At 40.6% G+C, this 251,505-nt stretch overlaps 2 protein-coding genes, 1 long non-coding RNA gene and 5 pseudogenes across 15 annotated transcripts, besides 13 other annotated features; 2 read left to right on the top strand and 6 right to left on the bottom strand.

Moving 5' to 3' along the window:
• RAB28P5 (RAB28, member RAS oncogene family pseudogene 5) lies at positions 3,195–6,123 on the bottom strand (annotated as a pseudogene).
• Positions 18,108–18,609: an enhancer, noted in NCBI's record as "NANOG hESC enhancer chrX:135916870-135917371 (GRCh37/hg19 assembly coordinates)". NCBI's record gives its function as "activates a minimal SCP1, AML or CMV promoter by ChIP-STARR-seq in naive H9 embryonic stem cells {active_cell/tissue: H9 hESC(naive)}" and the evidence as "EXISTENCE:reporter gene assay evidence [ECO:0000049][PMID:30033119]".
• Positions 45,376–46,379, top strand: RANP4 (RAN pseudogene 4; annotated as a pseudogene).
• Positions 61,469–62,283, bottom strand: RPL7P56 (ribosomal protein L7 pseudogene 56; annotated as a pseudogene).
• On the bottom strand, positions 64,528–65,036 carry LOC100422685 (solute carrier family 25 member 6 pseudogene; annotated as a pseudogene).
• On the top strand, positions 72,388–187,770 carry ARHGEF6 (Rac/Cdc42 guanine nucleotide exchange factor 6). Of its 12 annotated transcripts, none has more exons than NM_001440994.1 (23): positions 72,388–72,602; positions 73,823–73,906; positions 105,728–105,812; positions 107,973–108,097; positions 109,534–109,735; positions 115,856–115,936; positions 121,148–121,218; positions 139,950–140,044; positions 144,550–144,645; positions 146,290–146,412; positions 162,572–162,710; positions 165,329–165,388; positions 167,497–167,643; positions 170,476–170,562; positions 171,352–171,430; positions 172,444–172,589; positions 173,660–173,785; positions 175,364–175,384; positions 176,603–176,696; positions 178,224–178,313; positions 181,201–181,300; positions 183,784–183,838; positions 185,151–187,770. In NM_001440994.1, exons 1-23 carry the CDS (start codon positions 72,438–72,440, stop codon positions 185,289–185,291), a joined length of 2,412 nt encoding a protein of 803 aa, NP_001427923.1. In that variant the 5' UTR covers positions 72,388–72,437; the 3' UTR covers positions 185,292–187,770. The 12 variants fall into 12 exon arrangements, with proteins under 12 accessions (NP_001427923.1, XP_016885464.1, NP_001427927.1 ...); XM_017029975.3 differs by having other exon boundaries at positions 173,648–173,785; NM_001440998.1 differs by lacking the exon at positions 115,856–115,936 and adding an exon at positions 93,698–94,080.
• Positions 73,733–73,952: an enhancer, noted in NCBI's record as "active region_29996". NCBI's record gives its function as "activates an Ori minimal core promoter by ATAC-STARR-seq in GM12878 lymphoblastoid cells {active_cell/tissue: GM12878}" and the evidence as "EXISTENCE:reporter gene assay evidence [ECO:0000049][PMID:35858748]".
• On the bottom strand, positions 79,220–79,321 carry RNU6-972P (RNA, U6 small nuclear 972, pseudogene; annotated as a pseudogene).
• Positions 84,784–84,893: an enhancer, noted in NCBI's record as "active region_29995". NCBI's record gives its function as "activates an Ori minimal core promoter by ATAC-STARR-seq in GM12878 lymphoblastoid cells {active_cell/tissue: GM12878}" and the evidence as "EXISTENCE:reporter gene assay evidence [ECO:0000049][PMID:35858748]".
• Positions 85,626–85,905: a silencer, noted in NCBI's record as "silent region_21032". NCBI's record gives its function as "represses an Ori minimal core promoter by ATAC-STARR-seq in GM12878 lymphoblastoid cells {active_cell/tissue: GM12878}" and the evidence as "EXISTENCE:reporter gene assay evidence [ECO:0000049][PMID:35858748]".
• Positions 85,626–85,991: a biological region, named in NCBI's record as "ReSE screen-validated silencer GRCh37_chrX:135849488-135849656".
• Positions 85,823–85,991: a silencer, noted in NCBI's record as "fragment chrX:135849488-135849656 (GRCh37/hg19 assembly coordinates)". NCBI's record gives its function as "represses an EF-1alpha promoter that drives an FKBP-Casp9 reporter gene in an ReSE screen in phorbol 12-myristate 13-acetate-treated (for megakaryocytic differentiation) K562 erythroleukemia cells {active_cell/tissue: K562(+PMA)}" and the evidence as "EXISTENCE:reporter gene assay evidence [ECO:0000049][PMID:32094911]".
• Positions 85,916–85,965: a silencer, noted in NCBI's record as "silent region_21031". NCBI's record gives its function as "represses an Ori minimal core promoter by ATAC-STARR-seq in GM12878 lymphoblastoid cells {active_cell/tissue: GM12878}" and the evidence as "EXISTENCE:reporter gene assay evidence [ECO:0000049][PMID:35858748]".
• Positions 85,996–86,045: a silencer, noted in NCBI's record as "silent region_21030". NCBI's record gives its function as "represses an Ori minimal core promoter by ATAC-STARR-seq in GM12878 lymphoblastoid cells {active_cell/tissue: GM12878}" and the evidence as "EXISTENCE:reporter gene assay evidence [ECO:0000049][PMID:35858748]".
• Positions 86,106–86,235: a silencer, noted in NCBI's record as "silent region_21029". NCBI's record gives its function as "represses an Ori minimal core promoter by ATAC-STARR-seq in GM12878 lymphoblastoid cells {active_cell/tissue: GM12878}" and the evidence as "EXISTENCE:reporter gene assay evidence [ECO:0000049][PMID:35858748]".
• Positions 158,440–158,539: an enhancer, noted in NCBI's record as "active region_29994". NCBI's record gives its function as "activates an Ori minimal core promoter by ATAC-STARR-seq in GM12878 lymphoblastoid cells {active_cell/tissue: GM12878}" and the evidence as "EXISTENCE:reporter gene assay evidence [ECO:0000049][PMID:35858748]".
• Positions 179,114–179,173: an enhancer, noted in NCBI's record as "active region_29993". NCBI's record gives its function as "activates an Ori minimal core promoter by ATAC-STARR-seq in GM12878 lymphoblastoid cells {active_cell/tissue: GM12878}" and the evidence as "EXISTENCE:reporter gene assay evidence [ECO:0000049][PMID:35858748]".
• Positions 186,946–187,035: an enhancer, noted in NCBI's record as "active region_29992". NCBI's record gives its function as "activates an Ori minimal core promoter by ATAC-STARR-seq in GM12878 lymphoblastoid cells {active_cell/tissue: GM12878}" and the evidence as "EXISTENCE:reporter gene assay evidence [ECO:0000049][PMID:35858748]".
• Positions 192,930–205,162, bottom strand: CD40LG (CD40 ligand). Its single transcript, NM_000074.3, has 5 exons — positions 204,916–205,162; positions 202,923–203,054; positions 198,890–198,947; positions 196,902–196,964; positions 192,930–194,281 (listed from the first exon to the last, which is right to left on the bottom strand). The coding sequence occupies exons 1-5, from the start codon at positions 205,069–205,071 to the stop codon at positions 193,905–193,907; spliced, it is 786 nt and encodes a 261-aa protein (NP_000065.1). The 5' UTR covers positions 205,072–205,162; the 3' UTR covers positions 192,930–193,904.
• Positions 194,964–195,013: a silencer, noted in NCBI's record as "silent region_21028". NCBI's record gives its function as "represses an Ori minimal core promoter by ATAC-STARR-seq in GM12878 lymphoblastoid cells {active_cell/tissue: GM12878}" and the evidence as "EXISTENCE:reporter gene assay evidence [ECO:0000049][PMID:35858748]".
• On the bottom strand, positions 210,891–213,777 carry LINC00892 (long intergenic non-protein coding RNA 892). 2 transcript variants are annotated; one of them, NR_038461.1, is made up of 3 exons: positions 213,516–213,777; positions 212,447–212,546; positions 210,891–211,217 (listed from the first exon to the last, which is right to left on the bottom strand). It is a non-coding gene; the product is annotated as a long intergenic non-protein coding RNA 892 (long non-coding RNA). The 2 variants fall into 2 exon arrangements; NR_038462.1 differs by having other exon boundaries at positions 212,480–212,546.
• Positions 213,778–251,505: the final 37,728 nt, after the last annotated feature.

Raw genomic sequence — 251,505 nt, 5'->3', positions numbered from 1 at the left:
GCTTAGCAAATTTTTGTATTTTTAGTAGAGACAGGGTTTCACCATGTTGGCCAGGCTGGTCTTGAACTCCTGACCTCGTGTGATCCGCCTGCCTTGGCCTCCCAAAGTGCTGAGATTACAGGCGTGAGCCACTGCACCCTGCCAGGAAACTTTTAATATTGTATCTTTTTTCTAGTTATTTAGAGGCAATGTTATCTGCTGAAAGTGAGGAGGAGTGAGAAGTGGAGGTTTGAGGAGAGATAATAAATGAGACAGTCATCTGAAAAGTTGGAAAGTGAACAAACTAGAGAAGTATTTGGTAGTTTTGAGTCCCATTTGAGATTTGTATCATGAATTTATAGAGAAACCAGTTAAGCATGCTTACATATTTTTCTCTAGCAACACTTACAGCTTGAGTGCAGGTCGTGGTCCCACAAAGCAAGTATACAATGAGGGAGAAGTAACTCCTGGAAGACAAGTTGATGTACCATGAGAAGGTAGAATGGATATGGGACAGTAAAATCAACAATAACTATGCACTACACTATGCTGTCCACATACTACCCCAGTTCCTTATTCTTTGTGGCCAAATGTCTTAAAAGAGTCACTTATGCCTGCTGTCTGCAATTCCTCCTCCCACATTCTGTTTAATTCATTTCAGTCAAGTTTTCACTCTCATCATTCCACCGAAACTGCTCTTGTCAAGGTCACCAGTCACCTGCGCATTGTTAGATTCAATCCAAATTTTCCTCTTCCATATTTGACTCCATTAGTCACTCCTTCCCTGATAGTATCCTAATTTTAGGATACTTCACTTTTTCTTTTACTCCATTGATCACTACTTCAGTCGTTTGCTGATCCTCTTCCCTAACCTTTTTTTTTTTTTTTTTTTTTGAGACGGAGTTTCGCTCTTATTGCCCAGGCTGGAGTGCAATGGCACGATCTCAGCTCACCACAACCTCCGCCTCCCGGGTTCAAGCAATGCTCCCACCTCAGCCTCCCAAGTAGCTGAGATTACAGGTGCACACCACCACGCCCAGCTAATTTTTGTATTTTTAGTAGAGACAGGGTTTCACCATGTTGGTCAGGCTAGTCTTGAACTCCTGATCTCGTGATCTGCCTGCCTTGGCCTCCCAAAGTGCTGGGATTACAGGCATGAGCTGCCATGCCCGGCCTTTTTTTTTTTTTTTGATACAGGGTCTCACTGTGTCACCCAGGCTGGAGTGCAGTGGTATGATCTCTGCTCACTGCAACCTCCGCCTCCTGGGCTTGAGGGATTCTCTTCCCTCAGCCTCCTGAGTAGCTGGGATTACAGGTGCCCACCACCATGGCTGGCCAATTTTTGTATTTTTAGTAGAGATGGGGTTTCATCATGTTGTCCAGGCTGGTTTCGAACTCCTGGCTTCAAATGATCTGCCCAACTCGGCCTCCCAAACTGTTGTGATTATGGGCGTGAGCCACTGTGCCGGGCTGACTTACCAATTTTTAAAAACCCATTCTTTTTGTCTTCTCTTGATAGAATTATAATCTCCATAAGATCAGGGATCTTTGCCTGTTTTGTTTATTCCTGTATCCCCAAAGCCTGAGATGATGCCTAGAACATAGTAGTAGTTCAGCAAGTATGTGTTAATTGAATGAATATGCTTCACTTCTCATTTGCTCTTCTAAAAATACCACTGTCTAACATACTTTAACTATTTGGCATACATCTTCAAGTGTACTGCTTTATGGCTACCCCAAAGAAAGACAACCTAAAGTTTTGTGAATAGTTTTATTCAACTCCAAGTGCAGAATGTCTGCAATCTTATTTTTCCAATACATAAACTGAAAATGTTAAAATGTATCCCTAAACATTCTATATAAAATATTGGGAGAAGAGAAAACAAGAGTATGATACAGTAAAAGGAGAAATTCAGGTAGAGACTATGACTCTTGCTTAGGTAACTGGTCACAAGGCAATAATTGGTAATCATAATATTCTTCCTAAAATATCCATTTTGTGTGTGTGTGTATATATATATATATATATATATATATATATATATATATATATTTTTTTTTACCTCAGTTAATGGTGGTATTTTACTTGGTTTACTAAACCTTCAATCCTGAGGGGTCTAAGCCTGTGTGATGTTGTAATAATCTTCCTTTAGCTTTTAAAAAACATTTTGGCTGGGTGTGATGGCTCACACCCATAATCTCAGCACTTTGGGAGGCCAGTCTCAGCACTTTGGGAGGATAGCTTGAGGCCTAGGCAACATAGTGAGACCCTGTTTCTATGAAAAATAAAATTAGCTGGTCGTGATGGCACTTGCCTATAGTCCTAGCTACTCAGGAGACTGAGGCCGGAGGATTGCTTGAGCCTATTAAGCCTGCAGTAAGCTGTGATCACACCACTGTACTCCAGCCTGGGTGACAGAGCGAGACCCTGTCTCATAAAACAAATAAATAAAACCATTTTTATTCCACCACAAAAATGAGCATGAAAAAGATTTTAAAAATTGAACTGTAACACACAGAAAAGTAAACAAAGCAACTTCCATTTCTGGAAATGATGGGATAATCGATACTGCACCTACTCTCTCCCCATAAACAACTGTAAAACTAACCAACATATAATGAGGCAACTATTTTGAGACATTGCACAATAAGTACTCTAGGAGAACAATCCTTGAGAAACGAAAGCCACACGAGGAGAGCCCCATGTTCACTCAGTTCTCTGACTAGGGGCAGTTTTCGGATTGTAGCACAGGAAGGTGAAGTTCAAACACGGCACATTGTTCTCACTGGACAAAGGAAGCAAAGATCACAGTTTGGGTTTTGAAGAGGAAGGACATAGACAGTGTCCCCCGGATGTTGGTGTGGGTGTTCCCTGTGGGTCTTTTTAAAAGTTTTTATTTTATTTTTGACATGGAGTCTCACTCTGTTGTCCAGGCTGGAGTGCAGTGTTGTGATCTCGGCTCATTGCAACCTCCGCCTCCCAGGTTCAAGTGATTCTCCTGCCTCAGCCTTTCAAGTAGCTGGGACTACAGGCGTCCGCCACCATGCCCAGCTAATTTTTGTATTTTTAGTAGAGATGGGGTTTTGCCATGTTGGCCAGGCTGGTCTTGAATTCCTGACCTCAGGTGATCCACCCACCTCGGCCTCCCAAAGTATCGAGATTACAGGCATGAGCCACCATGCCCGGCCCCTGTGGGTCTTTTCAGAAAATTTAAATTTGTGAGAGAAAAACATCTGAACATCAGGTACAGTCTGATCTACAAAGATTCAACAGTATGTCACTGCCCAGGTGTGGTAGCTCACATCTGTACTACCAGCACTTTGGGAGGCCAAGGCAGAAGGATCACTTGAGGCCAAGAGTTTGAGACCAGCCCTTGAAACATAGTGAGATCCCATCTCTACAAAAAATTTAAAAATTAGCTGGTGTGGAGGTACATGCCTGTAGTTCCAGCTACTTGGGAGGCTGAGGTGGGAGGATTGCCTGAGCCTGGGAGTTCGAGGCTGCAGTGAGTGTGGTTGTGGCTCTGCACTCCAGCCTGGGTGACAGAGGGAGACCCTGTCTCAAAAACAAAAAACCCGAAAAAATAAAAAAACAAAACCCACCACCACAACAGACAGACCCCCAAAACAAAAAAAACCTGTCATAACTCATTCCTGGACTACTCTTATGTAGTTTGCAGGAGAAATTCCAGGTGGAGCATCAGCTGAACATTTATCTAAATTCATAAAGTCATGTAAACTGAGTATTACACAATACATCATGACTACAAACTACAAAATAGGCAATTTAGGCCCCTTTTTATTTATTCATTTATTTATTTATTTTGAGACGGAATTTTGCTCTTGTCACCCAGACTAGAATGCAATGGCACAATCTCAGCTCACTGCAACCTCCACCTCCCGGGTTCAAGCCATTCTCCTGCCTCAGCCTCCTGAATAGCTGGGATTACGGGCGTCTGCCACCATGCCCGGCTAATTTTTTTGTATTTTTAGTAGAGACAGGGTTTCACCATGTTGGCCAGACTGGTCTCGAACTTCTGACCTCAGGTGATCCACCTGCCTCAGCCTCCCAATATGCTGAGATTACAGATGTGAGCCACTGTGCCCGGCCAGGCTCCTTTTTAAAAATGAAAAAAAATTTCTATTACAGGCTTATTTTGAGCATTTTCAGTTAGATGATAGCTTTATTTTTACTCGCAATTGATAGCAACAGAATACCTTCTCAAGTATCTATAGGCAAAATATGTTACTTGTGTGATGTTTGCATCCTGAAGTATACTTCGACATATGTGAGTTCACATGAGATAATGAAACCACTGTGACAAGATCCTGGCTGATGATCAAGACTTGGATACTTTTCATATTTAAAACATTTACAGTAGGGAGCCGGGCGTGGTGGCTCACGCCTGTAGTCCCAGCACTTTGGGAGGCCGAGGCGGGCGGATCACAAGGTCAGGAGATCAAGACCATCCTGGCTAATACGGTGAAACCCCGTCTCTACTAAAAATACAAAAATTAGCTGGGTGTGGTGGCGGGTTCCTGTAGCCCAGCTACTCGGGAGGCTGAGGCAGGAGAATGGCGTGAACCCAGGAGGCGGAGCTTGCAGTAAGCTGAGATTGCACCACTGCACTCCAGCCTGGGCGACAGAGCGAGACTCCGTCTCAAAAAAAAAAAAAAAAAAATTTACATCAGGGAAAAAAGCAAGAACATACAGAGAAGCAACACCATTTCTTTTCTTTCTTTTTTTTTTTTTTCCAGATGGAGTTTCACTCTTGTTGCCCAGGCTGGAGTGCAATGGCGTGACCTCGGCTGGCTGCAACCTTCACCTCCCGGGTTCAAGCGATTCTCCTGCCTCAGCCTCCCGAGTAGCTGGGATTACAGGTGTGCGCTACCGTGCCCGGCTAATTTTTTGTATTTTTAGTAGAGATGGGGTTTCACCATATTGGTCAGGCTGGTCTCAAACTCCTGACCTCAGGTTATCCACCCACCTCGGCCTCCCAAAGTGCTGGGATTACAGGCATGAGCCACCGCGCCCGGCCGGACACCATTCTTTTTCAATGAAACAGTCTAATTCCAGAGAATGAGACTTCCAGTTTGAATGCAAAGTGTGTGGTCCCAAAGTTGAATTCTTTTGAACCCAAGTACATGCCTGCGGTTGGGAGGAACACTTAAAGATGAAGCAAGTTCGGAGGAAAGTGTTAACTGAACTACAGAGATGGTCACTGATAAAACAAGTTCTTAGAAGTTCTCAGACACACCCAGAGGTGAAGGGCAGCCAAAACTATCAACACAATGGAAAAATGAGCTCACCCAACTGCACACACAGAGCTTCTAGAAGGGTTAACAGCTCTTGCCATAGGTTCCTGGTTGTAGTTTACAATATCTGCCTTTACCACCCTCTGTGACTGTTCTATTTCTGCTTTGTTTAATTTGATTCCAAGGATTTCAGCAACAACTTTTTGAAAACACAGGAAGACAGAGTCTCTTGCCTTGGCTGAAACAAAGTGGCTATTAAAACCATTTTCCTGGCAAAACCGTAAGTGTTTTTCAGGTTTTACTGTTTGATTATGCTCCAAATCAATTTTATTGCCCACTAAGGTAACCAGCGGCTGAGTTTCTGACTCTTCACTCACTTTCTTCACTAATCTTCTAAAAATTCTCAAAGCTTTGATAACTTGTAATACCATATACCAAGATGATTTCCTGTGCTCCATAGATGGATCTGTCCAACATTTTGCTTCTTATTGTCCGGCCTCCTGTATCCCAAACTAGAGAGTAACATTCAAGTTTCCTGGCAATGTTATCCTTCTCAAAAGAAATCCAGTCCTATAGTTTGTACTGGTTCCTGAAAGTTTTTTGAGCAAAATCTGTAGCTAAGGAGGTCTTCCGGGAGGTGCTGTTCCCTAGCACGATGATTTTCAGTGCTGGTCCTGGCTCTCTTCCTTAGAGTCCTACATGATGTCCCAGGAACCATGCCTGCCCCGCTCCCCCGGGTGGAGGGAGGAGGGGAAGGAGAAGGTCTCCAGGGGTGAGGGAGGAAGAAGGGAGGGTAGTGGGGACAGTACCTCACTTGTCTGCTCGATGTCAGCAGTGGCTGGAGAATCTCTCGCCAGGTGCCATCTTGCCAATCTCTTCTCCCTCTGCCCTCTGTGGGTCTTTTGTTGAGGGCTGGGCTGTACATGCATAGTATGAGATTCTGTGAGGCCTAGAAAAGAGCAGCTGCTATGGGGTTGAAAGAAGAATGGAGAAGGCCGGGTGCAGTGGCTCATGCCTGTAATCCCAGCATTTTGGGAGGCCGAGGTGGGTGGATCAGTTGAAGTCAGGAGTTTGAGACCAGCCTGGCCAACATGGTGAAACCCCATCTCTACTGAAAATACAGAAATTAGCTGGGTATGGTGGCACATGCCTGTAGTACAAGCTACTTGAGAGGCTGAGGCAGGAGAATGGTTTGAACCTGGGAGGTAGAGGTTGCAGTGAGCCAACATTGCGTTATTGCACTCCAGCCTGGGTGACAGAGCAAGACTCTGTCTCAAAAAAAAAAAAAAAAAAAAAAAAAGAATGGAGATACTAGAGGTTGCACAGTGCTGAGAAATATGAGGTTCTGACCTAGCCAGAGTGGAGAGAACTTTTTAACATCATAGGCATTCAATTGAAAAACCACACCTTAGGGGAAAGAACCACCTCCTAGAGTAAAGACTACTCTAGGCAGGGTGTGGTGGCTCACACCTGTAATCCCAGAACTTTGGGAGGCCAAGGTGGGCGAATCACGAGGTCAGGAGTTTGAGACTGGCCTGGCCAATATGGTGAAACCCCGTCTCTACCAAAAATATAAAAATTAGCTGGGTGTGGTGGCAGGTGCCTGTAGTCCCAGCTACTCAGGAGGCTGAGGTGGGAGAATGGCTTGAACCTGGGAGGCAGAGGTTGCAGTGAGCCGAGATCACGCCACTGCACTCCAGCCTGGGTGACAGAGTGAGACTCCATCTCAAGAAAAAAAAGAAAAAAAAGATGAGAAGAGAACAGATGGAAAATTAGAGAAGGGGAGGCCAATGAAAGGTAGAGAAAGGAAAGAAAGGGAAGAGGTGCACAGAAAAAAAAAGGTGGGGCTGGGCGTGGTGGCTCCCACCTGTAATCCCAGCACTTTGGGAGGCCGAGGTGGGCGGATCATGAGGTCAGGAGATCGAGACCATCCTGGCTAACATGGTGAAACCCCGTCTCTACGAAAAATACAAAAAAATTAGCCGGGTGTGGTGGTGGGCACCTGTAGTCCCAGCTACTAGGGAGGCTGAGGCAGGAGAATGGCGTGAACCTGGGAGGCAGAGCATGCAGTGAGCTGAGATCACGCCACTGAATAGAGCCCCAGAGACCTGTGGGACAATAACAAAAGAAGTAAATAACACATATCGCAAGAGTTACAGAATAAGAAGTGAGAGAAAATGTGGGGTTGAAAATATATTGGATGAAGTAAGGCTGAAATTTTCCTAAATTTTGTGAAAGGTATAAACTTACAGATTCAAGAAGTTGCGAATGAATGCCAAAGAGGATAAACTCAAAGAAATACATGCTAAGATACTTTTTTTTTCTTTTTTTTAGAGGAGTCTCACTCTGTCGCCCAGGCTGGAGTGCAGTGGCGTAATCTCGCCTCACTGCAACCTCCGCCTCCCGGTTTCAAGTGATTCTCCTGCCTCAGCCTCCCGAGTAGCTGGGATTACAGGCACCTACCATCACACCCAGCTAATTTTTGTATTTTTAGTAGAGATGGGGATTCACCGTGCTGGCCAGGCTGGTCTTGAACTCCTGACCTCAGGTAATCCCCCCGCCTCGGCCTCCCAAAGTGCTGGGATTACAGGCATGAGCCACCGTGCCTGACCTGCTAAGACACATCTTAATGAAACTTTTGAAAACTAAAAGGAAAAGTCTTGAAAGTGGCTACAGAGAAATGATGTGTTGTATATAGGGGAACACCAATTTGAATGGCAGCAAATTTTTCACCTGAAACAATGGAGGTCAGAAGGCAGTGGCACAATATTTTTCAAGTTATCTCAAGAAGATAACTATCAATTACAAATTCTATCTCTGGTGACGATATCCTTGAGGAATGAAGGAGAAATAAAGACATTTTTACACAAAGAAAACAGAGAATTTGATGCTAGCAGACCTACTCTCAAAGAATGGCTGATGGAAGTTCTCCAAACAAAGGAAATTATAACAGAAGACATGGAACTTCAAAAAGAAAAAAGAACAATGGAATAGGTAAAAGTAGGAATAAGAATAATAGACTATCTTCAACAGTTTTAGAAATATGTGGTGGTTGAACCAAAGTCTTATCATCTGATATGGTACTCAGTGTTTGTAGAGGAAATGTACATTGTCACTACATACACTTTGCATATAATTATATTTTTAAATAGATGTAATACATAAATATGTTTTAGGAGTGGGGAGGGTAAAGAGACCTAAATGGAAGCAAAGTTTCTGCACTTCATTCAAAATATAAATTGTATAAATTGTTGATATCACTAGACTGTGACTAGTTATATATTTATATTGTGATAGAGTGACCACTAAGCCTATACAAAGTGATATGTTCAAAAATACTATAGCTAATTCAAGATATAATTCTACAGAATGTTTAAGAAACTCACATGAGGCCGGGCGCGGTGGCTCACGCTTGTAATCCCAGCACTTTGGGAGGCTGAGGCGGGCGAATCACCGGAGGTCAGGAGTTCGAGACCAGCCTGGCCAGTATGGTGAAACCCCATCTGTACTAAAACTACAAAAATTAGCCGGGCATGGTAGCTCATGCCTGTAATCCCAGCTACTCGGGAGGCTGAGGCAGGAGATTCAGTTGAACCTGGGAGGTGGAGGTTGCAGTGAGCCGAGATGGCGCCATTGCACTCCAGTCTGGGCAACACAGCAAGACTCTGTCTCAAAAAAAAAAAAAAAAAAACATGAAAGAAAGTAAAGAAAAACAGGAATGAGAAACTGAGAAACAGAAGGGACAGAAAAAAAATAAATGGCAAACATAAGCCCTAACACATCAATAATTATTATGAATTTTAATGATCTGAATACACTAATTGTAATACAAATTGGAAGAGTAGATACAGAATGTAATCCAACTATGTGCTATGTACAGTAAGCTGACTTCAAAACATGGTTGACATAGGTAAGTTGAAAGTAAAAGGATAGAAAAAGATGTGTCATAGAAGTATTAATATACTAATGAAATAATCAGGAGTGTATTAATATCAGATGCAGTAGACTTCAAAGCAAAGAAAATTACTAGGGATAAAGAGGGGCATTATTTATTGATGAAAGGATCAATCTAAAGAAGACATAATGATCCTTACTTTTGTATGCACCAAACAACAAAGCTTAAGCTACATAAATAAAAACTGATAGAATTAAGAAGAAATTTAAAAATCCATAATTGTAGATGGGATTTCAGTATCCACACCCAGTATTGACAGACTACTGTAAATATAATCAGCAAAGATATAGAAGAACTGAAGAATGTCATCAACTAAGAGGATCCAATTGACATTTATAGAACACTTTACCCAACAACAGAATACACGTTACTTTCAAGTGTCCATAAACTATTCACCAAGATAGAACCATATCCTGGGTCATAAAACTCAATTAAAGAAAAATTCAACTCAGAGCATATTCATTTTCTGTTGCTGCTATAACAAATTACCACATATTTAGTGGTTTAGATAATTACAAATATCTTACATTTCTGTAAGTCAGGTGTCTGACATGGGTCTCAGGTTAAAATCAAGGCACCAGAAGAGCTGCATTCCTTTCTTTTTTTTTTTGAGATGGAGTTTTGCTCTTCTTGCCCAGACTGGACTGCAATGGTGCGATCTCGGCTCACCACAACCTCTGCCTCCCGGGTTCAAGCGATTCTCCTGCCTCAGCCTCCGGAGTAGCTGGGATTATGGGCATGCCCCACCATGCCCAGCTAATTTTGTATTTTTAGTAGAGATGGGGTTTCTCCATGTTGGTCAGGCTGGTCTCGAACTCCTAACCTCAGGTGATCCACCTGCCTCAGTCTCCAAAGTTCTGGGATTACAGGCATGAGCTACTGTGCCTGGCCGGCTGCATTCCTTTCTATAGGTTCTAAGGGAGAATCCATTTCCTTACTCAGTTGTTGACATACTTCAATTCCTTGTGGTTGTAGGAATGAAGTCCATATTTACTTGTAGACTATAAACTGAAGATGTTCCCAGCTTTTAGAGGCTAACAGATTCCTTGGCTTGTGTCTCGCTTCCTTCATCTTCAAAGTCAGCAATGGCAGATTAAATCCTTGTCATGCTGCAACTCTTTTTTTTGCTTCCCTCTTCCACTTTTTTTTTTTTTAGACCCAGTTTCGCTCCTGTTGCCCAGGCTGGGGTGCAGTGGCGTGATCTTGGCTCATTGCAACTTCCACCTCCCGGGTTCAAGCGATTCTCCTGTCTCAGCCTCCCAAGTAGCTCTGATTACAGGCATGCGCCACCACGCCCTGCTAATTTTGTATTTTTAGTAGAGATGGGGTTTCGCCATGTTGCTCAGGCTGGTCTCGAACTCCTGACCTCAGGTAATCCACCCACCTTGGCCTCCCAAAGTGCTGGGATTACAGGCGTGAGCCACCTTGCCTGGCACCTCTTCCACTTTTATGATTAGATTGGGCCCATGTGGATAAACCAGGGCAATCTCCTATTTTTAGTAAACTGATTAGCATCTTTAATTTCATCTGCAATCTTAATTCCTCTTTGCCATGTATCATAAGATATATACAGGTTCCAAAGATTAAGATGTAGACATCTTTGGGTGGCCATTATTCTGCCTACCACACACAATATGTCCTCTGACTGTAATGGAACCAAACTGGAAATCAGTAATAGAAATACATACCACCACGCCTGGCTAATTTTATTTTTGTAGAGATGGGGTCTCGCTGCTCAGGCCAGTCTGGAGCTCCTGGGCTTATGTGATCCTCTTGCCTTGGCATCCCAAAGTGGTGGGATTATAGGCATGAACCACTGCACCCGGCTTAATTTACGTTTTATAGTGTGCAATTCAATGTTTTGGGTTTTTTTTTCTTTTTAAAGCATATTTACAGAGTTGTGCAACCGTCACCACTATCTAACTTAAGAATATTTTAGCCAGGCATGGTAGGTAGCACGTGCCTGTAGTCCATGCTACTTGGGAGGCTGAGGCAAGAGGATTGCTCGAGCCCAGGAGGTTAAGGCTGCAGTGAGCTATGATCACACCCACTGTACGTCAGTCTGCTTGACAGAGTGAGACCTTGTTTCAAAAAAAAAAAATAAAATTTCTATCACCCTAAAAAGAAACCCCATACTTACTCTTAGTCACTTGCTATTCCTTTTTGTCCCTGGGCCCGGAAATAACTACGTTCTGTTTCTATGAATTTTCCTATTCTGTACTTGCATATAAATTGAATCATACAATATTTAGTCTTTCATGACTGGCTTCTTAGAATGTTTTTGAAGTTCATGCACATTGAGGTACACATCAGTACTTCATCTCTTGGTCAAATAATATTACATTGTATGAATGTATCACATTTGCTTTGTCCATTCATCAGTTGATAGATATTTGGGAGTTACACTTTTTGTCTATGATGAATAATGCTGCTGTGAACATTCCTGAGCAGGTTTTGGTAAGAACCCCTGTGTTTTCAGTTCTTCGGGGTATATACCTCAGAGTAGAATTGCTGGGTCCTAAGGTAACTAACTCATTGTTTACCATTTTGAGGAAATACAAAACTATTTTCCAAAGTGGCTATACCATTTTACAATTTCATGAAAGAGAAATTTATAATACTAAATGATGCTTATATTAGAAAAAAGGAAAGATCTCAAATTAATAATCTAAATTAATAATCTAAGTTCCTGATTCAAGCAACTAGAAAAAGAAAAGCAAATGAAACCAAAGGACTGGACGCAATGGCTTATGCCTGTAATCCCAGCACTTGGGGAGGCTGAGGCAGGAGGATTGCTTGATCCCAGGAGTTCAAGACCAGCCCAGACAACTAGTGGGACCCTATCTCTACTAAAAAAAAAGTTAAAAAATAAACCAAAGAAAGCAGAAGAAACAGTGCAAGAAGAGAAATCACTGAGGCCGAGCGTGGTGGCTCATGCCTGTAATCCCAGCACTTTGGGAGGCCGAGGTGGGAGGATCACTTGAGGTCGGGAGTTTGAGACTAGCCTGGCCTACATGGTGAAACACTGTCTCTACTAAAAATACAAAAATTAGCTGGGCGTGGTGGCACATGCCTGTAATCCCAGCTATTTGGGAGGCCGAGGCAGGAGAATAGCTCGAACCCGGGAGCCGGAGATTGCAGTGAGCCGAGATTGAGCCACTGCATTCCAGCCTGGGCCACAGAGTGAGACTCCATCTCAAAAAAAAAAAAAAAGATCACTTGAAAACAGGAAAACAATAGAGAAACCAATAAAACAAAAATTTGTTCTTCTAAAATGTGGTACATATACACAATGAAATTCATCCATAAATAAAGAAGAAAATCTTGTCATTTGTAACAGCATGGATGGAGCTGGAAGATATTATGTTAAGCAAGATAAGCCAGGTACAGAAAGACAAATATTGCATGTTATTACTCATATTTGAGAGCTAAAAAAAAAACATTGAACTCATGAAGATAGAGAGTAGAATGATGGTTACCAGAGGCTGGGAAGAGTAGTGGGAAGAGAGGATAAAAAGTGATGGTTAATGGTAGAAATACAGTTAGATACAAGGAATAAGATCTAATGTTCACTAGCATGATAGGGCAACTATAGTTATCTCTAATTTATTGTATATTTTGAAATAACTGAAAGAGTGGAATTTGGAATGTTCAAAGGCTTGAGCTGATGGATACCTCAATTACCCTGATATGATTATCATACATTGTACACATATCAAAATATCACATGTATCCAATAAATAAGTACAACTATTATGTATCAATAACAAAATTAAAAATGTTAAAATCTATGTTGCAAAAAACCTGGTTATTCTTTTTTTTTTTTTTTTTTTTTTTTTTTTTTTTGAGACAGAGTCTTGCTCTGTCATCAAGCTGGAGTGCAGTGGTGCGATCTCGGCTCACTACAACCTCTGCCTCCCTAAAACTAGTTATTCTTAAAAAATGAAAATAAAATTGATAAACCTGTAGCAAGACTGACAAAGATAAAAAGAGAGACAACGTAAGTACCACTATCAGGATTCAAACAGTGATATCACTACAGAGTCTATAGTTGTTAAAAAAATGAAAAAGAAAATATTAGGACCAACTTGACACTCATAAACTTGACAACTTAGAAGAAACTGGTCAGTTTTTCCAAAACCATGCAGATACCCAAACTAAATCAAGATAAAACAAATTGAGCCAGGCGCAGTGGCTCATGCCTGTAATTCCAACACTTTGGGAGGCTGAGGGGAGGTTCACTTGAGCACAGTAGTTTGAAAACAACAACGGCTGGGCGCGGTGGCTCGTGCCTGTAATCCCAGCACTTTGGAAGGCTGAGGCGGGCAGATCACCTGAGGTCGGGAGTTCGAGACCATCCATGACCAACATGGAGAAACCCCATCTCTACCTACCTAAAATACAAAATTAGCCGGGCGTGGTGGTGCATGCCTGTAATCCCAGCTACTCGGGAGGCTGAGGCAGGAGAATCGCTTGAACCCGGGAGGCAGAGGTTGCAGTGAGCCGAGATGGCGCCATTGCACTCCAGCCTGGGCAACAAGAGTGAAACTCCATCTCAAAAAAAAAGCAACAACAACAACAAAAAACCCCCAAATCATCAGAATAGTCCTTTAACCATTAAAGAAAATGAATTCATAACTAAAAGGCTTCTAAAAAAGAAATCTCCGTGCTTATATCACTTTGTTCACTGAAGAATCATCCCAAACATTTAAAGAATTAACATCAGTATTACACAATCTCCCCCCAGAAATAGAAGAGGATGGAACACTTCCTAGCTCATTTTATGAGGCCACTATTACTGTGATCCCAAAACTGAAGAGAGCACAAAAGCAAAAACTATAAACTAATGTCTCTCATAATAAATGTGGAAACAAAAATCCTTAATAAAATATTAGCAAATCAGGCTGGGCCCAGTGGCTCACACCTGTAACCCCAGCACTTTGGGAGGCCAAGGCAGCCAAATTGCTTGAGGCTGGGAGTTCGAGACCAGCCTGGCCAACATGGGGAAACTCTGTCTCTACTAAAAATACAAAAGTTAGCTGGGAGTGGTGGTGCACGCCTGTAATCCCAGCTACTTAGTAGGCTGAGGCAGGAGAATTCGCTTAAACCTGGGAGGTGGAGGTTACAGTGAGCCGTGATCATGCCACTGTACTCCAGCCTGGGTGACAAAGCCAGACTGTCTCAAATATATATATATGTGTTTGTGTGTGTGTGTGTGTGTATCTCAAATGCAGCAACACACAAATTATATACCACAACTGTGATGATTGATTTTGGGTGTCGACTGGTTAAGGAATTCTGGAAAACTGGTAAATAATTCATTATTCTTAATGTTTCATTAAGCACCGAGCCCATCCCTCTTCTGCTTAAAGGGAAACTCAGGTAGTTTGGCATTTGATTAGAATGATTTGGCTGCTCCAGGTGTGTCTGTGACGGTGTTTCCAGAGGAGATTGGCATTTGAGTTGGTGAACTGAATGGACAAGATTTGCCCTCATGTTGGTGAGCACCGTTCAATCAGCTGTGAGCCTGGGTGTAACACAAGGTTGGGGGAAGAAAAAAATTCTTGCTCTTTCTTCTGGAGCCAGGTCACCCTTCTTCTCCTGCCCTTAGATTTAAGAAATCCAGTTGTTTCTCTGGCCTTTGGGACTCACACCAGCAGCCACCTGGGCTCTGGGGCCTTGAGCCTCAGGCTGAGCATTACACCATCAGCTTCCCTGGGTTGGAGGTCTTTGAACTGGAACTGAGCCATGCCACTGGCTTTCCTGGTTCTCAGACTTACAGATGGCCTATTGTAGGACTTCTCAGCTTCCATAATTGAGTGAGCCAATTCCCCTAATAAATCCCTTCTCATATATCTCTTTCTATGTATATTCCATTGGTTCTTTCTGGGGAACCTTGACTAAAACAGGTTAAGAGATTTAAACCAGTAATGCAAGACTGGCTCAATATTCAAAGATCAATTAATGTAGTCCACCATATCAATAGACTAAGGAAGAAAATAGGCTGGATGCGATGGCTTACACCTGTAATCCCAGCACTTTGGGAGGCCGAGGTGGGCAGATCATTTGAGGTCAGGAGTTTGAGACCAGCCTGGCCAACATGGTGAAACCCTGTCTCTACCAAAAACACAAAAATTAGCCGGGCATGGTGGCACACACCTATAGTCCCAGCTACTTGGGAGGCTGACATGGGAGGATCGCTTGAGCCTAGGAGGCGGAGGTTGCAGTGAGCCAAGATTGCGCCACTGCACTCCAACCTGGGCGACAGTGAGACCCTGTTCCCCAAGCCCTCCCATCAGCCCCCCACCAAAAAGAAAATAATATTATATTGATTGATGCAGAAAGCATATACAAGATTATTCAAAATTTTTCATGAAAAGGAACAGTCTCTAAAATACTTAAAACAAACTTGAGAAAGAATAAAGTAGGAGAAATTACTCTACTTGATGTTAAAGGCTAATACATAAATCCTATAATCTGGACAATGTGGTATTGGTTGAGGGGTAGCCAGCCATAAAGATTAACAGGACAGAATAGACAACCCAGAAATAGACCCACACAAATATGCCTAAGACATTTGTTGTTTTTTGTTTTTGAGGCAGAGTTTCGCTCTTGTTGCCTAGGATGGAGCGCAATGGCATGATCTTGGCTCACTGCAACCTCCGCCTCCCGGGTTCAAGTGATTCTTCTGCCTCAGCCTCCCGAGTAGCTGGGACTACAGGCATGCACCACCACACCTGGCTTGTTTTTTAGTAGAGATGGGGTTTTGCCATGTGGGCCAGGCTGGTCTTGGACTCCTGACCTCAAGGGATCCGCCTGCCTCAGCCTCCCAAAGTGCTGGGATTACAGACATGAGCCACCACGCCTAGCTGCCTAAAAGATTTTTGACAATGGCATAAAAGTAACTCAAGGGAGGAAGAATAGCATTTTTAACAAACAGTGCTAGAACAATTGGACATCTAGGTTAAAAATAAAAAAAGCTAATCTTAACCTAAACCTCATGACTTATACAAAATTAATTCCAAATGGATCTCATATTTAAATATTAAGTGTAAAATTATAAAACTTTTGGGAAAAAAAGTATGACAAAATCTGTTGGACCTAAAGACAGGTGAAGAGTTTTTGGATTTGACACCAAAGTGCAATCCACAAAGGAAACAAAATGGATAAATTGAACTTCATCAAAATAAAAAAATTTTGATCTGCAAAAGACCTTGTTAAGAGAATAAAAAGACTAGGCCAAGACTGAGAAAATATTTGCAAACCACATATCTGACAAAAGCCCTGGATCTATAATATATAAAGAGCTCTCAAAATTCAACAGTTAAAAAAACAAGCATTTCAATTAGAAATTGAGCTAAAGAGGGCCGGGTGTGGTGGCTCACACCTGTAATCCCAGTACTTTGGGAGGCCGAGGTGGGTGAATCACCTGAGGTCAGGAGTTCGAGACCAGTCTGGCCAACATGGTGAAACCCTGTCTCTATTAAAAATACAAAAATCAGCCGGACGTGGTGGCAGGTACCCGTAATCTCAGCTACTCGGGAGGCTGAGGCAGGAGAATCGCTTGAACCTGGGAGGTGGAGGTTGCAGTGAGCCGAGATCTTGCCACTGCATTCCAGCCTGGGTGACAGAGCGAGACTTGGTCTCAAAAAAAAAAAAAAAAGAAAAGAAATTGAGCTAAAGATATGAACAGACATTCACTGAAAAGGACAACGGATGGTAAGTAAGCACATAATAAGATGGCCAACATCATTAGCCATTACAGAAATGAAAATTAAAACTGTAGTGAGATATCGCTATATAACTATCAGGTTGGCTAACATTAAAAAAAATAGTGACAACCTGTATTATTCCATTCTCACACTGCTATAAAGATACTGTCTGAGACTGGGTAATTTATAAAGGAAAGGGGTTTAGTTGACTCACAGTTCTGCATGGCTCCGGAGTCCGCAGGAAACTTACAATCATGGTGTAAGGGGAAGCAGGCACATTTTACGTGGTGGCAGGTGAGACAGTATGTGAGAAGGAACTGTCAAACACTTATAAAACCATCAGATCTCATGAGAACTCACTCACTATTGTGAGAACAGCATGGGGGAAATACCCCCATGATCCAATCACCTCCCACCAGGTCCCTCCCTCAACACGTGGGGATTATGTAGATTACAATTCGAGATGAGATTTGGGTGAGACACAGAGCCAAACCATATCAACACCATATGCTGGTAAGGACTTACCAAGCTGGATCACTCATACATTGCTGGTAACAATGTAAAAGTGGTATAGCCACTCTGGAGAATATTTTTGTAGTTTCTTAAAAAATTATACCTCACTTACTGTATGATACGGCAAGTGCACTCTTGGGCACTTATCCTAGAGAAATGAAAACTTAGGTTCATAAACCTGTATGTGAATGTTGAAAGCAGCTTCCTTCCTTCCTTCCTTCCTTCCTCCCTCCCTCCCTCAAGCAGCTTCCTTCCTTCCTTCCTTCCTTCCTTCCTTCCTTCCTTCCTTGTTTCCTTCCTTCCTCCTTCCCTCCCTCCCTCCCTCCCTTCCTTGACAGAGCGTAGCTCTGTCACCCAGGAGGCTGGAGTGCAGTGGCGTGATCTTGACTCACTGCAACCTCTGCTGCCACCACCCCTGGCTAATTTTTGTATTTTTTGTAGAGACAGGGTTTTGCCATATTGGCCAGGCTGGTCTCACTCCTGACCTCAAATCGATCTGCCCACCTTGGCTTTCAAAAGTGCTGGGAGTACAGGCATGAGCCTCTGTGTCTGGCTGAAAGCAGCTTTCTTTATACTAGCCCAAACTGCAAATAACCCCAACATACTTCAATGGGTGAATGGTTAAACAAAATGTGCTATATCCATATCATGAAATACTACACAGCAAAAAAGAATGTACTATCAATACATGCAAATACCTAGATAAATCTCCAGAGAATTATGCTGAGTGAAAAAGTCAACCTCAAAAGGTTGCATAATGTATGATTTCATTTAAATAACATTCTTAAAATAACAAGATTATAGAGATGGGGAACAGATCAATAGTTGCCAAGGAGTGGGGCATGGAGGGGCTGAATGTGGCTATAGAGACTGAATGAAGGAGCATTATCATGATGGAACAATTCTACATTTTGATTGTGGTGATGATTCCATGAATCTACACATGTAAGAAACATGTAGATTAACACCTGGCCTCTCATCAGAAACAATGGATGCCAGCAGGCAGTAAGATGATATATTCCAAGTGCTTAAAGAAAAATCTTTCAAGCAGGAATCTATATGCAGCAAAAGTATTCTTCAAAACTGAAGGCAAAATAAATTCCCAAACGAATGATAAAATATATTGCTAGCATAACTGCCTTACAAGAAATTAGAAGAATAAACCCAAAAGAAATGCCAAAAGAAGTTCTTTAGGGAGAAAATAATGAACACTAGAGATTAAATCTAATCCACAGAAACAAATGAAAAGCACAAGTAAAAGTAATTATGTAGGCAATTATAAACCGTGTAAGGTGTATGTATCTCCACACACACACACACACACGGAGTTTTCTAAAAGTTCATGGAATTGCAATATTATGAAAAAACTATACATGGATTCCAAAAATTTTAGCATCCAAATAAACTTGCACTAACTTGTTATAACATACCTTAACAACCTCTAGTTTGAGGTATGAAAAGGATAAGACATCAGTTTGGAAATAGCCTCTATCAGAGCAACATGACTTCTGCCAAATTTGAAGTTAGAACAAACATTATGGTGAAGCTTGGGTGGAAGAATGGTGAAATCATTGATGCATTATGAAAAGTTTGTGGGGACAAAGCTCCAAAGAAATCAGCAGTTTACAAATGGATAACTCATTTCCTTTTTATTTTTTGAGACAGGGTCTTGCTCTGTCACCTAGACTGGAGTACAGTGGCATGTTCATGGCTCACTGAAGCCTCAACCTCCCAGGCTCAAGTGATCCTCCTACCTCAGCCTCCCTATTAGCTGGGACTACAGGTGTGCACCACTATGCCCAGCTAATTTTTGTATTTTTTGTAGAGATAGAGTTTCACCATAATGCCCAGGCTGGTCTTGAACTTCTGCAAGTGATCTGCCCGCCTCGGCCTGCCAAAGTGTTGGGATTGCAGGCGTCAGCCACTGTGCCCAGCACGGATAACTCATTTTAAGAAGGGATGAGACAATGTTGAAGATGAAGCCCACAGTGGCAGACCATCCACATCAGTTTGTGAGGAGAAAAGTTGCTCCTTCAGTTGGTGCTCTTTCAATTAAGGCATGAGTTCATCTTGCTCATGCCCTAATTGAAGGAGTACCTAATAATCACCAATGATCAGCGACAGAACCAATAGCCAACATCATAGACCCTTCAGTTGGTTCCGCTCACCCAATTCTGACTGAAAAACTAAAGTTGAGCAAATTTTCTACTTGATGGGTGCCAATACCATTGTAGCCAGATCAGCTTCAGACAAGAACAGAGCTTTCAAAGGAAATCTTAAATAAGCGGGATCAAGATTTTGAAGCACTTCTTTGAAGACTTGTAACAGGATATGAAACGTTGCCTTACCAGTACAATCCTGAAGGCAAAGCACAAAGCAATGGCTACCAACAGTTGGAGTGGTTCAGTCAAAGCAAAAGCACAGTAGTCAAGAACAAAGGTCATGGCAACAGTGTTTACAGATGCTCAAGGCATTTTGCTTGTTGACTTTCTGGAAGGCCAAAGAACAATAAAATTTGCTTATTATGAGAATGTCTTGAGAATGTTAGCCGAAGTTTTAGCAGAAAAACACCTGGGAAAGCTTCACCAGAGAGTCCTTCTTTACAATAACAATGTTCCTGCTCATCATTGTCATCAAATAAGGGCAATTTCGTGAGAATTTTGACGAAAAATAATTAGGCATCTGCCTTATAGTCCTGATTTGGTTCCTTCTGACTTCTTTTTGTTTCCTAATCTTAAGAATCTGTAAAGGGCACCCATTTTTCTTCAGCTAGTAATATAAAAAAGACAACATAGACATGCTTAAATTCCCAGAACCCTCAGTTCTTTAGGGATGGACTAAATGACTGGTATCATCCCTTACCAAAGTGTCTTGAACTTGATGGAGCTTATGTTGAGAAATAAAGTTTATATTTACTTTTTTTTTTTTTTTTTGAGATGGAGTTTTGCTCTTACTGCCCAGGCTGGAGTGCAATGGCATGATCTCGGCTCACTGCAACCTCCGCCTCCCGGGTTCAAGCGATTCTCCTGCCTCAGCCTCCCAAGTAGCTGGGATTACAGGTACCCGCCACCACACCCAGCTAATTTTTACATTTTTAGTAGAGACGGAGTTTCACCATGTTGGCCAGGTTGGTTTCGAACTCCTGACCTCAGGTGATGCATCTGCCTCGGCCTCCCACACTGCTGGGATTACAGGCATGAGCCTCCATGCCTGACCTTACATTTTTGTTTTTAATTCCATTTTTCCCACAAACTTTTTGAAGTTCCTTATATGTGTATGTGTACAATTAATCTTTTCTTCTCTTAATATGTTTAAAATGATTCCATAAAACTGCAATTATAAAATCATATTCTTAGACTTTTAACATATAAAGATGTGATATATGCGATTTTTAAAATTTTTTAATTTTTTACTTTTTGAGACAGAGTCTCACTCTGTTGCCCAGGCTGGAGTGCAGTGGCACAATCTCAGCTGACTGCAACCTCTGCCTCCCGAGTTCAAGCAATCCTCCTGCCTCAGCCTCCTGAATAGCTGAGTAGCTGGGATTACAGGTGTGCACCATCACGCCCGGCTGATTTTTGTATTTTTAGTAGAGGTGGGTTTCATCATGTTAGTCAGGCTGGTCTCAAACTCCTGACCTCAAGTGATCCACCTGCCTCGGCTTCCCAAAATACTGGGATTACATGGGTGAGCCACCGCGCCCAGCCAAGATGTGATATATATGATGATAATAGCATAAAGAAGGAGATAGGGATGAAACTACATTACAGTAAGTAAATGACACCAAAAAGAATTTGAAACTACAGAAAAAATTGAAGAGTACCACAAATGGTAAATATGTACGTTAGTACAAAAGAATTGAGCAACCACTAAAAAAACAAACCCTCAAAATAGAGAAATCATTCAACAAAGGAATTAAAAAGGTACAGTAGAAAATATATGTTTAATACAAAAGAAGAAAGTAAAAGAGGAACAAATGAACATAAAAGATGAGACATATAGAAACAATTATCAAAATGGCCAACATAAATCCAATCATACCAATAATAAATGTGAATGGATTAAACAACTGAATCAAAGGAAGATATTGTCAGAGTGGGAAAAATATCCCAAGATCCAACTATATGCTGTCTACATGAGATGTACTTTAATTTCAAAGACACAAGTAGGTTGAAATTAAGAGGATGAAAAACGATGGCCGGGCATGTTGGCTCATACTTGTAATCCCAGCACTTTGGGAGGCTGAGGAAGGCAGATCACTTGAGGTCAGGAGTTCGAGCCTAGCCTGACCAGCATGGTGAAACCCTGTCTAAAAATACAAAAATTAGCCAGGTGTGGTGGCAGGTGCCTGTAATACCAGCTACTCAGGAGGCTGAGGCAGGAGAATCACTTGAACCCAGGAGGCAGAACTTGCAGTGAGCCAAGATCACGCTCTTGCACTCCAGCCTGGGCGACAGAGTGAGACTCTGTCTCAAAAAAACAAACAAACAACTAAAAACAAGAAAAAAGATGTACCATGCAAACAGTAAACATAAGACTACTGGTATGGTTATATTAATATCAGATAAAGTAGACTCTAATACACAAGGAAATGTAACTAGAGAGAAATTAAAACATTATATAATGACTAAAGGTCAATTCATTAGAGACATGAATTATAACGATAATTATAAACATGTACACATACTCACCACAGGGCCCCAAAATACAAGAAGAAAAATAGAATTGAAGACAGAAATGAAACAGTTCAAGACTTCATTATTGCTCTCAGTAATGGATAGAACAAACATTCTGAAGACTTGAGCAATGCTATAAACTGACATTTTGTTTTTGTTTTGTTTGTTTTTTTTTCAGAGTCTCACTTTGTCACCTAGGCTGGAGTGTAGTGGCACAATCTCAGCTCACTGCAACCTCCACTTCCCGAGCTCAAGCGATTCTCGTGTTTTAGCCACCCGAGTAGCTGAGACTACAGGTGTGCACCACCGTGCCTGGCTAATTTTTGTATTTTTAGTAGAGATGGGGTTTAACCATGTTGGCCAGGCTGGTCTTGAACTCCTGACTGCAAGTGATCCACCCTCCTCGGCCTCACAAAGTGCTGGGATTATAGACATGAGCCACCACGCCTGGCCAGTATTATATTAAATGTCCAGAACAGACAAATGTGTATAGATAGAAAATAGATTAGTTGTTCCTTAGGCTTAAGGGAGTGGAGATTAACTGCAAATGAACATTAGGGATCTCCTCTGGTTGATGGAAACTTTGTGGTAGATTGTGGTGATGGTTGTACATACAACCCTGGAAATTTACTAAAAATTGTTGATTTGAGCAATTACACCAGTGAATTTTAAGGTATGTAAATTATGCCTCAAGAAAGCTGTTTTTAAAACATTGAACATGAAAATATGATCAATATCATTAGTTATGGAAATGCAAATTAAAACTACAATGAGATATCATTGCATACCCACTAGAATTGCAGAAATAAAAAAGCACACAGTAAAGAATTGTTGACAAAGATACAGAGAAATGGTAATCCTCATAAATTCCTGATGGGCACGTACATGGTATACTCACTTTGGAAAACAGTTTGGCAATTTCTTAAAAAGTTAAATATAAATTTACCATATGACCCAGTAATTCCTCTTCAAGGTGTATACCCAAAGGGAATGAAAGCACTTGTACACACAAAGACTAGTGCAAGAATTTTCAGAGCAGAATTATTCATGATAGCCAAAAAGTGGAAACAACCCAAATGTCCGTCAACTAAGGGCTGGATAAACAAAATGTGGTATATTCAAACAATGAAATATTATTCAGCCATAACAAGCAAGGAAGTGCTGATACATGCTCCAACCTAGATGGACCTTGAAAACATTAAGTGAAAGAAGCCAGTCACAAAATTCTACAAATGGTATGATTCCATAGAGACAAGAAAGTAGTTGCTTGGTCCTCATGATGGAGAAAAGGAGTAACAATAAATGGGATCTTATTGGGGTTATAAAAATATTCTAAAGTGGATTTATGATGATAGTTACACAACCTGGTAAATTTACTAAAAATCAGTGAATTGTACACTTGAAATGGGTGCATTATATGATATGTAAAATATGTATAAAGACAGTTGAAAAGAAAAAAAAACTACTGTTAAATGTTAGGAGGTTGTACTGATTACTGTTGTTCTGCCCAGATCCTCTCAGATTCCTTTAACAATTTCTTGAACTCCTTCCCTGGCTTTTGTGTTTATTTACTTCCTTTTCTTTTTAGACAAAGTCTTGCTTTGTCACCCAGGCTGGAGTGCCGTGACACAATCTCGGCTCACTGCAACCTCTGCCTTCCGGATTTAAGTGATTCTCCTGCCTCAGCCTCTCAAGTAGCTGGGATTACAGGCACACGCCACCACGCCTGCCTAATTATTGTATTTTTAGTAGAGACAGGGTTTCACTCTGTGTTGGCCAGGCTGGTCTCAAACTCCTGACCTCAGGTGATCTGGCTGCCTCAGCCTCTCAAAGCACTGGGATTACAGGCATGAGCCCCCACGCCCGGCTGTGTATATTTACTTCTAAAGGCCTGTACCTTTGCCTCTCTGGCTCTCTTGGAAGCCTGTTTTAAGGAGCTGCTTTGCTTGTATGTGCAGAGAACTGACAATGCCTGAGAATTTACATTCATATTTTTGCAACCCCACCCCTTTCCACTTGCAAGTTCTGGATAGTCTTTACCAAATGAAGGTTATTGAGGGAAAGTATGAAAGTTTAATTCCTCTGTCTTGAGTAGGGACAAACCCTGTGACATAATTTACACTTGGCATTCTCCTGTGGGATCATGTGGAAGCAACCCTCCATAGGATGTTGCCTGAAATTACACATTTGCTTAGCTACTTCCGCTTTCCTGTCCTGCTTCCTCCATTTCCTTATTGAGGTCTCCTGGGAGCACTTCCTTAAATTAACTGCATGTACTTGAATCCTCATCTCAGAGCCTGCTTCTGGGGAGCCAACCCAAGACAAGGGGGATTACTTATTCCTAATTTACCCAGTTTTCAGGTGAAGGGACACATATTCAGGTAACACTCCAGGCTTTTCTATGCCCTTCGCTGCTCCTCATGGGAGGAGGAGTGACATGCTAAATTGTGATTTGGGACTAAGAATTTGGCATCTGTGACTTATCCCCTTTCTTTGGGGTATTCCTGCCTGCAGGGAGCATGTGCTATGGTCAGTAGGCTTAAGGAAAATGGCTCTGCCTTTGCATGAAAGGCCCAGAAGCAGAGCCTGAGGCAGGCATTTAGGTGTATGTGATTTATTGAGGGAGGGCTCTTTAGGAAAAACCTGTAAAAGAATGAGAGTAGGAAGATACAGGGGAGGAATGTGTGTGGTCATGGCCTGTAACATGTCAGGAGTTGTTTCATGCAGCAATGAGGAACTTGAGGAGTTTTTCCATTAGGAGGCAAGGGAGTTAGGCCTATCAGTCAGTCATTGGTCATTATTGGCGGTGGTGGTGAGGGGTGGGGGTGGGAGGTGTTTGGATTTCCCAGTTGTCTTCAGAAGAGGTGGCTCCCCTTAGCAAAGGGTAATTATTTGGACATGTTTAAAGGTGTAAACTGTTAGCCACAGCACTCAATGTAGCTGGGGGATGGATGCATCAGTTAATGAAGGTGATCAATGAAAGGCACCAACAGTGTCTACTATAGTTCATTCCTTGGACCAATCAGATCCACTTGCTACTTCCTATTAAATTCATTCTATTTGGGCATGGTTTTTCCAGGATTCTAGTTGGTGGGAATTCCTTTGGGAAACTTGCAAGAGGAGATTTAAACAAACCACAGCCTTGACTGCTCTGATTGGTCCTGAGACTTTAACTGATATTCTTTTTTCCTTCTTTCATCACCCATTCTAGATTTCCCTAACTTGTTTGGTTCTTCTGCTGGTTTAGGTGGCTTTCCTGATGGGGTGACCTATACCCTCATTGCCGTGGGTCTGAGCCCATTTTCATGCCCTTATCAAGTCTGTGGTTGCTTCACTTGCCCATTCATGGCTAAAACTGGGCATTACAGTAGCAAGAGATGCCCCAATTGGTCACATGAATGCCAAACATACTCTTCCCTGCTCATATTATATAGCAGCAACTTTACGTCCTCATGATAATCTAGGGCCAATTCCCACTGTCAGTATGGTAACTCTTTTTCATACCTGTTGATCTATTGGCAGAAGGAGCCCAAGTGACCAGCCAATACGTGTAGCTTTAGGTGTAGTTGGACTCTTGCTACGTCTCTTTGTGGAAGTGATCCCCATCTGGGAACTGGATCTTCTAGATGCATAGATCCTAAGGTTGTAGAGACAGGAAGCATAAATCCTCAAGTAGTTCATTAGGAGTGATGGTGAGAGGGTCACTCTTACTTCCATGTCTTGGTTCTTACACCCATGTATTTTTACCTGTTGGGGCCAGAGCACTATATAATGATCTCTGAGTTAGAGGTAGAGTCAGTGAGCTTTTTCTATAAAGGGCCAGACAGTAAATATTTTAGACTTTGCAGTCCATATGGTCTCTGTTGCTACTACTCAACTCTGATGTTATAACATGAAAGCAGCCAAAGACAGTATGTAAACAAATGAGCATGGCCATGTTCCAATAAAGTCATATTTATCAAAACAGGCAGTGGGCTGGATTTGGCACGTTGTCCATAATTTGCTGATCCCTGGTTTAGAGTACAGATGCTCCTCAACTTTGTTAGTCAAAAATGCATTAAATACACCTAGCCTAGTGAACATTATCGCTTAGCCTAGCCTATCTTAAACATGCTCAGAACACTTATATTAGCTTACAGTTGTGCAAACTCATCTGGCAACATTGTACACTGTAGAGGATTGGTTGTTTACCCTCGTGATTGCCTGGCTGAGTGGGAGCTGCAGCTTGCTGCCCCTGCCCAACATCACAAGAGAGTATCATATTACATATCACTTCCCCAGGAAAAGATCAAAATTTAATATTCAAAGTGTAGTTTCTACTGAATGTGTATCACTTTTGCACCATTATAAAGTCAAAAAATTCTAAGTGGAGCCATCATAAGTCAGGGACTGTCTGCATATACTGCATCTTGAAGGATAGTGCCCCATCCTCACGGGGATTGTTTCAAAGCTGGTGCTTCATCTGTGCCTTTAAAGTGCCTTTTTTTTTTTGAGACAGAGTTTTGCTCTTGTAGCCCAGGCTGGAGTTTAATGGCACAATCTTGGCTCACTGCAACCTCTGCCTCTCGGGTTCAAGAGATTCTCCTGCCTCAACTTCCTGAGTAGCTGGGATTACAGACGCCCGCCACCATGCCCGGCTAATTTTTATATTTTTAGTGGAGACAGGGTTTCACCATGTTGGCCAGGCTGGTCTCGAACTCCTGACCTCACGTGATCCGCCGGCCTCAGCCTCCCAAAGTGCTGGGATTGATTACAGGTGTGAGCCACTGCAACCAGCCCTAAAGTGCCCTTCTATCACTCTATTACACCAGCAGCCTCTGAATGGTGCACAATGTTGTAGGGCCAATGAATTTCATTGTTGTGTGTTCACTGCTGCATCACAGTTTTCATAAAGTGGATCTCTTGGTCTGAGGTGACATTAGGAGAGATCCTATGTTGGTAGATCAGATACATCATGATCTCAGGTAGTGGTGCTGACTGAGTCCTTGCAGGCAGTGAAGGCAAAATTTGTATGTAGCATATGTGTCAATCTCTGTCATAATGAACCACTGACCTTTTTAGAGGGAAGGGGTTGAATGTAATCATTTTGACCCCACATGACTGGTTGATATCCTCAAGGGATGGTGCCATATTGGGGACTTGGTGTGGTTTTTGTTGCTAGAAAATTAGACATTCAGCCACAGCCATCTCTACATTAGTCTTGGTGAGAGGAAGCCAATGTTGTTGGGCATGCATAACTTCCGTCTTTGCCACTGTGGCTACTCTATTGTGCAAGCACTGGGATGGCAGAGGACAGACTGGCTGACATCTACTGGCCAGATCATCCTGTCCTCTTGGTCATTTAGTGCTTCTTCTGCAGCAAATGCATTCTGATTAATGTTAAAATGAAGAGACAAAACCCTTCACACTTTGTACCCATTCCCATAGTTCCACCCATATGCGTTTTCCCCAGACCTCCTTGATCCCAATCTTTCCATCTTTCCCTTCCAATCCCCTGACCAACCAGCCAAGCCATTCACTGTTTCCCATGAATCAATATATATATATTATAAGTTTGGGCCACTTCTTCCACACAAAGTGGATGACCAAGTGTACCACCAAAAGCTCTGCTGACTGTCTTTCAGAGTCACCCTTGAGTGGGGTTGTAGGGCAGTAGCTACATATTTTCAGCTGGTACACAAATACTGAGCCGATCTATCAATGAGCTAAATTTGAGATTTTTCCTTCTATGCCAGCTGATCATAAGGAATACTTCCCCTTCCATGTGCCCATTGGTGTCAGTTAAGGAAGAAGCACCAGTGCATCAGTTGTGGATGACATAGGTGTCTGGACCACCTGTTTCTGTAGCTTACTTGGGTCTTTTGGCCTGCTAGCACCCAATCCTGCTGGATGTACCACTTTATCTTACAATAAATTGCTGCTGGGGCCTGCCCAACCTTATGATGGGGTGGGTCTGACAGACCCAAGCTCATGATAAGCAATACTGGGAACACGGTTACTTGATATCCAAAGGGCAAGTACTCAAAAAAAAAAAAAAAGAATCTGGGCCAGGTGCGGTGGCTCACGCCTGCAACCCCAGCACTTTGGGAGGCTGAGGTGGGTGTATCACCTGAGGTCAGGAGTTCGAGAACAGCCTGGCCAACATGGCAAAACCCCGTCTCTACTAAAAATACAAAAATTAGCTGGGTGTGGTGGCCCATGCCTGTAATCCCAGCTACTGGGGAGGCTGAAGCAGGAGAATCACTGGAACCCGGGAGGCGGAGGTTGCAGTGAGCTGAGATCGCACCATTGCACTTCAGCCTGGGTGACAGAGTGAGACTCAGGTTCAAAAAAAAAAAAAAGTCTGAAGAGCAAGTGCTCAATCTCTACCAGGGCCCAGGAGCATACCAGGAGCTCCTTTCAAATGGTATATAGCTTTCTGCTTCTAGATGGCATGGCCTTGCTCCAGAACCTTAAGGGTCTGCACCGCACGGTTCCTATTTGGGCTTCTTAGGGAGTCCACATTTTTCTTCTACCACAGATACGTCTCATATCAAGGAATCTTTTGGAGCGTATAACCCAAGTGGTGCGATTGCATTTACTGCAGCTTGGACTTGCTACAGAGGCCTTTCTTGTCCAGGGCTCCACTCACAACTAGTAGCCTTCTATGTCACTCAATAAATGGGTTATTACAGTACTTCTAAGTGTAGAACATATTGCTTCCCTACCCAGAGTCCCACCTTTGGACTCTTTCTTAAAGGTGGGAGGTTAAAGGTGCAATAATTTGTCCATCACTTTGGAGTGAATGTCCCAGCATTCCCTAGACCCTAGACCACTGGATCCCTAAAAACTTCACTCATGTAGCTCATCCCTGAATCTTTGCAGTGTTTATCTTTTACTTTCTAGAATGTACATCTTATTAGGACACCCAGGGTACTTCTGCTTCTTGCTCATCAGGTCCGGTTAACATGATACCATCAATAGAGTGGACTGATATGATGTTCTATAAAGTATTTAGTTGCTTCAGGTCCCGTTAAGTTATAAGAGAGAGCAGGAAAAATAACAGCCTTGGGGTAAGACTGGGAATATATACTTCTGTCTGTTCATGTGAATAGAACCAGTTTCTGATTTTCCTTCCTGACACGTATGAAAGAAATGTATTGGTCCAAATCAATAGCCATATACCATCTACCAGAGGTGTGTTAATTTGCTTTAGTTAAGATACTACATCAAGTTCAGTAGATACAATTGGGACTATTATGTTTACTGGGCAGGTGGCAGACTGATATATATATATATATATTTTTGAGACAGAGTCTTGCTCTGTTGCCCAGGCTGGAGTGCAGCGGTGTGATCTTGGCTCACTGCAACCTCCACCTCCCGAGTTCAAGTGATTCTCCTGCCTCAGCCTCCTGACTAGCTGGAACTACAGGCATGCACCACCATGCCTGGCTAATTTTTGTATTTTTAGTAGAGGCAGGATTTCATTATGTTGGCCAGACTGGTTTCAAACTCCTGGCCTCAAGTGATTGGCCCACCTTGGGCTCCCAAAATGCTGGGATTACAGGTGTGAGCCACCGTGCCCGGCCCCCAGACTGATTAATTAAAGAAAGATATGACGAGGACCATGCCTCCTGCATTATTTAATATTTTGAGGGTGACACTAATCTTTGCTATTTCTCCCTTCCCCCAGATGTAATATTGGTTTTTATTTACTGTTTTGGCCATTGAAAGGTTTTTCTTTGGGGGTGGTGGTGACTTTCAGGGGCTTTCATAGGCCTTTTCCTATTACAGTAGCTCTCACTCTATAGAGCAAAGAACTGAGGTAAGGATTCTGCTAACTGCTAATGTATTCATTCCGATGATTCATTTGGGAGTCATGGAGATGACTGTTGGACTCATTGTGAGACAAACCTGGGCCAATATCCCAATTATTTCCTGACCCCCATAAGCCTCTCCCTAACAAGTGGGCCACAGTAACACTTTGGCTCCTGGGTATCAGTGTCTATTTATTTCCTGGGTCCAGTAGACTTGAGAGAGTCTCTGTATTCCCCTTTCCCCAGCTATCTGAGTAAATGGTCATAGACACTTTTGGAGAAGGCCTGGAGAATGCTACTAAATATACTTACCATGTTGTTATAGGGCCCTTTCTCATGGGAACCTGACCTCTTTTTCATTTTATGGGCTTGGGGTCTGAGAACTAGCTTAGGTCTGGAAGTTAGAAAAGGAGCTGTGACTTTCCATTGGGGCAACTGACTTCAGACTTCTGCTTATCTATATATTTATATATAGTAATACCCTTGCTGGCTGTTTTTCTGAATTGCCCCTAGGAACACAATGTTCTATGGGCCATCTCATTAAATCCCTGTGAGTCAGGAGGCATCCCTTGGTGTCATTCCAACCTTGCTGCCTATACTTATAACCAATTCACTTTTGACGGTTAAGTGTTGTCACCTAGTTTCCCCTATTTCAGAATCCTATCACCTCTATTAGCACTAGGGAGCCCAGTTCTGTATGAGCATCTCCTATCATCAGCCCTGGTTTACAGAGGACAGCTACTACTATGGAGCTTTTCTTTTTTTTTTTCTTTTTTTCTTCTTTTTGTAGAGATGGGATCTCCCTATGTTTCCCAGGCTGGTCTTGAACTCCTGGGCTCAAAGGATCCACCCATCTTGGCCTCTCAAAATGCTGGGATTAAAGCATGAGTCACCATGCCCAGCTGACCATGAAGCTTTTATTTATTTATTTATTATTTATTTATTTATTTATGACGGCGTCTCACTGTTGGCCAGGCTGGAGTGCAGTGGTGCAATCTCAGCTCCCTGCAACCTCTGCCTCCCAGATTCAAGTGATTCTCGTGCCTCAGCCTCACAAGTAGCTGGGACTATAGGCATGTGCCACCATGCCCGGCTAATTTTTGTATTTGTTGTAGAGACAGGGTTTCACCATGTTGGCCAGGCTGGTCTCGAACTCCTGACTTCAAATAATCTGCCCTCCTTGGCCTTCCAAAGTGCTGGGATTACAGGCGTGAGCCACCACGCCCAGCTGAAGCTTTTCAATAATGCTGGTGTCCCTTCACTATCACATTCCTTATTGTTTTGGTAAGTGAACTATACTCTGGGCCCCTCCAATGAACATAGTCAACTGGTCGGTCTTCTTCTCTCATGTAATAAATCCATCCTAACATGTTCACTTCTCTAAGCTTTTTGATCTATTCCTCTATAGTCTACCACTAAGTTCTAGTATTGCTGCTTCATTTAGTGTGGACCACTGCTTTATTCTACCTTCCTAAAACCATTTCAAAACTGGCCTCTGGGGTACTTGCCAGTGTGCTGAATCCTGTGTCACAGGAGAGTACCTCCATATTAACACACTTTTCTCTATTCAGTTTTGTAATCTGTCCTGTAGATCCAGCATCCTCAGATATACTCTTCCAGTTTTTGCTGGTAAACGTAAGCCAAGTTCTGCAGCTCCTTTTGTGTATATAATGACTCTCTCTTTGTGTATAATTCCTCTCCTCCCTCAGCAGATCAAGCACTTCTCCCGTTATCCCATGTTGAAATTTGACCATAGTTATTGTTCTAATTGCTGGGAAGGGAGGGGGGCAGATCCTGAGATGGGTAGGCATTGTCCCAGACAATGCCTCATTTGAGTTCCTTTCATGATCTTCAATTGGGGCAGGGTGCGGTGGGGGACTGCTGTCCTCTAAAAGGAGGATTGCAGCACTTCTGCATGTCCAGAAGTTTCTGGAGGATCTTGGGGTTCAAGGTTCCCAAATGCATCTACTCAGTAATCTCTCTTCCAAGTCTTGGGGTCCCACTCTTTACTGGGACCCTGGTTTTGGTGTAGGAGACTCACTGGAACTGAGGAATTCAACCTTCTCTGAATTTTAGCTTCTCTTATGATTTGCTCCTGAGCCTGGTGATATGGTTTGTATTTGTGTCCCCAACCAAATCTCACATTCAATTGTTATCCCCAATGTTGGAGATGGGGCCCTGTGGCAGGGGACTAGATTATCGAGTTAAATTTCTCATGAATAGTTTAGTACCATCCCCTTGGTACTGTTCTCACAATAGCGAGTGAGTGCTCTCAAGATCTGGTCATTTAAAAGTGTGGCATCTCACATGTACACACAAACATATACCATATATAGCAACATTTGCAGTCCAAAAGAAATATAAAGAACAGTAGAGATGCAATGTTAAATCATAACTGCATAAAATTAACTGTAGTATATACTGTACTACTGTAACAATTTTGTAGCCACCTCCTGTTGCTATTGTTGTGAGCCCAGGTGTTGTGGGCATCTGCTTAGAACTGCATGGGACACTAATCATCTCTGCATGAGTAGTTTGTCTCTCCAGTAAATTGCATATCACAATAAAAAGTGATCTCTTGCAATTTTCATGTGTTTTTCATTGTGTTCAGTGCAATACCATCAACCTTGAATAACACCGTGGGACCTATGGTGGGACAAACCTTGAATAACGCCATGGGATGAAGTGCCACTAGTGATGCTGGAAGTGCTCCTAAGAAGCAGATAAAAATCATGACATTAGAAGAAAAAAGGTGAATTGCTTGATATGTACCATAGATCGAGATTTGCACCCGTGGTTGCCCACCATTTCTTTTTCTTTTTCTTTTTTGAGACAGAGACTCGCTCTGTCGCCCAGGCTGGAGTGCAGTGGCGCAATCTCGGCTCACTGAAAGCTCCGCCTCCCGGGTTCATGCCATTCTCCTGCTTCAGCCTCCCAAGTAGCTGGGACAACAGGTGCCCACCACCGCGCCTGGCTAATTTTTTGTGTTTTTAGTAGAGATGGTGTTTCACCGTGTTAGCCAGGATGGTCTCGATCTCCTGACCTCATGATCTGCCTGCCTTGGCCTCCCAAAGTGCTGGGATTACAGGTGTGAGCCACCACGCCCGACATTTGGTTGCCCACCATTTCAAGATAAATGAATCCAGTGTAAGGACTATTATGAAAAAGAAAAGGAAATTAAATTAATGAAGTTGTTGCTGCAGCTGTGCCAGTAGGTATGAAAACCTTGAACATTTTGCAAAATACCTTTTTATGTTGTATTGAAAATGCAGCTTTTGGCCAGGTGCAGTGGCTCACACCTATAATCCCAGCACTTTGGGAGGCTGAGGCGGGTGGATCACTTGAGGTCAGGAGTTTCAGACCAGCCTGGCCAACATGGCGAAACCCTGTCTTTACTAAAAATACAAAAATCAGCTACGCGTGATGGTGCATGCCTGTAATCCCAGTTAGTCAGGAGGCTGAAGTTGAACTTGGGAGGTGGAGGTTGCAGTGAGCCAAGATCTCGTCACTGCATTCCAGCCTGGGTGACAGAGCGAGACTCCGTCTCATAAAAAAAAAAAAAAAAAAATTGCCAAGATAGGCCAGGCACGGTGGCTCATGCCTGTAATCCCAGCATTTTGGGAGGCTGAGGCAGGCGGATCACTTGAGGCCAGGAGTTTGAGACCAGCCTGGCCAGCATGGTGAAACCCCATCTCTACTACAGATACAAAAATTAGCTGGGCCTGGTGGTGTATGCCTGTAATCCCAGCTACTCAGGAGGCTGAGACAGGAGAATTGCTTGAACCCGGGAGGTGGTTGCAGTGAGCTGACATCACGCCACTGCACTCCAGCTTGGGCGACAGAGCAAGACTGCATCTCAAAAAAAAAAAAAAAGTCAAGATAACAGGAGAAGCAGCTTCTGCTGATCAAGAGGCAGCAGACAAGTTTCTAGATGTCATTAAGACAATCATCGTGGAGAAAAGATATCTGCCTGAACAGGTTTTAATGCAGATTAAAGTGCCCTATTCTGGAAAAGAATGCCAGAAAGGACATTTGTTAGTAAGGAAGAGAAGCAAGCACCAAGATTTTTAGCAGGAAGGGACAGGCTAATTCTACTGTTTTGTGCAAATGCAGTTGGTTTTATGATAAGAACTACTCTTATCTATAAAACAGCTAACCCCTGAGCCTTGAAGAGAAAACATAAACACCAGCTGCCAGTCTTCCGGTTGTATAACTAGAAGGCTTGGACAACAAGAACCCTGATTCTGGATTGGTTCCATAGATGCTCTGTCCCTGAAGTCAGGAAGTACCTTGCCAGTAAGGGACTGCCTTTTATTGAATGATGCCCCTGGCCATCCAGATCCCTATGAGTTCAACACCAAAGGCTTTGAATTGGTCTCCTTGTTCTCAAACACAATGTCTCTAATCCAGCCTCTAGATCAGGTAGCCATAAGGACCTTTAAGGCTCATTACACATGGTACACTGTGGAAAAGATTGTCAGTGCTATGGAAGAGAACTCTGATAGACAGAACATCATGAAAGTCTGGAAGGATTACATCATTGAAGAAGCCATCGTTGTTATGGAAAAAGCCATGAAAACCATCAAGCCCAAAACAATAAATTCCTGCTGGAGAAAACTGTGTCCAGGTGTGTATGACTTCACAGGATTTACAACAGAGCCAATCAAGGAAATCATGAAAGAGATTGTGGAGGTGGAAAAAAAAGGTGGTGGTGGGTGGGGGGAAGGGTTTCAAGATATGGATCTTGGAGAAATTAAAGAGCTGATCAGCACCACACCAGAGGAATGAACAGAAGACAACCTGATAGAGATGAGCGTTTCTGAACCTGTGCCAGACAATGAAGAAGAAGATGTAGAAGAAGCGGTGCGAGAAAACACATTGACATTAGGCAATTTAGCAGAAGGGTTCTGATTATTCAAGATTGCTCTTGATTTCTTTTATGACATGTACCCTTCTACGATGCATGCACTGAAACTAAAGCAAACTGTGGAAGAATTGGTACTGTATAGGCACATTTTTAGAGAAATTAAATAGCAAAAAAGACAGAAATTACCACGTATTTAATCTCCATAAAGTTACACTAAGTGTGCCTGTGTCTCCTGACTACCCTTCCACCTCTTCCACCTCAGCCACCCCGAGACAGCAAGACCAACCTCTCCTCTTCAGCCTACTCAACCTGAAGACGAGGACAAAGACTTTTATTTTATTTCATTTATTTATTTATTTTTGAGATGGAGTCTCGATCCTGTTGCACAGGCTGGAGTGCAGAGGCACGATCTCGGCTTACTGTAACCTCCACCTCCTGGTTCAAGCGATTCTCTTTCCTCAGCCTCCCAAGTAGCTGGGATTACGGGCACGCTCCACTACGCCCAGCTAATTTTTGTATTTTTAGTAGAGACGGGTTTTCGCCATGTTGGCCAGGCTAGTTTTGAACTCCTGACCTCAGGTGATCCACCTGCCTCGGCCTCCCAAAGTGCTAGGATTACAGGCATGAGCCACCGTGCCTGGCCAAAGACTTTTATGATGATCCACTTAATCAATAGCAAATACATTTTTTATCATGATTTTCTTCATAACATTTTCTTTTCTCCAGCTTGCTTTGTTGTAAGAATATAGTATATAATACATTTAACATACAAAATATGTGTTAATCGACTGAGTTATCAGTAAGGCTTCTGGTCAACAGTAGGCTATTAGTGATTACGTTTTTGAAGAGTCAAAAGTTATATGCAGATTTTCAACTGCACAGGGAGCGCCTCTAGCCCCCACATTGTTCAAGGGTCAACTATATTTTCTTCATATATGTATATATATTTCATTGAAACTTCAATGAAGACTTTTGAAGACTACATAGACCTTTTATCAGCTTCATGACCCAGAAATGTCTTTCTCAAGGACCTGGGAGCCATTTTTTAAAAATGTAAACATCAAATGAGGTAGCACCCCATCTCCCAGTTTTTGTGGGAGTGTAGAAACCTAACTTTGGTGGGCACCTTGCTCCAAATTGCAAAACTATTTCCTGTTATAAAGATATGATAATTTTTTTCCTCTAGATAAAACCAATTAACTAGCACGGATGGTCACCTCAATTACTAGGTAAAGTTTGGGTGAAATATGTGTGACAAAATATGCTGCCAAGTCTTCTTACTTGAGGACTAGTCATTATTTATTTACTCGAAAACATGTAAATAATGGTATCTGCTTGGCTATATTAGGGGGTGAGATTCCTTTCTGTTTTTGCAATCTCTTAGTGAGTTACTTGGAATGTGCATCATGCTCTGATTTAATGCTGACTCAATAATAAAACGTTCTTTCTCTACTACCATTGTGGAGAGGAATTCTGGGTTAGGAGAAGATTTTGTTTTTAATTATATTTCCCCAACAATTTTGGTGATGAGAACATGGAAATATATGGTAGCTCCTGACATGAGCAGACAACTGACAGTCTGTAACCATAAAACAATCAGGTAGGAGACTCGGAATTATAAAAAGTCTTCCCTCTAGCGCTCTCTTTTTTGGGACTACTACCTAGAGAATCCAACCTGTCCAAATTCAATATGTTACTATTAAATAAACATGGGTAATGTAGACTCTAAAATTCAATCAGGGTCATCATATGGTTGGAAAATATGGGAAGACAGGAATGTTGCCTTCAAGTCTCTCTCTCAAATAGTTAATATCTCTCTGTCACATTTGTGATGGTTATGCACATGAGAATCCAGTTCTGTAGTGGTGGGAGGATGGGTCTTTTGATTTGGATAGATTAACACATCCTTGGAGGGGTTTCATCCTGAATGAATGAGTTCCTGGTATTATGGGATAAATATTGTTCTAAGAGGAGAGTTAAAAATGATTTAGGGCTGGTCAAAGTACGGTGGTGTTTACAACTAATTGATCACAACTGGTTATTTCTTTGTGTCTTCTCCACTCCCACTGTTTTACTTGAGTAGCTTAAAAGATTCAGATAGGCTGGACATGGTGGCTCACGCCTGTAATCCCAGCACTTTGTGAGGCCCAGGCAGGCAGTTCACCTGAGGGTGGGAGTTCGAGACCAGCCTGACCAACATGGAGAAACCCCATCTCTACTAAAAATACAAAATTAGCCAGGCGTGGTGGCGCAGGCCTGTAGCTCGTGGTGAGCTGAGATAGCGCCATTGCACTCCAGCCTGGGCAACAAGAGCGAAACTCCATCCAAAAAAAAAAAAAAAAGATTTGGATAGCCAGATGAAAAGAAAAAAGAGGGGAAATGCAAAAATTAAAGGCACTTTCTCTTTCATGGAAACCTTCTCCTCCTTTCTCTGCTGTTCCTGCTCCCTCTGCTTCCCCTGCATGTCCTTATGCTTCTTTGCTTCTAACTGACTGTAGTGGCTCCCAGGCAAGGGGGAGGTGATGATCTTTTAGAGAGGTGGCTCCCTTCATGAATAGATTTCCCTGTAAAGGGAGATGAAGGTACAACTTTCTACCGCTACCTGCTGTATTTGAGGATACAAGTTTGTGTGCCTGGTGGCCTAGCTCTAAGTCTACTTTATGTTTTAGACCAGATTCCACCTCCAGGAGGTCTTATCATCTACACACCACACAACACACAACTAGAAAGGCAGAAATAATAAAGAGACAGGATCATGGGATGATTGAGAACTTGGATAAAAGACTGTGCTTTGGTTTGAATGTGTCCTCCAAATTTCATGTGTTGGAAACTTAATCCCCAAATTCATATTTGATAGTATTTGGAGGTGGGGCCTTTGGGAGGTAGTTAGGATTAGATAATTTCGTTAGGGTGGGGCCCCCATGATGGGACGGGTGGCTTTATAAGAAGAGGAAGAGAGACCTGAACTGACATGCTCTTACTCTCTTGCCATGTGATACCTTCTAGCACGTTATGTCACAGCAAGAAGGCCCTCACCAGATGCTGGCACCTTGATATTGTACTTCCCAGCCTCCAGAAATAAACCTCTGTTCTTTATAGATTACTCAGTCTGTGGTATTCAATTATAGCAACAAAAAATTGGCTAAGACAGACTGTGTTCCCATGAGGCAACAGAATGGAGAGTAGCTGCACTTGTCACTTGGAAAAAGACAGGCAACCAAGGTATTAAACTTATGAATGTCAAAACTGGAACTGAAGTGTTGTGTAATTTACATTTTTATTGTCTCAATGTGAGGAAAACCAGACCTTCCTATTTGGATAGCCAGCAAAACTGATGCCATTGAGTAGCTACCCAGGACTCTTGGGTGGTTCAGATCCTTTTCTCACTCATTTAAAGGCTTCTCTTCCCTGTGCCCCAGAAATTTGCAGTACTACTATGCAGCATGTTTTCAGTTTACAGCTCCATGTGTGGAGATGTGCACCAGCTACTGCATGGAATTTTGCAATGAGCAGACTTTGATCCTTTGATGGAGCAAGGATGTTAGTGTCCAGAAGATTACCACATCAGGGGTATGGTGGTCAAGAGAAGCTGACTATCCACCATCCCTCACAAATATGGATAATCTGAGGATAGAGGTTCCTTGAAACCTTTCTTGTAAAGAGAAACTGGAAGATATTGCAGCTGTTTACTCATAAGACAGGTGAGTACCTCATTGATTTCCATCAGTGACTTGTTCAGACATTCTAAAAGTTTATTGGCATGGATCCAAGGTCATATAAAAATTGCCCTCTGGCTCTAACCACCTTTATTTTAGCTCTCTCACTGACTATCCAAACCCAAGTTAAGGAAAAGGTAGTAGGATGGCAAAGGCAAACTATTACCCAAATCTTAGCAGCAGCTACTCAGTTTTGGGATAATCTAAGAACAAAAAAAGAAAAGAAGAGATTAAAGTTTGCTGTGTTCTCTGCTTAGTTAGAACTCTTTACTGAAGGGAATAATCCTACAATGACCAATCCAGAAGGGGAAGAAAGAAAGATGGGAGGCTGTATGTTGTTATTGCAATAAGCCAGGGTGTTGGAAGAGGGATTGCAGAAGGACACTCTGGATGATGCAGAGACTGCAAAGATAAGAGAATTAGGAGAGCCTAGAACAAAACTTTCAGCTAGGAAATACTTGTCAAGTGGTTCAAAATTGACAAATTGAGGGAATCACAAAGGTGAGAACTAGTGGACTGTAATGTGTCAGTAACTTTTCCCATCTGGTGACAGGTTAATTCAGGTTATGGATATTTTGGGTCAGCCTTCTACTTGTCCCCTTTCCTCTGTAATTCCCATAGAGATAGGTCCTTTGACTGAGGAACATGTGTTCTTCATTTCTCCTGAATCTCCTATAAACCTACTGGTGAGAGACCTGCTGTGCAACTTAATAGCTACTATATTCTGTACTGTGGATGAAGTGTCTGTGGAGCCTTTTGGGAAAAGGCACCTGATTTGGATACTATATACTTCTGAAAGAAAAGAGGTATGGCAGAGAGTGGCAGTCTCATACTGTGCTGGAAAAGTCCCCACAAGCTCAAACAAGTCACTTAAATGTGAAGTAAAAAACTATAAATCTTTTAGAATAAAACATAGGAGAAAATATTCATGACCTTGGGTTAGGCAAAGATTCTTAGATACAACACCAAAAGCATGACCCATAATAGAAAAAAATGAATAAACTGAACTTCATAAAAAATGAAAAAAATTTGCATTTCAAATTATTCCATTGAGGAAATGAGAAGACAAGCCACAGACTGGGAGAAAATATTTGCAAATCATATATCTGATAAAGGACTTGTATCCAGAATACATTGAGAACTCTTACAACTCAATCATAGTAATGATAATAATAATCAGACAACTGAATTTAAAAGTAAGCAAAAGACTTAAAGGAGCATTTAATCAAAGGGAATGACAATACCGGATTAATTTGAGATATAGAAAATAGCTTACCAAAAAGATGAGCCATGGCCATGTGTCAACAATATCCTTTTTTGAGAGCTCAATTAAACATAATAAAACCAGTTATAAAAGAATTAGAAAAACATGTAATCCCCATGCTTTGGAAGGCCAAGTTAGGAGGATCAGTTGAGGTTAGGAGTTTGAGACCAGTCTGGGCAACATAGTGAGACCTCATCTCTACAAAAAATTAAACAAAAATTAGCTGGCTGTGATGGCAGGTGCCTGTGGTCCTAGCTACTTGGGAGGCTGAGATGGGAGGATCACCTGAATCCTGGAGTTTGAGGTTACAGTGAGCCGTGACCACACCACTGCACTCAAGCCTGGGTAACAGAGTGAGACCCTGTCTCTTAAAAAAAAAAAAAAAACCAAAAAAAAAAAAAAAAGAAAGAAAAAGGATAATTAAAAAGGGGCACTTACCCTGTAGTAATCCCACATTTCCAGTAAAGAAGAAAGGTAAATTTCATAAAGATGGGTAAGCTCTATATAGATTTGTACTGATTTTAGAGAAGTAAATTAATTTGTTGTGCCATTAACACCTGTAGTTCCTAATCCTGCAACTATTCTGATCTCAGTATAATTGTCTGAAAAAAATTTTTTTGTTGTTCTATGTTCTATGTTCTGCCCTCCCTTCCTCTCTCCCTTCCTCCCTCCCTCCCTCATTCCCTTCCTCCCTTCCTCTCTTCCTCCCTTCCTCCCTTCTTCCCTTCTTTCCTTCCTTCCCTCCTTTCCTCCTTCCCTTTTTTCCTTCCTTATTTTTTTCCTTCCCCCTCTTTCTTTTCTTATAAGTGGACAAGTCTAAATTCTTACTTGCTCATAAAGGAGTCTGATACTTATAGCAGACAATTCCTCAAGGGTTTTGAGACTCCCCTAATGTTTTCTCTAGTCATTTACAGAAACACTTAGATAAATTTGTTTCACCAGAAGGATCTATAATTTTTCAAAATATAGATGATTTTGCTGGTAGCCTCAGAAACTAAAGAGCAATGCAAAACTAACACTTTGGCTTTGTTACAATTCTTTGCTTCACAAGGGCATAAGGCCTCACTAGATAAATTGCAACATTGCTTTTCTGAGTAAACTATTTAAGGCATCTGTGTTCAGCTGTGGGCCTTAGAGTGGTATAATCTAGGGGTCATCTCATTTTGCAGATCTAACAGCCAAATGTAGTGCTATGGTTAGAATGTTTATGTCCCATTCTCTCCCAAATTCGTATGTTGAACTCTAATCTCCAATGTGATGGTATTAGAAATGGGGCCTTTGGAGGTGATTAGGGTGTTGCCCTAATGAATGGGATGAATGCCATTATAAAAGAGGCCTCAGAGAGCTTCCTGGCTCCTTCCACCATGTGAGGATGCAACCAGAAGGCACCATCTATGAGGAAGTGAATCCTTACCAGACACTGAATTTGCCAGCATCTTGATCTTGTACTTTCTAGCCTCCCAAAAAGTGATTAATAAATGCCTGTTGTTTGTAAGCTACCCAGTTTATGGCATTTTGTTATAACAGCCCAAATGGACTTAGACACAGTTTTGGTACTAATGCAGTACCAAAGAGAGTAGATTCCAGGTTTTGCAGAGTGGGCAAAACCTCTGATGGAGCAACTACATGATAATCCTTCAGATCTTCTCGTTTGGTCCCTAGAATCTGAAGAGACTTTTGAACAAGGGAAATTGGGGATAGCCTCTCTCTTAGCTTTGAAATGTCCAAAGTTTGAAAAATCTGACGTGATTTATGTAATATTCCTGTTCAAAATGATGATATAATAATGTTTATCAATTGGTAATGTAGTATGGCTAAAAGTGGCCACTCAAAAAGCTTCCTAGCTGCAGTGACTTATCATGCAGCTTCGGAAGCTTATGCTTTATCTGCAATTAAGTCTGCATAAGCAGATGAGTTAATACCAGTTAGTAGAACTGCAATTCTTAGTTCTGGACTAAAAATAAACATAAAAATATATACATAATAAATATATGTTTGATGTCTGTCATGCAACAGAGAACTTTTTTTAAACAGAGGATTTTTGACTTCAATAACAACTAAAAAAATCACATGGAAAGTTGATAGCTGATTTGTTAGGGACTTTACACCTGCTTTCTCAGATACCAGTAATTCATTTTGCTGATAGAGCTGTAAAAGCTGCTTTTATTTATTATTTATTTTTATTTTTTAGATGAAGTCTCTCTGTGTCACCCAGGCTAGAGTGCAATGACACGATCTTGGCTCACTGCAACCTCCGCCTCCTGGGTTCAAGCGATTCTTCTGCCTCAGCCTTCCGAGTAGCTGGGACTACAGGCATGTGCCATCACACCCAGCTAATTTTTGTATTTTTAGTAGAGACAGGGTTTCGCCATGTTGGCCAGGCTGGTCTCGAACTCCTGACCTCAGGTGATCCGCCTGTCTCAGCCTCCCAAAGTGCTGGGATTATAGACGTGAGCCACTGTGCCCTGCCAAAAGCTGCTTCTAAAACATGGCTGGCTCCAAACTTAGAAGCTCTGTTTTTAATACAACAAGAAGCTTTTGTTCATTTTTTAAAATGTGCTTCACAAAAATAAATGAGCAAATGAATTGAAAAAGGAGCTAAAAGAAATTTGATTGGACTGTGGGAATTACCCAACAGTAATTCCTATACTTCAGTCCCAATTTGCTTGGTTAGTGGTGGTGTGTCATTGACAAAATTATCTGAACAAAAGAGGAATTTTAAAGGCATTAGACCCCTACTAGGCCTACCAAAAAGATAAAATTATTCACAACATATTAAAGAGTTATGCTATGTAATGTATGCTATTGATGTGCTATTCTTTACGGGCCACTCCAAATATAAGCACAGGAAGTTCTGTCTAACCAGCTTTACCAGGAACGTGGTGGCAGTTAGATTTCGGTAAGAGATATTGTCTAGTTGTGGTATGTGTGACATTTGGATGGCCTGAAATCTTTCTGTCTTCAAAAGCTGATCTTCAGTTAAGCAAGATGAATAAACTCTAAAGGTCTACCATACAACATTGTGCCTATAACCAGTAATACTATATTGTACTCTCAAAAATTTGTTAAGAGGGTAGATCTCTTGTTAAATGTTCTTACCACAATCAAATAAAATTTAAAAAGCTGATGTTTGGAACAGAAAACCAAACACCGCATGTTCTCACTCATAAGTGGGAGTTGAACAGTGAGAACACATGGACACAGGGAGGGGAACATCACACAGTGGGATCTGTTGGGGGGTGGGGGGCAAGGGGAGAGAGAGCAATTAGGACAAATACCTAATGCATTCAGGGCTTAAAACCTAGATGATGGGTTGATAGGTGCAGCAAACCACCATGGCACGTGTACACCTATGTAACAAACCTGCACGTCCTGCATATGTATCCCAGAACTTAAAATAAAATAAAAATAAAAATAAAAAGCTGTTGTTCAGACAGTGGTAAAGGTTCTCTTAAAACTCACAATTTCCACTTCTGGGATACCAGAGCACATTGACTAGGACAGAGGAAGTCATTTTACTTCTACTGTTGCCCAGGAATTATGCCAAATGTGTGCAGATTCCTATAAGCCTCAGTCCTTTGGACAAGTAGAGTGAATAAATCAAACTCTAAAAAGCTATTTGGCCAAGATTTAGTAATCTAACATGTTAAAATGGCTTAGAGCTTTGCCACTAACCTTATCAAAAATTAGAGTGACCCCTGCAAGCAAGCATAGTATCTCTCCCTTTGAACTTATGGTTGGCAGGCCTATGAACTTGGGTCTGAGACCATGTTCTGTTCCCAATTTAACTGAATCCTGTCATAATCATGTTCAATAGTTAAAAGGCCTTCTCTTTTCCCTAGAAACCCTGAGACTTACAGTCATAAGGACTTGCCTGAGTCAGTCTGCCACCCTTATAGGATAGGAGACTTCATCCACATAAAGGTATTTCAAAGGAAAGACAGGTTGTCACTCTATTGGGAGAGACCCTTTCAGGTGCTGCTGATCACTCATACTGCTATCAAAGTGAAGGAGAACCATAGCTGGATTCATGCTTTCTATGTGAAACCAGCACTGCAGGAGGACTAGACAGTTGTTCCCACAAAGAACTTCACTAGAGTAATGGATATTGGTACTGAACTCAACTGAAAAGAGGTATTCTTTATTTTTAAAAAAATTTTTTTGAGACTTGGTATCACTCTGTCCCCCAGACTGGAGTGTTGGAGTGCAATAGCGTGATCTCGGTCACTGCAACCTCTGCCTCCCAGATTCTAATGATTCTCTTGCCTCAAAAAGATGTGTTCTAAAAAATTGATTGCTATTCTCATAGTACTACTCAGACAGAGGTTATTTGAATCACCACAATAAAGAATCACATTTATTGGAAAGCAAACATTATTACACCAAATTTCTGCATTCCCAGTAATGGTTCCTCCAAACACGTATTTCCAATGAGCTCTAAATTGTACTCCCATTGTGGATATGCTCTGGATTACTGGCCGAGTACAAGTGAGATCATCCTCATTAGTAATTTTTGATAATAACAAAGTTAAAGTAATTAGTATGCATCCAGGTACTCAAGTTCTAACTTTAACACAAAAATGTTTTATCAACTGGCTTGATTGAAAGAATGACATAGAAAAGAAAAATATCTAATTAACAGATGAACAGAAATCTGGTACCTACAGATTACTAGCAACTACAAAAGACAGATATAGTGTCACTACTAACATTGGGAGGCAGGTTTTCTCCAGTATGGGTGGATAAACAAAGGTGGATGCCTGTTATTTATAGAGATTTAGCTGACTGCTTTAATTATATAACTATTTAGACCAATGGAAAAAATGGCCCATAAGATGGATTTTTCCTTAAGGCTTAAAACACTAAAGTTGGCTGGACATGGTGGCTCACACCTGTAATGCCAGCCCTTTGGGAGGCCAAGGCAGGTGGATCGCTTGAGCCCAGGAGTTTAAGACCAGCCTGGGCAACACAGCGAGGCCTCATCCCTACAAAAATACAAAAATTAGCTGGGTGTGGTGGTGTGTGCCTATAGTCCCAGCTACTTGGGAGGTTGAGGTGGGAGAATTGCTTGAATCCAGGAGTTTGAGGTTTCAGTGAGCTATGATCATGCCACTGCACTCCAGCCTGGGCGACAGAGTGAGAACTTGTCTCAAAAAAAAAAGACAAAACAAACAAACAAAAAAACACGAACAAAAAACCAAAAACCAAACACAAAGCAAATTAAAGTTGTGCACATTAAACACTAGAAGTTCAATCCGTACTCTAAAATCAGTGCCTCGTAAGACTTTTAACTAGATGATGGCCATGGATTTCTTTCTACTTCTCATCTTAAAATTATTTAGGAAATGGAGCAATCACTGAACAGCCTAAATTACCATGTAAATGTGATGTTACTCATGTAATTGATGGAAACTCAGGAGAAATTTATTGGGGCATCAAAGAAAAACTGTTAATTAAAATTTGAAATTAGCAGGGTCCTGAGTTAAGCTACTCTATAGGCCTGGATTGGGCAAGACTTCATGAGGAACTACAAAATAATGCTCCATAGTTAATCATTTGAAAGTACAAGCAATAAAGACATCACAACACTTTATAAAATTAATGTATGACTAAAACATTTTTTCATTGCTAATCAAGACTCTGGGCTTCTGCCATCTTTTCAGCCTCAGCTGGATAAGCACAGAGACACTTCTGGAAGGAACGTAATGGTGGCTGCCCAAGGAGAGCCCCAAGTCCAGTTCAAATTGGTATTGGTTGGTGATGGTGGTACTGGAAAAACTGCATTCATGAAATGTCATCTGACCAGTGAATTTGAGAAGTGTGTAGCCACCTTAGGTGTTGAGGTTTATCACCTTGTGTTCCACACCAACAGAGGATCTATTAAGTTCACTATATGAGATACAGCTGGCCAGGAGAAATTTGGTATACTGAGAAATGGCTATTATATTCAAGCCCAGTGTGCCGTTATAATGTTTGATGTAACATCTTGAGTTATTTACAAGAATGTGCCTAACTGGCATAGAGATCTGGTATGAATATGTGAAAACATCCTCATGTTGTATGGCAACAAAATGGATATTAAGTATGGGAAAGTGAAGGAAAAATCTACTGTCTTCTACTGAAAGAAGAATCTTCAGTATTATGACATTTCTGCCATAAATGCCAAAAAGTAACTACAACTTTGAAAAGCCCTTCCTCTGGCTTGCTAGACAGCTCATTGGAGACCGTAACTTGGAATTTGTTGCCATGCCTGCTCTTGCCTCACCAGAGATTGTCATGGACCCAAATTTGGCAGTTTAGTATGAGCATGATTTAGAGGTTGCTTAGACAACTGCTCTCCCAGATGAGGATGATGACCTGTGAGAATGAAGCTGGAGCCCAGTGTCAAAAGTCTAGTTTTATAGGCAGCTGTTCTGTGATGTCAAGTGGTGCACTGTGTGTGCCACTTTATTATCTAGCTAAGGGCAACATGTGCTCCATCTGTGGGATGCTGAAGGAGATGAATGGGCTTTGGAGTGAATGTGACAGTTTAAAAAATACCTTCATTGTTTGGACCTGCATATTTAGCTGTTTGGGAATGCAATTGATTTCTTCTTGAGTTTCAAATGTAAGACTGCTACTGTCACATCACAATATTCAGTTGTGCCTAACTGGCATAGAGATTTGGTATGAGTATGTGAAACATCCTTATGTTGTTCAGTGGGGAAATTTTGTTACTATCATTGCCATTCCTTTTTGTTTAGAATCAGAATAAAAGTGTATTTCAAATATCTTTTAAAACTCAGATTTAACTATTCAGCATTAGTATAATATATTCAAAGGTTATTTCCCCAAGGCAGATAAAAATTTCTAAAAAATTCACTTTCTACAAATTTAGTAATTCTGATGTTCTATCATGCTTCTAATAATTGTTTTGCTTTGTATTTTACTACAGATTTGCTGATTTTAGATGGCTACAACTGCCCAGAGAAAGGGAAAAAAACCACAATAAAGATAACTAAAAAAATGTTCACGTTACTATTTTATAGTAACACAGGCAGGAGATTGTAAGGACAGATACAAATTAACAATAAGAGGCTTAATTACTCCCATTGAAAATAAGGTATGAGATTTCTCTCCCCTCCTTTTTTTCCAGAACATTTACTTGAGAAAACTTATAATTGTAAGTACTTTCTCCTCTCTTTTAAATGTACATAAATCCTTTTGCAGACTAAGTAGGTCTTTTGCCATCTTTGTGACCCACAAATGTCTTTCTCAAGAATGGACCTAAGAGTCATCTCTTTGAAATGTAGACATCAAGGGAGAAAGCACCCTCATTTCCCAGTTCCTGTGGGAGGGTAGCAGCCTAACTTTGGTCGCCATCTTACTCCAAGTGTCAGAATCACCTCCTGTCGTAAAGATATGAGAAGTTTATTTTTCCCCTGGATAAAGCCAATTAGCTAACACAATGGTAATGGTAACTTGGTGTCTTAGTCTGTGCTGTTATAATGAAATACCACAGACTAGGTAATTTATAAACAACAGAGATTTATTTCTCATGGTTCCAGAATCTGGAAAATCCAAGATCAAGGAATGGACAGGTTTGGTGTCTGGTTGTTACTGGAAATGAGTCCCGATCCAGACCCCAAGAGAGGGTTCTTGGATCTCGTGCAAGAAAGAATTTGAGGCAAGTCCATAGGGCAAAGTGAAAGTAAGTTTATGAAGAAAGTAAAGGAATAAAAGAATGGCTACTTCATAGGCAGGGCAGCCCCGAGGGCACTGCCCATTTTTATGGTTATTTCTTGATTATATGCTAAACAAGGGGGTAAATTATTCATGCCTCCCGTTTTTAGACCATAGAGGGTAACTTCCCGATGTTGCTTTGGCATTTGTAAACTGTCATGGTGTTGGTGGGTGTGTAGCAGTGAGGATGACCGGAGGTCAGTTTCATTGCCATCTTGGTTGTGGTGGGTTTTAGCCAGCTTCTTTACTGCAGACTGTTTTATCAAGAAGGTCTTTATGACCTGTATCTTGTGCCAACCTCTTATCTCATCCTGTGACTAAGAATGCCTTAACCTCTTGGGAATGCAGCCCAGTAGGTCTCAGCCTTATTTTACCCTGCTCCTATTCAAGATGGAGTTGCTCTGGTTCAAACGCCTCTGACATGGTGAGGGCTTGATCTCTGCTTCCAAGATGGCACCTAGTTACTTTATCCTCTGTCTTAATTTTAGCCCAGAAAGACCCATGTTGGACTTCTACAGAACTGTAAGATAATACATGTGTTTTTTTTTAAGTCACTAAGATTGTAGCAATTTGTTACTGCATCAATAGAAAACTAATAGAACAAGGTATTTCCCAACAGCTGAGTGCAAGTTTATGGAGAAGGTAGCATTTATAAGCTGTTAGCAGCAGCACTCCCAGAAATTGGAGGATGGGTGCACTCGTCATTAAAGGGTTGGCAGTGTTCACTTTAGTAAATCTGCCTAATTCTGGGATGCAATTTAAGGAAGCCTACTGTTTGTGATTTTGGTTGCTTTTTTGTTTGTTTGTTTTGGTTCTTTTTAGAGAGCTATTCCTTACCTCAAGGTAAAAAACATATTCTCTTACATGTTCTTTAAATACAATTTTAATTGGGTTTTATACATATAAATATTTAATCCATCCCTTCTGAAATTTGTGTGTGTGTGTGGTAGGAAGTAGAAATTTACCTTTTTCCAGATAGATAGCAAATTGTCTCAGTCTCATTTATTGAGGAGTCAGTCTTCTTTCCCTATTGATTTGAAATATTATAACCCAAATTTCCACAAATGCATGGGTTAGTTTCTGGGCACTAGTGATTTGCTCACCTAATCCCAAATCAGCACCACACTTATTTAATTATTATAGCTTTACAGTATGACTTCATATCTTATGAGTAAAATTTGTTCTCTTAAAAAATTGTCTTGGCTATATGAGGGTATTGGTGATGTTGACTCCATCTCTTATTTAAATATATATATGTAAATATATATGTAAACGGCTTTATTGAGATATAATTTACACATCATACAATTAACCCACTTAAAGTGTACAATTCAGATTTTTAGTATACTCACAGACATGTGCCAGCATCACTGCAATCAACTTTAGAAACCCTTTACCAAATAACATCCTATGAAGAAACCCTGAAAGAAATCCCTCATTCTCCCCTCCCCCTGAGCCCCTGGCAACCACTAATGTACTTTCTATCTGTATGGATTTGCCTGTTCCAGATAATAAATAAAAATGGAGTCATACAGTGTGTGATCTTTTGTGTCTGTCTGTTTAACATAATGCTTTAAAGATTCATTCATGATGTAGCCTGTATTGGTAACTTCATTCGTTTTTATGACTAAGTAATATTCCATTATAATGATAGTGACTGGAGGCAGCCAAATGCCTAGGCAGATAGGGGCGGGTCCCTGGTGAAACCCCACCTTCAAACCCAAAACAACCTGAAACCCGGGGCCCAGAGTGAGAACTTCTATTCCTGTTTGCCTGCTCTCTCCTGATTGGTTCTTTCTGAATAATGCCTTTTAACCAATTGAATGTTGCCTTTTCCAATACTACCTATGGCCCGCTCTGCCCACATCCTGTACCTATAAAGACCCCAGACTCAGTCAGTAGAGAGAGAGAGATGGCCTGACTTCAGGGAAGAGACCTCCTGACTTCGGGGAAGATGACCTGCCCTTCCCATTCCCTTTCCAGCTCTCCTCTCTGCTGAGAGCTATTTTAATTGCTCAGTAAAATTCTCTACTTTCACCATCCTTCAGTTGTCAGAATGACCTCAGACGTGCACCACCACACCTGGCTATTTTTTTGTATTTTTAATAGAGACATGGTTTCACTATGTTGGTCAGGCTGGTCTCGAACTCCTGACCTCAAGTGATCCGCCCTTCTCAGCCTCCCAAAGTGCTGGGATTACAGGTGTCAGCCACCGTGCCCAGCTGACATTTGATTTTTGACAAAAGTACCAGAACGATTCAATGAGAAAAGATAGCCTTTTCAACAAATGGCAATGGAACAATTGAAGATCCATATACAAAAAAGGAACCTCAAACTAAACTTCACATCTTATGCAAAAATTGATTCAAAATGTATCACTGACCTAAATGTAAAACATAAAAAGCATAGGAGAGAATTCTTAGGATTTAGGACAAGGCAGTTTTAGACTAGACACCAAACATATGGTCAATAAAAGGAAAAATTGACAAATTGGACCTCATAAAAGTTAAAAACTTCCTCAGCAAAAGCCTGTGTGGAGAGGATGAAAAGACAAGCTACAGACTGGCAGACTGGGAGAAAATATTTGCAAACCCCATATCTGACAAAGGACTAGTATCAAAATTGCATGAAGAACTTTCAAAACTCAACAGTAAGAAAACAATCCAATTAGAAAATGAGCAAAATATATAAACAGACATTTTACTGAAGAGGATATCCAGATGTCAAATAAGCACAAGAAAAGATGTTCAATATCATTAGCCATCAGGTAAATGGAAGTTAGAATTATAATGAGATATCACACATGTATCAAAATGGCTTAAGTAAAAAATAGAACACCAAATGCTGGCCAGAATTTGGAAAAACTGATCACTTGTATGTTGTTGATGGGAATGTAAAATTATACAGTCACATTGGAAATAAATTTGACGGTTTCTTACAAACCTAAACATGCAGCTATCACACAGCCTACCAATTTCACATTTGGGCATTTATCTCAGAGAAAGAGAAACTTATGCTTACACAAAAACCCACACACAAATGTTTGTACCTACTTATTCATAATAACCAAAAGCTGAAAGCAACCCATATATCCTTTCATGGGCGAATAATTCAATCAACTGTGGTACATCCATATGATGCAATACTACTAACCAATAAAAATGAGTGAACTATTGACACATGCCTTTTCAACAATCCTGTGACCTCAATATCCAGTTAATGAACTTGCTTTGTAATTAACCATCCAGAGTCATCTCCTCTTGTTTGCAGCTAAGAAAACTGATTGATACAAAGAGAAATAAATGTAAGAGGAAACTACAAGAAACGAGAAGTAGAAGTCAGTGAATGCCTTGTTAAGGTTTATAGTTGCCTAAATAGCCAAAGCCAAAAAATGATACCATAGATAATACTAACAGTCAGGTGACAGGCTGAGAGAAGATCTTTTCAATGTATAAAATTGGCAAAAACTAATATTCAAAATTTTAAAGGAATTCTTTGAAAACTACCTGAAAAGACTGGCAACACCATAGAAAAATGGGCAAAAGGCCAGGCGCAGTGGCTCATGCCTATAATCTCAGCATTTTGGGAGTCTGAGGCGGGTGGATCGCTTGAGATCAGGAGTTTGAGACCAGCCTGGCCAACATGGCAAAAACTCGTCTCTACTAAAAATACAAAAATTAGCTGGGTGTGGTGGTGGGTGCTTGTAATCCCAGCTACTCAGGAGCTGAGACCAGGAGAATCGCGTGAACCTGGGAGGCAGAGGTTACAGTGAGCTGAGATCATGCCACTGCACTCCAGCCTGTGTCACAGAGCGAGACTTTGTCCCAATAAAAAGAAAGAAAAATGGGCAAAGCACTTGAATAAGCAAATCACATAAGGGGAAACCAAAATGACTAAACATGTACGAAGAGATGCTCTACCTCACAAGTAATCAGACAAACGCAAATGAAAACAACAATGAGATATAAGTCTGGACCCATCACATTGTCAAAAGTAAGTTCAATGATCAAGTGGTTGTGAAAATATGATAGGATGAGAGCAAATCCTTGGATTCTGCTAGTGTGAGGTTAAACCTGTGCAGCCATTCTGATGAGCAATCTGGCAGTGCCTAGTGAAATTAAGAATGTGTGCAACCCAAAGCAATTCGACAGGGGAAAGGAAAGTCATTTCAATGGAGGGTAGTTGAAAAACTGAATATTTATATGGAAGTTAAAATACTAGATCTTTAACCTCCCTACTCAATACAATACACAAAATAAATTTGAGAGGGATTACACACTTAAAGGTAAAAACGAAAGTTATAATGCTCTGGAAGAAAACAGGAGAAAAAACAGGAGAATTTCCCTTCCTTCCTTCCTTCCTTCCTTTCTTTCTTTTTTTTTTTTTTCTTGAGACAGAGTCTCACTCTGTTGCCCAGGCTGGAGTGCAGTGGCAAGATCTCGGCTCACTGCAACCTCCACCTACTGGGTTTAAGCGATGCTCCTGCCTCAGCCTCCCACATAGCTGGGATTACAGGTACGTGCCACCACACCTGGCTAATTTTTATATTTTGGATAGAGACGAGGTTTCACCATGTTGGCCAGACTGTTCTCGAACTCCAGACCTCAAGTGATCCACCCAGCTCGGCCTCCCAAAGTGTTGGGATTACAGGCGTGAGCCACCGCACAAGGCCGAAAACAGAAGAATTTCTGTGTGACCTTGAAATAGTCAATGACTACTTAGGACACACAATATACTAATTGCAGAGAAAAATAATTGATAAATTGGACTTCATCAAAATGGAAAAACGAATGCTCATCAAAAGATACCTTAAATAAGCAAGCCAAACACTGGGAGAAATATATATTTTTTAATTTTTGTTTTTAATTTTTGTGGGTACATAGTTGGTATATATGTGGGTTACCTGAGATTTTGATACAGGCATGCAGCACATATTAATCACATCAGGGTAAACAGGGTATTCATCACCTCAAATATTTATCATTTGTGTTTCAAATAATCCAATTATACTTTTTAAGTTATTATTTTGAGGCAGGATCTCACTCTGTCACCCAGGCTGGAGTGCAGTGGTGTGATCATGGTTCACGGCAGCCTTGACCTCCTGGGCCCAAGCGATCCTCCCACCTCAGCCTCTCAAGTAGCTGAGACTGCGGTTGTGTGCTACTACGCCTAGCTAAATTTTATTTTTGTAAAGACAGGGTCTCCCTATGCCCAGACTGGTCTTGAACTCCTGGGCTCAAGCAATCCTCCCACCTTGGCCTCCCAACGTGCTGAGATTACAGGCATAACCCACTGCACCCAGCCTCTTTTAGTTATTTTAAAGTGAACTATTAAATTATTTTTTACTATAGTCATTCTGTTGTGCTAGCAAATACTAGGTCTTATTCATTCTTTCAAACTATTTTTTTGTACTCATTAACCATCTCCCCTTCCCCCTCCAACTCCTGTCCTAGCCTTTGGTAACTATCCTTCTACTCTCTATCTCCATGAGTTCAATTATCTTAATATTTAGCTCACTGGGAGAAATATCTACACTACATGCACCTGACAAAAGTTTTGTATTCAAAATGCATGAAGAACTCCTATAACTCAATAATATAAACAGAAACCAACTTTTAAAAAAGGGCAAAGCATTTAAACACATTTCTGAAAGAAGATATGTGAGTGGCCAATAAACACATGAAAAGGTGCTCGATGTTGTTAGCCAACAGAGAGATTAAAATTAAAACTATGAAATATCACTACACACAAGAATAGCTAAAATCAAAAAGAATGATAACACCAAATGTTGGCAAAGATGTAAAACAACTGAAATTTTCATATATGCCAATAGGAGTATAAAATGATATAATCACTTTGGAAAACTGCTTGACAGTTTCTTAAAAAGTTAAACATGTACATATTTTACAGCACAGCAATCCTACTTCTAGGTATGTATTCCATAGAAATGAAAGCTTAAGTTTACAAAAAGTCTTGTATAAGGACAATCATAGCAGCTTTATTCATAAGGGCCCCAAGCTAGAAACAGAGCAGATTTCCCTCACCAGAAGAACAGATAAACTATGGTATATTCATACAATCAAATACTATTCACTGATAAAAATGAATTAACTACTGATGTATGCAACATGGATGAATTTCAAAAATATGTTGAATGAAAGAAGTCAGGTAAAAAATACATACTATAAATTCCCATTTATCTGATGTTATGGAATAGGAAAGACTAATCTATCGTGATAGAAATCAGATCAGTGGTTACTTCAGTGGGGAGGACATGGGATTAACTGGGACAGGGCATGAAGGAACTCTCTGGGGTGATGGAAAAGTTCATATCTTGATTTGAGTTACCTGAGTGAGTGCATTTGTAAAAACTGGTTGAACTGTACTTTCAGATCTGTGAATTTTGCTATATGTAAATTATATTTCATTTTTTTCAAATACAAATATAAAACCTACTGTTAGAAAACACCTCAACCTCACAGTAGTGGTTACCTGAATAAAGGAAGAAAGTAGAAGGAGCTAAAGTGAATGCCTTACGTGTACTCATAACTTGAAATGAAGAGAGAGAGAGTGTGTGTGAAAGGGAAAACGAACGCATGTCCCATGAACTTACTCTAGTATTCCTTCTAATTTTTTTTTTTTTTTTTTGAGACAGAGTCTTTGTATGTCGTCCAGGCTGGAGTGCAGTGGCGTGATCTCAGCTTACTGCAACCTCTGCCTCCTAAGCTCAAGCAATCCTTCCACCACAGTCTCCCAAGTAGCTGGGACCACAGGCGCATGCCACCATGCTTGACTAATTTTTGTATTTTTTGTAGAGATGGGTTTTTACCATGTTGCCCAGGCTGATCTTGAACTCCTGAGCTCAAGCGATCTGCTCACCTCAGCCCCACAAAATGCTGGGATTACACGCCTGAGCCACCGCACCTGGCCCCTCCTACCTGCTTTGTCATTCCATCTCATTCTGCTCTCTGGCTCATTTTACTCAAGCTTCCCACTGAATGTTGATGTTCATCATCATTTTAGCTTTTATTTTTTGTCATCTGAAAATACCAATGTTGCTTAAAGTGGATCATAATCTCTTGGGCTGCTTGCTAAAAATGCAGATTGTACCTACCTCATAGGACTACTTGGGCAACTGCATGAGATAATGGTTATATGATGCTTAAAATGGTGCCTATGACAAAGTAAGGACTCCTCCAAAAATTCTGTATTATTATTATTAGTTATTGTTGTTGTATTATTGAAACAGAATATTGGAAGTTGGTGGTGGATAATTTTCTTTTTTTTATTTTACCTTAAGTTCTGGGATACCTATGCAGAACATGCAGGTTTGTTATGTAGGTATGTGTGCCATGGTGGTTTGCTGTACCTATCAATCCATCATCTAGGTTTTAAGCCCTGCATGCATTAGGTATTTGTCCTAATGCTCACCCTCCCCTTGCCTCCCACCCCCAGAGAATTTTCATTTTTATTAAAATCTTCAGGTGATTCTGATGCATATTAAGTTTTGGAACCACAGAAGAACACACTCCCTAAGGAATTTCATTCATATACATGACCTCAACTACTACTTGTATGGAAATGACTCACGGAACACATTTCCAGATATTTCTCCTGAGTACCAGATTCTAATGTATCCAGTTTCTTCTGGATACCTCCATTTGATAGCCCATAGATACCCTACAATTGACAGATTTGAAAACATACTCAGAGTCTTTCCGTGGACCCCTTTCCCTTCTTTCCCAGGCCTACTGAATGGTAGTTGTGCATTTCATTCAGCTGAACCAGAAAGTAAAGAATCATCTAGACTCTTCCTTCTCTCTTCCCATTCAACATCCGTTTGCTGACAACATTCACTTTCTTTGATACCCATTTCCTGTCAAGCCTACCCCCTTTATCAGTCTGGGTTTTTGTTTCCTCATTTGCATCTCACGGCTGCAGCCCAGGTCCTCTTTTCCCTTGCCTGGATTGTGGCAATGGCAGTCAAATTGGTCTTCCTCTTCCCAGAATATCACCAATTCTAGGAGTGCATGAATTAAAGCTATATATCCTATGAGTCTCAAAGTACTTCATTCTTGCGCAAACACCATGGCATTTCTTTTCCCTGCTTACAAAAGTAACACTTTCTTATGACAAGCAATAGGCAACAAAGAAAGATATAAAGAATAGAATAATAACATGTGTAACAAACCTGCATGTTGTGCACATGTACCCTAGAACCTTAAGTATAATAAAAAAGTTTTATGTGTGTGTGTGTGTGTGTGTGTGTGTGTGTGTGTGTATATGTATGTATAAAGAATAGAATAATACAGTTAGCTGGGCATGGTGGCACACACCTGCAATCCCGGCTACTTGGGAGGTGGAGGCTGGAGAATTACTGGAACCCAGGAGGTGGAGGTTGCAGTGAGCCAAGATCATGCCACTGCAATCCAGTCTAGGTGACAGAGTGAGACCCTGTTTCAAATAAACAAACAAACAAAACACAACAACAACAAAATAGAATAATGAGCAATCATAATACCACCACACAGAGATGAGTATTACTAACATTTTGTTTGTATTTATTTATTTATTTTAGAGACATACTCCCACTGTTGTTTTCCAAGCTGGAGTGCAGTAGCACAATCATAGCTCACTGCAGTGTTTTTATTTTTTATTTTTTTTTTGAGATGGAGTCTCACTGTGCCACCCAGGCTACAGTGCAGTGGTGTGATCTTGGCTCACTGCAACCTCCGCCTCCCAGGTTCAAGAGAATCTCCTGCCTCAGCCTCCTGAGTAGCTGGGATTACAGGTGTACACCATCATGCCCGGCTAATTTTTTTTGTAATTTTAGTACAGATGGGTTTCACCATGTTGGCCAGGATGGTCTCGATCTCCTGACCTCGTGATCCACCCACCTCAGCCTCCCAAAGTGCTGGGATTACAGGCGTGAGCCACTGTGCCTGGCTTTTATTTTTTTATTAAAGGATAACTTGCATACTGTAAATCCTAATGAATTTTTACATATAAATAGACTTGTGTACTCATCACCCAGAATACTGCCATCAACACAGACAGTGCCCTCGTGCCCCTCCACAGTCTATACCATTCACCAGAAAGAACCACTATTCTGATTTGTATCATTGTAGATTAGTTTTACCAGTTTTTGAACTTTATCTGCATGGAATTATACAGTATTTACTCTTTTATGTCTGTCCTCTTTTGTTCAAAGTTACATCCATGAGATTAATCCATGTTGTTGGGCATATCAGTAGTTCATAACTGTTAACATTTTGATGTATGTCTTTTCAGAAGTTTTTCTATACACACTCAGACACTAAAATAGTGTCTATGTTATGACCTTTTTCTCCTTTTCATGTCATACAGGAATGTATCATCTTACAATTGTTTTGTTCTGGTTAAAAAGGCAATACATTCTTACTGTATAAAATGAAATGCTATGGAAATACATAATTTAAAAAGAAAAAGTCTCCCACAATTTCCCAATACACCCACAATAGCACTAACATAGAGGAGGTCATGGACATTTTGACTGGCATTTATCATTCATTCAACAAGCTTTTATTGAATGCCTTTTATGTGCTAGGCATTTTTTTGACACTGAGGGTATAGCAGTAAACAAAACAAAACCTTAGCTATCATGAAACTTACTTTATAGTGGGAGCTACTAACAAATAAACAATTAAATATGTAATGTAATATCAGGTTAGTGATAAATGCTATAATGATAAGTAAAAAAAAGAGAAAGAGTGATGGTGGATTTTCAATAGTATGGTCAAAAAGAAGGCTTTTGGAAGAAATAATATTTTATGAACAGAAAGAAAAGCAAGTGCAGGCCAGGTGTGGTGGCTGGCGCCTGTAATCCCAGCTCTTTGGGAGGCCGAGGCGGGCAGATTACCTGAGGTTGGGAGTTCGAGACCAGTCTGGCCAACATGGTGAAATCCTGTCTCTACTAAAAATACAAAAAAATTAGCTGGGCATGGTGGTTATAACCTGTAATCCCAGCTACTCGGGAGGCTGAGGCAGAATTGCTTGAGCCCGGGAGGCAGAGGTTGTAGTGAGCCGAAATTGTGCCACTGCACTCCACACTCCAGCCTAGGCGACAGAGCAAGACTCTGTCTAAAAAAAAAAAAAAAAAGAAAGAAAGTGCAAAGGCCCTGAGGTTGGGACCTGCACGCATGCAAGGAGGCCAGTGGGTCTGGAACAGACCAACCAAAGAGAAGTGTAGTAGAAAATAGGGTTTGACATTCTGGACATAGGAAGAGGCAAAGATTTCATGACAAAGATACCAAAAGCAATTGCAACAAAGCAAAAACTGACAAATGGGATCTAATTAAACTAAAGAGCTTCTGCACAGCAAAAGGAACTATCAACAGAGTAAACAGACAACCTACAGAATGGGAGAAAATTTTTGCAAACTATGCATCTGTCAAAGGTCTAATATCCAGCATCTATAAAAAATTTAAACAAATTTACAAGGAAAAAACGACCTCATTTAAAAGTGGGCAAAGTACATGAACAGACACTTTTCAAAAGAAGACATACATGCAGCCAAGAAACACATGAAAAAATCTTCAACATCACTGATGATTAGGGAAATGCAAATGAACACCACAATGAGATATCATCTCACACCAGTCAGAATGGCTATTATTAAAAAGCCAAAAATAGCAGATGCTGATGAGGTTGCAGAGAAAAGGGAGTGCTTATACACTGTTGGTGGGAGTGTAAATTAGTTCAGCCATTATGGAAAGCAGTGTGATAATTCCTCAAAGAGCTAAAAACAGAACTACCATTCGACCCAGCAAACCCATTACTGATATATACCCGAAGGAAGAGAAATCATTCTGTCATACAGACACATGCCCGTGTATGTTCATTGTAGCACTGTTCACAATAGCAAAGACATGGAATCAACCTAAAAGTCTATGAATGACAGATTGGATAAAGAAAATGTGGTACATAGACACCATGGAATACTATGCAGCCATAAAAAGGAACAAGATCATGTCCTTTGCAGGAACATGGATGGAGCTGGATGCCATCATCTTATGAAACTAATGCAGAAACAGAAAACCAATACTGCATGTTTACACTTATAAGTGGTCGCTAAATGGTGAGAACACATGGAGACATAGAGGGGAACAACAGATACTGGGAGGCCTAGTGGAGGATGGAGAGCAGGAGGAGGGAGAGGATCAGAAAAAAATAACTAATAGGCACTAAGCTTAATATCAGGGTGATGAAATAATCTGTACAACAAACCGCCATGACACGAGCTTTCCTATATAACAAACCTGTACATGTACCCTTGAACTTAAAATAAAGGTTAAAAAAAAAGAAAATAAAGCTTGAAAGTAGGCAAGGGTCAGATATTGTAGGGCCTAGTAGTCAGATTATCTAAGTCCTTTGAATTTTATTCTAACTATGATGGAAAGCCATTGGAGAGTTGAGAGCAGGTGAAGGAGATTATCTCATTTGTGTTTTAAAAGAATTACTCTGGCTCCTTTGTAGAGAATAGACTGCATAAAGGAAAGAATAGAAGTGGATACCCCAGGTGAGGAGCTATTGGCAGTGATCCCGGTGAGAGACAATGTGGCTTAGGCCAGGGTAGCAGCAGGGGAGGAGGTGAGAGGAGCATTGGTTCTGGACTTGTGTAGAACTGACAGGACTTGTTGGTTGCCCTTATACAAAATGTAAGAGAAGGAGAGGAAGTAAAGCACAACTCCAAGGTTTTTAGACTTGATGATTTCAGTATTCACATAGATCAATCAAACCTCCTTGCCTCTCAGTTCCTTTAGGAAGAACTGGCTTGATGCGTGCATTGGGAGAAAAGATTAGGTGCCCAATTTGGGTCATACTGAGTTTGAGATTAGATCATCCAAATGGAGATAGTGAGTAGGCAATGGAAATATGAGTCTAGAGTTCAAAGTAGAGGTCAGGGCTGGGGATTTACTGCCATGAAGCTGGATGAAATCACCTAGGGAGTGAATGCAGATAGAAAAGTGAAGCTGCCCAGGGCCTGAGTCCTAAAGCACTCCCATATTTCATAACCTGAAAGATGAGGAGAAACTGGCAAAAGAGACAAACAGAAACCAAGGAGGCCAAAGGAAAACTGTGTGGAGTCATGGAAGCCAAATGAAAAATCTGTTTCAAACAGAGCCACTGCTAGGCCATATTATTCCTGTGTGAAAATAAAACAATACAAACAAAAAGCCCTATTTCTTCCTCAAGTAGAAGAAAACAATTAATATTCTATTTATTTTCCAATAAGAATGGTTACAAAACCCATATACTCATTTTGAATAAATTGTACAAATCAAATATTGAACACAAAGGTATAGACAATCCCAAAATTTAATCACAATTAGGAACTCAAAGCCACCAGGATATAATAATTTATTATAAAATAGTTTCACATTTTGCTTTTATCAAAACAAAATTCTTTACGGCAGTTTCAATGCTTGCTTGCTTGCTTGTCACTATATATGACAGTCTTTTAACATTGTACATATTAAGTAGTTCTTAATAAATTTTAATTTTGGGAAGATACATTCTTTAATGGTGGCCATTGTTGACAAAATTAATATGTCCTGAGAGCTCATGAGCTATTTGCAAATGTACCTGATAAATTATTGCTGCAAATACGTTGCAGCACTTCAACAAGAATCTTAATAGTTTTTTTTATTTTTTATTTTTTGAGACAGAGTCTTGCCGTGTCACCAGGCTGGAGTGCAGTGGCACGAACAGGGCTCACCGCAGCCTCGACCTCCTGGGCTCAAGCAATCCTCCCACCCCAGCCCCCCAAGTAGCTGAGACCACAGGAATGTGCCATCACGTCTGGCTAATTTTTAAATTTTTTGTTTGTAGAGGCAGGGTCTCCCTATGTTGCCCAGGCTTGTGTCAAACTCCTGGGTTTAAGTTAGCCTCCTGCCTCGGCCTCCCAAAGTGCTGGGATTACAGGCATAAGCCACGTCTGGCCTAGACTCTCACTAGATTTTAGTAATCAACTTTTTAGTTCCAGATTTTAGTTCCTCACACATTAAAAATCATCAATATCACACTCCATATATATTTTCATCAGTCATTTCAGTTGTAAAATTTTTGTAGATGTATTTGTTAATTTTATTATTAGTTTATATTATTATTTTATAATACTTAAGTTATATATGTTTTTTAGAACACTGTAAAGGCAATTATACTTGGCTGAATAATGGTCCCCCAAAGATATCAGTTCCTAATTCCTGGAACCTATAAATGTAACTTTATTTGGAAAGCAGATTTTTTTGCAGATGTAATTAAGTTGAGGATTTTTTTTTTTCCGAGAGAGGGTCTTGCTCTGTTGCCCAGGCTGGAGTGCAGTGGCACAATCTTGGCTCACTGCAACCTCCACCTCCTGGGCTCAGGTGATTCTCCCACCTCAACCTCCCGAGTAGCTGGGACCACAGGTGCCTGACACCTTGCCTGGCTAATTTTTTGTATTTTTGGTAGAGACGGGGTTTCACCATGTTGCCCAGGCTGGTTTTGAAATGCTGGGCTCAAGCAGTCTCCCTGCCTTCACCTCCCAAAGTGCTAGGATTACAAGCATGAAGCACCATGCCCAGCCCAAGTTGAGGATCTTGAGCTTAGGAGGTTATCCTGGATTGTCCAAGTGGGACATAATGCCATCACAAGTGTCTTTATAGGAAAGAGGCAGGGGGGAGACTACAGACACACAGAGGAGGTACTGTGAAGACAGACAGATTGTGGCTGCAAGCCGAGGAATGCCAGCAGCCACCAGAAGCTGGAAGAAGCAAGGAATGGATTCTCTCCTGAAATCTCTAAAGGAAGCATGGCCCTACTGACAGCTTGATTTCAGACTTCTGGCTTCCAGGAGACTGTGAGCAAATACATTTCTGTTGTTTTAAGCCACTAAATTTGTGGTAACTTGTTATAGCAGCCATAGGAAATGAATACAGCCATTATAATCTTTATTATAAATTTTTCCTTTAAATATGATATTTTATTTACTCATCTATTTCAATTTGAAAGCACGTACTGTTTATTAACTGACCAGATTAGAAAAATAATCACAGTAGACACCTTAGTTCATTCTTCTAAGAAGGCTGTTGATCTGGTCCTCCCTGTTGCCAGCATCTCCACCTTCTACAAAATGGGTGGTCTTTTTCTTCATCCCACCTCTTGGAGAGGATAATTTGAAGGGCCACATGAAGTTATTTGTTTCTTTGAAGTGTTTTCCAACAGTATAGATCTCATTAACAAGATCCTCCCTGCAGATGATACTGTATTTACCAAGAGATCAAGCAATCAAAGTGTTATCTCTCAAGGCAACTCACTTCTCATTGATTTTGCCATAACCACGCTTGTAGATTAGCTCATTTACTGACTTCAGCTTTGGGTACCCCCATGCAATATATGGTTTTACAATCATCAGCATGTTAATTGAATCCTTGTTGAGCTTTGCAAAGGTTCCATTGAAGATTTGACGAAGGCGAAGAAGCTGCAACACCTTTCGGACCTTTGGGCTCAGAGCATTGCTACCTCTGATCCTGATGACAAATGCCAATTTGGGTTTGTGGGTACATAGAAAGTTGCCAGCTTTTCTTGCCATCCTAGCTATTTTACTCTCAGCTCTGTACATTTGTCTATATTCCTTGTGATAGTGCTTCATTTTTTTCCTACAAAAGCTTCCTCCTTGCCTTTCAAAGCATCTTTTGGGCAAACTTCTCTCTCGGGCTCTGCGAAATTCCTCCACTTTTTCTTAAGGGTTTCTGGAACAGCAGGAAACTTCTTCTCTTTGACACCCTGTATGGTTTCAGCCAGAAAAGAGCTAAATATGATATTTTATACAATGATTTTTTTTTCTTTTGAGACAGAGCCTTGCTCTGCAACCTCTGCCTCAGCCTCCCGAGTAGCTGGGATTACAGGCGTGGGCCACCATGCCCAGATAAGTTTTGTATTTCTAATAGAGACGGAGTTTCACCATGTTGGCCAGTCTGGTCTCGAACTCCTGACCTCAGGTGATCTGCCTGCCTTGGCCTCCCAAAGTGCTGGGATTACAGGCGTGAGACACCGCGACTGGCCAAAATGCCCATTGACCCCGACGTGATAGGAACGATTTTTTTCTTTTTCCAACTTTTATTTTGATAATAGGTTCAGGAGTGCATGGGTAGGTTTGTTACATGGGTAAATTGCATGTCACAGGGGTTTGGTATACAGATTATTGCCCCAGGTAATGAAGATAGTACCCAACAGAATACCATTCTCAACATAGGCCCTGGGAAAAATTTCATGGTGAAGACTTCAAAAGTAATTGCAACAAAAACAAAAATTCATAAGTGAGATCTAATTAAACTAAAGAACCTCTGCACAGCAAAAGAAACTATCAACAGGGTAAACAGACAACCTACAGAATGGGAGAACATATTTGCAAACTATGCACCTGTCAAAAGTCTAATATCCAGAATTTATAAGGAATTTATATAATATTTTAAAAAGTTGAATTTGAAATTGATCATAGATTGGCTCTGTGGGGTTATATAGATCATATATGGGCTCAGATATACAGTTGAAATGAATTGTATTTTGCCTTTTTCTAGTGTTTCTATACTGGAGAAGTTGGTGTCAATTTTAAGAGACCATACAATTCGTTTAGCATTATTAATAAATTTTTCTTAAATAGTACTGTTCAGTTTTTGTCAAATAATTTCTAACTTCTTTCAATGCTTTAAGGAGAACCTGTACTTGGATGACAAATAGCCTTTTCAATTGTTATGACATGCCAAAAACAGCTCCTGATACTCACCAAACTCGCTTTTCCTCAAAGAACTGAGAAAACAGGATGTTGAATTGGTCGTGTATGGTCATATTGAAATCACCAATCTGAAATCCCTGAGTTCTTAAACTTAGAGTCTTTGAATTGTAAAAAAAAAAAAAAAATCACAGATATTAAGATATCTGTGATCGTGAATAGCACTGCTTTGTAAGGCTCTTGTGCAATGGACAACCTGAACCTCTTTTCTGCACAGAAAAGCGCATTACATACAGTGTGAGAGAACATGGATATTTAATGACATTTATTATGCATATTAGAATGGCATCAGTGAGGGGAATAGTGTTTGTGAATGAAGGAAAAAAATGGGAGGAGAGTTTTTATATGTATGATAAACTGAGTAGTATGATCAATTTAACCGTCTGCATCTGAAGTTGAGGAAACATTTAATGAATATTCAGTAAAAAGAGCTGCGTGTCTAGTCCTTTTGTTTTTTGAGACAGGGTCTCACTCTGTCGCCTGGACTGGTTTTGACTTACTGCAACTTCCGCCTCCCGGGGTCAAGAGATTCTCCTGCCTCAGCCTCCCCAGTAGCTGGGATTACGGGCGTGAGCCGCTGTGCCTGACCATCGTGTTTTTTTAAATAAGTACAATTAAGCATCTATTTTTACAAAGGGGATCAGACCATATGTGCTATTTTGCAATTTGCTTTTTAAACTTAGCATATTTTGGATATCTTTCCATGTCAGTACATGATTTATATCATTCTTTCTAGAAGCTGCTTAAGTATTTGATTTGATAGGTGCATTATAATTTAAGTCAATGCTCCATTGATATTTGATTTAAAAAAAAGAGTATTTTGCGTATTTATTATTTTATGGCAGAATGCCCAACATAGAGCAATATTGCAAGTATTCAACTGTGCAAAAATAGTATGTGGTGGTTTAGTACAAATGGGACTGCTTTAAAAAAATACTGAAACAAAACTTGATGGTACTATAAGAAACATTTAAACTAAGTGGTTTCTAGATCTGCTTAGCTTGAGATCTGTCCTCTGTAGACCTATAATGATGGTTGCTACTTCCGACCATGATCAATATACAGAATAATCAGTTCCAATGATCAAATGTGGTCACAGCGGGTCTCCTTCTCAGTATCTTTCTACAGACATGTCTACAGACATGATCTGGCCTGGATAAAAAGACAATGGAAATTTCTCAGTGGTTGAAAATAATAAGTATGGTACATATTCTCATGATTCTCTTGGTTCTCATTTCTAGTTAGATTGCACTTAGATGGTTTCTTCAGTTTGTCATACAGAATGAGCATTCCACCAATGCCCCTGAGAACATTGGACTATGCATCTTTGTTAAAGGCTTTTCCACATTCATCTTTAAAATCTTCACCCCACAATATATGAAGTTTCCGTTATATGTGATGTCAGTTCTTTGTGACCAGACTGCATCATCACCTACCCCATCGCAGTATGGAGTAGGGAAGAGAACACACTGGCCATCCAATTTAGTGATTTTACACACAGTCTTCTATGCCTTTGAATTTTTTTCCCTTGACAGGTTTCCCAATATTCGTTGCCCAGTGGGTTCTTGCAAAACCTAAGGAGTAGAAAAAGCTGAAAATGACTCCTGATGTACCACCAGAGGCCAGATTGTCAGCAAAATACCTCCAGAACCCAAGCTGCCCCTCCAGAAGAAGAGTATTCACTTCTCCTTGGGAAAACAGACTATATAATCCTCTATGCCTTTGTACTGTTTGTCAGAGGCAATATTTTTACACACACACTGTACCTCTGGCATTGTGAGACCCCTGGGGATCTTTCATTTCAAGAATATTACATAAATGAAGTCATACAGCATATAACTTTTTGAGACTGGCTTTTTTTACTCAGCATAATTCCCTTGTGATCCATCTGAGTTGTTGCATATATCAATAGTTTATTCCTTTTTAGTCCTGAGTAGTATGCCGTGATATGCATGTACCACAGTTTGTTTAACCATTTAACTATTGAAAAACTATTGTACATTATTTAAAGTGTACAATTCAATGGCTTTACGTATATTCATAGAATTGTCCAACCATCACCAAATCAATTTTAGAACATTCTTGTTATTGCTCCCCTTCCCCCTTAAAACCCTCATACCCATGAGTGATAACTTATCATTTCCTCTCAACACTCACCCCAGCCCTAGGCAACTGCTGTTCTACTTTATGTCTTTAGGGGTTTGTCTATTCTGAATATTTCGTATAAGTGAAATCATACAATATATTGTCTTTTGTGTCTGGCTTCCTTCATGTAGCATAATGTTTTCAAGGTTCGTTCAAGATGTAGCATGTATCAGTACTTCATTAATTTTTTATGACTAATATTCCATTATAACATTTTATTTATCAATTTATCAGGTGATGGACATTCGAGTTGTTTTCAATTTTTGCTATTATGAATAATGCTGCTGTGAGTACTTGTATATAAGTTTTTGCGTGGATATATGTTTTCATTTCCCTTGGAGTGGAATAACTGGGCCATATGGTAACTATGTTTAACATTTTGAGGAACTGCAAAACTGTTTTCCACAGCAGCCCCATCACTTTACACTCTCACTAGCATTGTATGAGGATTTCAGTTTCTCCACATTCTTGCCAACACTAGTTATTGTCTGTCTTTTTTATTATTGCCATCCTAATGGGTATGAAATGGAATCCCATTGTGGTTTTGATTTGCATTTCTCTGATTGCTAATGATGTTGAGCATCTTTCCACATGCTTATTGGCCATTTGTACCTCTTCTTTGTAGAAATGTTTACTCAGGCCGAGGCGGGCGGATCACAAGGTCAGGAGATCAAGACTATCCTGGCTAACATGGTGAAACTCCATCTCTACTAAAAATACAAAAAAAAAAAAAAAATTAGCCGGGTGTGGTGGTGGGTGCCTGTAGTCCCAGCTACTCGGGAGGCTGAGGCAGGAGAATGGAGGTGGAGCTTGCAGTGAGCAGAGATAGCGCCACTGCACTCCAGCCTGGGAGACAGAGTGAGACTCCGTCTCAGAAAAAAAAAAAAAAAACCAAGAATTGTCTACTCAATTTTTATCCATTATACTTATTTGTCTTTTTATTATTTAGTTATGAGTTCGTTATATATTCTAGATACAATTTCCTTATCAGATATTTGATTTGCAAATATTTTCCTCCCATTCTGTGAGTTGTCTTTTCGCTTTCTTGATGGTGTCCTTTTGATATGGTTTGGCTGTGTCCCCACCCAAATCTCATCTTGAATTGTAGTTCTCATAATCCCCACATATCATGGGAGGGACCTGGTGGGAGGTAACTGAATCATGGGGTCGGTTACTCCCGTGCTGTGTTCTCGTGATAGTGAGTGAGTTCTCAAGAGATCTGATGGTTTTATAAGGGGCTTTTCACCCTTTTGTTTGGCACTTCTCCTTGCTGCCACCATATGAAGAAGGACATGTTCGCTTCCCCTTCTGCCACGATTGTCAGTTTCCTGAGGCCTCCCCAACCATGCTGAACTGTGAGGCAATTAAACCTTTCCTTTATAAGTTACTCAGTGTTGGATATGTCTTTATTAGCAGCATGAGAATGGATTAATACACCTTTGAAGCACAAAAATTTTAATTTTAGTGAAGACCAATTTATCAATTTTTTTCCTTCTGTTGCTTGTTTTGTTGGTGTTATATCTAAGAAACCATTGCCTAAGCCAAGTTTACATAAATAGTCATTCTGAACTATGAGGTGACAAGCTAATTATGGCAGGAGAGTAGAATCCTGGGTCTCTGATGATTACGAAGCTGCATATTAGGCTTGGAAACCCAAATTCTACATTTATTTTACGCAACAGTGAGATAAAGTATTTTATTTTTAAAAATCAAGACCCTCTGTTCTTTAAAATACACATAAAATGAAAAACAAAGATATAAGAAGATATTTGCAAACACACATAAATGACATAAATTTCGTATCTATAATATATAACAAACTTTCACAAACCAATAACAAAAAGACAAACAACCCAATAGAAAAATGGGCAGTAGGAAGGAGTATCTCACAGAAGAGGAAACATATATGGCCAATAAGCATATTAAATGCTCAACCTCATTAGTAATCATAGAAATATAAATTTCATACCCATGAAATAACAAAATTTTAAGTCTGAAATATCAAGTCTTACCTATGACATGGAGCAATGGAAAATCATACCCTGCTTGTGGGAATGTAAATTTGTATAATCATTTTAGAAAAAAAAAGATTTGCAGATACCTATGAGGTCAAGGAATTGTAGTGGGAGTAACAAGCAAGCTGGAAAGATGGTAGGTTGTTTAGAAAATATAATGTTGGGTCGGGCACAGTGGCTCATGCCTGTGATCCCAGCACTTTGGGAGGCTGAGTCGGGTGGATCACAAAGTCAGGAGTTCGAGACCAGCTTGACCAACACGGTGAAACCCCGTCTCTACCAAAAAGGCAAAAAAAATTGGCCAGGCCTGGTGGTGCGCGCCTGTGGTCCCAGCTGCTCAGGAGGCTGGGGCAGGAGAATCGCTTGAACCTGGGAGGTGGAGGTTGCAGTGAGCCAAGATGGCGCCACTGCACTCCAGCCTGGGTGACAGAGCGAGACTCTGTCTCGAAAAAAAAAAAAAAAAAAAAAACTAATGTTGGAATTCATGACTTAGGAGACAGAGAAATTTGTGTGATAAAAAAGTACAAGGTGTAACCTTCCAAGAGGTTAGCTAAAGTGGAGAGGAAGTATACATTTAAGATAACAAGGTGTATCAGTTGGTGTCCAATCAGAACATAGACACTACATAGTATTTTTTTTTTTTTCTTGAGATGGAGTCTGGCTCTTGTCGCCCAGGCTGGAGTGCAATGGCACGATCTCAGCTCACTGCAAACTCTGACTCCCAGGTTCAAGCGATTCTCCTGCCTCAGCCTCCAGAGTAGCTGGGATTACAGATGCCCGCCACCATGCCTGGCTAATTTTTGTATTTTTATTAGAGACTGGGTTTCACCATGTTGGCCAGACTGGTCTCAAACTCCTGACCTCAGGTGATTTGCCCACCTTGGCCTCCCAAAGTACTGGGATTACAGGTGTGAACCACCGTGCCCAGCCTACTACATAGTAATTTTAACAAGAAGAGTTTAACATAAAGAATTAACAATAACAGGGGATTGGAGTGTTGAAGAATTGGTTAGTAATAAATAAAGGAAACTCTAAAAAGTATGGGATAGCAGATATAAATAGCAGACAATATAAAAATAATATGTAATGGCCGATACCTCTAGAGCTGTGATAACCCTCCTCTCCACCCACGGTCGAGATCCAGGCCTTATTGGAGAAGTTGCTCTGGTGCTGAGTTGGTGGAACTTGTTGGATGTACATTCTCTGGAACTTGCTGAAATATACCCCTCTACGGTGCTGGTTCACATGGAAGGTGTCTGTCTCATCAGAGATTCTTTGCTGCCTAAACACTCAAGGGTAGTGCCTGGGGAGGTTGCTACCTACTGTTTGTTGGGAAAACCAGTGCTGCAGAAGGTGGGCAATAGGAAAGCTGGGAGCTCAGCAGGAGCTTGTGGAGTGAGCGCACAGAAAACAGGAAGTAAAACCCCTTCTTCCTGCAATGTCTCTCCACCACTGCCTACTGATAAAACTTTGTATCATGCCAGCTGGCAAAGTCAGAAATATTTCAAGGTCCCAGGTCCATTTCACAGAATAGGCATAAAGGGGAAATGAGAGGTAATAAATTGATTACAGGTTGAGAAGTTCAAGGAACTGAGAGGTCTTGATGTTGGATTGTTGTTCTTGTGGATATTGAAATGACCCAAGTGTTGGCAGAAATTAGAGTGGTGTAGAAGGTTAGAGACCAATAAACTCATTTCTCTAAGTGTGACCTTGGTCTATCTGCATCAGAATCAAGTGGGATACTTTGATAACACAAATTCCTTTTTCCCACTGCAGATCTTCTGAACTGGAGTATCTGGGAAGAGAGCTCCCAAATATTCTTTTTTAGTAAGTGCCTTAGTAGATTTGAAATGAAAGAGAATCGGTTAGTAACATTTTAAACACACAAAACTAAATAGTAAAACAGGTACCAGTGTACCCAGCATTCAGTCTTAACAAATGTTCACATTTGCCTTATTTCCTGAAGATCTTTTGATTTTTCATGAAATGTTACCTATTTTAGCTTAAGTTCCACTCTCACCTTCCTTTCTCCTTTATGCCTCACAGGAGATGATCATATGAACATTGTTTTTTGTCAATTCCTGCTTTAGGCAATAGAGAGCCTTTGAGGGTTTTTGAACAGGGGTATTAACACTAGAGGTGTTTTTGGAAAATCAACCCAAATGTGCCCTGTTAGAGAGTTCATTAGGATGAGAGGATGGAGGTGGAAAGCCCTTGAAGAGGCAGGTTCAGTGGCCCAGAGGGTGTGGTACTGAGGATCTGAGGTAGGGTGAGAGATCTTTGCTTTTTTTTCTCATGCTCTTGTGTGAAGCCTGCTCTTTGTGTTGCTGTGACCCCCAGTCTTTGAATTCCCCCTCTTCCCCTATTCCCTCAGTTCATCAGCTCCTTTCTAGCTTCATTTGAGTCCCTAACCAGCCTGGGTTTCATGGGTACCCATTTCACCTATATGCTTGCCACTGCCCTGGAATTCCTTGCTTTGTTGACATTTTACCACACCAACTGTAACTTCCAATCTTTATACAAATAGAACTGGTTCTTTTGCCTTGAGGCAGTGGCCTTGCCATTCTGATATACTTTATTACTCATAGTAATATTTGCTATAGTGAGTGTCCAAAATGAGGCAGAGTTTTATCCAGATGACCTTGGTGAACTCAAGACTGTTTTGGAGGAGGCTGGGTTCACAAAACTTACTCAGGCTTTGTTCTTCATCAGAAGATGTAAGTGATACCTCAATAATACTGCCAGATTTTGTTTGTCTGTAGAGTAAAATTTTGATGAGCAGTTGTGAAAACTGTTCAGATGACATATAAAAATGTGTTTAAGTTCGTCAGATTTGGGAATTTTATTTATCAACAAATGTATTCTGTTTTTATTTCCATTACATAGATTTGGCCATGGGTCAACGTCAATGAAAACTTTTGATTGATTATACTTATTTTGCTTAAGTCACAAGTACATCAAGCAAACCTTGTTATAGAACTATGGACAGACACAATAACATGAATGAGTATGAAAATGATGATGTTGAGTTAAGAAGCCAGAAAAAAGATAGTACCATACTGTGTACTTCCATTTATATAAGATTCTTGAAAATGCAAACTAATCTATAGACACTGAAAATAGATTGGTGGTTGCCTGGCATTTGGAGGCAAAGAGGAAAGAAAGAATTGAAAGGGCACGAGGACAATTTTGGGGGTGATGGAAAGGCTTATCTGGATTGCATTTGTGTGATTGTATCAAAGATGTATGTATATGTCAAAATTCATTAAATCATATATATGCAGTTCCTTATGTGTCAATTACAGCTTAATAAAATGGTAAAAATCATTAACAAGAAAAAATGTTTGTTTTAAGCCATTTAAACCAACCAACAAACAAAAAATCCTTGCTATAATCAGTTACTGTCTATATCAGGGACACCATCTGAATACATTCATTTATTCATTCAGCATTTTTTAACATCTACTGTGTATACCTGGCAGTCTGCTGGTAACACAGTGTTAAATAAAAAAAAACAAGACCCCGAGTTTAGGAAGTTTACATTCTTGTGGAGGAGTCAGATCATCAGATCAACAAGTGATAATAGTAAAGTGTGACAAGTGTCCTGACAGAGCAAGAAAGGGCAGCTTTGAAAATGTTTAGTAGGGTTATCTAAGCTGATTCTTTGGTAGTAGATGCCTGAAGCTGTGTTGAAAAGAATTCTGAGGCTTAGTAGGAAAGAGCTATACATGATCTGATGTCTCCCATGCACGAGGAGAGGTAATCATGGTAAGTGCCACACATTTGCCAACATAGGGTTATACTATTAAAGTTGGCCTTATCATAAATTTCCCAATAGTATGCCTATTTCAAGTGGTTCTGAAAATGTTTGAGAATGATGAAGATCTCTTGTTATAGACAGTTTTTTTTTCAGAGCAGTATTTTAAGTGCAAAGTGTTTTTTTGTTGTTGTTGTTGTTGGGAAAATAAGAATCTTCCATATTGTAGTGTAGACAGAGGACAAGTGCTCTTTTGTTCTCAAACATTCTATTTTTTCAAGTGTATTTTACCCACTTATGTGACTGAGTCTGAGCCTTTGCTAAGGGTACTGCAGCTGGATTATGTAGTGGAACCAGGTCCAGAAAAAGAATTGCTAAAGAATGCAAGTAAACAGGATGTCAGATGTTATCCTTAGCCTATTTCCCTAAACATAGCTTTTTGGCTGCAAAGTAAAATGCCATTCTTCTAGCTTCTGCTTATACACAGTGATGGCTGACAGCAGGCATAATCTTCGTTTGCTTGGCACGTTGTCACCATGCAACTCAACGTGTTTTGCAAGGAATGATCGTGACACACCATCTCTGGGAGATACTATGAGGACATCCGGCTATTTCTTGGAAGAATTTTCTGTCTACCTTCTTTGAGCCCTGTTGTGCCAGCACATCTCCCCATGAGGCTCAGATCTGTCTGACCTAAGAGCCAGTTGGCATCGTCCTCCTAACAGAAGCCAGATTTTCACTGGGGCTAGACTATTTATTGACAGTGTTTTCCCAGACTGGCCCATGAGTGTCTCATTTCCAAGGTCCCCTGAAGTGCTGGCTCACCTCTGTTTCCCAAAGCACTTGCTTGCTTGTCTCTCCTCCCTCCCCAGCATCCTTTTCACTTTCTTCCCTTATAACTTCTTGCACTCTGTGTGCGTGTGTGTGTATGCGTGTGTGCATGTGCGTTTCTTCTTTTTTTTTATCCTAACGAATTTGTTTTGCAGGTTTTGAAAAGGAAAAACCAGCGTTATCCAGGATTGTTAAATTAATTCTTATCTGTTTCCACATCTTGGACCGTGATCTCTGTGGTTTTAAAATCCCATATTTTGAGTGGGTTCCGCTGTTGTTTAAGAAAAGTTGCTTTAAACCTTTGCTCTGCAAGCACCCGAAGAGAACTCATAAAAAGGAAGACAACAGCAGATGCAATCGCGGATGTGGCTTAGTCCTTGCAGCTGCCCCAGAGTGCTGTTTGGAGTGTACCGTCCTCAGTAATGAATCCAGAAGAACAAATCGTGACATGGCTTATATCTTTGGGAGTTTTAGAGTCCCCTAAAAAGACCATCTGTGATCCGGAGGAGTTTTTAAAGTCCTCGCTGAAAAATGGGGTAGTTCTGTGCAAACTGATCAACAGACTCATGCCTGGCTCTGTGGAAAAGGTAAGGGAAATTTGCAGTCTCTTTGGGATTGCTTATCACCAGAGAGCAGCAATCATGTAACTCTTGAGATTTTTCTATTTCCCAGGCCATGGGAATCTCCTACTTTAATATTTTTCTAAGAGTTAGACATTCTTTCTTACTGTTTTTGTAGTTTGAAAATGTAAGAAAATGAAACGTTATTCTTTAGTAATTGGCCCCCAAATTGTAGTATAGGGAAAACCTGTGACACCACTGGCAACAAGGGACAAGGAGAACACTCATATCACAAGCTTGCTCTATCATGGAGATGCATGTTACATCTCCTTGTGTACCGAGGACATGTTTTGAACTTGGGGTACTTATGAGTCTGTGGAAAAATAGAATGATTTATAACAGATCTTGGTGGTGTTTATTGGCAGTTTGATTAAAATCAGTGTAGATTTCCTTTTAGAAAAATCCATTGAAGGAGAGACTATATAGCAACTAGGAAAAAAATAATTCAAAATGTCACATAAAGTTTGTAAAAGCAATAGAAACCAGATATATGTTTCGAATGCAATGTGCGTTCAAAGTGAAACTAACTTTACTCTCTTTAAAACAATTCAAGATTTTTAATAGCTGGAAATCCACGATCACGAGAATAGATAATTTCTAAAGTAGGCACTTTAAGTAAGCTTAAAGGTACAATTTTACATTTACTTTCTTAAGGTCATCATGGACTGTGAGCATAGCACTTTTGCCTTCATGAGCCAGTTTGTATTTTTATTGAGCAAATAAATTTACTTATAATTTCTTAAACTTGAGAAAGAGTGATTAAATAGTGATAAAATGTAAAGAAGTGTGGTCAAATGTAGAGGGGAAATAGAATTTTATTAAATTATCAGGGGGAAGGAGGAGAGAGAGGTACCAGGGATTGCTTCCTTTCTTGAAAGCAAGAACTAAGCTCAAAAAACTGTCTTGGTCTCCCTAATTTGCCATCAGCACACTGGAACAGAAGGCATGAGAGAAAGCTTGTAAGTAGACATGGCTTGCCACTAAAGGTTTGGTGACATTTGAAACAAAGATCGACCGTTTAGATTTTTGCATCACTTCCTTCAGTGGTTATTTCTCTTCCTGGATTGACAGCAGTGTTGCCCCACACCTTAAGAGGCCTGCTTTCTCTAGTTATCAGCAAATGATGAGTATACTTTGCTTGGCATGGGATGACAATCTCCAAGTGACATTTCACTGTGTTCCTCTAGTTTTGTCTGGATCCCCAAACTGAAGCTGACTGCATCAACAACATCAATGACTTCCTGAAAGGATGTGCAACCCTCCAAGTGGAAGTAAGCCTACCCCGGGTGCCTTCCCTGTTGTCATCGTTTTTTTGCTCTGCTAATCAAGATTGGTAGTAAGAGTACTTGTTTATTTTCACTGTCATTGGCCACTGAGTTAAACAGAGGTAGCAGACTGGTGGTCCCCAGTAATGGATTGCTAGTCTGTCTTTTCCAGAAACCAGTTCCAAGCAAAACAAAACAAAATAAAAACTCACACAATAATGCCTTTTATATACAGCATCCAAGCCCTGTAAACAGGCTTCCAGTGACAGAGCTTGTGTGGGTGTGTTCTCCTACTAAGGGGAACCAAAAGTGGGCCACTGACTGTTGGAGAGGGTCACTGTAATCCTCCCAAGTTGAGAAAAGAGGAAAGGCCATTGTTACTCCTTCCCATTAACACTTTAGAACAGAGGCCTTGAAAAGCTGAGAGAACTTGGCTTTGAGGTAGAAATTGTATAGTAAATTTTGTGGCATTATTTTATATTATATGGATCCCTACAGTGTGTATAGGAAGTGTTACTGAAAGGGAGGTGATACTTCCACACGAGCATCAAGTTGCTTAACTTCTCTGTGCTTCAGTATTTTTATCTGTAAAACGGACATGCTAATAGCCAACTCATGGGATTGCTTTAAGAATCAAATAAGGCCGGGCATGATGGCTCATGCCTTTAATCCTAGGCCAAGGCAGAAGGATTGCTATAGCCCAGGAGTTCGAGACCAGCCTGGACAGTATGGTGAAATGGTGACTCTACAAAAAATACAAAAATTAGGCAGGCGTGGTGGCTTGTGCCTGTAGTCCCAGCTACTCGGGAGGCTGAGGTGGGAGGATCGCTTGAACCCAAGAGGTGGTGGAGGTTGCAGTGAGCTGTGATTGCACCACTGCACTCCAGCCTGAATGACAGAAAGAGACCTTGTCTCGAAAAAAAAAAAAAGAATCAAATAAGATACTGCATAATAATTTAGGGCCAAGAGCTCCAACCTTGTAAGATCTATGAGATAATTTATGTAGAGTCCTTAGCATAGGGCCTGGGACAGAAGAAGTACTCTATATTAATAGACTAGTATTAGTCATATTATCCGTGGACAAATAGTTGTGGTTTAAGCATGGACTGTGGTGCTAAACTTTTTGGGTTCAAATCTCAGTTCTCTCTTACTAGCAGCTTTGTGACCTTGGGCATGTTACTTAACTATGACTCTAGGCCTCAGTCTTCCTACCTACAAAATGGGAATAATAGTGGCACCGAATTCATAGGACTCGTGTGACCTTTTTAAAAAATATTATTTCAATAGTTTGGGAGGAACAGGTAGGTGGTGTTTGGTTACATGGATAAGTTATTCAGTGGTGATTTCTGAGATTTTGGTGCATCCATCACTTGAGCAGTGTACACTGTACCCAATGTAGAGTCTTTTATCCCTCACCCTACTCCCACCCTTCCCCCTGAGTCCCCAGAGCCCATTACATCATTCCTATGCCTTTGCATCCTCATAGCTTAGCTCCCCCTTATAAGTGAGAACATATGATGTTTGGTTTTCCATTCCTGAGTTACTTCCCTTAGAATAATGGTCTCCACCTCCACCCAGGTTGTCGTGAATGCCATTATTTTGTTCCTTCTTATGGCTGAGTAGTATTCCATGGTGTGTGTGTGTGTGTGTGTGTGTGTATGTATACATATTATATATATGTATATTACATTTTCTTTATCCACTCTTTGGCTGATGGGCATTTAGGCTGGGTCCATAACTTTGCAATTGCAAATTGTGCTACTATAAATATGTGTGTGCAAGTGTCCTTTTCATATAGTGACTTCTTTTCCTCTGGGTAGATACTCAGTAGTAGGATTACTGGATCAAATGGTAGTTCTACTTTTACTTCTTTAAGGAATCTCCATACTTAAGGTTTTCCATAGTGGTTGTACTAGTTTACATTCCCACCAGCAGTGTAGAAGTGTTTCCTTTTCACCACATTCATGCCAACATCTAATATTTTTTGTTTTTTTTTTAATTGTGGCCATTTCTGCAGGAGTGAGGTGATATCTCATTGTGGTTTGATTTGCATTTCCAGTGCTTAGTGATGTTGAGCATTTTTTCATATGTTTCTTGGCCATTTGTATATGTTCTTTGAGAATTGTCTATTCATGTCCTTAGCCCACTTTTTGATGGGATTATTTGTTTTTTGTTTTTGTTTTGTTTTGTTTTTTGAGACTGAGTCTCACTCTGTTGCCCAAGCTGGAATGCAGTGGTGTGATCTTGGCTCACTGCAACCTCTACCTCCCTGGTTCCAGCGATTCTCCTGCCTCAGCCTCCTGAGTAGCTGGGAATACAGGCGCCCGCCACCATGCCTGGCTAATTTTTGTGTTGTTAGTAGAGACAGGGTTTCACTATGTTGGCCAGGCTGGTCTCAAACTCCTGACCTCAGGTGATCCGCCCGCCTGGGTCTCCCAAAGTGCTGGGATTACAGGCGTGAGCCACCGCACCCGGCCTATTTGTTTATTTTTATTTCTACTTTATTTATTTATTTATTTATTTATTTATTTATTTATTTATCTATTTATTTATTTTTGCTGATTTGTTTGAGTTCCTTGTCGATTCTGGATATTAGACCTTTGTCAGATGCATAGTTTGGGAATATTTTCTCCCACATTGTGAGTTGTCTGTTTACTCTGCTGATTATTTATTTTGCTGTGCAGAAATTTTTTAGTTTAATTAGGTCCCATCTATTTATCTTTGTTTTTGTTGCCTTTGTTTTTGAGTTCTTGGTCATGAACTCTTTGCCAAAGCCAATACCTAGAAGAGTTTTTCCAATGTTGTCTTCTAGAATTTTTATGATTTCAGGTCTTAGATTTAAGTCCTTGGTCCATCTTGAGTTGATTTTTGTAGAGAGGTGAGAGATGAGAGATGCGGTGAGAGATGAGGATCCAGGTTCATTCTCCTACATGTGGCTTGCCAAATATCCCAGCACCATTTGTTGAATAGGGTGTCCTTTCCCCAGTTTATGTTTTTGTTTGCTTTGTCAAAGACCAGTTGGCTGTAAGTATTGGGCTTTATTTCTGGGTTCTCTATTCTGTGTCATTGGTTTATGTGCCTATTTTTATACCACTACCATGCTATTTTGGTAACTACAGGCTTGTAGTATAGTTTGAAGTCGGGTAATGTGATGCCTCTAGATTTGTTCTTTTTGTTTAATCTTGCTTTGGCTATGTGTGTTCTTTTTGGGTTTCATATGAATTTTAGGATTGTTTTTTCTAGTTCTGTCAAGAATTATTATGGTATTTTGATGGGAATTGCGTTGAATTTGTAGATTGTTTTTAGCAGTATGGTCTTTTTCACAATATTGATTCTACCCATCCATGAGCATGGGATGTGTTTCCATTTGTTTGTGTCATCTATGATTTCTTTCAGCAGTGTTTTGTAGTTTTCCTTGTAGAGATCTTTCACCTCCTGGGTTAGGTATATGCCTAAGTATATTATTTTTTTTGCAGCTGTTGTAAAAGGGGTTGAGTTCTTGATTTGATTCTCAGCTTGGTTGCTGTTGGTGTATAGTAGTGTTACTGACATATTGATTTTGTATCCTGAACTTTACTGAATTCATTTTTCAGATCTAGGAGCTTTTTGGATGAGTCTTTAGGGTTTTCTAGGTATACAATCATATCATCAGCAAACAGTGAGAGTTTGACTTCCTCTTTACCGATTTGGATGCCCCTTATTTCTTTCTTTTGTCTGATTGCTCTGGCTAGGACTTCCAGGACTATGTTGAACAGAAATGGTGAAAGGGGGCATCCTTGTCCAGTTCCAGTTCTCAGGAAGAATGTTTTCATCTTTTCCCTGTTCAATATAATGTTGGCTGTGGGTTTGTCATAGATGGCTTTTATTACCTTAAGGTATGTCCCTTCCATGCTGATTTTGTGGAGGGTTTTAATCATAAAGGGATGCTGGATTTTGTCAAATGCTTTTTCTGCATCTATTGAGATGATCATGTGATTTTTGTTTTTAATTCTGTTTATGTGGTGTATCACATTTATTGACTTGCATGTGTTAAACCAAACCTGCATCCCTGGTATGAAACCCATTTGATCATGGTGTATTATCTTTTTGATATGGTATTGGATTCAGTTACCTAGTATTTTGTTGAGAATTTTTGCATCTATGTTCATCAGGGGTACTGGTCTGTAGTTTTCTTTTTTTGTCATGTCTGTTTCTGGTTTTGGTTTGAGGGTAATACTGGCTTCATAGAATGATTTAGGGAGGATTATCTCTCTCTGTCTTTTGGGATAGTTTTAGAAGGATTGGTACCAATTTTTCTTTGAATGTCTGATAGAATCATGTGACATTTCAAGGAATTCATATATGTAAAGGCCCCAGAAGAGTGCCCGGAATGTAGTAAGTATTCTCTGCATGGTAGATATTATTATTAGCAATGCTGGTAGCTTTGCCCCAGATAAACTTTGCTTCCTTCACCATTTTTCCTAAAGTTAGCCCTAGGACCAGGTTATATCTGTTTCAGAATATTTTATTCCATTTTCCCCTATTGCCTAATTTGCACTCTCTCTCTCAATCTCTGTTTCTTTCTCTCTCTCTATTTATGTGTGGGTCTGTGTGTGTGACTTTTGAGGTAGGTGTGATGGGTGACCACTTTATATCCCTTGTAGAATAATGTCTACTATGGAATTTTCTTTTTTTTTTCTATTATGGTCCAGACTCTTCAGGAAATTTTAAATTTTTCTTTAATAAATACTATGATATTTTCTTTTTTATTCCTTTTTTTTTTTTTTTTTGAGACAGAGTTTTGCTCTGTCACCCAGTCTGGAGTGCAGTGGTGTCATCTCTGCTCACTGCAACCTCTGCCTCCTGGGCTCAAGCAATTCTCATGCCTCAGCCTCTCAAGTAGCTGGGATTACAGGCACGCGCCACCACGCCCGGCTAATTTTTGTATTTTTAGTAGAGACGGAGTTTCACCATGTTGGCCAGGCTGATCTCAAGCTCCTGACCTCAAGTGATCTGCCCACCTTGGCATCCCAAAATGCTGGGATTACAGGCATGAGCCACCACGCCTGGCCAATACTATGGTATTTTTTTTTTTCAAATAAAAACATGGTGAAGTTGCCAATGATTTCTGCATTCTAAAGCTGCCAGAAGGTTTACTTAGCTTCTTTGCAGTTCTAAGAATACTGGATGATACAGAAACACCTTCCAGGTTAGGCATTGTTCAGGATTTTTCTGATAACTAATGCTTACTCCTTTAAGCACCAATGCTTAAAATATTCTTCCACTTTGGATAGAAATATTTATTGTTTAAAAAAATTATGTTTATTACTTTTATTTTTTTATGGGACACTTCACAAATTTTTGTGTTATTCTCGTACAGGGGCCATATGAATATTCTCTGTATCGTTCCAATTTTAGTATATGGGCTGCTGAAGTGAGCACAAGATAGAAATATTTCTAAAATGTATGTCTTAATTTTCTCTCTTCTTAAATAAAAGGCACTGGAAACACTTTTATCTCTTTTTGGTAATTCATGCTGACCTGGGCATTATATGAATATTGTAATGAGGCAATATCTGACATCGTGGTTAAGCACATGCCTTCTCTAGTTTGGCAGACCTAGATTAGAATCTTGGCTTGGTCAATTACTGGCTGCATAACTCTGGGACAGTTACTTGACCTCTCTATGCTCCTTTTTCCTCATCTGTATAATGGAGACATTAATAGTATCTGCTGTATATGATTGTTTTAAGGATCAAATGAGATAATACATCCAAGGCACTTAATATAGCACTGCACATAAGGCATACACAATAGCTGTTTTCTGTGGTGTTATTACTCGGTAATGTTCTCTGCATTGTTGTGTGCAAAATTATTCTTGTAAGGTATATATAGGAGCCATATTGAGGCACTCCTAGAACCCAGAAAGAAGACTAATAAAATCAATACATAAGGAATGAGACCGAAAGCTGAGCTGGGGAGCACGAAGCAGCCAAGAAGACTCATCATCTTGTCTGAAGCTTCCAGGTAGCTGGAAGACAGACTTAAACATAAATATTTGCAAATGTCCCTGGATAGAGTCTCTCTCGGGCCCAAAGTGCCTGGCACAGTGCCTGGCATAGGACATACCTAATAGATTTTTGTTGACCCTATAAAACTGTAGATGTACAAAAAGCAAGAAGAGCAGGGCTTGACTGTTGCTTAGAACACAATATTATTTATCTAAAGAAAGCATACCGGCTTGAAATTGTCAGCTTGGAAATGCAGAAAAATGGAGCCGCAGATGCAGCACCGTACCGACAAATTGAGTACTGGGCTCTGGGGCATGGTGACGACATTAAAAAAGCTGTTGCCTTCTGGTCCTCTGGGTGGCCAGTCGGCTTCTCCAAGTAACCCCCATCTGTGTGTTCTCATATGGCTACAATGTCTTAGGGTCTTTAGAGGATCACACATTTAGTAACTGATCAGGAAAGTCTGCTGAGACATCTGGGAACAAAGTGCTCTCGGAAGCACCCCACCACCTTCTTGATAGTGTCCTTTGTAACACAATTTTTTTTGTTGTTGTTGTCTGTTTGTTTGAGACGGAGTCTTGCTCTGTCTCCCAGGCTGGAGTGCAGTGGCACAATCTTGGCTCACGGCAACTTTGGCCTCTTGGGTTCAAGTGATTCTCATGCCTCAGCCTCCCAAGTAGCTGGGATTACAGGTGCCTGCCACTATGCCTGGCTAATTTTTGTATTTTTAAGTAGAGACGGGGTTTTGCCATATTGTCCAGCCTCTCCTGGCCTCAAGTGATCCACCTGCCTCAGCCTCCCAAAAGGCTGGGATTACAGGCGTAAGCCACTGTGCCTGGCCCACAAAAATTTATTAATTAGACATTTTTGTTTTTTACTTTCAATTTTTGTGGGTACATAGCAGGTGTATATATTTGTGGGGTACATGAAATGTTGTGATACAGGCATGCAATGTGTAATAATCCCATCATGGAGAGTGGGGTATCCATACCCTCAAGCATTTATCCTTTGTGTTACAAACAATTCAATTACACTCTTTAAGTTATTTTAATAAGTACAATTATTATTGACTATAGTCACCCTGTTGTGCTATCAAATGGGCCTTATTCATTCTTTCAATTTTTTTTGTACCCATTAACCATTCCTGCCTCCTTCCCCAATATACTTCTCAGCCTCTGGTAACCTGTCTTCTACTCTCTATGCCCATTAGTTCAATTGTTTTTATTTTTAGATCCCACAAATAAGTGAGGACATGTGATGTTTGTCTTTCTGTACCTGGCTTATTTCACTTAACATAATGATCTCTAGTTCCATCCATGTTGTTGCAAATGACTGATTCTCATTCTTCTTTATGGCTGAATAGTACTCCATTGTGTATACATACCACATTTTCTTTATCCATTCATTTGTTGGTGGACAGTTAGGTTGCTTCCAAATCTTAGCTATTTGTGAACAGTACTGCAACAAACATAGGAGCGCCGTTATCTCTTCCATATACTGATTTCCTTTCTTTTGGGTAACATACCCAGCAGTGGGATTGCTGGATCATATGGTAGCTCAATTTTCAGTTTTTCGAGGCACCTCCAAACTGTCCATAATGGTTGTATTAATTTACGTTCCCACCAGCAGTGTATGAGGGTTCCCTTTTCTCCACATCCTCTCCAGCATTTGTTATTGCCTGTCCAAAAGTTTTTAATTTTGATGAAGTCAAATTCATCTCTTTTGTTGCTTGTGCTTTTGGTGTCATATCTAAGAAACTCATAATCAAATGTCTTGAAGAATTTTTTTCCTGTTTTCTCCTAAGAATAATATAGTTTTACTTCTTACATTAAGGTCTTTGATCTATTTTGAGTTAATTTTTGTATATGGTAGGAGGTACGGGTCCAAATTCATTCTTTTGCATATGCACATCCAGTTGTTTCAGTAACATTTGTTGAAAAGACAACATTAGCCAATTCCTCCATTGAACTGATTAATGTAGCTACGTAGTAAGTTTTAAAAGCGGGTCCTTCAACTTTGTTCTTCATTTTCAAAATCACTTTGGCCATTCTGGATCCCTCGCATGTCCATATGAATTTTAGGATCAGCTTGTCAATTTCTACAAAAAAGGCCAGCTGAGATTTTGATAGTGATTGTGTTCAATCTATAGATTGCTTTGGAGAGTGTTGCCATCTTAATAATATTAAATGTTTGAATCCATGAACATGGGATGTATTTCCACTTATTTGTCTTATGGGATGTATTTCCACTTATTTGTCTTTAGTTTCATTCAGCAATATTATGTACTTTTCAGTGTACATGTCTTATACCTGCTTGGTTCAATTTATTCCAAAGGATTTTATTATTTTTGGTGTTATAAAAAAATAGGATTGTTTTCTTGATTTGGTATTTAAATTGTTCACTGCAAGTGTATAGAAATATAATTATTTTTTTGAGACAAGGTCTTACTCTGTTGCCCAGGCTGGAGTGCAGTGGTGTGATTACAGCTCACTGCAGTCTCAAACTCCTGGGCTCAGGTGATTGTCCTACCTCAGCCACCTGAGTAGCTGTGACCACAGGTGTGGAGCACCATGCTTGGCTAATTTTTGTATTTTTTATAGATACAGGGTTTCACAATGTAGCCCAGGCTGGTCTCGAGCTCCTGAGCTCAAGTGATCCACCTGTCTTTGGCCTCCCAAAGTGCTGGGATTACAGGTGTGAGCCACGGTGCCTGCCCTATTGATTTTTTAATATTCATCTTGTATTCTTCACTTCCAAGAACTTATTCATTAGTTTGAATAGTTTTTTAGTGGATTCCCATATGGTTTTCTTATACAAGAGTATGCCATTGGTGAATAGAGATAGTTTTACTTCTTCCTTTACAATCTGGATGCCTTTTATTTCATTTTCTTCCCTAATTTTTCTGGCTGGAACCTCTGGTACAATGTTTAATAGAAGTGATGAGAGCAGACAGTCTTTCACCATTGAGTACGATGTTAGATGTGGGTTTTTGGTAAATGGCCTTTATCAGATTGAGGTTTCTTTATATTCTGAGTTTGTTATAAGTGTTTTGTTTTGTTTTTTATCATGAAAAGAGTTGGATTTTGTCAAATGCTTTTTCTACGTCTGTTAAAATGATCACTGGTTTTTGTTTGTTATTATATTTGTATGCTGTATTACATCAATTGATTTTCATATATTAAATCAATCTTGCATTCCTGGGATAAAACCCAGTAGATCATGTTATATATGCACATAGAAATTTGTGCACATCAGTGATTATTCTTGAAGGATCTTTCTTCACAGAAATGGGATTACTGTGTAAAATTGTGATAGATAATGTCAAATTGCCCTTCAAAAATGTTATACCAAGTTACACTCTCAGCAATAGTGTAAACAGTGTCTTCTTCCTGTCCCTGGCAACACTGGATATTATTTGTCTTTAATGTTTGCTAAACTGATGGATGAAAATGGCATTTCATTTATTGCTGTAATTTGTATTTCATGATTACTAATGAGTTTGGACATCCTCTTATCCCTTTATAGTCTATTTGTATTTCCTTTTTGTGAACCAAATATATCTTTCTTACTTTCTTACAGAATGGAGAAGGCAGGGAAAATACTCAGGTCCCAAGTGAAGTTTCCAGAATATATGGAAGAATCCTCCTGTCTAGGTAGAGGGTCACTGATGTCTCTCAACAACACAAGTTCTAGCAATGGCAGTTTTATTTTTGTGTTGCCCCTGAAGTTGCTGAGAGTTGGGGACACCTACAATTCTTCCGATCAGTCAAGAATGGCCTGGGTAGTACCTCTTTGATTGCATTGTCCTGGCTACAACTACATGACCGACTGGTCTCTGAAAGCTCTAAACCTATGGTTTTCCTGTTAGCCAACCCTTTCCTCTGCCTTATCCCCAGAAGGTAATCTGCCTTTGTCCTCTTCCACCATTACTACCAACCCATTGCCAGGGACACCCTACCATCTCCTATTCTGCTCCTGAGCCAAGTTTATTATTTATTTATTTATTTTTATTTATTTTTGAGATGGAGTCTCGCTCTGTCACCCAGCTGGAGTGCAGTGGCGTGATCTAGGCTCACTGCAGCCTCCACCTCCCGGGTTAAAGTGATTCTTGTGCCTCAGCCTCCCAAGTAGCTGGGATTACAGGTGCCCGCCATCATGCCCCGCAAATTTTTGTATTTTTAGTAGAGACAGGGTTTCGCCCTGTTGGCCAGGCTGGTCTCGAATTCCTGACCTCAAGTGATCCACCTGCATCTGCCTCCCAAAGTGCTGGGATTATAGGCAGGAGCCACCGCACCCAGCCCCAAGTTTATTTTTTTTTAAAGATATTTTATTCTGGAAGGATTTCACTGAATGTATATGAGATTCAATTAGTACTTATTTCACTTTCTTTCTTCCTCCTTCCCTCTCTTCCTCCTCTCTTTCCCCCTCTCTTACTCTCTCTCCCTCTCTTTCTCCCCCTCTCTCTTTCTTTCTTTCCAGTACCAGCTGGTAGCAGTATGTTTTTTTCTCTGCCCCCACCCCCTCATTCCCTCCTGTCTCCCTGAGTCACTCCATCTGCCTTGTCACCGGAACAGCAGGGGTGCCCTCCCCAAAGTGAGGCTTGTGGGATGGACGATTTGCCATTTCCCAGGGGCTGCTCTGCAGGGAAGCAGTTCTGAAAGTAAGGCAGCTCTACTAATGATCATGAGTCAAGACTAAATATCTAGCAGCGCGGTGCCTCCTGGGAGGAGTTAGGCACAAGGCCCGGCCTAACCACTACAATTACCAGTAGTTGTAACGGGTATCAGCAGATCTTGCTTCAAGCCCTGACCCTGCCACTTGTGTGAAGTCAGGATCTCCTTTCCCAGGCCTCAGTTGAGTCATCTGTAAAATGAGGAGACTAGAGTAGGGGTTGGGTAATGTCTAATGGTTGTAATGTCTGTTTTTAACTTGCCCATTTCCATCAGTTTCCGCTAGGCAAAGCTTTGCATATTTAGCTGCTCAGTTGGAACTAGTAGGAAGACCAAAGAGGATTTTGGCAAGTTCTTTTCTTCTGTTGTGCAAATCTGACATGCTTAATGGAATTTCCAAGAGTTACATTAAATGTCACCCATGAGTCTGGCTATCCTAATGTTTTACAGATTGCATCGTATTTCTGTAAAAATTAGACATTGAATAAGATTTTAAATATTTCCCATCTATCATGAACATTTTCGTTCTCTCTCAAAGAGACTATTTGATTTGGGGCCTGTTATCAGAGAGGCCGGGAAGGGCATCTAGGATAGTTGGAGGAAGGGTGGTATGTGAAGGGCCTCTGGAGAGCCAACGCTTCTCGGGTGTCTCAGCGGCTCACCATAGAGTTTGGGGGTTCTGAGTTGCATCTGGGGGTGAGGGAGGAAGCAGGCCACCAGAAAGGGCTAGTCCATGAGTCCGGGAATCCCGCCCGAAGCTCTGGCAGTGACCCGCAACATGCCAGGCACCGGCAGCCCTCGGGTAGGGGCTGAAGCGGGCGGCAGCAGCATGCGCAGTGTGGCCGCCGCGGGTACACCGCGGCTTTTGCTGCTGCCACAGCTACCAGGGCTGCTGCTGCTGCTGCTGCTGCTGCTGCTGCTCTGCCTGCGCCGCTGTCACTTCCAGTTCCTACTTCTGCGATCCAGGTCCGGGTCACTGCTTACCCGCTGCTGGCCCAGTGCCTCCAGGCCGCTTTCCCTCCGCTGCTCGGCTCCGGCTGCGGGCAGGAGGGGACCGGCGCGGGTAGCTGAGCGTGGTCTGGAGAAGCTTCGCGGGCTGGCTCCCCCGGCAGTCGCTCCCCTCCACTCGCCACCCCGCGCACCCTCGCCCGGCTCGCAGCCAGCGCACCCAGCGGGGCGCGCCTCCGGCACCCCCAGTTCGGCCCCGCGATCCTCCGCCCGCCGAGCGGCACGGCTATGGCAACAAGAACTTGAGGACAAGACTCTGACTTCCCTTTAGATTAAAAAACAATCCCTGGGCTGGAGAGGTTGCGGGCGCGGCACAGAGTTTGGAGACGGGCGCCCCCTCCTCGCCCGCGTCCAGGCGCAAAGTTGCAGCCGCCCCTCCCCGCTGGGGCGAGCCTAGCCCAGCTCTCCAGTTTCGCCCTGGTGGCGGCCGCGCTCAGGGCAGGGTCCCAGCTCCGGCTGGGTTGATCTGTTCCCGCAGCCTTGGCACAGGCTTGCCCGCCCGCTCGCCGGCCCCGTGACTCGGGAGGGCGAACGGCTTCCAGGAGGCGGCGGCGGCGCGGCTGGAGTGAGGGAGCAGCTGGAGGACAGGCGGGCAGCGGCCGAGCCAGGTGACCTGCCTGGGGGCAAAAGGGTCAGGGGAAGGGGAGCGCGCGAGGGCCCGGGGGTGGGTGCCGAAGGACCCCCTTTGGAGAGGAACCGCCCTTCTTCCCCACTGCCGTGGCTCGCAGCCCCAGCTGCGGGGTCCGTTCTCTGCCAGGGCCTCACAGTTCGCTGAGATCCAGGGTGCCGGGAAGGGGGAGATGAGGGCCAAGGACGCAGAGCGAGGACGCGCCAAACTTAGGGGCGAGTTGTCCAGCTCTGGCCGCAAGGTTTGCATCCGACTGGATTCTTTCCTTCCCCCAGAACCAGAGCAGGAGTCAACAGTACCATTTTTAATACTACTGTGATGCCCTCCCAACCCCGAGCATCCATACATTTGGAGATGTTTTCTGCATTAAGTACAGAGATCTGTCGCAGGAATGGTTTGTAGATGGAAAAGACCTGTATTCTACAAGGTGTTCCAAAGTGCCTGTAGTTAATTACAAGTTTTCATTTTCCAGTCATTTAGGAACCCAACAGGTATTTGAGCTATTTCGTTTCTTAGCTCTGCAGCGGAGAGCCCTCAAGTTTATCTCTGCCTCTTCAAAGGTCTTATATTTTCATTTTTGATTTGTTATTGTTTTTGGATAGAGGGGTAACTCACATGATATTTTTCCCTTTTCTTAATGTGTAGTGGGAGTAAAAATACAGTAAATGAATATATTTTCCTCTGCAATTATGTATATTTTGGTCAATAAAAACTTTGCATAACCCCCCCCCAAAAAAAACCTCACAAAATAGGATAAATTTCAGTTTATGCTCTGTAAAGTATTAATAATTTTAAAGGCAAGATTCAAAGGTTCAAACTGTTTTTTTTTAAACTTATATTTGCCTGGAAAACTCATAGTGTCCTTGGACTTCCTATCTTAATTTTGACATTGACCATGGTAAGAGGATCTCTGATGACATCATTTGCTCCAGCCACAGTCTGGAATTCTGTGACTGAGAGCACCTCTCTCCAAAATGTAAGGCCTGGGCCTGCCCTTGTGCTTCAGCTGAGGCATTTCCAAGGATTTCTCTTCAGCAAAGTATTATGCTACATGCCAGGCAATGCTGCAGTCCCTTCTTACATAATAAGCCAGCTTCAGGCTGGTGTACTCTTTGGGTGTGCTTAGAGCAGTTAAAACAAGGGAGTGTTCTGTCTTAGTCTGGGTGCTGTGCAGATGATTGGAGTTTTGAACAAAGTAAATTTCCAGCTACTATTCTCATATTGCATTTCTTTGGTGCTTAATTTTTTGAATGCCTTCTAGTTATCTGAAACTCCCCGTGCCCTTGTAAAGGATGTAGGAGAGATGGCATTACTTTCACTTGACAAAGAAACAGAAAAGTTTAGTTAATCGAAGTCATACAGCTTATCACTGGTAGGATCAAAACTCTAACCTGGACCTCCTGCTTTCAGCCTAGGTTTTTTCTTTGTTCGTTTATTTTTACTAAAATGTGACATTTTATACAAAAGTGTTTTATGTGGCACATTTTATGGATGGTATGTCTTCCAAGCTACTAATTTTTTCTATTCTTTTTGCCTACTCACATCTCAGCCTTGTCTTTGCTTGTGCAGGGCTGGCGCTGTTCTTAGGGGTAAGGACAGGAGGAGAGTTTTTCAAAGGATGGTCTGTGGTTTCTATTTACCTACAGTCTGCCTCTTCTCTACTCACATTCAGGGAGAGCAGGTGCTGAATAGAGTGAGTAGCCAGGGCCCAGAAATTTCTGATATTCATTTGACATCATTAGTCCAAGTATAACATTACTTCAATCTTTACAAAGAAACTCATTCAGGAGAGGAAATTGAAGAGTATGAGTTTTGTTCTTTTATAGCAATCTGTTTATCACTGTGCTTAGGACCGTAGATGCAAAGGAGGAAAAGGAGTTGAGTATCTACCATTTCTCAGGCACCTCCTATGTTCCAGGCACTATGCTAGGTGCTTTAAATCTATTATCATATTTAGCCCTTGCAACACTCCTGGGAGGTAGGTGGCATTGTACTCATTATACCCTGGTGGAAACCAAGGTTTGGAGATGATCCAGACTGATGCCTCACACTGCCAGTGCAAAGAAGAACCGGAATGTAATCACTGATGTACCTGACTCCAGAACTCATTCCCTTTGCCTTGTGCTAGGCTGCTGTTGCCCCCAAAGCTATTGATAAATACAGGAACACCTAGCTCCTTTGTTTTCAGACATGGCTGTACATTGGAGTCACTTGGGATACTTTTTAAAAATACAAATTTTGGGGTCTTATAACCCAGAGATTTTGAGTTAATTGGTCCGCAATGAGGCCCAGCCACTGGTATTCCTTTTTTAAAAAAATGCTTAAATCAACTTTATATTTACATTCGGGAAATTGCACAAATCCTAAGTATATAGTTTGGTGAATCTTCGCAAACTGACACACTCATACAGTCTGCACCCTTATTAAGAAACAGAACAGGATTGGTGCCCAGAAGCTATCCTCGTGCCCCTTCCCAGTCACTATGCCTCACCAAGGGGCACTACTATCATGACTATCCACCACTATCGTAGTAGATACCCTGCCTTCCCACCTGTTTTGGTACTCTATATGAGCGGACTCATACAGTATGTACTTGTTTGTATGAGGTTTCTTTCACTCAGCATAATATTTGTACAAGTCACCCGTGTTGTTGCAGGTAGTAGTGGTTCACTTTTTTTCTTGCTGTATAATATTTCATTGTATGGATATACCATGTTTTGTTTTTCTATTCACTTGTTGATGGACATCTACATTGTTTCCAGTTTTTGTTTGCTGTGAACAATGCTGCTATGAAGATCCTCGTGAGTGTCTCCTGGAGAATATATACACCCATTTCTGTTGGGTTTATGCATTACAGTGTCACTGCTACGTCATAGGGTCTGCATGTGTTCAGCTTTAGTAGGTACTGTCCAGCCATTTCCCAAATCAGACAAGCCTTGTGATTTTTTTTTTTTTGAAAGCTCTGCAAGTGATTCTAATGTGTATCCAGAGTTGAGAACCATTTCCCTGGTTTATCCAGCGTTCAGCAACCTAGTGACCTCAACTGTCTGCCACTAAGCTGAGAACCATACAGAAGGAGATACCAACTTTCTTCTCAGCCTGGAATCTTCTGGACAGTCTTCTCAGCAAAATTGGGCAGCTTACACTTATTTTCCCATAATCCCTTGTGCCAAGCTACCTTTATACTGCTCGTCCACCCTTGCTTTGTTTTTTTTTGTGAACACATCTGCTAGTCTCAGAACTTTTCAAAGGTAGGAACTGGAGCCTGATCTTCTTTATTTTATTTCTTTATTTATTTTGAGACAGAGTCTCGCTCTGTTGCCCAGGCTGGAGTGCAGTGGTGCGATCTCTGCTCACTGCAACCTCTGCCTCCTAGGTACAAGCGATTCTCTTGCCTCAGCTTCCTGAGTAGCTGGGATTACAGGCACATACCACCACGCCCGGCTAATTTTTGTATTTTTCATAGAGATGGGGTTTCACCATATTGGCCAGGCTGGTCTTGAACTCCTGACCTCAAGTGATCCACCCGACTTGGCTTCCCAAACTGCTAGGATTACAGGCGTAAGCCACCGTGCCCGGCCGTGATCATCTTTATAACCCTAGCGCCCAGTACAGGACATGGCACAGAGCAAGTGCTTAGGAAGGGTTTGTTAGATGAAAGATTGATAGAATGACTGAGTACTCAGAGAAGATCTGGGCTGCAAAGGAGACATCCCATCTTTGCACTAAGAATTATGTACTTTATTCATAGGACACTGCCTCAGGCCCTTGCTCAAAGCCTAATTGCTTTTACTTATCTCAGCATGTTAGCATTATGGGTAATCTGGTTGCTCACCCTGAAACTGATTAGAAATAGCAGATTAAATGAGATGAGGTAAGGTATGTGAAAGCACATTGTAAACTGGAAAATAGCATCTAAATAGAAAGTTGTGATAAAGGGAAATGAGGGGCTGCCCTAGATTAGATACACTGGCAATGGCAGAAACTCTATATATCTATGTACAACGTGGAATAACTGAAATCAAAAGCATGTCAGCAAAGGAGACAGAAAAACTATAAAAAGCAGACCCCCAAACACATAACTCTCTGGGGACTTTTGATGTGGTGTCAGGCATGCTGTGTGGTCTAGTCGCTAGAATATGTTCCTTTTCCTGCCTTGGTCTGGGTTTGATTCCTGGTTAGGGCAGCCTTTTTTTTCTTGAGAAGTTGTATACCAGTGCAGGGACTATGAGCTTGAGCTTTGGACATGGACTGACCTGGTTGGCCACTTATTAGGTATATGCTAACCTCCTAGGAGGTAGTAGTAATACCACTTATTAAGTATATGCTTCTGGCTGGGCACAGTGGCTCACGCCTATAATCCTAGCACTTTGGGAGGCTGAGGCAGGCGGATCACTTGAGGTCAGGAGTTCAAGACCAGCCTGACCAACATGATGAAACCCCATCTCTACTAAAAATACAAAAATTAGCCAGGCATCGTGGCACAAGCCTGTAATTGCTGCTACTTGGGAGGCTGAGGCAGGAGAATCGCTTGAACCTGGGAGGTGGAGGTTGCAGTGAGCCAAGATTGTGCCACTGCACTGGAGCCTGGACGACAGAGAGAGACTCTGGTTAAAAAAAGAAAAAAAGTATATGCCTCTTCCTAGGGTTAAATGAAAGAAAGCAAGTAAAGCACTTAGCACCGTCCTTGGCACTGAGTGAACTCTCAATAAAAGCTAGTTCCTAATTGGAATTTTAATATATCCCAGTAGATCAGTGTTCTGGGATATATTAGATAAAAAACATTGCATTATTTTTAAAAAAGTTCACTTAGTTCAGTTATGGTAAGCTAACTCTGTTTAAGAGGTGAGTCATTGATTTTTAGAAAGATTTCCTTTTGAAAATTTAACATTTAAAAAAATTGGAAGGGCAGGCTGGCATGGTGGCATACGCCTGTAATCCCAGCACTTTGGGAGGCCGAGGCGGGAGGATCACCTGAGGTCAGGAGTTCAAGACCAGCCTGGCCAACATGGTGAAACCCCATCTCCACAAAAGTACCAAAATTAGCTGAGCATGATGGCGGGTGCCTGTAATCCCAGCTACTCAGGAGGCTGAGGTGGGAGAATCGCTTGAACCCGGGAGGCGGAGGTTGCAGTGAGCTGAGATGCTGAGATCATGCCATTGCACTCCAGCCTAGGCGACAACAGCGAAACTCCGTTTCAAAAAAAAAAAGAAAAAAAATGGAAGGGTAAACTGTGGGCTTTCCAAGGGTTCTGAGGTTTTACTAGTTACATTTGCAATTGAGACAGGGCTAAAACTTGAAATAGGAAAAAAAAATCCAGCCATTTTCTCTCTCAGTACTATGCTCTATTCGGCAGAGACCACTTGTTTTTGGCAAAATGTTTTTAAAAATAAAGTCAAAGGTAAAATCCTCACATATTTTCTAATACTTAACACATCTCTAGAAGGCAAAACAAAGTTGAATATTTCTGGGCGTCTTAGATGAATAGTGATGTCATACTTGGCCTCTGTTCTCCATGCTTAACAGCAGAAATTAATCCTTCAACATTATTAGCATCTTTCACTCACTATTAAAGTGCTTTCGTTTCTGAGTTTGTCTCTGTGCTTTTCATCATAGAAAATAATTCAAATTTAGATTACAGTGTGTTGAAATATGTTTAAAATAATTTAGATATTATATTTAATTGGTTTTTTATATTTTATTTGGAAGGCTACATAAAGACAGTTTAAATTTCCGTGATATTGCAGCCCAGTGATATCCATGGAACAGAGATTGGAACTTTTAACTACAGTTTCAGACAATATATGTGCAATCTGAAGAGTTTTAGGAACTCCTTGTAAGAGTTCTTGTTCTTTCCCTAGCTTATTGTCTTGCTGTTGTTCTCAATGCTTAGCATGGTCAATTTTTAACTGCTGAAAACAATTTGTGTATGGTTTCCTTTATAACAGCTCAGGACTAGAAATATATTTGGGGATCCAGTTGTAAAGAGGAACTGGAGAAGACAAAGCAACTGAATTCTTCAGAGACTATGAATTATTCAGTTGTTAACCACAGTAACTTCTTGAGCTACCATTTTGTGTTCTAATAATAGAAACAGTTTGGATGGATTCCTCTGGGTATTGAAAAATCAGATCTTTTCATTCTTTTCTAGTCTATGCATAAACTAGAAGAATGTGAGAAAAGACTATTTTCAGTTGCTCATGTTTACCTGGATGAACTAGTTTAATTTTTGTCTTTTAAAACAGACATATTTATTTTAAAATTAAAATAGCTTGAAATTTTAAAATACACCCCAAAGCAAGATGATCGTTTAAGTTAAGTTAAACAATACAATGAATGGTCTTTTATTTTTGGTGATGATTGCCAAAAACCTCTTGCCTTCAGGAAATAAGCAATAAACCTGATGAATTTGGCATAGTTGAGGGGGAAAATAAAAATCAATGGCTTCTATTTAAAAAACACAGTATGTAATATCTAAAAAAGAAAGGCATTGTTTCTGAATTGGGGTGAATGTACCAAACATATACCAAAAGGAAGGCATTTTGTTAGAAAATTTGATTAATTATTAGAATCTTCCTGACTGGAGATGTAAATTATCTTGTTTTAAATCTAACTCACTCTAATTTGGTTTTAATGTTGACTGTAATCCAGGCTGTTTCTGGGGACAACAGAACACAATATACCTCTTTATTCAAACCACACAATCTTGGCCAGCTATTCCCTACTCCAGCCCCATTCTAACTTGGTCTTATTGTTATCATTGAGGTGGCCCTCAAGGATCAGTCTGAGAGGTGATGTGATGTTGCCAGCACAGCATAAGGTATGCAGAGCGATTGGTGATGACATTTGGGGTTAGTACCAAGAGGAAATGCAGAGTTGGTCCTTTGAATTGCAAATGAGGAAGTGTGAAGGCACTTGCCAGTTTCTTAGGGCCCTCCCTTTACCAGTTTTTTAGAGGGGGTTGTTTATGTCCACTTAGTCCAGAAGCTACTCTGTATCTGCATTTCAACATGGGCAATGGCACTTCCTCTGCTGTCAGCTGGAAGAAAGACCTATGACACTAGATATCTGTCCGATTAGCTCCAGGCTTTGTCATACCCTGGCAAACTGGGCCTTATCACACAAAGAGATGTATGGGCTTAGAGATGTGGATCATCCAAAACAGCATGTAGTCACGTATCATTTCTATTGGACTTCTGGCAGAAGATTTACCTTCCTAATTAAGTTCTACTTAGGCAAATCTGGTAAAATCCAAGCTTTATACTTTCTTGGGGACTTGAATATTATTCCAGAGATCAGACATGTCAATTGAGTGAGTGAATAGGGCAACAGGGAAAAGAAGGAATTAAATTAAGGTGAGATAAAATGCAGCAGTTTGCAAAGCAGCAAGTGAAACTATTATTAAGGACTTGTCTCACCCTCAACAATAACAAAGATGTTTCCCTACTTCTTGGAAGCATGGACATTATTTTAAGAGGCTTTTTTTTTTTTTTTTGACAGAGTCCTGCTGTTTTGCCCAGGCTGGAGTGCAGTGGTGCGATTTTGGCTCACTGTAACCTCCGCCTCTTTGGTTCAAGCGATTCTCCTGCCTCAGCCTCCCAAGTAGCTGGGATTACAGTCATGTGCCACTATGTCCGGCTAATTTTTTGTATTTTTAGTTTCACTATGTCGCTCAGGCTGGTCTTGAACTCTTGATCTCAAGTGATCCGCCCCCCTCGGCCTCCCAAAGTGCTGGGATTACAGGTGTGAGCCACCGCGCCAGCCTTAAGAGGCATCTTTAAGGTGTCAAACTCTTAACATCATTTATGAAAAGCCCTGCCTGTGAAGCAGGCCTGAACACTAATTTGTATGTTCTTCATGAGGAGGTCTCCAGCAAAAGAGAGGTATGTACTAATAATTTCTGAGAAATGTATGCAGATCAGGAGACTGCAGTCTTTCACTAACAAAAGAAGTTTAACAACTTTTTTGTGAGAATATACATTGTGATAGTGGAAATAAGCGTTTACACTGTTTGTATAACCACTTTGCATTCTCTGAAGAAGGATTGGTATTTGGGAGTGTGTTGTGTATTGGGGCAAATCTTGATTTGAGATTAAAAAATCACCTTCAAGTAGAGACAACAGAATAGAAAATGGTTTTAGGGCTAATGTACCTGTGGGTGACTTCATTTGCCAGATTTTATATAGGGTTCTTTTTATTTCTCATCTTAAAACAAATTTATGTATTACTGCCTGGCATAGACACCAGGTGTTCAACAAATATTTGTTGAATGGATAATGAATGGGTATTTGAATGGAAATGAACTTCTAAAATTTCATTTTAGATAGCTTGTGTATTTAAGAGTCTACATGTAGATGGTCAGGAGTTGACTTTTATTCATAAAAATGACTCTTTAATGGGTAAAAATGAGGACAGAAAGAAAGCTGGGTTTCCCCTAAGATAACATTACTTTATGCCAAGCTAGGGTACTTGTTTCAAGTTTTTTAAAAATTAAAAAAAAGAAAATTAAAGGTGTGAGATACTAGCTCCTGTGATGTCATATGGAAGCCTTTTTCTACTTTTCCAGTCTCTAGGCTACTTCTTATTTCTTCTATTACCGAAACTCTCTTGCTTTCACTGGGCTTTCAAGGTGTGAGCTCTTCATGTGAGGATTCTCTGACTGTGATTTTCTCCAAAGTGATCTCAGGCAGTAACTTCATTTCTTTTCGGTGAGGTAAATGCTTTGTCAGCATTTTAAAATCATATTCTTAAAAAAAAAATAATTTATTTTTGGCCGGGCGCAGTGGCTCACGCCTGTTAATCCCAGCACTTTCGGAGGCCGAGGCGGGCGGATCACGAGGTCAGGAGATCCAGACCATCCTGGCTAACACGGTGAGACCTCGTCTCTACTAAAAATACAAAAAAATTAGCCGGGCGTGGTGGCACGTGCCTGTAGTCCCAGCTACTCAGGAGGCTGAGGCAGGAGAATGGCGTGAACCCAGGAGGCGGAGCTTGTAGTGAGCCGAGATGGCGCCACTGCACTCCAGCCTGGGCGACAGAGCGAGACTCCGTCCCAAAAAAAAAAAAAAAAAAAAAAAAAAAAAAAAAAAAAGAATTTATTTTTAGCAGGTGATGGAAAATATATGAGCCTTGATTTATCAAATTCTACTTTAAAAAATTTGCCTTTTCCTCCTCTCTTTCCTTCTCGGAAAGGCATGCCCAAAGGGCAGGTGCTTCTGGTGGAAGACATACCTGTTTGAATTTTAGACTGGGAGAGAAAACTGACACTTAGCAAGAACTTGTCCAATGTCTGTAAAGTGAGCACCATGCCTGGCACTGTGGGCTCCTGCCTATTGGACAGAGGCAGCATGTATGTGTGAAAGAGTGGAATTTAACAGCATTTAGCAGTGTATGGTTAGGTGTCCAAGTTAGTGGTTCCAGAATCTAGAGCCTAAATGCAAGAGGAATTCAGAAATAGGGAAGCCTGTTGTGTACTGAGGCGTAGTGTTTGGGGAAAACACCATGGAAGGGAGTGATTTGGATTGGGCCCTGAAGGATAGCTAGCATTCAGATGATTGAGGGAACTTTCTGAAGGAGAAGTATAAATGTCAGAGAGAGGCACAGTGAAGAAAGAAGATTCTGGAGCATATAAGGAGATGATGGTGAGAAACGATGGGCCTGCTAAGGTCTACCTTAGAGATGCTTGAGAAGAAATTATTTTAAATTTATTTATTATTACTATTTTTTGAGATGGCATCTTGCTCTGTCATCCAGGCTAGAGTGCGACAGGCTAGAGCGTGACAGGCTAGATTGCCGAGGCTAGTGGCGCGATCTCAACTCACTGCAACCTCCGCCTCCTGGTTTCAAGCGATTGTCCTGCCTCAGCCTCCCCACTAGCTGGGATTACAGGCGTGTGCCACCACATCTGGTTAATTTTTGTATTTTTAGTAGAGACGGCCATGTTGGCCAGGCTGGCCTTAAACTCCTGACCTCAAGTGATTAGCCCACCTCAGCCTCCCAAAGTGCTGGGACTACAGACATGAACCACTGCGCCTGGCCTTGAGAAGTAATTTGAATGCTAGTCTGAAGAGGGTGGACTTGATCTTGGGTTATATTAGGCTTTTTATTGGATGCCTTTGCTGTGTTTTGAGAGACATGAGTGCTAACTAAAAGCACCATTTCTGATGTCTGTGAGATCTGAGCTCCTGAATGCCCACCTAACAGTGTTTGGATTGTTTCCTAAGTGCAAATCCTGTTTGGAGTAAGTTGGAGCAGGATTCACTAATTAATTTATGTCTGTTAGGCATTGATGAGTGTCTCTGAAAATGACATACTTTTCAAAAAGTGAATCACACAGATATATAAATGGGAAGAGCCAAAAGTCTTTGCCAAATGAATGGCTGAAGGTAATCTCTAAGTAAAGAGAGAAAATAATAATAACTTTGGCACAGCATCCTTTCCTCCAAGTTTAGCAGGTGTTAGGAGGATTTTGGGCATGTGAATTGTAGTCTTTCCAATTACACGTTACCCCTTCTTGCTGCTGGTGAGTTGCTTTGCCGTGTCCCATTGTGCTCTGGCTGTGAGTTGGAGCTAGTTTTAGAGCATAGGCATGAACAGGGGAGGGTGGCTTGTAGTGTTTGCCATTTATTCAGTTTTACAACAAAAACGGTTGAAAATATAACCAATTCCAGAAAAAGCAGTAAAATCCCACAGTTCTTTGCAACTTCTCTTCTCTATGATAATGAGGTCATGGTGCTTTGTGATGGCATTTAGAGGAACCTCTATTACCTGGGACAGGCAAGCAGTTGCAGATGTTGCCCACACTCAGCACACAACTTAAAAAATTAACAACCGTAGAGTCTGAAGCACCTTTGGTCACCTCGTGGTCACAGAGCTTAATTTTGCTGATGAGCACAGGTACATCTAATTTTAGATGTTACATGTTTCCTGGAAAATTGCGTGGAGATTGTTTTTTTTCTTTCCTAAGTGATATCTCTTTCTGAGTTTATTATACTTTCTGCAATACTTTTTCTTCAAGTATGATTAATCATCTATTGATGAGAACAGCTAAACTCTCATTAATTAACCAAATATCTATTGAGTGCCTACTGCGTGACAGGCACTCTTCTAGACACTGAGGATCCAGAAGTGAAAAAAAAATTGACATCATGGGGCTTACGTTCTAGGCATAATTTACCTTTATAAGTCTCTCTGACAGAGCATCCTGTCAATCAACCAATGAATGGTTATTTATCAAGTATTTCGTGTATGTTGAATATTGGGGCCAGGTCTGTGGGGGAATGCGGACTTCAAAGAGCCTACCTTTTAATAGGAAATTCAGGACTAATCTCAGTACCTGCATAATGAATAAAGAATATTGGGCTGATAGACCACTGACAGCTTAAATTTACAACATCTCTACAGACTATAAAGCTGTAGCTGTTTGGAAAAAAGAAACATGAAGGTAGGTCAGTGAGGACATTATGGATAGCAACAGGTGATACTTGGAAGGGCTGCTGCTGAAGGCGACTAGCAGTGGCTCTTTTGTTTCATGGCCCTCGTTTCTCCCTAGTCTTTGTGTGGGGCTATTTACCACCAGTCTCTGCTGTAAATTCTGGTAGGCTCTGGGGCTCCTACCCTAAATCTTAGTAGCTGCTAGGAAAGCAGGGACCAAGGGAGCCTTCTCTCCATAGGTGAGGCTCCTCTCTAACTGCCTGGATTGTTAAACAGGCACGGAGGAGCTGCTGACTACTGAAATTTCTGAGGGTATTCTCACGGACTTCATATATTTACCTTGATTCTCTCATCACTAAGAGTTCTAAAATAAATAGTACCCTGAATGTCTAGGGCATTTGTTCATCTTTTATATGAAGGGACAAGGAAAAAGCATAAAGGATGTTGGACATTGATTTGGGAACACATGTCTGGCCACTCTTCAATGTAAAAACAAATTATTTTCCAAAAGTTCATTTTTAAGTGATTATTAGGGACACAGAAAACATTTTCCCATAGAAACAAGGCTCAACACGGTGATTATGTTTTCTGGCTGGCCCACAACAGCCTGTTGAATACTTAATGTGGCTGAACTATAGAACTCACAGAGGCTAAGTGGCAGGTGTGATGCTGTTTCTGGGAAAATGTGTTCCGCATTCCAATTTGGAACACTAGGGAGTCAGTCCCTGTTTCTAAAGGGGTGGGAGTGGGGGCATTGGGGAAGACACCCTCATGTCTGGCACACAGATGCTCCAGCAGCTGAGAGATCACCCATCCACCCCACACCGCAAAACTGGCAACCAGTGTGCTTTTGCAAAGGCTCTGGTGACAGGAGCACAGGAGGAGGGGTGGGAGCCCGCCAAGCCACAATGGCTGGCTGACTGTGAGGCAGCTGAGTCTAGGCCTCCTGCTTCCTGTCCTTGGCTTGGCAAGGGCTATTGACAAGAGATATTTCATTTTTCCCTTTCCTTCATGCCTACTCTCTTTTTGGTGAGATTATTCAAAACCAGTTGTTCCTTCTTCTTTTTTCTTTTTCTTTTCTTTTCTTTCGTTGTTTTTTTTTTTTTTGAGGCGGGGTTTCGCTGTTGCCCAGGCTGGAGTGCAGTGGTGCAATCTCAGCTCGCTGCAACCTCCGCCTCCCAGATTCAAGCCATTCTTCTACCTCAGCCTCCTGAGTAGCTGGGATTACAGGTGCCCACCACTGCACCTGGCTAATTTTTGTATTTTTAGAAGAGATGGGTTTCACTATGCTGGCCAGTCTGGTCTCGAACTCCTGGACTCAAGTGATCCACCTACCTCGGCCTCCCAAGGTGCTGGGATTACAGGTGTGAGCCATTGTGCCCAGCCATCAGTTGTTCTCTTTTGCTCTCCCTTTATTTAATCCTGTGACTGGCCCCACTAAGATGCCTATATTGTTCTTCATTCATTCCCCTCTTACCTGAACACTTAATACTCAACTAAAGTCTCTGTTATAGAGAAAGGGGTTCTCCCCTATAGGAGTGCTAACAAGGAAGAATGGGAGTCCTATGGTGATGCTGAGGTAGCCGTCAGGGAATGAGATTTGTGACTTAATGAAGAGTGAGGGAGAAAGCTCAGATCTTGGCTTCTGTCATAGGAGCTCCATGGAGCTGAACTTCCTGGCTCTAGATTCTATGAGGTTCGAGTAATCTAGGAGTCCATATTAGTTATGTAAAGTGACTTTATAGAAATCCACAGAGCCAAAAAGAAAACATAGAGAGTTAAAGCTGTCCATGATCACAGTCCAAATGCCACGATGCAGTGGCAGCAAGATAAAGCCAGAATTTATAAATAGGTCATTTAAAAATGACATTTTGAAAAATCAGCTTGTAAACAGGTTGTAAGCATGTTAGGCTGCAATACCCTAGACTCTCTTTGCTCTGATTCTGTAGTACTCAACACATTTCTCATTATAATTTAGCTCACCAGAGAGATTTCTCTATTGGGAGAGAGTGCCCTGGCCAGAAAATGGGAGTATTTAATCTTCTTAGTGCTTCATTTATTTTTAGTAAAAATTAAGAAATTGGCCTTTTGGTTTATGCATTGGCCTTTTATGAGCTTGGCTAGTGTGAGTCCATTCTCAAGAGCCTTGAGAACTGAAGACCTGATTCTGGGCCTTGGGGACCCAGCCAAGATGCTGCCTTTAAAAGCTCCTATTTAGATGATGGACCACAAGACCTCTCACTGAGCTCCTTTGCTCAAAGACACTTTCCAGATGGGAAATGGAGCCTCATAAAGGTAGTGTTGCTTTCCTAAGGTCCTCACAACTGCTCAATAGTGACAAAGCTGAGATTGGAGTCAAAGTCTTCTGACTCTCACATCAGTGCTCTTTCCAATACACTGTATGTTGTTTCAGCTACAGGCACAAATTAGATCTTGGAGAGAAAGGGAGGAAATAAAAGTTGAGAGCAAGATTTGCTCCCTTAAGTTTGGTCCATATCAAATAGGAACAGCTATTATTTAAAACCAGGCAGAGTAGAAATGCCATCCACTATATTCTAGTAAGTGGAATACCAGTGGGTAATGAATCCAATTTCTGAGCTAAGAGCATTATTTGTTGCTGACTTTGTGACTGCTTTTAGTAGGAGCTATGTGCACACATCCCAGATCACGTTCACAGGGCCAGGAGCGGTACCACCCAGTGAAATATGACTAAGCAGCTCAGATTTGCTTGCTCTGTTGCACTATGTAATGACATTTCCACCAAAGTTCAGGGGTTAACAGAGGCAGTGTGCTCAGCTGTGAGAATTAAAGAATGTGATTCAAGATGAGCTAAGTTAATTTAAGATTTTGTTCAATAAGAGCAATAAGAACAAGGAAGAGCTGGAATGTTCCTAAATATTTGGAATCTTTTTTAAAAAACAGGCTTGAAATATAAGCTATATGTCCTTGTGGTCCCAATGTATCACTTGCTTTTCAGTTGATTAGACTTTTAACTCTTGAGTAATGGAACCTATTATAATCACCCCCAACCTTAAATTACCTTTAAATAGCAGTTGATTGGGTGTTACTGAAACCACATGACATTAAAGATGACCAGTTCTGAACCAGGGTAGGGTATGCCTTCTTTTCTTAACTAAGATGTGGCTAGACTGCTGTGACTGGTTAACTCAGGTGGTTAGAGCATGATGTCAAGAAAATCAGGAGGCTAGGTGTCATTGCACGTGGCACAGATGTTTTAGCTTGGTTCTGTAATCACGAGCTGGACCCCTACCAGACCAGGACCTCACAAATATGGATCGTGGCTCACGAGGCAGACCTGGTTCAACAAATAGGAGGAGCTTAGTGTAGCTTTTCCCCTCTTTTGGCAAATGTGGCCAAGTGCCTCCTAGGTGAAGGCTGACCCTTGAAATGGGAAGGACAGCACAGGAATTAGGCAAGGCCCCTGTGGAGACAGTCTTGTAATATGGAAAATTTTCTCTTTGCTACAATTAGTTGAATTAATCATTTTAGAGGCTATAACAAACTCGATGCAGATGATACAGATGCTACTTGTATTGACAGAAGCAAAGGATTTCTTTTCGCATACAGACTCATGGATTGCTTTTTCATTTTTTCTCTATGTCTCATGGAAACATAAGGTGTACATGCAGGGCTACAATGCCCCTCAGAGCATTTTCTTGTGTATCTTTATTGGCTCCATCATTTTCCTGCCCTGTGACTTAACTACTCTGAGTCTTAGTTTACTCATCCGTGGAATGGGGAAAATAATTGTACTGACATCATGGGCTTGCTGGGAGAATCAAATGCAAATAAAAAAATATATTTGTATCTTAGTCTGTTCAGACCACCAGAACAAAAAGCCATAAACCAGGTAGCTTATAAACAATGGAAGTGTATTTCTCATAGTTCTGGAGGCCAGAAATCCAAGATCAAGACATATTTAGTATCCTGGTGAGGGCCTACTTCCCTATTCATAGATAGTACCTTCTCTCTATGTCCTTACATGGTGGAAGGGACAAGGTAGCTCTCTGGGGCCTCTTGGATAAAGTCAACAATCCCAGTCATGAGAGCTATGCCCTCATGATCTAATCACCTCTAAATGCCACCACCTCCAAATACCATTATACTGGTGATTAGGTTTCAACATATGAATTTGGGAAGGGCACAAACATTCAGATCATAGCAATATGTATGTGATGTCCAAGCGTGGTGCCAGGAACATAGCAGGAGCTCAGTAAATCAGTAAACAGTAGCTATAAGATAAGTGAGGGAATGGAACAGGGAGTTGGGAAAGTTTATTCTCATATGCTTCCTGGCTTTTTGCAGTTTAGGGAAAGTGTCATAAAATAGCATACATGTTGAAACTGAGAACTACTCCAAAAGGTTCTATTTGTAATGCTATAGAAATATTAACTTCTTGCAGTTTACATTGGCAGATCCCCAATAATTCACAATTAACACCTGGTGTTTAGTGGTTTGCAAATAGGTTTTGCTGTCATTGGGGATATCTAGAATAAAAAGCTGTAGGGAAACATTTAAAAATTAAATGTCTGGGCTGGGCGCGGTGGCTCACGCCTGTAATCCCAGCACTTTAGCAGGCTGAGGTAGGTGGCTCACTTGAGGTCAGGAGTTTGAGACCAGCCTGGCCAACATGATGAAACCCCATTTCTACTAAAAATACAAAAACAAAAACAAAAACAAACAAACAAACAAACAAAAATTAGCCGGGCATGGTGGCAGGTCCCTGTAATCCCAGCTACTCGAGAGGCTGAGGCAGGAGAATTGCTTGAAACTGGGAGGCGGAGGTTGCAGTGAGCTGAGATCATGCCACTGCACTCCAGCCTGGGGGATACAGTGAGACTCTGCCTCAAAAAAAAAAAAAAAAGTTTGATTTCATCTACTGATGTAGGAATGCAACTTAGGTTGGCTATATGTAAATACTTAAAATATCTTTAATAAAGTTTAATCCCTGTCTGTCCTATTGGTTAGAGTAAATGTTTTTATTGTTGTTAGATTTGAACATTGCATCATCTGATTGCAGGAATGATACCTTGACACCATCTAGCCGTAGTCTAAGAAGTAATACTTTTTTCTTGTCTGAGTCACAGTAGTGGTAAGATGAATGGAGGGAGGGAATCCTGCTGTTCATCTGACCTTCACGGATCTAACTGGAACTAACTGGCTTTTTGTGCACCAAAATAGGTATAAAGAAAGTTCAGCTAATCTGGGACTCAGTCACAAACCAGAGACACTGAACAGACTAGTGAGGCTTGCACAGGGTACTAGAAGATGAGTATCATCATGACTTTGCCATGATTTGACTTTGACTTTGAAAAATTTCATTGAAAATGACTTTGGAAAATTACATACAGCATAAATGTGCAAATTTACATTACCTTTTTAACAAGTTCCAGTGCTTTGCAGACAGAAAAGGGAATTGGTTCTCTATTTTGGATGTATAAATGAGTGGGATTAGTCCTAGAAAAAGTGGTCTGTACTTTAATCTACCTTTCCTTGTTCTTCTCACACCCTCTCTACATTGGGGAATTCTCCTTTGCTTTCTCCTATTTGGGGACCAGAGCCCTTAGTCTTTCTCCACATCAACATCTCTAAACTTGGTCTCACACTGCTCATTTCCACTAAGACATAAATAACTGATAGTGGCTGAAAATGTTGTGATCCCTCCAGATAATATTTCCATTTTCATAGGGGAGCTCTCTGAAGTGCATGGAAGAAAGATCTAGGGTGGAATTTTCAATATCATTCAATTTAGGACTTAGAAGGTATAGTGTGGTGAAGGGTGTTTGTGGTTGTATCTGATTCTCCAGCTACTCTGAAATAATAATGCTTAGGCGTTGCTTTCTCTAGCAGTTCCCAGAGGCTTCTTCCAACTCCTTCCTCTGTAGTTTCTAGTGCCTCAGAATAGGCTTGCAGCAAGAACAGTGTCCATGGATAAACTTGAGTATATTGGGGTTTTCTCAAAAGAGAACCGAGTACAGTTCAGGAAACTTCCCTCAAGCAGATGCAATGACTCTTCTTGATGCACATTTCATTTTCTGATTAGTTTATTTATTTTCAAAATCAGTCAAGTACTTGTACAAGTGAATAATACCAGTGTTGCCATGTATAGGCATTTAATAACCCTGGATAAGGAACAACTAAAACCAGAGGGAGAGGTTTTTTATCACAACTTTTGCTCTCATGCCTTATTCTGCTAATATTTAACTTCTGCTTATTATTTTAGATCTACTCATCTCTACCACACCCACCCAAAACATGTATCCACATGCACACACACATGCACACTCCCATTAGGACTGATGGGCTAAAAACAAGTGATTTTTTTTGCTTTGCTACTATTTTGGCATACATGTCATTAACATTTTCCCAGTTGATCAGTTCTAAGGGAGACTCAATAAGTCTGAAATCCCCGGAGATACTAGACACTCTCTCTAGTCTATTGCCTCTTGTTCACCCAGGCTTTGACAAACTAAAACAAAACTCTTGTCAATGTATTTCTGGAAAAGTTTGAATTTTATATTGTAGCATTCAGAAATATATTTGGAATGTGTTGTTGTTTAACTCTTTAGTAATATTAGCATTACTCTTTTACCAGAAATATATTAATGTCTCATTTTTAGATGCATCTGGGCTTTTTGGTCATTTTAACTTTGAATGCAAAATATTCATTGATTAAATGAATAAAGCAGTGAATCCTAGAATAGGCAGACTTGTGTAGGTTTGCATTTGCATGTATCTTTATTGACCCCCCAAAACGTGAAAAATTGATATTATATATTTTCACTCTAAAAACAGATTATAGGTTTTCAAGAACATGTACAAAAAAGATAGAAATTTGTCTTGATATGGTTCCCAGAAAATATGCAGCTTAAAAATGGAACAAATGGCTCTACCTAATGGGAAGACAGACCCTTTAAAATCCTATGCCCATTACCAATCATGTCCCATATGAAAAGGTACATTTTATTTCCATCACCACATTTGGGGAAAAAATGATGCAATCTGTTTTCTTTAAGAGACTTCTAGACATCCTGGAACAAAATGTTTTTAGAAGGGGCATTTCCATCCAGAAGGTGGGCATCTGGTTACCTTCAGATATGCATACTTACATTGTTGGCTGGCAAATTAATAGATTGTACCTGTGCATGAGAACACTTCTAATTTCAAATATACATATTTGAGACTCAATATATTTTAACACACTGACTACATTTCAAAGGTAACAGGTAAATTGTATTGAAAACAACATCTGATTGGTATCTTCACTGGGGACAATAGCATATCAGATTGACAGTTGACTGGTAAAGTGAAATGTATTTCCTTAATGTGTTTTTTGCCAAGAGTTGAGTAGTATTAGACAGGCCAGAGGTCATATTTGGGAAAGTCATCTAAAGCCAGGAAGAGCCCATAGGCCCAGGCAGGCAAATACTTGAATTCATGATGAGCTGAGAGGGGCAAGGTCAAACAGCAGAAACAGAACTGAAGCTGGGAGCAAAAGGCAGACCTGGGCAGAAAGTTTGGGCAACATGGAATTGGGATCCTAGGCAGTTGGGATGCAGCGGGTGGCAGTTGGGAGGAAGGAGAGCAGAGAAAAAGGCACTTTTGACAGTGACTCAACTAGGCACAGCTAATAAACTGTACAGATGCAACCATGTCAAAAAGGCTCCACCTCCTTATTTATGGACTGTCGAGGACATTATGTAGGTGATGGGCATTGATTGTAACCCATGCATATGAGCTTCCTGTAACTGGGCTGAAACTATTGATACATTCAGGCCAGAAGAGTGGGTCTGAGTATGCACTGTTTATTTCCTGGTGGGCGCTGCCTTCTCAGCTTGGCTCTCATTTCCCATTACTGCTTTGCTCTGACTCACTGATGGCCTGCCACATGTCATTAGGCGGCTCAACTGCTGCTCTCATTTCTCCCAAAGGTATATGGAGGTTTGTGTCTTGGCTTCTACACTTTTTTTTTTTTTTTTTTTTTCCGGAGAGCTGGAGGAAGTGGCCTTTTGATAGTTTTGTTTGTTGAGTTGAATACTTGTAGTGTCTTACGGTTTCAATTTTCCTTTCTCATAGATATTTGATCCTGATGACCTTTATTCAGGGGTCAATTTCTCCAAGGTACTGAGTACTCTTTTAGCTGTCAACAAAGCAACAGAAGGTAAGCCGGGCTTGTGATTTATATGTTCTGGGTGACATTTTTGAATCCATGTGTTTGTGATTACCCTAGGAGCCAACTCTGGCCAGGATTGTTCTCGTGATGCAAATTTTCCCCTTGCTCCCCCAAATACACCCCAACAAATGTCAAATGCTTGAATTTTTCATGGCTTAGGATTTAAAATATACCTATCATAGATGTTATTCTAATGCCCTTAATATAATGATAAGAACTAAGAAACTATTCCATTCAAAGCTCTGAATCACCAACTGAGTATAACAAAACAGAGAAGAAAAAGGAAAGACCAGTTCCCTTTTTCATAGAGTTTACAAAATACAGCCGTCACTTCCCTTTCCCCACTAGAGACATATTTTTCTCATTGTTTTATGTATGCCTTTGTCCATGTAAAGGAACCCCTCAGTAGCCTTGCACCAAAAATGAAATCTTGGGGTCATAGGGAGTGAAAATAATATCTTTTATTTAAATGTTTAACACCTACCACACTAGAGGTATTAAATATAAATGCTAGTAAATGTGAAGAAAATGATGATACACTTAGAATGTAGCTTCACTCCTTCCCTGGTATATTTTACCAACAGCTGAATAGTAATAATCATACTTAAAATGCTTTGAGCTCTTGCCCTGGATCTAGGCTGTCATAAGAGCCACAGGTGATCTCATCCAATCCTTGAAACAACACTGGGGGTAGGTATTATTATTATTAGGTCCATATTACAGATAAGGAAAGTCAGGCCAACAGTTGCCCAACTAGAAAGTTAGTCGCTGAGTTGGGATTCAGACCCACATCTGAATGACTACAGAGCCCTTATGCCCAAGCACGAGGCTTGCTGCTCAAACTGTTGTAGAGTCAAGAGGCTGTGTGCCCAGCATCGCCAGGTGCTACAAAAAATGTCAAAGCTATGGTCCCTGCCTTTGAGAAAATTACTGTCTATTTAAGGAGACTCAACTTACCCACGTGAAACAATTAGAGGACAAGAGCAGACAATATAATCAAGTGCCAAATAGGTTAGAGCATCTAGGAAGCTATCGAGTAATTATAGTTTTTGTCAAAAGAGCTGTATATAATAGCAATACAAGTAAAAATACTTCTCCAAAGTTGTTCTTTTGCTATTTGGAAAAAAAAATGCTTTTGAGCTATTGCAAGGCGTATAGCTGAAAGTACAGCTAATTCAAGTAACTATATTTAACACACATGACAACTATCCAGTTCTAGTCAGGGAGGATCGTGTAATTCTAACATTATGCCACACAAATTATACGTTCCTTTGCCAAACTCTCCTAGCAAGTTTTACAGTCTCTTCCCTTGCCACAGATATTTATAAAATACAAGGAGGTGAAAGTTAAAACCCACAGCATCAAGGAAATTACTTGGATACTGAGCTTGTCGCCTAGGGAATGTTTGGGCTTTAGACTTTTGCAGTTTATATCTTTTAAAAATAAATGGAGAGGAAAAGAACCCTTATTGAAATTTGTCAAGAAGCCAGCTCCTCTCTTTTGTATACTCTCAACAAACTGAAAACATCCAGCTCAGCTCTGGCCTGGTCGAATTTCACAAGGTTTCAAGGAAGAGAAGACTCTTGAATCTGATTGTTAAAAAAATTATTCTAGTATCAAGATTACATCTTTCCCAAACACATCTTCTCTTTCACTCTCATTCTCCACCCTGCCCCACACACATCAGGGAGATTTTACATCATATATGCCACACATATTGTTACGTGTGAGTAAGAAATGAGCCACTGAGTTATGGGCCAAAAAACAAAGAGAGAAATTTGAAATATTTCAAAGTAATAAGAGCCACAAACAGCTGTTTGGTACCCAATATAGTTCTGCCTTGGATAACAGGGCATACTGTTGCAACTGGTTCAGGAGGGAAGAGTTGTAGGGAAATGGTTAAGAGAAAATGTGGTTCTGTCGCTGTTTTTCATTCTACTGGAGCACGATGGCCAGTAAGGTTAAGAACAGGAAGTTGGCCACCAAAAAGGGAAGGGGGATTGAAATACACTTGGCATGTTCATAATGATAACAGTTAGAATTACAGCCAGGATGCCTCTGATAGTATCCTGAGAAAGATAATGTTATGCGGTAGATGTTTTTCTGATCTGAGTGGTTCCTTTAACATGCCTTTTCCTCTTTTCACAGATCAGCTATCAGAAAGACCATGTGGACGTTCCTCTTCTCTTAGTGCTGCTAATACTTCTCAGACAAACCCACAGGGAGCAGTTTCTAGCACAGTTTCAGGGCTGCAAAGGCAGTCAAAGACAGTGGTAAGTATAGTCCCCAATTCTCCGTCTGTTTTAAAATCCATAAAATTAGATTGATATCCTAGTTGCATCTCCATATGTGGTGAGACAGCCATCCGGGTTGTTTTGGGCATCACTGAGAAAACTAATTATAAACCGAGCACCAATTCAGGCTGGCCCGAAGGAGCAAATCAAAGGCATGTGGTGGGGCAAAAATCCGGATTGAAGCTCCAGCTCTGTCCCTTACGAGAATTAGGCAAGTCACTTAACTGAGAATGCTATGCAAATGGAAGTCATTATGGCTACTTTCTGATGGCAGTTTGCTGTTAATTTCCCTATCCCTTGTTTTATTAGAACTAAATAGTGCCTGACACATAGTAGGCAATCAATAAATATTGATTAGTATCCTCATTATTATTGCCATTTTTATTTTTCTCTTTCCATTCCTAATGAGGAAGGCTTGATTTTAAATTTCAGTCTATGATGAGCTTCTATATTAGGATCTCCCAGTTGCCTTTTCACTTGCTCTTATTGGGAGCTTTTATTTGGGAGGAAATGCCTCATCTTCTGCTCTTTGGGTGAAACCTTTATTTCCTGTCAAAAGCCACCCACTTGCAGTAAGACATTATGACCTATTACTTCCAAAGCACTTGAGCATGTGGTTCTTAACTTTTTTGGATCACAGATCCCTTTGAAAGGCTGATGAACACTATGTCTCTACACCCCTGGTACCCTCTCAAATTGTATACAAAAGCCCATGTGTATGAACTTATTTAGACAAAAATATGTTGTGCTCATCAGATTCTCTAAAGGGTCTGTGACCCTCAAAAAGGAAGTCCAGTTTATACATGACAGATTAAGAATTCCTGACTTAATATATCCATGTAATAAAACTGCAGTTGTACCCCCTAAATCTATAAAAATAAAAAAATGGAAAAAAGAATTCCTGACTTAGGCAACTATGGGTTATTTGATCTTTGCATATAAATAAGTCTTAGCCAAATTAAGATATCCTTAGTAATTAGGAGATGGGAGGCAGATTTTATGGAGGGTAGGTTAGTACATCTTGGTTATATAATTATGTGGACTGTTTGTGTGTTGAGTAGAGGCAGGGTGGAATAGCTTATCCAGGGTGGAATAGCTTATCACTCTACTTTGTTATCTGGCTTAGTTAAATAGATAATCTTTAGATAATGGGGAGGGGTGTGGAGAGAAAAATGAAAGCTATGACCCACTTCAAAATACAGATTCTCACAAATGCCAAAGTTTACATACTGTTTTGAGGGATTTATTAATCCCTCTGAGACCCATTCATGGATTCCTAAGTTAAAAACTCAGGACTGAGATGGATCTGGGGTTTTGTCTTTGCTTCCTCCACTTTATTTGCCTATATCCATATCATTTCTACCCCTGCCTTATTTAGATGAGTGCTTAATCTGGTGTGGCTTTTGTTTCTCTAGGAGATGACGGAAAATGGAAGTCATCAGTTGATAGTAAAAGCAAGATTCAACTTTAAGCAGACTAATGAGGATGAACTGTCAGTTTGTAAGGGGGACATCATTTACGTCACACGAGTTGAAGAAGGAGGCTGGTGGGAAGGCACATTAAATGGGAGAACAGGCTGGTTCCCCAGTAATTATGTCCGTGAAATTAAATCCAGTGGTAAGTGAAGTTTTTAAAAGGCTTTTTGATTGTGACTCTTGTACTTTCTTGGTATTCTTACTGAAAATTGTGTAGTTTTAATTGGTTAACAGAAGCTGTTTATACTTGTATGTGTATGCCAAAAATAAGAGTAGAACAGAACTGGGAAAAATCTGTGATTAGATATTTTGAAACAAATTGTATTTAGATTACATTAAGGCAGCAGAAAAATAAAAAAAGCAAAGGAATTCAAAGCTCAGACAACTGGTCCACCCTAACTGTATCCCTTTATGTCTACTAATTCTAGCCCATGTAATATAGTACATAGTCCTTCTCACCACTCTAAAACTTACCATGGCAGAATCCAATAATAAGAGAGGCCATGTGCTAACTTCCTTTTTTTAGCCTTAAGCCCTGTAAGCAGACCTGAGACTAAATGCCTCAGACATGAGAGATAATAATGATAGGGCTGCAGGAAGCTGTCTGGCCGCTTTGATGCTGAACAAGATTGCCCTTAACTCACTGAATACTGCTAGCTGTTTACCTTTTTTTTGTAACAATAGCCAGAGAATGAAATCGAATTGCTCTTCAGTAGTCTTTTCTTCTCTCTCTCTCTTTTTTTAATTATTATTTTTAGACAGGGTCTCACTCTGTTGCCCAGGCAGAGTGCAGTGGCTATCACAACTCACTGCAGCCTGGACCTCCCGGGCTCAAGTGATCTTCTTGCCTCAGCCTCCCAAGTATTTGGGACTACAGGTGCACGCCTTCCACACCCAGCTAATGTTTAAACTTTTTGTAGAGACGGATCTGCCTGTGTTGCCCAGGCTGGTCTTGAACTCCTGGGCTCAAGTGATCTTCCTGTGTCGGCCTCCCACGGTGCTGGGATTACAGGCATAAGCCACTGTGCCTGGCCACTCTTCAGTAGTTTTCCTTAGAGTTTTTTTGATAATTCACTTGCCCTTTATTGTTTAAGAAGGTAGGCTCTTCTGATATTGCAAAAAACCCAGCAAACCCTTATACATAAGAATATGTCCCTCACAATACACATAAAACAGCATTTAGTTATTCACATTATTACATCTCTTTACTTTTCAAAAATATTTACACAAGGGCTCTTTTGAGTGGTTAGCTCAGCGCATTATTTCTTTTGTAAATATCTTATTGCTTTTTCAATGCCTCAAAATTGATACTATTAATTAATTAATAAAATTTTAGGCTCACTGTAAGTAAAATGAAACATTCTGGAAATATACGGTTGACTCTATTTTTTTTTGTTGTTGTTGTTTTGAGACGGAGTCTTGCTCTGTCACCCAGGCTGGAGTGCAGTGGCGCAATCTCGGCTTGCTGCACACTCCGCCTCCCGGGTTCACGCCATTCTCCTGCCTCAGCCTCCCCAGCAGCTGGGACTACAGGCGCCTGCCACCACGCCTGGCTAAATTTTGTATTTTTAGTAGAGATGGGGTTTCACCGTGTTAGCCAGGATGGTCTTGATCTCCTGACCTTGTGATCCGCCCGCCTCAGCCTCCCAAAGTGCTGGGATTACAGGCGTGAGCCACTGCGCCTGGCTACAGTTGACTCTTGAACAACATGGGGATTAAGGGCACCGAGCCCCCATGCAGTTGAAAATCCGTATATAACTCTGAGCTCTTGAGAGCTGAAAATTTCTGATTCATTTTGATATTCTTGAAGGCTGGCACCTGAGTGGCATCTCATTAAGGGCTCAATTCATTCAATATGGAGCAGGTACTGGATGAGACACTAAGAATATCAAGAAGCATTCCATCAATTTCATCAAGAGGGAAATATGTGAATATTTGGAGGCAGCTGTCTTTCTCCAGAGTAACTTGGTAGGATTTCCCACACTTTCCTTGCCTTCTCTAGAATGATTTCAATACATAAATTTCCTTCTTCAAACATGTGGAACTTGAAGACCCTTAAAGGCAGTAGGATCATTAGGGCTTATTAGTTACTTCTAGATTCTAGTGTTCAGAGCATTGCTTTATTTTCATCACTGCCCTAAAGTTACGACTTTAAGACTGAGAATAAATAAAACACACACACACACACAAAAAAAAAAAAAGAAAAGAAAATCCATGTATAACTTTTGACTCCTCCAAAACTTAACTTCTAATAGCCTACTGTTGGTTGGAAGCCTTACTGATTGTATGTTATATGTATTGTATACTGTGTTCTTATAATAAAGTAAGCTAGGGAAAAGAAAATGTTATTAAGAAAATCATAAAGAAGAGAAAATACATTTACTCTTAGTTAAGTGGAAGTAGATCATCATAAAGGTCTTCATTTTCATTGTCTTCACGTATAAATGGGATGGGCCTGCAAAGTTCAAACCCATGTTGTTCAAGGGTCAGCTGTATAATGTAGATAATGAAAGTTCCTCTTCTCTTTGCACTCTCCCCCCGACAACCAGAGTTAGGAGCTTTTTCCTAAAGTGTTTAAGATAAAATTAATTTTCACACTTTTCTGTGTTCTATGTTGTGTTAAAAGGGGTATCCCCTTTAATGGAATATGTTTACTAACAGATTTATAATTATATACGTATATGGAGACTTCTTAGCATTTTTAATTACTGGGAATCAAGAAGGTTCTATTGAGCCCTGGAGTATTTCCACAGGCTTTGCCTGGAATTTCCTTGGTTTTGATGATATTCACAGACGATTTTTACCTCTCACTACATCTTTCAATCGATATAATTTTGTTGATATAATTTAGGAAAATCCCTAAAAGATTTTCCAGGTTCACTCTAACATTGTTCCCTGATACAGTGTCTTTATCTGCAAAACTAAAAGGAGCAGTAATTTTGTCCAGGAATCCCAAGCACTGCGAGGGGACCTGGGAAGTGAACAGCACACCCTCACTTTGACGACTCTCCTTATAATGTCCCTCACTGTGACTCCTTGTAGCAGTCTGGCCACTCCCTTATAGACTGCCCCAGGTTATTTGTTCTGGTCTTAGGGGCCTTCATTTTAAAATTTCTCCTATATTCTCTCTGGTTTAGGACTCAGCTTAGGATTCATGTGGCAAGCTCCGACTCTGACTTGAGCACTTAGGTAACCCTTAGAAGCATCTAACCCAACTGTCAAGGACAGGTCTGAGTTGCTTGGGTCAGGAAATGAGTGCTAGTCAGGGAAGGCCTGGAACTAGCAGTGTATGGAACAACCTCTCTCATTTAGCTTATGGCAGCAGCTTCCTAATTGGCATCTCTGCCCCTGTTTTTGTCACTCCTATAATCCAGTCTAAACTCAGTACCCAGAGTGATTCTTTCAAAATGTAACTTGGGGCCGGGCACGGTGGCTCATGTCTGTAATCCCAACACTTTGGGAGGCTGAGGCGGGCGGATCACTTGAGGTTAGGAATTCGCGATCAGCCTGGGCAACATGGAGAAACACCATCTCTACTAAAAATACAAAAATTAGCTGGGCATGGTGGCGCATGCCTATAGTCCTAGCTACTTGGGAGGCTAAGGCAGGAGAATAGTTTGAATCGAGGAGGCGGAGGTTGCAGTGAGCTGAGATCGTGCCACTGCACTCCAGCCTGGGTGACAGAGTGAGACTCTGTCTAAAAATAATAATAATAATAATAATGTAACTTGGGTCATGGCTCCCCATCTCAATAAAAGAAAAGGCCAAGGCCATCACAATAGCCTCCAAGGTCCTCCAGGATCTGGCCTTCCGTTGCCCTTTTGGCTTCCTCTCTGATCTCTCTTCCCCTCACTCATTCCACTTTAGCCACACTGGTCTCTTGGCTGCCTGTGCCAGACAGGCTCCTGCCTCACTTGCTGTCCCCCTGTCTGGAACATTCTCCAGCTATCAGCACAGCTGGCTCCCTCATCTCCTTCAGGTCCACTCACTTGCCTACTTCACAGGAGGGCCTTTCCTGGTCACCCAGGAGAAAATTTAACCCTATCCCCACTCCCTCTATCCCTCTTCCCTGCTTAAATTTTTTGCTTATTATTTTTCCCCGTCTAACATAATACACGTTTACTTATTTATTTCATTTACTGTTTACATTTTACCATTAGAATTGTAAATACCACAAGGGCAGAGACTTCATTCGTTTTGTTTATGCTCAGTAAATATTTGTAAAATGAATGAATATTACAGCGTAGGTAATTCAATTCTGTTCAGCTTGTTCACTGAGTACCTCCTAGGCGCAATCTATACCTCATAGACCCCGTCCCCTAGCACCTTTACAGTCTAGTAATCAACACAGGTCTGTGCAGAACTAACTGTTACAGGCCAGGACACAGTAAGTAGCACAGACAAAGGACTGAGTAAGATGCTGTAGGAACAGTGAAGAAACAATTTGATTAACAATAACATAAGGAGTGGGGAAGCACTTGAATTGGGTCTTGAAGGATAGAAGAAGCTTCTGACTGGGAGAAGAAGATCAGAGGGAACTTTTAAGTTCAAGCATGGAAGTAAGAGTGGATGGTGGGGTGATTTGGGTTGAGAATCAGATGCATGATGATAAGGAATGGGACCTTGAGCTGGAGCTACATTAAGAGGCGGTGTCAATGTCAAGTTTTAAGCAAGGGATAACATGGTCTAGGAAGATCTTTCTGGAGGTAGCGTGGGGGATGGATTTCAGGGAAGTGGTAGGAATAACCAGCAAGGGTGTAGAGAAACTAGCAGAGGCTACTGCTAAGGTCCAGGCAATCCAGATAGTGGTGTGGATTACTCTGGGGATAGTGGGGAGGAAGAGAAGTGGATGGATGCAGTATATACTATTGAAATGAAATTTTAAAAACTTGCTGATGATTAGTTTTGAGGATAAGGGAACAGATGAGAACAATACCAAGTCTAGAGGTCCAGCTTGATGGTGAACGCCTTAATGGCATGCAGTGTCATGCTTCTAGCCAGCCCACAAAGGTTGATCTCTCTTAATGAGGGTGTCAGTCTCTGTCTTGGACACTGGTGTGGTGGAGAAGCATAAGACATGGCTTTTGCCTTCAGGGTGTTCATACTGTAGTGTAAGAAGACATCATTAGAATACAATATGATAAGTTTAGTGATAGAGCTAAATACAGTATGCTATGGAGAGGTGGGAGGAGAAGAGAGGAGCATAACTCATCTTGACAGGGAAGTCAAGGGGACTTGTTCATCTTTGTATACTGTCTTGTCTTCATATGCCTAACATGGTGCTTTAGACATTGGAAATATTTGAAGTGTGCTGAACTCCGTTAATAGAGAAGACAGGAGGAGGCAGAGGTTGTGTGTGCATGTCTCTGTGTGTGTCTGTGTTGGGCGGGTGATTGGTACTGAAGATGATGAACTGTTTTGTACTTGAGTAGAGGTGCACCGAGTCATAGGTCTGAAGATTTCTAGCAAGTAGTTGGCAGTATGGTTATGGAGCACAGGAGAGAGATAAGAGCTGGTGGTGAGTCAACTGACAGTATAGGTCAGTGGACGATGAAGTATAAAATATATAGCAGAGCATCAGTATTCAGACACAGAGAGTGCATTGTGCCTGAAGAGGTTAGGGGAGGCTTCATGGAGGACATAGGGCTTAAGCTGAACACTGAAAGACAGGTAAGCTGTGAATAGGCCCAGAAGAGAGGCAAGGACAATCTAAATCACAGTGATTGTTCAGGGAAAACAAAACCCACCACGATTCTGTGGTAGGACTGAACAGAGTGAGCTTGATGGACAATGGAAGAGACTAGCTTCAGGTAACAAAAATGTCTTGCTGGGAAATTAGGTGCTCAATAAATCTGTGTTGACTTGAATTCTTTCCTACCCCAACTCTTGCCACCACCACAAAATAGTAGGTAAGCCAAAACCTATCTAGGATGCTGCCGAGGAATATTTTAAATTAAATGCTATGTTGTGTTATGTTTGGTCTAGAAAATACTTGTAAATTTTTAATTAATTAATCTCTCTCTGTCTTTTTTTTTTTTTAACACGGGATCTCACTATGTTGCCCAGGCTGGTCTCAAACTCCTGGGCTCCAGCGATCCTCCTGCCCTGGCCTTCCAAAGTGCTGGGATTACAGAGGTGAGCCACCGTGCCCGGGCTTTATTTCTTTGAATGAACTCCATACTAATGTATAAGCTTAGGAAAATTTGTCTTTAAGGAGTTTGAAAAAAGTGATGTAGTGAAACCCTTTTTTTTTTTTTTTGAGATGGAGTTTCGCTCTTGTTGCCCGGGCTGGAGTGCAATGGCGCGATCTCAGCTCACCACAACCTCTGCCTCCCAGGTTCAAGTGAGTCTCTTGCCTCAGTCTCCCGAGTAGTTGGGATTACAGGCATGCGCCACCACGCCTGGCTAATTTTGTATTTTTAGTAAAGAATGTTGATCAGGCTGGTCTCAAACTCCCGACCTCAGGTGATCCACCCGCCTCGGCCTCCAAAAGTGCTGGGATTACAGGCGTGAGCCATTGTGCCCAGCCAACGTAGAGTTTTAAACCCCATTGCCATACAACCTTTTAGGCCATTTATAAAGTTCAATCAGGCATGGAACTAAAAATCTTTAGTGATCTCAGTCTGCTTACTATTGGGTCAAACATATAACACTGTGGCCACTCGAAGAGTCAGTAATTCTGACACATTCATACATGCAGCCTGGAGGGTGGAGGGACATTTAGCCTGATACTACACATTCTTTTGTAATGTCTTACAAGCAGAACAAAACAAGCCCAAAGCCATACAACCCTCACCCTGCAGATTGCTGTGCCATGGGAGTGCTGTGCGTAGTTTTCCTCCCTTGAGCCTGTCATTGACAAGAGCACTTTGTGCTCTGGTAAATTTGCCCTTGGGGAGTGGCGTTTTAAGTTTTGGATTCCACTGTAGCTCTCATCTAGAGATAATTACGGCCAAAGCTCTGGGGATAGCTTTTTCCCGCTCTTTGAGAGGAGGCCGATTTCAGAGGTCGTATAGCATAAAGAATCACCCACCTAATACTATAGAAAGTTAAGAAATAGAAGACGTGAGTGTGAAACACACACACACACACACACACACACACACACCTCTTTTTAACATGAGCTTGTGGCTGAAAGTAGAATAAGTTTTTGTGACCATGATGATAAAAACCTCTTTCCAAGGATGATTGAACCTGGACATTGATGACATCATGAAGCCATTGTCACCAATTCTGCTTGCCTACCTCTGGATTTCCTATTACATGAGAAAAACCCTATTTTGACCAAAAATATGTTTTTTAAGGATCTTATTTCATGAAAAATACATGTATTAATAACTTAGTCATTATATAAGTTACATAACATATATTAAGGGACTTTGCTCTTGTATTTCATTTGAGTCACATACATTATAAATGAGAAAATTAGCCACTTATACAATTTTCCGTTCTCTTTGAAAAATCAGTGGTAACTTGTAAATTAACTTGTTATTTATACATCAAAGTAATTTCTGCTAGCACAGTGGCAACATAATGGTAATTATATCCTTTTTAAATTTTTGTCTCTGTTTTGTTACCTAGAAAGGTTGAGGGTTTTGTTGGGACTTTGCATTAAAAATTTCCTGGCAAAATTTTTAAGCCAAGAAATTATTGATGCAAGTGTGATTGAGCAGATATTTTAAACAAATTCTATTTTCTCCCACTGATTCAATTAAGAGGGCATCAAATCCTTCTTCTAAAACTTCTTATTAGCAGTAAATATAGATATCAATTGAGGGGATTAGGTACATGGTTAATTAAATTTGTATTAAGGCATATTAAGAAATCACTCTTCCTGCTCATTATAACCAAAGCTAGGATTGAGCTTTATATTTAGACTTCCTGTTTTAATCCCCTGGGTGTATCACATAGATGTTTCCTGTCCAGAGAGACTATTTGTCACTAGATTTCTTTTTGTCTTATCACCACCAACAGGCAATAGTAATCTGTACACCAGCAAAGGAAGAGAAAGAATCAAAAGTTAATTGGAAAGGAGTCTTTACATCAGGATCAGGAGGATTTCTTATGCCTGTATTTGTGTGACACTCTTGTTTGAGTTATATTATACGAACAATCCATTGGAATTCTTCACTATATTGACTGATTTCCCCCCGCACTGGTTGGATTGCCCAGTCTCCTCATTGCCTTAGAACACCACCTAAAATGTTTACATTTTCATGTTCGTTCTAGTTAGGGCACTTTGAATCCCCCCCACCACCCAGGGACTGAACTTGTCTCCTCGGAACCTCCACATATTCATTCCTTCTCTGCATGTTGCTGAGTGTGGGTTTCAAAGAATCCTTCACATGGCGGGAGTAAGAAGTGGTAGGGGTCGGGGTGGGGAGCAAAGGAGGGACAAGAGGCCAGAAATTGTCACTGAGGTCATAGTGCTGGTGTTTTTCTCTTTGCATTCCCTCTTGTACTGTTTCATGGAGCCAGTCATTTGCAAGGGCTACATTTTTTTAGACTTTCCAAGTTTATCCTTCCAAATCTGTCTCCCTTCTGTTCTTTGTGTTAATTCCCCATCCTAGACCAAGACTGCAGAGAGAACTAGAACTTCAGTGCTATGCTGAATTAATAGTGGTGAGAGCATGCATCCTTGCCTTGTTCCTGATCTTAGGGGGAAAGCATTTAGCATTCAGTCTTTCCCCATTATGTAAGATGCTAACTGTAGGTTTTTTGTAGATGCACTTTATTAAGTTGAAGAAATTCTTCTTTATTCTTATTTTTTTCCATGAGTTATTTTTTTTCGAATAGGTGTTTAATTTTGTTAAGTGCTTTTTCTGCATCGGTTAATATTATCATGTGACTTTTTTCTTTTAAGAGTGTTAAGATCATGGGTTACATTAATGGATTTTAAAATATTTAACCAACCTAGGATGAATCCCATAGTATACAATTCTTTTAAAATATTGCTGAATTTTACTTGCTAATATTTTGTAAATTTTTTTGCATCTATATTCATGAGGGATATTGGTCTGCAGTTTTCTTTTTTGCACTGCCTTTGTATGGTTTTGGTGTCAGTGTAATAGTGGTTTCATAAAATGACTTGGGAAGTGATGTTTTTTATTTTCTATGTGACATTATATGGAATTAGTATTGATTCTTCCTTAAACAGTTAATAGAATTCTCCAGTGACACCTTATGGGCCTGGAGATTTCCTTTTTCAGAGTTTTAAATTTATAAGTTCAATTTCCTTAATAGTTATAAGGCCATTCAAATGATCTATTTCATATTGGGTGAGTTGTGGTAGTTTTTGTTTTCTGAGGAATTGGTTCATTTCACACATAAGTGTCAAATTTATGTGTGTAGAGTTGTTTGTAGTATTCCATTATTATCCTTTTTATATCTCCAGGGTCTGGAGTGATGTCCCCTGTTTCATTTCTGATAGTGGTCACATTTTCCCAGGAAAGCCTTATGAACCACCAGTGGATCCAGGCGGATCCTGAACTAGCATAAAGCTTCCAGGAACTGGCTATGCTCCACTTGTCCTCTCTGGAGAGTGACAGAATTGTCCCTCATTGCTACTTTTCTGCCTTATTTTCACTCTACCCAACCTGGCCCCACTGGATAACTCACTGTCGCAAGAACAGTTCTGCCTTGAGCATTGCCATTTCTACATCTGTGTTTCTGAAATCTTCCCTGAAAAGAAAACTCTGTACTGCCTTCCCTGCCTGTTTGAATTCCATCTGCCCTTCAGGGCCAGATCGAGTACCTCCTTCCCAGCAAGGTCTTCTCTAACCATCCCAGATCAAACTCACAGCCCCTCTGAACTCCAGCAGGAACCCCTGCCCATGCCATTGACCAAGACCTTCAGTAGCTTTATCTCTGGGTATCATATTGGTTAGGAACACAGGCTCTTGTCAGGACATACCTGGGCTTCAATCTTGGCTCTGCCATTTCCTAGCTGCATGACCTGAGATAACTGACTTCACTTCCTTGAATCTTAGTGGCCTCCTCCGTAAAATGAGAAGATAGTCTGCCTGTCAGCGTTGTTGTAAATATCAAATAATATGTCTTAAAAGCTATTAAGTATGAAATAAATATTAGGGATATTCCAATACAATAATAATTAAAAATCAAGGTTAAATGGGAAAATATTTATAAAATAATATTGTAATAGAAGAATTATAAAACTGCAGGTAAGGTTAGAAAGATCCAAGAGTGTGTGCATATGTGTGTTCACAAACATACATAAAAGAATGGGAAGACACACTTCAAAAACAGTCTAAATGATGATGGTTAGCTCTAGGTGATTGGCTAATTGCTGGGTTTTATTTTCTATTCTATATTTTAAATTTTTGGGGGTGGGACTGCAATAGATTTATAACTTGAAAATATTATTAAAAAAATCAAGGTCTGATGATATAGTATTATTTGGTTATTTATACTGCGCTATACTTTAGAAAGGGTTTAAAACAGCATAAAATATAGCAAGTTAAAATTAAAATATAAACCAAAGTGAAGCAGAGGAGAAAATGCAGTAGGAAAGATGCTATGTTGTGACACTGCTAAAAATTTGTTATGACTGTCTCATATTTTTATTGTTTTTTTTTTAAAAAAAAAGAAAGAATGTCCTAGGATTTCCTTTAGTCATGAGTTTAATAAGTAAAATTAATTTAGGTAAAAGAAGGGCAGTATTTTACAACGCAGTGGAATAATATTAAAATTATACTTAAAAGAGAATAATTTCCTGCTAGTTTTCATTGAGTTAAACCTTCTGATCATTTTGTTGTTGGCATAGTAGACAGACCCAAGAAAAGTATGCTTGCCATTACTTATATTTTATTATACTTGTATAGTAAATTGCACATTATAAGTACAGATGCTTCTTGGCTTACAATGGGGTTACATACTGATAAACCCATCATAAGTTGAAAGTATCATAAATCAAGAATACATTAATACACCTAACCTACTGAACATCATAGCTTAGCCTAGCCTACCTTAAATGTGCTCAGAAAACTTACAGTAGCCTACAGTTGGGCAAAATTATCTAACACAAAGCCTATTTTATAATAAAGTATTTATTAGGTCATGTACACAGTAGTTTGCCAAGGCAGGAAAATATCAAAATAAAGTATGATTTCTACTGAATGTGTATCGCTATTGCACCATTGTTAAGTTGAAAAATCGTAAGTTGAACCATCATAAGTTGGTGACTATCTGTATACATTTGGCTAGTATTGGTTTTGCGTATCTGTTTTGAATAAGTTGAATGGAGAGGGCAGACAAACCCCAACTGGGAGTAAAGTTCTTGCCCTGGCCCTGCTATTTCTTAGTTAGGTCTTAACTCCTTGGCTTATTCCTTCTTTGGAAATTGAGGGGTCTAGACAAGAAGATCTAACTTTGACCATCTATAGTTTAGCACAGTTGTAGTTTCATTTGTTTAGGAATGTACATTTCCATTGATCCTTCCACTGGGAATCTTTATAGTATGTTAGTTGACCCATGTTATAAAATGTTCATCATAGCCTTCTGTGATATTAACATAATTTAAATGTTTTTTTCACAGAGAGACCTCTCTCCCCAAAAGCCGTCAAAGGATTTGAAACTGCTCCACTTACCAAGAATTATTATACTGTGGTAAGTGTTCAGATGATGAATAAAAATTTTCTTGACTCTATATGGAACTTTTTCACTTGTCAAACCATTGATGTGTTGAGGTGACACAAAGGAAAGACTGAATAAAGTTGCATGCATGAGTCTAATGCCATTCGCATTACAGTGGAGCTCTTTTACTTATATGCTTCTTGCAGATGTCTAGAAGTCTTACATCTACTGTGCTGAAAAATTCAAAGGTAGCACGGATTCACAGCAAGCCCTATTAAACAGCATGAAATAGAAATTGGCTAGTATGTAAGAATTATGGTGAAATTCAGCAGTTAGACATACCCTTACCAGATATTTAGAAGGTGAATTTCCAAGTTCCTGTAATGCAATAAATTTTAAGTGGTTGCATTTTGTAATTTTACTTTAGAATCAATGACTTCATTATTATATCGTCTGGAATATTATCATCCTTTAAAGAGAGCCCAAAAGGAAAACTGCCCTTTGGCACAGTGGGAGGAATGACATGGCTCTGGCTTAAACACAGATATGTCAAAATATGTTAGCTATAAATAGGGTATGTGCAATACTCAAAATAAATTCCTGTTTGAAAAAGAAATCGCATCATTCTCCTTCATCTACTCTCTGCTTTCTCTTCATGTCTCCTTTCCAGACTTGGCCTAGTCACTAATTTAAAGGTCAAGTCATGATTAACCTCTAAGTTTCCCTGTCTGGTAGCCTTGTCATTCCCCCGGCCCTGCCTCACCACCTCAGCTGAAATACAGTTTCACTTTTTACCCAGTGTTCTATGTGCGTTTGTCTTGCGTACTCATCTCCCTTTGTGCATGGATAGAGTTTTTAAACATCTCTATACAGGTATGTGAATATCATTTGGTTTCAAAAAGTTGAATTTCACTCTTCAGTGAATTTGCTCTATAATGATGACATGAGCAATAGAGAATATGAAAAATCAAGAAGGAACTCTCTAGGTAACATGGACAATAAATAATCACAGTCGACTATTTTGTTAATATCTTTTATCTTACATTTCCAAGGCTAAAATATATTACCCAGCAGAGGTAGGTTCCCTTCTCCCTTACTTCCTGACCAATTCTTTTAGCTTTTAGATAACCCCTAATGATTTAATTTTTAAAGAAAGGTTGTAGTGGAATGGTGGATGAAAATATTACCATAGCTGCTTCTCTCTGTGGGTCTGGAGCATATCATCACTCTGCTTTGGATCTCTCTCTGCCTCTGCTGATTCTACCAACTTAAAGTGTGGTTGGGATTATCCAAGGCAGAGTATACTCTGTGATTCTCATGGAATTTATATCAATCCTATATATATAATGGTCGAACTCTGGACATGCTGCAGTTTATATAACCCACCTCCTGTTGGAAGACGTGTGTTGTTTCTAGTTCCTTGCTGTAATAGACAATTCTGCATTGAATAGCTTATATATATCACTTTGCCAAAGTATATAAAGATCTGTATGGTGAAAGTTAAGTGCTTAGGTCAAAGGACATATATGTTTAACAGTTTTTTTTTGGTAGATATCATCCCAAACCTCAGACCTAATAAAGAAAACAAATGTCTTGCGGAACTCATGATAGCCTGTGAAGAACCTGTAGAACTTCGATGTGAATATTGCTTAATTATTGGCCAGCTGGATATATTGTAACTAGATATGGATGTGAAGAGATTTTGGTTGGTTGGTTTTTTTAAATCCACATTTCTCTGGCTTTGAATAGTTAGGCAAATTTTTAGTGTCAATTAATTCAAAATATGTTTTGAGTGTTCTGATTGTCCTCCTAATCTGTGTTGAATAAAAAAAATCTATTTCATCCACAGGATTTGTAGACTTGTAAAATCAATTTCACTCACATGAAAAGTGCCCTCATCTGATGGTATATTAAATCTTCTTCCCTCCAAGAGTCATTAATTGTAGATATTTTGTGTTGCTAGATCTATAAGAATACTAATGACTGATTTTTACTTCATTAAAAAAATGAAATAACATTTTTCTTTTATATAACTAGTTATATAAATGTTTTTAAAATATCAGACAATACAGAAATAATGTAAAAAAGAAAATAAACACCACATGTAATCCCACCACTTAGAAATAATCACTATTAACATGTTAGTGAATTTCATGCCAAATTTTCTTTAAGGTAGGTGTAAGTGTATATATATATATGCATATATATGTATATATAGCCTGTAATATCTATGTGTGTATATAAATTTTTAAATAAAACAGGAAATTATGTATTCTTTCTTTTTCATAAAGATTTTTTTTTTTTTGACATGGAGTCTCACTCTGTCGCCCTGGCTGGAGTGCAGTGGCACGATCTCAGCTCACTGCAACCTCCGCCTCCCGGGTTCAAGAAATTCTTCTGCCTCAGCCTCCCGAGTAGCTGGGACTACAGGCGAGCGCCACCACGCCCAGCTAATTTTTGTATTTTTAGTAGAGGCAGGGTTTCACTATATTGGCCAGGCTGGTCTCGAACTCCTGAGTTCGTTATCTGCCCGCCTTGGCCTCCGAAAGTGCTGGGATTACAGGTGTGAGCCACTGTGCCTGGCCCATAAAGATTTTCTATCCCTATACCCCAATAATACTTGTCTCTGACCAGACCTGTTCTTTTTTTTTTTTTTTTTTTTTTTTTGAGATGGAGTCTCACTCTGTTGCCCAGGCTGGAGTGCAGTGGCATGATCTTGGCTCACTGCAACCTCTGCCTCCCAGGTTCAAGCGATTCTCCTGCCTCATCTTCCCGAGTAGCTGGGATTACAGGCATGCACCACAATTCCCGGCTAATTTTTGTATTTTTAGTAGAGACGGGGTTTCACCATGTTGGCCAGGCTGGTCTCGAACTCCTGACCTCAGGTGGTTCTCCCGCTTTGGCTTCCCAAAGCGCTGGGATTACAGGTGTGAGACACTGCTCCCAGCCAGACCTGTTCTTATGCTCTTCCATTTAATGAGTCTTTGCCAGCCCAGGGCTCCCTTTATTTTGGTCCTGTGTATTAGTCAGGTTTCCCAGAGAAACAGAACCAATGTGGGGGGTGGGGGGCGGTGGGGGAGGAGAGAGAGAGAGAGAGAGAGAGAGAGAGAGAGAGAGAGAGAGAGAGAGAGAGAATGAATAAGGAATTGGCACATGTGACTATGGAGGCTGAGAAATTCCACACTCTACTGTCTCAAAGCTGGAGACCCAGGAAAGCTGGTGGTGTAATTCCGTACAAGTCCAAAGGCCTGGGAACCAGAGAGCTGATAGTGTAAGTTTCACTCTGAGGTCAGGAGAAGATCAATTTTCTAGCTCAAATACGCAGACAGAGAAAGCAAATTCTCCCTTCTTCTACCTTTTTGTTCTATTCAGGTCCTTAGCAGATTGGATGAAGCCCACTCACAATAGGCAGGCAATATGCTCTACTCCACCTACTAATTTAAATGCTAATCTCATCTGGAAAACCCTTACAGACACATGCAGAAATAATGTTTAGCTAAATATCTGGGCACCCTGTCTATCCTGCCCAAGCTTACAGGATGTGATGATTAATTTTATGTGCCAACTTGGGTCGACACATAAAATTAATCATCACATCCTGTAAACTTGGGCAGGATAGAGACCTCTGGGAATTTGTAAATCTGTAGACATATTCTCCCCTTTTTCAAGTTTCTAAGGGATTATCTGCTGATTTCAGCCCCATTTAGGCCTTGATGCAATTCTGGTGTCATGTCAATTTTGAAATGTTACATAGTTGTCCAGTGTGACCAAAGTGGCTGTGGGCACCCAGCTCAGACCCGCACCTGCCACTAGGCATGTTTAATGTGGGTAACTGAGACTTGGCCACTCCTGGCTTGTTGTTTTGAATAGGAACTTAGCATCCTTGAGGGACATGGCAGTCCAGAGAAAGCTTTTGCTGCCCCTGACCTTGGTTCCTTAATTGTCCTCAATTATTGCTGCCATATGTTAAACTTCTCTCACTATTAATTATTTTTCTAATAATCTTCTTCTGCCCATTGTCTTTCTTTGCTCATTGTAACTTAATGTTATATGCCAGGAAGATTTAAAAAGTAAAAGTCAGAAAAAGGAATTGATACAGCTTGGTTGTCAGGCTTTATTTGTGTGCAGCACTTAGGTCTTGGCACCCATGGTCTCATTGGGAGGGCAGGTCAAACATGATAGTGTAAGCCACATGGTAGAGAATGATGTAAGGTTGTAAGGTGTTGTAAGGTGGGTTTTTCAAAATGCGGTTGGGATCCTTTGTCTCGGAGGCACCTGGGGAGCTTGTTAAAACTACAGACATACGGGTGTGGTGGCTCACGCCTGTAATCCCAGCACCTTCGGAGGCCAAGGTGGGTGGATCACTTGAGGTCAGGAGTTCGAGACCAGCCTGGCCAACATGGCGATACCCCGTCTCTACTAAAAATACAAAAATTAGCTGGGCATGGTGGCCTAGGCCTGTAATCCCAGCTACTTGGGAGACAGAGGCAGGAGAATTGCTTGAACCTGGGAGGCGGAGGTTGCAGTGAGCCGAGATTGCACCATTGCACTCCAGCCTGGGTGACAAAGTGAGACTCTGTCTCAAAAAAGAAAGAAAGAAAGAGAGAGAGAGAGGGAGGGAGGGAGGGAGGAAGAGAGAGAGAAGGAGAGAAGGAAAGAAAGAGAGAAAGAAAGAAGGAAAGAAAGAATGAAAGAAAGAAAGAAGGAAAGAAAGAAAGAAAGAGAGAGAGAGAGAGAGAAAGAAAGAAAGAAAGAAAGAAAGAAAGAAAGAAAGAAAGAAAGAAAGAAAGAAAGAAAGAAAGAAAGAAAAAGAAAGAAAGAAAGAAAGACTACAGACATCTGGGCCACACACCTGACTTGCTACATCAAATTCTCTGGCTGTTGATTCCAGGAAATAGCATTTTAAACAACTCCCACTCCTTCCTTAACCACTTCCCCTTAACACACAGGTGGCTCTGATGCTCACTTCACCTAAAATATGAGAACCAATCAAGGAAAAGGTTGAATGGAGGATGTAGGATTCAAGGCAAATCTTGGAGGAAGGTCGGAAGTTAGACAAGCAGAGAAGAGCTGAAAGCTTATTCAGACAGGGGGAGCCATATGAGCAAATTCTCCCAGGCAAGAATGTGCCTGTCTGTAATTAGTCCCTGCAGGTCAGAGAGTGGACTGCACGCTCTTCTTCTCCCATCCAAATATCCCTTGTAAGATGAAATTCTTTATTCACTGCAACTATTGCAACACACTTAATAAAGCTGGCCTTTGTGCTGTCACAAATAGGCCAGACTCACAGTAATCCTAATATTCAACTCTGGGGATGAGCATCTGTGTGCAGAGTGAAAGGTGGTATTTCCCCCCATCCAAGTAGGAAAATATAATCACTAAGGACCAATATCATTTATTTTGTTCTTGCTTTCTCCTACTTTATGTAACATAATGGTAGATGCCTAAAGGGCATGTTTTATAGAACCTGCCTGCAGTAGAAAATGTGGGAGGAAGGCTGTGGCATGTTACATTACAAAAATCCTAGGAAGCCTCGGGTAACCTTTGCTGTAGCTTCCCGCCTTCTGCTCACCCTCATTTTCTCTCTCACTCATCTATCTACCTCTCTCTGCCACCCTGGATTTTTCTACCTTTCTAGTGCTCACCCACCTTTTTAATTCTACTAGCCTAAACTACCTTACACATCTATCCATTGATTCTCTTTTCCATATCCGCTCTTATTTCTTTCTTACCCTCTTCCCATCTTACTCCTCCATACTGCTCTTCCATGTGAGGGCTGGAGGTGGAGGAAGTGACAGGATCCTGTGGAGTTCGTGAATCTATTTGTGGATAATGGGGAGTAGTGCTGCTTGTTTTGTGAAAGCTAAGGACCTGGGCGTGCAGAATCAATCACTGCAGGCGGTTCTACTGGCATAGAAATCAAATATGACATAAATATTATAATATATTGCCCTTTTTGTTCTCAAAGAACTTTACCAACATTAGCTCATTTTCATAGGCACCATAATTATCTCAGAATTCCTATAATGTAATATTTTTGCTTTGATTTAAGGTTTCCTGAGACCATTATAGTCTCCTTTATCATTGGAGATATCTCTGTTTTCAGCCATTGTTTATGCATTTTAGTTTCTTAAAATAATTTCTTTATACTTTTATGACTCCTTCCCTTTGGAAAACATAGTTATACAAACTCACTCTAAAGCCTCTCCAGGAAATGTGGGAAATGTGTTTTATTGGAAAATCAATAGCCCAGGATGGTGGTAGCAAAAGCCTCCACCTTTTTTTTTCCTGTGGTTTCTCACTGTCTATTTTATTCTGAATTCAGGCAAAGGTTGGTTGAGCAAAAGGATGCCCAGTTGTCCTTGTGAAGACAGAGTCAGGGAGGCAAAGGCAGTGTCTGGACAGAGTCTATTTTAGTGAGTTTGAATGGATTTCATCAGATCAAATTGTACTGCTCTGAAGTTGCTTGGCCTGGCAAACTCCTTGCCTTCTGAGTCACCACTGAGGCCTTCTGTTTGGGAGCACATAGCCTTCTCTGTCTGCTTCCCTTCTTATCCTTTTACATTAGATGCCCTGTGGCCTGAAAAATAAAGAACCAGTCTCAGAAGTTCATCAGTTGATCTTTTGAGATTGAAGAAAGCAATAAAGTTCTGAGTGACTTTGGGAAGGAATCCCAAACATCCACCCTGATGAACATTCCTGCTCATCCAACCACAGCAAGAGAAGTTCTATTTAGTATATTACTACTCACGTTTTTTTTTGGGGGGGGGGCATAATTTGATAAAAAGACTTATTAACCACTTTTGTCATTTTAATTTTGTAAAGTCCATTCTGCCACTCTCAAAACTTGCAGTCATAGGAGTTTAATGTATATTTCCATTTAGCTCTCCAGAACTCACTCCAAGGCAGCAGGAAGTGTCTGCGTGCCTCCCTCCCATGGGAAGTAACTGCCCTATGCCAGTGGTTCCAGCAGAGATGGGTACCCTAGAAAGTGTGTTGCCTCACCTAGCAAATAAACCCACTGGAGCAGGACACTTGGCATCTTTCTTGAAGAATCTTAGCAATTTCAGGTACAAGAGCCCCAGATGGTAGCATTTTAAAGGGAGTTGAAATATTAAGGCTATTTCAATGGGGGAGAAGCAGAGTGAATTATATCAACCACGGAATTAAAGTAGTGTTTGTTTTAAAAATCACATTTTATGATGAAAATAATATCTATGATTTTTCTAATTTAAAAATTCCCTTCAAGCAATGACTGTTTGCTGTTGTTTTTCTTTATTTCAACAGATACTATAATTCAGGGACTATGACAGTTATAGACAACAGTGCTTTAAGGGAGGGTGACAGCTGGGCATGGTTGCTCATGCCTGTAATCCCAGAACTTTGGGAGGCAGAGGCAGGAGGATAGTTTGAGCCCAGGAATTCAAGACCGGCCTGGGCAACATAGTGAGACTCTGTCTCAACAAAAAATAAAAAATTAGCTGGGCATGGTGGCATGTGCTTGCAGGCCGAGCTACTTGGGAGGCTGAGGCAGGAGGATCATTTGAGTCTGGGAGGCCAATGCTGCAGTGAGCCAAGATAGCACCACTGCACTCCTCCTTGGGTGACACAGCAAAACCCTGTCTCAAAAACAATCAAACAAACACACAACAAAAAATAAATGAATAATTAAAAAAATTTAAAAAATGTTAGAAAGGAAGGGTGAGGATGTGAGATGGCTTGTTACCAGACATGGTCTTTTTAGAAAAGTGTGAACAGGCCAGGCATGGTGGCTCACACCTCTAATTCTAGCACTTTGGGAGGCCGAGATGGGTGGATCACGAGGTCAGGAGTTCGAGACCAGCCTGGCCAATATGGTGAAACCCCGCTTCTACTAAAAATACAAAAATTAGCTGTGCATGGTAGCATGCACCTGTAGTCCCAGCTACTCAGGAGGCTGAGGCAGAAGAATCACTGGAACCCAGGAGGCAGAGGTTGCATTGAGCCGAGATTGTGCCACTGCACTCCAGTTTGGGCGACAGAGTGAGACTCCGTCTAAAAAACAAAAAAAAAAAAAGAAAGAAAAAAAGAGAAAAGAGAAGTGTGAACAAAAAGATTAGAAGATTTAATTCCCTCCCGAATATAAAAGGGCCCTATCCTTTTTGAATCTCAACACCAATACTATAGATAACCAAGTAAATATTTTATTTTTATTTTTATATTTTTTGAGACAGACCCTCCCTCTGTCGCCCAGCTGAAGTGCAGTGGCGCGATTTGATTTGGGCTCACTGCAACCTCCACCTCCCAGGTAAAAGCAATCTTCCTGCCTCAGCCTTCCAAGTAGCTGGGATTACAGGCATGAGCCACCATGCCCAGCTAATTTTTGTATTTTTAGTAGAGATGGGGGTTTCACCATGTTGGCCAGGCTGGTCTCAAACTCCTGGCCTCGAGTGATCTGCCTGCCTCGGCCTCCCAAAGTGCTGTAATTATAGGCATGAGCCACTCCCCCTGGCCCAAATAAATATTTTAAATAAAGCAATGTGCATATGAGCCTTACCTCCTCCTTTTTACTTAATAAAATATAGTACTGTTGAATTCTAGTGCATTTCTCTCCATTTCTATGAATTAAAAAAAATGAATATCAGTGCTGAGTATAAGTGATTACTTGAGGAACTGCAGTGAACAACAACACAGATGGACAAAGAGCTATCATGATGAACAAGCTTGAGTATTGAGGGCCATGACCCTGCATAAGGACTTGGAGTCAGAGAAAAAACAGAAGAGTTTTTATTGACAGGTGAGAAATTTGTGCTTTGTTTTTAAATAATAGCTTTACTGAGGTACAATTCACATAGCATAAAATTCACCATTTTAAAGTGTGCAATTCACTGTTATTAGTGTATTCACAGAGTTGCACAATGATCGCCACTATCTCATCTAATTTCACAACATTGTTATCACCCCACCAAAAAACCTTCTATCCATTAGCAGTCACTTCCCATTTCCCATTCCCTCCAGCCCTTGGCAACCACTAATCTACTTTCTGTCTGTATGGATTTTGCCTATTCTGGAAGTTTTACATACATGGAATTCTATAATGTGTGATATTTTGTGTTTGGTTTCTTTCACTTAGCATAATATTTTCAAGGTTCATCCATGTTGCAGAATGTATCAGTACTTCTTTCTTTTTATAGCTAAGTAATATTCCATTGTATGGTTAGACCAGCTTTTATTTATCTATTTATCAGTTGATGGACTTTGGGTTGCTGCCACTTTTTGGTTATTATTACAAATGCTGCTGTGAACATTCATGTGCAAGTTTTTGTGTGGACATATGTTTTCACTTCTTTAGGAGCAGAATTGCTGGGTCACATGGTAATTCTATGTTTGACTTTCTGAGGAATGGCCAAACTGTTTATCACAGTAGCAGTACCATTTTACATTCTTACCAGCAATTGTAAGAGTTTCAGTTTCTCTACATCCTCACCAACACTTGTTATTGTCTGCTTTTTTTTCTTTGTAATATAACCACCCTATTGAGTATCAAGTAGTATCTAATTGTAGTTTTGATTAGCATTTTCCTAATAGTTAATGATGTTGGGTATGCTTATTGGCCATTTGTATATCTTCTTTGGAGAAATTTCTATTCAAATTCTTTGCCAACTTTAATTGATTATTTTTGTTGTTGAGTTGTAATAGTTCTATATATATTGTGGATACTAGACTCTTATCAGATATATGATTTGCAAATATTTCTTCCATTCTATGAGTTGTCTTTTCACTTTCTTGATAATGTCATTTAACACACAAAAGTTTTTAATTTTGATGAATTCCAATTTACTTATTTTTGTTTTGTTTTGCTTTTTGTGTCACCCAAGAATCCATTGCCAAATTGAAAGTCATGAAGATTTCCTCCTCTGTTTACTTTAAGACTTTTGTAGATTTAACTCTGAAATCCATTTTGAGTTAGTTTTTGTATATGGTATGAGGTAGGGGTGTAAATTCTTTCTTTTGCATGTGAATATCCAGTTTTCTCAGCACCATTTGTTGAAAAAAAAGTTCTCTCCCCACTGAATGGTCTTTTTTTTTAATTGACAGATAAAATTATATGTATTAATTGTGTACAACATGATGTTCTGTCATGTTTAGTCATTGTGGAATGACTAAAGCTAGCTAATTAACACACATATTACCTCACAGAGTTATCATTTTTATGGTAAGAACAATTAACATTCACTCTCTAGGCATTTTTTAAGAGTACAATATATTGTTATTTACTATAGTCACAATGTTGCACAAGAGCTCTCTTGAACTTATTCCTCCTAACAGATGTTTCATATCCCTTGATCAACATCATCCCAACCAGCTCCCCCAACTTCCCCAGCCCCTTGTAACCACCATTCTATTATCTAGTTCTATGAGATCAACTTTTTAAGATTACACATATGATGAGATCATGTGGTATCTTTCTTACTATGCCTGACTTATTTCACTTAACATAATGTCTTCTAGGTTCATCCATGTTGTTGCAAATGGCAGGATTTTCATCTTTTTAATGACTGAATAGTATTCCATTGTGTTTTGTTTTGTTTTGAGACAGGGTCTTGCTCTGTCACTCAGACTGGAGTGCAGTGGTGTGATTCTGGCTCACTGCAACCTCTGCCCCCTGGACTCAAACAATCCTTCCACCTCAGCCTCCCAAGTAGCTGGGGCTACAGGGGTGCACCACCACACCTGGCTAATTTTTTAGTTTTTTGTAGAGACAGGGTCTCACCATGTTGCCGAGGCTGGTCTCAAACTCTTGAGCTCAAGCAATCTGCTCTCCCCAGCCTCCCAAAGTGCTGGGATTATAGGCATGAGCCACCATGCCCAGCCTCCATTGTGTTTTTATACCATATTTTCTCTGTCCATGCATCCGCTGATTTCATATTTTGGCTATCATGAATAATGCTGAAATGAACATGGGAGTGCAGATATCTCTTCAACATACTGGTTTTATTTTTATTTTTGGAATTTGAATCTGTCAATATCCACAAAATAACTTACTGAGATTTTGATTGGAATTATGTTGAATCTATAGATCAAGTTGGAAATAACTGACATCTTGATAATATTGAGTCTTTCTACCCATGAATATAGGATATCTCCCCATTTATTTAGTTCTTTGATTTCTTTTACCAGAGTTTTGTAGTTTTATTTGTATAGATCTTGTACATATTTTCTTAGATTTATACCTAAGTATTTCATTTTTAGAGGTGCTAATCTAAATATTATTTTTTTGTTTCAGATTTTGTTTATTGCTGATATAAAGGAAAATGATTGACATTTGTGTATTGACTTTGCATCTTGCAACCATGTTATAATCACTCATTAGCTCCAGAAATTTTTTTGATTTATTCAGATTTTCTACATATACAATCATGTCATCTACAAATAAAGACGGTTTTATTTCTTCCTTCCCAATGTGTATACCTTTTATTTTTTTCTTATTGCATTAGCTAGGACATTCAATATGATGTTGAAAAGGAGTGGTGTGAGGGAACACTCTTGTTTTGTTCCTAATCTTAGTAGGAAAGCATCTGGCTTCTTACCATTAAGTATGATGTTAGATGTCGGGGTTTTTTGTTAGCTTTTTTTTCCCTTTTTTTTTCGTAGCTGTTCTTTATCAAGTTGAGAAACTATTCCTAGTTTTCTGAGAATTAAAAAAAAATCATGAATGGATGTTGTATATTGTCAAATGCCTTTTCTGCATCTGTTGATACGATCATGTGATTTTCCTTCTCTAGCCTGTTGATGTGATAGATTACATTAGTGATTTTTTGGAATGTTGAACTAGTCTTGCATACTTTGTTAAATCACACTTGGCTGTGTTGTAGCATTCTTTTTATCTATTGCTGGATTTTATTTGCTAATATTTTGTTGATGATTTTTGTAACTATGTTCATTAGAGATATTGGTTTGTAGTTTTCTTGTAATGTCTTTGGTTTGGGTATTGGGATAATTCTGGCTTCATAAAATGAGTTAGGAAGTATGTATTCTCTCTGCTTCTGTGTTTTGGAAGAGATTGTAAAGAATTGATATAATTTCTTCCTTAAATGTTTAGTAGAATTTACCAGTGAACCTATCTGGGCTTAATGCTTTCTGTTTTGGAACGATGTTAATTACCAATTCATTTTCTTTACTAGATGTAGGCCTATTCAGATTATCTATTTCTTCTCTTGTGAGTGTTGGCAGATTGTATCTTTAAAAAGCTGGTCCATTTAATCTAGGTTATCAAATTTGTAGGCAGAGTTATTAATAATATTCCTTTAACATTATTTTAATGTCCATGGGATCGCTAGTGATATCCTGCCATTTCATTTCTGATACTAACAGTTTGTATCTTCTCTCTTTTTTTCAATGAAGTTCATCAATTTTGTTGATCTTTTCAAAGAGCCACCTTTTGGTTTTAACTTCCTCTACTGATTTTCTGTTTTCAATCTCATTGATTTCTGCCCTAATTTTTATTATTTCTTTTCTTCTGTGTGCTTTAGATTTAGTTTGCTCTTCTTTTTGTAGTTTCCTAGGGTGGAAGTTTAGATTATTTATTTTAGATCTTTCTTCTTTCCTAATATATGCATTCAGTGCTATAAATTTCCCTACAAGCACTGCTTTCACTGCATTCCGCACATTTTAATGTTCTTCTTTCATTTCCATTTAGTTCAAAATATTTTAAAATTTCTCTTGAAATATCTTTTTAGAAAATAAATGTATTTTGAGATGTGTTGTTTAATCTCCAAGTATTTTTCTGTTATTGATTTCTAGTTTGATTACATTGTCGTCTGAGATCATAGATTGCATGATTTCTATTCTTTTAAATTTGCTAAGGTGGGTTTTATGGATCATAATGTGGTCTGTCTTGAGGAATGTTTCATGTAGGCTTGAGGAGAATATGTAATCTGCTGTTGTTGGATAAAGTAGTCTATAGATGCCAACTCTATCCAGTTGCTTGATGGTACTATTGAGTTCTAGTATGTCCTTACTGATTTTCTGCTTGTTGGATCTCTCCATTTCTGATAGAGGGGTATTGAAGTCTCAACTACAATAAATTTATCTATTTCTACTTGAAGTTCTAGCAGTTTTTGCCTCACTTTTTTTTTTTTTTTTTTTTTACCAAGTATTAAATCACAGGAGGAATTTACTCCAAGAATGCCAGTCAACATACTGGACAATGTCTTTAACTATAGTTTACAACAATAGTTTACAACTATGATGGCCTTTTATATAGCTACTTCTAATGTCAGTTCTCACTGAAATGCATAATATTAAAATATAACTCAGCCAAAGAAAATGTTTCTTTTGTTCATTTCTTTTGTTCCTTTGTTCATTTCTTGGAATAGCAATTAGCAAGTACCAATGTGTGTAAAATGCCTAAAAAATACACAATGCCATTGTCAAATATGTTTGAAAAACACAATATCATATTGGCCCTGCTTAGAGATTCAAAATATATTTATCATACTAAAAGTTCTAAAAAGCTATGCATAAAGAAATTTGTATAAATTATTTAACAGTTTTTCATAATTGTTATTGTCATTCTTTGGGAAGTTAGATATATCAATATACTTTCAGATTTATCAATATACTTTATTCACCTGGTCTTTGAATGAGAATGGGTTAAATAAGCAAATTTATTGTCATTTGCACTGACAAGGAACTAGAGTGTTAATTTTTTTTTATTATTGATTGAAGGGAGAACGCTTCCACTGCAATTTTGATGGAAGAGTTTTCATTTGATTATAAAAGTTGTGCCTCATGTAGTTTGATTCTGTTTTTAGGCACATACATATTAAGGACTGTTATGTCTTGTTGGAGAACTGACCTCTTTATTATTATGTAATGCCTCTTTTATTCCTGATAATTTTTCGTGCTCTAATGTTTGCTCTGTCTAAAATTAACATAGCCACTCCAGCTTTCTTTTGATTAGTATGAACATGATATCTCCTTTTTCATCCCTTTACTTTTAATTTATAAGTGTCTTTATATTTAAATTGAATTTCTTATTAACAGCATATGGTTGGGTCTTATTTTTTGATTCACTCTGAAAATGTCTGTCTTTTCATTGGTACATTTAGACCACTGACATTTAAAGTGATTATTGATATAGGTGGATTAATGCCTACCATACTTGTTACTGTTTTCTATTTGTTGCCCTTTTCGTTGTTCGCTTTTTGTCTTCCACATTTTTTTGCTTTTTGTTTTAATTGAGCATTTTATATGATTCCATTTCTCTTTTTTCACTTATCAGTTATATTTCTTTAAGAAAAACATTTTTAGTGGTTGCTCTATGCCTTGATAGCTAGTCCCAGTTCACTTTCATATAATACTATACAAAGATACATACTATATTCGCAGGTAGTGCAAGTACCTTATAATAACATAGTATTCCTAATTATTACCTCCCATCCCTTGTATGATCGCTGTCACTCATTTTACTTACACATAAATACACATTAGTATATACACACACATAATCAAATACATTGCTGCTATTATTATTTTGAATAAACTGTTATCTATTAGGTCAATTAAAAATAAGAAAAAAGTTTTTATTTTATCTTTACTTATCCCTTCTCTAATATTCTTTCCTTCTTCATGTAGATTCAGATTTCTGACCTATATTGTTTTTCTTCTCTGTGAAGAACTTCTTTTAACATTTCTTGCAAGGCAGGTCTAATGGTGACAGTTTCCCTCAGTTTTTGTTTGTCTGAAAAAGTCTTGATATGTCTTTCACTTTTGAAGGATAATTTCACAAGATACAGAACTCAAGGTTAGTGGGTTTTTCTCTCAACACTTTAAATATTTCACTCAACTCTCCTCTTGCTTGCATTGTTTCTGAGGAGAGGTCAGATGTAACTTTTATTTGAACTTCTGTATAGATAAACTGTTTGTTTCCCATGGCTTCTTTCAATACTTTTTTCTTTATTTTTGATTTTCTGGAGTTTGAATATCACATGATTAGAATTTTCTTTTGCATTTATCCTACTTGGTCTCTGAGCTTCCTGGATCTGTGATTTGGTGTCTGACTAATTTTGAGTAAATTCTCAACCACTATTGTTTCAAATATTTCTTCTATTATTTTCTCTTTCCTCTCCTGATATTTCCACATTACATGAATGTTGCACCTTTTGTAGTTGTCCCACAGTTCTTTCATATTCTCTTCTATTTTTACCCCCAGTCTTTTTCCTCTTTGCTTTTTGGTTGTAGCAGTTTCTATTGACATATTCTCAAGCTCAAAGATTCTTTCCTCAGCCATGCCCAGATCACTATTGAGTCCATCATGTGCAGGCATTCTTCATTTCTGTTACAGTGTTTTTAATCTCTAGCATTGCTTTTTGATTCTTTCTTAGAATGTCTGTTTCTCTGCTTATAATATCCATCTATTCTTGCACGTTGTCTACTTTTTCTGTTAGAGTCCTTAGTATATTAATCACAGTTACTTAAAAACACTGGTCTGATAATTCTAACATTCCTGTGTTACCTGACTTAAGTTCTGATGCTTGCTTTGTCTCTTCATACTGTATTTTTTGCCTTTTAATATGCCTTGTAAATTGTTGTTGGAAGCCTGACATGATGTACTGGGTAAAGGAACTGTGGTAAATAATCCTTTAGTAATGTGGTGGTAAGGTGTAGAAGGAGGGGAAACATTCTATGTTTCCAGATTAGGTCTCAGTTTTTAATGAGCTTGTGTCCCTGGACTGTGAACTTCACCCGTGCTTCCTAGTTCTCCCGCTTAGGTGGGACAGGATGGCTAGAAAGGGCTGGAGTTGGGTTATCTTCCTTCCCCCATGTGGAAGGCTAGAGCTGGCTGGAGTTGCTTATTGACCTTCCCCCATAACAGTTAGCATCTGATAAAAATTCAATAGGTTATGCTCAGGCCGGGCGCAGTGGCTCACGCCTGTAATCCCAGCACTTTGGGAGGCCAAGGCAGGCGGATCACCTGAGGTCAGGAGCTCGAAACCAGCTTGACCAACATGGTGAAACCCCCATCTCTACTAAAAATACAAAATTAGCTGGGCGTGATGGCGCATGCCTGTAATCCCAGCTACTAGGGAGGCTGAGGCAGGAGAATGGCTTGAACCCAGGAGGTGGAGGTTGTAGTGAGCCGAGATTGTGCCATTGCACTCCAGCTTGGGCAACAAAAGCGAAACTGCGTCTCAAAAAACAAAAACAGAAACAAACAAACAAAGCAAACAAACAAACAAAAAATAGGTTATGCTCTGGTAAAATAGTTTCTCCTGAGGGCAGACCTTGTTAAGAAGAATAGAGTGCTCTGGCATATTCAAAAAGGCAACTTTTTCCCTCCCTCTGCCTGAAGCATGAGGGTATTTTCCTCTAATCTTCACTGAGAGAAACTGGAGCTTAAACTCACAAAAGTGTGAGTGTGCTGTCCTAATATTGGGCCCCTGGAGTTCCTAACTCTCAGACTTGCCTGTACAGAGCCCCCAGAAGTTTGTCAATTACAGTGTAGGTTTTTCTGCCCTAGTGCTGGTTCCTGTGGAGGCTTCTGCTTGTGGACTTCTGCTCTGGTAATTTGTGATTCTCTTTATCTGCCTGTTTCTCCAATTTTTGGAGTAGCAGTTTTCCCTGTGACCTCTCTTTTCTGACAGATTTAAGAGAAAACGATGGTTTATTTCAGTTTGTTTAGCTATTTCCTTCCTGTTAGGATGGAGTAATGACTTCTAAGCTCCTTACATGTCAGACTGAAAAATGAAAGTCTTTTTTTTCTTTTTTAAAATAGGCATTTATAAGTATATAGTTTTCTTTAAGCACTGTTTAACTGCACCCCATGAGTTTTTGTATGTTGTGTTTTCATTTTCATTCATCTCAAAGTAGTTTCTAATTTCCATTCTCGCGCTTGGACTTTCTATAGAGGGGAATATTTCTATTCCATTACTGGGTTAATTTCCGAGAACATCAATACCTCCAGAACCCTGCATTTACACTTTTAGAGGGTAGTTTCTGAGGAATAGAGGAACTGAAAGTAGACATGAGTGGCTGGGTATAGGGGTTACAATTTAAGCCCGAGCTTTTGAAGCCATCCTGTGTTCTTCTAAGCCAGTGATTCTCAACTGGGGGCAATATTGCCTTTCAGGTGACATTTGGCAATGTCATGGCAATGATATGGGCATTCCATCACAACAAAGACTTATCTGGTTTGAAAGGTTAATAATGTTGCTATTGAGAAACCCTTTTTTAACCCTTTAAATTGGTAGGTCTGTTTCCCACTTACCCAGCACCTATCTGTACAGTGTGTCACTACATCTTCATAATGGTCCCCCAGGTAGGTGCAATATCATAATCTGAGATGATGTAAGCAAAGTTTTAAACTGAAGCAACCTCTCAGTCAGCAGCAGAGTCAGGACTACCACCCTGCACTCCAGTGGTTTCCCAGAGAACCCACGGTTACCAGGATCTCCACTTGTTTTGACCATTCCACCTTTCAAAAGCAGATCATCATGCATTGTCTTGTGAGTATATGGCTGGCATATTGGTAGGCTAATACACTTCTCCTAGTTAAGGACACTTCACTCTGTCTTGTAACTCTCTGTTTAATGTCTCTGCAAATACAGTATAAACTCCCTGTGGGCAGCACGGCAGTTGGCAGAATAGGCACTCAGTCGATTTTGTTGAATGAATTAGAATATATGAAAGAAAATATACCAGAATGTTAACTGGGTTGTCCCTAAGAGCTTAAATGAAGGTTTTTAAAATTATTATTATACTTTAAGTTCTAGGGTACATGTGCACAATGTGCAGGCTCGTTCCATAGGTATACATGTGCCATGCTGGCCCACTGCACCCATCAACCCGTCATTTACATTAGGTATTAAATGAAGGTTTTACCTGTCACTAGAAGAGGCTTGGAAATGGGTTGTGACATGACCCTAGAACTGGTAGGGGAAGAGAAATTGTGATCCCCCATATTGGTTGTTTTGCCTATAGGATTCTAATTACATTAATAATAATAATGATAATTTTTATTTCTCTTGTTAAATTCCTCACACTTCAGCCTACTTTGTTCTTTGAATTGTTTATGGTAGCACCTTTTGCCTTTAAGAAAAGACTAGTTTTAACTCTGCTTAAAAATTCACTGTATCCTCAGATTTTGTTCCCCAAAGGTCTTATCACAAACATAACTTAAACAAAAATCTCTTGTGATGTTTGTTATCACAGTGATCCTTAAATTATACTGACATTAAGTCTCTATGTCTAAGGTAGCTGGCCTCAATTTTCTCCTCCATAAAAGAGGAATAATGATTCTTTGTTAACTAACTGAGAACTTCCTGAGGATAAAATCATTTACAGCACATGAAAACATTTTAAACAGTACTGTGGGGTTTGATGTGGTCTCACATCTGTAATCCCAGCACTTTGGAAGGCTGAAGCAAGAGGATTGCTCCAGACCAGGAGTTTGAGACCACCCTGGGCAACATAGAGAGATCCTGTCTCTACAAGAAATAAATAACCAAGCAGTACTGTGTAAATCGCAAGGCCCCTTCAGTTATGGGCAACTGAAAAATTGTATTCATATGAATTGTGCAATATAACCAGTTGTCATGCAATAATTAAAGTAGTTTGCTAGATTGAAAGAAAATGCATTCAGATTTTGTGTTCCTTGCTTGCAATGGTAGCCTGAGTAAATAGGACCTTTTTTCTTCCTAGTAATTTGGTTAAAAGATCAAAGCTACATTTTGCCTTAGACTATCGTGATGATTATAATACATTGACTTTTTTTTCCATAGGTGTTACAGAACATCCTGGACACTGAAAAAGAATATGCTAAAGAACTTCAGTCTCTTCTTGTTACTTACTTAAGACCCCTGCAGTCCAATAACAAGTAAGATGTTTATTTTAAATCCCTCACTAAGTAAAGCAACATAATGTCAACATATGGAATCATTATTCTTATGTCACTGAATAATTGATTTTGCCCTTTAGAAGAATTTCCACAGATCACAGGTTGCCAAGAACATGGTCAGGGCAACAGAAATTATGCAAGATATTGCTTTTGGAGAGCTTGGCTTTCTTTCTCTTCTGGCTGTGAAAGGAATGAGCAGATCTGTGTTTCTTCCTGTCACAATTTTTATCTTGTACATTAAAAAAAAAAAAAGTGATGTGCTTGGTTTTACCTTACAGGAAAAGAAGTCCCTGGTGCTTTTATTCAGAAAGCACATAAACTGGAAATTCTCATGCTCACTCTGACCTTTGTTTGCCAGGGCAGAACTTCTTTCCCATGCTCTGAGAATGGAAAGAGTATGGCATTTTGTGAATGCTTGTAAGAGCTATTCAAGCCATTATTTCACCCAGGCAAATGTGAATGATAAAGAGATGCTAAAGTGTTTTTAAAGACAAAATGTTCAAACCTTACTCTGGTCTTAGAAATCTGAAGTGATTGTGTAAAGCCTGAATTGAAAGAATTGAAAGCTTTAGTTTTCATGAAAGAAAAGTAGTGACCATTTTTTTTTTATCCTTGTAGGCACAGCATATTTAACAAATAGTGGTGAACTGCATTTATTTGTTTTTATTTTAATTAATTAAATTTCACTAGAGATCATGATCATATAGAAAATTTACCAGTCAGCCCATATAATGCAGAAAAAACCCCTCTCTTTTTACCTTGGAAAGAGTTTACTATTGCTAAACAGTTGTCTAAACTATCAGCTTCAAACTTAAATAAGTTAATATATTTGAGAAATTTGGCCGGGTGTGATGGCTGAAAAGCCTGTAATCCCAGCACTTTGGGAGGCTGAGGCGGGCAGATCGCTTGAGGTCAGGAGTCCAAGACCAGCCTGGCCAACATGGTGAAACCTTGTTTCTACTAAAAATACAAAAGCAAATTAGCCGGGCGTGGTAGTGCAAGCCTGTAATCCCAACTACTTGGGAGGCTGAGGCAGGAGAATCGCTTGAGCCTGGGAGGCGGAGGCTGCAGTGAGCCAAAATCACATCACTGCATTCCAGCTTGGGAGACAGAGCAAGACTCCATGTGAAAACAAACAAACAAACAACAACAACAACAACAAAACCAAGCAAACAAAAGAAAAAGAAAAGAAAAAATATTGTGAGAAAAATTCTCCCCTTTTCCAAATTATACTTGTTTAGTTATAATGCCTTTGTTCTTGCTAAATTTCCCACTTGTTTATTCTCCTGGCACTATGGAAATCTACTTCAGTATGAAAAAATTTTCTATTCCTGTGTTGTAAGAGTTTAAACATGATCAACAACAAAGTGTTTTTTGGGCCAGGTGCAGTGGCTGGCTGGGCACGTTGGCTGACGCCTGTAATCCCAGCACTGTGGGAGGCCGAGGCGGGTGGATCACTTGAGGCCAGGAGTTCAAGACCAATCTGGGCAACATGGCGAAACCCCATCTCTACTAAAAATACAAATTAGCTCGGCTTGGTGGTGCGCACCTGTAGTCCCAGCTACTTAAGAGGCTGAGGCAGGAGAATCGCTTGAACTCGGTAGGCGGAGGTTGCAGTGCGCCAAGTTCATGCCACTGTACTCCAGCCTGGGGGACAGAGTGAGACTCCATCTCAAAAAAACAAAACAAAACAAAACAAAAAACAAAGTATTTTTTGTTATTATCATGTGAAATATGAAGTGTTCTGTGAATCATATTTCTTAGAGCTGAAGTAAATCTGTAAATCATTGGGTCTAGTATCCTGGGAGAAATGACTATCTCTATTAAATAGAGAAGAAGCTGAAGTCCAGACAGGTTTACTGCCTTGCCCATCCCACAGCCAGTACATGGCCAGGCTGGAGCCACTGTGCCCCCTGCTGCCAAGTGAAACATGCTTTCTGTTTTCTGGAAGTGACAGGCAGAGGAGATGGAAACTGAAGTGGTAACTCTGGGAGGGGAGACGGTAAGATTTTAAATGAAGGAGAGGGACTGATTAGTGATCAAGAAACAATAAGAGGATTTAATGAGTTCTTTTCCTTTGGCTAAATACTCAGTAGTGAGATTGCTGGATGGAATGGTAGATCTACTTTTAGCTTTGAGAAAACTCTGTAGTGCTTTCCAAAGAGGCTGTACTAATGTTAGTACTAATGTACTAACATTCCCACCAGCAGTGTGTAAGTGTTCCCTTTTCACCACATCCACACCAACATCTATTATTTTTTACTTTTTAATAATGGCCATTCTGGCTGGGCGGAGGTGGTATCTCATGGTTTTAATTTGCATTTCTCTGATGATTAGTGATACTGAGCATTTCTTCATATGTTGGTTGGCCATTTGTAAGTCTTCTTTTAAGAAGTGTGTGTTCATGTCATTTGCCTGCTTTTTGATGGGATTATTTGTTTTTTTTTCTTACTGGTTTGTTTGAGTTCCTTGGAAAAGAGTCAGGGCCAAGGAGGTGAGAGACCTGAGTCAGACCTGTACTGTTCCTAAATGAATTCAGAATGCAGTGATAGTAAGTTTCCATTACTTCTCACTATCTTGTCGGCCCCAAAGTGATTTGAGCAAACCAGACTGACTATTATCTGATCGTGAAGGGGCCAGATAAGCCCCCAGTCAAGTTCAGGTAAGGCCCCAACTTAAGTTCTCACTGCTCTGAGAGAGCAACAACCAGGGAAGTTGGTTGGCTAAAGGTTTCACTTTAGAATAGGGGTTTTCCAGCTTGTGATTCAGGATGGCATTACAGCAGAGGAACTGGCAGTTTTTTATTCTCTCAGAGTTACTGGTAATGTTTGTTTTGGTCTTCTTCCCTTTCTTTCTTAGTCAGCAAAAAAATATTCTCTTGGGAATACTCCCCTGGTATTCTATATATATATATATATATATATGTATAATATATAATATATATATTATATAGCATATACAATACACTCCACCCCCAGGCTGGAGTGCAGTGGTGAGATCTCGGCTCACTGCAACCTCTGCTTCCCAGGTTCAAGCGATTCTCCTGCCTCAGCCTCCTGAGTAGCTGAGACTACAGGCATGTGCCACCACGCATGGCAATTTTGTATTTTTAGTAGCGATGGGATTTCGCCATGTTGGCCAGGCTGGTCTTGAACTGCTGACCTCAAGTGATCTGCCTGCCTTAGCCTCCCAAAGTGCTGGGATTTCAGGCGTGAGCCACCACACCCGGCCTAGTGTTACTATACACTTAAGGAGAAGAACATGTGGCAGACATGGGCTTTTTTATTTTTTGACAGAGTCTTACTCCATCACCCAGCCTGGAGTGCAGTGGCACGATCTCAGCTCACTGCAACTTCCGCCTCCCAGGTTCAAGCAATTCTTCTGCCTCAGCCTCCCGAGTAGCTGGAATTACAGGCGACTGCCACCACACTCGGCTAATTCTTTGTATTTTTAGTACAGACGGGGTTTCACCATGTCGGCCAGGCTGGTTTTGAACTCCTGGGTTCAAGTGATCCACCCGCCTCGGCCTCCCAGAGTGCTGGGATTACAGGCATGAACCACCACGCCCAGCCCAACCTTGGCTTTTTAAACAAATCTTCAGAAACGTTTTCTCCCAAAAAGTGGTTAAGAGCATGGACTCTGCAGCTAGAATGTTTTGGTTCAATTTCTGTCTTTGGCATTTCCTGGCTTTGTACCTTTGGATGATTTGCTTAACCTCTCTATGCCTGGGTTTCCCCACCTGTAAAATGGAAACAGCACTGGCATAATACCTACCTTAAAGAGTTATTGTAAGGTTAAAATAAGGTTTTAATTGTAAAATGCTTGTGTAAGTGTTCAGTGCTCTATGAGTGTTGACTCTTGTTATTATTATCACTTACTGTTTGGTAGGGGAGGAATGGATAAGAACATTCTTCATACAGAGGCCCTGGATAAAGTGGTTCAGTTTGCCTTTATTTGACTTCACTCTACTCCAGAAACAAACAAATCAATACTATTTTTTTCCTCCTACTTCATCTCATAAAGATTTCCTTTAATTGATGTATGAGCATTTTAGTTTAGGAGAAAGTTGATTTTGCTATTTTTTCTTGTGTATTATATGAGCATATATAATATCTTTCAATTACTGTTCCAGTTCATCCAGAGGAAGGTACTCAAGAGTTTTTTACACTTATTCACAGCTATGATGTATTTTTATCTATTTGTATACTTCAGTATTAAGCACTTGTTTTAATTTACCTGTTGCTTTATAAAATACCTAATTGTCCCTTACGACCACTCCATTTCTTTAGGATCATTATTCTTATTATATAAAAGAAAATCAAGGGGAGAAGCTTAAGAAGCTGCCTAAGACAATAGAGTTGTTATAAATTAAAAAGCAAAAGTTAAAATATAGGTATTACCTCCCTTTTATTTACCATATATTAGCAAACTATTAGCCAACTAGACTACAATAGATAACTACATGTACTGTATTTTTTTTTCAGTCTGAGTACTGTGGAGGTTACATCTTTACTGGGAAACTTCGAGGAAGTATGCACATTTCAACAGACACTCTGCCAAGCCTTGGAAGAATGTTCAAAGTAAGTGTGGCATATTTCTGATAGGATAGCCAGCAACATTGCTGTTTGTGTTTTGTTTTCCTTTTACCTGTTGCCTTTGATAAGGACACTTCATAGTTAAGTATTTGTTACAGCTCTGAACAAAGTAGCAATACATAGACAGTGTACTAGGTGGCAGTGTTCACAGTGTCAAACCACTAGTTGTATATTAGAAGTCTATATCTTGTAAATTACTTTTGACTTTATTTAAAAAATACATCAGTTTGCTGTTTCTGGTCAGTATAAGAGACACATAAGGTCTTTTTTTTTTTTTTAATGTTCCTTAAAGTTCTGGGATAAATGTGCTGAACGTGCAGGTTTGTTACATAGGTATACATGCGCCATGGTGGTTTGCTGCACCTATCAACCCGTCATCCAGGATTTAAGCCCTGCATGCATTAGGTATTTGTCCTAATGCTCTCCCTCCCCTTTCACCCCACTCCCCGACAGGCCCCAGTGTGTGATGGTCCCCTCCCTGGAGACACATGAGGTCTTAATTGACCATGAATGACACCTCTGGCACTGATTACATATTTTCTTTTGTACATTGCAAATTACTTGGAAAAGTCATTCAAATGATTCATTCAGTTTCACAGATTTGGTGTCTTTGAATTGCTCCTGATACTATGTCTATTATATTAAGAGTTGAAACACACAGAAAGTGGGGGAAGGAAAAGTATATCTTTATGTGAACCAACACATTTTTGATGGCTAGCTAGATTGTCCAGATGTTTAACTTCATACTACAGTGAACTATAATGATCATCAGGCAATATGTCTCTATAGAAAGACTAATTTTTCAAGCAGCGTATCTTAAAGAAGTTGGCAGCTTTCATCTCTCTAGGGAAATTGAGGTGATTACCTGTTATTTAAGCTTAATAGGACACAGGTGGTTGTCCAGGAAGAACGATGGAGAGGGCCCACACTAAAGGGACTTGAGGGGCCAAGAGGGATCTAGATTATTGATATGCAAAGATGTTCACTAAGCGAGAAGGGCAGATTACAAACTAGATTCATAATCCTTATGTTTTCCATTTTATAGAGAAACATGTAGAAAAAAGCCCAAGAAACATGTCAACATTTTTAGAGTCAGTATCTCCAAATGGTGGGAGTCTGAGAAATTCATTTTTCTTATTACACTTTTCTGATTTTTCTACAAATGAAGACAGGTGGCTTATAATTTAAAACATTAATTTAAAAACTTTTGAGGCCACCCTGCGTAGCAAACACCAGGCCTCCAAGATTACATAATATTCTTTTGTGGTATGTCATTTTTGGATTTGATTAGTTTTGTCTGTACTCAAACTTTAGATAAATTAACCAAGAATATTTTTAGTGTACCCAGCTAAATTTGAAAATAATCATCTTAAAAACAAACAAGCAACCATACCTACTAATTCCAAGTAAGTATCTGACCCTATGTATTACAACTGTGTTTGGTGGCTAGAGTTTAAAGCAGTGGGCAAGAATTTGAGTTTCATGGGTAAAATGGTTATAATATAGTTTCTCTTTTAACCTTGGCAAAATATTCAGAAGGCTTTCATGCTGCCAGGTTTAATTGGAATAATCTTCCTTTGCCTCCTGTTTCCTATTTTACATTCTGTGTTTTGTCCATTTTGTTTACAGGTTTCCAGAAAACCAGCACAAAGTAGGAGGTTGTCTACTGAGTCTCATGCCTCATTTTAAATCTATGTATCTGGCTTACTGTGCAAACCATCCTTCAGCTGTAAATGTGCTCACTCAGCACAGGTAAATAGTTAACATTTCCCCAACTTTTGCAATGAGATCCTTTCTTAGGACCACGTCATTTGGAAATCCAAGGTCTTCAGTTGGACTCTTGATTATCCCTGTTCATGATGCCAGGAATTGATTCATTGTTACATGGATTGATTGTCCATTAATCCAATGAATAAATTCTTGAGCACCTACTATGTGCAAGGCCCTGTACCAGCTGATGGGGATACAGGAATGAACAAGGAGGAGGAGGTCCTTCCCCTCATTGAGCACAGAATCTTGAGGGAAATGCAGATATTAAATTAAATGTTGTAAACGTGTCATATTATGAAACAGTAAATTAAAAGGGTTCTGTGAGATAACATTAACATGATATCAACTTAGTGGGATGTGAAGAAAGGGTCAGGGAGGGCTTTCCTGAAGCAAAATTCTATTTCGAGCCTATCATTTAGCTTTCCCCTACCCCAATGAATGTTTTTTCTGAGTTGCTGACACATAGCTAAACTGTGTAGCTTCATCTCTTTTTGCCTTCCCTAGTCTGCGTAGAGAAAGTTTTAGGCAATGATGTAGCTACAAAGCAGGTGTGAGCTGTGTGACAGATACTTTAAGCAAAGGGCTCTGATAATAATTATACATGAATATAAGTTGCTTCCGATTCATGATGAACAATAGAATAGTGTCTCCTTTAAGAATACGAGTCCTTGCAAGGGACCTAGATAAGTGTTACACCTCTCCTGCCATCCTTAGCTTCTGACTACCCACCCCTGACACATTCACTGACACATTCATCTGGGCCAGAAAACTGTAGGACAGGCTTAGTGACAGAATTTTACCTTTGAAGTCATATGCTGGAAATCCAGGTGGGACAAAAGCAAGTCCAACATATAGAGACTCTTGACTTAACTTGGAGACTAAGATGCAGAATGGACATGGATTCTGGAAGCTGTTCAAGACTGAAAATAATATTCTCTTAATCTGACCTAGATTTGAGCTCCCAGAGCTAGGCTAGAACATTAGTTGACACGAGCCTCCAGAAATGACAGAAATTTTGGTTCTTGTCCTGGTTTATTAAGGTGCAATATTTATTGGCTTTACAAAGATGTTATGTAAGGACATTTTAAAGGTTGAACGCAGTAAGTCCTGCTTGAAGGTCAATTTTATTCCTCTGATAAATTTTGAACTCTTATGGAATAGCAAATATGGAAATTGGAGTTTAAAGAAAGAGAGGTCATGAACCTGGCATTTTTAGGCAAGTGGCTCAACTGCTTATAGCTAACATTAGCTAGTAATAGCACTGACGATGTGCCAGGCACATGATGTAAAAGCCTATGAGGGAGTTATTATTATTACCATCTCTGCTTTACAGATAAGACATTGGAAGGCTTAGGTTAAGTAATGTGCCCAAGAACTCATAGATCTTAAGTGGTTGAGCCAGAATCCAGGTCTGTCAGACTTCTAAAAAATATTTTTATTAAGACATATATTTTATCCACAGAAAGAATAATGTAAATGCAAATTTAAAGGATCACAATAAAATGAGCACCTGTGTATCTACCACCTGGCTTAAGCAATAGAAAGTTACCCTTTTCTTTTCTCCCTCCCCTCCCCTCCTCTTCCCTTCCTTTTTTTTTTGACAGAGTCTTGCTCTGTCACCGAGGCTGGAGCACAACTGCAACCTCTGCCTCCCAGATTCAAGCGATTCTCCTGCCTCAGCCTCCAGAGTACCTGGGATTACAGGCACGCACCACCACGACCAGCTAATTTTTGTAGAGATGGGGTTTCACCATGTTGGCCAGGCTGATCTCGAACTCCTGACCTCAAATGATCCGCCCACCTTGGCTTCACTTGACGGAGCAAGACTCTGCCTCAGACAAAAAACAAAACAAAAACAAAACAACAACAGCAACAACAACAAAACAAAGTCACTGCACCAATTTATTTTCTCACTATCTGTGTATGAGGGTTTCATTTTCTCCACACCCTCACCAAACATTTGTTATTGTCAGTCTTTTTGATTATAGACATATTAGTGGATATGAAGTGGTTTCTCATGGTGAGATTGATATGCATTTTCCTCAGGAATAATGATATTGAGCATCTGATATGGTTTGGTTCTATGTCCCCACCCAAATCTCATCTTGAATTGTCAACCCTACATGTCGAGGGAGGGACCAGGTGGGAGGTGACTGGATCATGGGGGTGGTTTTCCCCAAGCTGTTCTTATGATAGTGAGTTCTCACGAGATCTGAAGGTTTTATAAGGGGCTCTTCCCCCGTCGCTCTTGCTCTCTTTCCTGCCACCTTGTGAAGGAAGTACTTGCCTTTCCTTCTCCTTCCACCATGATTGTAAGTTTCCTGAGGCCTCCCCAGCCATGTGGAATGGTGAGTCAATTAAACCTCCTTTGTTTATAAATTACCCAGTCTCAGATAGTATCTTTATAGCAGTGTGAAAACGGACTAATACAGCATCTTTCATGTACCTACTGGAAGTTCGTATACCTTCATTCAAAGAAATGTCTATTCAGATCCTTAGCCTGTTTTTAAATTGGGTTATGTGTATTTTTATTGAGATATAATTTATATAACATAAAATTCACGATGTTAAACTACGCAATTCAGTGGTTTTTAATATATTCACAAGGTTGTGTAGCCATCACCACTGTCTAGCTCCAGAACATTTTTATTACTCCCCTCTAAAAACCTGTCCCCAGTAACAGTCACTCATTATTAATGGCTAGTGATGTTGCGCATCTTTTCATCTTGCTTATTGGCTATTTTAATGTCTTCTTTGGGAATATGTCTATTTAAATCTTTTGCTCATTTAAAAAATTCAGTTAGCTATCTTTTCATTGTTGAGTTGCAACAGTTCTTTATATATTCTGGATATTAGATTCTTACCAGATACATGTCTACCTTGGAGATACTGTGGATCCAAACCACTACAGTGAAGTGAATATTGCAATGAAGTGAGTCACATGAACTTTTTGGTTTCCAAATGAATACAAAAGTTATATTTACACTCTACTGTATAGTCTATTAAGTGTGCAATAGCATCATGTCTAAAAAAGCAAGGTACATTCCTTAATTAAAGAATACTTTATTGGCTGGGCGTGGTGGCTCATGCCTGTAATCCCAGCACTTTGGGAGGCCAAGGCGGGCGGATCACCTGAGGTCAGGAGTTTGAGACCAGCCTGACCAACATGGAGAAACCCCATCTCTACTAAAAATACAAAATTAGCTGGGCATGCTTGCACATGGCTGTAATCCCAGCTACTTGGGAGGCTGAAGTAGGAGAATCACTTGAACCTGGGAGGCGGAGGTTGCCGTGAGCCGAGATTGCGCCATTGCACTCCTGCCTGGGCAACAAGAGTGAAACTCCGTCTCAGGAAAAAAAATAAAAAAAGTTTGGAGTATTGTAAGAATTACCAAAATATGACACATAGACACAAAGTGAGTACGCACTTTTGGAAAAATGGCACCGATAGACTTGCTCAACACACGGTTGCCACAAAACTTCAATTTGTAAAAAATGCAATTATCTGTGAAGTTCAATAAAGTACACTGCAATAAAATGAGGTGTGCCTATATATGATTTGAAAAAATATGCTTTCATTTTTTGGGTTGTGTTTTCGGTTTCTTGATGGTGTTCTCTGAAGCACAAAAATTTTGATTTTACATTTTAATTTTGATGATGTCCAATATGTTGTTTTGTTGTTGTTGCTTGCACTTTTGGTGTTGTATCTAAGAAATTATTGCCTAATCCAGGTCATGTAGATTCATGCCTATTTATTTTCTTAGAGTTTTATAATCTTAGCTTTTATATTTAGGTCTTTAATTAATTTTGAGTTAATTTGTGCATATGGTTCCATTTTATTCTTTTGCATGTGGATATCTAGTTGTCCCAGCACCATTTGTTGATTTCTATTCTTATAAATTGAAGTTGTGTTTTATGGCCCATAACGTGGTCTATCTTGGTGAATGCTCCATGTGAGTGTGAGAAGAAAGTGTGACTGTTGTTGAATGAAATATTCTACAAATGTTAATTAGAACCACTTGACTGATGGTTCTATTCAGTTCAACTGCCTGCTTACTAATTTTCTGCTGCTGGATCTGTCAGTTCCTGATAGAGAGATGTTAAATTCTAACCACAATAGATTTATCTCTCTTTTCAGTTCTATCAATTTTTGTTTCATGTATTTTGATACTCTGTTGTTAGGTGCATTCACATTAAGGATTATTATGTTTTGTGGGAGAATTTGCCCTTTTATCATTGTATATTTTTCCTCTTTATCTCTGATAATTTTCCCTGATCGGAAGTCTGCTTTGTCTGAAATTAATACAGCTAGTCCAGCTTTCTTTCAATTATTGTTAATAGGATATATCCTTCTTCATCTCTTTACTTTTAATTGTCATAGATTAAAATATATGTTGTAGACAAAATATATTTGAGTCTTGTTTCTTAATCCACTCTGACAGTCTCATTCTTTTAATTGGCGTATTTAGAAAATTCACATGTTAAGTGATTATTTATATATTTGGATTAGTATCTGCCATGTTTTCTATTCATTGCAATTGTTCTTTGTTTCTTTTTTACCTCTATTTTTCCGCCTTTTCTGTTTTTAGTAAACATTTTATTTTCACTTTTCTCTTAGCATATAATACTCCCTTTAAAAAATTTTACCAGTATCCCTAGAGTTTATGTTATGTATTTACAGCTAAATCTAACAACACTTTCACATAACACTACACAATTTCATAGGTAACTTATAACAGAATATTCTCAATTCCTCCCTCTTATCCCTTATAATATTATTGTAATTCATTTCACTTTTCTATAAAGTAAAATCACCCAATACACTGTTGCTATTATTACTTTGAACAGTTATCTATTAAATCAATTAAGAATAAGAAAAATGAGGCCGGGTGCGGTGGCTCGCGCCTGTAATCCCAGCACTTTGGGAGGCCGAGGTGGGCGGATCACGAGGTCAGGAGATCGAGACCATCCTGGCTAACACAGCGAAACCCTGTCTCTACTAAAAATACAAAAAATTAGCCGGGCGTGGTGGTGGGCGCCTGTAGTCCCAGCTACTAGGGAGGCTGAGGCAGGAGAATGGCGTGAACCCGGGAGGCGGAGCTTGCAGTGAGCCAAGATGGCGCCACTGCACTCCAGCCTGGGTGACAGAGCGAGACTCCATCTCAAAAAAAAAAAAAAAAAAAAAAAGAAAAATGAAATATTTTGTTTTACCTGGATTTATTATTTTTGATACTTTTTTCCATGTATCCAAGTTTTGTTTGTTGTTTTTAAATCTATATCACTTTCCTTCTCTCTGAAGAACTTCTTTTAACATTTTTGCAAGGCAAGTCATCTGGCCACAATTTCCCACATTTTTTGTTTGTTTGAGAAAGTATTCAGAATTCTAGGTTGTCATTTTTTTCCTTCAACACTTTAAATATTTCATTCCATTCTGTTGTTTGCATGGTTTATAATGAGAAGTCTGATACAATTCTTATCCTTGTTCCTCTACAGGTAAGGTGTTTTTCCCTGTCTGGCTTCTTTCAAGATTTTCTCGTTGCTTTTGCCTTTCTGCAGCTTGAATATGAAATGGCTAGGTGTAGATATGTTTTGCTATATATCCTGCTTGGTGTTCTCTGAGATACCTGGATCAGCAGTTTGGGGTCTGTCAATAATTTTGCAAAATTCTTGGCCTAATAGGGTCAACATTTTAAATATTTCTTCTCTTTTCTCTTTCTTTTCTGTCTATATTCCCATTATGCATGTTACACCTTTTGTACTTGTTCCACAGTTTTTGTGTATTCTCTTCCATTTAAAATTTTTTTCTTTACATTTAAGTTTAGGAAATTTCTATTGACATATCTTGAAGCTCACTGTTTCCTCAGCTATGTTTAGCCTATTTGTTAGACTATCAAAGGCATTCTTCATTTCTGTCACAGTGTTTTTTATTTCAGGCATTTTCTTTTGATCATTTCTTAGTGTTTCTATCACTCTGCTTACATTACCCATCTTTTATTACATGTTGTCTATCTTTATCTGTTAGAACCTTTAACATATTAACCATAGTTATTTTGAATTCCCTAATAATTCCAAAATTTGTGTCATATCTGAGTCTGATTCTAAAGCTTGCTTTGTCTCCTCAGACTGTTTTTTTCTTGCCTTTCAGCATGCCTTGTAATGTTTTGTTGGAAGGCAGACATGATAAATTAAGTAATAGGAACTGAGGTAACTAGGTGTTTACTGTGAGGTTTTCTGTTAATCTGACTAGGATCTTGCCTGTGTTTAATGTTTGCTGTAGCTGTAAGTATGAGGGGCTTTAGATTTTTTTTGTTTCCTTTCCTTCTCTCTTATTAACTTTGGCTTTCTTTCTTTCCTTTCTTTCCTCTTTTTTTTTGTCTCACTGTCTCCCAGGCTGGAGTGCAGTGGCGCGATCTCAGCTCACTGCAACCTTTGCCTCACAGGTTCAAGCAATGTTCATGCCTCAGCCCCCTGAGTAGCTGGGATTACAGGCATGTGCCACCACGCCTGGCTAATTTTTTTGTATTTTTAGTTTAGACAGGGTTTCATGAAGTTGGCCAGGCTGGTCTCAAACTCCTGACCTCAAGTGATCCACCTGCCACAGCCTCCCAATCCTGCTGAGATTGCAGGCCTGAGCCACCGCGCCCTGCCTATCTTTGGGTTTCTTAAGAACTCCTTCTTAAATAGAGTCTGTGTCTTGCAGATCCCTCCCTGTAATCCACTGTTATTATATATTGGGGCCCTGTCAATGTGGTGATAAGGTGTTGGGGAAGGGGACACATTCTATAATGTTATGAACAAGTCTCAATTTTTTAGTAGACCTGAGTCCCTGGAAATTGACCTCCAGAAGCAATTCTTAGCCTTTTTTAGTCCTCTCACATATGGCAGGAAGATGAGAGAGGGCTGAAGCTGGCCTATTGTACCTTCCTCAGGTCAGATAAGACTTGGCAACATAGTTTCCCTTGGAAGACAGGCCTTTGTTTTGGAAAAGGTTCTGGGATTATTTCAAAATGGATGCTCCACCCCGCCCCCACTCCTATCCCAAAACATGAGAGGATTTTTCTCTGATCTTCACTATGGAACATTTTTGGGTTTTTGGATCCCAAACCCACAAAAGCATTGCCCCGCCTCAAGATGGTTCTCCAGGAGCTTTTAAATCTCAAGTTGGGGTCCACATTCAGACTCCAGGAATTCATTAAAATCACTATGCAAGTGTTCCTGCCAGTTACTGGGTCCAGTGGCTTCTGCTTTAGGGAAGCTAATCTCAGCTGTAATTCTCTGTATTCACTGTTTCTCCAGATTTTGAGGTGGTGATTTTTTCTGTGATCTCAATTCTCAGTAAATCTAACAAAAGTCATTGATTTTCAGTTTGTTCAGTATTTTTTTAATTATGACTATAGTGTGATGACTTCCAAGCTCTTTCGATGTCAGAGCTGAAATCAGAAGTGCTTTAATGATTTTTTCACTATATTTTATTTTTTTATTATTTTAAACGTTTTTGTTATAAATTTTCTCTATAATATTTCACTATATTTTGGGGTGTCTTTTAGTGGTTACTCTAAAACTTTCCATATATATCTTATCAGAATGGACTTCATTTTTTATGCTAACTTAATTCTAGTTATATATAAAAATGTGACTCCTGTATAACTGTTTCCTCTTCCCTTTTTGTTATTATTATTATAAATATGAACTCCATATACACAATAATACATGCTATAATTGTTATTTAATTTTATGTCCATTAATACAACTGAGAGAAGAAAGGAAAGGAAAAATATATTTATAGTGTTTGTTATATTAACTTTCTTATTTACCATTTCTATTTCCCTTCATTTTTTCCTGTGAATTTGTGTTACTATCTGGTATTATATTCTTATTCCAACAGACCTTTGCTCCCACCTTTCTCCTTCATGCTGTGGTTTTCAAATATATTAAATTTATGTGTGTATAGGTCCAACAATGAAATTATAAAATTTTGCTTTGGCCAATTGCTTTTATATCAGTTAAGAGAAGAAGAAGCATGTATTTATACTGTCTTTCATAATTGCATATTTACCTTTATTGGTGCTCTTTGTTTTAATATGTGAATTTAAATTTAAGTCTGGGTTTACTTGCTTTCAGCCTGAAGGTCTTCACTGAGTGCTTATTGTAAGGTGGATTTTTAAGAAAGGATTCTCTTAGTTCTTGTCTGGGAATGTTTTCATTCCACCTTCCATTTTGAAAGATAGTTTGGATGAATACAGAATTCTTGGTTGGCAGTTCTGTTTCTTTCAGTACTTTGAGTATGTCATCCCACTGCCTTCTGGCCTCCAAGATTCTGATGAGAAATCAGCTGTTAATATTATCTAGGTTCTCTAGCCCATGACGAGTTGTTCTTCTCTTCCTGCTTTCAGTTTTCTCCTTGACTTTCAGGATTTTTATTATAATTTGTTTGAGTGTGGACCTCTTTGCATTTATCCTACTTGAAATTCATTGAGCTTCTTGTATGTGTGGGTTGATGTTTTTCTCAAATTTGGGAATTTTAGTCATTATTTCTTTGCATATTTTTTCTGCTCCATTCTCTCTCTCCTCTCTTTTTAGTACTTCCATTATGTATATGTTCTTTTGCTTAAAGATTTTCCATATTTCTCTGAGGCTGTATTCGTTTTTCTTTATTCTTTTTTCTCCTTTTTATATTGCATAATCTCTATTGATGTATTTTAAGTTTACAGATTCTTTCTTCTGCCAGTTCAGATCAGCTGTTGAGCCCCTCTAATGAAATTTTAAATTTCAGTTATTTTACTTTTAAACTCTAGAATGTTCATTTGGTTCTTCTTCTTTCTTTTTGTTTACAATTTCAGCATCTTTATGGATGTTCTCTATGTGGTGAGACATTGTCATCATAGCTTCCTTTACTTCTTTAAGCATGGTTTCCTTTTGTTCTTTGCACATATTTATAATGGCTACTTTGAAGACTTTATTAAGTCTGACATTTTGCCTCTTACTGACAATTTCTGTTGTTTCTTATTTGTGTAAGTTACACATTGCTGTTTCTTTGTGTGCCATATTGTTTTTTGTTGTTGAGAACAAGACATTTTAGGTAATTTTAGATTTCACAACTGTGATACTGATTTCATTCCCCACTCTCTGGGACATGTTTTTGTTGTTTGCTTATGTGTTTGTTTAGTAACTCGATTTGACTATTTTAGTGAAGTCTATTTCGCTCACAGAGTACAATCTCTGGTATCGCTCTTCAGAGGGCACAGCCTTGGTCAGGCATGCAGTCACTCTGGAATGACAGTGGTCTTAGCAGAGCTGTCTTTGACTGTCTCACTCCCTGATCTCTCCTTTAAGCCCCGTTTGGTATCACATCCAGGTGTTAGGCTCTCCTAATTTCCAGCTGATTGGCTCTAATATTTTTGATAATTTCATGGGGACATAAATTGCTCCACCATCTGATCTAATTAAGTTCAAGTGGAGACACTTTTTGAGACTAGACTTTGAGGTTTCTTCTGATCCTTCTTAGCACTTCCTGGCTGTCTGTTTCCCTGGTTCTCTCTCTGGTGACCTAGCTGGCCTATGGGTTAGCTTTTTGCACTTAAGTGACAGGAGCTACCTGCCTCCTTTTATTGGCTTACTACCAAAATCTCCTTTGTTTTGGCAAGAGCTCTTAAGCTTGAATATCCCCACATGCCTTTTTTCCAAATAAAACCAATTTCTTCATGGAGAGCTTCAGAACTCTTCTGTTCCCATGGACTGCGTCTCCCTCTGGGCAAAATCTCACTACTCTGGGAGCTGGGCAGCATGGGTACCCTCTGGTTGCCTCTTCCAGCTTGCCTTTTCCAGCATGGAACTCTCTACCCTACACTTGGGCTGGGGTGAGGGTGATTGGGCCTACTCTCCAGCCTGTGTCGGGGCTGCGTGAAGTGAGCTTTCGACCTCTCAGGCACACTTACCAGGAATTTAGCCTCTTTTACACAGAGTTGAAGGGGAGAGATGTGCTGATGACCTGTCCCTCCTGGTGAGATATCATATTTTTTGACTGGTAGCTGAGAGGCCAGGGAGGCCTCTCTACTTGGTCACAGTTGCCCGGAATGGAGCTTCTGTCAAGCTGAGTTGGGAGGAGGGAGAAAAGGGAGAGCTGGTCATAGCTCAAATGCTGTAAGTTCTCCCTGTTCTTACTGAGTTTTAGTAGATTTTCCTGAATAAATACTTTTTTTCATTTATCTTATATCATTAGGACAACTTCTAGATATTTTATTTATTTTTATTTTTATTATTATTGGCTTTTCAGAGACAAGGTCTTGCTCTGTCACCCAGGCTGGAGTGCAGTGATACAATCATAACTCAACGCAGCCTTGAACTCCTGGGCTCAAGCAATCCTCCCACCTCAGCCTCCTGAGCAGCTGTGACTACAGGCACACACCACCACACTCAGCTAATTATAAAAAAATTATAGAGACAGGGCTTTCACTATGTTGACCAGAGTCTGCTGGTCTCAAACTCCTGGGCTTAAGTGATCCTCCTGCCTCAGCCTCCCAAAGTGCTGGGATTACAGGTGTGAGCCACTGCGCCTGGCCTAAATGGTTTTCACCTGCTACGCTTTTTTTTAACTGAGTAGTGCATCCAATGAATCTCATGCCACCATCTCAAAAGTGGAACTCCTTACTGTTTCCTTTTCTGTCCTTCTGTGCCCTTGCCTGATCTGAGCCTAAACTTTTTATCACTTTTTTAATGTCTCACTTCACAATTCTACCACTTAGAGGCTGTTTTACCCAAGGCAATTCACTTCATTTCTAAGCCTTAATTTCCTCACTTGTAAAATGAGGGTCAAACCACCTACCTTGCAGGATTGATGTTAGTATTAAATGAAATAATGTATACTAAGCACCCAGCACTGTGTCACCATGCCCTATGTGTCCTTTAAACATCTACCTACCAGCTACTAGTTTCTTTTTAGGAAAAAAAGTATAAAATATTTCAAGCATACAAAGAACAGAGATAATATAAAGTACATCCACGTACCCACTATTCAGCTTAAGAAACAAATTATAGATGCAATTCAAGTTCTGTGTATCCCCTTCAATATTTCCTGCTCTTCTCTCCCTCACCAGAGTGAACCACAGTCCTAAATTTGTTTTTGTCATTTCCAGGAATGTTTTCATACTTTTCTACATATCTACAATAAAGAAAAAATGATTCACAGACTTTTTTCCTTTGATGAATTCATAAATGTCCTGTGAATATAAGGGCAAATTCCTTAACACCAGTAAAATGAGCACATGTTCTCCTTTTGATATGAAAACAATATTCTGGATGAATACTGGAAAGAAATGGTTTACCTCAAGTGGCAGACTTTCTGTGGTGTTTAGAGAAGTTTCCATTGTAACTCTATGTGTTAAAATGTTACTGACTACATTTACCTATGTTGGGAATTTAATTTTATAATTAAGTAAAGCTTCCCTCAAACATTATGGTTTGATGTTTGTTACACAGTTGATTTAAAAGATTCTCAAGTTTTTGGTGAAGTATAATGCCCTGTTTAATTTTAGTTAACGGTGTTTTTGAGAATTTTATAATATCCCTTGAAATGATGGAAGACTCACTGGAGTCCTCATAGAACTAAATTTTTATCTTACTGGTTTATTTACAGGTAAAAGGGATGAAAATTAAAATACTTGAGGTTTTTCTCACATGTGCTTTTAATATAATCTCAACTATTTTACATGCATCTAGTGGCAATTTATGCTGACCTATTAAAGGCAAAGCACAGTGAAATGAAATTCACAGAAAATTCACATTAAACATTTTTTAGATGAAGATTTCAGCTGAAATAGGGACATTGGTGGATTTCTGTTCTTTCCTTGCTGAAGCTGTGATGTTCAGGTGAACTTCTTCCTTTCGGCCTTTAGGTGGCAATACCATACCAGGAATGCTTATAACAATTGGCCCTGAGAAGGGATCCAGCCTTAAAATTGTATGATTGCATGCAGCTGTCTTGTTAAAAATGCAGTCGTGTATGGCCTGAATTTGGATATGTAATCAGACCCCAACCTTGATGTGTCCCCATATTTGCATATATTTGAATGGCCGCTCTAGTCTTTTGTTGTCCCCTGGGTGAGGTATTTCGGGATTTCCCCTCCCTCTCCCCTGCTAGCTTGCTATGGTAGCTCCTGTTTCTTCCTGGGAATAACCTCTCTTTTACAAAAATACCCTCTTCTCTCCTGTGCTTGCTTCAGTGTGGCATTCATCCTTTTTCACGAGGGAGAGGGTTAAATGAGAGATCAGAGAGAAGAGGAGTTGGTGCTAAGACAGATCCGGACCTCACTTCCGTCTCTGCTGTGCTGTGCTTTTGCTCTTGTTAGTTCTCTCCACTCTTTGTTTACCATGGTTGCCAGCAATGAAGACTTTGAGAAACCCCCCAAAAAGTTGTGTACTTGCTCTGGGGGCAGGGAGCACGTAAAAAATTCTGAGCCTAGGTTCTGTTCTTTTCTGTCTTTGAAGGGCCAGAGAAGGGAGCAAGTAAGACTGATCACAAACAAAAAGTGGTAGGGACAAGGCCGGGCGCGGTGGCTCACGCCTGTAATCCCAGCACTTTGGGTGGCCGAGGCAGGTGGATCACTGGAGGTCAGGAGTTCCAGGCCAGCCTGGCCAATATAGTGAAACCCCATCTCTACTAAAAGCACAAAAATTAGCCGGATGTGGTGGTGTGCGTCTGTAGTCCCGGCTACCCAGGAGGCTGAGGCAAGAGAATCGCTTGAACCCTGAAGGTGGAGGTTGCAGTGAGCCAAGATCGCACCACTGCACTTCAGCCTGGGCAACAGAGCAAGACTGTCTCAAAAAAAAAAAAAAAAGGAGTGGGGACAAAAAAAGAAGCAAAAGAAGCACACCACCTAATATCTGGGGCTGGATAAATGAAAAAGAGAAGAAAGGGAACCACTCTACCCAGTGTGAGTGGCACTCTTGAAATTTTCCACTGGCCAGAGGCTGTGGCAGCCAGCTCCTCTTGCCTCACCACCCCTTTTGGACCACAGTGATTTCCCCCGAAGGGCTGGTGGGGTAGTAATTGAGGTGGAGAGGAGGAATCTCTGACCTTCTGCTAGGTAGAGTTATGATCATTCAAATTAGAAACCTATACAAAGATGCCACAGAAGCACTTCTATATGAGATGGCTAAGCTCTGTAGTGTTATTATAGTATACATAGCTTTCTTCAGCTTTCCAGTCCAACCCAGAATATCCCAGAGCCCCATCCACCATGCATTCTATGAAATAAATGTATGTTGTTTTAAACAGCATTTATACACTGAGAACTGCTTCTATTGTATCATGTCACATATACAGAACATTTTAAGCTTGAAAAGCAAGTCTTAATCCACTGCTATTTCAAATGGGCTGTATAAAATTCTACATTTAAAAGACAGATTGTTCTTTGGTATAACAATATATATTTATGTATTATATTTGTGTATAATGATACTAATTTGTGTATTATGTTTATTTGGCTAAATAAAATGTGTCTTTTAGGATCTATTTATCATAGATAAAAGGCATTTTAGGACAATTTTGTTCTTTTGTTGCCCTAGTAAAATTATCTTTTCTGAAGAACCAGTGTTTTAATCCAAGATAGTGATCTCATGTTGTACTGAAATAAATTTAAATTGTTTTATGATGTTTAGCAAGCCTAGAAGTTAGAATGCTGCATGGAAGGTAATAATAAGGTACACATTAGCATTTGCTTTTAATTGCTTTCACTCTTGCATCAATTAGAGTAAAATGTTGAGGATGCGGGCAGTCATTTAGTCACTGAAAGAAAAAATAAAACTTGTTTACTAAATTGAAAAGAAATTAGGAAAATGATTTTCTCCAAATTACATTTCTACTCAAATGCACTCCAAACCCGAGTTATTTCCCTAATTATATTTTATATGCAATGAATTTTTAAACCTCTTTATGCACTTTATGCTCTTGGTTGGCAATTGAACATCAATTGAATTTCCATTAAGTTGGAAACCACAGGTACTGGTAGTTTTTAAAGATGTGATTTTAGCAAGGTATTTGTCTTGGGATAATAATAATAATAATGCATCCACTGACTACTTTAAAGTTTACAAAATCCTGTCCTGCAGAGAGCCAGTATGGCATCCTAAAAAGACCTGAGGCTTTGGCTTCAGACCTGAGTATGAATCCCACTGTAGCCACTTACTATCACCCTTCCTCTCAGTTTTCTCATCTGTAAAATGGGGAGAACACCTATGTTGAAATGTTGTTGTCATTAAACAAGAATGAATGCATGTACAATTCTTAGCATGAAATAGTAGCATTAAAACCCCCAATATTTAATCTTTGCAATTTTATTAGGAAGTAGGTTTTATCTCTCTTATAAGCATGAGTCAGTTGAGGCTCAGGCAACTCATCCAGGGTTGCCAACTCTCTTTTATGACTCCAAGTCTAGGACATTTCCCTCCCTTTGGCTACTTCTGGAACAAGACTACGAAAACTGATAAAAGGATTAGCAGCAGGCTGGGTGCGGTGGTTCATGCCTGTAGTCCCAGCACTTTGGGAGGCCGAGGTGGGAGGATTGCTTGAGCCCAGGAGTTCGACACCAGCCTGGGCAAAATGGCAAAACCCTGTCTCTATAATTTTGTAAAAGTTTTATAAAAGGATTAGCAGCAATTGCTAGATATGACCTCTCATATGTGATCTAGACTCCATTAAGGCAGCCATTCCCAGCCCAACATATGTGCCATACTGCATGACTCAAGGCTGCTGTTGCATTAGCTGAAACTCCATCTTTTCTCTCCTGCTCAGAAAAGCCCACGAAGGGAGAGTGTGGGTGGGGATTGCAGGGATAACCTGCAATCCGCTCTGTTTCCAGCCTCCTAGTACTTTATTACTGATAGCAAGTTTTTTGAACACACTTCACACCTTATAGCAGCACACCACAGTTGGGAACCATGGCATAAGACGTGTTCTAGGGAGAATAAGTAGGTCACTTTGCACTAGGGGTTTCCTGCTGGGGAGTAGTGAGAAAGATGGTGGAGCCAGTAGGAGTTTAAAAAGTTAAGACTTGATCTTGTAGGCACTCAGCCTCTTGGGTAGGAAAGCAGTGAGGCTAAAATGGTAGTCTGTAGGACCTGGAAAAAGCCTGGAAGCCAGGAAAACAGTTGGTCTATTGAAGTGAGCCAGATGGAATGAGCTGAAATCCTGAACTAAGGCAGTGGCAGCAGGAATGGAAAGGAATGAACAGATCCAAGAAGATTTGTGACTGACTGGATATGCATGGCCAACCAAAGAGGTAAAAGGGCCATGTAATAAAGCAGAAGTTTCAACATAAGCTGTCACTTAGGCAGTAGGTTTCCTCCTCTAAGTATATTTTGCTTAAATATGTATCAAAATGATCTTGCAGCCCCAGGACTCAATATCCCTGTTGGTGGAAAGTAAACAGTTTGGAACGGTGCTAAACAGCAGAAAAAGCACTGGCTTAGAATTAGACATTTACAGCACACAGTTCATAAAATATTAATATATTTTTTCACCAAGTTACTGCCTTATGGAAGTGTTTGGTTAACCTGCTTCACTGGTTTTTGATATTGGGCTAAGTGACTTTGTGGTTAGTCATACAAACATGCTGGTATCTAAATGCAGGAAGTGATTCTAGAACATTACAAGTGGGTGATACAACCTTGTGGATTGTTATCTTTAGGCACCTGACCAGCCAATAACTAGGACGTTTGAAGTGATTAAGAAAATCTATTTTTTAAATTATACTTTAAGTTCTGGGTCATCTGATACACTGTATATCTCACGCCCATGAATGTAGGCTCCTTAAGGGTGGGGATTTTTTTTTTTTGTTCACTGCTGTAGCCCCATCAGAGAACAGAGCCTGTCACTTAGTAGATGCTCAATCAGTAATTGTTGAATGTGTGACACCAGGGATCATGAGTGTCTGGCTCACCAAAGGAGCCCTGGTGCTGATTTTACAGAAGGAGCTTAATAAAACCTGATTTAGTTGAGCCAAAACAAATTGAACAGCATTTGGACTAGTAAAACACATTTTTATTTGGCTTTATATTGTGTGAAATACAGTAAAATAATTTTAGGTTGATAATTCTTTACATGAGATATTCAACAGTAACAAAATTATATTTGTTCTTTTGCTAGTGATGAGTTGGAACAATTCATGGAAAATCAAGGTGCATCGAGCCCAGGTATCCTCATTTTAACAACAAACCTCAGCAAACCATTCATGCGACTGGAGAAATATGTTACTCTCTTGCAAGAGTTAGAACGGCATATGGAGGTAAGGGAAGGTGAACTTTTTCAAGCTCGTGTGCCAAGTATGGTCCTGTGCTCTGGAGGACGCAGCCAATTTGCCTCCAAAATGGCCTTGCAGAGGAATCAAGGTCTTGGATTCAAAATTTACTTTATCTGTTCTTCCCTCTTCTCAGGCTTCTAGTTTTCCTTTTTATGCAGCAAAATAAGATCCTTACTCTTTGCTACTAGATATTAATGATCATTCTCCCTTTTCGCTCTTCTCTTCCAAGCCTTGGTCCTGTGGCTTCCCTTAAGTCTATGCTTACTTGCTAACTTGAGTTTTCTTTTGCCCTCTCAGTAGTTTGGTCAAAATCCAACTAAGAAATCTTCTTTGTTTCTGGTATATTAACCAACTTTATTGTGGGAGATAGAGCAAAACAACATCAGAATGTACAAAGAACAAGTTCACTATAGACAGGAATATTTATCTCTAGAATTCTGCCATCATTCAACTTCCTGACTCTGGATAACAGTGGAAGATTCTGGTATTCCTTAAAGACTAATGGATGGATACAATATTAGTGGTATCTCTCTACACATCATGCATGTACATCAGAGTCCCCCCACATTTTTATTTATAAGCCTACAGTTTACTTGCAACTGTTGTAGCATAGCTATAATCTTTTCTAAATTCTAAGATTTTGCAATGAGGCCTGATAATTGAATATTTTTTCACCAAGAACCAAAGGCCTCATGTTATGAAAAACCAATCAGCAGAGCTAGCTCCTTGAGCCATTCTTTTGTGATTGTTCATGGGGGATTTAAGTGTGGGTGGGAGAGGAGGGCCTGCTGGAGGAGGCTGCATTTACCCTAGTTGCTCTTCCTGTGTCTGGGGAAAGGTTTTGAGGTTTCAAGGGGTTTGATTATCTTTAAAGAAAAAGAGTGCACCCGCACTCTGCCGGGCTTGTCAGCATTTGTAAGGATTGAAAGAATGTTCTCTGAGCGAAACCACATTCTCAGGGTATTTGACCTGCCTGAAAGCCGGAGGCAGTGGGGAGCTGGTGAGCAAAGCCTGTCAGTGTGAAATTTCAGTTAGGGCTCAGGAAGGTGTTGACCTCTGGATGCCTTTCCATAAGCTAAACCAGTTTGCTGAACCGTTTGAGGTTTGCCCCTCCTTGCTTATCACAAAAATCCAGAAACGAGTGGCCTCAGTTTCTATTACTTTTCAGTGTTGAAATGCAAATATGCACTTATTTTGGGGAGAAACAAATCCCAGATGCTCCTGCTGCCTGGATCCTATATCTCAGTCTTTCTTGTAGTGGAGCCTGTTCTCCTCCTGCTTCCATTTGCTGTGGGTCACATGTCTTTGGCTGCCTCTCATTTCCCATCATCAGAAAATACAAGCCTTTAGAACTAGTTCACCACTGGGTGAGACACTTTGTGCAGATTTCAGAGCATTTGGCATGGCTGCTAACAGTAGAATAAAGCCTGAACTTCTTGTTTGTCAGTTGATTTGGATAAGGATAAATTTTACTGTAAAGGAATACAACCTTACTTTTTATGAGCAATGTCATTCTTGGCTTGGGTCAGGCCCCTAATCTGTTCAGCTCTGTATTTTATCACCCGAGACTAGTGGGGCAGGAGATTTAGTCTTCCCTTACTCCAGCTGAGTTCCAAAGGACATATCCCCTATGCCCCAATGTTAGGTGCACATCTACCCATAAGAATCTGTGTCTTCCCTTCATAAACAGTTATGGAATTATGGATTCCTCTAAGCCGTTTTTGAATCTGTCCACTTTCGGAATTGCAAGTACCACAGGATTGCAGGCCATGTGTAAGAGCCTTGCTTAAGAAGGAAAATATGGTATGAAACTTGGAATCTTTTCCCATCTGCCATGTTCACACTGCTGAAAGAAAATGGAGGCATTTTAGGAAATGGAATTAGATTGATTTTTCTCTTGAGTTTTTGTTGTTGTTGTTTGTTTGTTTGTTTGTTTTGAGACAGGGTCTCACTCTATCACCCAGGCTGGAGTATAGTGGCACAATCACAGCTCATCACAGTCTCGACCTCTGGGCTCAGCTGATCCTCTCAGCTCAGCCTCCCAAGTAGCTGGGACTATAGGCATGCACCACCATGCCCGGCTGATAGATTGATTTTTCTCTAACCACGACTCTTGTTTCCACCATTCCCTACCTCCTGTCATCTACCAACAACATGACCTAATGATGTACCCCGAATAATTATTTAATTATTATATTTATTATTAAATAATCATTATCCAAAGTATAATAGCAAAAAGGGAAGTGGGAACTCTTGCCTTTTACTACATTGTTACTAAATATATGATGCATTACCAACTCTCTTAATTTCTTAATCACCTAATAATTAGAGTCACTGAGATTCCAAATGCTCCCATGCTGCTCTATTTTTTAATCTTTAGTATAGAGTAAAATTAACGTTTTTCTTCTGGTGCACAGTTCTATGAGTTTTCACACAGGTATAGATTCATGTTACCATGACCACAATTAAAATACAGAACAGTTCCATCATCCCCCAAAATTCTCTTGCTATCTTTGTGGCCATACTCTCTTTCTACCCCTAACCCTTGGCAACTGCTGATCCTCTCTCCTCTAACATTGTTTTCAAATGTATTCCTTTGATAGGATACTCATCCAGATCATCAGGATATTCTGAAAGCAATCGTAGCATTCAAAACTCTCATGGTAGGTGATGCTTTAAAATCACAATTCTCCATTTTGTATACTTTATTCCTGAAAGAGCGATTTGTGTGTAACATTTCTTTCCCTATACAAAGGTCTTTAGAATGGAAATAAGCTTTCATGACAGTATAGCAGTGATTGTTTCACTTAATTTTGTCCTCCAAAAATCATGCTTACCTAAAGAAAGGTTGCCAGGCTGAGGGTATAAAGCAATCACATTTACAGTCTCAGCCACATTAAGCCACATTAAGCATTGGTGTGTAGGTGGGGGGTTTCCTTTTGTCTCTTTGTCTTTACCCCCATTGCTCACCTAATGACGAGTCTGTGTAACTCATCATTCACTGATTTGCATCAATACTGGATTCAACTAGTTATGCCAAAGGGTATGAGTTTTTTCTTTGCATATGAAGAAGAAATCCTTCATCAAATCTAAAAGGGGGGAAAAAACCTAAAGAACTAAAATGCAAGTGCTTTATATAGGTTGCTATCAAAGGTACACGTGATCTTGTATCTTCAGTATGATGGTTAATGTATCTTCTTGAACCCACTGATATAAAACCACTTGGTGCCATTTTAGGAGGAAAGAAAACTTCATTTTGGGCAATTGATTAAACTTAGCTTCATTTCACACAATTCTGTAGCATTATAAGTGATTTGGACTAATGTTTAATTATTAATCCTTGTTGAAAGATCAGTAATTGACGTGTCTGTAGTTGAACAGTAAGTTGAAGACCAGAGTAAGTATTAGATTAAAATTGCCATTGTTATATGCCAAAAACAGTCCAATATTGGCAGTTTTACATGGCGCAAGCTAATAGAACAGCCCAGTGAAACCCACAGCATTTATTATAATTATGGTTCTTCTATTTTTTCTTGTATAAATAGGAATGTAAAATGAGTCTTTTTAAAAACCTGTATTTCTTTCTGATTATATTATATAACTTGCCTTGATGGTTTAGTATATTTATTCCTACTATAGGTGCTCTTAAAATATGTGTACAGTGAATTTATTTCTTTGAGTTTCCATGTAGCTGAAAGGGACAGCAGAGATTTTATAGAAAATATAACCCCAAAATATTATCTTACATTCATTTGGAAACAGTAACAGAACTAACCATGTGCTTATTTTTGTATTCAATTTGGAAGGCATGCTGTTAAATTACTCTAAGATAACCTCACAGTTTCTTAAGCAGTGAGATATATATATATATATATATATATATATGTATATATATATGTGTATATATATATATGTGTATATATATATACACATGTGTATATATATATGTGTGTATATATATATATATATGTGTATATATATATATATATATATATATATACACACACATACACACACATATATATAGAAAGAGTATTCATACCCCACATAGTGTTGGCAAACTGTAATTTTTTCTTGGTTTGAAATTTCAGTATGTCATCATGAAATTCAGTTGTATCTCTTTTTTCCAATCCTTTTAGGAATAAAAACTAATTTAGTATTTTTTTCACAGCAATCTTGGTCCTTAAACAAAGTACAGCAGTGCCTAGGTTTCATTATAAGTTTGATTCACTGTGGCATAAAGAATTTAATTTTCTCTTTCACTATAACTCCAGGAGAAATTTTTTGTTTTTTATTATTTTCAAGATGTTACCTTGTTGAAAATTGAGCATATGTTAGAAATACAATTATTTTGTCACTAAAGCCCTATTTATGCAAAGATAGACAAGGTAAGAGGAGCTAAAGCAGGGGCACCAACCAGTAGATCTGAATCTACCAGGTCCTCACCTGGCTCTGGTCAGTGTGATTTGGCTGCTTGCTTTCCCATATTCTTTACAGGGAGGGAGAAATAAGCTCTTTCTAGCATTATGTTTTGATGCTTTGGCAAAATGAAAAATAGGCCTTCCTCACAAAACCTTTGGGGGCTCAAGCCTAGAGATTTAGGGTAGTGGATCTTTCTGTCTATCAAGAACAGGCCTGGGTCATGGGATTCATGATGAGGAATAGGGACTCAGTGGGAACCAAAGAGTCAGAAGCCACATCTTACTTTGGTCTTATTTTAGTCTATTTCATAAGAATTCCTATTCCATTATGTTCTGCTTTGGTTCTGTAGGGGCAATGTCAAGATCTGAGGAAGAGAAAACAGCTGGAGTTACAGATACTGTCCGAACCTATTCAGGCATGGGAAGGAGAAGATATTAAAAACTTGGGAAATGTGATTTTTATGTCACAAGTAATGGTGCAGTATGGAGCATGTGAGGTAAGGTATTTCAAATCTCAACATTATTTCTTCCATCTTTCGTATTTTTCTTCCTTTTTTTTTTTTTTTTTTGACGGAGTCTTGTTCTGTCACTCAGGCTGGAGTGCAGTGGTGCCATCTTGGCTCACTGCAACCTCTGCCTCCTGGGTTCAAGCAATCCTCCTGCCTGAGCCTCTTAAGTAGTTTTTCTTCCTTGTTCTTCCATCAAAGTCAAATGCTACAACATTCAAATCAGAAGCTGAGCACCTGTTCTTTGTTGAACATTCTGCTAGGTGCTGTGGGAGATAGGAGAAAAGAACAAGCAATGATCCCTGTTTTCAAAGAACTCATTAAAAACAGACTAAAACACAAGTTGCAACTAGCTGACAAACCAAATAGTCAATGTTCGATTTTGCAATCTCAACAAGAGTCCATAGAAGTTCACAGGAGGGAGAGATCAAGAAGACCTTACGGAGACAGGACTTGAGGAGGGGGCACAAAAACAAAAGGGGAGGATTTCGCAAGGCAGAGGTCATTGTTATCTTAGGAGAGAACAGAAATGTGGCTTTGGTTTGCTGCAGCACAGTAAGGAAACCAGCCTGTAGGGAGCAAAAGAAGCAACTTGGCCCTAGTAAAAGATTGATTGAGTCAGGTAGAATTAGACTATGCAGAAGCTTGACATCAGGCAAGAGTAGTTCAGATGGATGCAACAGGCCATGGGAAATAATGAAAGAGTCCACAGTCATAGAACAACACTCCGAAAGGGATGTTTCACACTAATCTGCGACCTATATATGTCAAATGAACTGGAGGGAATGGACGAGAAGCAGAAAGGCCAGCTGGGATGGAAAGTGAGAAGGAGTCCCCTAAGACGGTGGTAACACTGGGAATGGAGCAGAAGGAGCAAATTGGAGGCATCTTTAGAAGGGAAAGCCAACAGGAAGTGGTGCCCCTGGGTTAGAGGAGATGAAGAATATAATTTTAGACCTGTAGATATCTGGGTGGAGATGTCCCATAGGCAGCTGTTAATGTAGTATGGAAATGTGAGTGAGAGGTCAGAGTTAGAGGCAGAGACTTAGATGTCCCTAACAGATGTGCCTTCCTAGGAAGTAAATATCCAGAGAGAAGCCCGGGGGGTGGGGGGAGCTGAAGATGGATTATTTCTTTTAGGAAGGAGCCAGGGAAAGGGAGAAAGGTTGATTATGGCACCTGGTTTGATGTATCGGGTGTTAGAATTGTCTTCCTTCTCCCAAAACATCTTCCTACGCTCTCTGACACGTCTTTGGCGGAGATTCATTACTTTGGGTTAATAAGCAATCTCATTTAAAATGCAAATACCCCAGGGAAGGTTACTGCAGTGAGTCTAACTATTAGTCATTCACACCTTTGGGATAAACCCCTTGGGTGAAGGCAGGAGGAATCAGTGCCAGAAAAAATAAAAAGACAAAGAGGAAGGTAGAGAAGAACTGGGGGAGCATGGTGTCATGGAAATTCCACGAGGAGCATTTGAAAATGGCCAGTGTGCTGACTGCTGCTGAAGGTTCAGAGGGCAAGGAATGTGAAGACCAAGAGGAAGCCATTGGATTTTGCTAGAAGGCAGTTACTGATGACTTTCCAAGAGCAATGGGGGTGCAGTTAGGGATGGATCAATGCAGAGAAAATGAAGGCAGCAAGTAATTTGCCAATAAAATGTCAAGAAATGGGATATTATGCATAAAGGGCCACATGGGGGCAAGCCAAGGTCTGTTAGGATAGGAGGTGTACATATGTTAAAGAAAAAGAGGAACAGCTAGTAAAAGAGAAGAGGATGCTGGGAGAAGAAGAGGTGTCTGTAGAGGAAAACTAAGTGAAACAAAGATGTGAGAGAATGTGGAGCACTTGTTAGAATAGTTAGCCTGGAAGGGTTGCTCTTCTCAAATGGAAGGAAGGAGATGGAGACAGGCATAAGGATAATTGTAGCTAAGATGGCTGGGCATGGAAGGCAAACGTAATTTTTGCGTATACTAATTGCATATCTGTTGAAGGGGCTCACAGCAGCCCTCACGTTTCAAGGTTTCCTCAGTGCCATTAAAAAGTGTATGGGAGGCTGAGGTGGGTGGATCACCTGAAGTCGGGAGTTTGAGACCACCCTGACCAACATGGAGAAACCCCATCTCTACTAAAAATACAAAATTAGCCGGGAGTGGTGGCACATGTGTGTAATCCCAGCTACTTGGGAGGCTGAGGCAGGAGAATCGCTTGAACCCGGGAGGTGGAGGTTGTGGTGAGCCGAGATCGTGCCATTGCACTCCAACCTGGGCAAAAAGAGCGAAACTCCGTCTCAAGAAAAAAAAAAGAAAGTGTATCTACTTTTATGTTTTACATAAATCCAATAATTATCTTGTTCTTAATGACCAAAGCTAATTTTATGAATACGACTTTAACAAACATGTTAGAGCATACTAAATCTCTTATCACCTGAAAACCCCTTCATCTTGCCATTTTTTCAAAGTAAAATATATTTTCATTTTGTGAACCTGGAGACTTATTTTGTGCCCAGGTCTAGCACATCTCACTGGCTGCATAAACTGTGGTGACTTCTCAGGCTTTCATACATGGAAAGCAAGCATGGTTATTTGTATTTAATTGTTATGTATAAGAAGAAGAGAGATAAACTGTGGGTTTATGTCCATGTCAAAGTAAAATTCAACTAGTTTTGTGTTTTCAAGTTGGGTATCTTTTTTAAAAAAAAAATTACCGTTAATGTTTCAGTTGTTTATATAAGGTCTATGTTATAAGGCAGTGATTCCAGAAATTCTCAACAGATAAAGTGTCCAATTCTGTTCTTCATGTATTATTTTCATTCCCTCTCAGGAAAAAGAGGAGCGGTACCTTATGTTATTTTCAAATGTCCTGATAATGTTATCTGCAAGTCCTCGGATGAGTGGCTTTATCTATCAGGTTAGTAAATTTCATATAAAACACATAGCAGACCCCCTAACGAAAACAGGTTTCCATCCAGATGCAATATCTCCACTATGGCATTAAAAGCTCAAGCCAGGAGAACCAGAATGTTCTGACCCTTCATTGTAATTAAAGAGCTTGTAAGAGCAGATGTTCCTTAGATCAAAGACCTTTGTATTAGTATAATGAGTTTATCTTGAATATATCCACCGCTTTAGTTATGCACTAGGTTTTGCATGCATAAATGGAAACTAGATAAATTAGCAGCAGTATTGTACAGGCCCATGTCATTATTGCTGAGAAAACATAAAGCTGGGACCTGCTCCTATGTTTGTCTTATTATAGTCACAGCACATGATTCAGGCTTCTAAGAAGCATGTTATTAAACTCCTTAGGAAATTAAATGTCCCTCAGTCAGCTCCCAACATATAGAGTATTATAAGTTACTATTGCCTGTTCCATCTTGGCCTGGCAATTAATAATTTTCATAACATCTGAGCCTTCACTTTTTTTTACTGATTCTTATGAAAATGTGTTAGAAAAGTAAACTGCTTTGTAAATCCTGATCTTATAGTTTAGGGTGTGTTAGCCAAACACAATCCACATTTTCCCCTTGCTTTCTTAGTCTGATTAAAATTTAGAGCAGGGAAACATATTATCTATTGACAGACTGGAGAAATACGTCTAGCCATAGTTTTGCCTTGCTGAGAGGGTCAGAAAATCTAAGTGAAATAAACAGAGACCTGTATAACTGCAGAATTAATGAGAATGTTCTTTTTCTAATAGGGAAAAATACCAATAGCAGGAACGGTGGTGACTAGATTAGATGAAATTGAAGGGAATGACTGCACATTTGAAATCACTGGTAGGTAATTTTCTCTTTTTCATGTAACTACTTCCAATTCTTTTTGGAATGAAGGGGAATTTAATAAATAAATGCCATTATTTCCTGTTACATAGGCCACGAGCAAATTTTATGCGGGCATGGCAAAGTATATTCCATTTCCTGGGATAATTAGGGTACAGCAATAGCACAGAGAAGTCTCCTCTCATTCAAAAGCCATGGCTTTGCCATTAGTTTCAATTTTCTGTTGCATGAGAGCTACTTGTGAGAGCTAAGGAATAACGAAATGGACTGATGTAAACGCAATTTTCTTCCCCTCTGTCATTTGTTCCCTGGTGGCAGAGGAGCCAAAGATATGGACTTTTATCAGCAATTTTATCATCAGCCCATGAGTTAGTAAGATTTGGTTGTATTTCTAAAAAGTTCTGAAAAGCCATCAAATTTTCTTCACAAATTGAGCATAATGCCAGGCTTCAGTAATGCCCCCTGACATTTTAGCTTATGATCCCTTTTGCCAGGTCTGTGTCATTTATATGTAGTGGCCTGACTGTTGGTGCTGATATGGCACAGTGGCTAAGACTGGGATCATGGCCTTACCCTCTTCTTTCCCAAGAAGGAGCTTAAGGTTTGGTGTTTGCCAAAAGGTTGTAAATAGTCTTAGTTGGATCTTGTTCCAACTTTGATACCAGGGGAACCAGGACAATATTCCCACTTTAGACTTAACTAGATGGACTATGTGCTTATGTTTTTGGATTGCAAGTTTGTTTATGGTGAAGTTTTACACTACTTTTAAGCTTCTGTAAGCAGTAAAAATCAAGGACAGTTTTCTAAATCAGACATGAATATTTATTTACTTTGTAATCACAGGTTATCTGTTTCTGATATAGAAATTTCAGCAGGGTTATCCCATAGGTATGAAAACCCCTGAAAATACACACCCAAGTCCTAGTTGTATGAAGTCTATTTATGAATGGGACAAGCTCAAGTTTTTCCTTGCCTTTTGTTTTCAAACTGATCATAATTGGGGGATGTAGGTAACACAGTGGAGAGAATTGTGGTCCATTGTAACAACAACCAGGACTTCCAGGAATGGTTGGAGCAGCTGAACAGACTGATCAGAGGACCTGCCTCTTGCAGTTCATTATCCAAAACCTCATCGTCATCATGTAGTGCTCATTCTGTAAGTAGTCCATGTGTTCTGTCCAGAGATTATTGAGTCTTTCGTCAACTCCTGCCTGCTGGAGACTTACAAGAAGCAGCGAGCACACCCTTAGTCTTTTGGGCAGCCTATATTTGTAGATTTTGAAGTACAGTTAAACCTCACTCATTCTGATTTCTCATTATGAGGCCCATCCAAATTAATGAAAAGGTTTACTTAGAGTGTGCAGTTCTGTTTGACAGTATTCAGATACCCCAACTAACTGCTAGCAAAGTATTTCTAACCAGAAGTCCTGCTAAAATATTTTAATGATAAGCAAGGCTTATTTCCATGAGCAATGGTTATTCTCCTACTAACAGTGGGCTAAGTCGAAACAAATAGTTTACCTCCCTAAGTACTTAAACATCTCCATGTCATCTCACTCATGCTCTCACATTTGCTCAGTAACCTTCTTCAAAGGTAAACTTTTAGCATTATCTCCTTCTGAGTTATCACAAATTTAGACATTGGAATTTGAATTGATGAGATTTTACTGTACTTGCTGAGTGAGATGGAAGATATGCTGTGTTGTTTGTTAACATACAAACCTATGATGCCAAAATTCCAGTTTTGAGGACTGTGTGTTGTGGTTGGAAGAATATGGACTTTGGCTTCAGATCTGGGTTCAAATCTTGGCTTTGCCAATTACTAGTTAGTTGCTTCCCTTGACTGAGTCTATGTCTTAGGCTGTTCTCATGAAATAACCTATTTAAGCACCTACTAGAGTGCCAAACATATCACTGAACTCAAATGTTGACTGCTACTCCATTTTCCTTCCTTACAGAGGAAAGAAAATTAAATTAATTAAATTCCAGATGAGAAAGAGAGGACAGGATCATGGAATGTTGAGTCAATTTTGTGCTGTTTCTTAGAGACCCGATAATCTGGACTGGAAAGAACCAGTTCTCAAACTAGAGACTTTTGTTTTTCCATCTATCCCTTTCTATGGCTGTCTTTGCTAATCCAATGAAGCTATTGTTGTTCTCTCACTGTGTGGCACAAGGTCGGGTTCAGATGGCAGATTGCCAACATCTCATCAGACATTTTCCCAGTCTTTTAGCTCTACCGGACAGCCCCGAGGACCCTTGGAGCCTCCTCAAATTATAAAACCGTGGAGTTTAAGTTGTCTACGACCTGCACCTCCACTTAGACCATCAGCAGCACTAGGTTATAAAGAGGTAATTTTGCTACCTATGGTATAAAATGCTTCTGACAAGTTAATTTCGTAGCTTATTACAAATAGTTCTGTGGGAATGTGCTAGAATTTAAGATAGATGGTATTATGTGAGTCAGTCTTGAATTGCCAGACTCAGTGATTTGTTTGATTTCTTAATTTTCCATTTCCCATTGTCCATCTGCAAATATGTACTGAATATCTACAGGATCTATGTGCACTGCCTGAGTGTTCCCAGTCTCCTCCTGAAGTGCCTCTGGTTTACCTTAATGATTATTATGATAATCCTTTAGATTTGTTAATAATGTACACAAATCTCAAACAAGAGCCACTTCATTGTAGTTGAGTTGCCAATGAAGCAGACTTAATTCAGCATTTGGGATCATTTTGATCAATTTGAACCAAATTAGTAAAGTGTTATGGGACCAAGCTATGAGTCCAAACTATAAAAGTGATATTTGCTGCAATTGGAATGAGAAAAGAATTTGATGAAAGCAGTGTCTTTTAAAAAGAGGCTTCTCAGAGACAACCTTAAAGGCCATTTGATATTTGGGTAGTGTGGGGATTTAAAGGTTTTGTGTATTTTTTTTTTCTCTCAAAGTTGCAGTCAGGAAGTGTCACTCACTAGCTTCTGTAACTGTGTGGAGTATTACTTTTCCATCCAAACAGTGGCTTTATCCCTAACCTGTCTCAAATCATTTCAGATTTCAGAAATGATGCTCATTTATTAGTAACTGTTCTTTAAATTGGTCTTGTTGAGTGAAGATTAAGTTTGTGACAGTTATGAGATGAGTCTTAGAATTATGGGGCAAAGGTGGCTTATATTTCTATATCAAACGTGTGTTTTGATGAGTGATGCAGACTTAGCTCAATTTTGAGTGTTTTGATTGAAACCACCATGCTTTTGTTTCGATTAATTGTTGCTACCAACTCTAAGTGCAGTAAAAATAGGACAATATTTGGACACTGGAGGATTTTTTGATCCTTTCAACTTGACATGATAGGACAAACAACCCTCGAACTGAATCTTTGTTATATAACTCTATTTAGAATTTGGTCAGGAAGCAGTCCCACAGATTTGCTTTGGAAATTTACGTGCAATTCTTGCAATCATCCAATTTTCTTCTTTGATTATGTAAACCAGGAGTGCCACTTGATAGTTACCTAGGCCCCCTTTTTAATGATGGATATTTTGTAATTATCAGTTACTAAGTTCAAATTAAGGGTGAGCTTTGAAGAGTAAAGTTGACTTAATCCTTCACAAAACTAATCTATTAAAACTAAGGCATGATCACTTTGTTTCTGCTGGGGGAAGAGAGTTATTAATATATTCCTACTAGATAGTATGTATTTCAGTTGTTTTCAGCATTTGTTATTCTGCACAGAACTGTATTCCTCGGGCTTTTGCATGATAATATTGCATCTGAAACTAATGTGGGAAATGTGATTATATTCCCTCTGTGTAATTTATGATAACACTAACATTTCAAATGTTGTTTTAGAATTATTGATAAGTGGATTTGGTCATTATAACCATCGACCTCTCACGCTCATCTTCTCTTTCTTTACATATTCATTTTAGAGGATGTCTTATATCTTAAAGGTAAGGGTAGTACAATATCTTTGGCTTACAGTGACATCATAATGCTGTACTGTAACCTTTGATGAATGAAGCTTTCCCTTATGCTTGTTTTGTCCCTTGTTATAATTGGTGGCTAAAATATGAAGATGCAATTTTGACATGTAAGTACTTTGTTCAAAAAGCAGGCTTGTGTGAAATACATATAAAAATGTCATAATGCCCTAAAATGCCCATTTTCCTGTGTTTTTTTTTAAATTCTGTTTTTTCCTGTTATTTTTGTCATGTGAGAGTTTTTCATATCTGTCTTGTTTTCAAGTGTAAGTACTGTGGCTAAGTGAAATAAATTAAATGATTTGTTTCCTATATTTTTAAGGTACTATTAATAATTAATATCCATGCTCCATGTATACACATTTCTTGGAAAATTGGGATTAGGTGATCATGAGAGTTTTTTCCTAAGTCTAAGGTTGTAATCTGTTTACAGATTATTGGATTAAGGATTAAGGATATTGACAATGAGTATTTTTTTGACCTGCTGGTTACTCATATGGCAAAAACAAATTCAATACATTTATTTTGTCTACTAGTTAAATACATGGCTTTATATATGGATAGTTAAGTTTGGCTGTGGGTGTGTTACTTCTAACCCAAAATTATTTTTTAGGAAATCCTTCATTTGGTTCTTCTCTTTGACTGCGGAAAAATGGCTTAGTCTCTCTGCCTTAATTTTTCTGTCTCACAAATGGAAATTATATTCTTATTTGTGGGACTGTTTCTAAGGCAGAATTATTTAAATAGCTTTGAAGCTCTTTGAAAAGTGATCATTACTACATTAGTGGTTACAGTGGTTATTTAGTTCCCCTAAAACTGTATCAGTGGGGAACGTAAACCAAATTAGGAATACTGTTACGTTTTTAGGGTTGACATCCCTTACTTTCTCTGCAGATGGTTCCCTAAAGCCATTTGGCCTCCTGGAGAATCTGCCACATCTTCAGTAGGCACACTCCACTCTTAGTCCCACCTCTGTGCAAGTTGAGAGGATAATGTCATTGCCTCTGTTTTATTTAACCTTTTAGAGTTTATTGGAACCATTTTAATTGTGCATAGAATTAAACATTGATGTACTCCTAACTGAGACTGTCAAAATAAGAGAGAGGAATTCTACTTAGTTTCATTCATGCTTTTACTTTTGTTTTTGAGGGAGAATTTTAATTCATTAAGAAACCTCTGTCCTCACAGGAGTCTAGTAAAAGCCCTAAAACGATGAAGAAATTTCTTCATAAAAGGAAGACTGAGAGAAAACCATCGGAGGAGGAATATGTGATTAGGAAAAGTATGTGTTTTGTACTTTCTGAAAGTTGTTTATGGATAAATTAACATGAGAATCTTCTTTTATGTGAGGATTTATTTGAAAGCAGATGATTGGAGCAATTTTTTCTTGACATCGTCTTTTACATATAAAGAAGAATGCATGGAAAGCTTTGGTCACTTCTTAAACATTTGAATAAGCTTCTTACGGCTGCACTTCATGTCATCTTAGGCAGATGTCATCTGTATCATTTTTGTGTTGAGTATTTTGCCTCACCTGGTTTAGAACCTCTAAAGGGACCCATTTCCTATGGATACATTTTTTCCCTCTTAGTTTCTGATACTTGAGATATTTTTCTGCAGGGAGATAGACTAAATAGACCCGAAGGCTGAAGTCCTTCCAGAAGTCCCATGCTCAGTGATGCTCTCAGTTACTCAGGGAATCAGCCTGCCCACATCTAGAAACATAGTTTCATTTGGAGACAGACTGCAAAGTCAGTCAGCCAGTCGATATGGACATATTTGGCTATAAGGCTGTGAACAAGGTACTTTGGGACACAAGGTACTTTGGGACACATGTGAAGGAGTAAGTGATGTCTCACAAAGAGGTGACAGAATTGTGTGTATCAGCTGGGAATATAGTTTGGATAAATATTTGCTCCACTTCAGCTTTGGCATGCCCCACCCCCCACCCCACACCTGGTTATGCACACTGGCGTGTTCACAGGGTGCTGCCATCCAGCCATTGCAAGAATGAGTTTGGAGTAGAGGAGAAGGGAGAAGGGAAAATGAGTGACTATGCTGACTGGTTAGAAAATTGGGTGGGGTTGGCCGGGCACGGTGGCTCATGCCTGTAATCCCAGCACTTTGGGAGGCTGAGGCGGGCAGATCACAAGGTCAGGAGATCGAGACCATCCTGGCTAACATGGTGAAACCTCGTCTCTACTAAAAAAAATACAAAAAAAATTAGCCGGGTGTGGTGGCGGGTGCCTGTAGTCCCAACAACTCGGGAGGCTGAGGCAGGAGAATGGCGTGAACCCGGGAGGCGGAGCTTGCAGTGAGCCGAGATCGCGCCACTGCACTCCAGCCTGGGCAAGAGTGTAAGACTCCGTCTCAAAAAAAAGAAAAGAAAAGAAAAGAAAATTGAGTGGGGTTAATGAGGGAAAGCTTCCTAAAGGTGAGCCTTGAAATTTAAAGGAGAGGAAGGCTGGGGTATATTGATGGGAGCTAAGCTAGCAACAAGCTCAGTGCTGTGATTTTGGCCTCACTGAGACCACTGACAAAACACCGCCCCCCCCACCCCGGTCCCAGTGTAGAGCTCTGGGCTTCAGGAGTAGGCCCTCCACTAAGCTGAGCTCACTGAGGCTGACTCCAAAGCTCCATGAGGATGCTGTCACTCTTCTCCATCACCAGCGTTGGACAGCTCTTTCTCCTGCCTTTCACAAACTCTACTGGTCAGAGAAGCCAGTCCCAGGCAGTGGAGTGTGCTGCATCATTTTGAGGGTCCAAAAGCATATATCTATGAAAAGTCATGATGAATTAAATTTCACAGGTACAGCTGCTCTGGAAGAGGATGCTCAAATCCTTAAAGTGATCGAAGCCTACTGCACCAGCGCAAATTTTCAACAAGGCCATGGCTCAAGTAGGTTCCCCCAAACTACTTTCTCTAGTGAGTGACGTTTCTTCCTTACTGTTTAGTGTCTTTTAGAAAAAGAGAAAAGCAACCCGGATGGGTTGCAGGGTGTGGAAAGCAGGTGACTTGGTGCAGAGGAGTGGTGCAGGACTGCATCTTTCAGATAAGGTGGTTTTAGCTACCAAGCGGTTTGTTTACCCACTGTTGTTTTTCACCCAGAAAGAGAGATGCAAGAGTAAAAGAGTTGGAGGTGATAGAAGTGAAAATTTTTTTTTAAAGTTGTTCTCCTTTGAAGTACACAGATACCTTCACCAACACTAGTTAGGAATTAAAGGGCCTAGAGAGTTCCTGTGTCTGTGAACTGATGCTAATCTCTTCTTATAGGCAGATTTGGAAAGGAAGTCAAAATACTATCTTTGATCAGCTGCATATTTAAACGAACAATGCTTCACCAAACTCAAGTTTCAAAGTTGCTCTGAAAATCTGGAAAGGTAGCTGCTTAGCAGAGGTTGTCCAAAATGTATAAAGTTGATCAGGGAGTTATTAGGTTAGGGTATTTCCCCAAACAACTTTCAGGTTACAAACTGAAAGCAAGATAATATTTTCTGATTCATCTTTATGCTTTTAAAAAGACAGGTCACTTCGATTATGTCTTTTGTCTCCCATTATTATAGACATTCAGAATACCTTTTGTGAAGTTTTTGCACCTGCATAAGAAATGAATACTCCATAGTACTCCATTTTGGACATCCAGTGACCAATCATTTGAATGTGGGAGGGGATTTCTTAGGTGCCTTGACATATTCTTTCAAAGTAATGCATCTCTAAGGCTGACATAAAAGAAGCATTCTACTGGGCATGATGGCTCACGCCTGTAATCCAGCACTTTGGGAGGCCAAAGCAGGCAGATCCCTTGAGGCCAGGAGTTCAAGACCAGCCTGGGCAATATGGGAAAACCCTGTCTCTACTAAAAACACAAAAGTTAGCCGGGTGTGATGGCGCACACCTGTAGTCCCAGCTACTTGGGAGGCTGAGGCAGGAGAATCTCTTGAACCCGGGAGGTGGAGGTTGCAGTGAGCCAAGATTGCACCACTGCACTCCAGCCTGGGTGACAGAGTGAGACACCATCAAAAATAAATAAATACAAGAGAACGAGAGGTGGGGGGAGAGAGAGAGAGAGAAAGAGAGAGAGAAAGAAAGCATTCAATGATTCAATGTGAAAGTTGACGCATTTGGCCATGAAGAGAGGACTGTCGCACTCTGCTTCACAGAGAAAACCTGGCTGTGGCTTTGGGCATGCATAGCTCTGATAACATGTTTCAAGGAGCCAGGAGAGGAAAGTGAGGGCAGCTTTAGTTTTGAGAACTAGAGAAGAGAGGGGGACAAAGAGATACCAGAAGCATCCCTTCTACAAAATCTGACCTCATCTCCTCCCGCACCACCTATTTTTATATTTGACAGAGTGGATGGGTCTGCAGCTGGGAAGTGCAGCCAGATATTCTGGCTTAAAAAGACACGTCTTCACCCTTGCTCCCTACCCAACCTTTTACATGTGGAAGATGTCTGGCACTGTGCTTGTCACACAGCAGATCATTTAGCATCGTGGTGACCTTCTATCCTCTATCCCTCTCTAACCAGAAGCCCTGTTTCTCTAGAACTGACTGCCCTCGGCTCTTACTGCATTCAGCCAGTCATTCAGTCAGTTTGCTTTCCACTTATATTCGTCCCTTGGTATCTGCAGGGGATTGGCTCCAGGACCCCCAGAGATAACAAAATCTGACGATGCTCAAGTCCCTGATGTAAAATGGTGGAGCATTTGCTTATCACCTCCATATATCTTCCCATATACTTTAAATCATCTCTAGATTGCTTATCATACCTCATAAATGTAAATGCTGTGTAAATAGTTGTTATACTGCATTGGGTTTTAAATTTGTATTGTTTTTTGTTTTTTCTGAACATTTTCAATGCACGGTTGGTTGAATCCACAGATGTGAAACATGTGGATATGGGGGGCCACCTGTATTAAGCACCTACAAAGTGCTAGGCCCTGGAGAAGGCAGAGACACATCTTACCTCAAGAAAGGGGAGGTGGTCAAGTGAAGGCAGTGAGTGTGCACACCTCTGAAGGAACTTGGCCTAGAAGAGAGGAAGCCAGTGGCTCAGGGAGACCCAAGATTAAGCACTTGAGCTCTGAGAGGGAGGATCCAGAGTGAGGGAGGTGCAGGAGAGCTGTTTGGTTGGGCCCCCATGCCTGTTCTGTCACCTCTTCTGTCCCAGAGCCTGGAGACATTCTGGGCAGAGGACACCTACATCTTTGCTGATGATGTGATAATCTCCAAACCTCACTCCACCCTTGATGAAAATGGTCTTAGGAGACATACCTACCTTACCCTATAAGACTGTAAAGAGAACAAATGGGGGTGATGATGCTTCTGAGGCCCTTTAAGCACATTGTGTTTCAGTGCAGTGCTACTGTCAACCTTTTACTACAATGACAAAACACTGTAGCATAGGATGTAGTGTGTCCTTCCTTGGAGATTTGCAGGGAAGAGTGATCACTGGTCAGCTCTTTGCTCTGGAGGAGGCAAAACAGGAAAGAATGGAGGTCTTGGTTGTGGACAGGTATTACAGGGGCTCTTTTGCATTATTTTTCTGAATACAAAATGCTTCCCACCTCGGGAAGATTGAATCAGTGTATTTGGCCATTTAGAATTTCTCATGTCAGGAAAATTTAGTCAGCAAATGATGGGTGACTGTCCTCTGGGTGTAATGTAGCAACATGCTATGAACAAAGACCCTTCTGTAACAATAGTGGAAAAGAACTAACACCCACTATTTCTACTCTTCACTAGTAACTCTCCCTCCTCCCCCATCTTGCAACCCTTGTTTGTAGGTACTCGAAAAGATTCCATTCCACAAGTCCTACTCCCTGAGGAAGAGAAACTCATCATTGAAGAAACCAGAAGCAACGGCCAGACCATCATGGAAGAAAAGTGAGTAGAGCAGGCAAAACCTTGCCTAGTTTCTCTTGGGGCTGGCAAGAAGGTCTGGTAGGACGGGGAGCTCCTGGAGAGTCTATGATGAGGGACAACTCCTCCTTACCTGGGAATGCGGCCTGCTTTGCTGTGCATGCATTTGGGAGACTTTAGAGGGCTGCCCACTAACAAATGGAAAGAGGAAGGAAAAGCAGCGGTGACAGAGCCCTCCAAGGCAGCTCCAGCTGGCAGCTGCCCCTGCAGCCAGCTCCCCATCCAGTAAGCTGCTTCTGAGCACATGGGAATATCAATGCCCTGGATGGGTTTAGGAAGTGGCTGGGAATTCCAGCCACAGAACCAATTTCCTTGCCCGGAGAGATGCCACTCACATGTTTTGAGTCAGAAGCTGTGCTTTCACATTTTTGACATCATTTAAAATCCTACAGCAATCCGGTTAGATAAACATTACTCTCACCACTTTCACAGATAAAGAAACTGAGGTACAGGAAGTTCAGGGAAATTATGTCTCTGACTTACCTTTACACAGTAGTGTGGGTGACCTAATGGGGGAAAATCAGGTTAAGTACCTTCTGGCTCATAAAATTAACACAAAGTAGCCAAATAATTCATTTGTCTAAACTTGAGTCATTTCTGAAGTCAGGCCTAAATTTGCATAGGACAGCATATTTCAAGGTGCTTGGCATTGTCAATGCATTTTACATCTGATGTGTGAAGTGATACAGCAAAATGGTTAAGTACTTGGGCTCAAGCAAAAAACAGTGTGGTTCAACTCCCACTTCTGCTACTCATTAGCTGTGTGACCTGGGGCAAGTTGCTTCACCTCTCTGTGCCTCAGTTTCCTCATCTGTAAAATAAGGATGACGGTAATGCTTTCAGAGTTGTTGTGAGGTTAAGTGAAATAAGTATAAAGGCTAGCTCAATAAATAATGTTAGTTAATTCTTATTATAACGATATTCATTTTTACAACTTTGTGAGGTTTTCAGAAAATGTGCTATTATCCCCATTTTACATGTAAAGAAACTAAGACCAAGAGAGGATGAGAAGGAAACTGGTTCCCAGAGAACAGAGGACTAGTAAGTGGCAGGATCAGAACCAAAACTTAGATCTCCAAAATCTTTGTCCAGGGAGAGACCCAGAGAGGAAAAGGCTGTTCTGCAACCCAGTAATTACCAAAAAATTACTTTTTTGGGTACTGTATGGTTGAGATATTCCAGAAAGAATGCCTCTGACTTTGTGTCATGTGCAGTCAGAGAACTGGGAAGGGCAATGTCATAGCACAGATACTGTAGACTAGGCAATCTTGTGATACCTCTCATTATATGATAGGTGATGTTCATTCCTGCCCCAAAGCTAGAGAAATCAAAACCTTATGACGGGAATTGAAAACGTCGAACTCCTAAAAACAGAGAGCAGAATGGTAGTTTCTAGGGACTGAGGGGAAAGGGGAAATGGGGAGATGTTGGTCAAAGGGTACCAAATCTCAGGTATGCAGGATGAATAAGTTCTGGAGAACTAATGTACAGCATGTTGACTACAGTTGGCCCTCTGCATGCGTGGGCTCTGCATCTGTGGATTCAACCAACCCCAGATCAAAAAGATATTCAGAAAAAAATGGATGGTTGCATCTGTATTGAACATGTACAGATTTTTTTCATACCTAGTAAAGTTTTTCTTTTTCCGCCTTTGTTGAGGGATAATTGACAAAGGTGTACAATGTGATGTCTTGATATATGTATGCACTGTTATACCATATTGTTTTTTCCTAAGAAATATGGTATAACAAATATTTGCATAGCATTTACATTGTATTAGGTATGATAAGTAATCTAGATATGATTTAAAGTGTATGGGAAGATGTGCATTGGTTATATGCAAATACTATGCCATTTTATGTTAAGGACTTGAGCATCTGTGGATTTTGGTATCCATGGGGGTCCTTGAACCAATACCCCATGGATACCGAGGGAGGGAAGACTGCATAGTTTACAATGGAGTATACTTGAAGTTTGCTAAGAGTGTAGATTTCCACCACACACATACAAAAGGTAACTATGTGAGGAGATGGATATGTTAATTAGCTTGATTATGGTAACCACTTCACAATGTATACATATATCAAGACATCACATTGTACAGCTTTGTCAATTATCCCTCAACAAAGCTAGAAAAAGAAAAACTTAGTGACGGGCCCTAGTCTCTTGTGTTTTGTTCACCCAAGCTGGGAAGTGAGTAGAAAAGGAGGAGGGAAGTATAGAAAAGGTGTAATGACATTGCATTTAGCTAAGCATGTGTGGTGGTGGTTGTTCTTCCATCAAAGTCAAGAAGATGGAAACCATTTAGAGCAGTACCATTCCCAATCAGCTAGAAAGTCCACTGTTTTTCAGGATCTGTATTTTTATAAAGTGGCTTTTATTGTTAAGTATTTTAACAGTACCTCAGTGCAAGCCATTTGTCTCTGAATTTTATCTTTATTTTCTAGGAGCCTTGTTGATACTGTTTACGCCTTGAAGGACGAGGTCAGAGAACTGAAGCAGGTAATAAAATATAAAATCATTTTCTCGGGTAATAGAACCATTCTCTTTTTCTTGCCTCACGCTGCTCATGCTTTCAGGGAAGGCCTAGGAGCAAGGTAGCGAGGGGGGATTTTTGTTTTCCTTGTGTCATCAAGGTAGGTTTTGTTGATTTTATCATGTAAGCCTTGAATTTAAATTTCCGAGGCTTGCTTGTATTTCTATGTAGTAGTTCACAATAGAGTCCCAAAGTTAGTTACAACTTTCCTGTTCTCTGACATCCATAAACAGACTTTAAGAAAAGACTAGTCATTCATGAGTGTGTAAGTGTAAAGAGAACCATTCATCATGGTTTGTGGGCTTTTCTGCCGATGTGGCCTAGTGCTCCGTGATGCACACTGTGCCTTGTGTGTGAGGACTGACTGTATCTGGTGACAGAGTGAAGGATGGATGCGAGGGGAGAGAGACCAGGGACTAGAAGACCACTTAGGAGGTTCTTACAAAACTCAGGGTGAAACCTGTCAGAGTCCTGAACTGAGGCAGGGTAATGAGGCTGGGGAGGAGGAAACGAATGTAAAGGATGGCATACTGCAGAGTTTGAACCTATGGACGAGGATAATATGATTTTGAGATTAAGAAAGAGCCAGGGATTAAAGATGAAGCTTCTTCCCAGGGTGTCTGGTTGCATATGGTGGTGCCCCTTCATGGAGATCAGTAATCACAGGAGGAGGAGAAGTTTGGGGTGTTGAGAGAGATACTGAGTTCACTTTAGGACCTGATGAGTTTAAGGTGCTTGTGACATATCTAGGTGGAAATACCAAGCTGCTGCCAGGTAATCTCAGGTAAGTGAGAGGATCACTTAAGCCCGGGAGTTTGAGGCTGCAGTGAGCCATGATTACACTGCACTCCAGCCTGGCAATAGAGTGAGACCCCATCTCTTAAATAAAATAATAATAATAATAATAATAATAAGAAGAAGAAGAAGAAGAAGAAATACCAGGCTGACAGTTGAGATTGTGGACCCGATTCTCAGGAGACAAGGTCAGTACCAGAGATATTTGGGAGTCCCCTTAATAGACACTTGGGTTGAAACAGAAGTGACACTAAGTGAAAAGCAAGTTAAATTAGAAGAGGATCAGGGCAGGGAAGAAGAATCCAAAAGGTTTCCCAGAGACAGGCAGGAGAATCGACAGGCTGCTTTGTCATAGATGCTGAGGGAGGGAAGGTCGAGGAAAGAAAGAGAGTCAGTGATGAAAGCTGCCCCGAGGATGAGCAGGAGGAGCCCTTGGAAGGGCCCCCCTCTGTTTGATAATCAACAAATCTTTCCCCATCATAGGAAAATAAAAGAATGAAGCAATGCCTGGAAGAAGAACTGAAATCAAGAAGGGACCTAGAAAAGCTGGTGCGGAGGCTTTTGAAGCAAACAGATGAGTGTATTCGAGGCGAGTCCAGTAGCAAGACCTCAATTCTTCCATAACCATCACTGTGCCACTGGGTGGAGTGTGCCTTCAGGGCATCTTGAAATGTCCCGCTGAATGATTTGACTCAGTTTGCTCACTTCTTTGGCTTTTGTTTTGTGTTTGAGTCTCTCTCTCTCTCTCCCTCTCTCTTCTCTTTCTCTCCCCGCTGTGTGCATATGTGTGTGCGTGCACGTGCGCGCTTGGGCATTTGCTGTTGTTTGGTTATTGGTTGGTTGTTCATTTTTTTTTTCAACAGGTGAAAAAGCAGGAAGTGGTGGTAGAGATGGCCTCAGAGTCTTTTCCATTCAGTAAGAAAGAGAAAGGGAATGCAGGCCAGTTACTTAAAAGGTCTTCAGATTGCCTTCAGTTCACAGTGCCTCTGCAACAGCCATTGCCCTCAGGTCACATTCTTTGGGCTGGCTGCCCTTGCAAAGCAGCTGGCCAAGGCTTATTAAATGTGAACCCAACTTTTCCCCAGGGCTTTCCTGTACCTGCAAGCCTCTTAGTACTTAATTTACCGAAGGCAAATCTTCCAGACTATGGCTTGAGTAGGATGAAAGACAAACACATCTGCCCAATGATCCAGCTGCCCTTCCTTAGACCATCACATGCCTCCCCTCAATCACAGGTTTTAAAATTACTGCCCTATGTTGTCTATAAGACCAAGAAAACTGTAGTACCCTTATTCCTTTTGTGTCATGTAAATTGTAACTCAGGGGGGCAGAAGCTCTGGTCACCCACACCAACACCAAATCCATCAGCAAATTCTACTGGACAATCCTCCCTTTTAGTAGCAGAGTTGACCGCCTTTTCCCATTGCATGATAGGTTTCTTTCCCTCATTCTGCCTAGTGTGTAAGTTTTCTATTTCCCCAGTACTTTTAGCCAACCTTACCAAGTGGTGTGTAAACTAGTATGTATGTGCTTTGCTTACTTTTTAAAAAAATGTAGTTAGACTGTGAGGAGTTACTTTATGTACGTTGCATATTCAAACTGTGATGTTTTATCCTTCAAAACAATCTGCATTAAGAAGATATTGTGCCCTACTAGACAGCTTTCATTCACTTTATTACTCTCTCATATATGCTGTGAGAAGTTGTAATATTAATTGGCCTCTTTGGGTGGGACTCTAAGCAGTATTTGCAGAAATATGCTTCTGGTCCAACTTGTACATCCAGAACAAAAGGGCCCCTCTAGTAGCTGTGTGCTGGATTATTCAGGACTGATTAACTCAAGTTGCTCATTGAATCACATCATCCACTTTATCCCAGAAACTAGAACTGTGAGAAACCAGGTTTAGAAGACAGTCACAGAACAGCACACATCCAAATTCAGCGCCATTGAAAGTTGGCCTAAGGCTCAGTGCCACTCACCCCTCCCTCCCCAAAAGACAAGAGAAATTTGGCCAGATGGGGAAGGTCACTGGAAATTGAGGCCAAAGGGCTGATCAGAATTGCCTTTATAATATATTTGATGGATGCCTATAAATGTGGGTTTTGCAAATATTGTTTAAAAACCAAACTTGAAGCCAGGCATGGTGGCCCACACCTGTGGTCCCAGCTACTCAGGAGGCTGAGGTGGGAGGATCATTTGAGCCCAGGAGGTCAAGGCTGCAGTGAGCTGTGATGACACCACTGCACTCCAACCTAGGTAACAGAGAGACACCTCTGTCTCTGAAAAAACAAAACTTGAAGTTTGAAACCCCCAGCTTGCTGAGGAGCCCTTTTTATTTTTGGTACTGAGAGTCTCAAGGTCCCATAGCTACATGGTACAGGGCTGTTGTCTGCTTGCTGCACAGCAGAAATTACACCATCCACAGGAAATGGACTATTTTTGCAGTCCAACATCAGCCAACCACACACAGCCGTGTTTGGAAGCTGAAGAGTAAAGAAATTTCTAGGAATGGCTGTTGTTCTGTTTTTTAGCACAGCCATTTAGATATAACATCCTTCACTTAAAAATTAAAAACATCAGTACTACCACCACCACCAACAACATCAACACAGATCTTCACATCTGCCCATTCTGTGGTTAGTCAATGGCTTGCAATAAATGTGCAAACTGCATCTATAGGAAACATTTTTGTGATTACGGAATACTTTAGTTGATTGCTGAAAATATTGAAAGGTCTTCATTTTACAGTGATGAGTACATATGCATGTTTCGGGGACTTGGCCCTTCTGATGAGGGGCCCTCGGTACTCTGGATAACGAAGCTTGTGCAGAGTGGTAACCATGCTTACACACTAAACTATAATATAAAGGAAATGAAGCCATGTTAATCTGAGAGCAGTGTCGCCATAGTTGTGTTGTTTACAATACTCTATAAATGGGTTCCTGTTGCCCTGTAATTAAACTGCTGCCCGTAGAGGCCTTTCAGTTCCTTTTCTGTCCTTCCCCTTCTTAACACAAGCTCAAATTTTCTAACTTGTTTTTATTTTGAAGACTTTTAAAATGGACATTTTCAATACATAAAAATAAACAGTGCTTTATAAAAATAAGTCTTTTGCTTCTTTTTTTGCTAGCCGGTGTGCAGAAAGATTTCTTGTGCTGTGTCAGCTTCCTCTCCCATTTCCCTCATTAGCTAGTCTGCTCTCACCAAGCCCTCTAGCCAGTCTCAACCTTTTTCACTCAGGGCAGATGACATTTGCTCCCAACTTTACAGAGATAATACATGCCCTGAGACAGAACCTTCCTTAACTTCTCTACCTCTCTTCTTCTGGCCCAAACCTATAAATTATATCCCTGCTCACCATCTGCTTTTTGATATTAGAGAAAAATGTATTTTCCTGCTCAAGCTTATCCCTTGATATTTATTCCTGTCCTGATTCCTCTTTGAATTTGGCAGGATTTTGTCAATCAGTGATAATCCTATATTTTGACCACAGTTGGAATGCTGGTGTCAGCACTCAGGATGGAAATATTCGTTCCACTTAAAGATTGATGAGGTGGAAATTATCTGCTGCTCCACATGCATTCCTACCCCTTTTCTGTTTCTTTCCAAAAACATAAAGGCTGAAAAATCAATTTCCCAGACTCCCTTGCAGCTAGGGTTCTGGATAAAATGTGGGTTCAGATACATGTTCACTTCTGCCAACAAAATTTGGAAGGCTTAAGTTGGGCAGAGGCTATCTTCTTGGGGTTTGGTGGCCAGCAGGTGATTCCAAAGATGTGTTTGTGGCTTCTGTACTCCACATTCCAGTGTGTCTATTCACAGCTTTGTGAGTGAGAGACTGTAGTGGTGGCAGCAGCCTCCTAACATGTGGATCACAACTGCAATGATATGACCTTGAAGCCATTAGTCCAGTGGCAGCCTCCTGACTTCCCCTGACTTCCACTTATGTAGCCCAATGGTTTTGTAGACAACTGATTATCTTTCTGCCTGAGATACCTTCAGTGGTTTATGATTCCTGCTCTGAGCCAATAGATAGAACATGGCATCTCATGTGTGCTAGGCACTGTACTAAGTGGTTTACACGATTAAGCTCATGTAAGCCTCACAACAACCTTATTAAGTATTTACTATTGTTATCTCCACTTACAAATGAACAGAGGCACAGAGATGTTGAGTAACTTGCTAGTACATGGTGGAGCTGGAATTTGAAACCTTAGTCTGTCTGACTCTTGGACCCATGCTCTCTCTATCACGTATCCTCCTGCACACTTGGTACATGCTAAGGTTCCTACCTTAGCCATCCACCTTTGTGAAGTCACTATTAAGCTTATAATTGACAAATCCATTGGCTTTTCGATCCTCACCTTGACGTCTCTGCAGTATTTGACCCTTGCCTTCTTGATGAATCTCTCCTTCCTTGGTTTTCATGAGCCCACACTTTCTTGGCATTCATTCAGTCACCCCTCAGTCTCCTTTGCTGGACCTGCCTCCTTAGGCTGTCCCCTGAACATTGCTGATCCTCTTTTCCTCGTCTCTTCCAATCTATAGCCTATTCCTAGACAACCTTGACTACCCCCATAACTTCATTTATCAAAATGCAGATGACTCCCATGTCCACAGTTTTCCATTCTGACTTTTCTCCTGATCTCCAGACCCATGGATGCAGCTACCTTATAGATAACTCAGTGGAACTGCAGGAGTGGGGCAGTTTCCTGAAAGTTACTGAATTGCTTGAAGAATGACTCAGAGGAGTGTGAAAGTGTGGTATGGAAGGGGGAGGTTTGTGTGCTGATGCCCCTTAGACTGGGAATCAATGGTCATCGTCTTTTAAAGAAACATTCCTAAATATAGAACTTCGGCTGGGCTCGGTGGCTCATGCCTGTAATCCCAGCACTTTGGGAGGCTGAGGCGGGCGGATTACAAGGTCAGGAGATCGAGGCCATTCTGGCCAACATGGTGAAACCCCATCTCTCCTAAAATACAAAAAAAAAAAAAAATTAACTGGGCGTGGTGGCATGCACCTGCAGCCCCAGCTACTCGGGAGGCTGAGGCAGGGGAATCGCTTGAACCTGGGAGGCAGAGGTTGCAGTGAGCCGAGATCATGCCATTGCACTCCAGTCCAGCCTGGCAACAGAGTAAGACTCCATCTAAATATATATATATATATATATAACATATATAATATATATATATAATATATAATATATATAATATATATATATAATATATATAATATATATATAATATATATAATATATATATATAATATATATATATGTAATCTTCTCAAACCTACTGAAAAATTTGGCAACTCCAAGCCCCCAGCGCTTAGCAGTTTTTGACAATAAAACTATACCATAAAAAAAGGGTCTTTGCTATCCACAGGTCTACTGTAATGTTTGCTTTTTCTTTCTTTCTTTTTTTTGGTTTCACTTTGCTTCACATTGGGTGTGGTCTTTGGTCTAGTACATGAGCATAGGCTCTCATGTGTACCTGGGTTGCCAGGCATTCTCCTTGGTCTCAGAAGTTTCAACCATTTAAGATGGCACCCTGTCCACTTGCACCACTGAATGCAGACAGGTGTGCTGGGGACCATGTAGAGACCCACCTTAGTGCTTCTTACATGATGATCTTCTCCAGAGAGCAGATTCTGCTGGGGACTTTCTGTGGACAATCTCACTGAATCTTTATAAACTTTTTTTTTTTTTTTTTGAGATGCAGTCTTGCTTCTGTCGCCCAGGCTGGAGTGCACAGGCACCATCTTGGCTTACTGCAACCTCCCCCTCCTGGGTACAAGTGATTCTGCTGCCTTAGCCTCCCACGTAGCTGAGATTACAGGCACACACCACCATGCTGGGCTAATTTTTGTGTTTTTAGTAGAGACAGCGTTTTGCTGTGTTGGCCAGGCTAGTCTCGAACTCCTGACCTCAAGTGATCCACCTGCCTCAGCCTCCCAAACTGCTGGGATTACAGGCGTGAGCCACCATGCCTGGCCCAGCATGTCTTCTTTTTATTCCCACTTTACAGATGAAGACACAGAGGACTAGAGGAGGTGAAATGACTTGCCTGTACTTATAAAGCTGGTTAATAGTGGAGCCTAGATTAAGACTGTATCTGTCTGACTCGAGATTTAACTACTACACTACAATGAGCATTTCTGGTTTTGTTTTGTTTTAGTGGGGATGTGATTCACAGAGAAAAATAACATAAAAATCATACTTAGTTCCATGTTTCTGTGTCTCAAAGTACTTCAGACTACTTTAAAAGTCTAAAGCAGTGCAGTTCCCAACACAGTGGCATTGGGCCCTGTGAAAATAGTTGAATGTAGCACAGAATGTATTCTCTCCTGAAGCCCAAAAGTTTACATGTCATTTCCGTTTAAGTGGGGGCACCCCTGTTCTGACAGCTTGCTAGAGCACACTGTTTGCGTTTTGTGGTCATTTGCTAACCATCAAATAACAGAGGCAGTAATATTTTATCCTTGTTTATTTTCTCTTTATCTAGAAATAATTATTTGGTATTTCAAACATTCCCACCCTCCCCCTTAGATAGAAGGCAGAAGTGACATGATTATAAAAATGGAACTAAGTTAGATAATTTATGATCAGACTATTACAGGTACATCAGAAATGTACTCGAGTCTTTTTCATTTATAGGAAAATGCTGAAAATGTTCAATTGAAGTTTGGAACAAACATATATTATTTTGCAAATTATCATGAAATGTATAATAAAAACATATTATCTGTTTTTAGCTACAGCATAATTCTCAGTCATTTTTTACTCCATGAGTGCATTTTTATCATCCAGATATTTTTGACCTAATGAGGATCCTTTCAGTGTAGCAAATTTTTGCCTCAGCCAACACACAGAATTATTTTCTGGGCTATTGAGTTATAAGCAGCTGTATTTATTCATTCATTTATTCCTTCATGCACCAAATAAAGGGCCAATTCAATGCTAGGTCCTGTGGTAGACGCTGAAGTTATCATGGTGAATGGGACAAGGTCTTGGTCCTCAAGAAGCTCACAGCATAGTAGGGAAAACTTCAACCATGATAAGTGCTGTGAAGCACTTGCTAAGTGCAGGGTGCAGTGAGGGAGAGAAATGGGTCTTGCAAGAAGAGAAAACAGCATTCCAGGGCCCTAAGGTAGGAAAGCATTTGTAACCTTGCTTAGAGGAACTGAGGGCTAGAACTTAAGAGACCGAGAGAGGTGGCAGCAGGAGATGAAATTGATTATTTTGGTCTTTATTCCAAGGTTCATAAGAAGCAGGGGACTGGCTGTGCATGGAGAATTGATGGAAGGGAGCAAGAGTGGAGGCAGGGAATCTAGGAGGCTGTTGTACTATTCCAGAAGAGAGATGGTGACAGTTGGGACTAGGATAGAAATAGTAGAGATAGAAAGAAGTAGATTAAGGACTACTTAAGAGATAGGGTTGATGAGCATAGGCTGGAGGGATTGAACATGGGGGTGATGAGAGTGAAGTCAAGCCAGGTTTCTGACTTGAAAAACTGGGTAGATAAAGACACCATTCATTGGACTGGGAAACATTGAACACAGATCCCATTGTGTGGGGGGAAAAGTTAAGAGTTCGGTTGGAATGTACTGGGTTTGAGGAACTAGGCCCACCCTTTGGAGATGCAGGCAAATTCTAGGAGACAGTTGAGAACAAAAGGCATGGCATTAGTGGCTTGAAGATGCTGCTAAGTTAAAACCATGAGCCCAGGGAGATAACCAACAGTGAGCATGTAGGACTTACCCGGTAAAGATGAACACACCACTCTGGGTTTCTTACATGAAAAATTCCTCTGTTGGAGGTGACAAGAAATGGCTCCATTGACTTCAGTGGAAGACTGGGGGGCCAATACTTCCCCTCAGGTTTTCTCAGCTCCATTTCCTCTTGCCTAAGTGGAACCACCTAGACAGCTATTAATAAGCTATGCCACTGCTCCTTATTTAAGGACCCTCTCCAGCCTCACTTGGCTGTGATTAATAAAAAAAAGTTCTTTCAATCTCCTGCAACTTTTTCAGAAGAAGCTGGAAATAAAGACCTAGATTGCTTTTCACTGAATAGGCTAGCACATCATCGATCAAAGGCTGTCACAGACTTCCAGAAAGTGTGCTGCCACCAAGATATTTTATAATGTAAGTAGCTTGAGAACAAAGTTTATGAAAACATCACAAAGGTTGGGAAAATTCCCTCCAAATGCTTCCTCTTTCCCCAACCTGGCTGGGAGCTTTAGGTACTCAAACAACAACGATAATGTTAAGAGGTCTTTATTATTCAAAAAATAAATAACAAGATAATTACAAGTTCACTCTGGAAACAATGGAGACTGCAGGTAGATACAATAGATTTCCTTTAAATACAGTCATTTCGTAATGAGGAGTGGGCAGGCTCAGGGCTGCACTCCCTACTCCTCACCCTCATCTATAGTGGTAGAGATAGGGACAGGGTGGAAAGAAGAGAACTGACTAGCAACGGCCTGACTCTGTGTGTGTGTGTGTGTGTGTGTGTGTGTGTGTGTGTGTGTGTGTGTGTGTGTTAGAAAGGGGGATTGAGAAGAGAGACTGGGGGAGGGAAGAGACTGACAAAGGGAAACAGAGAGATTGAGAAAGAGAGATTGGAAGAAAGAGGTTGAGAGAGAGAGACTGAAAGAGAGAGATGGAGAGAGAGAGATTGAAAGAGAATGAATAACTGTCCGAGAGGGTGGCGGGGGGGGGGGGGGGGTTTCGGTTCTCCACTGTGTTAGACGTTCTAGAGCCTGGCCCCCTCCAACAAGGCCATAGGAACCCAGAGTCAACCATAACTGAATGTGAGCTGAGGCTCCCCATTTCCCTTCTGCATCTTCACTGATAAATCAAATGCATTATCCATGGAAAGACACTGCACGCAAAGAAACAAAACTGAACTTGGCAAGTTATCTGCTGTTTACTCAGAATTCAACCTGTGCATAATGGCCTTGTCTTTTCATAGGACTCTCTGGATGTCTGCATCAGTGGGGTTGCTGCTTCAGATATATAAGCTCTTATGGAGCAGGGCCCGTTTTGGTTTCATGTGACCTGTAATTCACTTATTACAGTTCTACATGCCTTGGAGTGTATAATAAATAGTTCTCCATAAGGAGGATCCTAGGGTTATAAATAGGCAGTTAACAGGGGGTGGGCTTAACCGCTGTGCTGTATTATGAAGACTCCCAGCGTCAGCTCCACCACAGCCTGCAAGGTGACACTGTTCAGAGTTTGAGTAAGCCAAAGGACGTGAAGCCAGTGCCATGGCTCACTTGGCTTGGATCAGTCACATTGACAAACACCGAAGCACCTGGTTGCAATTCAAATACTCCTCCCAAGTGAATGGATTGTTGCCCGCAAGGTTTGGCGGAACTGTGGGTATTTGCAGCTCTGAGTAAGATTCTCTCGAATCTACCGGGGGACTTTAGGCAGAGGCTGGCTATAAATGGAGCTTGACTCGAAGCTTCCCGATTGGAACAGAAGGTGACTTGGGCATAGATATAATAGAGTCCTTGTCTTTTAACGGTCAGCTGTTTCCCATTTTCCAGGGTTACCAAGTTGTTGCTCATGGTGTAGTATCCTTTTTCAGCCCACTGTAACACTGTTACAAAGAAAGGGAAAGTTTGTGGTGAGGTGAAGCAGAGCATGGTTCACATTCTGACAAAAAATATAGTTTAATGTTGGATATTGGCTTTGTATAGGGATGGATTCTCAAGGCCCCTTCCATGGGCTTCAGAGTCAGACAGAGCCATGTTCCAATCTAGGCTCTATTTAAGCTTGGGCAAGTCTCTAAATCTCCATGAGCTTCAGTTCCTCATCTGCAACACGGGGCTCATATTGGAGCATATTTCAGAGACTTGTGAAGATTAAATAAAGTAAGAGATCACAGTGAGTTTCTTTCTCTCGTTAGAGTTCTTATAGCCAATTTGCCTTGAACTTAAGAAGGCACAAATGATTTCAAAATTTGACATCATAAATTATACATACCAAATTACTCGGACCAAATTTTTGCTAATATTACCATGAATACCTTGCTTGCCTTGAATTTTACAAAGTCAGAGAGTTGTCAGTCTACCTAGCTCAGCCTCAGCACAGAGAAAAGACCCCATTTCTTCCTACCTGATCATGCTGTTGCAAACCTGATCTGCCTCCCCCAGCAAGGACTAAAATTAGGCAAGGAAGTATGAAAATAAACTGTGTGCTCATTTCACGGTATGTTTTGATCTCCCATTGTAGTGGGCGCCACCAACTTGAAAGTACCAGTATTCTTGTGGCTAAGCCAGAGTACCCACCAACAGTGTGCCATTTTCTCGGCTGAGATGTTGAGTGGGTTCAAAGTAGTGTGTGCACCCGACTTGAAATCTCAGCTCCCACAGAAAGCTAGACTGACTGATGGGGGTGAGGGTTGAGGAAAAGTGAAAGTACTGATGTGTTTGCTTCCTTGAGCTTTTTAAAAAATAATTCCTATTCGATAGTCTTAGGTCTATCAGGGCACAAGATCCCACCTGGTAAGACTCGCCCTTTACTAATAGGGAGGCATCCTGAAATGCCTGACAGATCCGGGCCCTCCAGACCACTCCAGAAACAATGCTTCATTAGAATGTTTGCCCTTTTGAACCATTTTATTGAGAAAAAAAGGGCAGGTTCTCAATCTTTTAGTTCAGTAAGTTTACTTTGGTACGTCCTTACCTAATTTTAGTACTTGCTGTGGGATGTAGGGCAAGATTTTAGCAGCATGGCTAGGTAGGAAGAAGAGGTTTGGGACTGGGGTGGGGGTGGAATGTTACTGTCTTCCCATCTGATCCCCTGGAAACCTATTGTGATGCAGACTGTAAGATATTGTAGGACTGATATCCATTACAAGCCTTTTGGGAGAATCTGAGCTCTATGAAATATATCCAAGATCAAGGGTTTAGATACAGGCAAAAAAAGACCAGTGGGAAGCTATTCTTCTAGGAGATTTCTCTGTTGTTGTCATCTGATCCAGAAGAGAGAAGGGGTACTTGACAAAATTATTAAATATTGTGTAACTAACTGGTATTAGTGAGGGGCTTTATGTCACCCTTTTGACATCTAAGCCATGGTGAAGTAAACTAAGTAGTGTCACCTTACGGTTGTACAGCACTCGACAGCATCACTTTCGGCCACATTAGCTGATTTGATGCTCAAAGCCACCCTGTAAAGTAGGTGAAGTAGAAAACTGCTGCATAGGTAAAGGGTCTTGCTCAAGGTCACCCAGCAAGCAGTGGTCATGGTCCTTGAATCCCAGTGTTCAAAAACTCCCTATTCAGTGCTCTTACTTTGGTACCATGATCCATGATAATGATAACTGTCCATGTGTTACGCCTACTGAGAAGCCCAAGCCACTTCAGAGATGAAGCAGTGTCTTTTTTCTCTCTCTGTCCATCTCTCTTTCTCTCCCTGTCACACACATACACATATGCACACACACATGCACTGCTTAGAACTCCATTCCGGAGCACTCTGTAGAATTTTTCAAAGACTCCTCTGACGCTCTTGCCTTTATGTTGATGGGAGACTTTATGTTAGCGTGCATGTTTCCATCCATTTATCAGATACGACATATTCTTTGGCACCAGTTATCGCAAGATGCACATTTGGGAAAAAATATCTAAAGGCTAGAATGGTGGCAGAACGTATATGGAAATAAAATCGTTCAGAGTTGAAAAGATCACAATATGTCGTCTGTTGTTACTTCATTGGAAAATGTAACGTCTTGGGACCTATTGATCTTTACAGAATGATTTTACCTTTACTTTCCCTGAGGTTGGCCTCAGTGAGGCTGAGCTTAATCATACAGGGATTGACAGATGGCAGGAAATACCCCATGAGGCCCATTTCCACACAGTGAAGATGGGTTAGGAGGAGGGATGCTCCCAGTCAGGAGGTCACTACATGCCATTTCTTCTATGTTGTCAGAACAATGGTCCCTCCACCCAGTAATTCATCATTTAGAATCAGCCATTGAGCAAGAACATAATGAGAACATCCAGATTGCATTCCACCTCCTTTTGTCCCTCTAAGTCCCATCTGTGCATTTGAACTCACTTTGAAGACAAAGAAGGGAATAGGAGAAGTGTAGGGGTAGGTTTGTAAATTGGGTCCCAGGGGAAAAGAGGAGTTTAACCATTAGGTAACATGACTTCGGCATCCCAGCCTTTCCCCTTGGGTGGCTACCGCTCAGATGCTGTGTGACTTACCAGATGTTGTTTTACTGCTGGCCTCACTTATGACATGTGCCGCAATTTGAGGATTCTGATCACCTGAAATGGAACCAAAAACTGTCAGGCTAAAATAATGCAAAAACTGCCCACAAAACTATCTGGTCCAGTTCTACAACTGTGTAATAGAGACTGTGCAAAAATAGATTATATAAAAGGAAAGATAAAATGGTCTGACATCTCTCCCACTGAAGGAAAAGTTGGTTTCTAATATCTGAGTAATTGAATTGGCTGTTTCCATCGGTCTCATTCTCCTAACAGTTGATCAATACTCGATTCCATTTTGCATAGATTGACACAGGCTAAAAACACTGGTCTTCATTAAACATACCGTGAATCTTGCTTTTAGGAACAACTCCATACACTGGGGATTTTAGTGGGCTCCAAAGTCTGCACACTTAGTAAGATTCTTATGGTTTCTGAATTGGTCAAGCAACTGGCTGAACTATTGTATCTGTCTTTAATTATTTCTTGTGTTAAAGCCCTGCTCCCTAATGAGATGTGTCAATCTTCTAAGGGCAGAGACTGTGTGGAAGTTTCTTTTTGTCCAGTTATGAGCCTGATATTGGGCACTTTGTAAGTGCCCTATAAATGTTGAGTTAAATTGCATGACCTAAATGACCAGTTTGGTTAATATTATCATTTCCCTGAAGACTTCTAGGCAGCATCTACATAAACTGTTTCCTCAGATTTCTCTGTAATTAACAGACAGCGTGGTACTATTACTCAACATATCTTGCAGTCATTCTGAAGATAAAACCTTCATGGAAGTCGGATGACCATTTAGTATCCAGAACAACAGTTAAGGCAAGGTCTGAGTACTCTCTTTGCCTCAGAAAATAGTATCTCTATCCCTGTATGTATGTATGTTTTTGTGTGTATTAAATTTGCAGAAGCCATAACATCATGTTCACCAACTTTGTGATATAAAATTCTCTCTAACAACACCCCGTCTTTCCCATAATCTGCTGCTGAAGTCACTTCACGCATTATTGTATTGGTTTGCGATGCCACATTCTAAAAGAACAGGAAAACGTTAGTGTGTCCAAGAAAAGGAGGTGAGTGGCAGAAGAAAGGTCCTGGAAAGGGTCATAGGAGAAACAGTGGAAGACATCAGGGATCTTTAGCCTGGAGAAGAAAAAGCTCAGTCAAGGCTTGGCCACCATGATTGCTGTCTTCCATATCTGGACAGCTGCTGGGTAGGAGAGCAATTATACTTTGTTTACTAGGGCCTCAAAGAGCAGAACTGGGACCAATGAGTGGAGATTATAGGAACAAAGTTTGACTTGAGGAGGAAAGACTTCTCTGGAGTAGTATAGTAATCTTGGTATTATTAGAGCCATTCAAAGACGGATCAGGCTGCCTTATGAGGTGGAAGGTGCCTCATCCCTCGACATGTTTGATCAGAGGCTGGACGGTCAGTGTTATTGTGAAGGAGATTTTTGTTGTGGGGATGGTGCTGGATTTGAGAACTCTCAAGTTCTCTTCCAACCCTGAGATGTTCAGGATGCTCTCACTTTAAGAACCGGGCAAATAATAGAACACTGTGACATTGTCACTCCTTGATCCCAGAGGCTCCACCGGCCACTGTGCCCCATGAAAAACTGTTATCAATGAGTGATGAATGCCACTGTTACCAAATGATGACTTTCCTGTCTTCTTATTCCACTGTAGGTGGTATCAGGCTGTATGGTTGCTTCTATTAAGGTATTGAACATAATGGGATTTCTTCAGATTTGGTATCATCGGCATTAAAGGAACACATCCTTTTTTCATAAATATATATGTACAAAGTCTTTCCAAATCACAGGGACCAGAGAAGGTGTCAATTTGACAATTGTGTTCCTGTTTTATTTCCAGGGCTAAAAGTTCCCTGATGCAACAACACTGGGTTGTTCAATATGATCAGCCTAAAGCTTCCTTTTAGTTTTTAGGCATTCATAGAAATTAGCAAATAGCAAACCTACCTTTTTGCATTTCAAAGCTGTTTTCTTTCTTCGTCTCCTCTTTGTTTAACATTATATCCTAAAATAAGAAGCATTGCAAGAGGTCATTTTGACAGGGGCTCTGCTGTGGGGTTTTAAAATTATCATTCGTTTTGCATCTGTCATTACTCTGTTGTCTGTTTCTGGTGAGGATTATCATATAGACTCAGATCCTGTCATTAATTCCATCATGCCAATTGGGAGTCCATGGATCTGACAGATGAGCCAACAACCCAGAAAGCCCAGGGGAGAATCTGGAAGTAAAATCCAGGCCTTATTATCTCCATTCCAGTGCTCTCTCCAGACCAGAGGCTGTGATCCTGACCCTTCCTATGACCTCAACCTCCTTGGCTTTGACAGATATTGACAAATAATGCCGAATGGGGAGATGATTCTACCCTGGGAACTGGTATATGGAATATTATTAAACATAAAGCATGGTGTGTATCTATTAGAATAAATTTGGTCTGAAATCCTGTAGGAAAAGATAATAGTAAGTTTGACCTTGGGGAGAAATGCCAGACTATGAAAAGACCCTCAGACATTTTTAATTTTGCTATCCCTTTCAATGGGCTGAAGAGATTCTCTTATTGATAGTTGCACTGTATTTACTTAGAATAATCAGCATTTCGGAAACACAGGCCATCTCCCAATGGTGTTGATGTTCAAAGGCAAGTGCGACACTTCTTAAAAGGTTTCTTTTCACTTATAAACTGAAGGAAGTCTAGAGGTATTTAAAGAAGCTAACAGGAACTTCCATCAACACAGGTTGGAAGATGATAAAGGCTGTTGCTGCCATTTTAAAGAGACTGAACAAAAGGCCTGGAGGGCTTAACTGGTCATTATGAGGTCACCCAAAGAAGCTGAGGTTTAAACCAAGAGTGGAAACTGTGAGATGGCATTCATAGGCTGGGCTTAGCTAATTCCATCTGTCTATCCTCTGCACACAAGGGAAGAAGACAGTAGTATTTTCACATCTTATGATAATCAAAGTCCTGTGCTCCTTCCCACTCCTGGAATCAGTTGTCTATAGGACCCTTCCTTTTATTTCCTCCTCCAGAAGGAATTTGTGCTGTCACTGTTGAGTGCTGGCTGTAGGCCCAGCTCAGTTGCCAGATTTAAGGGCGTAGTTCATAGAGCCTCCAGGGGAACCTGAGCCTCAGAACACTCACATGGGCCCCAGAGCTTCAACTTTCCATTTGAGCTGAAGCGCGGCACTATGAAGATGTGGTGACAGGAAAATGTTTGTGAGATCACAAGTAAACAAATGACTATTTAGTGTCTTTTCAAAAAGTAGAGTGTGGTGATCAAGGTTGAGATACTTTTAGGCTAAGTTGTTGCATTGGTGTTGAGGCCTGGCCAAGATGAAAACATGAAGTCAGCAAAGCTCGTGTTTCATGAGCCCAGCCTAGCCTTTCCGTGAACTTTCGCCCAACCACACTCCCCAGAGCCTTTTTTTTTTCTTGCTTCACTCCCCACCTCAACTGAAATACTTTTTAAAGTGGACTTTCAGAAAATCCAGAATGGGTTATTTCTCTCTTAGTGGGAGTTCCATGTGGCAGGTATGGACAGGTTGCCCTTTAACTTGAAATAGAAATGCTTTGGCTCTCTCAAAGGCATCGCAGGCATTGGTGGGCAAATAATCATGGAACTGAACATCTAGCAGAGGTGTGGTGGGTTGTAAGTTTTAATATGAAATTATACTATTCAAAATAATACCTCTGCTTACCCTCACTTGAGCCCTGAATACCATCTTTCCCCCAAAATGACAGATTAGTGCTACCTGCCTCCAGAGATAATGAGTTCCTTGTCACTAGAGATGTTCAAACAGAGATTGGATGACCACTTAGTCAGGAGGTGGAGAGAAGACTGAAGTTGTGGATTGAGAATTGGATCTGATGACTTCTAAGACCCCATCAAGACCTGATTCAAAGACTCCAAATTCAAACTTGAGGTTGCTTAGGTGCAGCCAGACTGTGGCCCGGAAAGAAAGCCTACTAACATTAGCTAAGAAAATATGAATCTAATCTGGAGCTATTCTATAATTGTCCTATTGAGTTTTTTCAAAGTCTCGAATTTTGTTTTAGGGTGAGAAATTTGGGGGAAAGCGTATTGGAAAGGGGATCCGTCATTGGGGGAGGATTGGGTAGCTGGAGGACTTTGTATCTACTCATTGTACGTAATCCTAGGTATAGGTGGTGTTGACTAGGGTTCCACACCTGCTGCAGTAGAGACAAGGAGCCTCCTTAGTTGCATGTAAGGAGGAGATCCCTGGGGCCCTGGCTGACATGCCTGAGAAGATCTGCCTTTTAAGAATATGAAACTTTGGAGCTGTCACTTTTTTCATACAAGCATAAGCAGGGAGGCCAAACTGACTGTTTTCTTTACTCCTATCCTCGGTAGCTGATTTTGGGAGCTTTACATACATAGCCAACCTGAAATAATGACGTGAGGAATTGACAATTCAACCGTAAAAGTCTCCGTAAGAAACGAGGGGGACTGACAAGCCACTCTCACTGCCATTGGAGGGAACTGAAGGCTTATCACATAATTGTAGAATGTCAGAGCTGATAGTGCCCTTACAGATAATCTGTCTTCTCATGTTATAGATGACAAAACTGAGGCCCAGAAAGGTGAAGTTATTTACCCAAAGTCACATAGCCAAGCACATTCAGTCTGTTATTTGGATTATTAGCCATTGTTTTGAAAGTGCCTTTATTCACATTTAAACTGGTAACATCTTCCAATACTCTGTAATACTGGCCCAAATCCTCGAAGAACCGAAGAAACTCAAATCATTTTCCTAGCTGGCCAGTCTTGCAAAGAAAGGGTTTAGGAGTTTCATCTAAAGCCTAGATTAGTGTAAAGAACCTGAAAGCAAGCAGCGGATTTGAGCCACATTCTGTTCTCCGTAGGTGACTCAGGAATAAGCTGTTAGAGTCTTCACTAATGAATTAAATGGCACCTCGGTGACAGTACAGGAGGGCAGAAATAAGATCAGAAATAAGATCTTAACCCTTTTACGCCTGCATTAAATTACACATCATCTATATGTGAGAACTAATTCCTGTTGGTTTACCCAGATACCCACCCACCTGGCCCAGAACTGTCCTCAATGTGGAGTGCTGCCTCCTAGAAATGACCCCTAAGTGAGCCGAGGCCCAAGGGTATTTGACTCAGTGTTCTGAAAGGGACATAGGCAGAAAGAACTCTTGATGTTCTGCCTCAGGAGAAAGAGCCCCTAGACCCTATGTCTGTGATGATGGAATTAATGTAAAGGTTCTAAAAATTCTTGTTTTAGGTATCTGTTATAAGCCACAGTCACTGCAGTGACTTCATGCTAGCTACCAGCCTGGTGGGCTAAAAGGCTTTGAACCCTCTGTGCCTCTGGTCATGACCGGCCATAGAGTGGGCGGGCTTCATGAGCAAGTGATATTATATGGAGTCTGGTTTGAGCGACACTGAGAATGTCTATTACTTATTCCCTGCACCTCTCTCCCCAGTAAAAGGGAAAGATCTCACTGTCAGGACACCTAAAATTCCATCATCAGAGAAGCACCAGAGACTGTTACCAGTCTTCAGGTGTCCCTTCACTTGTGGCCTGCTGCCACGGCAGCTGTTGACGGCTATTGCTTCCCTGGGAAATGGGGATCAGACTCTGGGTCCCCAGTGCGAGAGCATCAAGGTTTGGATGGGGAGACACAGCAATGCAAAAACCAAGCTTGGTGGACTTCATCATTTTGCCTAGTGGTAGCTGCATATGTAAGCTGACAAATATGTGTGACTGTGCCCCTAAGGGTGTATTTTCCCCAGAGAGTGTCTTTGTGTTTTTTTTTTTTAACCCCCACACACACACCCATGTATGTGTGTATATCTGCATGCATATATATGTGTGTGTGTGTCTGTGTGTCTGTGTCTATAACCAATCTTTAAACATTGGCATTGTCAGTTTCCCGATCTAGCAAATGTAGTAAAATATTTCAATGACACTTTTACCAGTAATTAAGCTGCTTACCTTCACAAAGCCTTCAAACTGGCTTTTAATCTCCTCACAGTTCAGTAAGGATAAGGATCTTTCTCCTGTGTTGCATCTCTGTATCGTTTTCATGAATACAAAATCTTCATGAAGATTCCTTTCATCTTCTATCTATTTTGGAATAACAAGGATATGATAAATGTCATTCGGAAGGAGAATACAGCTAATGATATCTGCCTCTACATTCATTTCCACGGCATCAACAAGAGGAGGACTTTCAGGCATAAATGGAGAATAATAAGTTATTATATTGGCTGATTGCTATTTTGTATTTGCAGTTTAAAAATCTATAAAAGACAGCAATTAAGATGTCATGTTATCAGAAACTCCAGGTAGAAATCAGAGCTATTCTACTAAATGTTCACTACAAAATGCATATTTTTTCAACATACTATAGCAGCAATATTCTGTAATTGTCACATTTCTCATTGCTTCAGTAATGATTGGTCATTATAAACATCAGCCTAGAAAATAGTTTTCTGCAGAGCTAATTTGCCCACTTCATTTTAGTGTTTGTGATGCAGTGCTTTATAAAAAGAAGTTAATTTGCAATGTGTCAGTTAACGAGTTCTAATTACATCTCTCTCCCTTTTAACTTTAGTATTTGTAGAAAACATTTGCATTTTTAAAGAAATCATCTTTTATCCTCAAAGTAACAAGATATTTTATTTTCCAATGTCTTAGAATAATTAAATGTACAGAATTCACTTGCATTATCAACTAATTTTATACCATTTTCTTGCTTTAAGAGTAGATTTTTTAGATTCAAAACAAGATTCAGTTAGCTGGCAGCTTCTGCTGTAATTAAGAGCACATGTAAATAGTACGGTAAATATCAGTCCACTGAGGTCACTATTGCCCCTTTAGAAGCTAGGCCTATGTCCATACATTTGATTGACAGAGCACATCAGGCCAAACACAAATAACCAACCAGACCAGAAGCCCCCTCTTTTGTCAGCAGTGAAACCTAATATTTGGATAACCCAGTGGATGACTTCAGCCCTCACTACCTCACCTTATCCTGTTAGAAAAATCTCATGACATTAATTCTAGGTCCAGATCCTAAGAGAGGACACTCAAGTATCCCTGATAAAGTGCAATCATCCAGATGCTTTCTAGCCACAGTTCCTGCATCCAGAATTTTAGGAACAGCCAGAAAACTAATCAACTTTCTCCTTTACATCTATGATTGGTATTTTGTCAACACCAGCCAATTATACTCCTCAGTGGAAGTGAAAAAATACATGAAAACAAAATAAGTCCTGATGGTTTTCTTTTCCTAAGAATGCAAAACAGCCTACTAAGTTACTCTGCTCTTTTGTTCCTGCAAGTCTAACCATTTAAAAATGTAAAACATCTCAGAGGGAGACTGAGCATCCTGCAACTACAATCAGTGCTTGTGAAGAATTACACAGAAAATGCTACTTTTACTAAAAGACTGCAAATTCTGGGACTTATCCATGTCTATGTTAATCTGAAGCATTATGAAATTTTAGATCAAATTGACGCTCTTCTTGCCTAGCTGGAAATTTAAAAGAAAAAAGCTGTCTCCATAAAAAAATAGCTTACTTTTAAAGCAGAACTTTAGCAAATAATTATAGCTAGTGCGTACATAGTGCTTACTATGTATCAGACCCCCTCCTAAGCTTTTTACAAGGCTAAACTCACTTAATCTATGAAATGGACACCAATACCATCCCCATTTCTCAGATGTGGAAACTGAGGCACTTGCCCCAGGATAACAGAGATGGTATGGGCAGAGCCAAGATTTGAACCCAGGCAGTCTGACTCCAGATCCCAAGATCCTAACCAGAGACAAGAATATGAGACTTCATTGACTAGGCAACAAACATTATGCCACAAGACCATTCTTCTATTTGGTTTCTACCATCATCCATCATTTGGGTAGAACCAACCTATGAATTAGTAAGGACCCCAAATTTAGTTAATAAAGGCTTGTGGTTCATCTTACCTTGTCCAACCTTCTATGAAGATACACAGCAAAAAGTGCTGACCCAATCATCTGGGTGATAAGAAAAACAGTAAGTAAATACATAAAAATTTTCATGCTGATGGGCAGTCCAGTGGCCGCAGATCGGGGAGAAGTTTGGTTGTATGTTTCGATCATGCTGTGTTAAAGTTGAAATGGTATCTTCTGGCAGAGAAGGTGGCAGAGGCAGCATGAGAAGACTGTCAAAGTGGCCACCTTACTCAGGATTAGTTAAGAGCGCACAATCGTTGCAGCCCACACTTCCTGGAAAATGTGCTTCGTAGTCTTCTCTCCCAGCAAAAACGTTACGTAAAGGTTTTTTGTTTTTTTTTTTTTTTTTAATTATACCCATATCATTCACTTCCAGGCTTTCCTTTTTGTAAGTAAAGAAGAAACAAGTTTCTTCTTCCATATATTCATTCTTGCCTTGAAATGTCATAGACTTCTTAACAGACAATGGCAGTATTTTCCTATCACTGTCTAACTTTTTGGGTTCACCAGTTTCAAGGAAAGTGACAAATTCATCCACCAGCAATAGACTTATTTCAATTTCAATCTTACTAATACGAAGCGGGAACCTGGTATATGGAGAAAGAAACACATGTCAACAAAAGTTTGGATTGATTTTATGACTGGTGTCCCATCAACTAATTGCTTCTCAGAACTTTACTTCTTTAATCACTAAACTCAATGAAAGCCTGGCAGGTTTTCAGGTCAAGTCTACATGGCATAAAGCAAAAAAAGCATGCTGATGGTTATTAAATAAAATTTAGCTGGAAAGATAATGCAAGAAAAATAAATTTTGCAAAGGCAAAGATAAGTAGGGTCTTGAGGGAAATCAGGCCAAGACTCTGGAATTGAAGTTAAAGTAAAAATCGTGACTTGACGTAGCTAAGCTGCCTGTGTACACTGTTCCAATCCATTAGATAATTGTTGATGCTGATGTAACAGTTCAGAATAGGGAAAATAGGCTGCAGTTAAGAGATCTGAATTCTAGTCTTTGCTCTACCAATAAATTGCTATGAGCCTTGGGCAAATCACTTCATCTCTTTAGACCTCAGTTTCCTCATACCCAAAGGAGGCACTTGCACCTGTCTTGCTTATCCTGTAGGTTGCTGTGAAGATCTAATAAAGATGTGCATGGAAGAAATTTGAAACACGTTAAGCAATAAACAATTCTCATCCTGAATTTTTTGGAATTTATTTAGCCTAAGACATGAGTTTAACAAATAATTGCCAACTCCTTACATGTTGGTAAAAACCAAATGAACAATAACAATATTAAAAACACCTTAAGTTTTGACAATGAATTGAATCACTGAAGTGTGTAGGATTACACATTTCTGAAGGGCTTTTGCATCATCTTATCAGATTTCCTTCAAACTAAAAGCAGCTGTGGAAATCCCTACCTCACATCCAAACCTGGTCTAGAAACCATGATAAAATTGCTTTGATGATTCCTATAAAATTGTTTTGAGAGACAAATAGGAAACGTAAAAACTGCTCTGATAGGCATGCTATCTATATAGTTAGCACCTGCTTTCTTCCCCTCCCACGCCCCAGCATCCTGTCCTGGGCCCAGATCTATGTAGCTTTTCACTACATCTGCCAAGTAGGTGGCTTCGATGCACGTGATGAACTTTGATCAGTCAAGTCAGAGGCTTTGGTTCTTAGACAAGTAACCTTAGTTCCACTGAAGGAAAATTATCATGAGAGCCAAAATGGGCTCAAGGACTTCTGCACTGTCAGTTTTATACAACTTGAGAGTGCCAGAGCTGCAGGGGCCCTGCAATCAGCTCAGCCAAGACCCGAGGGAGGGGAGGCTGAAGGTCACAGATTTGTTCACGTGACCAACTTGAAAAAACAGTTGTTGTCCAACCTCCTTGCCTCAACTTCTTGATCCCCAGCCTCCTACAGTCTGACTTCTGCCCACAATATTCCCCTGAAATTGATCCCACCATTATTAGCTCAATAATAGTTTTGGCTGAATACTTCTTAGAGTTTATTTTTAGCGACCTCTCTATTACTCTGTTGACCTATTATCCTGTTGTCATCTTCCTGAATGCTCTCCCCACTTGAATTCTATATCACCCTATTCTTAAGGGCTTCTGCCTCTCAGAATCCTTCTTCATGTTATCTTCTTTCCTCTTTGTATCCCTTAAAACTTTGGTATTCCTTCTCTCTATTTCCTTTCCTTCTCCCTTCTCCTCTCCTCCCCTCTCTTCTTGTTCTCCATGGTTTCATTGGGTGATTCATGGGTTTCATGAACTTTCATGGGTTTCAATCTCACCTTCATTGTGATAAATCTCAAATCTATAACTGAAGTCCTGAACTTCAGAGTTGTAAGCACAGCTACCTCTGAAAATCTCTACTTGGATATCCCAAAGCCATCTTACATTTGGTATGCTCTAAAATTAATTTATCTCACCACTCTAATTCCAATCCAGACCTGTTCTCCCTTAAGATTCTCCGTATCTCTGTGAATGGTCCCACCACCCACTTAATTGCCCAAGTCAGAGATCTGGGATCCATTCATGATTTTTCACTCTCTCTTGCCCCAGATTGCCCCAATCCCAGTGGCTTCTTCCTCCAAAAACCTTGGTTGCCACCACTTCTCTCCATGGCCCCTGCCATCATCCTATTCCAGGCCCATATATCCTCTCCTTTGTAGATTACTGAATTGTACCATCCTAACTTATCTCCCTGTTTCTCTTTCTGTCCCACCCCATCCATCTTTCACACTGACAGCAACTGACTCCAGAATGCCCTGCTTGTACCTCAATTGTTGAAGCCTTCTCTTTCTCTCATCCTTCTGCCTGGTCCTCTACCATAATGCCACAATTGGCTACCTTTCCAGCTTCCTCATTTGGGCTGTTTTTTTGATTTCTGATTCTGCATCAGAAGTTCTTTGTCTCAGAACCTCTCATGCCTGTCTCTCCCTAACAGGGAGTTGGCTCCGTTTTAATATCTTCAGCTGCCTAACACGTCCAAAAATGATTATCAAACTTAGTTTCCAAGAAATGTATACATGTATAGGAGTGCATGCAAGTGTCTATAGCCAAAATCAAATATTGACCATCTTTTTCTAAGTTTACAGAAAGAATTAAGTTAATGGATTGAAGTCTCATTTTTCAGTTATTTTTACACAGAATTTTCTTAAATATTGGTCACCCTTTTCTACTACTACTTTTCTGCTAGCTAGTGATTGATTTGTAGCAAATATCAAGGGAAAAATAAGAAAAACAATGGATCATACTTCAACAGTTTGTTTTTGATGTGAATATGCCTGTGGTTGTGATTTTATATTGATAACCCAGAACACAGTCATAATTTCTGCTTGGAAAATCATTTCCAGTACATATGAAAGAGTTAAATATAACAGTATTTTGTTTGTTGTATGAAGGGCCTCCTAAGGGTTCTTTTCCCTGAATATACCTGAAAAGCTCTAGACTAGAGGAAAGGGTCTCGATTCTTAACATGGCAGATGAGTTGACCCCTGCCCACATTTCTCTCCTCATCGTCTACGACTCATTAGGTCTCAAACATTTTAAGCTAGTTTTATTTCCTGAAATGTGCTGTGCTTATTCATGTTATTTGTGTGCCAAGGCTAATTCTCTCCTGTCTTATCTATTAATGTTTTTTGTTTGTTTGTTTGTTTGTTTGAGACAAAGTCTCACTCTGTCGCCCAGACTGGAGTGCAATGGCACGATCTCAGCTCACTGAAACCTCCATCTCCCAGGTTCAAACGATTCTCCTGCCTCAGCCTCCCAAGTAGCTGGGACTACAGGCTTGCGCAACCGCGCCTGGATAATTTTTACAAAATTTTTTTAGTAGAGACGGGGTTTCACCATATTGGCTAGGCTGGTCTCAAACTCCTGACCTCATGATCTGCCAGCCTCGGTGTCCCAAAGTGCTGGGATTACAGATGTGAACCACAGCGCCCGGCTATCTATTAATGTTTAAGTGAAATATTCTGTTCCAGCTGACAAGGTGCTCTCTTCTGTACTTAATCTTTTTGTTGTTGTTGTTGTTGAGAAGGAGTCTGGCTTTGTCACCCAGGCTGGAGTGCAGTGTCATAATCTTGGCTCACTACAACCTCCACCTCCCGGGTTCAAGTGATTCTCCAGCCTCAGCCTCTTGAGTAGCTGGGATTACAGGCGTGCACCACTCTGCCTGGCTAATATTTGTAAATTTAGTAGAGACGGGGTTTCACCAAGTTGGCCAGGCTGGTCTTGAACTCCTGACCTCAGGTGATCCACATGCCTTGGCCTCCCAAAGTGCTGGGATTACACAGGCGTGAGCCACTGTGCCCTACCTCTTCTGTGCTTAATCTATCATAGCATTTGCCACATCATATCATAATGGACTTGTCTGATTTTTCTACCATTAGCTATTAGAGGAAAAAGATAATTAAAACAAACAAACAAACAAAAAAACCCAGAAATTTTGGTTCCTGACACATTGTAAGGAGTTAGTAAATGTTTGCCAAATTACTAAATATTATTTTAAAGAGATAGAAGGGGAAGTTGTAAAATATTCTAACCTGGGAGAATAGCGCTTGGCTAGCTTTTCTAGCAATACATGTCAGAATATATTTACATTTTCTTCAATTCCCTTAATTCTCCCTCTTTCCTCTGGGTCAGTTCCATTTGTTTATTTTGGTCCTTTTCATTATGTTGCTAGTTTTTCTCAAATGCTTGGCCATTTATTTATTTATGAATGAAAACCCGTGTTGGTTATTATGGGTAGATGGCATGAGTTTCCTCTGCAATTGTGTTGATCTATCTGTTTTCCCCACAAACCTCTCTCCGGAATGGGAGGGCTGACTGTGGGTTCTGTTTAAGTGGGTAGGAAATGTCAACAGTCAGGCTTCCCTTTAGGTTATGTGGGTGGAGAGGCAGGAAGACCAGGGACCCCCACAACTGATGAAGTAAGGAGGGCTTTTCTCTGGGGGTGGAGCCTTGTAGAAGGTTTCACTCTTGACTAATATTGGTTTTCCTTTTGGTTTTGTCCTCCTATCTGTTGTGGAGGTCTCAGCACCCTTCCTAGAGCCCTCTCTAGGTAACTTTAGACTGAGGGCCAAGGCCAAATGCTGCTGCTAACAAATGGTCCACTGGGGGAAAGGAGAGAGAGGGAGAGGGCCACTTTTCCCAGCTGTTTCCGCTGCCGCTCTTCAATGATTGCCTCATAGCCCACCCCTGCTCCTCACATTCATTGACTCTGTGATTAATGCTTCTTTGGGAAAGCATACTCTTACAACTTATTGAATTGCAATGTTTACTGCTCTGATCTGTCTGTTAGTCCAAATTCATGGCCTTTCTTGCTTGTTGCTATCTCTCAAAATTTATGTCACATTGATGTCACCTTTTCTTATTTCCTATGGTTGTTGTGGTTTCTTCCTTTTTATATTTATTTTTGACTAAATAATACATTCACATGGTCTAAAATGTAAATGAAAGAGTATGAAAGAGTATGTAATGCAGTCTTTTTCCCATCTCTTCCTTTCAGTCTTCCATGGTTAAACAGTGTTGTCAGTTTCTTATGTATCTTCCTGGGATGCTTTTATGCACATTCAAGCAAATACATAGATATTCCCTTTCAGCCTTTTAACACCCAGCAGTATATAACACATTGTTCTACATCTTAACAATGTGTCTTGGAGATTGTTCTATGTCAGCAAAACACTTCCTTATTCTCTGTTTTTTTACAACTTCATAGTGTCCCATTACATGAATGATGATGTACCATAAATTATTTAACTAGTCCCCTATTGATGAACATTTAGGTTGTTTCCAATCATATGATATTTTTAAATGCTGTAACAAATAACCTTGTACTACTCATTTTTAAAAGTTTTTTTTCAGACATTTTCATGGGATCTGGAAGGCTAAAATTTACATATATTTTAACACTGACCAATCAACTTTTAACCTAAACACATTACACTTGAAGAAAGATGATTTATGGGTTATTGTTTATTTTCCATTAGTGAGACTGATGCACAGTAAATTATGTGTGTTATACACCCTCTTCAAAGCCAGACTTCACATTTTAAAGTGTTCAATGCAAAGTCCTATCTAACATTAAGGATATGTGTGATTCTTCATGTGGATCTGCAGCAGAAAGCTGAAGATGACGTGATCTCTGGTACCTCCATTCAGAATACTGCATTTGTTAGCTGGATTGGAAAGAAGCAACTTCAGGAGACACTTCTTTGAATCAGTTCATTTGTTCACATCAACATTCACTGAGTGCCTAATGTGAGCCAGGTGCTGAGCTGGACCCTGGGGATACAAAGAAAAAGATGATAGTCCCTGCTTTGCCAGGAGTTTCCAGTTCAGAGAAGCTGACCAATACATGAGCAGACAGACAATCATAAACAGTGTGAAAAGCACCACTGTAGAAGTGAACACAGAGTGCTGTGGGAACAAGAAGGAGGAGTACCTACACACCCAGGGGGTGGGGCGGGGTGGGGTGGGATAGAATGCATGTCTGCGAAGCCTCTCTAGAAGCAAAGACACCTGTCATAACTTTGCATCCTGTCTTGCAGCACTCCACTGACAAATCTCAACATTCAGTGTCCATCTGCTGTCCTTGGCCTTTCTAGTCTGGAATCTTCCATCCTTTTCCATTCTGCAGAAGTCTTCTAGTTGGTTATGTTTATTCTGGCACTCCAATGGCTCAGGAAGAGTAACATAGGAGGGGCGTGGGGATAATCACCTCCAGCATAGATGAGTGTGGTTGGGAATGGGGATGTTGGGTGTCTTGATCTGGTTTCTGGTATTAGTTTTCATAGTGTGCCCAGAATCCTCACTCTCCCTTTCTACCAGATGCCTACCTCCATCCCAGGTCCCCAAGGTGAGCTTTCTTGGCACATATCCACTCCAGAGTTGTATCCTAGAGGCAGGATTGTGTCCCCTCGCCACTGCCACACACTCCCCACCCCAAACACAGCAGGAGAGTCATGCTTTGAAGGGAATTCTGGAAGAAATTTCTAGTCATAAGTGGGCTCTTGGGTGCTATTGTAACCCTTGTATGACTCTAACACCTATTGCTGTGAGTTTAGCCAAACAAACAAACAACAACAAAAAAAACAAACCCATAAGTTCCCCACAGCATCTCTCTATATATTCCAAAAGGTTCTCCCATTGATGTTTCCTATGGCAAGACTGTCCGAGGGGCCTTGTGGCTAACACCGAGTAGTCAATATCCTTTCAATAAGTATTTTCCCAGCATTTGGCAAGCACTAGGCTCTCTGATAGGTCTGGGAATCCAAAATGAAAAAGACAGAGCTGCTAGTTAAGGAGATACAAAAGCCAGAGTGGACCACAGTGCACTGGGTAAGCATCCACAGTAGAGAAGTGCAGGGGATTTTGGGAGCATGCAGAAGGAGTGAGGGTGAAGAGGTGACAGACTCAGGGAAGACTTCCTGGAAGAGGAAGCCCTGAAGGAATTTTCTGGGTCAGGAAAGAATACATTCCAGGTACAGGAACTAGCATGTGGAAGGACCCACAGGCTGGAACTCATGGGCTCGTTCTTCTCTTACGGCTGCAGGCTTGGGATCAAAGCCTTCCTCTGGTCTCTGCACAGCACCTCAGGTTCTCCAGTCAGCCCTTAATGTGGAACATGAAATATCAGGTGTTTATAGAACAAAAAGTTCCCTTTCTTCCACGGTGAAGGGTCTCAGGGATGGCATGCTCTGCAGGTGGGCACATAGTTGGCACCTGTTTTCCTTCAAATATCAGCCTGACATGATTGAACATTTAAGACTTGTCTGTGTGGTTCTAGTCCATTTTTTTAAACCTCCCTTGCTCTAGTCTCAGCCTGCCTTTTTTTTTTTTTTTTTTTTTTGAGACAGAGTCTTGCTGCGTCGCCAGGCTAGAGTGCAATGGCGCGATCTCTGCTCACTGCAATCTCCATCTCCCAGGTTCAAGTGATTCTCATGTCTCAGCCTCCTGAGTAGCTGGGATTACAGGTATGCACACCACGCCTGGCTCATTTTTGTATTTTTAGTAGAGACAGGGTTTCACCACGCTGGCCAGGCTGGTCTGGAACTTCTGGCCTCAAGTGATCTGCCCACCTTGGTCTCCCAAACTGTTGGGATTACAGGCGTGAGCCACCATGCCTGGCCTCAGCCTGCTTTCTGCATCTCCCCTAGAGCTCCAGGACTTTAGTAGGCTAGCTCCTGGCTCCACTGCCCAGAAACCCCTCTCCACAGCCTTTCCCCGCCTACCCTGCAATTTACCTCTACCATGATCCTTCTTCTTGACTTAACTCATTCAGGGCTCTCTCTCTCTCTTTCCAACTTCTAACTGGTGTCCTCCAGGCTGCCCTCTTCAGTTCAGACCACAGGCTTGGGCAATTTCTGTCTCTCTGATTCTTCCTGTGGTCTGTTCCTGACAACCCCTTGGGGGCTGTTTGTGAAATGTGCCCTCTGCTTCTAACTCATCTCTTAGGTATCCTCACAGGAGACTGCCTTCTTAGTGGGGGCCTGACGCAGAAGACCTCTAGTTCTCCCACAGTGTCTTCTGGGGCCAGGCCCGCTGTTTCTCACTGAGGCTCGGAGAAAGGCAATGACTTACCATGGTCATGCAGCATGTTAGCGGCAGAGCTGAGAGTACCCCAGGCCTCCTGACTTCCAGCCCAGTAGTCTTTTCCAGGAATCAAGCTGCCTCTCGGAAGACTCAGGTCTTCTAGCCAGCATCAGCTCCCACCCACTGACTGCACTGTGCACCCATCTCTGTTAGCACTTCCTTCCTGAGCCACTTCATTAAAACTGAAGCTGGCCCGTCCAGGCTTCTGACTCAGCAGCCCAGCAAAGAACATCCAGCCATGTCTGCATCTGATTAAGGAAACGCCAGGGGCAGGAAATATATATATATATATATTTTTTTCCTGGCTGAGTCAAGGGGTGCAAAAGGAGGTGGAGAGATTCAGTAAAATAGTTAAGATTTGAGTAGAAGGTAATCTTTCAGCACAAGATGTACCACAGGGACCACAGGGGTGGAAGAGAAATGGAAGGGCTTTATCAAAAGATTTAGGATTACTAGTTAAATACATTTTGGTACAGAAGTATATTACTGGCTTAGAAGGACCCCTGTGATACACTGATAGTGCAAATATCATGGCAGAAATAGGATGTCCCCAGTTTTTTTTTTTTTTTTTTTTTTTTGACAGAGTTCCACTCTTGTTGCCCAGGCTGGAGTGCAGTGGCATGATCTCGGCTCACTGCAACCTCTGCCTCCTAGGTTCAAGCGATTCTCCGGCCTCAGCCTCCTGAGTAGCTGGGATTACAGGCACCTGCCACCACGCCCAGCTAATTTTTGTACTTTTAGTAGAGACGGGGTTTTGCCATGTTGGCCAGGTTGGTCTTGAACTCCTAACCTCAGGCGATCCGCCTGCCTCGGTCTCCCAAAGTGCTGGGATTACAGGTGTGAGCCACTGCAACCGGCCCAGTTCCAGTTTTGTAAAAATAAGTTGAGAGTGTCCCTAAAGTGCTTATGAGTAGTAGCTAAAAGTTCCCCTCCATGCTCTGCACCCATGTTAATTTTTGCCCACAGGTAGATAATTGGAAAACAATTACCACAACCTTTGATAGCTATTGTGGCACGGGTGTTCCCCTGTGAATAAGTGGAGTTGGGAATCTTTCTTCATCACAGTGCCCCATGGTGAACTGCGCCATCTTGGTAAGCGTGGACCTGGGACAGTTTCCACTAGAGCACTTCCACATATAACTCAATAGCCCGTATCTTTGACATCAGGATGTTTTCTGACTTTGAGGAGAAGGATGTCCTGGTACTCCTTGTCACAGGGTGGCTGATGCCTGGAGCCCTCTCTCTCCCCTGACATCGGGGAACCAACCACATCTGAAGCAGTTTCAAATAAGCAGTAGGGTTGATATCTGTTCTGGGTTGAACAGTGTTCCCCTCCCCAAATTCATGCCCATGTGGCACCTGTGAATGTGACTTTTTTGGGGGGGAAATACTTTGTAAATGTAATTAGTGAAATTAATATAAGGTCAAACTGAATTAAGGTGGGCCCTAATTCAATGACTAGTGATCTTATAAGAAGAGGGAAATTTGAACACAGACAAACACAGAGGGAAAACAGCCATGCAAAAACAGAGGCAGGGATTGGAGAGATGTGTCTACAAGCCGCAGAACATCAAGGATTGCTGGCAACCATTAAAAGCTAGGAAGAAACAAGGAAAGACCCTCCCCTAGATCCTTTAGAGAGAGCATGGCCCTACCAACACCTTCAAGTTCAGACTTCTGGCCTCCAGGACTGTGAAAGAATACATTTCTATCATTTTAAGCTCCCCAGTTTGTGGTAATTTGTTATGGCAGCCCTTGGAAACTAATACAACACTTCTGTAGAAGAAAGTGGCTCCATCTTTTGAAATGCTGCTCCAATCATGACCTGAGCAGAAAGATGTTCATCAGCAGAGGACACACAGTCAAGCGGAGGAACCGCATGGCTCTTTGATTATGCTCTACACTCCTCTACATGTGCACACAGAAACAAGTCTGCAAGGTACCACAAGACTTGTGTCTGGGTGATAGGTTCTGGGGTATCTTTATCTTTTTGCTTTAACTTGTCTATATTTTTGAAGTTTCCCACAATGAATATGTGCTACTTGTGTAAAAAACATGTATCTATAGCTATATCTACCCATCATCTATTTATCTATCTATCTTTAATCATCAGATTTTTGCCATTGAAAGTAATGGTAAAACCACAATTACTTTTGCACCAACCTAATACTTGTATTCTCTATTCTCATGCACTTGCAGAATCCTTCCAAATGAAATAGACCCAGGGTACCTTCATTTCTTGTAGGCCCAAAGCTAGGAACTACTCCCTAAAAGTGGTGGCAAGGATGAGGGTAGACGATAATAAAACCATATGTTTATATGGTATTGGATACTCTTCAAAGAGCACACCTCTGTATCTGTCGACCCATTCAGCCTGATACCCCTCTGATAGATGAGAAATCTGAGGCTCCAAATTCTAACTGTTATCTTCCACGCTGCCCTCTTCAGTTCTGACCCCAGGCTCAGGAAGTTGTTAAGCAGCTCCTCCAAGGTCTCATAGCTAATAACTTAGGGTCTTGATGCCTGGTCCAGCACTGGTTTCTAGAATGTAAGATCCATCCATAAGGGCAGGGCCTTTTTGTCTTTTTTATTCACTGGTGTATCTCCAGCACTTAGAATGGTGCCTGGCATATAGTAGGTGATCAGTAAATTTTCACTGAATGAATGTATATATAATTACAGTGTGATGAAAGCAAGCCCTTCTGGAGAAGTATCTTCTGCCACTAGGAACATTTTTGTTTAGGCCAGGCTGTTGTGCTCTGCAGAAGGTAAGCAGGGCTGCTGAAGGGGTCCTGCTCTCTTTCCAGTCTCTGTCCTTCCACAGCCTGGCCCCCAGCCCCAGGTAAGAGTTAGCTAATTCCTAGAGCTTTGACTCTCACATCATCTACACGGAGGCTTCTATGTAGTGTGGTTCAAGGCAGGACTGGAAAAGGCTCTTTGTCCAAAAATAGTGCCACTCAGCAAAAAGATCCAGGGACAAGGGAAGGGCAGGCCAAGTGATTTGGGACCAGGACAAGGAACAGGACACAGCAAAAAATATTCAGGGAGAAGGTAGTGGAAAGGTGCATGGGACAGTTTAGGAACAGAACAAGAGGGGTGCAGAAAGTGTCCAAAAACAAGTCAGGAAGGAAAATCTTGGTGAAACAAATGGGAAAAAGGAAGGTGGGGGTAGTGCAGGCAGAAAAGTCTTGTCCTCCCCACCCAACCGCTGCCCCGCCCCAGACCAACCCTGGTTCACACACTCTCTCCTCAGGATAACCTCCCACTTCCCTCACACAGGTGACACCTTCCCACCTGGCGGCTGTGTCCAGGTCTTCTAAAGGACAAGCTTTGTACAGAGGGGCAGGCTCCCTCCCCAAGTGTCCTTTTTAAGTGCAAATCCTCCTGGGAAAGCTGCCAGGGAGTAAATTTCCAGGAAGCCCTAAAGCTGCCCCTTCCCCTGCCTGGGAGGGTGGGGGTGGGGCTACTCTTAACGCTGGCAAGGACTGGGTTGAGAGAAGCTGGGGAATTTGAGAAGTGGAGGGAGGGCAGGGGGCCTCCGAGGGCTGGGGTCAGGGGGCAGAGCTCTGGGGACTTTGAGGATTTCACAGTCCTTCTCTCCCCTGGCCCTCTTCCACACACCCCAGGATGGGAAGAGAAAGCTTAAGGAGGATTAAGGGCCAACTAATTATAGGTAAGGAAGTTGTCTTAAAAAACCAAGCTCACAGCACTATCTCAATTAAGAGCCATGTCTGGCTAATTTACTAGACAAGGGGAGAGGTACGGTTTTGAGAGCAGGAGAGCACACATTTCTGCGTCCAGGTAGACCCACAGGTATCTGGGGAAAGGAAGTCTCCTGGGGACTTTGAGCTATACCGGAGGGGAGTCACGAGGGTGTTTTTCTTCTCTTCCAACATTGCATGCTGCTGTCCCCAGACTTCCATGGGTTCGCAGCACTAGTCATCACTAGGTACAAAATGCCAATCCGGGATTTTACTCATGTGGCTGAATTAACGCATTTCACCAATTTTCAATGCTCCTATTTCCATGCTTCTTAACAAAAACTTATCTCAAAATCCTCTTCCACCTGGGAGCAGAATGCTTATTTGCAGCTTAGGACACATAAGGATTTTCTGTCACTGGGATGAGATTTGGGAATATCCTTCACAGAGTGGGTGAACTGTAAAAAATACTGCATTTTCAGAGTTAGCGCCTCTGAAACCGGAAATGTGAACAGAGCTGACTTAGTGCTAATACTTTCTCTTACTCCTGTAAGAAAGAGGAAAGACTGTGCTAGAGTTAGCAGTGATGTGCGAAAACCACAGTAGAGGTTTTGTGAAGAAGAGCATTTGTGGCTTTTGCACAAGTTATTCCTAAACCAAGTCTGGGGATGGCATATGACACTTTTCAAAGTAGCTTCTGGATTGGTATTTCACTGAAATAAAGATCTTTCAGCAAGACCGGAAAGCCAAAAATCTACGTTTCATGACCTCTACAGGAAAGTAATAGTTGCATTGTGGAACATTCTAGAATGGCAGGCTCAAACCATGGCCCGGAAGAACTGTAGGCTTTTTGGGGTGGGAGGTGGGGCGAGACAGGGAAAATCTAATTCCCAATAAAGGTTTCTGATCGTTTTCCACTCACTCTCCCCACCCCCTCACCTAGTTCTGTGGCTCTTCTCCAGCCACCTCCTCTAATAAAGAGGCTTCTATTAAATAGCTGGGAAAGAGAAGGTAGAGGAAACAGAGAAGAAAAAAATTAATGCTAATCTCAGGAAGTCCGTAACACTTTTAACTCAAATGTTGCTTGTATATGCAAATAATTTGCATCAGGTACCCAGTTATACTGTGAGTGTTCCAAAGTATGTCATGCACCTAGATGTGGCCCTGGAAAAAGTCACTGCTGTTTTGTAATTAACCCAGACTTGTATAAGAAGAAAAGAGGGATTTGCCAGGTAAACATATGTTTATCACTATTCATAAAAGTGAATGAGAAGAGGAAAGAAACAGCCTAATGGAGTAAAATGAACATCTTTGCCTCTCACTGCGTTCTTTGGGCTGGTTTAAGTCTCTATGGAATAAACTAGTATTTTTAATATCCAGAGAAAACTGTGGGGTTTTTTTGTTTTTGTTTTTGTTTTTGTTTTTGTTTTGAGACAGAGTCTCACTCTGTCACCCAGGCTGGAGTGCAGTGGCATGATCTCGGCTCACTGCAACCTCCACCTCCTGGATTCAAGCAATTCTCTTGCCTCAGCCTCCCAAGTAGCTGGGATTACAGGCCACACCACCACACCTGGCCAGTTTTTGTATTTTTAGTAGAGACAGGGTTTTGCCATGTTGCCCAGGCTGGTCTCGAACTCCTGACCTCAAGTGATCCACCCAGCTCAGCTTCCCAAAGTGCTGGGATTACAGGTGTGAGCCACTGTGCCTGGCCCAAACAAGGAGTGTTTTTAAATAGCCAATTATCCTAAACAACATCAGGCTGAAGCAGTTTCACTCATGAATTCTTTCAAATTTTCAAGGAACAAGTAATGTTGATACTTTTTCAAATGTTCTAGAACAGAGAAAAATAAAAATATTCTCATTAAAAAAATCAAATCCAGCATGACATTGATATCGAAATCTGACAAAGAGCATAAAAATTAAGCTGCCTGCAGTCTCACACATAAATATTTATTGAAAATATGCCAAGTAAAATATTAGTAAATGGAACCTAGCTGTATGTGAATAGAGTCATACCTTCACCAAGAGGGACCCATTCAAGTAATAAGAGGATAGTTTAATATTAGAAAATTCATTAATCTAATTCACTTAACAGAACAAAGAAAAAACATTATTGTGATAAATAGTGAAATAGCAAAAAATTCAACAATAATTCTTGGTGATGTTTTCAGAAAAGGAAGAATGGCAATGTTCTTCATTCCTAAGATGAATTAATATTTCTATCTTACTATCCTTATAACTTCAGGCATGTCACTTACTCTTTGTGCCTCCGTTTCCTCATATTTAAATAGGGATGCTTCTCAGTATTGTAAGGATTCAATAATACATATGTAAAGTGGTATCACACTACACCCAATTCCCCCCATCCTCTCACCACCTTATTTTCTCACCTATGTAATGCCTATTAAACTGTGTGGAACACACGAAGAGAAGTGATATACTATCATTTTTCTGTTTTCCTGTGTTTTCTTCACTTGCACCAGTGAATGTGGAATGTTTTACTGCTGCACTGGCTTGTGTTTATTAATGCATGGTGTCAAAGTCAGATAAAGATATAGAGTCAAATCTCTAAAACAAGACATTTTATTTGGAAAGCAAAATTGCAATTTTGGGCATACATGCAGACTGGGTTGGCCTTCAGTGTGTCCAAAGAACAAAGAGAAGGTTGGAGGTTTTAGTAGAAAGAGAGGCCAGGCGTGGTGGTGTGCGCCTGTTGTCCCAGGCACTCGGGAGGCTGAGGTGGAAGGATCGCTTGAACCCAGGAAGTCGAGGCTGCAGTGAGCTATGATTGCACCACTGCACTCCATCCTGGGTGACAGGGGAAGACTCCGTCTCAAAAAGTTAAAAAAAAAAAAAAAGAGAGAGAGAGACATGTCACATATTGTTTTGAAAGAAAACTCATTGGAACTAGCGAAAGTTTTGGGAGTGGGCAAGCTCTGATCAGTGAGTGATGGCAGTGGGTAAAACTGGTCTTAGGGTTATGGCAGGTCATTTTGGTAGCTGGCTTGTGGCATAATCTCTGGGCAGGTGCTTACTCCATGGTCTCTCAACTCTAGCTGGGTATGACAAGTTAACTCCAATTCATAGAATCAATTTTCACAATAGTCTTATAAACAAAGTAACATTCTTCCTGACCACTTAGGCATTTGGATTCCCTCCATGCTACTCCTAGACTCCCTTAAAGTAAGATTGTACTGAATGGCTTCATTGGTTATAATAACCCAATGGTTCTCAGCTCTGTTTGCACATTAGAATCACCTAAACAAGTTCCTCAGGTGATTCTATTGGGTATCTAGAATTGCAAACTGATAGTCATTTCCCTCCAAGTTACAATACTTTTACTAGCTCTACACAAATTGATTTATATGACATTTGATTCTGAAATCAGCTGTGATTCATTGCTAAAAATTAACTGCATGACTTCATAATACCCTAAAAGACCACTCATCGGAATGAATGCACTGTCAAAAAGAAAGAGAACTTAGGGGAAAGAGCAGGGTGCAAGTAACCCAACTTCGGGGGCAATCTCAAAATTAGGTAAAAGAAAAAAAGAGAAGCAAAGAGGGATTTAAAAACAAAACAAAACAGAGAACCAGGATTGGCAAGTACCATAGAAACCAAAGTGGGAAACAAATGCAAGAAGGACTAAGCTCAACTTTCTTTTCCCCTCAAACATCTCCCATCCCAAAAGGAAGGCTTTTTCTGGGCTAGTGGGTGTGGCATAACCCTCAGGACCAAAGCCACACTGCCTGGCTTCAAATACCCACTCTACCATTCCCCAAGAATACAACATTGGACAAGTCACTAAACTCGGTGTGCCTTTATCTTATCACCTGGGAAATGGGAGAATGGCAGTCTCTTCCTAGGGCTATTGTGAGACCTAAGCAAGGTACCAAAAACAGCACCTGAGAAATAGTATATATTATGTTGAGTGTTAGCTATGTTTATTTAAATCGTACCATGTATTCTCCTTCTGCAGCATTTGTCCCAGTTGTCATCTTACAATTTCTTTTGGTGATTAAGTTGACCCATCTTGTATATCCTCCCTTTTGAATTAACTAAGAGTCAACTAATTTGGGACCTTAATTACATCTGCAAAATCCCCTTATCTTTGCCTTAAAATGTAACCTAATAACAGGAGGAATACCCCATCATGCTCACAGATTCTCCCCACAGAGAGGGAAGGGAATTATATAAGGCATGTACACAAGGGGTAGGAATCTTAGGGGCCATCTTAGAATTACCTACCACGGGAATTACAGTTGACCCTTGAACAACTGGGGGTTAGGGGAGTTGGCCTCCCATGCAGTCGAAAATCCTTGTATAACTTTTGACTCCCCAAAATGTAACTAATAGCCTACTGTGGACTGGAAGCCTTACCAGTAACATACACAGTTAATACATATTTTGTATGTTATATGTATTATATACTGTATACTTAAACTAAAGAAAAAATGTTATTAAGAAAATCATAAAGAAGAGAAAATAATTTTACTATTCATTAAGTGGAATTGGATTATCATAAAGGTTTTTGTATTGATCATTGTCTTCATGTATAAGTGGACCAGTGTAGTTCAAACCTGTCGTTCAAGTGTCTACTGTATTTGAGTAATCTCTCTCTCCCCGACTAGATCATAAACTCTACAGGGGCCTGGGCCATATCTGTTTTGTAGAATGAACAAACCAATGAATGAATGAAAAATGAAAGAGAACCAGAGAAAAACAGCTGTGTATATATCTGTTTTGATTTACCAAAAGCCTACCGCTATGTTCAAGAAGCGAAGGAGCCCCTACAACTTCACAAAAAGCTGTGGAAAGCTATAAAGCTGATGCCCAGGTGAGCAGCAAGACTGAACCCTTCTTTGGTGCTCATCACGTTCCCTAGAGGCAATGGGGGAGCTGTCTGGGACCTCTGCTGGCTTGGGCAGTTCTCATACCACAGGGTCTCCATATGCCCAGCTCTAGCTCCTTGACAGCACCTGGAGCATAACACCTGGTGCTCTGAACACAGGGGAACCCTCTGATCTCAACTGTTTATGAAGAGATCAAGGGCATCCTGAGTGAGGAAAGGAAGGGGAGAAATGGTATCTAAGGCCAAACCTAAGAACTTCAGAGAAAGAATTCAATATCTTACCTCAAAGGCACCCAGAGTATTTTTTTCTTTTCCTTTTCCTTTTCACTTGGGGTGTATGAAGTGCCACAATTGCTATATGGTCTGAACTGCAGATCACCCTATTGTTCTCTCATTCACTGGCCCCATTCCCTTCCTAGCGACTGAGCCCCTGTTCTGTGCCAGGACCCAGGATGGGTCCACTCAGTATTTTTTTGTAACACCATTTTTGAGATATAATTCTCATACCATATGATTCACTCATTATAAAATGTATAGTTCAATGGTTTTTAGTATATTTACAGAGTTGCACAACCATCAACACTATCTAATTCCAGAACATTTTTTAACCACCCCTTAAAGGACACCCAGTCCCCTTTAGCAGTCATGGCCCATTCCCCCACCTTCTGCCCCTCACTCAGTTTTGATTGAGGCAGGATCCCTGCCCTCAAGGCTCTCTCATCCTAGTACCACATCACTGGGCTCTGGGGGGCCAGAAGGCCAAGATTCCAGTACTGGCTGTGCTCCTGACTAGCTAGGTGACAGGCCTTCTTTTTCTGCGACTCAGTTTTCTTAGATATAAAATGATGGGGCTGAACAATTAGAAGGGAGTTTGCTGCTTGCATATCTTATCCACAAACTATTGCTGTGAGCAAGGTATTAATTTAGTCCAACAGCTTAGCATTCTTTCTGCCTTCATAATGCCTTCACTTTGGTTCGCCTCACCTCCAATGCTTTCTCCTCCTTTAGAGCCACCCCAAATGTACTTCTTCCAGGAAGTTTCATATGATGTCCTCTTTTATCTAAACTCCTATGGCAACTAACCGTCTACCACACAACTTGGCCCTTCCTTATCTAGAGAAAGTCTGTGCTTCTTGTGGATGGCTGGGGTATGGTATCCCACAATGTCATTCTCTTTCTTCACCCAGTACCTCATGTTTTTGCAATTCTTTCCTGTTTGACACCTAACAAGATATTGCAGTACTTCAGAATGTGCCTTGGGTTGGGAAAGAAACAGGATGGGACTAAAATGGTGTGGGTACTTCTTATATGCCCAGTCCATGCTAAGAATCCGATATGCCACACTGGAGGCTCCCAGCAGCAACTTGTGGGGTAGGACCAAGGCTGGGAAGGGTCAAATTACTTGGCCAAGCTAGTAAGCAACATAAAAAAGATGAAAATCCATTTGTGTAAATCCTAGGTCTGTGTTTTTAACCTCTATGCTATGATGGCTCTCACTATGGTAGGAGATGCTGGAGGGGATGTAGTCAGATAAAGTCCAAATTCTTCCTGTAACTAATGGGCATTGGGCTCACGACAGAGAGCAGTGACCTATGCAGCTCCATCACAGCCAGCTGCATGCTGGGCACACAGTAGGTCCTCAGCTCCTGCTTGCTCAGGCTCTGGGTGAACCGTCAAGACACTGAGATAAGACAGCAGACTTGTGGGAGGATGTGGCTGCCCCCTGAATCTCAGTAGAAAAATAGTTTACCTCAAACAGGCCTAATTTCTGTTAAGAATTCATTTTCAGTTAGCCAGGGATTTCTTTAAAATTGCCCTTAAACCCATCTTATTATTTTCACGGAGAAGCTCTACATTTTAGAATGCTTCACGCACCAATGCTCGATGGAGCTCTGGTTTTCTGATGAGAAAAGTGATAAGTGTTCATTGTGGGAAACTTTAAAATGCAGAAAAATATAAAGAAGGAAACAAAAGCACCCACAACCTAAAGATAACCACTGATAACATTTTGGAGTATTTCCTTCTAGACTTGCTGGCTCGCATGCATTCTCTCTCAATAAAGAAATAAATACACATATATTTGGCATCACTGGAATCACATGGAGTATATAACTTTATACCTGCTTTATCCCTGTGCACTTTTCCATTGGTTTCCAAATTTGTCCCTGTTAGGAACTGATTTTGTAAACAAGTTGATTTGAACACTGGCTCTCAGGCACTTTCCATAACCATCAAGTACTGAAACCTAATCAAGTGGCAAGAGCTCCAAAGCCTGGAGGGTGGTGGAGTAATTCGCAGAGGTTGTTGTTTGATAGCCTAGGAATTCTCTTCCATTTACCTGGCACTTAATTATGTAGCACCAGGCAATGGTACTTAACTGTTTTTTGTCTCCTCAATTAGTTTATGAGCTGCAGAACAAGGGCAAGGTATGAATCTTTGGTGCCCTATACCTTCACTCCGCATTTTTTTAATAAACAATGGCTAAATGGGCTTAAACGTATTTTTGAGATATTTTTGGTCAATGTAGTAAGCGGCCCCCACAAAAATATTTTGGTAAATCTGGTGATTCGTTTGATGATCTGTGAGACCAGGAAAAGCTCTAAGTGGAAAATCTTAGCCACAAAGGTCATCTTCCTTCCCAGGAAGAGGAGGCGCCATCTTGTACCCAATGCACATTTCCTCTGTCTTCCCTACTTGAGGACCATCCACACTGAGCTGAAATTGGGTGCTCCCAACTGTTCCTTATCCTCCTCCTGAGGCTCAGCTTTCTAAAACCACCCTGGCAGGCACTCATAAAAATGGGTTGCACCAAGGCTTCAACTTAGAGGAACAGAAGGGAATGAGGCTGATGGCTCTTGGGCTGGGGTGACTCAGTTTCTCTGGCCTTATTACTGAGAGCCAAGAGCCCAGCTGAGTGCCTCTCCTGGGCAACCCTTAGAGGATGGATTATTGCTCAACCCATTGAGATTCTCTGTTTCTGGAAGACTGGGGTAGGTGAGGGGAAAAATCAACTCATGGTTTCAGCCTGGGGACTTGATTGTATAATACCTGCACAGAAACCCCTCTTTTAAATAAAATTCTGAAAAAGCATAAAAGTAATTTAACAATATTACCAAAAAAGGAGAAAAGGAATACAATTACCAATTACTCAAAAACCTACCTTTCTAACATAACTATTGTTGTCATATTTCCTTCTTAGTCTTATTTTTATATATTTTTTTCATGGTTATAATAATAGAATACATGTAATTTTTGCATCCTGCTTTTTTTCACTTAGCCTTTCCTAATAAGCGTTTTTCTATGTTGCCTCATATTTTAATAGCCACTGTTTTAGAAGGCAAGATGATAAAATATTTCCCTTTAATGACATCACATCACTGTGAAATTGTGTTTTTTCTCCTATTTCTCTGCAATAGATACAAGGTTAAGAGGTTCAAGATATGACTTCTGTCCTCAAAGAGCTTTTACTTTTTCTGGCAGGGATAGTCATTTCTTCAAAGACCCTTAAGTTGGAGCTGCATGAGCCGCATCAAGTTCACGAGAAATGGAGTATGTATGAGTACCACTGGATGAGTCATTTTTAGTGACCCAAGTCTCCCACCCTCAAACTTAGATCCTATATTGGCACCTATCACCTACATGACCTACTCCCAGCTAAAGAGGTGTTTCAGTGGCCTTGATGTGGGGGTTGTGTGTGTGTAAGCCTCTCCCACATCCTTTTAATCTGGTTGTTTGGTTTGCTGGAGAGTGTGCCCCGGTGGGTTTACACCCCACCCCCGTGGTAACCAATTAAGAAGATTCTAGCAACTTGGAGGACATCAAGTTAAATCCCAACATGAGAAGCAGAATCTTTCTGACACTAACTGGCTCAGCTGATGGAAGTGTCACTGAGACTCTATAATCCTGATAAGAATGACTGCATTTTGTCACATTGCTGAAAACCTCTAACCCTAAGTTTTACTTAGAGGCCAGTTAATGCTTAGGACTCTTTGAAATCTATAATTTGTGGTTGTTGATTTGCACAGGAATTGCCAACCCAAACCATTTGCATCATGGGCCTCTTTTATTAGGATGGACCCTTTTTAGTATCCTAGATTACATGAAAGAAGCATGTTCTTGATACAAGGAAATCTTCATCACTGGCTGCCAAACCTCAGGAAATAACAAAGCCACCAGCACCATTGTGTTCTCAAGCGAAAAAAGTCATTTGAACATTTGGTGTCTTTGGGTATACTAAGAGCTATTCTGACTTCTAAACAGGGTACTAGCCCTTTAGCCAACATTCTGCTAAAAAAAAAAGACCTTTCTGTGCTTTTCTAACTGACTCTACAGTATGTTTTTTAAACTGAGCCCAAGAGTTATTGACTTTGGTCAATAGTTTCCTAGATCAATTGAAATAAGCAGCTTTTCCTGAGGAACCAAACTCAAGCATCCCAGGTACTGGAATGTGGGCAATGCCAGATGATTTGAAAATCAAAGTTTAAACTTTGAATTATAGAAATACTGTGAAAAACAGGTGTCACAATAAGGCCCAGTAAAACATCCTTCAATGCCATTCCCTACAGTTCGTCAGAGGGAATCTTGAATACTCAAATTTTTTCCTCATCTTTAAGAACAGCTTCTGTTCATTTCCCTGCTAGAAGGTGGCAGATGGTACTCCACCCTTACAAAAAGTCTCTCCCATTTGAATTGCCTACTTAGCTTCCTCAGTAAAATATTTCAGTAGTTTGTCCACAGCCATTAGTCTTCCTCTAATTGCTCTGACTCAAATGAAGATTGACTTTGTGGTTGGAAATTTCGTGACATTACCAAGAAAGCTCAGTCAGTACCAGGACTCTTCTCAAACTTCTATTTGCAAACCCAAGGAAAGACCTTTAGCAGGAAAGGACAAAATACTGATATGCAAAACAATTATGTGATGTTTGGTAGAACTCAAATGATTAGTGAACCTACCCTTCTCTCCGTTTTTTTTTTTTTTTTTTTTTTTTTGGTCAAAGGAATGAGTTCAAGGAAATAGTGAGGGTACCTACTGATCGTTTGTGTTCATGAGGGACAAACAGGTTCTGGAAAATTAAAAGCCAGGCAATATCAAAAGTTTATGTTAAGCTAGTACTTTCAAAACTATTTCTCACTAAAGCTTTATTTTTGCTTTTCTCCTTGCTCTGGATCATTCTTTGCTGGAAGTGGAAATATGGCTTTCACAGCTAGAAAGCACTTGAGGACATCATCAGCTGTATTAAGGATCAAACTAGAAGCTAAGAGCAGCATGGGGTCCAGGCATGATCCTGTTTCTAAATAGATGATAGGGATGGGGCAGAGTGGGTAATACATCATAGACTCATGAAATGTGAAGGTGAAGGAGATCTTAGAGCAATGAAACTTATTAAAAATGCAGATTCTAAGACTCTAACACCAGAGATTCTGATCCAGTGGATCCGGGCTGGGAACAAATACATCAGGTGATTGTGCTGCCAGTGGTCCATGCTGGGCTACTTTGAGAAAGCCTACCTTAGCAGGATGGTTATAGAGCCCATTTATTTTACAAAGTAGCAAACAGAGGCCCTGAGACATTGGTCATTTGCTCAAGGGCCTTGAGAACAAAATTAAGATGCCAGGTTACTCAGCCCAGGGCCTTTTCCTCTCTGTGATGGTCCTAGTGAGAGTCCTTTTTCCTTCCGGGCTTTCCATGTGAGTGTGTACCAATGGCCAAGGATTCCAGTTGGCCTGTTGTTTCCAGCTACAGCCAGTATTACTGCTCACTAGAAGCTTTAGACTGAATGGGCTGTGCTAGCAGGGGAGGGGCACCCACAAGAAGGATCTGGCCCCCTCAGCTTCATTGTTCCCTGTAAACTGACTGAACTGCAACACAGACTTCCTTGGGGCCAGAGTGCCAGGCTGTAAGGACAAAGTGTCATTTCTGTTGGCTAAGCCAGCCAGCTATTTCACATCCAGTTACACATCTGGATCCCTGGGCCCTCGAATATATCTATTCTGTTGAGAACTTTCCCCAGGAGACCCGACCCCTTGACATATACACAGTATTAAAAACTTGAACATCTGGTCACCTTACCTAGCCAAAAACAAAAATATTAATTGACCACATATATATAGCGTATTAGTTTGCTAGGGCTGCTGTAACAAAGTACCATAAACTGGGTGTGGCTTAAACAACAGAAATTTATTGTTTCACAACTATGGAGACTGGCAGTACAAAATCACAGTGTCAGCAGGATTGGTTCCTTTTGGAGATGCAGAGGGAGGGTCTGTTTTATCTCTCTCCTGATGGTTTGCTGACAATCTTTGGTGTTCCTTGGTATGTAGATGCATTCATAACGATCTCTGCCTTCATCTTCACATAGCATTCTCTCTCTCCCTCTCTCTCTCTCTGTCTCTGTGTGCGTGTGTGTGTGTGTGTGTGTGCGTGTGTCTGTATGTGTGTTCGTGTCTGTCTCCCAATTTCCCCTTTTTATAAGGACAGCAGTTATATTGGATTAAGAGCTCACCCTACGCCAGTGGGGCCTCATCTTAACTAATTACATTTGCAATAACCATATTTCCAAATGAGGTCATATTTTGAAGTACCAGGGTTAGGATTTCAATCACCAGTAGTACTAAGGATCAAACCAGAAGGCAAGAGCAGCACAAGACCCAGACATGATCCTGTTTCTAAATAGATTATGGGGATGGGGCAAAGTGGATAATATGTTATAGACTCATGAAATGTGAAGGTGAAGGAGATCTTAGAGCAGTGGAACTCATTAAAATGCAAATCCCAAGACTCCAACACCAGAGATTCTGATCCATTAATTTCAAGGGACACAATTCAATGCATACCATGTCATCTTTGTTTAGTCCAACAATAAATAGGGATGAGCAACTGGTAGTGGAGGTGAGACGGGTGAGGAGTGGAGAGAAGAGCAGAAGAGTAGAAACAAACCTGAGTATAGGGCTGCTTAGTGAAGAGAGAAGTGTTTGTTAAGCAAGAGAACTCAGATGTCAGGGAGGAAATTCCATCAATTCAATATTAAAATTATGCACCATATACCTTTTATTTGCAAAATTCAACATTTCATAAGGACAGATGAATGTTTCGTGAGAACGCTCCACGTGCATGAAGTAATATTTTGTTGACAGAATGTGCTCTTCTGAATCAAGAAAAAAAGATAATCATGCCCTTTTTTATTCTTTGGAGCTTTCTAATATAGAGTTCTCCAAATCTCCTAACTTTAAGAGAAAAATAGAAAACATTAGCTTAGAGATTTTTTTTAAAAGATATAGAGGCATTTTACTACTGAGAACGTAAATAGAGATGTTATAGACCTCGTATTCAGATGCTCCAAAGGTGTGGTTTGCTACGGCTAACTTTGAAAAATAGAGGATATAGCTCACGGGTAGCCTGGCAAGAGGAGGGAGGACATGTAATCAGGAGCGGGATGGAAAAAGCCAACTTGGTGATGACAAAATTGTCTTGAATCAGTCCTATAGTTCACTAACAAAGATTAGGAAGCTATTTTTAATAGGAGAGAGAGGGGCCACCCAACAGACACTGCCAAGATCACCCACTGTTGTGGTTCAGGCTAGCCTCAGGCTTAGGGTACTACAGGAGAACTAGCAAGTGAGTGCTGAGTCACCTACCCAGAGTTTCTAGAAGACAGAGGTGGGCAATTCTGGGGTTTGATGGTCACAGAGTGTGGCTTCTGGTGGGCCACAGTCTAACTACTCCAGATCTCAACAACAGTGAAAAGAGGAAAGAGAAATGCTTGGTGCACGGAAGTTATAACTTGAAGGTTTAAACTTCAACTTAATGCTTCTGTTTTGTCTATTTAGTGGCCTATCCATGGGCCAATTTTTATTCACAGGTTCATTTATTACTTGAAGCAGCATAATAACTTACGTAGCATTTACTATGTGCCAGGTGCTAAGTATTTTACAAATAATAACTCACTTAATCCCCACAACAGATGAGGAAATGGAGGTACACAAAGATGAAGTAACTTGCCTAAGGTTATTGTGCTAGCAAGTTGGCAGAGCCAAGATTAGAACCTTAGCAGTCTGACTTCAGAGTCTATGCTCACCATCACTGCAACTGCATACTGCCTACTCACTGCATGTGAAGGAAGATCAGTGGAGGCAAGCAAGTCCACTATCCAGAACCATCAGGGGAAACACTCTTCTAGAGAAGCTCATTTTTCAAGTACAATCAAGGGCTGCATAATGACATTTTGGTCAACATGGAACTGCATATACAAAGGTGGTTCCATAAGATTACAATATCGTATTTGTTTACTGTACCTTTTCTATGTTTAGATATGTTTAGATACACAGACACTGAGCACTGTGTTACAATTGCCTACAGCATTCAGTACAATAACATGCTGTACAGGTTTGTAGCCTAAGAGCAATAGGCCATACCATATAGCCTAGGTGTGTAGTAGGTGATACCATCTAGGTTTGCGTAAGCGCACTTTATGATGTTCATACAATGAGGAAATTGCCTATCAATATACTTCTCAGAATGTAACCCTGTCATCAAGCAATGCATGATGCTAGTTGACGGCCAGTCTTTTACAAGTGGAAACTTCCAAAGTATAGCTGTTGTTGGAAAGAAACTTCCTGAAATGTTATCTCCCAACAGAAGACTCTAAACATGTGGTCATGTTTTCTTGAAGATTATATGTTTCATTATGAACATTATTCATGCATTCACTCCACATTTATTAAGTGCTTGTGATGTTATTGTAGATGCCAATGGTGACTGCACTGAACTCTAGCTGAATGAGCTTTTTGGTCACTATAGGACAACAGAGCCCCAGTGTTCTACCTGAATGCTGCAGCATACCGGTTGACATGTCTTCAGCTGGATTGGCTCTACGATTAGATAGACCTTAGGTGATTCATGTTCAAGTGACTCTACCACTTACCAGCTTCGTGACTTTAGGTAAGTCAATGAGCTTTAGTTTCCTCATCTGTCAAAGGAAGATAATTATGTCTCGCCTCAACGGTTGTGAAGACCCAAATGTCATAATGCAGGGAAAGCACAGTGCCTGGCCCCTAGTGAACCCTGTGATCACAAACCAAGCAGAAGATTCCTCTCATTCTACATAGGAAACCCACTCTTCTTAAGCATTGGGTATCACCTCAGGGGCTTTGGTCTTCCCAGCTCTGTTCTTTTGCGGCTGCATGCTCAAGTGCAGCTTCTAAGCTATTGCAGAAGCCTTTCCCCGTCCTGAGCCAAGCAAACCTAGGCCTGTCTGAATGGGAGAAATAACATGGGCTAGTGGTTGACATTGCTCAAGCATTATGCCTTGTACAAAGTAGGCACTCAATGAGTGGCAACTCGAATGAAGTAAACAATAAGCAAAGTGGTTGATTCACCTGGCTTGCCTCACCCTCACCCCGCCTTGGTTGTGCCTCACTTTCTCCGCCTGTATGTGAGCCTAATAATACTTGCCACCTACACACCTTATTGCTGTTGTGAGGGTTATCGTGGGCAAAGGCCATAGAGTGCGGGGGATCATTAAAAGGTGTACATCTAACAAAGTGGAAACCTTTGAACTTTCAGAGCTGTGGGGTTGTCATGCGGAGACCTGTTATCTTCACCTTTCAAACTCCTCTTCAGCATTTCAATTATGTTAGAAGTGAAAAGTGTTCCCTTCCGGCCTTGAGCCAGTGCATACATATCCAGGAGAGTGTCTTGGCCTCTAGGCAGCCTGTACTCCAGCTTACCTTTCACCAAAAGTCCACTGAAGTGAAATAAGCCAGGCACAGAAAGACAAACATCGCATGTTCTCACTTACCTGTGAAATCTAAAAATCAAAGCAATTGAACTCACGGAGGTAGAGAGTAGAAGGATGGTCACCAGAGGCTGGGAAGGGTGGTGGGTAGAGGGGGAGGTGGGGATGGTTAGTGGATACAAAAAATAGTTAAAGAATGAGTAAGACCTATGGTTTGATAGCACAACGGGGTGGTTATAATCAATAATAACTTAATCATACATTTAAAAATAACTAGAAGAGTGTAATTGGATTGTTTGTAACACAAAAGATTAATGTTTGAGGGGATGGATACCCCATTCTCCATGATGTGCTTATTACACATTGCAAGCCTGTATCAAAATACCTAAAGTATCTCATAAATATATATACCTACTATGTAACCACACAAATTAAAATTTTTTAAAATACATACATAAAGTTCATTGCATGATGGTGACTAACTGACCCACACTTCCTATCACTGCCACATCTGCTAGTTAATGTTAAGGGAGAACAAAGGGTAGTCTGTTTGCCCCATAAAAAATTGTTTGGGTTCTGAATTGTCAAAGGCTATGGGGAAGGGTGAATGATTTATTTTCAGGAGACCTTGCTTAAAAATCATTTCAGTTCATTATTATTTCATTCACACCACAAATATTCATCAAGCACCTATTGTGTTCCAGACACTGTTCTAGGCACTGAAAGATACAGGAGTGAACAAACGGACAAAGTCCCTGTCCTCATAAACATTATTGAGAGAGTAGACAAACAATAATCAAATAGATAAATTAACAAGATGCTTTCAGGTAGTAATAAAGATTATGAAGAAAATGAAATGGGATAATTGGTTAGATGACCAGGATGGGGAAGATGGTTTCACTGGAATAATTAAGAAAGGTTTCACTTAAACTAGCTCATTTCACCCTGAGGCTTGGAGATGAGAGGTCACAGGGCTTGGGTGTCCATTTTAGAGATTTCTCACCCTATCTGAGATTCTCTTCAAATTTTAAGTATGACCTAAAGCGGTTGCACCCACACTACTCATGCCTTATTGCGAATTTGGTGTCAAATCCTTTTCACTCCATCCAGAGGGATGAACCAAAACGTGGACTGAGGAACCGAGTGGGGTAGAGGATGAGGTGGGGTAGAGAAGGAACCCTTCGCAGCCACTGTGTCATCGTTTCCGCCTTCATATCAAGGTGCTTTACCCCTCAGGAACAATCTTTAGATGACGAGTGACTAGAAATTGGTTTGAGAGATTTCCAAAGCTGTAGATCTTGTGATCACTGTTGCCATACCTGCGTTCTTCCCTTCCTATCAACAAACACTGGAAAAGCTCTGATTCAGGGCAATGGGCTTGCCATACGGGCCTCTTGTTCTGAGTCAGAGTGGAAGAGCTTGGAGGCCTTCGGTTGGTAGGGCTTAGTAATGAGGAAGGAAACGGTTACTAGGAAATGAAGAGTGACATTCATCAAAGTGATCAGTAACCAAAGAACGGTGACTTGGTTCTTTGTTACATGGTGGAATAGAAAAGAGTAGGTGTGTGACAGAACCAGACTCAGATGACCCCGCATTGCTCAAAGGGCCAGTGCCAGCTTCCTATGAAGCTGCCTAGGAAGTAGGTGGGGACGGCCCCAATTGGACCTCCATCTTGTTTATTTTTGCTTTTCCCGAAATAAGCAATCTCAATCTTTAATTTCCATGTGGAAACACTCCCCACTTTCCCCTGCCCCTCAAATGTGGGTGTGTAGAAGAACAAGAACATAAAAACAATGTCAACAATAGATTTTGCAGGCAGTAATCAATGACCTGAATTGGGAAATTTTACTCACTGCGGCTCTCTTCTTACCTGCCTTTGAATTGTTTTGTCAATAATGGCTACTTGCTAACTTGGTATAGTAGCCAAAGTCGATTGAACATTCTAGAAACATCTAGAATTCAGCAACAATATACATAATATACATCGCTAAATATGTGCTTGGCTGTGTTTGAATCACTTTCTATATAGTAACAAACACATTTAATCTTGCAGTAGCTCTGTAAGGTAGCTATCTGATTATTATACCTATGTTACAGATTAGGAAACTGAGGCCCAAGGAGGTTAATTAACTTGTCCAGCTACAGAATGGTATGACAGGATCTAAATCTGCTTCGCCCACTGTCTGTGACGGGTGTTACCCACATCTCAGTGTTTCTGGCTCCTCTTGTGTATTTGCTTCAACTCTGCCTCTGTCACTCATTTCATGTATTATTTATCTCCTCCACAACTACTTCCAGAAAATATTGGAGGCAGTGACTTAGCCTCTAAGGATTCAACCTACCTAGAGGAATGTCTACCAGCTGGCTTATAGTTGTTACCCACCCACACACTTCCCCCAAGTGTTTTTTCGTACCAGATCCTTCCTTAGAGAATCAGGACTGTGAACTTCTGAAGCCCAAATGAGCACCATAGTATTATTTGAAAACCATGAGTTGAGTGGACACCATGCCCAGAGATGGCCCTGGCAGAAAGTCTACTTTTTAGAGATTATTGATTTCATTTTCAGAAACTCTGAGCCAAAGCAAAATCTTGCTGAATACTGGGATGGGAGCCCAAAGTTTGGTTATTACATATAGTGAGAAATCCTGCCTGGGGGTTTAGGGAAAACAGTTCTGTAGTTCAATGGGTTGGCTTAGCTATGCTACGTTAGCTGATTGAAGCGGTGTGCTTATAATGATAGGGTCATGAGTTTTCTGTTAGGTGCAAGGGTATGATGGTTGGGTGCAGTTTGGGTTTTGCCCCTAGGGATATAAGCTGAGGGGAAGAATCTGAAGCTTCAAACCAAAGATCTGTCCACATTCCTGGAGGAACAGGTCAAAGGGAAAACAGGAACTGAAGAGGCACAACTTAACTGGCATTTGTAGTATGATGGGATGAAAGAGTCCCAGGGAGCTGGGTGCCAAACTTGTACTTGTTTACTGTAATCCACAAGTAAATTTCAACATGTCCTTAAAGAAGAAAACTCAGTAAGAGTGCAACCTCAAATTCTACATTCCCTTCCTCTCAGAGACCTATCACTTAGGTGATCTGGCTCAGTTTTCTCTCCCTTCTTGACCATACTTTCCAAACCCCTTTTTAAAATTCTGACTCTATAAAGCGGGTTTTTGCCCAGGGGAAGATTAAAATCTTGTCTTCTTTTCCACAAAGAGAAAAACAAGAGGATATAAGTTTACATTTAAGACAAGGGGAATTTGCCTGATGACCACTCCCGACATCCTCTTTACTCCTTAATTAAGGGTCACTTCAGTACTTGAGTCATTAATTTCCAGTTTATTACTAGGCATGTGGCCATCTGTTGCTTCAAGATGGTAGTGCCAGGCCGGGCACGGTGGCTCACGCCTGTAATCTTAGCACTTTGCAAGGCCGAGGCAGGCTTGAGCCCAGGAGTTGGAGACCAGCCTGGGCAACACTGGGAGACCCAGTCTCTAATAAAAATACAAAAATTAGCCAGGGTGTGGCATTGTTTGACTATGGTCTCAGCTACTTGGGAGGATCACTCAAGCCCAGGAGGCAGAGGTTGTACTGAGCCAAGATTGCACCACTCCACTCCAGCCTGGGCGACAGAGCCAGACCCTGTCTCAAAAAATAAAAAATAAAAATAAAAATAAATAAGATGGCAGTGCCTGTTTTTTGTTTGCTTGAGTGTTTGCTTTTCTTAACAAAGTCCTTTGGGGCTTCTCACAAATCTAAGTCAGGTTTCAAACATTCAAAAATTTGGACGATGTGAAGCAAAAACCTAGAGGAGCTGTTTTTGTGTTTGAGGGAGCAAATGTTACCCATTCCCATCTGGGACAAGTTTGTGCCCGGTTTGTGGTAGCAGTGGTTCTCCAGGTGCGTGCTGGCCTTTTTAGCGATCACTTTATACTTGGTTGTGCACTGTCAAGCATTGAGAAGAGTATAAAAAGCCTGAGATGACTAATGAGCTCCCCTATTTAAAAGACACCAGTCTTCAACACATCAGAACCGCCCCTTTTACTGAACACTGAGGGGAAGGCCCCTCATCTGAGCACACCAGGAAGTCAAATGAAGGGTAAAAATGGTTTCTCTTTATAAAGCACTTGCTGTGTTCAAGGAATTTCACCAGGATTGTCTCTTTTTCACCAGGATTGTCTCTTTTTATCTGCACAGTAGCTCTGTGAAATAGAAAATGTTAGGATCATGTTTATTTTACAGGAAACTGAGGATCAGTGGGATTTAAAAACTCACCCAAGCTTAATCAGCTTGTAAGTGGCATAGCTGGAACTTGAACACAGACTAGAGAGAGGCCACCACCTGTGTTATTTGCCACCACACTATACTGTATCTCAGAGTTCCACAATGCTTGAAGGTGGGCCTGGAATTGGACCATAGGTACCATTTAACCACTATTTGGATTTCCTCAATTATAAGATACCATCGGGTATCTGAAGAGGCATAATTGGTTTCAAAACAGCTTTTGAAGCCAGGCACGGTGGCTCACACCTGTAATCCCAGCACTTTGGGAGGCAGAGGTGGGTGGATCACTTCAGGCCAGGAGTTTGAGACCAACCTGGCCAATATGGCAAAGCCCTGTCTCTACTAAAAATACAAAAATTAGCTGGGTGTCATGGTTAGGGTCATTGACTCTGTCTACCTCTGCCACCTAATAAGGGTGTGTGTGGGTATGTGAGGGAGTGGGGGTGTGATACCTCGGAGAACTTAACATTTCTGTGCCTCAGTTTCCCCAACTGTCAAAAATAGTATAATAACTATACTTATAGGGTTGTAAATGAGCTAATACAGATAACGCACTTAGAATAGTGCCTGGCATATATTCAGTTGTACCTAAGTGTTAACTATTATCATCATCATCATCATCATCACCACCACTGTCATCATAATTATACAGTCTGATTTCAGTAATGATAAGATGTGAAAAAAATGTGTTTATTTATTTATTTGTAACAGAGTCTCGTTCTGTTGCCCAGGCTGGAGTGCAGTGGCATGATCTCGGCTCACTGCAACCTCTGCCTCTTGAGTTCAAGCAATTCTCATGCATCAGCCTCCTGAGTAGTTGGGAGTACAGGCACATGCCACCCCACCCAGCTGTTTTTTTTTTTGTTTTTTTTTTTTCGTATTTTTAGTAGAGACAGGGTTGCACCATGTTGGCCAGGCTGGTCTCGAATTCCTGACCTCAAGTGATCCACCCGCCTTGGCCTCCCAAAGTGCTGGGATTACAGGCATGATCATGCCTCCATGCCTGGCTGAAACATGCTTTTTAAAAGTGAGAAAATAAAGATAGTGATCTGATTTAATGACTGCTGGTCTAGATTGTGCATATTGTCTTATAATGTTATCATCTATGTGACCTAAGGACGTGTCACTTCTGCCACCCCAATGGACACTTTTCCCCTAAAATCTTGGGGAAAGAGATTTTGTCCTCTCACACTTACTCCTCAGTCAGATGGTCACTGGGCAGCCACTTCTCTGAGTTTAGATCCCTCCAGGCCACTCACAGTGATTTTTCCTTGCAGGCCACTGCTCACCTCTGAGCTGTGCTTGTCACCACATGGATCTCCTGAACGGTGGCCTTTCCTGATGTGCTGCCACTCCCCTGCCTAGACCTCAGCCCCACATCACATGTGGTGCAGGACCTTCTTCCCTTACTGCTCACTCTAGTAATCCCCACAAGCCCGCCACAGAGTTCTGTAGGAGCACTGGACTGTACCGAAGGGTTGGGAGTAAGGGTAACTAAGAGAATTACAATGAGGGAGGGAAGGGTGCAACACTGTACGTGCAAAATGGCTTTTGCCTTTGTGTTGTGCAACAGAAAAACATGAAAGAATTTATCCTTACACCAAGGTCCTTTGTGAGCATGCCCAGTTCCTAGCCTTGCTCTCCCCTGTTGAAGGCTGTGGGGCCCTCCTTCTCAATAAGGCCTCCATTTTCAAGGTGGGAATTACTACCTTCCTTTAGGGCAGGAGTGTCCCATCTTCCACATTGGAGGAAGAAAAGTTGTCTTGGGCCATACATAAAATACACTAACACTAACGATAGCTGATAAACTTTTAAAAAAATTATGAAACAAAATCTCATAATGTTTTAAGAAAGTTTATGAATTTGCGTTGGGCCACATTCAAAGCTGTCCTGGGCCACATGCGGCCTGTAGGCCATGGGTTGGACAAGCTTGCTTTAGGGAAATCACACTGCATCATAGCAACCTTTGAGCACTTGCTATATGCCAGGCACTGCTCTAAGTACTTGATCAGTATTAACTACTGTATCTCATTGATTCTGAAATAAATGCATCTATTTCACATTTTAACTTTTTTTTTTTGAGACGGAGTCTCACTCTGTCTCTCAGGCTGGAGTGCAGTGGCACGATCTCGGCTCATGGCAACCTCCACCTTCCAAGTTCAAGCGATTCTCATGGCTCAGCCTCCCAGGTAGCTGGGATTACAGGCACACACCACCACACCCACCACACCACACCACAAAATAATTTTTGTATTATTAGTAGAGACAGAGTTTCACCATGTTGGCCAGGCTGGTCTCGAACTCCTAACCTCAAGTGATCCGCCTGCCTCGTCCTCCCAAAGTGCTGGCATTACAGGTGTGAGTCACCACGCCTGGCCCACGTTTTAACATTTCTGAAACCAGGATGTGTCTCAAAATCAGTGGCATATAGAGTTTAAGGAGCAACTTGTTATTTTCTTTCTTAGTGGTACATAAAATAATGGTTTATCTTATAATTGGTGATGCCTTAGAATCAATGAGATGTAGCAATTTAATTGTCACAATGACTCCATCATGTAAGGACTATTTTTATCAACATTTTACAGATGATGGAATTGAGGCTCAGGGAGCTTACACAGCTAGTAACCTCAAGATTGCTCAAGGTCACACAGTTAGTAAATGGTAGATTTGAACCTAGGCAGCCTGACTCGAGAGCTCATACCCTTAGGAGATGATCTGCTTCTCCTGGATTAATACCTCTCATGGGTCCCCATTAGTTATCAAGGATGGTCCAGTCTGATTCATACTGGAAAGGAGAGAAATTTTTTCCAAAGCTTCACAAAACCTGCCCAGCTAGCCCTCTCGAGCTCTGCTTCCCCTTTCAGACTGTGCCCAAAGGGGCAAGGGAGAAGAGCATTCCAGAGGCATAAAAAGTAGGCCTATCCCAGAGTCACCAACCCCAAAAACTAGCAGAAGAAATGGAAAGCATTTTCTTTATTTTGGAGGCCAGGTCAAATTCCAAGGACTGGCTCTCTCCTGCAATCTCTGGGAATGGAGGCTGAATGAGGATTTTTCTGTCCTAGCAACCCTGACATAGAGAGATGAGGGGACAGGCAGTGGCTATCATTCCAGTTACATGTATTTGTCATATAATGCATTGTGTCTTGTCTATTAAATGTGTGTTTTTCATCTGTTCATTCTCCATGAGCCTGTGACGGAAAGAAGGAACTTTAACACCAGAAGCAGAGATTTATGTCTCTCACACTGTGTCTGTATCACACAAACAAAAAACCAGAATACTTCTAAGTAGGGATGGCCCATCCCAGCCCCACTTTCTAAAAATTGGAAAGAAGCAGCTATTTCAACAGCTTATGAAATAATTCATGAGTTTGGGAGCAGTCTAATCTAAGAGTTGGAAATGCTGCAAAATATGCATTTTGTGTTCTTCCTTTTGCTACGCAGACCTTTGTAAAACAAGAAAAAGCAAACAGGAATAAACGTAATACTATACCTGACATAAGGATAATGGAACTTCATTCTTAATATTAAATGGGCGTTATGGGATATCTTTTGAGAAGGAACAGTTCACTGTTCTCGTGTGTAAATGTTTTGTGTTCTGTGTCATATTTCATATAAAAATGTAAATATATATTGCTCTATCTTGTTATATTTTGCAGTTTTTAGTATTAAAGTGATCTAATTTCTTATTTTTAGGTGCAACAAGAAGTTGCCCAATGGAAGTAGGCAAGATTTATTATTAATTTTTATTGTGTATGTTTAAGGTACTCAACATCATGTTTTGATACACTTAACTTGATTTAATTTCTCTATTTAAAAATTCTTGGCCAGACACAGTGGCTCATGCCTGTAATCCCAGCACTTTGGGAGGCCAAAGCAGGCAGATTCCTTGAGGCCAGGAGTTCGACACCAGCCTGGCCAACGTGGTGAAACCCTGTCTCTATCAAAAATACAAAAATTAGCAGGGCATGGTGGCGCACACCTGTAATCCCAGCTACTTTGGAGGCTGAGGCAGGAGAATTGGTTGAACCCAGGAGGCAGAGGTTGCAGTAGCGGAGATTGCACCTCTGCACTCCAGCCTGGGTGACAGAGTGAGACCCTTCCCCTCCCCCCCCGCCCCCCAACACACACACACACACAATTCTGTAATAAAGACTAAATCAGCATATGAATCACATCCTGGTCATATTTGTAAGCAACAACTAATTGTGAAAACTATGTTTTGCTTTCTGCTATCTGCATGTGCTATCCATGGGTACCTGCTGGTGTGTTCGCAATAGATTATAATTTTAAAGTATTTAATGGCTGAATAAATTCGAAAACTCCTAACAGACATGCCGAACTTTTAAACTGAGAGCTGAGTAATATAAATTAGGCTTGCCAGGCGCTGGGGCTCATGCCTGTAATCCTAGCACTTTCGGAGGCCGAGGCAGGCAGATCACCTGTGGTCAGGCGTTTGAGACCAGCCTGACCAACATGGTGAAACCCCCGTCACTACTAAAAATACAAAAATTAGCCAGGCATGGTGGTGGGCGCCTGTAATCTCAGCTACTTGGGAGGCTGAGGCAGGATAATTGCTTGAACCTGGTAGGCGGAAGTTGCAGTGAGTCGAGATTGTGTCACTGCACTCCAGCTTGGGCGACAGAGCGAGTCTCCATCTCATAAATAAATAAGGCTTTCTGGGAGTCACTCTTGAAAAAGTTTGCCCTCTAGTTTTTTTTTCTTGCATGACACACCCCCTCTGTACAGGTCTTTTCCCTGTTTTTCTTTTATGCTATTAGTTGTAGAAACACTGCTCTGCTTACCTTTATAAATGCTATGAGATAATAGCTATCCTGAATGAAGCTCTACAGATGCTGCTGTTGCAGTAGTGTCCCTCCGCCTTATCCATGGGGGATACGTTCCAAGACTCCTGGTGGATGCCTGAATCTGCAGACAGTACCATATACACTATGTTTTTTTCTATATATACATACCTATGATAAAGTTTAATTTATAAATTAGGCATAGTAAGAGACTAACAACAATAACTAACAAGAGAATAGAACAATTATAACAATATACTGTAATAAAAGTTATATGAATGTGATCTTTCTCTCTCAGAATATCTTTTTTTGTTTGCTTGTTGTTTTTTTTTTTTGACGGTGTCTCGCTTTGTCACCCAGGCTGGAGTGCAGTGGCACGATCTTGGGTCACTACAACCTCCGACTCCCAGGTTCCAGCTATTCTCCTGCCTCAGCCTCCCGAGTAGCTGGGATTACAGGCATGTGCCACCACGTCTGGCTAATTTTTGTATTTTTAGTAGAGACGGGATTTCACCATGTTGGCCAGGCTAGTTTCAAACTCCTGACCTCAGGAGATCCACCCGCCTCAGCCTCCCAAAATGCTGGGATGACAGGCATGAGCCACCGTGTCTGGCTGTCTCAGAATATCTTATTGTACTGTACCTCAGGTAATGGAAACCGCGGAAAGCGAAACTGCAGATAAGGGATGACCACTGTACATGGAAAATCACTCAGTCAGTAAAACAAGTTGAGCCATGCTCTGCCTTCCAAAATAGTTATGCCCTTCCTGCCACCCCTTGCCTAACACTGGCTGTTTTGACCTAAATATGATACTTCCCGCAGGCAAAAGCAATTGCTCTGTTAGGCTCCACCAACTCCTTGGCAAAATCTGATGCCATCATCCATGCATATATCCCCTTACACTGTCATTCTTCCTACTAGTGTGGGAGAATCGTGAGCTCTGGCATGGAATTTCACTACGATGCTTGACTATCTTTTGCTGGGATTTGTACCTCTTTCTATTTCATGAGTTATCTTATGCCCAGGCAAAGCTTATTGGAAGCTAGAGAGTGTCTAATATTTTTCTTTTACTTAAACATTTCTCAGTAGTCCTAGGAAAGTCTTTTTGCAGTTCTGCCTCTGAAATTTTGAGAGATGTGAATTTTTATATACACACAGATCTGTGCAATCATCACCACAGCCAACTTTAGAAAATTTCCATGACCTCAAAAGAAACTGTGTATCCTCTGGCTATCTCATTCTATCGCCAAGCCTCCCAGCTTAAGCAACTGCTAATCTTCTTCCTGTCTCTTTATGTTTCTCTATTCTGGACTTTCATATAAATGAAATCATATGTATAGGAACAGTGGTTCATGCCTCTAATCTCAGCACTTTGGGAGGCTGAGGTGGGTGGATCACTTGAGGTCAGAAGTTCAAGACCAACCTGGCCAACATAGTGAAACCCCGTCCTTACTAATATATATATATATATATATACACAAAATACAAAAATTAGCCAGCCAGCCAGGCGTAGTGTCATGCACCTGTAGTCCCAGCTACTTGGGAGGGTGAGGCATGAGACTCGCTTGAACCTAAAGGGTGGAGGTTGCAGTGAGCTGAGATTGTGCCACTGCACTCCAGCTTGAGTAACAGAGTGAAATTTCATCTCAATAAATAAATAAATAAATAAATAAATAAATAAGCAAATAAATAAATAAATAAAATAAATAATATAGTATGTGGTATTTTACGTCTTGCTGCTTTTGCATAGCATAATATTTTCAAGGTTCATCCATGCTGTAGCATGTATCAGTACTTCTTTCCTTTTTATGACTGAATAATATTCCATTGTATGAATAGACTGCATATTGTTTCAACAAAGAAACTTAAATGGAAACAATGGGGACCAGTGAACAGGGGCTAGGAAAGGCATCATCCTGATGGGGCTTAGGAGCTGAAAATTCTGGGAGTTTCTAAGACTAGATGGGACACATGAATATCACGCAGGATTTTCAAATACTGGTAGGTAGACAGAGCCCTTGGGTCTAGATTTTCACCAGACCAGTTTCCAGGCCTACTGTACTAGAGATGATTATAATTTCCCTGCCCACCCATAGGGGATCTGCTCATCACTCCTGGGACGCTAAATGTCTATAGAAACTGCCCCCGCTCCCAGTCTTGTCTGATTGCAGCAGGATTGGTGATCATCTGATCTGATGATGACCCCCTTTTAGGCAGGTTCATGCTCTATGTAGAACCTCTGTGGTCTGGAGCTTGGGAAATCGGATTTCTCTCTTGGGGGTATGGTATTGGAAGGCCAAGAGTCTGGGAGTCTGAAAGACTAATATACTGAAACTGAAAGGCTATAATACAGACATGGAGCTCGGTCAACCGTGAGGGGCCATGTATGGACAAAAGTTCTGAGGAGATCAGTCAGTAGAAAGAGGAGAATGGAGCAGGTATACTGTGAGGAGCAGAGACACCAAGAGAAATATCATGGGCCTCTGGAGAGAGAACCAGAAATTGTAGCTGCCTTGCTACCTGTTCCAGGTCCCACTATGGTGGCTGTCTTGGGAGTACCATGAGATCTTGGTCTCCTTACAATGACCTATGCCCCACCTTCCTGCCCCACCAACACCCACAGCTTGTTGTTGAACCAGCTCGAATGGGTCTCTGTTCCTTGAGTCCAAAGGAGCCCTGACTGAAGCCTATGCAGAATGGGTATAGAGTCAGGAGTTTGGAGTGCAGAGGGAGGCAAGTTGCAACAGTGGAAGTTCAGCAGGATGATGGACATTGGCCAAGCAGCACTGAGGCCAGCTGGCAGCATGGAGTGGGTGAAGGAAGAGGTGCCTGGGTAAAATAAAGAGGGGCAAAGGCTTCTTATGAACTTCCTGGCCAGAGCTAGATGTGTGTGTGTGCATCAACATGTGTGTGCACACGTGTGCATGTCTCAGTGTGGCAGGTTTTGGCAGGGAAGGGGATCTTACAGCAAAATCTTAACCCAAGGTGAGCTTTGCAGCAGATCCTGGAAGCAGAGTGGCACAAAAGATAGTCAGACTTGGCTGGCAGCAAGAGCACTGCCTTGCCCTTCTGCCTTCTGCCTCGTCTACATATCACGGTATCGTTCATCTAACCATTGGCTTATGTTGGCAAGGACAAAACCATCCTGCTTAGAAATGCCTCTGGTGAGGGCAGCTGTTATAGAATGAGAAGAACCTTGAGGAAATGGGTGAGGGAAAAGTGTCTAATGAACACATTTTTCTAGATTTTTCTTCTTCAAATATGCATTTATAGAGATGTACACAGACTACAGTCATGAACCTATGAAGGCTTCAAAACAATAACCCCAAACTCCTCAGCCAGTACCTGGGAAATTCTTAGCAACCTGAAGCAGAGGTCATTCTAGAGCCAACTGACACTGGTAAATTTGAATGCCTGGTTGACTGTCCGGAAGTTAGCTGTAGGAATCTCCTTGGGGTTCTCAAAGGCAGGGCAATGCCGTAGAATCCCATGAATCAAAGCATGCAGGAAGCCACAAAGAAGATTTTACAAATGTGAAGTAAGTCCGCAGCCACTGACGGCCAGGGGCCACACGGCGCTATATGTTAATTGCAGCCCTTTGCCCCATATTCACACCACTCTTCCTGGCATTCTGCCGGTGCCACGCCAGCATGTACTTGGGCTCTGGTGCACCCTAGCCTGGCAGAGGGAAGCAGAAGTTGAGGCAATCCTGCCACCTGCTGCCTGATATGTTCTGCTAAGCAGCTTCTTGGCTCTTTCAAGCTCTTTTACTTTTAATAATCCCTATTTTGGTATTTTTCTAATTACAAAGATGAGATATGTTTGCTATAAACTTTCAGCTAGTAGAGAAGCCTATGAAGTAAAAAGTGAAAGTTCTCCTTCCATAATTCCACTCCCCAGAGGTACCCACTATGACTAGTTCAGTGTGGTTACAGATCTTCTTCTATGTGTTTATATAACTATATATGATACAGTCAATCACTCACTCAAAATATTTAGCCTGATATGGTGGCTCGTGCCTGTAATCCCAGCTACTCAGGAAGCTGAGGCAGGAGAATCTCTTGAACCCAGGAGGCGGAAGTTGCAGTGAGCCGAGGTCGTGCCACTGCACTCCAGCCTGGGTGACAGAGGGAGACCCAGTTTCAAAAAAAAAAAAAAAAAAATCACAGTAAACAATTTATTGAAGGTATTGTGAGACAATTTGAGAAATATGAATTTTGGCTGTTTTTAACATTACTCATTTGATGTTAAATGTCTTCGTATGATAGTGACATTGTGCTTATGGTTCTTAGAAGATACATGCTGAAGTATTTAGGGTTGAAGTGCTGTTAAAATATGAGGACTAAACTCTGATTTTTTAATCTTACCCAAATTCCTATCTAAGGGGCCTGGGGAGTCATGGCCTACAAATAATAAATTCTCATCAGATGGGTTTTATTTAACCCTATATATTGTGACTTTCCAACCTGACTCTGGCATAACATTACGAGACAAGGAAGAAAATAAAAATATTTTACCCCGAAACAAGTTTCTTTGCCATATTTTGAAATGGCCCTGCAAAGCCATTCTTTGTGGGGGAAAATTTACATCTGTAAAGAAACTCTATTAACATAGCTAGATATTTTTCTTCCAGATCCTCCCAATCCAAAAGAGATTAAGATCTGAACAGGAAACATTTGTCATCTGTTGTCTCTAAGGGCAGCCACTATAAGACTTGAAAAGAACTTTGGTCTCCACAATCTTTACCTTAACCTGAACATTCCCTTTCTATGAATCCCAGGTCTTTAGACAAACTCAACCAATTAATTGTCAACCAGAAAATGTTTAGATTCACCTGTAGCCTAGAACGCCCCCCTCCACCCCCTGCCCTACTTTGAGTTGTCCCACCTTCCTGGACCAAACCAATATATTTCTTAAATATTTGATTGATGTCTCATGCCTCTCTAAAATGTATAAAACTAAGCTGTTCCCCAACCACCCTGGGCAGATGTTCTCAGGACCTCCTGAAGGATGTGTCACAGGCCACGGTCACTCATATTTGGCTCAGAATAAATCTCTTCAAATATTTTACAGAGTTTGACTCTTTCTGTCAACAAATGACAAATGTCTGCAACCTTTCAGTGTTCCAGAATTTACACACACACACACCACATGTATCCAGAGAGATAGAAGAAACGTGTCAAAATGTTAAAAGTTTTAAGTGAAATATAAATTTAAAATATATGTATAATTCTTGGAGCACCTGCATCAGAATTGTCTGGGATACTTCTTAAAAATACAAATTTCTGGCTCACTTCAGCTCTCTTTCTCTTTTTTCCACTTGCATATTATTATAAATACAGATTTTATCATTAACTCTTTAAAATGTCTTTTAAATTTACAAAAGTATCATAGTCATTGCAAAACAAAACAAAACAAAACAAAACAAAACAAAATCCTGAACAAACAACAAACAAACAAAACACCTCCTCAAACACACCTCCTCAAACAGTACAGGACCAAATGAAAACACCTCTGTCCCCTTACGCCACCCAGAAGTCACACCCACTGTCAATACTTCTTCTTCTTTTTTTTTGTATTTTGTAGAGATGGGTTTTTGCCATGTTGCTCAGACTGGTCTCGAACTCCTAAGCTCGAGGGATCTGCCCGCCTGGGCCTCCCAAAGTGTTGGGATTACTGGCGTGAGCCACCACACCTGGCCTATCAATAGCTTCTTGTGTTTTCTTATAGACTTTATTTGCTCATATATATGTATCTTTAGTTTTCTTTCCTTTTTTTTTAACGCAAATGGGATTGTAATACACATATTGTTCTGTGTCCCATTTTTTCACTTAATATCATATTTCAAAGATCTTCCCATGTGGATATATACAGATCTACTTCCTGCTTTTCACAGGATGTATACGCATCTGTTGAAGGATGCACTGTAACTTACTTATCCATTTCTCTATCGATAGACATTTGCATTGTTTTGCAAGCTCACATTTTGTAAGAAAAAGTTGTTCATGAAGCTACATTGTCCCTATACAACATATGACAGAAAAATACTGCCAAAGATGAGAAGGGTAGTAAAAACATATGTTTCTGTTTTATGTCTAATCAAAAGGAATGGAACAAGCCACACTCTTCCCTTAACTGCCATCATTATGTTCATTATAATGCCTGTACTTCAGGGGACACTGCAGGTCAATCTGAGTGAGGCCTGGGGCTCGTTTTTGAGTTTTGCTAGTTGCTTGACAGGGCAGGCTGGGTAGGGTGTGCAGAACGGGGACAGGCTATACAGATTTGTGTCGAAGAAAGAAAAATCTTTTCATTCAATGAAATAAACAATTACAAATCATCAACAACAAACACATCTTCTGAAGGCCTTCTTGTCTTTGGCTAATTTCTTCATGACTCCTACCCCAATAACTTGTCTGTTAACAGGCATGATATGGATTTGAAATATTTGTCAGTGCATTTTTTTCCCCCAGGAATTAATAGTAAGTTCTTCTCTTCTTTGGCCCCCTGGGGAAGTAAAGTGATTCATCTGATTGGTAAATTTGAAAAGAACCAATTAGACATGCTTAGTTCTAAAAAAAAATTACTGGTAAGCAACTAAATTTTGCCTCTACACCAGAACCCAAGCAAACCTAAGGATTTTGACGGTTGCCCTCATGTCATTCAGCGTTCTCTTTGAGATTCATAAGGGGAGAGGCTTTTCTATTGTCATGAAGCAAACTAAACAAATAATCCTGAACAGAAAGAAGGTGGTGCTCCAGACCATCGAAGGAGTTCAAATTTCCATCATGATGATTTTGATTTCTCATTACCCCTCCTTCACCTAGGACAAAGGCCTTTGATGTACTTCTTACCAGAAACACCAGTCTCTTTTTGGAGATTTCCATTTGGAAGATGAAATCAATGGCTTTGCTCTGTTCTAATGAAATCCATTATATGGACACTCATTTGCTCTTCTTCAGATTTCTGCTTTTAAATGTTTCACTGATTGTATGATTCCTGGGGTGAGAGACAGCACAGTGGAAATTAACAGCCACTAACTCAGGAGGCAGCATAGTATAGAGCCAAAAGCTCTGGCCCTAGCATCAAAAAGATCCAAGTTCAAAACCCAGTCATATCAAATGGATATGTCACTTAACCTCTCTCTGCCTAATTTTCTCCACATGTCAATTGGAGATAATGTATTATTGACTTTAAAGAATTGTGAGCATTTAATGTGATAAAAATAGGCTGAACTTTCTGAATTTCTCATTTCTGTAGGTGAAAACCAATCAAATTACAGCAATTTTGTATGGTTCAACCTATACATGTAAAGCACAGTGCACTTAGTAAACATTAGCAATGATTATTTGGGAGATATAGGTTCTGTATCCAGCCCCATGGACCAGCTGTATGACTTTAGGTCCTCTAGGTCCCAGAGATTTCATCAATCCATTAAGGATGTTGAACCACTCTGGGATCACTTTAAAGTTTTTTAATGCTTTTACTCTCTGTGTTTTCATTGAATGATGTCAGTTTTTCCCAATACACAGTGTGCATAAGCTCTTTGAGGGCAGAGATCTTTGTCTAGTGCATTGTTATCTCCTTAGTGCCTGAACAGTCAGTGCCTGGCACATAAGAGGGGCACATTTAGTGAGTGAGCAGATGACTAAATGCATAAATGAAGGCAAAATCAAGGCCAAATAGGAGGCAATTAGTTCTGATAATTTGAGTGCCTTTTTGCCTTTCCTCCCCCAAGGCTGTTGAGACCAAGTTGAGGTGAGGTATTCTAGATTGGCAGTCAACAGTGAGTACTGATTGTCTTCCAAAGATAATTACTTTTTCTCCACTTCATTTTTGTTTTTTTGAGGAGATAAATGGAGTTGCCACTTGTACAGAAGAGTTAGGTGCTCAATTTTTTCCCTGATTCAATAAGCATTTTAAAAGAAAAGATGAAAAAGTTGAAATGATGATTGAGTCACTGCACTGGAGAGATAAAGATGGCCTGCCATAAGTCTTTTGGAAAAATTTGTGGAAAAAAACCCACAGCATTTCCTATACAGATAGGAAAATAAATCAATGTGTTATCAAAATAATAGTGTTATCAAGAATCCAAGGTACATTTTAAAAACAGTTTAAATGCCATTTTAATAAAGTGCTGCAATTTTAGAAAGGTTATGAAACATTTTGAAAAGCATTCGGTTTCTACATTTCCTTAAGGTAGAAGGCTGATGTTGTAATATTGAATCCAAAATAAGAAATGAAGATTCTTGCTACAGTACAGATCCCCAAACCATTATTTAAGGTGTTTCGAGTCAATAAACTGTTACAAGATTAAATCTGACAGCTGCTTTAAAAAATATGACTACTGTTGATTTTTTTTAGCACAATACAAAATGTGGTCGAAAAATTTCTGATTGTGATAGATTTGAGGTTAAATATAATTATCTTAGAAATGAAATAGAAAAAAATATTCTGAATCTGTTATCTTACTGCAGCAGACTATCATTTCCCCTGTATCTTATTTCTTTCTATGAATAGCATGGGACAAAATAATTTCATCAATCCAGAGTGATTGAGATCAGATGTTACAATGGTGAGGTGGACAGAGGAGGGAGACCAGAGAGGGACAAGGACCTATCTATCTCCTCCCATGCCTAGAACCTCCATCTATAAACATTAGTTTAAAAGGAATGTCAAGGACAGCTTTGATGGAGAAAAGAATTTACAAAAAGACAAGTGTAGTTTGAGAGATGGGGAAGGAGTGCTATTTGGGAGTTTGAGCTAACACTGCATGTGTTGATTATGTGTATTTATATGTCTCAGGCTTTTGCTTTGCTTTGTTTTTTAACTGCAGCTAGAGTCTTCTCCTCAATCTCACTAAGAGGTGGCCCAGAGCAACGTGTTTACTTGTTGATAGAGAAATGGATGGCTGGGGCAAACACTGTTCGGTGCCTGCTCATTGGCCTTCCTGTCTTTATGTCCTACTTGATAGCAGAACCCTGTTTGTGTCAGGCTTTCTAGGCAAGAGCTCTTGATCTCAAGGAAGGTGTCCCTAGTCATTATCATCACTGGTCCAAGCCAAGCATGGTCATCCCATTCCTCTTGCCGTATTTATAGGTGTCTGTGTGGCCTAGGTTGGGTCAATGAAACAAGGGGAAGTTCACTGGGGGACTTCTGGGAAAGATTTCCCTCTCTGATCAAAGAGAGAGGCATATATAAAGTATTTTCCCTACATTCACTTCCTATTTTTGGAGGTTGTCAGGTGATAGTGTGATGCTTGGAGCTGCTAAGTACATTTTAGACTAAGAGAGACATCTCCTGCCCATGGAAGGCAGCATAGTGGAAAGATAGAACTGGGGATCTGACCTGTGGTCCCTTCCCTGTAACCACATCTTTCTAAACTTTTTATTATGTGAGAAAATTAGATGTATTTATGGTGTAAACTGGTGTTAGCGAGTTACTCTACTACTTGCAGCCAAATGCCACTGAACAGATACAAGACATGAATAAGGTAAATGACATATTCAGGAGTACTCAGATTTTTGGTGTCAGCACAAGGGATAGATCTGGAATGAACATGGAGCTTGGAGTCAAATAGGCCTCGGTTTGATAACGGACTTGCTGTGTGCTCTCAGACAAGTTACTTCACCTCTCCGGGCCTCAGTTTTCTCTTCTGTTAAATGGGGATAATACCACCCACCTCATGGGATTGTTGCATGGTTTAAATGAGATCAAGTAATATGACTGATGGTCAATGAATGTTAGCTTTCTTCTGTTTCCTCCATGACTCTGCTTCCAGTGCAATCTTTTTATTCCATTTCAAAAAAAGTGTTTATTTTCAGAAACTTAACTTGAGAATTCTTTTTTTTTTTATTATACTTTAAGTTTTAGGGTACATGTGCACATTGTGCAGGTTAGTTACATATGTATACATGTGCCATGCTGGTGCGCTGCACCCACTAACTCGTCATCTAGCATTAGGTATATCTCCCAATGCTATCCCTCCCGCCTCCTCCCACCCCACAACAGTCCCCAGAGTGTGATATTCCCCTTCCTGTGTCCATGTGTTCTCATTGTTCAATTCCCACCTATGAGTGAGAATATGCAGTGTTTGGTTTTTTGTTCTTGCGATAGTTTACTGAGAATGATGATTTCCAATTTCATCCATGTCCCTACAAAGGACATGAACTTGAGAATTCTTAATGCAGTGCTTTAATACAGTAAAAATTTTTAGTCTTTGTTTTCTACAAAATGCATTTGAAAAGTGCACTCTTGATCTTGTATTTTCTTTCCTTTCCTTTAGAATCATATTAGCAGTTGGACGTATATATAAAATATTAGTGTACATAATCTCAGAGTACCTAAAGGATTTATTTTATTTCAGTGTAAGCAATTTTATATATTTACAAAGTACCTTTTCTCTGAAAACCCCTCAAACAGTAGATTACTTAGTACATTAGTATCTGGAGGAGTAACTGCTGAAGATCTACAACTCTACTCTGAAAAATAATATAGACTTCCTGCAATTTGATGCACTATCTTGAAAATCTTTAAGTGCTTCTTAAAAGTAATCCTTAGGTCTCTGCTATGAATGCTATTTTTAAATGACAAAAACAGATGGAAATAAAGAA

This window comes from Homo sapiens, chromosome X (genome assembly GCF_000001405.40).
Source record: "Homo sapiens chromosome X, GRCh38.p14 Primary Assembly".
Lineage (NCBI taxonomy): Eukaryota > Metazoa > Chordata > Mammalia > Primates > Hominidae > Homo > Homo sapiens.
The sequence above is the reverse complement of the archived record's forward strand: the minus strand, read 5'-3'. Positions and strand labels throughout refer to the sequence as shown.

Excerpts from the sequence above, each read along its gene's own strand:
- CD40LG (NM_000074.3), bottom strand. The coding sequence starts at position 205,071 with ATGATCGAAACATACAACCAAACTTCTCCCCGATCTGCGGCCACTGGA. Across the intron at positions 203,055-204,915 it reads TTCATAGAAGGTTGGACAAG|ATAGAAGATGAAAGGAATCT; the intron begins GTAAGATGAACC and ends ATTCCAAAATAG. Across the intron at positions 196,965-198,889 it reads CAGCTTTGAAATGCAAAAAG|GTGATCAGAATCCTCAAATT; the intron begins GTAGGTTTGCTA and ends GTTCCATTTCAG.
- ARHGEF6 (XM_017029975.3), top strand. The coding sequence starts at position 72,438 with ATGAATCCAGAAGAACAAATCGTGACATGGCTTATATCTTTGGGAGTT. Across the intron at positions 73,907-105,727 it reads GTGCAACCCTCCAAGTGGAA|ATATTTGATCCTGATGACCT; the intron begins GTAAGCCTACCC and ends CCTTTCTCATAG. Across the intron at positions 181,301-183,783 it reads CAGACCATCATGGAAGAAAA|GAGCCTTGTTGATACTGTTT; the intron begins GTGAGTAGAGCA and ends TTTATTTTCTAG.